General features: G+C 41.0%; 1 protein-coding gene across 2 annotated transcripts; it reads right to left on the reverse strand.

Moving 5' to 3' along the window:
* Positions 1–7219: 7219 nt before the first annotated feature.
* CRADD (CASP2 and RIPK1 domain containing adaptor with death domain) lies at positions 7220–211549 on the reverse strand. 2 transcript variants are annotated; one of them, XM_066257747.1, is made up of 3 exons: positions 211393–211549; positions 209909–210212; positions 7220–7957 (listed from the first exon to the last, which is right to left on the reverse strand). In XM_066257747.1, the coding sequence occupies exons 2-3, from the start codon at positions 210204–210206 to the stop codon at positions 7656–7658; spliced, it is 600 nt and encodes a 199-aa protein (XP_066113844.1). In that variant the 5' UTR covers positions 210207–210212; positions 211393–211549; the 3' UTR covers positions 7220–7655. The 2 variants fall into 2 exon arrangements, with proteins under 2 accessions (XP_066113844.1, XP_066113845.1); XM_066257748.1 differs by lacking the exon at positions 211393–211549 and adding an exon at positions 210811–211300.
* Between the last annotated feature and the right edge of the window lie 76809 nt (positions 211550–288358).

A 288358-nucleotide genomic window follows, 5' to 3' on the forward strand; every position in this document is an offset into this window, starting at 1 on the left:
GTGTGCCAACAACATCTAGTGTTAATCTGTGGGGCTATTGGGAAAAGATCTAAGAGCTAGGGATAGCACAAAGAACTCCAAAATATGACTTAGACCTAAAGCCTGAACCCTGATCTGATTCCACTGTGGAGGAATGAACCACGGGCTTCTCAGAGTCACCGCTGTCTTGACGTATAGAATGGGATAATATTGGCCACTTAGTCTATCAATAAGATTCTCTTAGTTTCTAAATTGCTTTGAGACATCACCTTGGAGGCATTTTGTAGACCTGGAGCAAGAAGTCCCATTTGTCAAACTGGATGTAAAATAAATTAAGTGGAATTTTGGTGTCCCCATGGATTAATGTCCCAAAGGAACCAACATACTAACTTGGGCAGAACTTATAAATCTCAGTAGTGTCAACTCTTCTGTGGCCAAATGAATTGCCCCTTCCTCTTTGCTGGCCACACAGTACCATAATTGCTGGCTGTTATGTTTGTCTCCTCAGCAAGCTAGTATCTTATAAGACAGAGACTGTGTCTTATTTATCTTTGTATCTCTGGTAGTTTGCACAAATTGGTAGCTGGCTAATTGTTCTGCAATCAGTAAGAATTTGTTTGATGACTATAGAAATTTTTATTTAATGATCGTCAAATATTAGATCAGAATCCCATCCCAATTCTGACTATGCTCTGAAGTGTGCCTACCAGTTTGTATTGCTTATCTTTAGTGTCCTGGTAGAAGTACTGAAGGAACACACTTCTTGCTGCTATACCACAATCAGGAAAAGGTGATTCTGACTCCCACACTTCTCAGGGCCCCAATAGGGAGAACAATATTAGAGGCACCCTGAGAGCTAAAATAATTCATCTCAACAATTTAGCAGAACATTTTTCTGCACCAAGCACTGTTCTAAGCTTTCACCTTACAGACTCCTCACTGTAACCACTGGTGGGTACTGTTATTATACACATTTTACATATGTGGAAACTGGGACAGAAAGATGGAGTGAATTGCCCTAGAAAGGGAGGCCATGTGAGGATGCCACATGCTTCTCAGCTCTGAAGACAGCAGCAGCATGAGTCATTTCTCCTCTGTCTGCCCAGAGGCTTGGGACTCAGGCATGACCTCACTGCAGTATGCGGTGATTAGCGATCCATGTCAGACTCGTGGGCCACGCAGCGAGTTACTGGAAGACTGGGATTGTGTATTTACTGATCATTTTTTTTTTGTCTCCCTGCTTAGCAGAGTGGCTGACTTACTTATAGTAGTAGCTTTTCGCTAAGTGCTTTCTGAATAACTGGACGAGAGAGGTCTCTTTCTGAAACTCCAGAGGGGTCTCTTTCTGAAACTCCCACTTCTGGGGAGTTGCCCAGAGAAAGGGATGAAGACATTCATTCCGCTCCTCCATTGTGTTTGTGTGTGTGTGTCCAGAGTGGGCTACTGAAATCTGGTGAAACAACTGACATTTAATACCAACCCCCTATCTTTTACTTCAGTAAAAGTAGTTTTTCAAATTGTTTTATAAAAGTTTTAGAAAGTCAAAGTAGTTTTAAAAAATGTGTGTAACTTTAAACTAGGCAGTTCTACTTCAAGTTTGTGAAGACTCTTCAAGGCTGTCTGCTAGAGTCCACCAGCGTACGTCTGTGTGGGCCGAGCGGAAAGCACAGAGGCGGAGGGGCGGGGAAGGGACTGCATTCTGAACGTGGCTTGGATGGTGTCGCGCTGGAATGGGCCTGCCTGTCATTGCAATGTGATGAGGGGGAGCAGATTAGCCACACTTAGTTTTTTCAGGAAAGCTCAGAAATTTCACTTTTCAAATACTGGCTGTGATAGATGACAAAGATTGGGCCTAACTTATCCCTCTCTTCAAGCTCTAGGGTTGAGCCCTCCCACATTGACTCTGGGCTGGCCTTGGGACTCACTTTGGCCAACAGGATATTAGCAAAAAGGAATGCAGAGGCTTGCAATGTGCTTGCACGCTAGAGCTCGACTTCTTGCTGTCCATGGGACCCTGTCCCCACCGCAGCAGTGAGAAAAGTGGGGAAAGTTTATGAAGAGAGGTGTGTGACCTAGACACCTCTGCTGTCCCAGCCGCAACCAGGCGCCCTCAGGTTCAGGAGCGCCCAGGGAGCTCAGCTCAGGTGTCCCGGGGCAGAGCAGTCCAGCCAGCTCCCAGAATGTTGGGTGCTTTGCTATATAATAAAAGCTAATTGATAACAAAATTTAAATATGTTTCGAGCTGAACAAAAGAGGAACCCAGTTCACTCTTACCTCCCATGAATGTAAAGATTTAACAAGGACTTCTTTTACATGACTTAAAAACAGTGAAAAAGCCAAGACCAAGAGGAAAGATTCTTATAGCCTGACCAGTGGTGGCACATGGACAGAACATTGACCTGGAATGTTGAGGTCCCAGGCTCGAAACCCCGAGGTTGCTGGCTTGAGCCCAACATCACTGGCTTGAGCAAGAGGTCACTGGTTGGAGCAAGGGGTCCATGGCTTGGCTTGAGCACCCAACCCCAGTCAAGGCACATATGAGAAGCAATCAATGATACACTAAAGTGAAGCAACTATAAGCTGATTCTTCTCACTCTCTCTTTTCCTTCCCTTTCTCTCTCTCCCTTCCTGTACCCCTCCCCCAAAAAAGAAAGAAAAAGAAAACAAAGATTTTTCAAATGTAGGGGAATGGTTAACAAGTGACGGCACATGCAGATACTAGAAACGTACCCCTAAAAACGATGGTTAGAATGGCCCCATACACACATCTATCAAATGTGGTGTGCTACCACATATGGATTGATACTGCCCCCCAAAATACAGGCTCCTGTAGAATTGGACTACTGAGCTGAGTGGATCCCACAGTGCTGTGGAATGGGCATCTTGTTATAAGGAAGAGATTAAAAGCTCAGAAAAGCCTAGAATATTTACAGGAATGTGTTCAACTTTGTTTTAAGGATATAAGAGTGCACAGAGGGTGCAGTAAACAGCTCTACTCAGGTGACGACAGTGTGTAAAGGGGGGATCGGGCTAACATGTTTCGACAGTGAAAGACATCGTTATACCAAGTACTGTCTTTTCACTTCTTCAAACATGCTGCCCAAACTTACAGGACTTAACCGAGTTTCCAAACACAGAGTTGTTGATAATCACTGGTATAGAAAAATCTTTACTGGCCCTGGCCGGTTGGCTCAGTGGTAGAGCGTCGGCCTGGCGTGTAGAAGTCCCGGTTCGATTCCCGGCCAGGGCACACAGAAGAAGCGCCCATCTGCTTCTCCACCCCTCCCCCTCTCCTTCCTCTCTCTCTCTCTCTCTCTCTCTTTCTCTTCCCCTCCTGCAGCAAGGCTCCATTGGAGCAAACATGGCCCGGGCGCTGGGGATGGCTCCTTGGCCTCTGCCCCAGGCACTAGAGTGGCTCTGGTCGCGACAGAGCGACGCCCCGGAGGGGCAGAGCATCGCCCCCTGGTGGGCAGAGTGTCGCCCCCTGGTGGGCGTGCCGGGTAGATCCCGGTTGGGTGCATGCATGCGGGAGTCTGTCTATCTCTCCCGGTTTCCAGCTTTAGAAAAATATAAAAAAAAAAAGAAAAAAAAAAGAAAAGAAAAATCTTTACTGACATGAAAAGATACATTAACTGAAAGAGGCCAGTTGTAAAACAGCAGGTGCATAATACAATCCAATTTTTGTTAGCAAAGGAATGTGCAGGCATAGAAGGTAACTGAAGACAGAGACGAGGACGAGGGTATAGCAGTGGTTATCTCTGGAAGGTGGGAGGAGGGGTAATTCTTTTTTTTTTTTCTTTTTGTTACTGGGTATTTTTTTCTTAGTGGCTATAGTGCTACTTTAGTACTGAGAAAATTTAATGAAAGTTATAGTTTTTAAAAAGTTTGGGGGCATATTCCTCCATGTCCATGCACATGAATATAATATAAACACACACATAAACAAACACACACACCCCCCAAATTTAATTAAAGCAAGATTTGGGGGGGCAGTGCCTGCAAATGCTCAGCCACATCACGACAATCGTTCAGGAGATTTCAGGAGTAGGCAATCTCTAGAACTTCAGTCTTCTTTCACGCAAAACCCCATGGATGCCTTGCCAGCAAAACACCTACCTGATTCTCACGGGAGGCAGGTTGATGTCATGCAGCATCACTCTTTGCGGCCAGAGGTAGAAACGAGGCAGTGATCTGGGTGTTCTATTCTCCCATTCTGCAAATATCCTGCAAGAATGGGAGCAGGCCCACACAGGTGCAGCTGCCATGTGACATTGGAGACACCCTACTTATTAGGACAAGTCAGAGCTCTTGAATGGCCCCAGCAGCCCACCATGGGCAACTTCATCATGACTTGCCCTTGACTGCTGACAGAGCACAGAGATGTCTTTGCACATGACAGCTTCCTTACAAATGGCAGAAGGATGATCTAGCTAGTCGTCTGATCCATGACGACAATGCTATTGAGTCAGATGCGGCAGAGCCCAGCTATACTCCTGCATCTATAAATGTGGTGAGAGCAAAAGCCACAGCAACTCTCCATGGGCAAATCCTGGGGGAAAAACAGCGATGCAACACGTCTAAGGCTCAAAATGATGAGCAGTTTATTAAAGATGCTGTAGAGGCCCTGGCTGGTTGGCTCAGCAGTAGAGCATTGACCCAGTGTGTGGAAGTCCCAGGTTCAATCCTCGGCCAGGGCACACAGGAGAAGCGCCCATCTGCTTCTCCACCCCTCCCCCTCTCCTTCCTCTCTGTCTCTTTCTTCCCTTCCCGCAGCCAAGGCTCCATTGGAGCAAAGTTGGCCTGGGCACTGAGGATGGCTCCATGCCTCTGCCCCAGGCGCTAGAAAGGGTCGGCTGCAGCAGTGGAGCAACTCCCCAGATAGGCAGAGCATCGCCCCCTGGTGGGCGTGCCAGGTGGATCCTGGTTAGGGCACATGCGGGAGTCTGACTGCCTCCCTACTTCTAACTTCAGAAAAAATAAATGCTGTAGAAGTACAGTGTCTCACTGGATGTAGTGATAGGGCCAAAACCATGAGAATTTTACAGGCTCTTGAGTTAATGGCTGGGCTGCAAAATGGAAAATCAGAGCTGATGAGGCCAGAAGACCCTTCTCTTGAACTGTTTGTTGAACATGAAATAAGTGATCTTTTTTACTAAAAGGAATATAGTCATCAGACATGGAAAGGATGCTATCAACATATCAATGTCATCTTTTTGAGCATCCACTTCATGTTCAACTCTGTTACTCTGCATCTCGGAATGGAGAGAGATAAAAAGTGTAATTTTATACTTTAAAAAGTCATGAGTTAGGTTAGGATTAAGAAATAGATTCTCTGATTATTCAGAAGGTCAGATCACAAAATTGGGGGATGTTCACCTGTCCCTCCGTTGATTGGACCCACTGCAGAGTTAGTAAGATCCCATCACATTTTAAAGCTTAGCAAGGAGCAGGGCAGCTCTTCCCACTGCGCTCAGCTCCAGCCACTCTGCGGCTTTGTCTGCGAGCTGTGCCCGGGTTCAGCCACCACAGCAAGTCAGCAGCCACCGTTTCAGAGACCCACCGTTTCAGCTAGGGACCGGGCAGGCACTAGATGAGCCCATTCACAGACATTATTCCTTTTACCATACCCAAAATCTTGGCAGTAAGGATGATCATTTCCTCATTTTACAACTGAAGAAACTGAGAGGCTTAGAGAAGTGAAGTAACTTATCTGAGGCGATGCTGCTAGCCGGAGGAGAGGGGAAGGGGAGCGGGAGGGGAGCGGGAGGGGAGCGGGAGGGGAGCGGGAGGGGAGCCGGAGGGGAGCGGGAGGGGAGCCGGAGGGGAGCGGGAGGGGAGCGGGAGGGGAGCCGGAGGGGAGCGGGAGGGGAGCGGGAGGGGAGCCGGAGGGGAGCGGGAGGGGAGCCGGAGGGGAGCGGGAGGGGAGAGGGAGGGGAGCGGGAGGGGAGCCGGAGGGGAGCGGGAGGAGAGCGGGAGGAGAGCGGGAGGGGACCTCCCCAATGCACCTGTGAGAGGAGGAGCAGCCACGTGGAGCCTCTGGAAAGGGCCCGCAGGAGCACTGCTCCAATGCACATTCAAGCTCATTCACCCGGCAAGTCACTTCATCTAACAACAGATGGAGGCTCACCTCTCTTCGCCCAATTATTTCATAGGATTTTCATGAGGTCCAAATGAGATCCCATATACACTGCTAACAAAAATTAGGTGATCAGGGAATGTACAAATACTTCAGTACTTTCAGCCTTTTGTATAGTGCATTTTCACCAATGAAATAAAAGTTAGTTTTGCATCTCATTAGCATAATTGAACAACTTTCTTTGACTGTGGTTTGCTTTTCTGGTTTTTGTTTAATAAAAAAAATTAAATGCTTTTTTTATTGCTTCATATTCATTTTGAAACCTCCCCTAAGTTTGTGAGCAGTATTTAAAAAGCCTTGAAAACAGTAAAGCAGTTGCCAAATAACATGTGTTATTAATAAAAGGACAGAAGACTAAATTATACTCCTTTAGAGCATAACACTTCCATCGTTAGGGCTTCAGAGGGAAGAGCACACCCCCTTCTGTGCCTAGACTAAATCCTTTAAATAAATGGTGCAGGATTTTCTTAAGCAATCTTTTAAAGATGAAGGACTCAGGTGTTCATGCTGGTACTTGAACCAATCTTTGCAGGGAGCGTTAGTTCTTCAATTCTATGCAGACACTCTCCCTGAGCTATTTATCTTGACCGAACCATTTTCTTGTTCCTATCAATTCTGTTCCAAAGAAATGACAAATGTATACTCTTAACCTATCCAATATAAGAATGAGAAAAAATCCCTGGCCGGTTAGCTCAGCGGTAGAGCATCGGCCCAGTGTGTGGAAGTCCTGGGTTTAATTCCCAGTCAGGGCACACAGAAGAAGCACCCATCTGCTTCTCCACCCTTCCCCCTCTCCTTCCTCTCTATCTCTCTCTTCCCCTCCCACAGCCAAGGGTCCATGGGAGCAAAGTTGGCCTGGGCTCTGAGGATGGCTCCATGGCCTCCACCTCAGGAGCTAGAATGGCTCCAACCACAACAGAGCAATGCCCCAGATGGGCAGAGCATCGCCCCCTGCTGGGCATGCAAGGTGAATCCCGGTCAGGCACATGTGGGAGTCTATCTGACTGCCTTGCTGCTTCTAACTTAGGAAAAATATAAAAATAAAAAAATTTTTTAAAAAGAATGAGAAAAAAACAAGCAACATATTCTCATGAAAGGGCCGCATTATGTCTAGTAATTAACTTTTATTATCATCATCATTATTAATAGCAAAGTTCACAGTTCAGTTCATGGACAACCAAAAAGCGGATGTTTTATGTATAGGACACCTGCAGGCAGTGTGATAACACAGTCTAGTTTTTGAGCAACTATGCATTACCATTTTATTAAAAGGGAAACGTACAATTAAAACCTGAACAATTAAAGCTATGCAATCTTTGGGCAATTAAAAACAATGAATTTTCAAGCCAATGTGGGAGATCTGAGTAATCTGGCCTTTCGGGTAATGTCAGATGGAAATCCTACTTCCTCCTTTTATCTAAGGGTCATGGAAAAGAAAACACACACACACACACACACACACACCAAACAACAACAAGCTACCTGCCCTGAACACATGGGACTTGGAGAGGCCCTCCCCAGCGCGTGAATGGAGGCACCATCAGTCTAGCATGTGCTGGAGCACTGAGGGGTCCACCTCCACGGCCTCGAGGCCCCTTTGCAAGCTCTGGAAGGTGGCCTGCTTCCCATAGCGTTGCCTCCAGCGGACGAAGGCCTCCACCATCTGTGACTGCACGTTGTGGGGGTGGTTGGCCTTGCAGCGGTAGACATCTGTCTGGGACAGCCCCAGAGACAGCACCATGGACTCCCACTCGGGGCCCAGCCTCTGGGCCAGCTGGTTGATCTGCCGATCCGACGGGGAGCTGTTGAGGATCTGTGGTGGGATTCTAGGGGTCTGACCACCTGCGGAGGAGAAAGACATCCAGGTGAAAAGAGCAAGCAAACACATCAGAAGGGGGCAAACATGAAAAACGTGGGAGGATGACCTATGCTTCCATATGTCAGGGGCCAATTTTTCCTAGTTCTCTTGGGGGCTGCTCAGCACAAAGCCTAGACAGGGGCTTAAGAAATACCGTTCAGCATCAGTAAAAACTGAGCATTTATTACAGAAAAAATTTGAAAATAAGAAAATAAAAATAACTAAAAAGCCCATCAGCGACACCAACAGATAGCAATTTGCCCTATTTCCTTTCAGTTCCCTCCATATAAAACACGCATCAGGGATTATGTCGCACACACTGCTTTGTCACATACGGTTTTCATCTCCGTCTCTTTCACTTGAGAGGCCAAGCAGGGGTCCTGGGAGAACATGAGGATGTGGCGCAGGCCCCAGGTCCCTCTAGCACAGCCATGGACGCAGGGGTGACGCTGTTCCCTGCAGAGCCAGCTAGTGCTGGAGGGTAAGCCAAAACAGAACAGCTACTCTCTCCCGATAAACTTGAACATAGCCAACGAAAGTTGTCGTTTCTAACAGAAGCAGGAGCCAAGAGTCCTACTGAGAAAAAATAAAACATAGAGGCCATGAGGTAACAGGTCGAGAGGAGAGCCAAGTTCACTGTTCCAGTGCAAGCCACAGGAAGAGATACCAGCCTGGCAGGGCCCGGGGTAGGAGGAGGACGCATGCGCTAAGCAGGGGCAATGAGGGACCCTGACCTTGCAGTCAGTCCTAAACGGAATTCCAGTCTCTCAGAGGCCAGTCTGCTGAGGAAGCCTGACCTTTAGTGAGTGACTGTAACTGTTCCCAGCCTATCTAATGAGAAATACCATCAGTTACCCAGAAGGTCTTCCCAAGGAAGGAGGTTAAAGCTAAGCCATGAACATGGAAAGGAGCCCAGTAAAGGGTATGTACCCTGTGCAAAAAAGAACTGCATGAAAGAACTGCAGAAAGATCAGGCAGTGGTGCAGTGAATAGAGCATAGGCCTGGGATGCTAAGGACTCAGGTTTGAAACCCCAAGCTTAAGCGTGGGCTCATCTGGCTTGAGTGTGAACTCATCAGCTTGAGCGTGGGGTTGCCGTCTTGAGCGTGGGGTTGCCGTCTTGAGTGTGGGATCATAAACATGACCTCGTGGTTGTTGGCTTAAGCCCAAAGGTCACTGACTTGAAGCCCAAGGTAACTGGATGAACAAGGGGTCACTGGCTTGGCTGGAGTCTCCTGGTCAAAGCATTGTGAGAAAGCAATCAATGAACAACTAAGGAGCTGCAACTACAAGTTGATGCTTCTCATCTCTCTCCCTTCCTGTCTGTTCCTCTCTCTCTCTCTCTCTCTCTCTCTCTCCTAGAACTGCATGTGCAAAAGCCCTGAGGCAGGAGAACAAGGCATGTTCAAGAAAGTGAAAGATGTTCACTGTAGAAAAGTGCAGAGATGGAGAACTCCAAACATCCTACATTATAGTGTGATTGCTATGTAGTTTGGCCAGGACTAGAAGTGAGGTCTTCCTATTCCTGGTTCAGACATCTGTACGACAGCATATTGTACTTCTCTTTCTGTCACCAATATCATAGGTCAACCCCATTCCACATACACCAGCTCACTGTTTTGTTTCATGAGCTCAGTTTGAAGACAAAAGGTACCCCATTAGAATAGCTCATGTTTTCCACTCAATGTACATTGGGTAGTTGTCAATACCTTAAGCCTGAGTTGTAAAATAATTGTCAAAGAATCTTTCCGGTGTTTATCAAGATTGTATATTTTAAAAATATAACCAAGAAACAATTGGAATAATGATGATACAACTGACCAATATTTTATATTAACTGTAATAATTTTATGGCTTTTCTAAAAAAAAATTGGGCTTATTAAAAATTCAAGCAACATAAAAAAGTACAAAGAAAAAATCATCCAATATTTCACCACAAATCGGTACTGAGAAAAAAATGTATAAAAATTTAAGAGATTAATTGCATTTTCACATTAATGTTCTACAATGAACAGTTTATATTTCCTCTCCCTTTTCTCACACCTCTTGATTTTTAATGCTTACATCATTTTTATTTTTCCAGGTGCATAACATTTATGTGCCTGAGTAAGAATAATACCCCATCCCCAGCTGTTAAGTCTTAAAACTACATTATAATGGTTTGAAAGTTCACCTGTGGTTTTTCACTGTTCCCATGTTTTTGATCATGTGATTTCTACTCCTGCGTCTGTCATTTTTATTTGAGTCTTTAGTCAATTTCATCATAGGGTAGTTTTTCTCAGGAAATGCTCATGGTTACTATATTCCTGGATTTCTTTCAAATTAAGATTGTCTTATTACCTTCACTGCTAAATAATAATTTAACATTTATTTAAAATTTTCATGCTATATTACTTTAATATGCTTTCAGATTATGGATATAATTTTATATTATTTTAATAATTTTATTCCTTTTACAAGTTTGTAGACCTTGCTCATATTTCATGGTAGAGAACACTGGTGTAGAAAATTCTAATACCAACTTGATACCCCTGTTTTGTATAACTTGCTTTTTCTGTCTGGGGTTTACAGTACTGAGGCTTCAGACCAGGGCATAGCATTTTCTATTTGCTTTTCCAGGCATGTGGTATGATCTTATGACCAAATTTTAGTTCTTCCTTCCTTTCAGAAAAATATTCTTGTGTTATAGCTTCACATTCTTTTTCTGCTTCATGTGCTGTATTGGTTTGCCTGTCCTCCATGGCTATTCATTTTCCTTCTTACTGCTTAATTCCCTGTGATAAACTCTTGCCTTTCCCGATGATGCTCATTTGATTTTCTACAATGTCTGTCCTGTTTTCTCCCCTGGTTCAATTTTTCTCTATTTATTTTCTTGGCTTTTCAAACAGTCTTTTAAAAAAAAACCATTTTCCCTCATTGCCATTAGAATGGCTCTATTAAAAAACAAAAAATAGACTTTTGGTCAAGACAGCAAAGTTGGTAAATGCTGTGCTTGCTTCTTCCACAACCACATCAAAATTACAACTAAGTTACAGAACAACCATTCTTGTCAACCAGCCAAAGACTAGCTGAACAGAATTCCTATAACTAAGGATATAAAGAAGAAGCCGCATGAGACTATTAGGAGGGGTGGAGACACAAAACACACTTGTCCCACACCCACAGGATGGTGGTTAAGAAACAGGAGAGATATCTTGGCTGCAGAGATCACTCTATAAAGAACTAGGGTACCCCAGCCTCACACAAGGCTCCCCATCCTGGGGTCCCAGTGCTGGGAAGAGAAGTCCTCATAACTTCTAGCTGTGAAAACTAGCCAGATTGCAGCTAAATGAGAGGGAAGGTTGTTGGAGTACCAGGTGTCTTTCTTAAAGGGCCCACACACGGACTTACTAGTTTTGAGCTCCAGCACTGGGACAGCAGCTGGAAAGATGTCAAGGGCATAAGGGAAGAAACTGAATTATCTGGTTTAAAGATGAGAGCTGAAGAGGAAGATGAGAGCTGAAGGGGCAGCTTTCACCCCCACAGAAATGCTGGCAGATGCCATTGATCTTGTGCTGAGTCCTCCCACAACACAATCTGCAGGCATAGGTGGGCAACAAGTCTAAATCTCCATCAATATGGCAAATGACATTTGCTCCACCCTTGTAATTCCCTGAAACCTTGTCCCACCAAACTCGTAGGCCTACGCAAGCTGTTTAAAGTACATATCTTTTCCATACAAATGGTCAGTCTCCACTTAAGCTATGGACTTTCCTAAAATCTTTCAAAGATTCACAAATTCCAAACAAGTGGTGTCTGGCCTCAGCATGCCCTGTACCACTTCCTAAGTGCTTCCAAGCTAGAACCAACATACTCAATGGCTGGCTTCAGAGCACACCAGAATACCACCCAGTTAGCTCCACAAAGGGCACACCCAAAGAGTAGACTCAGCATGCACCAGACCTCCACTACAGTGAATCAGGCTCCATGGGAAAAGACCTGGTACAACAGCTCATCTGATGTAGTCACAGCCTTTCCTCACAGCAAATCAGCCTGAGGACCAATCCCGTCCACTGATGTGCCAACAGCAATCAAGGCTCAACTATGACAGGAGAGCACACACAACATACATACAGAACCTGACTCAAGTGACCAGGGACACTGAATTACTGAGCTCCACAGGACATCTACTACAGAAGACCAATCTACGAAGATATGAGACATAGCAGATCTACTTAATACATAAAAACTGATGTGTAATATTCAAAATGATAAAGAACTGGGACCTATAACCAAGATAAGTCTACCCACCCAGCAAAGCTATCATTTAGAATGAAAGGACATATCAAGAGCTTCCCAGACAAGAAAAAGCAAAACAAGTTCATAACCACAGGGAATCAGCCAAAATAAGGAAACAATGAAATGTCACAGATGAAAGAACAGGACAAAACTTCAGAAAAAGAATTAAACAAAATGGATACAAGTTGTGAACTAGACATTGAGTTCAAAACACTGGTTACAAGGATGTTCAAAAAGCCTAGGGAAAGAGAAGATGAACTCAGTGAGAACTTTAACAAAGAGATAGAAAACATAAAAATAAAGGTAGAAGCCCTGGCCGGTTGGCTCAGTGGTAGAGCATCAGCCTGGCGTGCAAAAGTCCCGGGTTCAATTCCCGGCCTGGGCACACAGGAGAAGCACCCATCTGCTTCTCCACCCCTCCCCCTCTCCTTCCTCTCTGTCTCTCTCTTCCCCTCCCGCAGCGGAGGCTCCATTGGAGCAAAGATGGCCCCGGTGCTGGGGATGGCTCCTTGGCCTCTGCCCCAGGCGCTGGAGTGGCTCTGGTCGCAACAGAGCGACGCCCCGGGGAGAGGCAGAGCATCGCCCCCTGGTGGGCAGAGCGTCGCCCCCTGGTGGGCGTGCCGGGTGGATCCCGGTCGGGCGCATGAGGGAGTCTGTCTGACTGTCTCTCCCCGTTTCTAGCTTCAGAAAAATACAAAAAAAAAAAAAAAAATTAAAGGTAGAAAACATTAAAATAATCAGTCATAAATAAATAATACAATAACTGAAGTAGAAATATATCAGAGGGCCTCAAAAGTAGAGTAGATGAAGCAGAGGATCAAATCAGAAAGTGGAAGACAAGGTAACAGAAAACACCCAAACAGAACAGTGAAAAAAAAATTTTTTTAAATGAGGATAGCTTAAGGGATCACTGACACACATCAAGTGTACCAATATTTGCATCATAAAAATACCAGAAGGAGGAGAGAAAGAGAACAAGGTATTAAAAATCTATTTGAAGAAATAATGAAAAAAAAAAAAAGAAAGAACGACAGTATAGAAGAATCACTTTGTAAAGTATACTGCTCACAAAAATTACGGGATATTTCAAAATGAATATGAAGCAATAAAATATTCCCTAATTTTTTGAGCAGTATATAAAACCAGGAAGTACAAAGTCTTACACAACATGAACTCAAAGAGGCCCACACCAAGACACAACATAATTAAAATGCCAAGAGTTAAAGACAAAGAGAGAATCTTAAAGGCAGCGACAGAAAAGCAGTTATTTACCTACAAGGAAGTTCCAATAAGACTGTCAGCTGATTTCTCAACAGAAACTCTCCAGGTCATAAGGGACTGACATGTAATATTCAAAGTGATAAAGGACTAGGACCTACAACCAAGATAAGTCTACCCACCAGCAAAGCTGTCATTTAGAATGAAAGGACATATCAAGAGCTTCCCAGACAAGAAAAAGCAAAATGAGTTCATAACCACCAAACTTGTATGACAAGAAATGTTAAAGGAACATTTTTAAGAAGAAGACAAAGAAAGATAAAAGAAATATGAATAATAAACTGACAATAACTACTTATCTATAAAAAATTACTTTATTTATTTAGTGAGAAAGAGAGAGGGACAGACAGGAACAGACAGGAAGGGAGAGAGATGAGAAGCATCAACTCATAGTTGTGGCACTTTAGTTGTTCACTGATTGCTTCTCATATGTGCCTTGACTGGGGGGATCCAGCCAAGCCAGGGACCTTTGGGCTCAAGCCAGCAACCATGAAGTCATGTCTCATTCAAGTTGGCAACCTCGCACTCAAACTGGTGATTCTGCTCTCAAGCTGGATGAGCCCGTGATCAAGCTGGTGACCTTGGGGTTTCAAACCTGGTTCCTCAGCATCCCAGGCCAATGCTCTATCCACTGCACCACCGCCTGGTCAGGCTAAACAATTACTTTAAATGTAAATGAATTAAATGCTCTAATCAAAAGACATATGGTAGCTGAATGGCTAAATAAATAAGACCCTCATATATGCTTGTCTACAAGAGACTCACTTCAAATCAAAAGACACAGACTAAAAGTAAAAAGATAGAAAAAAGATATTTCATGAAAGTAAAAATGAAAAAAAATAGAACCCTGGGGTAGCAATACTTATATCAGACAAAATAGACTTTAAAACAGAGTCTATAACAAGAGATAAAGAATAACTTAGCAATTCTACTTCTGGGTACTTATCCTAAAAACCCAAAGCACTAATTCAAAAAGAGATATGTATACTTACATTTACTGCAGAATTATTTATAATAGCCCAATAGCCAAGATATGGAAGCAACCTAGGTATCTATCAGTAGACAAATTAATAAAGATGCAGTACAATATACAATGGAATATTACTTAGCCATAAAAAAGAACAAAATCTTGCCATTTGCAAACACATGGATGGACTTAGAGGGTATTATGATAAGTAAAATATAAAAGAAAGAGAAAGACAAATACCATATGATTTCACTTGTGTGGAATAAAAAATAATAATAAATGAACAAAACAGAAATAAACTCATAGATACAGAGAATATTTTGATGGTTGCCAGATGGGAGATGAGTGTAAAAGGGGGAGGGATTAAAATTTATAAATTTCCTGTTATAAAAACAGTCACCATGATATAAAGGACAGCATGGGGAATACAGTCAATAATACTATAATAACTATGAACAGTGTCAGATGGGTCCTAGATGGGGGTGATCACCTTGTAAGTTATATAAATGTCTAATCACTATGTTGTACACGTAAAACTAATATACTATTGTATGCCAACTGTTATTGAAAAATTAAAGAAATTATTTTAAAAAACAGAAAACAATAAGTGTGAAGATGTGGAAAAACTGAAACCCTTGTGCACTGCTGGTGGAAATGTAGAATGGCATAGCTGTTATAAAAACAGTATGGTAGTTAAACTAAAAATGGAATTACCATACGATCCAGCAAGTCTGCTTCTGAGTTATATACCAAAAAAGAACTGAGGGCAATGACTCAAAGAGCTATTTGTATGTCTGTTTTCATAGCGGCACTGTTCACAATAGCCTAAAACTGAAAGCAACTCAAGTGTCTATCAAGGGATAAATGGATAAACAAAACATGGTATATTATACATTAGAATATTGTGCAGCCATAAAAAAAGGGGGAAATACATGACCCATGCTATAGCAGATATGAACCTTGAGGGAATTATGCTAAGGGAAACAAGCCAGTCACAAAAGGACAAATACTCTCTGATTCCATTCACTGAGATGGAAATAGGAATGACTGTTGCCAGGGACTGGGGGAGGGAGAGGCAGGGCACTGTTTTAACAAGTACAGAGTTTCAGTTTTACACGTTGAAAGAGTTCTGAAGGTTGGTTGTACCACAGTGTGAATGTATCATACTTAACTCTCCTGAACTGTACATTTAAAAATAGAAAAGATGGCACATTTATGCTATGTATATTTTACCACAATTAAAAATAAAAATTTTAAAAGCATCTCATTGTTTTATAACTACAGTGAGTATTTCTACTGAACTGATTCTGAGCTCTTCTATAGCATGAAATACTTATGAGGTTGAGTTTTCTTGAATTGGGTTTTCTCTCCAACCAGGCTGGTTGTGGTGTTTTTGTTTTGTTTTGTTTTGTTTTGCAAGCCATGTTTCTTCCTTTCATTCCTGTGCTGTAGCATTTTCACAGTTGTCATGACACTTATCTTCATCTTGTGCATACTTAATATGAATATTTCCATCCAAAACTGCTGCTTGCTCTCTTACAGTAAGTTCATGTATCCTTGACACTCTGCTCACTTTATAGGGGACTAGCTGTCTTTCTCCCCTGAGCTATAATTTAACATTGGTTGTTGCTTTCTGTGCAGTGTTTTGCCATAAAGGAGAGTTAGATAGGACTCACCAGACCTGTTTTTGCTGGGAGTCCTACATTCCGTCCTCTCCTTTGAAGTTATTAAATATCTTATACGAGATCCCACTCTGCCTAGCCAGGGTGCACTCACTTCTGTGGTCTTTCCCTCGTAACTCGGCATGGAGACTTGGAGCGCAGCCTGCTCCGGGTTGCCTTCCTGCTTCTGCTGAGGGTGACTCCTGACGTTAATGGAGGCTGTCTACTCACCTTGTCAGCCGGATTCTTTCCAGACTGATCTGTGTAGTAGGAATCCTCAGGATTTTGTCTCCTCACCTTTCTTTCCCATTATTGCCTCTGAGGGGTCAGGCTGGGGTGTGTCCTTCATTGCCTCCCATTTTTCAAAGTACATGGATGAAAGCTGTGATTGATTATTTTTTGTTTGGTTGGTTGCTGTTGGTGAACGTTTTTGTTTTAACTGCTCTTTGGCTCTGCGCACTGGGCGCTGGAGAGGGAGGGCCTGAGATCCTGCCCCTCTCTGGGAACCGGCCTGTTCTGACCCCGGGCCACCTTAGTCACATACCCTGTGCTTTCAGCCAAGTAATTGAAAGTGGAGACACAATTTGCTCTCATTCCTCCACACCTTCAGGGTCACATATTCCTTGTGAATACTTCCACATAATGGAGGTGCCTCATAGTCTGCAGACACAGGCTGGAGCAAAGATAACAGGCACACAGGCACGCCCAGCCAAGAGCCAATCAGGCCCTCCGAGGACAGCTGATCCGCATAAAGAGACAGTAACAGCTGTGTGTGCTGTCTGACCTCCATCTTGGAGAGTGTCCTCGGGAACCCTTCCAGCTCGTGAATTCTGCTGAATAGAAGGTTACCTAAAAATGAAAGTCCTAAGGCTTCAGTGTCAACTCCCAAGGCCATACAACTACATAAAATCAGGTCAAGCTATAAATTAATCCACTGTGACCATCTGGCCACTGTTTCTCAAAGCTGGACGTGGTTAGTGTGCAAGATGATGGCAGGTGTGCGTGGGTGAACATTCTGCATTAGAACAGTCATGCATCTATTTTAACACAATTAGAAGATTATAAATAGCACCTCAAACTCAGATTGCAAGGATTAAGATAAGTAAATAAAAAGTAAAACAGACAGGGAATGACAAAATAGTAAACAAAAAAGTAAATTTTAAAATAAAAAGTATTTTTTTAAAAAAAGCACTAAATTAGTGGTACCAATGGTACGAAGATATGGCAAAAAATGCACAAATGAAATCCAGTGGTTCTCAACAATTGCACCATTGGCATTTCCGGTCTTTTCCCCGTAACTTGACACTCCATTGTGCAGGGCTGTGCCCAGCACATGGCAGGGTCTTTAGCATCGCCGACCTGTGCCTACGAAGTGCTAGTAACATCCCCCAGCCCAGTCTGGGCACACATGTGCACATACCTTGGGGTGAGGCAGCACTACCTCAGATACTGTGACATCATAATGTCCAACCTAGTTTTAAAAATTCCAAGCAAGGAGTTAATTCCTCCATATAAATGGACAAAATGTTGCCCCTTATCTAAATCCTAAATGCTTCATGCAACCCTTTAATTCTCACTGAAAGTAAAACTCACCCGTTTCAAAAGGAAAAGATGCTCAAATACAGACAGTTCATCAAAATGAAGACAACAATGAAAAACCACTTGATGTGCTTAGAACTTGAGATAATCCCAAGTTTTGACTGAAATGGGGAGACGTACAGAACCGTGTCCACTGCTGGTGGGAATGCAGACAGACAGCCGTTCTAGAGAGCAAGCTCACCATGTGGGTAAAATTGAATATAGTTAATGATCTTGTTCCTGGATATACATACCCAAGAAAAATTCCGAAAAAAGACCCATAGGAGACATGTGTAAGGTTGTCTGTGCAAAGTTATATTATTTGTGTTAGCAAATGTACATATACCTTATAGCTCAGCTATCTTCTTTGGGGTTTATATATCCCACAAAAATTCTCATCCAGATCCATGAGGGATCATGTATGAGGCTGTTTGTATTAGGTAACACTGTGGGAAGACAGGAGCTGGGAACAGCCAAAGAGCTTACCACCAGGGAACAGACAGACAAATATGAAGGAGCATATAGGGAATACCAGGCAGACTTAAAAAAAGGATTGCCTAAGTCATAACTATAAAAAAAAAATCTATACCAATGAAAAAATTTAAATATATATTCAGAACACCATTTATAAAACACGCACAAATAAAAGAATATCTATCAGAAAGAATAGTTGGTTATGGAGGAAAGGGAGTGGATGGTGGGGTGGTGGCCAGGTCGAGAAAATGAATCTGACCCGCGCCTCCCAGGGCCCAAATCATGGGGTGGGATTCAGTTGGTTCGCATCAGTTCGGCAGAACCGATACCTAATTTTTTGTTAAGTTTGGTGAACCAGTTGTTAAAATGTCCCCCTGTAATCAGGATTCTCTCTAAGGTGAGCACCTGGGCAGCTGCCCAATGTGGAAATCACAAATTTACATTCCTTACTCTTCTTTAATGTTCATCTTGCGCAACAGCGTATTCTAAGTGCCCGTAATAATGTTCATTCTGTCCGTATTTGTAAGTGAGGATGCCAATCAAGAAGCAATATGAAGATATCTTAAAAACAATTCTCTTGTTTTTTGTCACGTACTATTTAATATTTTTAATTAATATTTTTAAACATTTTTTATTTTTTTAATTATTTTAATTTATGTTTACATAGATTCTAGTGTTGCCCCAAATGCATCCCCCTTCCCCTGTATTCCCCTCAACATCTCCTTTGCCCCCCTCCCCATAGCGCCTTCCCCCCTTCCCTTCAGGTTTATCGCATCCTATCATCTCCCTTTTCCTCTGTCCTCTTTTCCTCTGGTCCCTTTAATCTCTCCTCTGTCTCAATTCCATTTCTCAGTTCACATTGCTCATTGGATTCCTCAAATGAGTGAGGTCATATGATATTTTTCTTTGCCTGGCTTACTTCACTTAACATAATAGTTTTCAGGTCCATCCATGTTGTCGCAAAAGGTAATATTTCTTTCTTTTTCACGGCCCCGTAGTATTTCCATTGTGTATATGTACCACTGCTTTTTAATCCACTCGTCCACTGACGGACACTTGGGCTGTTTCCAGATCTTTGCTATTGTGAACAATGCTGCCATAAACATGGGGGTACACTTCTCCTTTTCAAACAGTGCTATGGTATTCTTGGGGTATATTCCTAAGAGTGGGGTAGCTGGGTCAAAAGGCAGTTCGATTTTCAGTTTTTTGAGGAATCTCCATACTCTTTTCCACAGTGGCTGCACCAGTCTGCATTCCCACCAGCAGTGCAGGAGGGTCCCCTTTGCTCCACAACCTTGCCAGCACTTATTCTGTGTTGTTTTGTCAATGAGAGCCATTCTGACTGGTGTGAGGTGGTATCTCATTGAGGTTTGAATTTGCATTTCTCTTATAATTAGTGATGTTGAGCATTTTTCATATGCCTATTGCCCATCTGTATGTACTCTTTGGAGAAATGTCTATTCATTTCTTTTGCCCATTTTTTGATTGGATTGTTTGTCTTCCTGGTGTTGAGTTTTACAAGTTCATTGTAAATTTTGGTTATTAACCCCTTATCAGGAGTATTGTTGAATATATTCTCCCATTGTGTAGTTTGTCTTTTTATTCTGTTCTTATTGTCTTTAGCTGTGCAAAAGCTTTTTAGTTTGATACAGTCCCATTTGTTTATCCTGTCTTTTATTTCACTTGCCTGTGGAGATAAATCAGCAAATACATTGCTGCAAGAGATGTCAGAGAGCTTACTGCCTATGTTTTCTTCTAAGATGTTTATGGTTTCACGCCTTACATTTAAGTCTATTTTGAGTTTATTTTTGTAAATGGTGTAAGTTGGTGGTCTAGTTTCATTTTTTTGCAGGTAGCTGTCCAATTTTCCCAACACCATTTGTTAAAGAGGCTGTCTTTACTCCATTGTATGCTCTTACCTCCTTTGGCAAATATCAGTTGTTCATAAAGGTGTGGGTTTATTTCTGGGTTCTCTGTTCTGTTCCATTGATCTATATGCCTGTTCTTATGCCAGTACTAGGCTGTTTTGAGTACAATGGCCTTGTAGTATAATTTGATATCAGGAAGTGTGATACCTCCCACTTTATTCTTCCTTTTCAAGATTGCTGAGGCTATTCGTGTTCTTTTTCGGTTCCATATAAATTTTTGGAATATGTGTTCTAAATCTTTGAAGTATGTCATTGGTATTTTAATAGAAATTGCATTGAATTTATAAATTGCTTTGGGTAATATAGACATTTTAATGTTGTTTATTCTTCCTAATCATGAGCATGGTATATGCTTCCACTTGTTTGTATCTTCCTTGATTTCTTTTATCAATGTTCTATAATTTTCCAAGTATTGATACAAGTCTTTAATCTCCTTGGTTAAATTTACTCCTAGGTACTTTATTTTTTTGGTTGCAATAGTGAAGGGGATTGTTTTCTTAATTTTTCTTTCTGACAGTTCATTGTTGGTGTATAAAAATGCCTCTGATTTCTGAGTATTAATTTTATATCCTGCCATCTTGCTGAATTCATTTATCAGGTTCAATAGTTTTTTGACTGATACTTTAGGGTTTCTTATATATATACAATATCACATCATCTGCAAATAATGACAGTTTTACTTCTTCTTTTCCAATTTGGATGCCTTTTATTTCTTCTTCTTGTCTGATTGCTGTGGCTAGGACTTCCAGAACTATGTTGAATAAGAGTGGTGAAAGGGGGCACTCCTGCCTTGCTCCTGATCTAAAGGGGATTGCTTTTAATTTTTGCCCATTGAGTAAGATATTGGCTGTGGGTTTCTCATAGATGGCCTTTATCATGTTGAGGTATGTTCCCTGTATTCCCACTTTGCTGAGAGTTTTGATCATGAATGGGTGCTGGATTTTATCAGATGCTTTTTCTGCATCTATTGAAATTATCATGTGGTTTTTCTCCTTCTTTTTGTTTATGTGATGAATCACATTGTTTGATTTGCGAATATTGTACCAGCCTTGCCTCTCCAGAATAAATCCCCTTGATCATGGTGTATGATTTTTTTTCATTTATTGCTAAATCTGGTTTGCTAATATTTTTTGAGGATTTCATTCATCAGGGATATTGGCCTATAATTTTCTTTCTTTGTGTTGTCTTTGCCTGGCTTTGGAATCAGAATTATGCTCGCCTCATAAAAGAAGCTTGGAAGTCTTCCTTCCTCTTGAATTTTTTGAAATAGCTTGAGAAGGATAGGAGTTAGTTCTTCTTTGAATAGTTGGTAGAATTCACTTGTGAAGCCATTGGGCCCAGAGGTTTTGTTTTTTGGGAGCTTTTGATAACTGTTTCGATCTCATTTGTTGTAGTCAGTCTGTTTAGGTTTTCTGATTCTTCCAGATTGATTTTTAAAATATTATATGTTTCAAGGAATTTGTCCATTTCATCTAGGTTGTTTAATTTTTTGGCACACAGTTCTTCATAGTATTTTCTTACAATCCTTTGTATTTCTGTTGTGTCAGTTGTTATTTCTCCACTTTCATTTCTAATTTTATTTATTTGAGTCCTCTCTCTTTCTTTCTTGGTGAATCTGGTTAAAGGTTCATTGATCTTGTTTACCTTTTCAAAGAACCAGCTCCTGGTTTCATTGATCCTCTGTATTATTTCTTTAGCCTCTATGTCATTTATTTCTGCTCTGATCTTTATTATTTCCTTCCTTCTACTACCTCTGGGCTTTACTTGCTGTTCTTTTTCTAGTTCTTTTAGGTGCAGGGTTAAGTTGTTTATTTGAGCTTTTTCTAGCTTCTTAAAGTATGCCTGTAATGCTGTGAACTTCCTTCTCAGGACTGCTTTTGCTGTGTCCCATAAATTTTGAGTTGATATATACTCATTATCATTCATTTCTAGGAATTTTTTTATTTCTTCTTTGATCTCATTGTTAACCCATTCATTATTTAATAACATGCTATTTAGTTTCCAAGTGTTTGAGTATTTTTCAGTTTTTCTGTTGTGGTTGATTTCTAGTTTCATGCCATTGTGATCAGAGAAAATGCTTGATATGATTTCAATCTTCTTAAATTTGTTGAGACTGCTTTGTGCCCTAACATGTGGTCTATCCTAGAGAATGTACCATGAGCGCTTGAAAAGAAAGTATATTCTGCTGCTTTAGGGTGAAAGGTTCTGAAAATATCTATTAAATCTAGTTGATCTAGTGTGTCCTTTTCAAACTCTTTCTTATAACAATCTAGTTTTGTTACCTCTTTTATTGTTTTTATTTAAGTATTAAATGCATGAAATAATAAACAACCTTTCGATATATTGTTTTTTTATACTTAAAACGGCCATTAGGGCAGAGAATTGGTTGTTACATTATTTGAATCTCACCACCACCCACACGTTAACCTGGTCCCCGGGTACAACGGCTGGCAGAGAAAAACCCCTTCGGTGCGGGGACTGGCTGCCTGGAATTGAAAGAAAAGCACCTTGAAAAGAAAACTACCATAATTAGAGCCCCTTGTTCTGATAGATAAGCACAGAGAATAGTCTCGGCCTCCCAGAGACGTGGAGACATAAACTGCTTGGTCTTTCCGAAACCAATTTCCAGAATGATGAAGTGACAGCCTTCTCCAAATAACAAGGCTGTTTTGCAAAATACAAGTAAATCATACTTAATGTGATGTGAAACTTTATTTGACTAGCAAGTCCATGGAAGGTCAGCAACAAAAATGTTAGCAATAATTGAGTTCTCACTGAATTAAAAGGTAGGAGCTAGGGTGGTCACGGCTCTGGGCGAGAATCGGCAGGCCTGCAGACTCAAAACTGGAACCTGCCAACACTAAGCCCTGGAACTAGGGAGACATCATTTCGCCTCTCTTAGGATGTTTTCACAATCATAAAAGGCAACCAGATGACTCCTAACACCTCATTTAGGTATAATATGTTCTGCTATCTTTTCCAAATGCTATTTCATTTTCAATAGATCCTATGTTTTATGACTTCTCATCAATCAACAATTATTCATTTATTGTTGCATCACTTTGTCCAACATGTATTCTAAGATAAAACTAAGACTTTTGGTGTTTTTGTAATCATTTTTGGTTTTGGGGTTTTTTGTTTGTTTGTTTGTTTGTTTTGCTTATTTGTTTCTGCTTTTCAAAGACCACTCGTGGAAACTAATCTTTCCATAGCAAAAAAAACACCAAAAAACAGTGAAATCAATATTGGCACAGTAAACATTTTCAAAACTGTCTAGAAACTATAAAAGTTCAAGTTGCTGGGGCCATTCATTTTTCTCACATACTCTCACAAACCTGACCCAACGCTTTCAGTTTGTCCTTCATCCTGCTGCCTGAATATATCAGCCGGCCTGGGGCCTTCGGGCCATACGCTAGCTGCTGCCTCTCCCTGGGACAGTGTCCTGCTAACTCCCTCCATTAAGTGTGACTTCTCAGTGCAGCCCACCCTGACCACCCTATTCTAAATTGCAGCTCCCATTCCTCTCTGTGATCCCCCCACCATCCACATATCACCTTCTAACATCTTATGTATTTTACAGGTGAGCTATATTTGTCGTTGCTGACTGCCCCTCCACCCTGCATCATCCCGTCCCTGCGAGAATATAAGCCTCTCATAGGCAGGGGGGCTTTATTGGTTTTGTTCAGTGATGTGTCCCAAGGCGCTAACGCTAGTGCCTACCACATAGTTGGCACTCATGACACATCTGGCTACTGTTGGATAAATGAAGGAATTAAAAGGAGTGACTCATTACAATTAAAACACAATCATCTAGCTCTGCTCTCTACTGCCACAGTGTTACCACGCTCCCCCCATTTTTAGTTACTTAGCACTTAAAAACCAAAGAAATTATAGTGCATAATCCGGGAATGGATAGAAAATTTTTAAAGGGGCCAATCCCATAACAGCAAAATACTATCAAGGTTAAGGGTAGGCAGTCACCCACTGTCTATACTGAACTGGGCAACAGGGAACTCCTCCCTCCCATACCCTTGTTTAATTTGAAGAGAGAAATACAGACAGACCCCAAGATGGCTTCTGGGTAAACATAGCAGAGTGAGGCCTGATCCTAGAGTCTCCATCCCCTACCCCCCAGTACCTCAGGAAATGGACAGAAGGTGATAAAAAGAAGCCAACTGAAGGATGGCAGAACCACCCTCCATCCCTTTCTCCCTGAAGCAGTATCAGTAGTCAACAAAATTCCACTCTGGCATCCCCAAATCTGGAGAGGAATAATGAATGAAGTAAGTTTTCTTATGACTTTCTCTCTTCTGACTTAAGTCAGTTGGGATGGTGATTGTTTCATGGAGGGATGGGAAGATCAGAAATGTGAACAACAAGGATGGACACTCCCTGGCAGAAGAGATGAGACTTTTCACATGGTCGCAGGACAGAACAACATGGCCCACACATGACAGCGCAGCCAAGCTCACTCTACTGCCCTCACTCCTGCACTGACATGTGCCCTTTAACAGAATAGGAAATACCAAGTCCCCAAGGGGCCACAAAAGGGGTCAGAAGGATGTTGAGGAGAAATCAACCCGTTGTATCGGAGCACCAAAGGCTGAACATGGCTACCCAACATGTGCAAGGGAATAAACGGCCTGGCACCTGAGTAGCAGACTACTTTCTAAGTCACTAGTATTAAGTGATTTAAAAATGCAACATTATGTGGGAAAACAATGACATAAAAATCCACAATCCCCAAGGAGTAAGGGAAAGTATTTTGTCATAGAACAACTTAAAAGCATAATAGCAACATGAATACAGTAAAATAAGAGCTTAACCATGAGAGAATCACCTGATGCTTGTCAAACTAAAGTGATAACCCTAGGGCCAAAAGAACAGCATTATGATATAAATAAATTAAAAAACACCAAGGAATAGAATTAAAACATGGCTCAAAATTATTTTCAGAGGCTTGAGGTAATCAGAAATAGAAGTCAGAATTTAAAGCAATTAGAGAAAAAGAACAGTTATAAAGAACACATAAACACAGTTCATTAAAAGACTAATAATAGGCATCCCTGAAATAGAAAATCTAGCCCAAAGTACTCAAACATCTAATACAAGAAAATATATCTAAAATGAAAAATCATCAGAATCTCTAAATTGAAAGAGCACACGCTGTTTTAGAAAAAAATAGATAATTATCAACTGTGAGACACATTCTGGCTAAATAATTAAATTTCTAGTTCCCTAAAATAATTCTTCAAGCAGAAATAAAGAGCAAGTTACCTATAAGTAGGAGAAAGTCAGTCAAAATTTTCAATAGTCCTTTACATGCAAGATAATAAAGCAATTCCTTCAAGAGTCTAAGGGGAATAAAGTATAGTCTCTGAATATTATTCCTAGCCAAGATGACATTCAAACACAGAAGTAATTGGTAGATATTCTTGAACAGGAAAACAACTCAAGAACCCACTGCTCTGAGCCCTCCTTTGAAAGTCTTGACAATCTATTCAGTGCAATGAATAGAAGAAAAAGTTATTCGTGCCATACCAAACTTGGAGAGAGGAAAACAGTTTGGGCAGGTGCAGGCAATAAAGGATTTATTGTTGACAAAGAATTTTAAAAATAGCAATAAAAAACACTAAAAATCAATCTGATTTTCCTATCACAATGTACCAACAATTCTAAGCATTCAAACGATAAAATCTCTCTTCTTTCTGGGGTGGAATGCTCCCCACAACCAGACAGTCTCTCCTAAGCCCCTTGACCTGCTCTTGATATCAGTAATAGGAAAAGCCACAGTGAAAAGATCATTACTGGACATTGAATTTATTTAATATAAACCTAATTTTAAACAGCTGAACAGAACATACTGTTATATATCCTGATTATATGAAAATAATAACACTCTACTCACAATCAAGGCTATAGAACAGAATGTAAATATTATATACCCTGACTATGTGAAAATAACAATGTAACTAACCTCAATCTCAGAAGGAAAAATCAAGTAACATTTCTTACTGAGAAAAAAATGTTTATTCAAAGTTCAGTAATTTCTGGACAGTTAGCTCAGTGGTAGAGTATCAGCTCAGCATGTGGATGTCCTGGGTTCGATTTCTGGTCAGGGCACACAAGAGAAGCAACCACCTGCTTCTCTACACTTACCCCTCCCCTTCTCCTTCTTTCTCTATTTTTCTCCCACAGCCATGGCTTGACTGGTTCAAACACATCAGTCCTGGGTGCTGAGGATGGCTCCATGGAGTCTCTACCTCAGGTGCTAAAAATAGCTTGGTTGCAAGCATGGCTCCAGACAGGGGTTGCTGGGTGAATCCTGGTCAAGGGAGATGCTGATAGCTTTGGGCCATGTAGGTAGTTGGAATTGGCTGTATAAAGAACATATATTTCTATTTTTACCAATTTTAAAAAGTCTTTTATATCTTATTCAGAATAGTTCTTGATTTATGTCAGGACTAATAGAGGTCATGCCTACTGAATATTCAGTTGTTTACAGAGTTTAATAGAGGTGCCCTATTGAAATAGCGTTGGCTTTTCCCATTTAAAAATATGAACCTTAAATACAAAGGTACAATTAATAAACTGAAAAAGAAAACATAATAACTTCTAATCAGAGTTGACATCCATTAGGCAAACAGGGACAGTATCAAAGGCTCACAATACTTTTTTGAGTCCATGAAATTATTTTAATTTCTTTTAAAATCAGAAGATAGTGAACTCTAGGTCAAAGAAAATGTTTGAATATATAATATATACATCTTCATACCAACTCAATCATATGCTACAATTTTTAGTATTTTTTTTAATGGATGAACAGACCCACCCAGGCACCAGTGCTCTGACCCAAGAAAGTCATAATGGGGCTCTGTTTGTAATATTTTTAAGCCACAAACTCATTGGCAGATGGCAAAAATTATTTAGTTGAAAAATATACTTAAAAACTACCTTTTTTTATTCAGTGAAAGGAGGGGAGGCAGAGACAGAGTCCCACATTTGCCTTGACCAGGATCCACCTGGCAAGCCCCCTAGGGGGTGATGCTCTGCCTATCTAGGGTGTTACTCCATTGCTCAGCAACCAAGCTCTTCTTAGCGCCTGAGGAGGAGGCCATGGAGCCATCCTCAGCATCTGGGGCCAATTGGCTCCAACTGAGCTATGTCTTCAGAAGAGAAAGAGAGAGAGAGAGAGAGAGAGAGAGAGAGAAGTGAGAATGGGAGGAGTGGAGAAGCAGATGGGCACTTGTCCTGTGTGCCCTGACCAGGAATCGAACCTGGGACATCCACACCCTGGGCTAAACTCTACCACTGAGCCATCCAGCCAAGGCCAAAAACTACCTTCCAAAACTAAAATCAGTGTAGTGATGGAAGAAACAAAATTCCAAAGTGCCTCATCAGTTACTCAGAGTGCACAGATAACTAATAAACTATATTTTTCACTCCATAGATGCACCTGACCATAAGACACACCTAGGGTTTTAAGGAGGAAAATAAGAAAAAATAGTATTCTGAACTAAATAGTGTGTTAAAATATTTAATAAAATACCATATTTTTTGTTCCATAAGAAGCATGGGCATTTTCCCCTCCACTTTTGGGTGGAAAAAGTGCATCTTATGGAGTTAAAAATATGGTAAATTCTCAATATAAACAGCAATAGTTTTCTCACAGGCCACCAGCAAAGAACATTAAGATTCCTTCATAGGGAAGATATATGGATATAAAGTTTTGAGTTTTCCCTTTTCTAAATAGAAACATGAACTCTTGAATCACATTATTTCCCATAAATAATTATTCTTCAAATTTTTAAAATTAAAAAAAAAACTGTAAGTTTATTTTAGTCTTCAAGATTACATACAGCCTGACCTGTGGCAGTGCAGTGGATAGAGCGCCAACCTGCAACGCTGAGGTCCCCGGTTCAAAACCCTGGGCTTGCCGGGTCAAGGCACATAGGACAAGCAACCAATGAGCAACTAAAGTGAAGCAACTGTGAGTTGATACTTCTCGGTACTCCCCCCACCTCTGTAACATCAAAAAAATAAAATCTTAAAAATAAAAAGATTAAGCACATAAGATTTCTAAACTGATGCCCAAATTAAAGAAAACAAGCTGGCCCCGTGTTCCCTTGATATTATGATGCTGGCACATGGACCGCAAAGAATTAAGAGAAAATTCACTTAAGAAATTTCAATTGCATACTAAAATGATAAAAGAAAAAGAACTCTGATTGATTTAAGTTTTATAAGTCCTAAAACTGCTCAGAAGAAGGATAAGGCTATATTGCTGAGGAGTGCTCACAGCACATTCCTGTGATGGAGTTCAGCGGGGTTGAATGGCTTGGCAATAAGACAAAAGAAATAAAAATAATTTTCCAAGCAAAATCTTTCAAAGCTATGACACAACAATAAACTTAAAAATAAAACTTTTAGTCCTCTTATCAGCAACCCAGGGAGAGAGACAAAAGGCAGGCTTTTTAATTTGCAGCCTTCCCACAACTGGCAGGGACAACAAATGTGATGACTGACATAATCAAGAATCAAAATAATGTGGATTGATAAAAAGATATTAACAAGATTTAATTTGTTTTGGGATAAATGTGACATCGTGCTAAGCTTAAAAAATCAATCGTGAAGACACAGACTGTTTTCAAGTTACCTTCAACGCACTCGAGGAGAAAATGTTCATATGCTTTAATTGATTGCAAACGCAATATGAACCTTGAAAAAAAAACACCCAAAGAACAAAAAACAAAACCCCCAAATGTAATCTTAGTCCCAAATATATATATATAGGTTTGGAATCAGGAACAAGGGAAATGACAGTCTCACAGAATTCACACTAGTCAGAGAAACCCCTTCCAAATCAATGACCTGATTGCACATTCTATGGACAGAGAGGCAGGCAAAACCCAAGTGCAGGGTCTGCCCAAGGATGTTAAATTAACCTGCAAGCACATACGAACTCAGTATGAAAGCATTGGCATCTACTAATGTGAACTACGAGCTTCAGCAAGGCAGGGACTGTGCCAGTCTTGTTCATAGCAAGGACCTAGCACATGGCTGGTACATCATAGCTCCCAAGAAATATCTTTCAAGACTTTAGTTTTAAAATGTAGGAAGCACCTGACCAGGCAGTGGCACAGTGGATAGAGCATCAGCCTGGGACACTGAGGACCCAGGTTTGAAACCCCAAGCTCACTGGCTTGAGCAAGGGGTCACTCGGTCTGCTATAGCCCCCCAGTCAAGGCACATATAAAAAAGCAATCAATGAACAACCAAGGTGCCGCAACTATGAGTTGATGCTTCTCATCGCTCTCCCTTCCTGTCTGTCTGCCTCTCTCTCTCTCTCTTTCTCTCTAAAAGCAAAAAAAACACACCAAAAAAACAACAACAACAAAACAAAACAAAACAACCCCCAAAACAAAAAAACAACCACATAGGGAGCAGTTCTGGGGAGTGCATTGAGAAGGTCACACATGGTGCAAGACTACCTAGCAAAGCACAGCAGTTCTGCCATGAAGCAAGAGCTAAGCTCGGTGGAGAATTCCACTTGACTTAATTTTCTAGCATTATTTCAAATTTTGTGCCTTAAGTGAGACTTCGGTAATAAATTTTTATAAACTAATTCAAATATGCCTAATTTCACATAAAATGCACTGACGCTCTGAGGATAGGTACCTTAATTCAGCAAATATTAATTGAGACCAACTATGTTGCCAGGTATCGTTTAGTGCTGACGATATAGCAGTGGGCAAAGGTAGCTATTTATGTAAATTGTTTGCAATTTGTCTGAAGCACCTCCATGGAATTTAGTGCTTGGAAACTATCCGTCTAAACCAATTCATTTAGTTTACCAGTGAAGGGAAGGGAATAAAATCAAAGGAATTAAAGTCACTTGTTTACTCTCAGTTAATTGGCAACGGAGCCCGGAAGACAGTGATCGACAGAGGCCTGTTCTAGCAGGTATTCAGTGTCCACTTCCAGCTGCACGCAAGCAGCTAAAGCTAAAAATTTGGAGGCACATTTATGAAAGGGTCTCAGAAATAACACAGGATCGTCACTAATAAATATTCTGTTAATCTCCTTGTAAACACTCTAACAGAAATAAAAAATTTTGCAGACTTTTTCTGAGCTTTTTTTTTTTTAAGTGAGAAGAGGGGAGATAGTGAGACAGATGCCCAAATGCACCTGGACCAGTATCCACCTGGCAACACCTGTCTTGGCCAATGCTCAACTGAGCTATCCTTAGGGCCTGAGGCTGATGTGGTCCTACTAACAGAACCACTGGCTGCGGGAGGGAGAGAGGGAAAGAAAGGGAAGGGGGAGGGAGAGAGAAGCAGATGGTCACTTCTCTTGTGTGCCCTGACCGGGAATCAAACCTGGGATGTCCATATGCTGGGCTGATGTTCTATCTTCCACTGAACCAACTGGCCAGGGCCATTTTCTAAGTTTTAATCAAAAATTTCTTTTAAAAACATATATGTATTAGAAGCATGGGAATGTAAGTGTGTGTGAAACAAACAAAAAAAGATTAAGAAAACAAAACATACTTACTTTTGCTGTGTGCTATCTTATTTTATTTTAATTTTGAGTAGCAACCACTAAATTGACCTCAAGTTTCACTAACAAGTAGAAACCAGAAGTCTGATGAACACTGTTCTAGTGCACATTCAATAATTAGCTTATGGGTCACCTCCTCAGAGAACCCTCCCAGGACTTCTCCAAGCACAAGCACGCATCACCTCCTTTAAAGCCTGAAATCAGTGGCAGTGAGGACACAGGGAAGGAGCAGATATGGGAGAGACTAGCAGGGGGCACTGGGAGGACTCTATGCCACACCCAAACCCCCGCTGGAGCAGGAGCCCCTCTAGCACAAGGACCTGGAAGGTCTTCCCAACCTTCATGCCCAACCCAGCATATATTGAATTTCAATTAGCAATTGTTGGAATAAATTCTTTAGGGAGCTGATGAAAGAGCTGAGCCTGAAAGCCAATGAAAGAACCCGCCCATCAGAGGCTGCACACTGACAGCGGCGAGCTGAAATCGGCCCACGGATATGTTTCATTTGGCCTGTGCAGTTCAAAACACTACAGAGACAGCATTTGAAAACTGGGAGGTTTCGTACATTTCCAGATTTGTAGCTTTGCTTGTCAGCTCACCAAAGTCATCCTCACGCTGGTTACCTCCAACAGCCACTCTCTCCCACAACGCACGTGAAAGCCCAGTGGCTGGGCCGTGTTCCCTGTCCAGCACGTCTCGGGCCCTACAGGCATATGATTTGTGAGTCTGTATCAAGCAACGGGAGGAAATCATGCTCAGTACAATAGTCTAATACTTGGTAAATGAGCCACCAGCCTCCTGGGGGAAGGAAGAACACAGCAAAAAGGACTGTTCTTACTCAGGAAAGCACAGACCCTCCCAAGTAATGGTGACCTTTTCCCAGGGCTCAAAGGCTGGCTGAGAGAACTGAACTGTGTTTATTCTCTTCCTCTCTCTGGGAGGAGAAGAAAAAAGAAGGGGTAGAATCATAAGACATAAGACCCAGCATTAGAACATTTTCTTTTTTCCTGTATCCTTTGGCATTGAATAACAACACTATTTTGCACAGGTGGGTTTTCAATAAACTTGGAAGCAAGGCTGTGGAAAATTTTTTAAATGCTGTATTGCGCGCTCCAAAATTCCAGCTGTTCAGATATAAAAGTGATGTTTGAATGCCGTCCTTCCATGAACACATTCTCTTGAAATCTCCAAAATTTTCAATCAAAATCACTCTCGATCAAAATTGCAGCATATTTTTAAATAAAAATTGACAAGCTGATTCTAAATTTGTAAGGAGATATGAAGAAACTAGAAGAGCCAAAATCATTTTGAAAAAAAAAAGTTGGAGAAATCACATTACCTGATTTCAAGACATTCCAAAGCTAAAGAAGTGAAGACAGTGCGATATGAGTGAAGTGACAGACAGACCAATGGATCAGAAATGAAATCCAGAAATAGATCTACACCTGTATGGAAAACTAATTTTTGACCAAGATGCATAGGCAGTTCAGTGGAGAAGGAACAGTCTTCCCAATAAATGATGCTGAAGAAATTGGCTATCCATATGTACATACCCAAAAGAGAGACCTTCAACCCATACCTCATACCAGACACAAAATCAACTCAAAATGGATCACAGACCCAAATAAAATACCTAAAACTACAGAACTTCAAAAAAAAAAAAAAAAACAACAAAGTCGAAAACATTTGCGACCTCGGGCAAAGTTTTCTTAGAAGCAACACCGAAAGCACAGTCCACAAAAGAACAAATCGATAAACTAATGTCATCAAAATGTAAAACTTCTGCTCTTTAAAAGACAGTGTGAAGAGAAAAGACAAATATAGACTACAAAGAAATACTTGCAAACCATTTATCTTAGAAAGGACTTATATACAGTATATACAAACATTTTCAAAGCTTTATGAGAAAACAACTCAATTTAAAAATGGGCAAAGATTTGAACAAACATTTCAATTGACGAGATATTTAGATGGCAAATGGACACATAAAAAGATGCCCAACCTCATTAGTCAACAGATTTAAATGCAAATTAAAACCACAAAGAGAATTGTAAAAATTAAACAGACTGATATACAATGTTGGCAAGGATGTGGAGAAACTAGAACTCTCAAACATGGGTGGTGCTTTATTTGTAATAGCCAACAACACAGACCTCCATCAGCACGTGGATGGGAAGAAAAACTGTGATGCACCCTTATAAGGGAATAGCGTTCTGTAATAAAAAGGACTGAAATATCAATGCACACTTCAACGTGAATCAATATAAAAATAAATATGCAGAGTGAAAGAAGCCAGACAAAGAAGAGAACTGTAGAACTCTTTCTGCAAAATTCTAGGGAATGACATGAATGTATGATGACAGAAAGCAGATCAAAGTTTGCCTGGTGATGAGGATGACGAGAAGAAGGAATTACAAAGGGTGTGAGGAAACGTTTGAAGGGGCGATAGACATGCTCATTATTTGGTTGTACTGATGGCTTCATGGGTGTATGTATGTGTCGCAACTTATCAAATTGTGCACTGAGTATATATGTGATTTTTTATACTTCAATAAAGTGTTTAAAAAACAAACAACAAAACAAAAAACCAACACTCAGCTGTGCTGTCCCTTTTTGTGCCCTGACCCATGTCACTTTGTTAAGTCCTCTTTCCTAAATTGTCCAGTAGCACAGCATGCTGGCCCCATTGCTACACTTGTAATTTAGTACAGTTTTAATCTAATTACCAAGTTAAGCCGTTCAATACTACCAATGTTCTACCATTTCTACTCTTAAAAATTGCAGCTTCACAGGGCTCAACCTAAATGCTTACTCCCTACTGGCCGGATGGTGAGCTCTCTGAGGTCTGAGCTCATTTGAAAACCCTTTTCTTTCCAGCTACCCACTCTCTCTGGGTCATCACAAGCATCTAAGAAATAGGCTTTAGGGCCCTGCCTCTACAGCCTCATCCTTTTTACCCACTTAGCATCACTCAAGCACCCTAAACTGTAAAGCCTCCTTGTTGCAAATCTTAAACTTAATAAGGTGACATTGACCAATAAGAGTACATAGGTTTCAGGTAAACATCTCTATAGCATTTGAACTTTGATTGTGTTGTGTGCCCATCACTCAAAGTCAAATCATTTTCCATCACCATATACTTGTCCCTCTTTGCTCCCCTCCCCCTGGTAACCACTGCACTCTTATCTATGTCCATGAGTCTCAGTTTTATATCCCATATATGTGTGAAATTATATAGTTTTTAGCTTTTTTTAATTTACTTATTTCACTTAGTATAATATTATTCTCAAGGTCCATCCATGTTGTCATAAATGGCACTATGTCATCATTTCTTATGGCTGAGTAGCATTCCATTGTATATATGCACCACATCTTCTATTTCTAATCCTCTATTGAGGGACACTTTGGTTGTTGGCCACTGTGAACAATGCTGCGATGAATATGGAGGTGTTTGTGTCTTCGCGTACCAATGTTTTCCAGTTTTTTGGGTAGATACCCAGTAGGATTGCTGGGTCATATGGTAAAAAGGATCTTTTTAAAGCAACAGAAACACACCCCTAGGCAGCTGGAAGCAAAGGATGTAGCTTTGAAAATGTAAAAAGTGTTAAACATTTAAAGCAACTATAAATCAAAGTAAAACTCTGAATCTGGACATCTCTCCAAGGAAAAATTCCAGAGGCTGCAGTACTTTAAAATAATACCATGTGCTCTGGCCCCCTGCCTTGGCTGCTTCTCCCTTAGAACAACAAAATGAAGCATGCCAGCTATTAGCGGCAGTCTTGTTATATAATGCAGTTAATCTCACATACTCTTCCCTGTGGGACTTAGCCCAAGTTTCACAGTGGTCTATTTTATTTAGCACTGATAGTTTTATTCGTTTCTTATTAAAGAGATCTTTCCACAAAATTGGCTGCTCTCTCAGCTTGGCTTGAAAGGGAGAAATATCTGAATTAAAAATCTGTGCAGCAGATGGACTTCAGTTACAAAGAATATCTCTGGCTTCAGAAGCTCCTCACAGAGGCAGGTGTCAAGCCTGTTACTAAGTTCCTGGCTTTCAGACTTTCCTGAAGACACTTAAGGTCTTCCATTTATGCGCTCTATGGGCAGAACAGAAAATAAAAGCAAAAAGTTCTATCAATACTGGTCAGATTCTGGGGATGTATTAGACTCGCTTTTTGTTCATTTAAAAGGAACAGTTCTTTTATTAAGGGAAAGACAATATAATTGGGGAGATTTGAGGACAGAAGGGACACATCATACTGCTGACAAGTCACCCTCCTGTACAGATGGGTCTTAGGCAGCGAGGGGTCTGAGAGGCCAGGAGTGACATACTGGATATCCTGGTTACCGTGGCTTGTCACAAGGATGGGCTGCCCAGAAGAGGCTCTCTTGGCTCCTGCTGCTGTTCCCAGCCTAGCCTTAGCCAGCCCTGACATTTCCCCTCCCAGCTACTGGGTGGGTGTCAGAGCAGAGAAGCTGTCAGTCATTTCCTTCTTGGCTCTGTGACTGACACAGCCATGACCTGTCTGCCTTCAGAGAGTTCTCATCTGTGTCTTCTCCGTGTATCACTTTCAAACAAGGAGATGGGAAGACAATAGCAATACTTTCATTCTTAAAGCCAGCACCATGAAGTAGGTATTATCATCATATTCTTTTTATAAAGAGGGCATTAATAATAGAAGTTGAGTGACTTGCCCTAAGTCACTCAGCCTAAGAAGTGATAGCCACCTCGTTTTGAACCAAGGGTTTTCTGGTGAGTCTACCTAGAATCGTGAATGATTAGATTATCTATGTCTCAGAATGACTAGGCAAGTGTTGACAAATCCCTTGAGAGAAAAAGGGGATTACAGGACAGTGATGGTTCAAATACAGTTCCCAAACTGCAGACACCAGAGAGTTGAGGTGGAGCCACATGGAAAGAGGATCCCCACAGAGAAGAATTTATTCACGGTATGGTCTGAGGACCCTAGGGGAAAATAGCTCTAGCCAAATAGTTTGGGATTAGGTGTACTTTTATAGAGAATCCCAACAACAAAAACAACAAAACCTGACTTCATGACTGGTTTATAAGAAGTTTTTATAAATCCATGCTTGTAATGTCTACCACACTGAAAAGATAATGTGACCAATTTAACTAACAAAAAGATGGGGGGGAGTCCAAAGGGACACCTCCTATAATGTGCCACCATGTCCCACCAACATGTTCTACTTTGTCTAGTGGCAGCTGTTACTTCCTGCTGATCAGTCACATTCCATAGACAGGTCAACCATCGCCCCTACCCCTACCCCCACTCCGTGCAGGAGATGCAGACCCCACAACCGGCATCTAAACTTTGGGGAACTGAACCCTGGGACTTCCCAGAGTGAGCAGCTTCAGGAAGACCACTCAGCAGAAGGCCAGACGTTTAGTTTCAGCGATGATATGTCATTTTAAAGTATTCTTCAGCGTTAACACAATTGTTCCATAAGTAATCTGAACTCTGGCAAAGGCATTCAAAGTAAATTTTCTAAATTTCCTTCTCTGGCAGTAAGGTACTTCTTTCAAAAAGGAAGAAGGAAAAAATCCAAAACAGAAAACTGTAATAATCTTTTAGCCTACTTACTGGCAGCTTTGTGTGTGTGTGTGTGTGTGTGTGTGTGTGTGTGTGTGTGTGTTCCAAAGAGCGTAGAAGTGGCTTTTATGGTTAGAAAATTGAAGTGCTATCAAACCCAGGAAATTATAGGGATGAAAAACAAAACAGCTTATCTACACATGTCCCATCTGCTTTTGGTTTTGTGTTTTGCACAATCAATTACTGGAAGCATTGGAAAGTATGCCGAGACACTGAAAATGAAACCTGGGGTGTGTCATAACAGTGACCTGCAGTGGAAGTAACGCTGCCATCGAGCTTGCACCAAAACCCAGACTCGCAGGAGAGCTTCCAGGAACCATCAGGGCAGGCTTTACAAACAAAAACACAACACGCACCAAACTGGAGCCAGTGATTTGGAACACGGTAAAGGCAAATTTCCATTCACTGGGAAAATGCCATCTACCTCATTATTGTGTCGGTGTAGATCCTTATGTTCCCCACAGTTCAGCATGTTCACTGCAGAGGGCAGTTCGCTCCCAAGCTGTTTCGATGGTGGACTTTGCTCTTTGACAATTTCCCAGACTGCTACAGCTGAATTTTACGACGGGAGCCCTTTAGAGCACAGTCTCTTTGGACCACTCCATTCCAACAATCCTCCTTCTATCTCCTCTGACAATTTCCTACTCCACACCCCACGTCCATTATCTACTATTTGACTCGCACTGCACTCCCTGAAATCATCATCTCCACTTCTGCATGAGACAAGAAAGAGGAAAAAGACTTCACTTTTAAAAAGAAAAGTCTGACAAAGACGACAATAGCAATGAATTCACACTTTAAATGAACCGAGTGAATGACCAAACTATTGTCACAAAGGAACATTCTTTAGCTAAAAGAACTTTGTGGCAGAGAATTCTTATAAAAAAAAGAAAAAAAGACTTTCTACGCCTGTTGACCCAAACAATGAATAAAAATGCATCCTCAGTGAAAATAATTTTAGTCGAATTTTGAAAATTACTTTTTGTTGAAGGGAAAAGGAAGTGGAGGGTGACAGTATTAGTTATGGATCCGTTCAATACTCATGCTTTTGGTATAGTCTTGAAGGGGGCAACACGGTCAAAGCCCCAGGAATTCTAGAAATAAAATCAACAATGTGAGCCTATTCTTAAATGAGTACATTTCATTTGCATAAATCATCATATTGATTAGTCTGCCATCATAAAATGACAATCTATGAAATCATAAACCTGATTTCCCTTGTTGAGCAATGACTTAGAGATCTGAAAGGGAATTTGATTGCTACACCTGTCTAGAGGAAAATATTTCTCTTACTGATAAAATATTCAAATTATATTGGCTTAATCATAAGAAGAGTGTTAATGTATGCAGAAGTTGTTAGATACACTTGAATACAGATCAAAGTACTATTAGGAATCATTAAACATATTTAGATTCCTATGGAAAACAAAAAAGAGAATAGAGGCAAAGCCCAAAAGGTAAATGCATATAACACCAAGCTCTGTCACCTGGCTTGTGTTTGGGAACCTGTGCTGTCTCTCACTCCTTTTCCCTCATAAACAGCTTGCATTTCTATAGCTGATAGAGAAGGAGCCCGGAGTTGCCCTGAGGATGAGGTCTAGAGTCCTGATTCATGACTCAGAGCAGTCTTGTCTCTCATCTGCTTGGCAATGCTACACTGTGGTATGAAGAGGACTCATTATGGGGGGGAGGGGGGAGCGGGGAGCTGTCAAGGCTAATTTTCCTATGGTCTGATGCGGACCTCCTTTTCTAAGAACACAGGAAAACTTTTTCCTTCTGATTCAAAGCTCTGAGGCTGCCTTTCTTTCCAGTTTCTTTTGATTAGTCAAAGCTATTGTTTGCCAAGGTAAACTGCAAATTTCCCTCTCTGCAGAGATTGATCTATACACAGTCATTTTCAGGGTGTGACAGCATGGCACAGCGCACCAAGCCCGAAGGCGCGCTCCCCAGCCCTTTCTCTGCCACTGACTCATGGCCATCTACATCTCAATTTCTACATCCCTGAGAAGGTGGCGACCCAGATGACTCCCACCTTTCGGCAGCACGAAAAGATCTACTTTCTACGCCATTTTTTAATCCTGGTTTCCCCCTTTCTTTACTTGGGCTAGAATCTTGCGCAGAGTAGGTGATATTCATGAAATACCATCTCGGTCCTCCAAATCGTACGTTCTAATTTTCATGTGGCCACAGATATAAGCAAAACAGCGAAAGGGCACATCGGCTAGCAATGATGGCAGGAGAATGACTAACCAGGCTGGGTAGCATGTTTCCTTTCTGTCTTCCACTGCGAGGGAGCTGTGCTTCAGCAGAGAGAGCAGAAGCTGGGGGACAGCTCACTGTCTACCTTTCTAGCCTCTACTTTCTCACTTGTAAAATCAAGGAACTGACCCAGTTTAAGGGCTGCGAATGCAAATGTCCTCTGCTGGCCTGATGGAGAACACAGAGGGCAGGAGTCTGAGGCGTGGGGGCCGGAGCACGAGAGCGCATGCGCCAGCGAAGGAGCCACTGCTCAGCACCTGCCAGCTGCCGCCCAGGGAGGAGGAGGGCCCAACACCTTCACATCTTCTTTGAGGAGAACCCAAGAATCTACATGTTAGGTGAAGTCTTGATTTCAAATACTGTCAACTAATTTAAAATTTTTAAAGTGCTATGTGAGCCGGACAAAATTTGTCTGCAGGCTGGCTACCGCCTCGGGGTGTGCTCTAGGCAGGCATCTCTCAGCTCCCCACAGGCCTAACATTCTACGATCCACCTTGGGTCCGTTTTTAGAGCAAACCCTTCCAGTGATCAGTGGCTATTAACATAATTAACATGATGGATACGAATGTATCACCATAGACAGAGCTCAAATTTGATTTGGAGCTCAAGGGCAACGTGAAAGGCTGGAGGTAGGGTGATACTGGAGAGAATGAGGCCTGATCCAATTTACATTTTAATAACATCACTCTGACTGCTGTTAGAAGAATGAACTGGAAAGAAGGGCCAGTGCGTACGGTGGAGCAGGTGTTGAAGTACAAGGGCGCTGGCCAAGCGAGCAGGCGAAGGCTCAACTCCGGCCTCGGTCTGCCCATGAAGGCCTGGCCACCAGCAGCATCTTCCCCTGAGGGCAGGGCGCTCCTCCTACACCGAGGTGCCCTGCAGGCTTTCTGGCCCTGGGGCAGAGGTAACACAGGAAGGCCCGGTAGACATGTACTAGGGGTGAGAGATGATGATTCCTTGAATTAAAACAGAAGCCGTGGCTGTGCAGCAAAGTAGACGGCTCCAAAGATACTAAGAAGTGGGGTAAACATCTGTTGGTGATTGATTAAATATAAGGACAAGGTAGATAGATGGAGGCATCAAAGGTGACAGTCACGTTTCTACCCCGAGTGACTAGGTGGCCGGTACTGAAGTGGAGAAGGTGAAGGAGAAGCAGGAAGAAGCAGGATCCAGAGGTGAGTTTTGAGCACCTCAGGTATGAGATGCCTGGGAGAGAACCAAGTGGAAATGTTAGGTAGATGGCTAGATATACAGAGCTGGGATGGGTCTGGGCTAGAGAGTAAGGCTATTTGAACTCTAGTGTTTTTTTGCTCATTGTTTTTTAAGGTCTCCTGTTGGGTAAACTCTGATATTTGTTGAGGTAGATTTTCCACTGATCCTTCTTCGGTTATTTGGTGGAGCCCACTGTCTGCTCCTTGCCTTCTTGCACACCATATCAAAGGCATGTTTAATGCTTACCCTGTCAGGCACTGTTACAAGTGCTCACCATGCTCAGGCAATCTGACTTCTACCCAGCACACCCTAAGTTCCAATGCCTCTTCAAACGTCCGAGGTGGCATCCAGAGCTTCTCTTAGTCCTTCCTCTTCCACACCCAATGCCTGGCTCCTCACTGGAACTGCCTCTGGGTCTCTCATGAGTTTGATTTTCCTCACATGAACTGGTTTCTAGACACCCCACTTACATCCGTGCTAACTTTGTTTTCTGCTCCTGAACCACCAAAGTTTGTTGGCTTGGATCATGCATATGAATGAGTCTTCTCTTCAAGAGGAAGGATAGGAATCAGGCCCCATGTTTATTCCTCCTAATTCCTTTACAGAGCTGCCAAAGATGCACCCACGGAGCAGGCCCTCATACACAGGGCCGGACCCCACCGGGATAATAGGTCTGCCCATGTGGATAACAGCATTCAGCTGGGAAAATAAACATTTTATCTGTGACAGCCCTAATTAAGGGACAAGGTCTTATCGGGTGGCTACAAATGTCACCATAATGAATTGGTTCATTGTTCCTTCTTGCTGCAGACCTTCTCCAGTACTGTGTCTAGGTCCCAGCATTGAAGCTGGAAGGCACCTTAGTTGGCCACGTCATAAGATATGCCTGACCCTGAGTATGACAGGGCTACTCTGGGGCTGGGCCACCTCTCGTGGTGTATTTGAGCCTGCTCTGTCTTGTTGGGATATCTTTCTGGGGCAGACTGCCCCCTTCAAGACATGAGGCAGAGCTCCCCTTTGTCTCTCACTGTGGTATTTCCTTCCTGCCCTCTTCCCCAGGGCCTGGGAGGGGTCAGAGAACACCACCTGCCGGGACCTGGAGACACTCCTTTATGCTGTCACTAGGTAGCTCCTGGTTTCATCACCTCTCCCATGGAGAGTCCAGATCTTTCTAACTCAGTAGACCTCGGCTTGCCTCTTCTCCCAACTGGCCTGTTGTTCCCACTGCTTATGTTTGTCCCCACCTACTGCCCCTAATATGTCAAGAAAAAACTGGTCCAGGAAAGGAACCTAACTAGAAGACATAGTTAGTTACCTGTCCTACGGGGTAGGTACATCCCTGGTCAGGAGATGGAGCCTCGGACAATCTAACTGGTGGAAGAAGTTGGTAACAAGGGTTGCCTCTGAGGGGGAAGGGCTAGAAGGAAGGTTGACCTTTTTCACTAGGTGCCCTTGTAACAACATCCTCTTCAATTATAACTACTTAATCGGTCAACAATAATCTAACTAGTTGTAACTCCAGGTGTGCTAAACAACCTTCTTTAAAAGTCTGGCTCCTCACACATGGTTTTCTGTGCAGAGAAAAATATGCTGACCTACAAACATAAATATTATTTAAAAATAATATCAGTGGGGCCACTTTTACATGGGGTTAGATCTGCCTCCGGAGCTTTCTCCAACCCAGAGGAACTGCTTTGCACATCCTACGCCTTTGGACTGAGCCTAAAGCAGCATTGTGTCCCGAAGAACTGTTTGCAAGGATAACAAGAACGCAGATATGGTGACTCCTGGACTGATGACTACCAAACTGAAGACTCAAAACATTGTTTAGAATTAGTGTCTATAGGGAAAACAGCTGTATTAGGCTTGCTTGCTTGGCTTTGCATGATTAGTGCATGAGCACACGGCAGAGACACGTGTGTATACTATGTAAGGCTACGGGTGTTTGCCCTTGGGGCAGATCGCTTGCCCACCACCGCAAGGGGCCATTTGCTGTTCGTTCACCTGCTGCCATAAGAAGCGGTTTTCCCTGCCTGTTTGCTCATCTGCCTTGCGAGACTCCAATAAACAGAATGGCTCAACGCTTTCTGGATCCGCAGTTCCTCTACCGTCTGCCTGAATTCAGTGTGAACCTGCCTGTCCTCGGCCACTGGCATTACAGTGTCACTAGGCTAGCTTATCTGCACCAACAGTAACACCTTCCTTGTACTGATGTAATTGTTCCCCATCTCTTTCTCATAAATACCCCCTTTGTCTCTCAATGGGAACACTATTTGGCCTTCTTCCTGAATCAATGTGACCAGCATAGTTATTATTATTTTTTATCCCACATAAATGCTGTTTCCTCTCACTTTGGCCTTTTATTTTTAGGTTAATACCTCTTAGGAGGAATTATTCTTTCAACACATTAATGAACAGATGTTCTAATTTATAAAATTGGTTATCATGAGTCAGTTTCCGCCACGCCCTCTGCTGGCCCGCCCCCTCTGCCCTGGCCTGAGAGTCCCTTGAATGGAGCTGGGAGGAGGGCTCCTGACAAGGCCTAGCCTCAGAGCCTAGACCGCCCCTCTAGGTTTGGGAAGCAGCTTTCCTTCCCGTGAAAGGCTAAGGTACTGGCGGCGGCGGCTCCCCGTCTGGACCCCAGGAGGAGGCAGACAAACTGAATCTCCAGTTGACTGCATAATGTAGAGCTGAATTACACATTCCCAGCTTGAGCTTCCAGAGGGAAGAATCTGAGCCCTCAAATGGAAAACAAGTTTGGAAGTCTGAGGGCCGCAGATAGAGGATGAGAGGCCTCCCACTTGCTTTATGGAGATCTGCTGGCCCAAAGCACTTTGGCGGTGCAGAGGTGAGGGATGCAGGGAGAAGAAGCAGCTCATGGAAAAGGAAGATAAATAAGAAGGGGCAGGCAGGTTTCTGCCAAAAAAGCAAATTCTGCCACACAACCACAGAGAATGGAATGCTGAGAGCTCCTCAGACCTCTTTTGCCTCCATCTCCTTTTGTGAAAGACGAGGACAACCACCATGGCATCCACCTCCGATGGCTGTTCTACTGACCCAGTAGGGCAATATACCCTACACACACACACACACACACACACACACACACACACACACACGTGCATGCATGGCCCCTACACAGTGCTCTTGGGCATGTTGAAAACATATTTCAAATACCTCAGAGACACTCTGGGGAGAAATGACTAGAATTTGTGTCCCTTGGAGGGCCAGGTTTAAGGCTCTGATGAACTTCCTTCCAAATTAGGAGGCAGTAACATAGACAGGGAAGGACCTCAGAAAATCACCTGGTCCAATTCCCTTTGTACATGCATTCCATAAATGAGCTAAATGAGAAGATGAGGATTAAGAAGACAAAAGGATTTATAAAACAGTGCACTTAGGAAATACAGTACAGTTCTCTAGTACTGAGCTCTTGTATTCCTGGCATCCAACCCCTTCCCCAAATTCAGACCTCTCATTCCAGGTTGTTGGGCAAACAAATGTGTTTAGGCTTGCTCGCTTACATGTATTTTGCCTGATTGGTGCGTGAGCACGGGGCAGCACCATGTGTGTATAGTGTATGGAAGGCTGTGGTGCTTGCCCTCAGGGCGGCAGATGGCAAGTTGTGAATTTCCTGCCTGCTTGGGAGGGGCCATTGTTCGCTTCTGCTTGCCCGGGAAGGGGGTCTCACCTCCCACCCTCCCTTCCCCCCCTTTCCCCCTCCCCTATCTGTTTGGCTTGTGAGTCGGAGAGTCCAGCAAGAGACAAGGAAGCGGTTTTCCCTGCTACCTGCTTGTCCACCGTTGTGAGACTACTAAATGAATGGCCCACCATTTTCTGGCTCCATGTTTCCTTTACCGTCTGCCCGAATCCAGTGGGAACCTGCGTGTCCAAGGCCACCGGCCTTATACAGGTCGTTGGTCTCCCCTGCTGGGGCAGCAACCTGAGCACACTAAGCTGTTCAGGTGAGACTTAGCAGAGGCCCTCCCGTATTCTGAAAGCCTTTGACTCTAGTGCAGGGAAGGGGTGGGAGATGGTAGATGTCACCTGCTGCACCTGCATCCCCCGTCCAGCATCCTTTCACAGGGATGGGAGTGTCCTCTAGCCTGGGAATCACTGCTTGTAATGAGAGGAGTTACAGATGCGAGTGCCAGGCGCAGTGAACCAGGTAGAGACAGAAGGGCTGAAAGCCCTACGGTGGCCGCTAGCCTCATATGACTCTGCGTGTGCTGTCAGTGGACAGCATGGTAGATTTTTGAACCTAGTATGAAAAAAAGTGTAAAGGTCCTCATTAATAATTATTCACTATTCCTTTTATATTGCAGGGATAATCCTTTAAACATACTGGGTTAAATAAAATATATGAATCAGACTAATTTTCCATGTTTTTAGTTTTATCAATAAGGCTACTAGAAAACATAAAATCATGCACGGGGCTCACGCCATGGCTTGCGTTATCACCATTAGACAGCACTGCTGTAGAAGCAGCTCTCTCTGCCCTTCCCTTTCTCCACCGCTCAATACAGGAGTGAGCAGTGTGTGTGGAGGACTAAATAGCTACTCCTGGGCCTTTGTTAGTCTGAAAAAGGAAGTGGACAATAAACTAAAATCATGTTCTTGTCGTTGGTGGTACACTCCCCATGCACCCGACAATCACAGCCTGAGACACCCCCCATGCACCCGACGATCACAGCCTGAGACACCCCCCATGCACCCGACGATCACAGCCTGAGACACCCCCCATGCACCCGACGATCACAGCCTGAGACACCCCCCATGCACCCGACGATCACAGCCTGAGACACACCCCATGCACCCGATGATCACAGCCTGAGACACCCCCCATGTTCCCGACGATCACAGCCTGAGACACCTCTAGCCTTACTTAGCAGGCCCCTCCTTCCCTCAGGCTCCAGGGCACCAGGCACAGAAAACCGGTGCTCAGAGCCATGGTGGGTTCCAGGTGCTGCGGAGCTACTAATCAGCTATGGGACCTTCTGTTTGTTACTTCTTGGCATGTGTCTCACCTTGGCTACCAGACCAGAGGCTCCCTGGAGATGGGGATCATATTTTTGTCCGTGATACCCAGCTACCTACCGACATCCTTAGGGCAGAGTCAATAAATATTTGTTGAATGCGGCCCATGAAACACTTAATGGACTTGAGTTTACTCACCTGTGATGACATCAGACTAAATAATCTCACAGACTCATAGAATTTTAAAGTTAAAAGAAAACTTGGGATCCGCTGGTCCAGTAGTTTTCAATCCAGTCAGATATACAGTACATTTTTATAACAATTTATGGTGCCATATTTACTAATCTGATATAAAGTAATATAACCTACCTACACACATATATTTTAAATAAATATAATGTACAAATTGTAATACAAAGGAGAAGTGAAAAGAATTTCTATAAAATGATATGTATTTCAATATATAAATACTAGAGAGCAAGGAGGTTTCAGTCAGATGCACCCACCTGTAGAATCACCATGACTGTGATTGCTACAGTGTGGACTATACAGTCGTGTTCTGGGTTGTTTTGGTGACTCAGACATCATTAGTGTTTGCTAGTGGTGATCTGATTTTTCTGAAACAATGAATAACTCATGGTAAAGTCCTGAACAAAACAGAGTATAACCTTAACTCAATTTATACATATTCTTAGATAATTCAGTGTATATTTTTAAACATGTGAAAAATACTATATGTTCATACGTAAAACAAAGTTAGTTTCTTTCAATATCTGGCAGGGACATACAATCCATGCAGGCTGTGGGACAATTCTTTGAGGAATTATCCAGAATATTATTCTGCAGCTTGGCCCATGCCATCGAATGTCACTAGCGCTCCATCCTCACTCATTGTGACATCTAAAAAGCACTCCCAGAGACTGCTAAAAGCACCCCAAGGGGGTGGTTACAACCCCTGCAGAGAACTATGACAGGCCAAACCTTTTAATCACCAGTGTGATTTGAATAGAATGTGGTAAGGGCCACAAGATAATAGATATAGTAAGTTTTGATTTTCTATTTTAAAGAAAAAATTGTGTATATATCCACTGTCACAAAATGGATGAAACCATGAACTTGGTTTCACAATTTATGTGGCTGATTTCATGCATTACTGTTGGTCCTGTCACATTTCAAATTACAAAAACAACTTGTCCTCTGAGAGGCTTTGCCCATGTTCCTTATGATAGAATAGGCCTTGAGGCTCCGCGCATTAGCGGTGGGCTAAGCTGGAGAACCAGGCCTCCCTGCTGCCAGTCCATGCTTTTAGGCTTGTTTCCTCTGGCATACTCAAAAGTTTCTAGGACGTCACAGCAGAAGTACCAGTTGCAACACTTCTGACTCCAGCTACAGTGTTTACTTTCGGTCATTACTGCTTACATAAGATTCTAAGGTTCTTAATGAGGATAGGTTAAATATTTAAATCCCTTCAACAGCCTGACCTGTGGTGGCGCAGTGGATAAAGTGTCAACCTGGAACCCTGAGGTCACCAGTTCAAACCCCTAGACTTGCACGGTCAAGACACATACAGGAAGCAACTACTATGAGTTGATGCTCCCTGTTTCTCCCCATCTTTCTCACTCTCCCTCTCTTTCACTCTCTCTCTCTCTTCCCCTCCCCTTTTTCAATAAAAAACAAATTTAAAAATCCCTCCAACAAAAACAAATTTAAAAATTACAGTTTGATGGGATTACTGTTGAATAATACCATTTGAACCTTGTTTACTTTGGGGGGAATGTGGACTCTATTCATTTCATTCCAAACCTGCCTAAACAGAAGGTGAAGTCGGCTCTTCTCCATCTCTCCCACCCCCAAACTGTGCAACTCAGAATGGAGACTCCATCCAGTTCTTTGGAAGCTTCACCTTGCCTTGCTCACAACAGAGTGTGTACAATCTGCTCTTGCCAGGAAACTAGATCCTGTCTGGATGACAGTAGTTATGGGAAAACAATATGTCTACAGCCAAGCACCAAAGCATGATTTGTACTTTGTGGCTGGCGTCGCTTCGGCAGAGAATCGGCGGACTGCTGAGAAACCTCACATGACCACCAGGCTCTGACAACCAGGTAGACAACTGCCCTTGCTGTCCCTTACCTGTCTACACCCTTAAATTTAAGCATCTGGTCAGAGGACAACATTCTCTGGCTCCAAGTCAACTTCTTTTTTGTGACACCCTCAGCAGAGAGGTTAAAGGGTGGTCTGAACTCCAAGCTGCTCTCAGGTTCCTCAGCAGCACCTTCTCCTCCCCCAATTTACATTCTTTCCCTTTTCTAGATAGCTCTAAACTCATCCTGCCCTTTTCCCTGCTTCAGCTCCATACCCTTCCTCAGGCCAGTGGTTGCCCAACAGCCACAGAACCCAGACCATGCATATAGCACGCCAGCACATGCCCCTTGTTGCTGACATTTGGACTACTGAGGTTCCCTTGGCTTTGAAATAATCTGTCAGACAGATCCCAGTACATAAGCCAGAGACCTCCACCCAGAAGGCTATAGATGTGGGACAAACAAAACCAGCTACACTGCTCTTTAATTTCTCCAACAGGCCTGGATAATGTGAAGGCAAGAGAAGGTATATAGGCACAGACATGTGAAGGAGAAAGAAAAGGAAAGAGAGAGGAAGTGTCTGTCCCAGCTTCCCCTGATTACTTGTAATTCCATGTCTCTGAAATGAGCCAAGAAAAGATGCCAAGCAAGAGGTAGAGGATAAACACACAATTGTACTGTTTAGTTTTCAGTGCTCTGTAGAAGCCTCAAGACTATTTACACTCTCAACAACTTCTGCACTGCCCTGTGGGATTCAAGTTCATGGCATTCAGCTACTTTGGACATTTTTGCATAGCTAGATTTTTAGAGCTTAATGAAAAAGAGAAAGGGATTCTGACACCCTCAGTTTCCGGTTACAGAATAGGTGTTCATTCTTATTTAATTATACAATCCCTTTTACTCTATCAGATGTTGGCAAACTTTTCCATGTACCATTTTAATGCTTTGTGATGTAATTCTTTTTAATTTAACATGTGTCACTTAAATTTATATTTCCTGATTTTTCTTCCCACACTAATTTGAACCATACCAAAAAAACCTTATACAAAAGAAGATAAAAACGTCATGCAGGACAAATAAGGAAATCACATTTGGGCAATTCTTGACTAGAGTTAGCATTTGACATAACAATACAGGATATGGGAAAAATCAACTCAAGATGCTATAGATTGCAATTGCATTATAACTAACCAAGTCCAGACCCAAATTTTACACCAACTATAAATCATGAACTGAAATAAAACTCAATAAAATACATACTTGAGCCAGAGTTTTCTCTTCTTGAATTTAGCAACAAACTATTATTAACTTTGCACAGGATAGATAGATAGTAGCAGAGGAGAAACTATTACATTTCTTTGAACCAATCCATGGTTATAAAGGATAGCTAATTCATATTTGGCACTAGCTCGATTTTTCAATAATAATATAACTTTTCATTAAAATTGATTCTTCTAAATGAAACAGAAACTATGTCTGAATAACATGATTGAAACTTAGAGTAAGAATAAAAATAATAATACCTATCATTGATTAGATCCTAGCATGGACTGATCAGTTGATTAGATAGTTTATCTACATCATCTTATTTTATTTTTTGAGGAATTTTGTTTATTAAAGTTCATAATTTAAATTAGCCATCATTCTTTGTATTATATATTCTATGGATTTTCATTAGTGCATAATGCCAGGTGTCTACCATTCCAGTATCAGGCAGAATAGTTTTACTGCTGTAAAAATCCCACCTTTTACTACCCATTCCTTAATTCCTCACCCCAAAACCCTGGCAATCACCAGTCATTTACTGTCCCCCTAGTTTTGCCTTTCCCAGTGTGCCATGCAGTTGGAATCACACAGTCTGTAGCCTGTTCAGACTGGCTTCCTTTACTTAGCAATGTACATTTAACATGACTCCATGTCTTCTCATGAGTTAATGGCTCGTGTCTTTTTATTGCTGTGTCATATTTCATCACATGGATATGTCACAGTTTATTCATCCGTTCAATTATTGAAAGGCATCTCGGTTGCTTCCAACTTTTGGAAATTATGAATAAAGCTGTTAGAAACACCCATGTGCAGGTTTTTGTGTAGACTTAAGTTTTCAACTTAAGTTGAAACCTAGGAGCAAAGCCTAGGAGCAGGATTTCTGGATCTTATGCTAAAACTATATTTAACTTTTTAAGAAAGTGCCCACTATCTCCCAAAGTGGCAGTACTATTTGCCTTATCATTCCTTAATCATTTAATGGCATTTCAAAGTATATTTTACACCTGTTACCCAGATGAGAAAACTAAGAGTCCAAGAGGTTCATTGATTTGCCCAAGTCACACAACAGAGTAATGCTGGCATTACAACTTGGATTAGTCTAGCTTTAGAGCTGGTGATCTTTCTACTAAACTACCCTGTGTCTCCGAGCAAACCAAACACTCAGCTGGGCAGGCTCCATCAAGGATGCATGTGTATATAGCCAATCTTTGCCATATTACTAATGTTCCTGTCCTGAGTCTATAACCAGACATCAGGAAAGTCCTGATGTGCAGACCTTATAACTTTCTGCCCTCCCCTGACCACAGTCATTCTCCCCCTCCTCCTGGGCCATAGTTCCAGGAAGGTGACAAGGCCCAGTAAATGAATATAGCACAGGACAGGTATTGGAGGTTTATGCCTCAATACAACTCTAGCTGCAGTGTGCTAACATTAAACTTTGCATTATGATCCCCAAAAAGCACTTTCAGTAACGCAAATACTGTAATAACCAAAAGCCCCAGCATTGGTCACTGGCTGCAATTTGCTAAGTTGTTTTTATCAGAAACAATTTAAGATAACTGTCACAGACATAGTCCTTATTGTGAAGCAGGGCAGAAATCCAAATACCCTTGTACCTCAGTTAACCAGTCAGCTCAGGTAACTAAGCACAACATAAAGCACAGGTGTCAGGGAGGCATGACAGGCAGTTATGCCTGGAAGGAGCAGGGGGACATGGCCAGCCTAGGCTCACTGTTAGGAGTGAGTGGGTTTGAGGCCCAGCTCTGTCACTCAGTATAAACTTGAGGCATGATATGGAAACCTCTACACCATGTGGAAGGTGCAAATATTTGCCACATAATAATAAACTTATCAGAATACAGCATTTTGCAAAGAGTCTAGTAAAATTCTCTATTCTTAATGTGTGTTAAGTTTTTTTCTTCTCTTTCTCTCTTCTCCTTTCAACAATTTCAGCCAAACAGGGCACAGAACGTCCTACTTCAAGAGGAAGCACACCTGGTACATCATGGAGAAAGTGCTTACGAAGAGTGATGCTTGTTCTCACGGTAATACGACCTGGTTAATTTAGGGAGCGTGCTTTACACAGAAAGGTCAACTAGCGTAGAAGCACCATCTTTTGTAGATGGTCATTTCTTTTAAAAGTTTATATAAGATTTCAGATGTCGGTTGAAATTATAGGAGAATATTTCTTTTGCTTCCTCTTGTAGAAGTGGCGAGATTTCTATCAAAAAGGGCACAGATCGAAGGGAAGGGATGAGAATGCTGAATTTAAAAGCAGGTTAATTCATGGAATGCTTATGCCCGTGTCTTTATTTGCAAAAGGAAGGCCATGGGTTTAATTCATATTAAATTTATATTTTCATCTACGTAGGAAAAGGAAAGAGGAATGTGTAAATCAGCTATGCCATAATTCCCATTTATTCTTTATTCATTCAATAATCAAAAACCCTTACTGTCATACAAGATAGTTGTCAACCCTGAGAAAGAAGATATGTACCAAGAAGGGCTTCTGGTGGCTAACTGCACTCAAATTTATAAACAGAGCTTAACAGCCATTTCTAAACAGGGGCCTCTCATGCAAGCCATACTTCTGAGAGAAGCCTGCACTGAACTACCTAGCACCTGCCTCCCACACTGAACTGCCTGCCTGCACTGTGATCCTGCTGTCTGAACTGACCCTTCTAAGGGAGTTCCTGGAATTCTATGTCAGCCAAGAGAACTGAGATATTCCCTGTCCAATTGAAGCTATGCAGCTATATTCTCATTAGCATCTTCACTGACCAATCAGAGCAGCTCCATTTCAAACAATCAGGACACTGCTTTTTACACTAATCAAACTGAGGATTTAAATTTCTCATTTGCATAAGGACAGACCAATCAGGAACCAAGATTGGGGAATTGTCTTTATATAAGTCAGCAGACCTTTAGCTCCAGAAGCACACTTTCTCTTTCCATCAAAGACTAAAGGATGTGTTTCCTCTGCTGGAGCTGAAACACCAAAGCTACAAGACCAGAGTGGAGCAGATCAGGAGGAATAGACCAGAGCAGAGTGGACCAGACTGAACCAGAGTAGAGAGTAGAGTTGTCTAACCTGACAGCCACCTTGCTCAAGGGCTGCCTAACAGCCATGCTGTTTGTTAATTGAACTGTTGTTCCACACTGTGCTGTTCCACCTCTGTGCTGTATCACAAGTGAGCTGTTTGCACTGTATATTTGCTGCTTCACTGCATCCCAAATCCTACTGGCACCAATGACCATCAGGTTGACATAGTAAAAATGGTAAGGGCTATGAGTTGTACACCTTATGATCTATAAAGTGCAACCATGCAGGCTCTCCAGAGTCATGGGTCTGGCATTCAAGATTCTTTGTCATTATAGAATAACAAAATAAAAAGAAACTTTGTGGTCCTGGCTGGTTGGCTCAGCAGTAGAGCGTTGGCCTGGCATGTGGAAGTCCTGGGTTCGATTCCCAGTCAGGCACACAAGAGAAGTACCCATCTGCTTCTCTACCCTTCCCCCTCTCTTTCCTCTCTATCTCTCTCTTCCCCTCCTGCAGCCAAGACTCTATTAGAGCAAAGTTGGCCCAGGCACTGAGGATGGCTCCATGGCCTCCGCCTCAGGCACTAGAATGGCTCCGGTGGAAATGGAGCAACGCCCCAGATGGGCAGAGCATCGCCCCCTGGTGGGCATGCTGGGTGGGTCCCGGTCAGGTACATGCAGGAGTCTGTCTGACTACCTCCCTGCTTCTAACTTAAAAAAAAAACAACCTGTGATTACCAGTCTGAATGCTCGCTTCCCCCTAATTAATATAAAGGAAATGGAAACCAATAGAGTTAAACAATTTCCCCAAGGTCACAGTGCTAACTTATCACAAAGATGGGCTAGAACTCAAATGATTCCACCCCCAATCCAGTATTCTTTCCAGTATATCTACATTCCTCAAACTAGGACACCACTTCCTGGGACAACGTATGCAAGGCAACAGAATAAGCATGGTGCCTTTTCTTGGAGGGTTGATTTTCTTAAATGATAAACATTTTTGTATTTAAACATATTATAAAAGTCAAAATTTGCAAAAATGTTTAAGATGAAAAGAAGGCTTCATAGAGATTTTGAGCTTGATATGAGCTACCAGAGTTTACCCTTTCCAGATCCTCCCAGGAACATAGTCAGGCTGAGGGAGGGGATCATTAGAAAAACCCTAGAGAGGCATTAGGGTATTAATGGTGTTTTGCTATTTAATAGCATTGGTTCACTGTGAGGTGATCAAGGACTAGAAATGTATTAAGTGAAGTCACAAAGAGCTGGACTGATAAAACACAATGCAGAACAAACCAAAATACTGTCACTTGCCAGTACTTTCTAGTCTTATTGGCCTCCTTAAGAAAATAGGTAGGAACAGTGTTGAATCAAAGGAGAAATGGATAATTTCAAGAGATAATGAAATTTTAAAAATCTACGTCAACATTGTGATGTTACTTTCCCAACGCACTGAATTTTTACACTGACCAATCAGGATACCCACTCACCCTTAAGACTAAACTTCTGGAATAATTTGTCTTTGCTATTTTCAATTTTTTCCTTTCCTCCCTCATAACCCTATGGCAGAAATGAATGAATGGTTGATAAAAAATGATAAAATTAATTTATAAATTTATAAGTAACTTTAATTATGTTATTTAGATAGATTTCAAATTCCTTTCTGTGTTTTGTGAACTAATCTAGTTACATGATGGAATTTGAAAATAGTCAAGTGTCACTGGTAACACTGAGCTTCTAAAACTTTGTTTCTCAAATATGGGACTATAGCCTGTTTAGTACCTTGATACTGGTACGATCTTGGTTTCCCCATCTTGAACCCCTGTGGTTCCTTGGGCTCCAGGCTGCTTTGAATGGGTTATATCACTTTAGCCCCTAAGACCAACCAACTTTATTTGGATTCCAGCTTTTCCCAAGAAAGAATGCAGGCCTCGGAAATTACATTTCTTCTGTACAGGCAGTCTCCCTGGGTTAAGAGCAAACTAGGTGCTATAGGTTTGTTCTTAAGTTAAATTTGTATGTAAGTTGGAACAGGTACATCTACCTATTAAATGCAACTTCAGACAGGTGTTTGCCTTAACATAGGATTTATTTTTACCTTTCTGTGCATATAAATACTGAAACATGTTCAAATATATCCTTAAGCAATCTTGGATGATGCAGAAGAAGGACTTGTTGAAGTAGATGGGACTGGTGCAGGGGTCCCCAAACTTTTTAAACAGGGGTCAGTTCACTGTCCCTCAGACCGTTGGAGGGCTGCCACATACAGTGCTCCTCTCACTGACTACCAATGAAAGAGGTACCCCTTCCGGAAGTGCGGTGGGGGGCCGGATAAATGGCCTCATGCAACCCTCAGGCCGTAGTTTGGGGACGCCTGTAGAGAGTCAGAAAAAAATGAGCAAGAAAACCTCAACTGGCTATGTACAAAGATGATATCATTTGGTCTTCAGAATGACATTATAGCTACGGCAAGAAAATTACTGTAGATTTAAGAACATTTAGCACACAAAGATATCTGGTGCTTGATTCAGAAATGACTTAATAAACTCTTCACAAGCCTTAAAACAATAGCAACTGGGCCTGACCAGGCAGTGGCGCTGTGAATAACGTGTCTGCCTAGGATGCTGAGAATCTATGTTCGAAACCCTGAGGTCACCAGCTTGAGTGTGGGCTTGCTTGCTTGAGCACAGGGTCGCCAGCTTGAGCATGGAATTATAGACATGACCCCATCGTTGCTGGTTGAGTCCAAAGGTTGCTGACTTGAAGCCCAAGGTCACTGGCTTGAGCAAAGGGTCACTGGCTCAGCTGGAGCCCCCCTCCCAGTCAAGGCACATATGAGAAAGCAATCAATGAACAACTAAGGTGCTTCAATGATGAGTTGATACTTCTCATCTTTCTCAAAAGCAACGTGAATGAATCCTGAGAAATCTTGAAAGCAGTAGCTGTTATACTTGGCTCACTCCTCACCCTTAACCACCATGTATTAGTGCTCACCACTTTTATGTAACAGGTATTGTTAATCACTTTTCAGAGTTGTGGAAAGTTAAGGACCAGGGAGGTTAACACAAGATCAAACACCAGGTCTACCTGAACTAAGATGAGATCCAAATCTACACGTCTTTCATTCAGTTTTTGGTTCCTAATCATGCCGTGCCCTTGCCCCCATTCTCCCTTTCCCTCTGCCCAGCCATGAGGTTTTATTTTCCAATTGTTTTTGCTTGGTGTGAATTAGAAGGGTAACACCCTAATTGAGAGATGAAGCAGGTGGCAACTAGCCACATTTCAACAGTAAAGAAGGGGTGGTGATTTAGAAAGAAAACACAATCTCAATTGTGTCACTTGCCCAAGGGCCTGGCCATAGCATTCAGGGGCTCATCCTCATGAAAGTACCACGACTCCAGCAGACATCCAGGGACCCCTTCACTGTTCTCCTGAGGCACAGGGTCTTCTTTGCTTCCAGCCAGATCTCATTCTCTGGAAACGTCAACTTTTTTTTTTTACCTTAATTAATACTTTATTGCTAAAAATTGCTAAGTATCATCTGAGTCTTCAGTGAGTCATTATCTTTTTCCCGTGGAGGGACTTACTTTTTTGTTTTAATTAATTTTTATGGGGTGACATTAATCAACCAGGGTACATAGGTTCAGAGAAAACACCTCCAGGTTATTTTGACATTTGATTATGCTGCATACCCATCACCCAAAGTCATATAGACTTCCGTCACCTTCTATATGGTTTTCTTTGTGCCTCTCCTCTCCCCCCACCCCCTCCCTCTCCTTCCTCCCCACCCCCGGTAACCACCACACTCTTGTCCATGTCCCTGAGTCTCATTTTTATGTCCCACTTATGTACGGAATCATATAGTTCTTAGTTTTTTCTGATTTACTTATTTCACTCAGTATAATGTTATCAAGGTCCATCCATGTTGTTGTAAATGATCCGATGTCATCATTTCTTAAGGCTGAGTAATATTCCATAGTATATATGTACCACATCTTCTTTATCCAATCATCTATTGAAGGGCTTTTTGGTTGTTTCCATGTCTTGGCCACTGTGAACAATGCTGCAATGAACATGGGGCTGCATGTGTCTTTACGTGCCAGTGTTTTTGAGTTATGGGGGTATATTCCCAGTAGAGGGATTGCTGGGTCATATGGTACTTCTATTTTTAATTTTTTGAGGAACCACCATACTTTCTTCCATAGTGGTTGTACTACTTTACATTCTCACCAACAATGGATGAGGGTTTCTTTTTTCCACAGCCTTTCCAACATTTGCTATTACCTGTCTTGTTGATAATAGCTAATCTAACAGGTGTGAGGTGGTATCTCATTGTAGTTTTGATTTGCATTTCTCTAATAGCTAATGAAGCTGAGCATCTTTTCATATATCTGTTGGCCATTTGTATTTCTTCCTGGGAGAAGTGTCTGTTCATGTCCTCTTCCCATTTTTTTTATTAGATTGTTTGCTTGCCAGATAAAAATTGAAAAGTTCCCTTCAGATGTGTCTGGTCTACACCTGGCTATATAATTCCAACATTCAGACACTCGAAGTCACACAAACGACTTAGTGTTTACATTTTTCCTTTGTATGTCTGGCAGCATTTCTTTCAGCCTGTATATATCTCAGCTACTGAGGAACATCCTCATTGACATCACTTTGTCAAATGCATTGATTAAACACACAAGTTTCCAGAGATAGGTTCTAGACATTAAGGCCCTTTAAATGTACCTATTGTACAATACACACACACACAAACACATACACACACACAGAGAGAGAGAGAGAGAGAGATGGACAAAAGTATGTTTATAATTGTAATACAAATAAATAATGCAATAATTAATAAATAATAATACAAGAATAAACTGTTTCACGTACTCACAACTGTAAGTACTTTTGCCCACCCCTATATATTTCATTTAGTGCTTTTTGTGGAATTCTATAGGTAGCATAGCAAATAACCACAAACTTAAGAATTTAAAACAATATTTACTTATGGTTTCTGATCTTTCTTTCTTTTTTTTTTTTTTTTTTTTGTATTTTTCTGAAGTTGGAAACGGGGAGGCAGTCAGACAGACTCCTGCATGCGCCCAACCAGAATCCACCCGGCATGCCCACCAGGGGGCAATGCTCTGCCCATCTGGGGCATTGTTCTGTTGCAACCAGAGCCATTCTAGCGCCTGAGGCAGAGGCCACAGAGCCATCCTCAGCACCCTGGCCAATCCTGCTCCAATGGAGCCTTGGCTGTGGGAGGGGAAGAGAGAGACAGAGAGGAAGGAGAGGGGGAGGGGTGGAGAAGCAGATGGGCATTTCTCCTGTGTGCCCTGGCTGGGAATCAAATTGTTTCTGATCTTATATAGGTCAGAAGGCGGACATGGATGTCACAGAGCTAAAATTAAGGCATTAGTGAGGCTGTGTTCCTTTTTGGAAGCTAGACTGCCTGCATTCCTTGGCTCATGGCCCCTTTCTTCCTGCATCTTCAAAGATGGCAACAGTGGGTCAAATCTTCACATCACATCTCTCTGGCCCACTCTTCTGCCTCCCTTTTCCATGTCTCTCATGTGATTAATGGGGTCCAGGATAATTCCTTCATCTCAATCAGTTCTCTTAATCACATCTCCAAAGTCCCTTTTGCCATATAAGGTAACATAATCCCAGGTCCTGGAGATTAAGACAAGTACAACTTCTTTGGGGGGGGGGGGGTGCATTATTCTGCCTACCACAGATGTGTTCCTGTTTTCTTTCATTTATTTTCCGTTTTAACTGTAAGTAATTTGAAACTTCTACTTCTCAGAATGCCAGGGGGGACAGATCTCCTGAGTTCATAAAACTTGCTAACAGCTTGCTGGCAAGAAAAGGCACATGCCGTTTTTGGGATGGTTTCAGATGTTTACTGCAAAAGGTGGATGTGGACTATCTTTTAAGATGGAAACTGTATTTGTTGAGGTGCGCTCAAATACAGTAGCTGTTTCTTTTTCTTGCTCACAACAGTACTGGGCAGAATAGATTGGAGAGCAGGGCCTCCTCCATGCATGTACAAGTAGGACTGCCAGGCTTTATGCACCTTCTTATGGGATGCATTCGAGAGCCTAGAGCACCATCTAGTATTCTGAAATATTTAGCCTGAAATCTAATCAAGCCTCTAGATCCAACTACTAACTTACAGGAAATATAAGGGATAGAAAAACATACTAACCATCACTAAGAGTAAAAGCACCCCAATCCAGAAAGTGTAAAATTATACAAGATAAATGATCCGCCCACTTTAATTGTGCATCCCAAAATAAAGAAAAGATTTCAAGTTTAATAAAAAAAGAATCATCCACTTATTATAGCATTTTCTACTAATGACTTGCTGTAAGCTGATGTAGTCCAAGGTGGATGCGTGCACTGCATCTGCTCGCAAAGCAAGTAAATCTGGCGCTGAGCGCCACCGCCCCGGCCATTCTGATGCAGCTGTTTCTCAGCCTGCTACAGAACTCTGCTCCTCAGCAGAGCCACCACTGGGGCTTCCTCATGGTGTGCAATTCCAAATCACAGACTTAAATAGATTCAACTAGCCATATATTTTTCTCAGTAATCCAGAATGAAACAGTCATTATTTCATACCTTTAATTTGTTCTCATGACCCAAAGTCAGAGACTCAACTTATTAAGTAATTTAAGAAACTAAAAATTTACTCTGTAAAATATCTTTCATTGGAAAATTTCCCTGCAAAAGAAAATAGCAGCTTAGACAAGCTTACCATTAAATGTTGTGATCTACCTTTCTTGTTTGCTTGCTTACTTTCTTCCTTCCTCTCTCTCTTTATTTCTTTTACTGTTTGGTATATTGATTTTAGAGAGAGGAAGGGAGAGAGCAGGAAAGAGATAGGATCTGTTCCTGTATGTATCCTGACCAGGGACCGAACTGGCAACTTCTGCACTTTGGGATGATGTTCTAACCAACCGAGCTATGGGGCCAGGGCTGCTGTGATCTCTCTAACTGAACACTGTGGGTCAAAACTGGCTGGGAGGAGAAGGGAGCAGAGGGAAACAACAGGGTACTTCCTATGTAGAAAGGGTAACTAAACTTCACGAAATGTTTGAATGCAAGATATCAAACATTTAGTCCTGTTATCAAGACACAGGAGTCCATTAGAAAATAATCCCAAATAGGTTATATTAATTTATTAGTTAACATTTAAATAAAAATACACCATCCCCATTGTACTTTTGGATCCCCTGGCTTGTTAGACTTCAACTGGATAAAGAATTACATAGTTCAAGTCCCTCATTTTAACATCAGGAAACCAAACTACAGAGTGGTAGGAATGAACACTCCCTCTCCATCTTTCGCCCTCCCCCTCACCAGTTCTCTCAGAACTCCGTCCGTCCGTCCTGTCCTGGGTCCCTTTTTCTTCCACAGCTGTAGGAGGGCGGAGCTCCTGTGGCGAGGGGGCCAGGTGAGATGGGGACAGCTGGTAGCGGGCTCAGACAAGTTTCCCCAGGGCCCCGGAGAGAAATTCCTCAGCGTTCCTTGGCCTAGACTCACCTGTCCTGCTATCTGAGATTTAAGTAGAGGCACCTCGAGAATGGAAGGGCTTACAAAAATGTCAGTCACATGGGTCAGTTAGTAATATTACAGTAACAGGAACAGCTGGGACCTGGCAGGAGTTCAGGGTCTGAGCCCGCGCTCAGTCTCTTCCAACCTTCCAGAGGAAGAAGAGTGGTTAAAAGCCCGGACTCTGGAGTCCGGACCCGACTGCCACCGACTAGCTGAGTGGCTTTGAGCAAGTCACCTGACCTCTCGGTCTCCGTTTCTTCCCCTATAATATATGTAATGCTTAGGACAGTGACTGATTGCCACTGTTTTTATTCCATTAATCTTACTTATCACTGTGCCTCTTCACTTACCCTTTGTTCCAGGGGCAATAAAGCCTCAAAACTAAAAACACCTCCGCTTCTAGTATACTTTTCCTCATGTTCCCAACATCATTCATTCAGCAAACATTTCTGGGGAGCCACAAACACAAACAAGATAGTTTCTTGCCTTCAAGAAAGGTATAATCTCGAAGAAAAAATACATACAACTAGTTACAAGTTATGTGTCAACTGTAAAAACTAAAAAAATGTACAAAGCTACAGGACCAAAGAGGAGACGGCAATTGAGGGGTCTAAGAGGAGGGGGCTCAGGAGAAGTGAAGGAGGGAGGTGATCCTTCAAGTGAAGATTACACAATGTGGAGATCATTTCTGATCTTGAGTAAAACTTTATCTGTCCCCTCAATAAATTACCCAAAGCCTGAAAGATGCTACTAGAATGGAAAAATAAAAGCAGTTGATTCAATAGGGTGCTGGGACTGTGGACTCAATCCTGTAAGTTGCTTAAAGACAGGAATCACCTCCTATTGAATGTTCTATTCACACAGCTAGACACTGACCATCTGTGACCGCCAGACATTTGAGACTTGCTTGGCTCAACGTGTTCTTTTACCTTGATTTTTAACATTGCTTTTGGTACATACTTATGTATTGTTACAATGTTCTTTGTGCAAGAAATAAATTTTTAAGAAAGCTGCAGACATACAAACACAACAAGCTCACATAAAATACAACTTTAGTAATTGAGCTACACGTTGCAGTGGTGTTAGAATTCTTTTGACAAAATTACGTCAGAAACAATCTAGATATTCCTCGTATGTTAGCTGGGCACTCACTGTCCTTCAAGATATAGAAAAAAATGGCTCAACTCCCCTCCAACTCTACAGGCTCTGGAAACCCGAAGCCCTTCTCGACATTTTGATAAGAATATGTTCGGAGGGCCTCCATTCCCTCCTGGACTCCTGATCACAAGGTGTTGTTTCCACACTGCGCTTCAGTGACTAAGAGGTGGACGCACGCATCTCCAGGCTCACCCGGGGAAATGCACTCTATGCCAGGCACGCACCGCAGAGGCGGCTTCATGGATAGGGCCTTCCTCTGCCCTCCCCTCTCTTCTGTTCCTGCCTTGACTCCACTCACTCTGACAACCAATACAACTTTCCCCTGACTCAGATAAAGTAGCTTTTACAACACCCAGGCCTCAGGGTCCTCATATTCTTCCTCAGCACTCATCAAGGTGTTTTCCCCAAGATTACTTCCTTCAGATAGCAATTTCTGACACTAGATGTTTGGGTACAGTCATTGCATTCCCTTTCCCCCAGCCTATAACATGTAGATGTAACAGGAGGGGCTGATCCCATCGGAAGCAGCCACGGTGCCAAGCAGGTGTGCCAGTGGCCAATGCCAGGAGCAGAAGTGGTACCAGGATACGTTACATGACCATAGACTTAAGCTGCCTGTGAGCACATGAGACACACCAAGGGGGAAAGAAAGCTTTGCAAAGGGCTGGAGTTCTAACAGAGAGGGGTAAAACCCAGCAAAATAAAAGTTGTTAATGACAAAGAGACCCAATTAATCCCAGGACCTTAGGAAATGGACTTCAAGTAAAAACTCCTAAGAAAAATTATGTCCTTGACAAGGAAAAGTCTTGCCCCATAAAAATTTTTTCATTGATCCAAAAGTAAATACTAAATATTAATAAGGAATAAGCACTATTCAGATGACTTTTATATGGTAGCGCATAAAGAATGATCTTGATAAAAAGAATAGACTTCTATCTAAATGCGAAAGAATGTCAATAATGAAAGTATCGGCTGTGGCAGGAAAAAGAAACAATACACCAATGGCTTTATATAAAGTTTTTTCTTGGGACTTAATTCTTTAAGAAGGAACCCAAAAGTTCTTGTAAAAAATCTCTTTATGCCTGATCAGGCAGTGGCGCAGTGGGTAGAACGTCAGACTGGGATGCCGAGGACCCAGGTTTGAGACTCCGAGGTCGCCAGCTTGAGCGCCGGCTCATCTGGTTTGAGCAAAAGCTCACCAGCTTGGACCCAAGGTCGCTGGCTCGAACAAGGAGTCACTCGGTCTGCTGAGGGCCCACGGTCAAGGCACATATGAGAAAGCAATCAATGAACAACTAAGGTGTTGCAACGAAAAACTAATAATTGATGCTTCTCATCTCTCTCCATTCCTGTCTGTCTGTCCCTCTCTATCCCCCTCTCTGACTCTCTCTCTCTGTCTCTGTAAATAAAAAAAATAAAAAATAAAAATCTCTCCAACCACTCTCTCAGGTAGACAGAGATAGCTATTATCACACCCATTACACAAATAGATAAAATTAGGCAATTTCAACTTATATATATTACAACTTACGTAACAACTTATACCCAGTATAGAAGATCCCTGAAGCATTATTCTACTCTGGGACATGACAAAGGATTTCACTTTGGCCAGGAATTTCCTTCTGCCCTCCTCAGAGAAGACTAGAAGGTGTTCAGTTCCCTGAGTTAGTCCTAGCCTGTCTCAGTTTGAGAGTCCAATTGGTAACCTTGCACTTGCCCTATCTATTTTACAGAAGGCTACTTATGTATTATATTACAATCAGAATTTTATTTTTAATTTAGAAATTAAATGCAATGGGGACGTCATAGATCAGTAAGAGTACACAAGTTTCAGGTAAACATCTCTATAGCATTTGAATTGTTGATTGCATTGTGTGTCCATCACTCAAAGTCAAATCATTTTCCATCTCCAAATATTTATCCCGCTTTACTCCCCTCCCCCTGGCAACCACTTTACTTTTATCTGTGTCCATGAGTCTCACTTTTATTTCCCACCTATGTGGGGCATATATTACAATTAGAATTTTGGCATAGTTTTTAGTTACATAAATAAGCCAGAGGGAAGGGTTTTCTAGCCGAGCACCTCACTAAACTAGAAATTCACCAGGTGTCTGCAACATGAAAAGAAAAACAGAGGGGAAGGGGAAGGAAGGAGCAAACTGAGAATTTAAAACAGACAGCGGAAGATTAGAAACAAGTGAATCTTAGATGAAAGAGTGACAGGGTGGTGGGTCTCTGCTGCTCTTCTCGCAGACTGGGAAGGGCCCGAGCCCTGCAGATGGATGGTGTGAAGATCAAACACTGTTGAAGAAGAGGGGATGCAAGCAGCCATGAAATACTATTGTCTTTCTTAGAAACTGGGGAACTGCACACAGACCCCAAAACACAACACGCGATAGAAAGTGCAAACTCAGCTTTCACACAGACCACAAGCACAGCATGCAAACGAGCCGAGGATGGAGGGCTGGGGGCGTAGTATACGAGAAGACTATGTAAACTAGTCCTTGGGAACAGAGTTCTTCAATTAGAAACAAAAGTCATCTGTTTGTTCATTCAGGTAATGAGTATTTACTCCTAAGTGTTGCAGCTATTACTCTAGGCCCTGGGGATACAGCACCACACAAGACAGGAGAGGAACCTGCTCTTCTGGAGTTCTCAGGCTAGGGGCAAAATGTGAGTGCACACATATACAAATCCATGCCTGCTTTTCTATAAATTCAAATAAAACAGGCTATAGGCTGGAGTGTGGCCTGTGTTTACGTGGGTAGTTGAGATAGGATGGTCAGGGAAGACCTCTCTGGGAAGGCAACTTGAGCTGAGCCCTAAATGATGAAAGGAAGCCAGCCTTACATAGTGCTCTGTATTCCAGCGAGTGAGAAGAGAAATGCAAACACTGTGTGGTATATTAAGAACAGAGAAGAGACCAGTATGATGACAGTAGTGAGCCACGGGAGACTGGCAGGAGATAAGGGACAGATGTAGGCAGAAGCTACATCATAAGGAAGCTTGAAATTCTTCTAAGTACAATAGGAAGCTAATGGTGGATTGTAAGTAGGGGAGAGACATTTAGGTTTTAAAAGACTGGCTGCTCTCTCTAGCAGACTGAAGGGGCAGGCGAAGATGCAGAGACAGGTTAGGAGGCGCTATGGAACAGTGATTTTCAACCTTTTTTGAGCCGCAGCACATTTTTTACATTTACAAAATCCTGGGGCACACCACCTACCAAAATGACACAAAATGACACTCTAACACAGTACATATTATACATATAGTTAATAATATAGTTTCTAAATGTATTTATACTCACTTAGTGTGAAACCTGGGCCTGTTTCGATGAACACTAAAGGGATATCCTGGCAGGAATGGTAGAAAGACACACACGAAGCTCTTCCTCAACAGTTCTCAGTCTCTCTCTGTTTTTAGTTTTTATCACAGTCAAGCTTGAGAAGCTCAGCTCACATAGATATGTGGTTGAAAACGGGAGCAATGTCAAAATAGCTTTGTTGGCCAGAATGGGGAACTCCTTGGCAACAGATAACCAAAAACTGTCCAAAGGGAGACCAGCAAACTTTAGCTTTAAAGTTAGATAACATTGTGATGCATTGTATATCACCCTCTGCGGGGGCCTCTTTTAAAAAGAAAAAGGCCAAATATCTATATACACCATCAGGATAGACATAACCAGCTGAGGCTGAGGCTGAGGCTTCATCTAGTGGTGGCAACATTTGCCTCCAGTCCTGACCAGGATTAGAAATCGGGACCATGGGGAGGAGTAGCAGCTTCAACTACTCGTCGCGGCCACACAATGATAAGTGCACGGCAGCCCGAGTGGGGACCTTCCTGGGTGTGGATGAGAGGCGGCCTACTATTGGTTCATCGCTAGTGGTTGGGATGAATCCTAGAAGGTGATTGGTCAGTGAGCGTTCCCTGTGCCTCCACTCTTCCTGTCGCTGATAGCTGGAGGGATTGTGAGGGAAATGTTTATGTTCGGATGGAGGCGGCTGGCGGCGGGCTGAATCTGGCACGTGGGCCGTAGTTTGGGGTCCCATGTTTAATTTCCCCATGGCACACCTGACCATGTCTCACGGCACACTGGTTGAAAAACACTGCTATGGAAGTCCAATGAGAGATGTCGGAGGTGTGGACTGGGGTGGTAGCAGAGGAGACGAGAAAAGTAGGGTTTGGGTACATTTGGAGGTATTGCAATAGGTCATAGTGATAAACCAGATATGGGCAGTGAGGGCAAAAGAACAGTAACAGCAATGCTTAGGTTTGTGGCTCAAGCAACTGGGTGCATAATGGGATTATTTACTTAGATGGGGATGCAGGGAAGGTCAGGGCTGTTAGAGAAAGTAGGAGTGAGATGAAGAGTTCTGACTTGGATACATTAAACTTGAGAAGTCTCTCAGATATTAGGGTCCAGAAGTTGGGGTTAAAGATGTTAGTTGGCAAAGAGAAAATACGTAAGCAATAGAACCCACCAAAATTGTCCAGAGAAAGAATTTAGAGATGTGTAAGGATCAAGCAGTGGATGCTTTCTAGTAGCCAGAGGTAAGGAGGAGGAAGAATGACCAGTGAGGTACAGAAAAGACAAGAAAGTGTGGCTGACATCAGCGAAGAAATTATTCAAAGTAAAAAGTAATGTATTATATCAAATGTTGCTGGAAGTCAAGGAACATGAGAAAAAAGAATTAACTACCATTAACCACTATATGCGGCAAAACGGAGGTCAGCGGGGCCCTTGACAGAAATACTTTCAATGGACTGGTGAGGTGGACTGAACAGAGACTGAAGGGCGAGGAAGCAGAAATGGGGTTCACAGAGAGTTCTTTCTGGAAGTCTCCAATGAAAGGAAAGCAGAGAAATGAATTAAGTAAGTATGATAGGAATCAAGGAATGTCTTTTGTTGTTTTTGCCAACTTTTTATTTTCAAAAATATAGAAAAGTAGAGAGAATAGTCTAATGAACCCCCCGGGTCACCCAGCTTTAACAATTATCAACTCCTCATCACACTGCATTCACCTAATCCCCCACTCATTCCCGACTTCCCACCCACAGGATTATTTTGGAGCAAATACCAGACATTATTTCAAGGAAAGATTGTTTTCATTTTGTTTTGATTTTAAGAGAGAAATATTATTTGTTATTAAAAAAAAAAAAAAGGGAACCAGAAAATCCTGTTATATAATGCTTTCACTGAGAAAATTCCAGCTCTACCACTTTAACAGACTGACTCCAATAAAAGGTATAAACTTTATTTTTCCTTTAAAGTAGAGATTCTGAAACTATGGCCCATAGCCCTCTGATGGGCCGTGAGGGGCTTCCAGGCGAGCAGCAAACTGATGGCCAAAACCCAAATCCTTCCATCAGTTCTAACAAATGGAGCAAGTCCAAGTTCATGGTCTTTTGTTTGCCTTTTTTTTGTATGTGTGTTTTGTTTTGGTTTTGTGTGCAAATAAGTAGCATAACTTATTAAGTTATTTAGGATTACTAAAATTAGTACATTGTACATTTCTAGAATTTGCAGATGACTATCATATAAAATTAAGCTAAGAAGTCTGACTGCCACCCAATGCCTGCCATTGTCGCAGAATACATATACAGATGGTTGGAATCTCTGTAAACTGGTGGAAGGGTGCCAAATTGCCCATACATAGATGAGTTGCTTACAGTTTGCAATTCCTCTGTCCTTGCTTTTGATTATAAATGACTTATTTTTATTAGAAATAATTTAGTTTATTGTAGGTTATCTAGCTAAACTCTCAGCAAATGGGGATGCATATTTGTATCACTGTCATTTGCTACTTGGTCATTCATTGGTAATCTGTATTTCTGGGTTCATAGATTTGAGACAAAAGGCTTAAAACCTAGTAAATTCTCTATATTGTATCTTCTGTGGATTGAGGAGGACTTTATAATTTTATTTTAGTTGTGAAAAACCTTGATCCAATTGAGACAGTGTAGCAGTTAAGACAAATTCTGGATCTCAAGATAGCAGGAGCCCTAGTTGGGTAGCTCAACTGGTTGCAGCATTGTCCCAATACGCCAAGGTTGCAGGTTCTATCCTCGGTCAGGGCACACGCAAGAATCAACCAACAAGTGCATAAATAAGTGGAACAACAAATCAATGTTTCCTTCTCTTTCCCTTCCTCTCTCTCTAAAATCAATAATAACAATAAAAAGATACTTAGGAGCTGTGTGACTTTGGAAAATTCAGTTACTTTTCTGTTCCTCAGTTTTATCATCTGTAAAATGCAGATAATAATAGCACCTGACTCATATCTTTAAGTGAGAGAATATCCATAACTGGAACACTGCAGACTGAAATGTAGCAAAGAAAGGCTCTTAAACATGAATGATTTTTGGCAAACTTACTTTCTCTAAAACAAAGAGACTTTTAGCAGAACTTACTTTTTCTGAAAGTAAGTTACTCCCTACTGGCCTCAAGGCTGGTTTCCCTGATTGTGGCCTTGGACTTGCTTTGCAAAGTAGCAGGTGTTCTCAGAATGTTTCTCCCTGAATTAACCCAATAGATAAACATTGTAAGAAAGCTTGTTTCACTGCTCTGTTTTACTGTTATGCTTTCTCCCCTCCCCATTCCTCAATCAGTATGTAATTCTCCCTATAAAACCTAACTCCCAAATGCAGTCAGAACCACATTGATTTGAACAACTTAGGTTTCCATGCGGTCCGCGTAGCTGGCTAATTAAAGACTCCTAATTTCTTAATTTGGCTAGTTGATTAATTGTGTGGCAAGACGTCTTATCTCGCTGTTCCGATACAACAAGATAAGGTCTCCATTTGCCATAGAAGATACTGCCACCACACCAGCTGCCACAGTCTCTACCACTGTAACAGCTTTTGTCAAGAGGGTTCTAAGAGAAGACACTTGAAAATCACTACAGTATAATATGAAATCTATATAAGTGGTAGGTTTAATGGCATAAATGGTGGCTAGCTTCACAGCAAAACCTATTTCACCCATAATATAAGTAAAGTATTCACTAACTGCATTAGCCTGAATGCAGGACATTCATTTGGCTCAGAAAGCAGTAAGAAGACATGAATTCTTTTGGGAATGCTGGGCCAGCATTAGACAACACTGTAAAATAGGTGGGCAAGGTCTTCATCACCTTCTCCCCGCCTTTCTGCAAGCCTGTCCTACTTTCTAACTCCATGCTTCCTAAGCCCCCAAGGACCCTTGTTTGGTCCTGGGTCCTTTACTGTAATATTTACCAGGCCAATTCTCCCCTAAAGTCTTCTCCTCAAAAAGGAATTCTGTCTCTAGGACCTTTTGCCCTGGCTATGTGTGAGGAGAAAAATGCTTTTAAAATTTTGCAATTAATTTTCTATGGCTATTAACATGTTTTGGGTCTCAGAAGTATCTTCTCTTAAAAGAAAGTTCTTATCAAAATATCCAATTACTGGAAATTTAGGCAGAATAACAATGAGTAAAAAATTCAAGTAGTCCATCCACCACAGAACCTTTTCTGGAAGTTGGCCATGAGAAAAAATCCATTAGCACTATTTTCATGGGATTTTTCCCCCTCTCTATTTTGAAACAACATAGTATTTTGCTTAATCTAATTTTTCCTACCATAACTTCTGTAGTATCAGAGACTCTAATGTTTGAGTGAAGGGAGGGAAGATTGGGGGGTGGGGATGTGGATGGGAGTATCCATTTGTGTGACTAGAAAGAGTGTGTGTGTGTGTGTGTGTGTGTGTGTGTAAGGTTTCATGTCCTAGAAGAGATGCTGATACTCAACAATCACTAGTAACAATGTTATTTATTTTCTTTTGGGGACAGGGTTTAAATATGATAATTGTTCATAAAAATTCACACATAGTCAAAATATCAGAATCAATTCCTAAGGACAGGGGCAAAATTGAGGACTGATCATGCTTAAACTAGAGAACTGCATTGGTTTTCCAAATGTACCATAATTTTAATTTTCTAGCATAAGTATCTTTTGCCCAGATAAAAATCAGTGGATTAAACCACAGATTTCTGACTCACTATAAATAGTGCTTTACAGACTTTTCATCAAGAACATGTAAAGCTGGATTTTTTAGGGTTTCTATATATAAATCATCTCATCAGCAAATAGTGGCAGTTTTATGTCTCCTTTTCCAATTCTGATGCCTTTTATTCTTTTTCTTGCCCAATTCATCTGGCTAGGACTTTTAATATTATGCTGAGTAAAAGTGGCGAAAGTGGGCACCCTTGTCTGATGCCTGATCTGAGAGGACAGGCTTACTTTCAGTTTTCACCACTGAGTATGATGTTAGCTGTGGGCTTGTCAAGTACGGCCTTTACTATGATGACTTTTTCTCCCTATGCCCATTCGTTGAGAGTTTTTACAATAAATGAATGTTGAGTTTTATCAAATTCTTAGTTACTTAATTATACCTGGTAGAATTAATAAACGAATTCAGTGAAATTGCAGGATACAACATCAATACACAAGAATTTGTTGTGTTTCTGTACAAATAATAATAAAGTATCAGAAAGAGAATTAAAGAAAACAATACTGTTTACAATTGCATCAAAAGGAATAAAATACCTAGGAATAAATTTGACCAAGGAAATGAAACTGTGTATTCAAAACTAGACGATGTTAATGGAGGAAACTGAAGAAGACACAAGTAGATGGAAAAATATTCCATGCTCATGGATGGAAAGAATCAATATTGTTTAAATAATCTACAGATTCAATGCAATCGCTATAAAAATTCCAATGGCATTTTTCAAAGAAATTGAACATATGGTCCTAAAGTTTGTATGGAACCATGAAATCCTAACTAGCCAAAGCATTCTTTAAAAAAAGAACAAAGCTGTGGGCATCACACTCCCTGATTTAAAACTGCGTCACAGAGATCTAGCAGTTAAACAGTATGGTACTGGCAAAAAAAAAAAAAAAGACACATAGGTGAATAAAACAGAATAAAGAACTGAGAAATAAACCTATACATCAGGGGTCGGGAACCTCTTTGGCTGAGAGAACCATGAATGCCACATATTTTAAAATGTAATTCCATGAGAGCCATACAACGACCCGGGTATGTTGCGCATTATCCAGTAAAAATTTGGTGTTGTCCCGGAGGACAGCTGTAATTGGCTCCAGCCACCCGCAACCATGAACATGAGCGGTAGGAAATGAATAGATTGTAATACATGAGAATGCTTTATATTTTTTAACGTTATTATTTTTTTATTAAAGATTTGTCTGTGAGCCAGATGCAGCCATCAAAAGAGCCACATCTGGCTCGCAAGCCATAGGTTCCCGACCCCAGCTATACATATATGGTCAATTAATTTAAGACAAAGAGGCCAAAAACATACTATGGAGAAAGGACACTTTCTTCGATAAATAGTGCTAGAAAAACTGGACAGCTACACCCAAAAGAATGAAACTCAATCACAATCTTACACCACACACAAAAATTAACTCAAAATAGATTAAAAACTTGAATAAAAGACCTAAAACCATAAAACCCTTAGAAGAAAATATAGGTGGCAAGTTTCTTTTTTTTTTCAATCCTTTTTCTTTCTTTCCTTCCTTCCTTCTTTCTTTCTGTTTTTTTGTTTGTTTGTTTGTTTTTAGATTTTATTTATTCACTTTAGAGAGGAGAGAGAGGAAGAGAAGGAGGAATGAAGGAGCAGGAAGCATCAACTCCCATATGTGCCTTGGCCAGGGAAGCCCAGGGTTTCAAACCAGTGACCTCAGCATTCCAGGTTGACGTTTTATCCACTGTCCTACCAAAGATCAGGTGGTAAGTTTCTTGACATAGGTGTCAGTGATGACACCAGAAACAAAAGCAACAAAAACAGCCTGACTGGGCGGTGATGCAGTGGACAGAGCATCAGCCTGGGATGCTGAGGACCCAGGTTCAAAACCCCGATGTCATAGGCTTTAGCGTGGGATCACCAGCTTGGGCACGGGGTCACCAGCTTGAGTGTGGATCATAGAATTGACCCCATGGCCGCTTGCCTTAAGCCCAAAGGTTGCTGGCTTGAAGCCCAAGATCACTGGCTTGAGACCAAATTCAATGGCTTGAGCACAGGGTCACTGGCTCAGTTGGAGCCCCCCAGTCAAGGCACATATGAGAAAGCAATCAATAAACAACTAAGGAATCACAACAAAGAATTGATGATTCTCATCTCTCTCCCTTCCTGTCTGTCCTTGTCTGTATTTCTCTCTCACACTAAAAAAAAAAGGCAACAAAAACAATAATAAGTGGAACTACATCAAACTAAGACACTTCTGCACAGGAAAGGAAACCATTAACAAAATAAAAAGGCAGCCTACTGAATGGGAGAAAATATTTTCAAACCATATATCTTATAAGAAGCTAATATCCAAAACATATAAAGAACTCATAGAATATAATAGCAAAAAGAAAACTAAAAAACAAACAAAAAAAACTGATTTAAAAATTTGCAGTAGATCTGAATAGACATATTTTCCAAGACAGAAAGATGGCCAACAAGTACATTAAAAGATGTTCAACATCATTTATCATCAGGGAAATAAATGCAAATCAAACCAATAAGGAGATACCAGCTGCTAGAACAGCTAGTATCAAAAAGACAAGAAATAACAAGTGTTGAGGAGGATGTGGATAAAAGGGAAGTTTTATGTACAGTTGCTGGGAATGTAAATTGTTACAACTATTATGGTAAACAGTATGGCAGTGCCACAAAAAATTAAAAATAGAACTACCATATGCTCTAGCAATTTGACTTCTGAGTATCTGAAGAAAATGAAGACACTAACTTGAAAAGATATGTGCATCCCCATATTCACTGCATCATTCTTTACAATAGTCAAGATATGGAAACAAACTAAATGTCTATCAATGAACGAATGGATAAGAAAATGTGATAGATATGCACAATGGAATATTATGCAGCCATAAAAAGGAATGAAACCTTGCCATTTATGACAGCATGGCTGAACTCTGGAGGCATTATGTTACATGAAATAAACCAAAGAAAGACAAATCTCATATGATCTCTCATATATAGAATCTAAAAACAAAACCAAGCTCATAGATACAGAGGACTGGTGCTTGCCAGAGGCAGGGGGTTGGGTGGAGGAGTGGGAGGAGAAATGGGTGAACTGATTGGGTTTTTTAGTTTAAATAAATTGTTTAAATAAAAATAAAGAACATATAAACATATAAAGCTATTAATATTGTGAGGTCAGTTGGCAATGGGAGAAGGTCACATGAGGAACCACCCACACCCATGCCCACCAAAAGAAATGGCCCAGGAGCATTTTGAAAAAACAACTGTCTGTCAACCAATGAAATTTCGCCATGACTTATCACCCCACCACCACCCCACCAACGTTATAAATTACCACCACCACCCTCCCGGGCAGAAGCTGCACGACTTCCCTGGCTCCTGTCTTGAGGACCAGTGAACCTCGCCTGGGAGCGCTCTAAATAAAGCTTTTGCTTGTTCATACTTGGTGGCTACGTCCTTCTTTCTTCCTCGGCGGAAAATGCCTTACAAATATTTTTAAAAACTATAGAGTCTAAACCAGGAAAATATAATACAAAAGAAATTCAAGAACAATGAAAATATAAACTCTAGAATACAAACTATGGTTGCTACAGTTAAGCTTCAACTTTAGTTTCTTTGGGAGGCCAAAATGAAGGAAAATGGTAGCATCCACTACAGGTACCAAAAGGATAATACATATACTCTTTCTACCCACAGAAACAAAGCTCTTCCTGCAGCTGGGTTGCACAGGATACTTTTCAAATAGGTTACAAGTCTGTGACCTGGAGTGACAGAGCAAACAGCATCTTCAACTCTGGGATCTCAGGCCAGTGGCCACACTGTTTAGGAGATCCCACAAAATTCCGTTAAGTGACAAGCTCTTCCAAGGTAAGGGTGGGGATGGGAGCTGGTGTTCAATTTACAGAAGCAACATATGCTACAATATTCTGAAAACTCACCTACTACCTGGATTACAATTTAAATGAACTTCTGAAGAGTTCAGACTATTTTTACATACTGTGAAATCTCCAATTAGCAGACCTAAAACAGAATTTGTGGAGGAAAAAAAAAGGAATAACTGTGACTAAGTTTAGATTTTTCTTTCTAGAATGCTATTTTCTACAGCAAACATTTCCAAAATTTCCCTTCTTCCAGAATAATGAAACTACATAATTTTTAACAACTCTATTGAGGTAAACTTCACAAACAATAAACTGCATATATTTTAATTGTGGAACTTGATACAATTTGACACATATATATGTTCATGATAAAATCACCCAACCATGATAAATAACATACGAATCCACCATCCTCCAAGTCCCTGTCTGCACCTTTGTCATCCTTCCTTCCTGCCATACCCTCCTCTTTATCTTGGGCAACCTCTCATTTGCTTTCAATTTTTAAAGCTACATGATTTAAAATTTTTTAAAACTAAAACTTAAGTCTGTACTTAACATCGTTTTGCATGTGTTCCCTAGATCAGTGATTTTCAACCTTTTTTGAGCCGCGGCACATTTTTTACATTTACAAAATCCTGGGGCACACCACCTACCAAAATGACACAAAATGACACTCTAACACAGTACATATTACACATATAGTTAATAATATAGTTTCTAAATGTATTTATACTCACTTAGTGTGAAACCTGGGCCTGTTTCGATGAACACAAAAGGGATATCCTGGCAGGAATGGTAGAAAGACACACACGAAGCTCTTCCTCAACAGTTCTCAGTCTCTCTCTGTTTTTAGTTTTTATCGCAGTCAAGCTTGAGAAGCTCAGCTCACATAGATATGTGGTTGAAAACGGGAGCAATGTCAAAATAGCTTTGTTTGGCCAGAATGGGGAACTCCTTGGCAACAGATAACCAAAAACTGTCCAAAGGAAGATCAGCAAACTTTAGCTTTAAAGTTAGATAACATTGTGATGCATTGTATATCACCCTCTGCGGGGCCTCTTTTAAAAAGAAAAAGGTCAAATATCTATATACACCATCAGGATAGACATAACCAGCTGAGGCTGAGGTTTCATCTAGTGGTGGCAACATTTACCTCCAGTCCTGACCAGGATTAGAAATCGGGACCATGGGGAGGAGTAGCAGCTTCAACTACTCGCCACGGCCACACAATGACAAGTGTGTGCAGCTCAAGCAGGGACCTTCCTGGGTGTGGATGAGAGGCGGCCTACTATTGGTTCATCGCTAGTGGTTGGGATGAATCCTAGAAGGTGATTGGTCAGTGAGCGTTCCCTGTGCCTCCACTCTTCCTGTCGCTGATAGCTGGAGGGATTGTGAGGGAAATGTTTATGTTCGGATGGAGGCGGCTGGCGGCGGGCTGAATCTGGCACGTGGGCCATAGTTTGGGGACCCATGTTTAATTTCCCCATGGCACACCTGACCATGTCTCACGGCACACTGGTTGAAAAACACTGCCATAGATTATCTTCTAAACTAACCAATCACCCTACGTTCTGTATCTTAAATGATAAGCCATTGAAGTGGAATATTGTATCCTTGGTCCCTTCCTGCTGGCACCCAGGCTGCTTTATCAAGGTGGCATGCGCAGCCTGCTCAGGAAAGTGGAACAACCACCTTCCCCTCAAAGCTTCTGCTGCCCAAGTAACCTTCAGGAGACAATCCAGTCACATTCTGGAAATGGATGACTGCGTCAGACACTCCTTAGACTCTGCCTTAGGAGAAACGCACACCTAGCCTCCAGGAGAAAAACCTCAGCAGCTCTGGGAAAGGAGAAGATTCTGTCAGTGAAGACAGGAAGTGGGAAAGAGAAAGACCTGGAGTGGGGGTGGACCCCACCATCAGTCTCTGACCTTGAAAATCTTGACTGTCGAAGATAAGATACACAGAGAACCTCAGAAGAGATGAGAAGGTAGAAGGAACTCCGAGGGTGAGAGATGCTTCCATCTCAGGGCAGCCAAGGTTTCCCTCCCAGGTCAGCGACAGGGGCAAGGACTAACATCCACAGTTCCCCAAACGCTTGCACACACCCAGCCTCCTGCATCCCTCACTCACTGGGACCAAAGCAGTGTCATTGGTCTCCCTTGGAGGGTGAGGGAATCGAGGCTCATGTAGGTCGAATGGTCAATGAGGAGAGCAGAGCTGAGACTGGAGAGTGCCTTCTGATTCCTGAGCCGTTGCCTGTTTCTTCTTCGCCAGACAGGATCCTCAAGTCATGATGATGGAACCTGACAAGGACCTCAGAGCCTCCTTCTAGAATCAAGAATGACTGTCACCCTAACCAGGGCTCAGAACGCACTGGTTGGAGAGGTGCTTTGAGATCTACGCTGGGACTTCAGGGATATACCCGTGATGACCAGGTGCTACAGCAGAGACTCATTTCCTCAAGAGTACAGGCACATCCTAGTGGTCGTAAGATGGACCATGTTTCAAATGCACTAACTACAGGCTTGGCACTGTATGGAAGTCTAAATAATCCTTTAAGGAAAGAGTAGGGTAATTAACAATACTGCTATTAATCACACTCAAGTAACTTGTTGAGTAAGTTTGTATTCTTGCATATCAGGCTCCCTCAATGTGAAGCGTGTTTGTATCATCCTGGTGCCCACTGATGCCTGACATGCAGTAGTCCTCAATAGTTATGTATGGGGTGGTGAATGAGGGCACCAGGCCACACCACAAAACTCTTTAATTCTAATGTTAAACATTGTGATAGAAAATGTATTTGTCCCTAATTATGGTAGAATAATCACCGTCAACAATGAGGCAGTCCTGTCCAGTTCAAACAGTTTTACACAACTTGGTACAATCAAGTATCTCTTTGAGTTAAAATCTTCTGAGAGTGGATCTAATTTGTTTCATTTGGGGGGGGGGGATCTATCCCTGAGCTTGATAAAATACTGTAACATTTAAAAGAAAAAAAACAAACAATTAGGTTTGCTCAGAGGCAAGTGCAAGGGTCTTTAAGCAGGCTACTGTAATGCGCGGTCAGATGAGCGCCAGCCCCTTTGAAGCAGCCTTATTGGGAAGCGATAGACATATCCAGTGATACTGGTTTCCAAAAAGAAACAAACCTTACAGAATGACTCTTTTGGAACTGCCTTAAGCTCTACAATCAGTTATGTGACATACAAGGAAACCTGTTATATCACTTTATAGTCTTGGCAGATTTTTAACCAAAAATTTCACCAGCCAGTTTGATCACCACCTCTGTGGCAGACTCAGTGGTGAGTGCTTCTTGGCCAGTCCCCCAAGTCAGATTCACCTTCTAAGGATAAATACCAAAAGTGTAAAAAACTCTTCAGCAGAATGTGCCACGAGTTCTAAAAGCAAAGTCCATAGAGAGATTTCAAACACGCCTTGAACAGTGGCCGCATTATTGGAAGATGTGCAGTTCTCAAGGTGAACGTAGACATAATTCTGCACACACTGTCCAAAAGAGGCAAGGTAGTCTTGTACATCACAATTCCATATGGCTTAGTCGTCTTTATATCATTCCCCTGGCATAATGCCCTACACATAGTACAGCATGTGGCAAAATGCTTCGAAAAACAGATTTCCTTTAGGAATAATCAAACTATGGAATAACCATCTCAAGGCCTTTAGCCACCAGACTTTTTAGCTACAGTCTGGTGGTTCTTTACAGTCAAAGGTTGTTTTTGACAATAACTGATCTATTTGATTTTCCTGCTGCCTACACCCACTGGCAAATAGGAAATTTGCCCCTCCAAATCTCTTAAAAATAAAAATCTTTATTTTCAAACAACTTAAATGTAAATTGAAGAGATTTCAGAATCCATGAAAAAGTACAGGCCTCTATACCACTCTTCTCTAAATTTTAAACAACTGGCTATCAAAATAAAAAATGAAAAAAATTATAGGAGACCTATCACCATAGCGAAGGTAATGAAATTATCATTTAGAATGTGCCTATTACGTATTAAGTACCATGCTATGTGAAATCTTTAGGAAATCCAACAAAGGAGGTCCTTCCATACTTATTTCTAGAAACTTGAAACCTTGAGTTGAAAACAGATGTACAAGCTTACAGATTTCTTAGAGGACAGGCCTAGGATTCAAGCTCAGGTCTGTTGAAATCTAAAATTCTGTCCATTTCCTCTAAAACACAGACTATGTGGCAGAAGTCTAAAGCTAAATGGCCAGGTGTGGCCTACAATAGTGATCTGATAACAATAAAATGATTTGCAATGTTTAAAAAGACAAGGTTTTCCGTGAAATACAAAATACCCTCCCAATACCAAACTGCCTTCACTCATCTTTCCAAACAGACCGGGCAGATAATGCATTGAGTTGTAACCACTGCTGTCCCCTACGGCCTCTCCAATACTCTCCTCTGCGGCAAAACCAAAACCACTGTTCCACTTGTCACATCTTATCTAAGTATCCCACGGGAACTGAGACTCATACCGTTCTGATGAAATAAAAAATAACCACTGAGATCAAGTATAAGCCCTTTCAATAAAATCTAAGGCCAAAATGTTAAGAGACTGTTTCATGGGCACAAGCTACAGGACTAGATCTCGAAGGTTCTTACGCTTGTCTGTTCTGCTCCCAGCTTCTCGCTGGCAGCCAAGCAAATGTCTGAGTGAATGACCTGTGAAATGAAATATCGCTATTCCTGCAAAATTCCCTTTGAAATCACTGTCATGAGCTTGCCTTTCTAATAAACATTGCTGGTGCTACCAAGACGTCAAATCTATTTTCTTTCATTTACCAAAGATCTCCCATGAAGAATCACTCTGCATTTACAGATCTATTCTTTGACCTCTCTTTTTTGCTCTGCCAGGAGCTGCCAACAGCAGTTGTGGTTGAATACTGAAGGGTAAAAGAAGCTACAAAAACTGCCCCAAAGGAGCATCCTTAACTTCTAACCCACAGGCCAGGGATCTGGAAGATGAGAAAGATGATAGAGGAATTGGTGATTCACGGGTCATATAATTATATATACTAGTGGGTCACTCAAGCCTACGACCCTCTCTGGAGGAGCCACAATTTTTAATTTTGATGTTAGCCAAAGAAAATCTGTTTAAATCATTCTCAAGTATTACATAAATACTAAAGCATATTCCAATCATATAAACTGGCCAAGTTTCTCCTCCTTACTCCCAAAGGAAGTAAGATTATCAAATTTAAATTTTAAAACTTTCTTTCCTAGACCAGAAAAAGATACTAAAGAAACAGCTTGCCAATTGCAAGTTATTTTTAGAGGTGTTTGTAGCATAGGCATTATCAAATATACTACTTCAGTGCCATTTTTTTTAAGGGGGTGGGGACGTCATGTACACATTCCAATGTCTCTATATGTGACTGAAGCCAGAAACAGCATTTGTGAAAATATCATTCTTTTAAGGAAAGGAAACCACATTAATGAGTTAGGCCTAAAAAGGTTTTAGGATTTCAAAGTAAGTAAGTGCCATGCTTTTCTGAGAAATTGAAAAATGGTAGGTATCTCGTTTAATAGGCAAGACATATTTTTTATTTATGCCAAAATGATATTTCTTTGCCATTTGTTATCACTTCATTTCTGATCTAATTGCTTTCTGATGGTCTTCAATGCATAGCCCTGCCTCCAACCTGATGTATGTCTTATAAGTGTCTCGCAAGGGAGCCTGGCCAACCGGCTTTCCCACTGGACAGAAAAATCGCTCTGGGACTCTGTGTTCTAACAACAACTCTGTGTACCTAATGTCAAATAACAAAGATTTGCCCCGTGTGCTATCTCAATCTCTTCCTCTCTCTAAGCTTGGGTCCAAGCACCTGTAAAACTGGGAGATGCAGACTTGGCACATAGAAGGTTTTCAAGGTGCTCTGAAAGACTGCAGAGGAGCAGGTCATGGCAGTGGGGCTGACAGATGTTCACATCTGCCCACTGACGCTCCGAGACGACACCATGGTAGAGGGCAAAGGCTCTAGATTCAGAAGGGCTTAGTTTGGAGCCCCCTTCTGCCACTTCTTAACTGTGCCACCTGGGGCAAGTCACTTAACCTCTCTGTGCTTCAGCCACCTCAGCTGTAAAATGGGATGGCTGGGGCGGTTAAATGTAAATAATTGGGTATTTAAAGGGCTGGGCCAGCTCCTGGCATAGAGTAAGACTCAATCAATAGGAACAATATTTATGACTTGTCCATTTTGATGCCCTCACTGGCATACCGTGACTATGAGAAAGATTATGTCGTTCAGTTTGAATATATTCAGTGCCTTGACTCTTGAAGGAAACCACAATGTCAGCCCCATTTGTAGAGTTTTCTGAGACTCCAGACAGGTATTTCCAGGCCACACATCATTATGTGGAACCAGCCATGAAGTACTGCTCTGCAGGTGTTTTAATAAATCACACTAAATCTCGCAGAGCAGAGGGTGTGATTCATGCACACCCCACAGCGGTGGTGCAGCCATGCGGCTCGCTCGCTGCCCTGACTGATGACTGCTATTCCTCACATCCAGAGCAGCACACATCACAGATGATGGTGACATGGTCACACATGCCCACAGGCACAGCTGGGTTTTGTAAATGCCAAAATAATTTTGTAAGAAAGTAAAGAAAATAGTGGCCCCGGGGGAAGTTTATTATTTTATTTGTTTGTTTTGCTGGTTTTTAAAGATTTCTTTATTGGGACAGTCTTAAAAATATTTTACTAACACGTGAGAAATGAAATCAGCCATTTTTCTTTGGCCTCCATTTCTAGTAAAAAGATGACCAAATACATGCTGCTGAAGAACAAGCAAAAATAAATGTTATTTTGATGCTTAAAGTTACAATTTAAAGAGTTGAACTTTTCCATGAGTATGAAGAAAGTTGTTACAATCTTATCACCGCTTTGCCTTTGATGACATCTTTGTAATTACGATAAGAAAGATATCTCACATTTTTCTCAGACACATGACAAAGGTTATATTATATAAACATGCTACTCCACTTAAGTTATTCTGATTTACTCATTATTTACAATTTATCCATAAACACAACTTTTTAAAACTATAAAATGAAGCCTAACCAGGCGGTGGGGCAGTGGATAGAGCGTTGGACTGGGATGCCGAGGACCCAGGTTCGAGACCCCGAGGTCACCAGCTTGAGCGCGGGCTTATCTGGCTTGAGCAAAATAATAATAATAAAAAAATGCTCACCAGCTTAGACCCAAGGTTGCTCGCTCAAGCAAGGGGTTACTCGGTCTGCTGAAGGCCCACGGTCAAGGCACATATGAGAAAGCAATCGATGAACAACTAAGGTGTTGCAACGCGCAATGAAAAACTAATGATTGATGCTTCTCATCTCTCTCCGTTCCTGTCTGTCTGTTCCTATCTATCCCTCTCTCTGACTCTCTCTCTCTGTCCTTGTAAAGAAAAAAAATAAAAAAATAAATAATAAATAAATAAATAAGAAAAAAAGAAAAAGAAAAACTATAAAATGAAAGCACTACTACTAGGAAGCAGCACAAAATAATGTGTGAGAGCTTAGAATCGATGTTGCAAATATGGGTGTGTGGGCAAGAGACTTACTCCCTCCAAGCTGCAGTTTCTTCATGTGTAGTGTAAAAAATAAGACTATATCTTATAAGGCTGGCAGCACCAGAACAATGCCTGATGCCAACTGTGGCTCAGTAAACAATTTTTGAAGACATAGAAGGAATGCGAGGAATGTAAAAAGGAAGAGAGGGAAGAGAAAAGAGAGTGAGTAGCCATGACGCTCCCTGAGTTATACACATAGTGGCTATCATCCAGGCCTTTCGCTAGGATTCTGCCCATAATATAGCACAACTTCTTTTTTTGTGTAAATTTTCTGTATTCAATAAAGTAGGAAGGAAAGTATAAACAGCCTCGTGAACATATCACCGAGCCTCAGCAATTCATATTCTACCATTCTGATCTCATCAGTTTCCCTAACACACTTCTTCGGACAAAGTATTTTTAAAGAAAATCTCAGACATTATAACAATTCAATAGCAAGTACTTCTAACAGGCAAGAACTTTTAAAAGAAATCACAACACCATTATCAAAATCAATAAAATAATAAGCCGTTTCTCAATAACATGTAATAAACAGAGCATGTTTCATTTTCTCCTATTGTTTAAAAAAAAAGATATTTTAAAAATTCTTCTGTTCATTACAAGCTCCAAACAAGATTCATACCGTGCATTTGGTTTATTGGTTTCTTAAGTCTTTTAACTTACAAAGTTGTCCCTCCCTACTTTTTCCCCATGACATTTATCTGCTGAAGAAATTGGCTCATTGTCTGATAGAACTTCCCACATTCAGGACCTGGCTGATTTGTACGCTTGTAGAGGCATGTAACATGCACCCCTAGCTTCTATATTTGCTGTAAACTGGTAATTAGACATGGAAGCCTATTGAGATTCGGGTTCAAACTTGCGAGTGGGGATATAAGCAAGAATGCTTCACAGGTGGAGCTGTTTCTTTTCTATCAGATCCCATCAGGAGGAATATAATGTCCCCCTGGCCCATGGCGAGTAATGTTGAGATTGACCAGTGGTTCAAGTGTGGTCAGGTTGGTTCTTAATTACAAAAAGCTTCAATTCCACCTAATGATTTTAGCAGCTGCTAATGATTGTTGCCTCACTCCTTTTCATGAGATATCGCAAAATAGTGGTCTCCTAGTTCTAGCATCCTTCTGCACTTATTAGCAGCAATTCTTTATAAAGAACTTACCCTGAAGTTAAGATGACCAACTCCTTTACAATGAAAGGAGGACAAAAATAAATGGAAGAAAACAATATCATAAATAAAAGCAACATTTTATTCATTGCAACAATAATACACTATAATATGATAAATGCATAATAAAAACATTTGTAATATTTTATATTGTAATTATGCTTACATGCCTATTAATTTTTAATAATAATTGTAAGAAAAAAATACTCAGATACAAATACGTCACATCACACACAATGGATGGACTCTGCATCGATCGAATATGGACATTTACAGATTAGTCTTCCAATACCAAAAAGGAGGACATGTAGGAGGACACTTTTCGAGGGAGGGTGAAACTTACAAAAGAAGGACTGTCCTCCCTAAAGGAGGACGATTGGTCACCTTACTGAAGTGCAGGCTGTGTGTGTGTGTGTGTTTCTATGCACTCACACAAATATATTTGTATTTTTTTTCTTTCTTATGCTGCAAGTAGCATACTTTATAAATACATTTTTCTACTTTACTTTCATCACCTAGCAACAGATCCTGAAGATTACTCCATGGCAAAATGTGCATATTTTCCTCAATTTTGTCTTACACCAGCATATTATTCCTCTGTATGAATGTACTGTATGGTGCCATTTCTGTACTGTTGGATAGTTGGAAAGTTTTCAGTCTTCAGCTAGTATAAGAAATGTTGTAATAAACTTGTCTGTATCATTTTGAATTTTTGACACAACATTTAAGTGAACTTCTCAGTCCTCTCACAATAAAACATTCCATCTTGAAAATGATATTTTCAATACATCACAATTAAAGAGAAGTTAAAACCCATGGCACAATTTTGGGTAGAACAGGTTAAGTATGATGTAATACATACCTGCAACATAATTAGTCTCCTGGAGTGTGACAGAATGTGAATTTCTAATCCCAGCCTGAGGCCTTCTGAGCAGTCAAGTGTAGGATTCCCTGAACTAGTGGGGAAAACAGTGTACTTAGAATGACATCTGAGTTCATTTACGGGATCCAAATCAACACAATCAGTTCTGGTTTCTTTAGGAAAGATCCTTGTATGCTGGAGATGATGAATACCTTCCCCACCGACTCCACAGGGTTGCTGTGAGGTTCATATTCAATTATGTGTAAGAGAGCATTTTGGAAACTGAAGTAAAATTGAAATGTTAACATCTAGCAATAGGATGGCATCTGCTAAACCAGTATCAACACCTTCAGCAGTAACAAATATCCTACCCCTCCCTTCAACCTTACGGACAAAAGGAAGGGCCTATCTTGTGTTCTTAAATGCCTGCATGGCTTTACTGATTGACTTACCTGCCAGTCAGAATCCAAAGTACACGGTGCTCTTTAGGAATAGCCACCTCGGTCTAGGACACCACAAAGCAGCCATGACAAGGATTTGGTCCATTGTAGGGAGAAAAAATAGCCACGGCCACTGGGAGCCTGCCTTTGACTAGCTTTATACAAAGATGGAAAACACCCGATGCTTTAGAAATCATTGCCAGTAATGAGACACACAAAGAAAGACAAGAAAAGTCAACCCACCATAAATGCCATAAAGAAGAATTTGTTCTGCCGTAATTTGGTGCATGGCGTACTTTCAGTCTGGTTTAGTAAAGGCAGTAAATCCAGACAGGTTCAGAGTCTGTTTATTTTCTAAATGACAGGCAAAACCACTATAATTTTTGTCATCTTTGTAAAATAGAACACTATGTACTATTCAGTGGCATTTTTTTTAAGTTTTCAGAATAGTTCCTGCCATTTGATTGTGAAAGTCATTCTTCTACTACAGGGTTTGAAGTACTACATATGGCCAAACAATATGCAGGGGTAAATATGAAAGCTTTCAGGAGAAGGGGAAGGTAGATGGGTGAGAGCAAGCATGGATGCTTTCTACATCAAGTCTGGGGAAAATACCTTTAGTCAAAATTGATTGGAGATTCAGAGAAATTCGGTAAGATGAAAACACCACAGGTGACCTTTCAACCCCTGAATCTGAGTGAAGCATTAAATATCCATTTTCAGAATGCATGTGAGGGGTTAGGTTTGGGGGGAGAGGGGTAATTGAATTTAAATCATCTTTTCTCTGAGTCAAGAATGTCAAGAATTTACTATTCACAGATGGCCAGGTGACGCTGGGACAAGTGCCTGTGAAGTCGGAGCCTGTATTCGCTATGAGCTGTGGGCTCAGAACAGACACAAACAGCCTTTTCTAAATGAATGTTGATCTCCTAAAACACACATTCAGATACAGAGCAAATAGTGACATGGAATGATACCTTCCCACAAACATATCTCAGTACCCCTGAAGTCGTGTGTTCAGAGGCGGTCCCAGCAGGAGAATCACTCATACCTCTCACTCTTAGAAAGAATGGTTTCATGAAGGAAGGGGGGGTTTGAAGGCTCTTCCACCTCTCTAAAGGGGCCAGCTGACGAATGTGGCCTGAGAGGCTCAGCCCAGCCCAGAGTGGGTTTGCTGACACATTGGCTGGAGTATCAGGCAGAAAATGGGAGGCCAAAGGGGAAGGAGGGCTGGATGGGAAGTAAAAGATCAGGAAAACCCAACCCATGGATGAGTCTTAAACTAGGAGTGAGGCTCTTAGCCTTTATTCAAAATAATACTTAACATGTATTGAGGGTTTTACAGTGGGCTTTCGACTTTAAGGACTTTTATGTGGATTAAATCAATAATCCTGTGATGTTGGCACTATTTTTCCTCACCTTCATTTTTCAGGTGAGGACACTGGCACCCAGAGGTAATTTGTCGAAGGTCACACAGCTGGAAAGCAGCAAACATCAGGATGCAAACCCTGGCATTCTGACTTTAGCGCCCACGATTAGACCACCCCTCGATGCCGTCTCTCCGGAAGAAGAGAGGGCGAGTTACTGCAGCACGAATGAGAGGAGAATGGCACAATCGGCCTGGCAGAAAGATGAATTCTTCCGTAATGCTCGTCAGTTCTAGGGAGAAACAGGAGAGGCGACGACTAAGTTATGATAAGTGCAGTGGAAAATGGCCGGGGTGTGACCAAAGGATTAAATAGGAGCTGAAAACTGGGGACATTAGGTAACATGAGCCCAATTTCAGTATTCTTGGAAAAGTGCTATTCCAACGATCCATCCTGATCTGTGCTTTGGGTAAGGGAACAGCTGGTGAGGAAGGACCGGGATGATAGACAGAAATAACAGAGCAACCATGAGGCACAACCCAAGGAGGCCACGCCTTGTAAGGAAAGGAACGTGAGGCCTGGAACCAGGGACACTCGGGTCAAACCATGGCACTGCTAGTTTATTTCTGTGTAACCACATGCAAGGCAGCTCTGAGCCTTTGTTTCCACATCAGTATAATAAACAATTTTAACTAAAAGCAGTATATATTATTAAATACATAATATATGCAAAAGCACTAACAGTGCTTGGCAAATGTGTTATTCCAAACATACTGAGACGAAGGAAGGAAGGAAGGAAGGAAGGAAGGAAGGAAGGAAGGAAGGAAGGAAGGAAGGAAGGAAGGAAGGAAGGAAGGAAAGGAGAAAGGGAGGGAGGGAAAGAGAGAGGGAGGGAAAGAGGGAGGGAGGGAGGGAGAGAAGGGGGGAGGAAAGCAAGCACATGACAGCTGCTGCTTCTTGGGGATGGGGAGACTGGAAGGAAGGACTTCCAAAGTGGCAGAAAAGAAAGAGAGGCAGATTGCAGCAATATCACAACTACCAAGAAATAGTACCTGCATATTCTATTTGCCACATGCACAGTAGGATACCAATGTCTATACTGGTCAGTCTTATTTCCATAGCAAAAAAAAACATTGTGTTTGCCTGTTCATTCATTCCTCCTTTTGTTCATTCAACAAACATTTTTTACAGCCACAGAGCTTGGCTTAGAAGTCTACACAAATGAGGAGATATGAGGGAGGGGACCATCACAATTGTCTACAGAGCTTTGCAATGATCAGCCCAGTGGCTACAGGAGGCAGCCATGATCTGAGTACAGTATAATAATTACTAAGACACTTAATTGCACTCAACAAGCTTACATTCAACCTACTAGGGAAGATACACATGAATACACTTCTACAACACAGTCTAATCACTGCTCTAAAGTGATTTGGAACAGGGAAGTAAAAGAGACATAATCCTATAAAAGATTTCATAACTGTTAATATCATCATAATCTATGTCCTACAATTCCTATTGTAGACAAGACCATCTGATGGTTACTCCAATGTTCTCTTTATGCAATTTATTAAACAACAGTCATATTTTAGCAGTCCCTCATTCATTTTGTATTGTCAAGCACCAAGTGTGAACTGAGCATCATAAAACTATTCTCTGTTATGTTTTTCAAATGCTGGTGTTGCCATGGAATTCACCCAAAGTCTGGTCCTGAAGACCAACTATAACTCCTAGCAATGTTTTGTTTCAACAATAAAATATAATCCTGTTAATCCCATTACTTTAGGTATTTATTCATTACTGTGGAAAATGGCCTATTTCAAAGAACCACTACTTGTTTTGAAAAAGTGAATACTGACTGCAGTCATTTATCCTGGAAAAAAAATCTCACAGCGTTGTTTCCTACCTACAGAACAAGATTAATTCCATTTTATTTCAAATATCTGCAAAGTTTTAATCAACACAGTCATGTTATATACAAACAGGTGCCTAACCAAAACTTGGTTTTTCTTCTTTGAAGATCAGCAAGAAGAAAACAACTTAGAATACTGCTCTTATATGAGCAAGCAGTGGTGGTAACCAAACATTTCACTGTAATAAACTAAAAAGTCCCTAAAATAGATCCATTGTAGCCACCCATCCTCTTCGAATAACCAAGGCAGCAATTGTTAGGTTCGGGGAGGTGTGCTGTGGCTGCCAGAGACTAACTCTTGGAGGAGCAGGAACAGGGAAGTGCTGATAGAGTCCCTGTGAGGCCGAGAACAAAGAGATCAGCACAAAGCTGGGCAAACATCCTGCATTCTATTGGTTAGAGACCCTTATCAGAAGTTTATGTTTGAAATTCGCCACTGAGCTAAACCCTTCCCCTGTTGCTATGTTAGACACGACCTCCCTAGCGAATAGCGAACTGCCACATCTGCTTCTGTATAATGCTTGCTCACATAGGATATATAAGGACCTAGTTGTAAGTGCCAGGCGCAACTCTCGTTTGTAGCCCCTTGTGGGTACGGTGTCTCAGACACCTTGAGAGTTCATCCCTGTGCAGGTTAAACTTGGCCAATAAAGTAAGATCTAAACCCCTGAAAGTCTCCAACATTTGTTCTCACGCTTGGTGGATGTAACATTTTGGTGCATTGGCCGGGAATCCCCCGGTTCAGAGACCGGATGGGCAGCTCGAGCTGAGTATTTACTGAGGATCCTCTTTTGGTTTGGGCTCCGGAGCAAACAACCCTGAGGTAGTAGGTGGGACGCTGCCAGTAACCTACCCAGGACTTTCAGAGGTGGGACGCCGCTCTCTGAAATTTGGTTTCGCTAACATTAGAAGTGACCGGTCACGTTAGGGTTCTTATTTGCTTGCGCCACGCTGCTCTGCGTTAGTTTTGATTTACATGTTATTCTCGTATGTCCAAAAGTTAGATTGTCTCGTCTGTTTCTTGCTAGTCTGTATTGTTTGTTTTCCCCTTTTATTCCTCCCTGACTTTCTTAGGATGGGCCAGCAGGGATCTATACCCGGCTCTCCACTTGACTGCCTGCTGAAGAACTTTTCTGATTTCCAGAGGTGGCCCGGGAATACAGGGGCCCGCTGCCTGACCCCAAATTCCTCCGAACCTTAAGTCAGCTAGAGTGGCCCACCTTTAATGTAGGATGGACCACAGAGGGTACCTTTGACCTTCCGACTTTATTTGCTGTTCGAGCACCATCTATAGGGTTCTCCACTCAGACCAATATCTGTACATAGATGTCTGGGTAGATATAGCTACCGAATGGCCCGGATACATTAGGAAGTATGTGAAGGGAAACCAATGAGGCAGACGGGCAGTTTGCCTCGCCGCGGGAGGAAAGAAGGTCAAGGAAAAGGAAAAGAGAGAAGCCCACGCCCCGAAACAGCCTCGTAGCCAGCCTAGGCTCTACCCAGTCTTGCCTGAACCACCAAAGGACCACCTAGACCCGGTGAATGCGCCTTCACCTTACCTGCATCGAGAGGAACCAGATTCCTCGCGTCAGGATGCGGGCGTGCTCCCGAGCCCACCCCACACCCGGGGAGGGGTATTCTATGGGGAGAGAGCTTTGTCTCAGTGGCAGGCGCCGCCATTTTGCCTCTGGCGGGAGGTGCCATTTTGCCTCCGGTGGGAGGTGCCATTTTGCCTCTCCGAGAGGCGCCGCCAACACCAGATGCTCCACCACGGGCACCTCCCCGCCTTGTTTATGTGCCCATCTCCACCAGTGACTTATATAATTGGAAACATCAGAATCCCCCATTCTCTGAGAAACCCCAAGGGCTGATCTCCCTCCTCGAAACCATATTCAGAACTCATCAGCCCACCTGGATGACTGTCAACAGATTCTGCAAACTCTCTTCACTTCTGAAGAGAGAGACAGGATAATGCGGGAGGCCGCCAAGGCGGACCTGGGGGAGGAAGGAGAGACTATGGCCGGGAGGAGGGAGATAGAAGACATACTCCCTTCTCAGCCCCCGGCCTGGGACCCTAATACTACCCGGGGAAGGGACACGCTCCTCCAGTATCGCTGGGTTCTGCTGAGGGGGCTCAAGGCAGCTGCGAGAAAACCTACCAACTTCAGTAAGGTTAGTGAAGTCATCCAGGGAAGAGAGGAATCCCCAGCAGCCTTCCTAGAAAGACTCATGGAGGCTTATAGAGTATATACCCCTCTAGATCTTGAGGCAGAAGAGAACAGGAGACTAGTAAATATAGCCTTTGTGACTCAGGCCACTCCAGGTATTAGGAAAAAGCTTCAGAAGATAGAGGGATTTGAAGGAGAAAATAGAAGCAAGCTATTAGAGATAGCCCAGAAGGTGTACGTCAATAGGGATGATCCGGAGGTTGGCAGGGTGAAGGAAGTTGCCAAAATCCTGATTGCTGCCCAGAAACTTCCTCCCAAAGGGAAAGGGGGACAGCAAAAGGGCCAGGGACGGCGAATAGCCAAAGATCAATGTGCCTATTGTAAGTAGAAAGGGCACTGGAAGAGAGAGTGTCCAAGGTTGAAGGCCGACAGCCAAGGGCCAAAACAGGGCCCAGAGGTCTTGCTCCAAACCTTAGACTGATGGGGCCAGGGCTCCATTCCCGTCGGCTCCCAGGAGCCCATGTTCACCTTGACAGTCGAAGGAAAGCCAACAGACTTCCTAGTCGACACGGGAGCCACCTACTCAGTCCTAAAGCAACCACAAGGGCAAATTCAGAAGGCAACTACCAAAATAGTAGGGGCAACGGGCAAAGCAGAAGCCTATCCATGGGCTACCGCAAGAATTACTAACTTAGGCTGAGGCACCATTACCCACTCCTTCCTAGTCATTCCAGACTGCTCTTACCCACTACTTGGAAGGGACTTATTGCAGAAACTTCAGGCCACCATTACCTTCCGATGGGAGGAAAGCCCTACGAGGGACAAGGAGGTGGAGGTCAGCTTGGAGATAACTGTCCTACTGTCTGAGGAATACTTACTTTCCACTTTCCAAGGAGGTAAGAGGAAGGAGCAGGAGTTCCAGATGCGCTGTGTGCCAGGGTACCTGAAGTTTGGGCAGAAACCAACCCACCAGGTTTGGCAACCCACCAACCACCTGTCCTAGTACAGCTGTTGAGCACTGCCAGCCCTGTTAGGTCAGACAATACCCGGTCCCGGCCCGAGCCAGACAGGGCATTGCATGGCACTTGCAGTACCTGCTGAAAGCAGGCATACTCCGAGAATGCCAATCAGCCTGGAACACCCCGTTACTGCCATCCAAAAGCCGGGGACCCATGACTACCACCCGGTGCAGGACCTCGGGAGGTAAATGCACGGGTAGAGACTATCCATCCCACGGTGCCCAACATGTATACCTTACTGAGCTCATTGCCCCCAACCCATACCTATTATTCGGTCCTGGATTTGAAGGATGCCTTCTTTTGTATTCCCTTGGTGCCTCAGAGCCAAGAGATCTTTGCCTTTGAATGGAATGACCCAGGAAATGGACTGGTGGGGCAGTTCACTTGGACCAGATTACCACAAGGGTTTAAGAATTCCTCATTTTTAATGAGGCCCTCAGTAAAGATCTGCAGGCTTTCCACTCCTCTCATCCATCGTTCGTACTGCTCCAGTATGTGGATGACATCCTCATAGCTGCCAAGGACGAAGGAGAGTGTGAGGAAGCTACCTCGGACCTGCTACAAGATCTCGGGCGAATGGGGTATCGAGTCTCTGCCAAGAAGGCCCAGATTGTGACACAAACTGTAAGTTATTTGGGGTATAACTTACAGGGAGGGCAAAGGACATTATCCAGCCAGCGAATCCAGATGGTCTTGCAGATCCCCGAGCCTACCAGCAAGAGGCAGGTGCGAGAATTCCTGGGTGCAGTAGGATACTGCCGACTGTGGATATTGGGCTCTGCAGAACTAGCTAGACCCCTACATGAACTAACTGGGGGAAAGGAAGAACAATTCATATGGACAGATAAGGAAAAGCAAGCGTTCCAAGCGCTTAAGGAGGCCCTAGTGACTGCCCCAGCTTTGGCCCTGCCGGATATGGCCAAACCCTTTCAGCTATTTATAGCAGAAAGGGGTGAGGTAGCCTTAGGGGTACTGAGCCAGGAACTTGGGCCGTGGAAGAGACCTGTCGCCTATTTGTCCAAGAAACTTGACCCTGTAGCCTCGGGATGGCCAGCATGTCTGAGGGCACTTGCTGCCACCTCAGTACTAGTCAAGGAGGCTACTAAGTTGACTTTGGGACAGGACATCCAAGTAATTGGGGAACATTACGTAGAGCAAGTGCTGCGAGCACCTCCTGACAGGTGGCTATCCAATGCAAGGCTGACACAATATCAGGCTCAGTTGTTGAACCCTCCGTCTGTTCAGTTCCTCAAAACAACCGCCCTGAACCCAGCAACCCTGTTGCCAATACCGGAGTCCATAGTGGATCACAGTTGCAAGCAAATCCTTGACACGGTGACTGGCTCCCGCCCGGACTTAAAGGATCAGGCTTACGAAAAGGCAGACCTGACCCTCTTTACTGATGGGAGTAGTTTTGTCAAGGATGGACAGCGGTATGCAGGGGCAGCAGTGACCACGGGAGATAAGGTCCTATGGCAGAAAGCCCTGCCCTCAGGGACATCTGCACAGAGGGCAGAGCTAATAGGACTAACCAGGGCCTTACAGATGGTGGAGGGAAAAGTTGCCGATATCTATACTGATAGCCGTTATGCATTTGCCACCGCCCATGTTCACGGAGCTATATATAAGGAGAGAGGCCTCCTGACAGCAGGGGGGAAGGACATTAAGAACCGCAGTGAAATTCTTGCCCTCCTCGACGCCATTTGGCTACCTACCAAAGTTGCCATTATCCACTGCAAAGGACACCAGAAGGGGAATTCTCCTATTATAAGAGGTAACAACCTAGCAGACTCAGCTGCAAAGGAAGCAGTCACTAGGCCACAGGAAAGCCTTCTGCCATTACTGCCTAAGCCAACGCTACCTCCGGATCCTAGATATTCCCCAGAAGAAGAGCAGGGAGGGATGCAGTTAAAGGGGAAGAAAAATCAGCAGGGATGGATAGAACTTCCAGACTCCCAGCTCTATTTACCCCAGGGAATAGTAAGGGAAATAGTGAGAGATATTCATACTAGCACTCACCTAGGGCAGAATAAGCTAGAACAACTTGTCAAGAAATATTCCGGGCCCAACATCAGGGATATTGTTCACTCCGTTGTCTCTAGATGCAGCATCTGTCCCAGGGTAAATGCTCAGAATAAGAAGTTGCCTCCCTTTGTGAGGTATCGGGGGAAAGCTCTTGGAGAGTTATGGGAAGTAGATTTCACAGAGATGACCCCTGGGAAGTCAGGTTATAAGTATCTATTAGTATTAGTAGACACCTTCTCAGGATGGGTGGAAGCATTCCCCACGCGAGGAGAGGCTGCTTCCACAGTTTGCAAAGTCTTATTAAGGGAGATCATACCTAGATATGGCATTCCCCTAGCCCTGGGATCAGACAATGGACCTGCATTCATATCCAGGATATCTCAAGAACTAGCTACTAAGCTAGGTATCAATTGGAAATTGCATTGCATTTATAGGCCCCAAAGTTCAGGACAGGTAGAAAGAATGAACAGGACTCTAAAAGAGACTATAATTAAACTGAAGGAGGAGACCGGCGAAAACTGGGTTGAGCTCCTCCCTTTCGCCCTCTTTAGAACTAGATGTACCCCTTATCTTAAGAAGTGGGCCCCTTATGAAATCCTGTTTGGACAGCCCGTACCCCTTGTGCCTCGATTAACCAGAGAGGAATTAGAAGTTTCTAACCATAACTTCCTCAAGTCCTTGCAGGCTCTGCAGCACATCAGGAGTGAAGTGCGAACCCTCCAGAGATCAGCCAGCTCCGAAGGAAAATACAATCCCAGACTGCCGGAGTCACCAGAGCCTGGACAGTGGGTATGGATTCTCAACCACAGATGGGGCAACCTTGAGCCGTGATGGAATGGACCATTCCAGGTACTTTTGAGCACCCCTACAGCTGTTAAGGTAGCTGAGAAGCCCTACTGGATCCACCTCTCCCACGTGAAGCCGGCCCAACCACCCGACGAAGGACCTCGGAGATGGCAAGTCAAGGGGACCCCTGGAGAGCCTCTAAAGCTCACCTTCTCCTCCACTTAGGACTGATAACTTTTTATTGTCTACCCAGCAAGGGACTGGAGTGGCAGGAATGGGTTTTAATCAGGACAGCAGATGGCACAGTTATAGCGCAGAATAACACCTGGGATAGTAGCAACCCCATAACCCTCCCAGCTGACTTATCGAAGTTTTTTGAGGATAAATTTTGTGACTCATCAGCAGCATGGAGATATGTTGGGGGAGGGGAGAGGCGTCCATTAGGAGCAGAACACTTTGATAACCAAGAATTATGTGACCCTCATTACCAGAATAGGGCTTTATGGTACACCCTTCACTATGCTTGCCCCGAACCTCCATCAGGACAGAGACGTATTTGTGGATCTCATTCGGACTTTTACTGTAAGAAGTGGGGTTGTGAGACACTTGTCAGTGAATTTCAATGGAGTCCACCTAAACCAGACCCAGACATAAGTCTCTTTCGAATAGGAACTAGATTAGGGGGAAGAAGGCCCAATGGTAGTTGGGACGATGACTGTGCTAAAGATAATTGTAACCCTGCTATCATTACAATTAAGAAGCCTAAAGACCCAAGCTGGAATTCAGGAAAAACATGGGGCCTAAGACTGTATGTAACTGGACATGATCCTGGTACCTTTTTCACCATCAGAAAACTTCCTGCGAAGGGCAGACCTCTCCTTCAAGGAGCAGGAAGCGGCCTGCCACTCAGGCCACCTAGGCCCCCTGTCAGCCTCCCGGCAGCACTCACTCCGGCAGCACCTGAGCTCCCGGACAGTAAAACAGGCCCAGACCAGAGCGGAGCTGCCACGACTCCTACTGCAGACTCTGTCCCAGTCGAGCCAGAAGGGCAGGACCATAAATTGCCTTTTTACACTCCCAGCCCGTTACTAGAAAGACAAAAACCACATCACCAAGAGATGTATGCCCTAGATTTACTGGATAAGGTATTTCCCTTCTTTAACAGTACGCAGCCTGGAATCACAGAGTCTTGTTGGCTATGCCTTAGTCCCAGACCCCCTTTCTATGTAGGGCTGGGGGCCAACACCTCGAGAGAAGGGGAACTGGCTCCCACTACAGTAACCCTTGCGAGGGATGGAAACCAGGATCAGATAAAAGATTGTTTCTCTGAAGGATCTCTCACTTTAGCAGAGTTCCATGGGAGGGGGAACTCTTTGCCTGCTACCTTCTGGCAAATTTCACCTTAAGTAACTCCAATTATAGTGACTATTGTCTTAACCAAGAAACCCTACCTGCCACCCTAGAGGGCCCAAAAGTAACAAAGGCTTCTGAAGGACTAAGGTTTGTGTGCACTCAAAGTATCTTCAAGTGTATAGTCCCCACTCATCCTGAGCTTTGTGTAAGTGCTTATATTATTCCACAGGTATATCTGTATGGGGGAGACCCCGAATTCCTCATTGCTCCCCCTAGGCAGGCAAAACGAGCTCCACTCCTTATCCCTATCATAGCTACCATAGGAATTGTAGGGTCAGCCGCGGTAGGGACAGCATCCCTCATTCAGGGAGAACACACCCTCAGACAGTTATCCAAGACCTTCTCTAAAGATATTGCACTTCTCCAGGAATAGGTAATATACCTTGAGAAGCAAATAGACTCCCTCGCTGAGATAGCCCTTCAGAATAGGAGAAGGCTAGACCTCCTCCTCCTTAAGCAGGGAGGAATGTGTGCTGCATTAAGAGAAGAATGTTGTTTCTACACTAACCACTCTGGAGTAATTAGAGAGAATATCAAGACACTTACAAACAGATTAAGGAACAGGGACCTAGAAGAAGAAAGCCCTAGCTGGTATGCCTCCATGTTTAAAACCTCTCCTTGGTTAACTACCCTCATATCCACAGTTGCCGGACCCCTCCTATTATTCTTATTAGCTCTTGCCTTTGGACCAATAATCCTTAACAAGCTCCTTGCCTTCATTAAAGTAAGAATAGATGTAGTGAAATTAATGGTTCTGTCCCAACCTTATACCATTCTTCCCACTGATGAAGAATCAAGGGTTTGATTTATGCCCAAAAGAGATGGGGGAATGTTAGGTTCGGGGAGGTGTGCTGTGGCTGCCAGAGTCTAACTCTTGGAGGAGCAGGAACAGGGAAGTGCTGATAGAGTCCCTGTGAGGCCGAGAACAAAGAGATCAGCACAAAGCTGGGCAAACATCCTGCATTCTATTGGTTAGAGACCCTTATCAGAAGTTTATGTTTGAAATTCGCCACTGAGCTAAACCCTTCCCCTATTGCTATGTTGCGCACGACCCCCCTAGCAAATAGCAAACTGCCACATCTGCTTCTGTATAATGCTTGCTCACGTAGGATATATAAGGACCTAGTTGTAAGCGCCAGGTGCGACTCTCTTTTGTAGCCCCCTGTGGGTACGGTGTCTCCGAACACCTTGAGAGTTCGTCTCTGCGCAGGTTAAACTTGGCCAATAAAGTAAGATCTAAACCCCTGAAAGTCTCCGACGTTTGTTCTCATGCTTGGTGGATGTAACAGCAATTACCCTTCAGAACTTGAGATGGCGCAGCTCCTTCTTGGGTAATAATGACACCACAACAAAATAATTTTTGATTTCCAGGATTCTGATAGTACCTAAGAGCTATCTATCCCACTTCTGGCTGTGTGAAACAGAAATGTCTGTCATCATAGAATCTTAGAGTCAGAAGGTCATCTTCTCTAATATCCCATCCAATGTATGAATCTCCTCTTCATCTCTAACAGATATACAATCTCTATTTGAACTTTTCAAATTATTAGAAAGTAATTCATTATGTTGATGTGAAATGTCTCTATTTGTATCTTCAAATCACTGTTCCTACATTAAGTTATTAGATACTACACATACCATATCTAATTCCTCCTGATATCTCAAACAATAAAGCATAAATAGGCATTAAAGTCCCAAACAATTAGGAATATGCCTAACTCCTTTAAAGGACTTCAAGTCACCAAGCTGTAAAGCCAGTGGCCATTACAATAGCCGGTGCAGGTTCCCACTGGATTCGGGCAGACGGTAAAGGAACTGTGGAGCCAGAAAATGGTGGGCCATTTTGTTTATTAAAGTCTCAAAAAGCGGAGGAGCAAACAGGCAGGGAAAAACCGCTTCCCTCTCTCTCTCCGGACTCATAGGCCCCCCCACCAGCCTCAGCACTCCCCAGCTTAACAGGTTGGGCTGAAATCTCAGGGCTCCCCAGCCCCTCAGCACTCTCTCTCTTTAGATTCTCCAGCAAAACAGGCTGGGGTAAAAAAAAAACCTTCTCCAGCCAACATTAGCAAACAAGGGTCCCTCCCAAGCAGAAAGGCAATCTGCAATTAGCAATCTGCCGCCCTGAGGGCAAATTGCTTCCATAGACTATACACATATGGTGCTGCCCCAATACAATGCAAAATACAAGCAAGCAAACCTAAACACATTTGTTTCACACTTGAAACACACTGGTTTGCCCAACACAAACCAAGGTGAATTATACATGCTCTAGGATGCTGAATGAACTGACAGATGTAGTGTATAAAGAGGAATGAAAGAAAAGACAAATAATCCCGTTTGGATTTTGAAAAGAATGAAATTTTGATTCCCTAAATCATAGATCAATGAACTTTATGTGTATCTCTGGCAAAGTATTACACAGTTCAGCATTTCCCAAACTATGTTGTCATGAGATGACACCTGTTAACTTCTCCAGCATCATTAGACTTCTTTGGGAAACAGTTTGAGAAACACTGACATAAATCATTCATAAGCATTTATAAGGCAATAAATACTGGGAACCACCAGGGATTTACCAAGAACAATGCAGGCCAAAAAACTGCATTTTCTTTCTTCTTCTTTTTTTTATAGAGTTGCTAGATGGATAGACAGGAGGAATGCCATAAACAAACACAGTATTTTAATTTCAACAGAGCCTGTCTGCCCAAAATAGTTCAACCAAATATGAATCTGTTCAACTGAGCCTAGATTAATTCAACTTGTTTATAAACCATGTGGAATCATCTTTCAAATAATTGGGCTACCAGTTAGGTAATGCAGAAAGAGAGGAGGCAGAAAGAGAAGAGTTTAACTGGGATGCTTTGTGAACCTATGCTGCCTCCTTAGGATCCTTATTTCCATTTACAACAATTCAGCTGCATAACCTAATTTCATATGTCAACATCAAGCTCCTTGCTCTTGATAGTCATGGGTGAACCTTCAAAAAAGAAATCAAGACAGTTTTTGACTGTTTGTTTTTTATCATTTTGATATTCCAGTTTCTTTGTTCCCCCTGTAATTACACACTGTGGCTCTTCAATAACTTCTACTAGGTTCTATCTGTTTGTTTATGTGTTTTACAGTATAATTTAAGCTGAAAGACACAACCCTGTTTAACATAGCCAGAGGCTGACAGGTGTGGAGCTCAGGGTGTCCAGTCAAAAGAGTCAGACCCTGAAGAAAGTCAGACCTGGATCTCGGTCCTCACTGGTCTTGAGGTTTAGTATTAAATCTTCCTGAGCCTCAGTGTTCTCACCAGTAAAATGGTATTGATGATAATATCTACCATGCACTGCCATTAGCACTAGGGAAAAAACATAACTAAATTTTCTTTCCTGGTGCTCAGTCTTGAGTAAAAACTCAACAAATTGTAGTTGCAACTAGTATTAATATCCTCAATCTTATGTGCTTCAATATATTCTTAACCATGTTTCTGTTACACATTCCAGTTTGAAGATCACTCTCTTTGATAGAGAAAGAGAAAAGCCAAATAGTTGAGTAGGTCTGCTTTTCATCATGTTAATATTATTCCATCTGCCCCAGGCAATGAGCTTAGCCTTTACTTGTTCTTCTTGTTTTGAACACAGCTTTAAAGCACCCTGTTCTGTTGTTAGCATTCTCTCCAGCATCCACTCAGTCTGAACATGAGCTTTGCAGGTTATTTCCTTACTGGTTTGATGCCCCTCTTCTGAATTTGTCCTTGAGCACATGCCTGTCTTACGATCTTCTGTACATGTGCTCTTAATATCCAAGGCCATCAAAAACTGTTTGTTCTTAATAGTGCCCTCTCTTTTTCCTTCCTAATAAAAAAAAATGTAATTTTCTTGTAAAAATTTTCTTCTTTCTTTCCCCTTCCTTCCTTCCTTCCTCCCTTCCTTCCTTCCTTCCTCTCTCTTTTCTTGTACTATCTTCTCTTACCAAGTCTCTGGACTTTGAAAAATACCTCTCCTTTCTCTAAAATATATTTTCTAAACTTACTGTTACAATATGATTATGACTTATTTTCCTTTCTTTTGCAGTAATAAAACAATACAATCATCATGACCTCAATCAAGGAGGAAGGTTCAGGCCCTGGCCGGTTGGCTCAGTGGTAGAGCATCGGCCTGGCGTGCAGGAGTCCCAGGTTCGATTCCTGGCCAGGGCACACAGGAGAAGTGCCCATCTGCTTCTGCACCCCTCCCCCTCTCCTTCCTCTCTGTCTCTCTCTTCCCCTCCCGCAGCCAAGGCTCCACTGGAGCAAAGTTGGCCCAGGCGCTGAGGATGGATCTGTGGCCTCTGCCTCAGGCTCTAGAATGGCTCTGATTGTGGAAAGAGCAATGCCCCAAGATGGGCAGAGCATCGCCCCTGGTGGGCATGCCCGGTGGGTGGATCCCGGTCGGGTGCATGCAGGAGTCTGTCTGACTGCCTCCCCGTTTCCAATGTCAGAAAAATAAAAAAAAAATTTTAAAAAGGAGGAAGGTTCAGTGGCAAATGAAGAACTTCACTTTATTCAAGGCTTCTTCGAAAATGCATATTAATTCAATCACAATATTTCCTGTCCCCCATTTTATTAATAAAAATATAAATTAAAAAATAATTTTTCATGGTCATTCCATCCCAAGGTTTTAGTCAGTGTTTTCCAACTGCAGATCCGAGGACCCATCTGCCAGAAATTTTGTGCCAATCCACAAAAGAATTAACCATCCTAATTATGAAGATTATGGACCCAGTGATCTTAGTCAAATTTGCTTATGCTCAGGGTGATTTCTACCTTTGTGGTCCCCAGAATAATTCTTCTATTTTCACTGATCCCCAAGTGTAAAAAGGTTAAAAATCACTGGTTTTAGTCAATTCTACTTCGATAAACAGATTTTCCTAGTTGGTAAGAAGTAAGTCCAGAGCAGTATTTCTTCCACCTCGTTGCTTCCTCAATCCATGGTTTTAAAAAAAGAAAATTACAGAAAGGCTTTTGCTTTCCATGGATTAAAACATGCATCAGCCTGACCTGTGGTGGTGCAATGGATAGAGCGTTGACCTGGAATACTGAGGTCGCCAGTTAAAAACCCTGGGTTTGCCAGGTCAAGGCACATGAGAGAAACAACTACTACGAGTTGATGCTTCCTGCTCCTCTGCCCATTCTCTCTCCTTCCTCTCTCTAAAATTAATAAATAAAATCCTTTAAAATATATAAAAAAATATGCATCAGATATTGAAAAAGTTAAAATCCTCATCAATGACTATATCTTGGTTTGTGGCAATTTTGACATTCAGTCGAATCTAAATATGTGCAATATCATCATCCAGCAAACTAAGACTCTTCCTGTTCTACACTAACCTGTGATAGTTTTTCAAGCATAATTAAAATGCTTTGGCTCTACTACCAGGAGAATAAGCTGTGCTTTGAAGTGAAGTCATGACAGTTTAGTCACAGTTTCTAAGGGAGCTGGCAAAGGATAAAAGTTTATACCTCCAACTCAGTCAGTGGTGAAAACACCTTGCTCTTACATTCCGTTTGTTTTTATTTATTCTAGGGTTGAAAATATTTTTAAATTAATATATAATTTGCATAAACTCTTTTACATTCTTAAGTCCCCTTAAGGGGGGACTGTCGGTTGGCAATGGGGGAAGGTCACGTGAAAAATCAGGTCCAGGAACTTTGGCTGGAACCGCCCACACCCATGCACGACAAAAGAAACTTCCCAGGAACCCTTTGAAAAAGAACGACTGTCTGTTAGCCAATGAAATTTCGCCACGTCATATCAACCTGACCACCCTACCAACACTATAAATTACCCCCAAACAGGGGAGGTGGCGTAACTTCTCTGGCCCGTTTTGTGGACCAGAGAACATTGTCTGGGAAGCGCTGTACTAAATAAAGCTTTTGGTATTCCACACTTGGTGCCTATGCCCTTCTTTCTTCCTCGGCAGGGAAAATACTTTACTTTTGGTGCCAAAACCTGGGAGGACCTTGAAGTCTGCAAGGAACCGCTCCTCTCACCTTCTCTTCCACGGAAGAGCAGGACCTCCAACCTCCCACCCACTTCGGCACACAGTGCGGTAAGTCCCCTGCCTCCAGCCTCTCCTCAGTTCTTTCCGCCAAGACTCCCTGTCCATAATCGCAGCTGTGTCAGGGACCTCTTATCCGTTCAGAGTGCGTGTGTGCCCATGGAGATGTCCCAGACACTTCCACTCTACCTGACCATCCAGTGACCAGAGCTTGAGTTGCAGGATGCCAATTCTCATCTCTGATCACTCCAAGGACTGAGGGTGGCCATGGGGGCACAGGAATCTAAACCTGACTCAAAAACACTCCTGGGGTGCCTTATCCAGAATCTCTCCCTCCCTAAAGAAGAAGAAACTGATCTTCTTCTCCGATGTGGCCGGGCCACTATACCCACTGGATAATTGAACCAGGTGGCCTCCTGAAGGGACTTTCAATTTTAACATCCTCAGCAGTATAACTATTGCCAAAGAACTGGGAAATGGTTGGAGATCCCTTACATTCAGGGCATCTAGTATTTGTGCTCTCGTCCTTGTGCCACCTGCTCTACAGTGCAGGCCCTTTTTGGCCAGAGAAACCTCCACTCCTGATCTTTCCTCCTTCACCGACCCCCAACTCTCTCCCCCTCCTGCCTGACCCCCAGGGGCGCCCCTCTCTCGGGACCCCTCTCTGGTCCCTCTGCGTACCTCTTCTGCTTGGGTCTCTTCCCTCCAGGAAGCCCCCTCCCCTTGCCGGCCAGGAGCCCCTCCTTTCTCCGCTGTGTTCTTAAGCCCCTCCCCCATCAGGCCCTCCTTTGTCACCATTGGCCCTCACGCGGGTTTGCAGGGCTTCTGACCCCACGGCCCAGCCTCGGTCTTCTTATAGAAAGGCCTGGCCCTGTCCTGCCTCTGGCTCTGGTGTTTCTGGCTGAATCTGGGTGCTGGGCTCCCCAGGAGCCCCCCCTCTTATTCTCAACCCCCAAACCCCTATCCGAGATCTAAGAACATGGCATTTAAGGTTTTTTGTATGTATGTATTTATTTATTTTTTATTCATTTTAAAGAGGAGAGGGAGAGACAGAGAGAGAGAGAGAGAGGAGACACAGAGAGAGAGAAGGGGGGAGGAGCTGGAAGCATCAACTCCCATATGTGCCTTGACCAGGCAAGCCCAGGGTTTCAAATCGGTGAGCTCAGCATTTCCAGGTGGATGCTTTATCCACTGTGCCACCACAGGTCAGGCGGCATTTAAGGTTTTTAATGGTCAGGAGGAAAAGGCCGAGGCTGCTCACCAGGCCCGCATGCAGCAGAAGGTAACACTCTAAACCCAGGCTCTATGGCAGCCCTGAGGCCGGCAGAACAACATGGGCAAGGCATAGAAGGTGTCCGACCCAAGTCCAGGCTGCAAAGAGGAACCCCGCCAGGAGCTTGCTTTATTTATTTATTTATTTATTTATTTTGTATTTTTTCTGAAGCTGGAAACGGGGAGAGACAAACAGACTCCCGCATGCGCCCGACCAGGATCCACCCGGCATGCCCACCAGGGGCAACGCTCTGCCCACCAGGGGGCAATGCTCTGCCCCTCCGGGGCGTCGCTCTGCCGTGACCAGAGCCACTCTAGCACCTGGGGCAGAGGCCAAGGAGCCATCCCCAGCGCCCGGGCCATCTTTGAGGAGCTTGTTTTAAATGTGGCAGGGAGGGTCACTGGTCCTGACAGTGCCCCCTGCCCGAGGCCACCCACTAAGCCCTGCCCTAATTGCAAGTAGCCCAATCACTGGCAGAGCAATTGCCCTTTTTGGGTAACAGGCTCTTCCTCGACGCCTCCATGTGGAGGAAAAGCCATCCAAATAGGAGGCCAAGCCAGGCAGGCGGGCCCATTGCTCAAACTCCTAGGTTTCATAGACGACTGAAGTGACCTGAACTTGAAGACCCCCATCACCCTCATCGAGCCCAGGGTAATGCTACATCCATCTCATTTCTTGTGGACATGGGACTACCTTCTCTGTTTTGCCATCACACTCTGGACCTCTAGTTCCCTCATGGGTCTCGGTTATAGGAGTTAATGGGACCCCTTCTTTTCCCCTTTGCACACCACTCCTGACATGCAGTTTGGATGGAATCCTCTTTTTCGCACTCCTTCCGATTCTTTCTTTCCTTGATCTAATAGGCTTCTTTTGACACTGAATTCCCAATTTTGCTCTCTTAGCCAAACCCCCCTGCCCTTGCCACCTACCTCCCCTTTCTATCCTCACTCTGCCATCTTCTCAGGGAACATGTGGACTGGACCCTTCCTCCCATAGGGGATCCAGATGAAGTACACCCAGTGGTCCCCCTCCAGCCCAGAGACAGGGTTCTTCTGAGGGAGCTCCAGCTCGACTCCCTACAGCCCAGGTGGACAGGACCCCATACAGTAATACTGACTACTCCTACTGCAGCCAAGCTTCTAGGGCAAACACCTTGGTACATGTCTCTCGCCTCAAGCTTGCCCCCATGCAGGACCACTGGCAGTCGGAACCACTGGGCCCCACCCATACCCGGCTCACCAAAAGGTTGGGCCCTGCAGACCCTCCTGTTACTCCTGTCCCTCCCACCGGAAACCTGCCACCAGAGTGAGTTGAAGCAGGGAGCAAGGCTGTTACTATATCAATGAGACTGGCCTGATGGAAGAAAACATCAATGTCCTCAACCGTCAGCAAGAGAAGCTGCACAAGAACCTCTCCTTCTACAACCCGCTTAACTCCTGGTGGCAGTCACCCATCCTCACCTGGGCTGCCCCTATCCTAGGTCCTCTTCTAATTATCAGCATATTACTCATATTTGCTTTTCTTTTTTAATTTTTACAGGGCCGCATCTGCGAGGTTTCTCGAGTCACGGTCAAACAGATGCTCCTACACCCATATACGCGACTCCCCTCAGAGCCACCTGCTTCCGACCTCCCTTCCCCACAACTCCCCTAACCAGCAGGAAGTGGCCAGATGAATAGCGGCCCCCTATCTAACATAAAAGGTCGGAATGTGAGGTCGGTTGGCAATGTGGGAAGGTCTCATGAGGAACCAGGCCTGGGAACTTTGGCTGGAACCGCCCACACCCATGCACACCAAAAGAAATGGCCCAGGAGCCCTTTGAAAAAGAACAACTGCACAGTGGCCAGGACATGGAAACAACCAAAAAGCCCATCAATAGATGACTGGATAAAGAAGATGTGGCACATATACACTATGGAATACTACTCAGCCATAAGAAATGATGACATCGGAACATTTACAGCAAAATGGTGGGATCTTGATAACATGATACGAAGCGAAATAAGTAAATCAGAAAAAACCAGGAACTGCATTATTCCATATGTAGGTGGGACATAATAGTGAAACTAAGAGACATTGATAAGAGTGTGGTGGTTACGGGGGGGAGGGGGGAATGGGAGAGGGATAGGGGGTGGGGAGGGGCACAAAGAAAACAAGATAGAAGGTGACAGAGGACAATCTGACTTTGGGTGGTGGGTATGCAACATAATTGAATGACAAGATAACCTGGACTTGTTATCTTTGAATATATGTATCCTGATTTATTGATGTCACCCCATTAAAAAAATAAAATTATAAAAAAAAAAAAAAGAAAGAAAAAGAACAACTGTCTGTCAGCCAATGAAATTTCACCATATCATATAACTTGCCATCACCCTACCGACGCCATAAATTACCCCCAAACAGGGGAGGCAGCATGATTTCTCTGGCCTGTTTTGCGGAGTAGAGAACCTCGTCCAGGACGTGCTCTACTAAATGAAGCTTTTGCTATTTCATTCTTGGTGCCCATGCCCTTTCTTCTTCTTTGGAGGGGAAAATACCTTACATCCCCCTAATGAATTTATTGCTACTTCTAAAATTCTAACGCAAAAAGAAATTCTAATACAGGCCATAACCAAGTACCTTTAAAATGTATTTAAGAGAAACAACCCAGAAAGTAAAACAAAGAGATACCCAGTGTGGCTATGTGGAGTTGTTAAGCTTTAGCTAATAATCAGAAATAAAGAACAATTTCAATTATCTTACAGTTTAATCTGTTAAAAATTGTAGTCTTCATTTATTGAATGAGAGGGAATTCCATGAGAGAGAGTTTACATTTCAACAATCAGCTAAACATACTGAGGTATTCCCAAAGGCTTAGATGTTGACATATTCAAAGTAAAATCTCTAAGTCTGGTAAGTATAACTGAGTTTAATTACTCCCTAGTTAACTACAGACCTTTGACTAAGAACAGCAATAAATACAAAGAAATGTCCTCCAGCTGTTATGCAGTAGGTACACATGTGCCAGAATCACTCCCTTCCTTTCCCTCTCGCTCTGAATCATCAACCAAATCTTCTCTCAATGCTAAGGTTCCTTAGCAAGTTACAGTGAAATCAGAGGGAATGTTAGTTCTTAGAAAGGTTTAAAAGTAGGTGAGAGTTATGTTTATATCCCACTCAAACACTGTAAGGTAACTCATTTTAGAGATGCAATATGACTCCAGCAGCAAAAAAGGCATCTGGGAAGTGCTATGCTCTCTGTGACTCTACAATCTCACTCTGGGCTGATGGCTCAGAAAGCCAGAATGCTGCCACCCAAAGACAAATGTCCTGCCCCAGGAAGGAGGGTAATGCATGTATAGAGGGTAATGACTGCTTGATGTTTTCTTTTAACTTAGAAATGCACCGTTCTTTCTGGTACTCTAAGTGACTACCCACCATATGGTTTTGCTATTAACCCTCTTTATGCTATTAACTCCCTAAAAGAAGGAGCACTGTTCTGGGTAGGGGTGGATTTTGCCTGGCCTGCCACCACCAGAAGTAGCTGCTTTGCCTGTGTATGTCAGTTTCTTCTATTAAAGCTCTTATGAATTTGGATAAGGCTATGTGTCAGTTATTTGGAATAGATACTGAATTTAGACTTTTGGTGCTTTCCCCCAACAAGCACAAAGACAAATAGATTAATATCTGTTGCATATTCTCTTTTTTAAAATTTATAATTTTTTTTTAAGAGAGAGAGTGTTGGGCAAATAAGTTTGTAAAATTTGTGTTATTTGGTTTTGCTCACTTTTATTGTTAAAGATGGCCACTGCCCATGTGGGGCAGCTGATTACCTTCCTGCTTGGGAAGGGGCTTGGTTATGCTAATGTGTGCTAGAGGAGGGCTTTCGCGTGGAAAAGTTTTTTTTTGTTATTGTTGTTTTTTTTTTGTTTTTTGGGTTTTTTTTTGTATTTTTCTGAAGTTGGAAACGGGGAGGCAGTCAGACTCACACATGCGCCCGACCGAGATCCACCCAGCATGCCCACCAGGGGGCGATGCTCTGCCCATCTGGGGCATCACTGCTGCGATCAGAGCCACTCTAGAGCCTGAGGCAGAAGCCACAGAGCCATCCTCAGCGCCCAGGCCAACTTTGCTCCAATGGAGCCTTGGCTGCAGGAGGGGAAGAGAGAGACAGAGAGGAAGGAGAGGGGGAGGGGTGGAGAAGCAGATGGGCACTTCTCCTGTGTGCCCTGGCCAGGAATCGAACTCCCGCACGCCAGGCCAACGCTCTACCACTGAGCCAACCAGCCAGGGCCTCGCATGGAAAATTTCTTAAAAGAGGAGCTGGGAGGCCATTTGGCAGAGAGAGAGAAGACCAGTTGTTGCAGGGGAGAGAGGCCACGTGGTTGCAGAGGAGGCAGGGAGCAAGAGGCGGGGAGCTGAAGGGGAACAGAGGTGAAGGGCTTTGTAAGCTCCACTGAACTGGTGAGGTGGGGGCCTTTGATTCTAGGGAAAACCAGAAAGATTCTCCTCGTTGTGGAACAGAACATGTGAGTGGGTTTTGGTGCCCCGTGTGTTTGTTTTTTACTCGTTGGCTGGTATGGGTCTAGAATAAAGGATGGCCCACCAGTTCTTGGCTCTGTTGTTTCATTACTGTCTGTTGGGCAGATAAGTTTGTAAACTGTAATTTTATGCTCACTTTATTAAAGATGGCACTGCCCACGTGGATGGTGGTTGCCTAGGTGATAATATTAATTCCCTTCCTGCTTGGGAAGGGGCTTGGTTATGCTAATGTGTGCTGGGGGAGGGCTTTCACATGGAAAAGTTTTAAAAGGAGGAGCTAAGAGGCCATTTTGAGAGAGAGACCATGTTGTTGTAGAGGGGGGAGGACACCCTGTTGTAGCAGGGCAGAGAGACCACGTGGAGGAGAGGAGGAGCCAAAATGGAGGCCTGCAGAGGGCACTGAGTGAGGCTGGTGAAGCCTTTGACTCTAGAAAAAAATGAAAATATTCTCCTGGGTGTGGAACAGGAGAACACGTGAGTGGGTTTGGTGCCCCGTGTGTTTGTTTTTACTCATTGGCCTGTATGAGTCTAGAATAAAGGAAACTGGCCCACCAGTTTTTTTTTTAATATATATTTTTTTTATTTATTCATTTTAGAGAGGAGAGAGAGAGAGAGAAGGGGGGAGGAGCAGGAAGCATCAACTCCCACATGCGCCTTGACCAGGCAAGCCCAGGGTCTCAAACCGGCGACCTCAGTGTTTCCAGGTCGACGCTCCATCCACTGCACCACTGCCTGGTCAGACCCACTAGTTCTTGGCTCTGTTGTTTCTCTACAATCGATCTGAATTAAATATGAACCTAAACCTGCACAGGCCAGGCGGCTGTGATGGTGGCCATGGCTCCTGGCCTTACACCGTCTGTCTGAATCAAATGAGAACCTGCACGGGCCAGGAGGCTGTGATGACAGCCACGGCTACTAGACTTACAGAGAGAAATATCAATCTATTGTTCCACTTATTCATGCATTCATTGGTTGATTCTTATATGCACCTGATCGAACCCACATACTTGGCATATCAGGATGACTTTCTAACCAACTGAGCTACCCAGCCAGGGCACCATCTTATATTCTGAAATGAAGTTTTCAGAGAATAAAATATATTCAGGGTAGTAAATCAAATACAGTGACAAAAAAGGGACTTCTACCTGATACAAAATAATTTTGCCATTAGGTTCGTACAGATCCACACATGAGCTGTCTTGGGCCTCTAATGAGAACTGTTAGTAAACAAGTAATAGCCACCTAAAACAATTAACTTTTAAAATGGAACCATGAAAACCTACCTCGATTCTTTCCGAAGCTACAAACCTCAGACCTGAAAGTAATTAATAAGGGTTTGGATGTTGCAGTTGGATCTGCTCTACGCTACAAAGGCAGATATGGGGAGTGAGATGAAGTCAAGAGCTTGCTCAAAAAGCCACAGTCACAAGGAAAATTGGGCTTTTGCAAAAAGGTGTTGATTTCCCTTTAACTTTTTTTTTCTTTACTACAAGATTAACCCTCTTTCCCTTGAGCTAAATTTTATCACTCAGCACAATTTAGAGGCCACTAATAATCTTAACTTCCTCTCAAACATTCTTATCATGATATTCACTGGTAAATACATTCCAAAAGAACAGTCACTTCCACTATGTGCAAAAGCTTAATTGCAGAATTTAAAACTGACTACTCGCTCTTATTCACAAATGAGGGCCTCATTGTTCTCTGTGACCCTAGGTCTTTCTCCCCTTTTCCTTGACTCAGCAGCTGAGCTCAGCTTCCTCTCTCTGACCTTCCTTTAACAAATGCTAGAGCACGGCAAGCATTTCTAGGTCAGCAAAGGAAACTATTACTGCCTTTCAGAACAGTACCTTCTGTGTATTTGAAGGACTGAATGAGGACAAGGAGTCAGTAATTCGATGTACTAACCCTCATTCTCATTAACTGCCTCTTGTGTCCATTCTGCTGGGAGGGGAGAGGCCCCCCATCCACCTCTGTGGCTGGCTATCAGAAGCCACCAGAACACTGGGGTCGGCCTTGTCCAGAGGAATACCTTCCACGCCCAAACTCCCTGCCACACTGCTCCTGCACTGTCTTCCCGCTGTCCCACAGGCCCATGACTATGGCCATCCTTTCTACCCCACTCTATGCATTCCACAACTACTCATTTTTTTCAACAGTTTTATTGGCATAATTCACATATCATAAAATTCACCCATTTAACGTGTTCATTTCAATGTTTCCCAGTACACTCAGAGTTGTGCAACCCTTACTACAATATAATTTTGAAACGTTTCACCACCACAAAAAGAAACCCTGTACTTATTTAGCAGTCACTTCACAAATCTTCCTTCTTCACCTCCCTAAACCTTAAGCAACTAATATACTTTCTGTCTCTATAGATTTGCCTATTCTGAATATTTCAAATAAATACGTGTGGTGTTTTTGACTGGCTTTTTTCACTTAGCATAATGCTTTCAAGGTTCATCCACATTATGGCATGTAACAACATTCCACTGTACCTGTGGATCTCGAGAAGAAAGATTCATTTGATGTGAACCCAGAAAAGGAATTTATCCACTGTGGTAGACTCAGCATTGTCAGTTGAGGGCCAAATTTTTATACATATTAAGAGCCAAGCCCTGGCCGTTAGCTTAGTCAGTTTGAGCATCGTCCTGATATTCAAAGGTTGCGGTTTCTATCCTCAGTCAGGGCACACAGAGAAACCAATCAAGGCTTCTGTCTCTGTGTCTCTCTCTCCCTTCCTCTCTTTCTAAAAGCAGTTAAAAAAAAAAAAAGAGTCAAGAGGCTGTTTGCTGACAGGTGTTTCTTACATGCTTTGCATACCAGGAAAAACCTCAAACTGAACGTGGCTTTGCCACTACGCCCCACTCATTTCTACTGTCTGAATCCACGGTTATAAGGGAGTTCCTGGTTTTGTCTTCTGACCAATGGACTAAGACCTGCCCGGTCCAATCAGCATTTTTCCATAATAACTAATCAGGATGCATAACGCCAACCAATCAGAAGTGTATGAATTTGGATAACTCGCTTACATAAAACGGATCTAATTGGGAAACGTGGGCAGAAAAACTTTTGCTATAAAAGGCAGCCTCCTCTTTTTCTAAGCAGAACAAAATTTAGGTTGCTAGCTAAATCTCTGTCTCCCTGGCTGCAGAGCTGTTTGCACAAATAAATGCTTTTCATTGTCACTTACAGTCTAAAATTAATTTTGCTTTACAAAATTATATTATATTAAATTTAATTATATTAAATTATATATATATACACACATACACACACACACACACACACACCACATTTGCCTATCTAGTCAACAGCTGATGGACATTTAGGTTGTTTTCTACTTTTTGGCTGCTATTTTTGGCCGCCACTTATTTTTAGCAGGCTCTCTCCTCTTTGTCCCCTCTTCTCTGGGCTCTAAGTCCAGGACTGAAAAATACTTGGGAAAAAGAAATTCAGATACACTGTGGATAGGATGAAAATAAGTACAGTCTTTTTGGAGGACAATTCACCAATATCTCTCAAACTTTTAAATATATGTACTCTTTGACCTAGGAGCTCCACTTCAAGTTTCTCAAATAATACTACATGTTTACAGCTGGCTACAAGGATGTTGTCTGCAACAGAGTGTGTAATGAATAGCAAAGAATTAAGAAGGTAAACTTAAAGATTGTTTAATAAGACTCATGTAGAAGCAGTACAGGGACTGATATTCTTTTGATTAAAAAAAATAATAAGGTAGGACTATGTAGTAGTATGAAAAACTACCCCACATATGAATCAAAGAAAGCAAGTGACAGAAAAATGCATATATTAAATGAATTCAGTTATATATATGTATATATCTTTATATGTATGGGAGTACAAATAAAATGTTAAAAAGATACTTTTTTATAAATGAATACTGGGGTTCCAAGATGGCTACAGAGTAGATGGGAGCTACACTCGTCTGCCCCCAGCCCCAAACCAGATTTAGAGGTAAATCATACGGCAATCAACCTGAACAACCAACTCAAGGCTAGCTGAACTGAAATATGATAACCAAGGATTTACAGAAGCCGCATACAGACTGGTAAGAAGGGCAGAGATGTAATGCAGAAAGGGCTAGAAGCCACAGGTGTGGCAGCAGAGAAGCCAGAGGGCTCTCATGGCCAGAGAACTACCTCTCCCCAGGAGCATGGGGTCTCAACCCCAGGAGTGTGAGGTCTCAACCCATGTAGGGAACCACAGCCCAGAGCACCAGAGGCAGGAACAGGAGCTCACACAGTATCTGATGCTGAAAGTCAGTGGGGTTCCAGTCTGCGTGGGAGACTCAGCTGCTGCCTCCCAGGGACCAGCACTTCCGTGATGGCGGCACCAGCCTGGGCAGTGCCGGGACTGTGGATGGGGCCACTACGTCATGCTCAGTCCTAGCGGTATCTTTGGGGGCATCATTTTCTGGGGAGGTTTTTGGCAGAGACCAAGACAGTCACTAAACTGTGTGGCTCTGGAAAGAGGGCTGGTCTTTCTATCTCAAGCAAATAGCAGAGACCCTGAGTCACTCGGCCTGCCCCACGCTGATGAGTGCAGCCACCCTGGGGGAAAAGAGCGCTGTGCAGAGCCAGGATGTTCGGAGCATGCCACCCAAAGAAACTTTCCTGGGAGCCAGATGGGCGAGGGCTAGGGTATATGGCTACTTTGGGGCATGGAGAGGGGGGGCAACTCCTATCTCCCTAGCAAGCTCAGCCCATGCTACCTCAGGAAGGGGAAGACATATTCATTCCCCTCCTATACACCTCTGGGCACCAACCCCAACAGAGGACTGTTTGGCTTATCCCTGCCAAGTCCAGGGTTCCTCACACTACTGGGTTCAGTTTTATGGGGGAAGAGGGGGGAAGCTTAGAGCATGAACATTCAAAATGTGAGTCCCTTCAAGCTTATGTCTAAGACCAGGATGAAGTGCTTAGTCCCCTCCTACAGGCTGGGCCAGCATTGCCCCTAATGGCAAATTATTTTGGTCTGTCCCCTTGAGCCTGATGGCTTTGCCCAACTAAAATTGCTTCCAACCTAAACCTACGGCTCACCTCTCCTTGCAGAACTAGAGTTGGAAATTCTGGCAGAGAAGGATCGGTTTGCCTCCACATTAGGGTCCACTTCCCCTTATTGAGTACCTGCCTGTATGACTCCAAAGCAGGGAACCCACAGCCCTGTCTTCCCTACCCCAGTCGCCCTGACCTACCAAGCTCACAACATGTGTAAGGGTCATGGGGCAAGGCCAGTCTAGGCCCACTCTACAGTCTTTCTTCAGAAGGCTCTGGAGGAAGACCAGACAACCACAGGAGGTAGGGAAGAAGCTGACAGGTGGAGGCAGACATCAGGAAGTCTCTGTTCTGTACATATCTGCCCCCAGCTCTAAGCTGGAGGAAGCCTACACTTATACACAGATTGACCCCTCCAATGCACACCCAGGCCCAGTAGCTGCAGCCAAAAACAATGAACAGTGTGGTAGTTCCAGACAGGTAGCCAAGGCAGGTTACAAACAACATTGACCCATAGCCAAACCCTGCCCAAGTAAACCTAGAACCAACAAAACTAGTGGAGGACTTCAAACCACCACAGAACTTGACCCAACTATCCACACAAGCAGCACACACAATAGGAGAATCTGGCAGACACCAGTCCCTGCTGGGAACATCTCTACCCCAAGGTGCAGCTCTTGCACAGTATCTCATACACAGTGATCAAGGTTTATCCTTATAGTCAGACTATAAGGGTTAACTCCACCCATAAAAGGGTCAGCAGCATTCAAGACTCAACTATAAGAGGGTGCACATAACCCACATAAAATATTCTTGGAGCACAAAGTTTCAGGTGATCTGGAAGTTTGTGCCACTGAGCCCAATACGACACCTTCATCATAAAGACATCATAACAAGTTTGGGAGTCAGAGCAGACCTTCCTAGTACACAGAGACAAAAAGGGAAGACAAAAAAATATGCTCCAAATTAAAGAACAAGCAAAATACCCAGAAAAAGAATTAAATGAAACTAAAGCAACTAAACTACCAGATGCAGTGTTTAAAATGATGGTTATAAGGATGCTCAAGGACCTTAGGGGAAGAATGTATGATCAAAGTGAGAACCAAAACAAAGGACAGTAAGTATTAAAAAGAACATTGAAACCATAAAAAAGAACAGGTCAAAAATTAAGAACACAATGTCTGAAATGAAGAATATACTAGAAGGAATCAACAGCAGATTAGATGAAGCAGAGAACTGAATCAGCGATTTAGGGGACAAGAAAATAGTAAGCACCCAGCCTGACCAGGCAGCGGCACGGAGGATGGAGCATTAACCTGAGATGTGAGGACCCAGGTTTGAAACCCCAAGGTCGCTGGCTTGAGCATAGGATCATAGACATGACCTCATGGTCACTGACTTGAGTCCAAAGGTCACTGGCTTGAAGCCCAAGATCACTGGCTTGAGCAAAGGGGTCACTAGCTCAGCTGGAGCCCCCTAGTCAAGGCAAGCACATATGAGAAAGAAATCAATGAACAACTAAGGTGCCACAACTGTGAGTTGATGCTTCTAACTTCGCTTCCTTCTTGTCTGTCTGTCCCCACTCCTGTGACTCGGAAAAACAAACAAACAAACAAAAACAAAAAAACAAAAAAAACCCAGTAAGCACCCAAGAAAAACACCAAAAGGAAAAGAGAATTAAGAAAAATGAGGACCTCTGGAACAACATCAACATAACAACATCTGCACCATAGCAGTACCAGAAGAAGAGAGTGAGCAAGGGATACAGAACTGGTTTGATGAGATAATGGCTGAAAACTTCCCTAACCTGGTCATACAAGTTCAAGAAGAACAGAGAGGCCCAAACAAAATGAACCCAAAGAGGCCCAAACCAAGACACATCATAATTAAAATGCCAAAGATTAAAGACAAAAAATAGAATCTTAAAGCCACAAGAGAAAGCAATTAGTTATCTACAAAGGAGTTCCCATAAGGCTGTCAGCTGATTTCTCAACAAAAACACTTCAGGCCAAAAGGATTTGGCAAGAAATATTCAAGGTGATGAAAAGCAAGGACCTACAACCAAGATTACTCTATCCAGCAAGGCTATTATTTAAAATTGAAGGCTTCCCAGACAAAAAAGAAAAAGTGAAAGGCATTCATTGCACCCAAACCAGATTTACAAGAAATGTTCAAGGGCCTGATTTAAGAAGAGGAAGAGAAAAATAATTCAGAGAGAAAAAATCATAGGTATGAGCAATAAAATGGCATTAAATAAGTACGTATCAATAATAACCTTAGATGTAAATGGATTAAATGCTCCAATCAAAAGGCATAGTGTAGCTGAATAGATAAGAAAATATGACCTAGACATATGCTGTCTACAAGAGACACACCTCAGAACAAAAGATACACACAGACTCAAGGTAAAGGAATGAAAAAAATATTCCATGCAAATAAAAACAAACAAAAAATAGCTGGGGTAGCACTACTTATATCTGACAAAATAAACTTCAAAACAAAGCCATAGCAAGAACCAAAGAGGTCCTGACATAGTACTAAAGGGATCAATTCAAAACATCAACAAGGCAACAGTGACCTTAAACCACACACTGACTCAGATACATTTAATTGATATTTACGAAACACTTCATCCCAACTGCAGCAGAAAATACATTCTTCTTAAGTGTACGTGGAACATTCTCAAAGATAGGCCACATGTTAGGATACAAATAAGTCTTAACAAGCATCTTCTCTGACCACTTAGTATGAAAATAGAAAACAACAATTAAGAAAACCTTAAAAACATTCAAACATAATTAGGCTAAATATCACGTTATTAAACAATGAATATGTTGCAGTAATATAAGGTTATAGTAATTAAAAATATAGAAATATAGATAATATGGAAGAGATATAAAATAATTAGGATATAATATTAAAAGCAATTAAGGAAATTAAATAAAGTTATGCCATCTGGATAAGAATTAATATAGTGTGTACAGATATGATAAACACTCTGACTTTTGCGCAGGGCTCAGTTAGTGTGTGTGTGTGAAGTTATATATAGATAAGAAGTGGCTTGATGTCATAATTCTGTGGGTTGACATAGACAAAGAGACTTCCCTAGGAACATCTTAAAAGTGGCTTGATGTAACATTTCAATAGATTAACATAAAAAGGGTTCCCTTCTGAGGAACTCCCAAAAAGGTGGTTTGAGATGATAATCTTGTAGATTGACACCTGTTAGAAGGCATTGGCCAGAAAAGGTACTAAAGTTAAGGGGCCCTCCTGCTGTGGTAGTCACCTAGACTCCAACGTGAATGTGGACCCGCTCCACATCACTCTGACCAAAGACAGCCAAGAGGAGCACGCTGACGGGGTTCAGGCACACCAAAATGATTTGTCAGTAATAAATTGCTTGTGTGATTCTTGCAACTAACTTGTATGTCGGTCGTGTTTTTCCTCTGGTGGCAGTTGGTGTCGGCACTGAGAGGTAGAATCCTCATAGCCGCCTCAAGAGTAGTAGTCTTGAAGAGGCTGCCAGCCTTGCTGATAAGCAGGAGTGTCCCACTGTGTGGGGGAAGTCAAATCAGGGATGTCTGATCGAACTAGAGCTCAGGCTCTGCTGGGATAGAGTGAGTTAACAATAAGATCAGAGAACAAATCAAAAATTACCTGGAGGCAGAGAAAGACAAATACCATATGATCTCACTTATATGTAGAATCTAATAAACACAATAAATGGAGGAACAAAATAGAAACAGAGGCAGGGTCACAGAGAACAGATGGTCAACTGTGAGAGGGAAGGAGGAAGAAGGTAAAAGGAATAGCCAGAAACATATATACATAACACACAGATATAGATAACAGAGTAGCAACAGCCAGAGGGAAAGGAGTTGGAGGTAGGAGAGGGGGCAAAGGAGGAGAAATGTTGATGGAAAGAGACTTTGCACAGTGCCTTGGGGGGCATGATGCAGTGTGTAGAGGGTGTTATATTAAGTGGGACGCTTGAAATGTCAACACAATAAATTAAAAATAAATTGTTTTAAAAATTATCTGGAAACAAATAAAAATGAACACACTACAACCCAAAATCTATGAAACACAATAAAAGCAGTTCTGAGAGGGAAGTTCATAGCATTACAGGCATACCTGAAGAAGCAAGAAAAATCTCAAATAAACAACCCTACACCTAAAAGAACTAGAAGAACAACAAACAAAGCCCAGAGAAAGTAGAAGAAAAAAAATAATAAAGATTAGAGCAGAAATAAATGACAAAGAGACTAAAAAATATATAATAATATTAATACAAAAGATCAATGAAACCAAAAGTTGATTCTTTGAAAAAATAAACAAGATTGATGAAACTTTAACCACACTCATCAAGAATAAAAAAAGACAGGACCCAAATAAATAAAATCAGAAATGAAAGAGAAGTAACAACTGACACCACAGAAATACAAAAAATTGTAAGAAAATACTATGAACCACTATATGCCAACAAACTGGGCAAAATGGATAAATTGGTTACAGCGTTATCCCAATACACCAAGGTTCTGGGTTTGATCCCCAGTCAGGGCACATACAAGAATCAACCAATGAATGCATAAATAAGTGGAACAACAATTCAGTGTTTTTCTCTCTCCCTCTAAAAATCAATAAATAAAAAACAAAAGAGCCAATCTGACATCATTAAGAATGATATTTAAATGCTAATAGAAAAAGCAGTGTTCCCAAGTCTGAAGACAAATATTTGCATGTTAATTAATTCTGAGGATAAGAAAGCTAGCTTCCAATTCAAGGTGTCAAAAGAAGGTAAAATTCCTTTGCAGAGGAAGATTTTTAAAAGGCTATGGCAAAGACATAATTAAATGACCTGGTTTTAAGAGTTTAAAAAAATAAAAGCTATCCTTTCAACGCAAGTTCATATTGCCCCTTTGTGAAGAATGCATTTTAATGAAAGGACTAAAATATAGATTTTTCTGTATCAATGCCTTTTTAATGAAGTGCCCTCATCACAGATCAAAATGACTTTTACCAGAATGATGGCTAATGAGCTCACGAAGGCTGTCAGTATTGGAGACAGAAGCCCAGTGCCCTAGAAGCCAGTATACTACAAACACACTGAATTGTCACAAAGAACATCAGCTTAACTGTTTTCTTTTATTAAAAAACCATTTATTTTTAAAGGAGTCAAGCAAGTTAGTACAAGCCCATGAACCACAAGCTCAGAGGTTTAGGTTGAATATTTTATAAATTAAGTTACCTCAAAAGATGATAATTTAAATAAAGTATACATTCAATTTGCTATACTTATACTATGTTCATTAGCATTATGATTTGCATTGTGTAACTTCTACAATACTTTTTTTCATATATGATCTCATTTTAGCACTGTAAGATATAGAATATAAATGTGCCCACTGTACAGATAAGGAAATGAAGGCTCAGAGACAGTATACGGATTAACCAAGATCACAGAGGTAAAGAGAGGTGGGGCCAGGTCTGGATCCCAGGCTCCTGGCTTTAATTTCAATGATTTTTCCACTCTATTATATTATTTTTCTTTTATTTTTATCTACTTGCTGATAATCTGCTACCAAGCATACTATTGCTATGAGATTACTGAATATGTGGATGACAGGGATATTTGGGGAATAACCACCATCTGAATAGACTAACCAGGGTTTCCTTTTCTGCTCTTCTGCAAAGGCCCCTTCCAACACCAAAAGTTAACCAAAATTAACACTGGTTAATTCATTTATTGTACAGATTTATATTTTGTAAATATATGTGATAAAGGGCTTTTCTCTGTGATATATAAAGAACACTATTAACAACAACAAAAAAAGATAAAAACACTGATAGAAACTAAGCACAGTCCACAAATAGGCTATTCACAAAGAACTACAAGTGGTCAGATGAAACCTTGCTCAATCTCACTACTAATAAAATGCAAAATAAAAGAACAATGAGTTATTATTTTTCCCATCAAATCAAAAAATACTAAAAATAAATCACTAATTCTCTAGGTTAGCAAGAGTGGAATCTATTATAACTGTAGGTGAGAGTTAAAAATGATACAGTTCATAGGGAAAGATAAAAGTTCAATCTGTATGACTCAAAAATTCTAGTTTCAGAAGTTAATTTGAAGGAGACAGAAAAGTACTAAAAACATATATAATCATACTGGTTATAACAATGAAAAAATAGAAACAATCTAAGTTTACAGCATATGCTATTGATTAAATAAATTTGTACATGTTACCCACAAAATTCTATAGCCATTGAAAAGAATTATGTTAAAGTCAAATAATTAAAATATAAAACATTGAGCAAATTGAATAGGGCCTGAATGGGAAGATGTTTCATGCACATAAACTGAAAGGCTCAAAATTGTGAAGGTGTCAATTCTAGAGGTTTGATTGTCAAAACAACTATCTATTGGTCCAAAGCAATATTGATCAAAATCTTTGCAAGTCTGTGTAGGTCTCTCTGTATATTTGTGGAAATTAATAAGCCAATTCTAAACTTTATTTGAAAATGCAAAGGGCCAAACAATATCATGAGGAATTGGTACAAAGAAGACAATCTTCAGTTTACTAAACTACAGTAATCCAAGCACATATTAGCACAAGGGAAATACACCAACGGAAGAGAACTGCTCTGTGTGTGTGTACGGACACTTCATCTATGAAAAAGGTGGCACGATAAGCAATGGGAAATAGATGGTCTTTTTGATAAATTCTTCTTCATCAACTGGATATCAGTGTCGAATAAATGAAACTTAACCCTAACTTCTCACCAGCCACATAAATTGTTTGCATGTGAATTATAGATCTAACTGTGAAAAGTAAAACAATAAAGCTGATGGAAGATAATATAGGAGGATATCTTCATGTCCTTGGATTGGGAGTAAGTAAAGATTTCTTACATGGGATTCAAAAAGCACTAATAATAAAGGGAAAATTGTTAACTGAATTACATTAAATTAAGTACTTATATTAACCTCTGTTAAAGGAATAGAAAAAGCTAAAGAGTGGGAGAAGATATTTTTAAGACAAATAACTAACAAAGGAACTCATACCTAGAATATATGAAGTAAAAACAAATTTAAAAAGTCTGATAACTCTATAGAAAAATGAACTCTTTTGGCATGTTCTTTCAATGAAAAAAATTCAGTAGTGACAATGACTGAACAAAGAATACATGTTAAAGACATGGATGAATCTCACAAATGTTGAGTATAAAGTCAAAAACTAAAAACTATGCATGTTTCTTTGACATAAAGTTTAAAAACAGACACTAGTGTCAGACGCCGTATGGGGTTCTCGGAGGCTGCAGGTGTCTTCCTGACCTGGGTGTGTGTTACACAGTTACGTTTGCTTTGTGATCATTTTCTAAGTGTACACTTAGGATTTATGCACTTCTTTGAACATACGTTATATTGTCATAAAATATGTTAATCTGTGTTTCTTGGCTTGGAAATACCTCTATCATGAATTAAGTAAAAAACAAAACAAAACAGTAACTTAGCAAACTATATAATTATCCTTTTCAGATATAAAAAGTAGAAGCATCCTTATCTACTAATCTAGAACCTGAAAGTTAACTGCTTAATTTCAAAGGCCAGTGAAAGTGAGAATTTATAACAACTGCTCCCTAAAATATTTAATTTTTATTTAACACTAAGGGCTTGCATATTTGCTTAACAGAATTCTATATCGTCTTTCCTACATAAATCACATCTAAAATCCATCTTCTCTATTATCAGCTTTAGTTTTATTAACATAGAACAAAAATTTAACTACACTTGTGAAGGAGTATGAATGTAGAAACCTTTATGATTTTTTTTTTATTAAGTGAGATACAGAAAGGCAGAGACAGACTCCCACATGTGCCTGGACCGGGATCCACCCAGCAAGCCCCCTACCAGGCGATGCTCAGCCCATCTGGGGCAGTTGCTTCATTGTTCAGCCACTGAGCTATTTTAGCGCGTGAGGCAGGCCAAGGAGCAATCCTCAGTGCCTGGGGCCAACTTGCTTGAATCGTTTGAGCCATGGCTGTGGAAGGGGGAGAGAGAGAGAGAAGAGAGACAGAAAGAGAGAGAGAAAGAGAGAGAAGGGGGAGAGGGAGGGATGGAGAAGCAGATGGTTGCTTTTACTGTGTGCCCTGACTAGGAATCAAATCTGATACTTCCACATGCCAAATCAATGTTCTACCACTGAGCCAACTGACCAGGGCCCCTTCATGACTTTTAATATTTCTTTTTAATCTTTTACTGTTATTCTACCTACTTTAAATTCTGTAACAATTGTTTTAGAGATTTGTCTTGATCACATTTTGCTATAACATTCAACCTAATTTTAGTGGAGAAAACAGCTCTGTTTTTATACTCATATTTCACTGGTTTGTGTAATATATAATTAGATTACATAATTGCAATAATAAGTTCAACTGGCATAAACAGGGCTAAGAAAAAATACAAATGACTCTTAGTAAGCATATGGTTTTGGGTATACTAAAGAGAAATTTGTTAGCTGAATGCAGCTAGCCTAAGAGCACTTCCAATATATACATTTAAATTTTTGCATAAGAAACATGGAATGATATACTCTAAAATGTTAATATTGGTTTACCTTGATTGGAGGGGTTTCTGCTAATGCTTAACTCAATTTGCTTGTATGTATTTCTTCAGAGGACTTGTACTCATACATTTTTTCATGTCATGAGTAGCTTGCATAAGACCACTTTATGACTTACATTTGAAGGACAGTGGGAGTTGGGGGAAGTATAGCACGTGAACTCCGTCCTTCTCTAAGAGTGTGTGAAATGTGATTAAGGCGTTTAAGTCAAAGAGTCAAGAATGGAACCCCAGCTCTGTCATTTACTAGCTGTACATCCTTGGTTGTATCTCTTCTTTTTGTAAAACAGGGCCAATATCACCTACCACAAACGATTGCTGTGAGAATGAATGTGATAATGTAAGATCAAAAGCTTGAGCACACATAGTAACATTTCTTGAGATAAACATTAACTTAAAAAATAAATCAGGAGAGGGGGACCAAAAAGACAACACGGGAGGCTCCTAAACTTCCCTCCTCCCATAGACTTACTGAATGTACAGGTACACACAGATCCATTACTGCTGAGAAAAAAACAGACTCTAGCCAAGTGACTCCTGTACACAGGCGAATCGACATTGCAATGGGTAGGAACGGCTGAGACACACGCTCAGCATAAACCACATCCCCAGCATTGTGCCATACAGTCCGAAACGGACTTCAAATCGTCAGCTTCTCCCTGAGAAATGACGTGTTTGGACCACACATCTAATACCCACTGTGTAAGACTCCCACTAAAAGGCCAGCCCCCCCCCCCCCCTCACAAAACCTAGCTTGGAAAGCCAGTGGGGCTCACGTCCATCAGGCCCACAAACTATAGCAAACAAAGAATCAGTTCTTAACAGGCACATGAGCACTTGACAAGGCTGTTCCTCAAGGGCTCAGTGCAGAGAGAGCAGGCACAAACTCCCATCTCCCAGTCTTTACCTAGATGGTGTTTGAAAGCATGTTAAAGTTGCAATTAAGCAAGACTCGTGAGACAAAATACCTTGGCAAGGCAATTTTTAATAACTTCTGCAGAAGGGTATGCTGCCACTAGTGAAAGCCAGCCAGCAAGTACACAGGAAGGGAAGTGGGTTCAGCTTTTATCCCTAACGCAGGCTCTAGGCTGAGTCTTGCCCCATTGGCTGTGGCGTTGACCGTACAATCTTACTTTTTCCCAATTGGCTGACTTTGTTTAAATGGCACTGCTAAGGGGGGAAGGAGGAGGTGGGGATAGTGTTAACTTCATGAAATTGGATGAGGGGGTTGGGGGATGGTCAGAGAAACTGGATGAAGGAGGTTGGGGAATGAAGAAAAAAACATAAGGTAAACAAGTTGTTTTTCCTTCAAGCATACTTTATAAGCTGCTGACTGAAGGTCCAATTTCTAATTTAGCAGGCATCTAAGAGCTGATTGTGATCCATCCTGGAACCTTGGGGAGCTGGCAGGCACTCCCTCCACCTTTCCCTGTGGCTTGCTCCAACAATAAAACCAGGTCATTAGCATCTCTCTAGAAGGAGCTTATATACATGTCTGGCAACCCGTCTTTTGTGGCTGCCACCTGAGAGACAGCCCCCAGATTGCCCAGTTCTGATAGTCAACAGGCCTTGCATTCATGAGTCTCACAGCACTATAGCAAACAAACAAGCAGTTCTTAGCAGGCACAAATGAGTACCCACTACAGCTATACCCCCAGGGCTCAGTGTAAAGGAAGCGGGCAAGAATGCAAATCTCCTAGTTTTTACAGCAAGAGGTTTAACTGAATACTCTGTAAACTGCTGCCTGAGGATTTGGCCTCTAATTAGCATACATACCGGGGGCTGACTGAAATCCTTCCTAAAGCCCAAAAAAGCTTCCTCCTTCTCCCTCTGGCTCTCTCCAACAATAAAACCAAGTCACTAATATCTCCCTGAAAGGAACTTCACTACACAAGTAATGTCCCAAGTCTTACAGTTGACTTGATGGCCCCAGATCATATAGCTTTGACAGCCAATGGGGCTTGCACTCATGAGTCCCACAGGACTACAGCAAACAAAGAAGCAGTTTTAAACAGGTGCGGGAGTACACTCTATTCCATGGCTATACACCTGAGCTCAGCACAGAAGAAGCAGGCAAAAGTGCCTATCTCCCACTTTCTCCCTGTTAGGGACTTAACTGCCTACTTTCCCAGCTTCAGCCTGAGGGTTTATCTTAAGCAGCCTGCATGTTGGTGCTGACTTAAATCCTCCCCTTTGGGAAACCAACAGATCTTAACACACACTCAACTACTGGGAGCCACTGAAAACAAAGATGGTGGCTTGAACAATCCAGAAGTTTTAAAGACAACCTGGAGCTCAGGCCAGGCTGATGAAAGAGGTTCCTATCCTACATAAAGTCAGTCTGTCAAAATGGTAGAAGTGGATGTTTTTAGTAATAAAACCCAACACAGACAGTCAAGGACAATGAAGAAACAAGGAGCTAGGTTCCAAACAAAAGAATAAAACTCCAGAAACTAATCTTAATAAAATGGAAATAAGTCATTTACCTGATAGTTCAAAATATGGTCATTAAAATGCTCACTGAGGTAAAAAAGAGCAATGCATGAACAACATAATAATTTCAACACAGACATTTAAAATACTGTTTAAAAGTACCAAACAGAAATCATAAAGCTGAAGTATATAATTTAACTGGAAAACAGAGCAAAGGAAGTCAGCATCAGACTACATCAAATGGAAGAAAAGATCAGCAAACTTGAAGATATGGCAGTGAATTAAACTAAACAAATGAACAAAAATTTTAAAAAGATGGCTTAAAGAACTCATGAGACACCATCAAGTGGAACAATATTCATATTATAGGGGTCTCAGAAGAAGAGAAAGAAAGAGGAAAAAGTTTATTCAAAGAAATAATGGCTGAAAAATTCTCTATCTGGGGGAAAAACAAATCCAGATGCAAGAAATGACAAAAGTACCAAATAAGGTCTGTCTAAAGAGACCCACACAGAGACACATAATAATTAAATCATCAGAAATTAAACACAAAGAAAGAATCTTAAAGAAGTTCTTCAGATAAACAAAAGCTGAAGGAGTTCATTATCACTAGACTTGTCTTAAAAAAATGTTAGAGGGTATTCCTCAAGCTGAAATAAAAGGATGCTAATTAATAACAGGAAAACATATAAAAGTGTAAAACTCACTGATAAATGTAAATATATAGTTAATTCAGAATACTCTGATGTTGCATTGGTGGCTAAATCACTTATAACTTGAGTACAAATGTTAAAAGACAAAAGTATTAAAGGCCACTATAAGTACAATAATTTTTAATGGATAAGGCGATTTGTAAAAATATAGAATTTTTGTATACATTTTAAATTAAGCTGTTATTAGCTTAAAATAGACTTAAAATGTAAGATGTATTATGTAAGTCTCATGGTAACCACAAAGCAAAAGCCTACAGTAGATACACAAAAGATAAAGAAAAGGAAATTTAAGCAGACCACAACAGAAAATCATCAAATCACAAAGAAAGAAAGCAAGAGAGGAAGGGAAAAAAAAAAACCTATAAAACAATAAAATGGCAATAGTAAGCCCATACCTATCAATAATTACTTTAATGTAAGTGGACTAAATTATTCAAACAAAAGACACAGTGTGACTAGAGTGATAATACTATATTGTATAATTGAAACTTGATTTGCTAAGAAGTAGAACTTAAGTGTTCTGACAAGAAAGATAGAAAGAGAGAAAGAAAGAAGAAAACAGAATTGAAAAAAATTAAAAATCTTAAATTATTCTCAGTAATCATTTTGTTGAGATTAGTGTTAGTATTGTTACATTAACACTATTGTGCATACATTATGGAATAAAGTAAATTAATTATTTTTAAAAATGAAAAAAGGAAACAGAACAAATGTATACATGATATAACAAAATAAATGCAACACAGCACAGTCCACTGGCAGTATGCTGAGGAAACACAAAGCCAGACAGGCGGGATTGAAGGGGGATGAGGCTCATCAGGGAAGAATAGGCTCCAGACAGGGCTTCAGGGAAGTGAAGAATAGAAACCAGAAGTTTAACATTCATCCAATCTCTGCAAGGGAAAGGATATGAAGAAATCATAATAAACTGATTGAGACTTTTTGCATATAGCCGGAGCTTGGAACATATAGATAAACCCCAAATAACAGATTCTTTGTGAACTTGAGATTTAATATTTTGGAGAGCATAGGTAATGGTCTTTCTGCCTAGGACTAGTCAGAAGGACAGTGTTCTGGCAAGGGACATGTAAGAAGGAGCGAATTATGGAAATGTGACCAAGCCCATTCCATATCTGTCACTTGCAATCACAAGTCCTGGTGCACAGATCTCTACGTGGAGCCACCTGTAGGAACATTTCATTCCTTTCATCAACTGATCTTCCTCTATAATGTTCCAGGCACTGTTCTGGGCACTAGGAAGAGAGGGATAAATAAAACAAGCTCCCTCCTGGAGCGTATATTCTAGATCTGACTCTCTACCACCTATAAAGTATAGTTGATGCCATTTACACTTTAGGTATTTGTCTTCAGAGAAGAAGCAACACCTAAGAAAATTTGAGACAACACCACCTTCACCAGGACTAGCTGCACATTAGAACTAGTTTTAACCTTGACCAAAGGTAGAATGAGAACTAAAAAGAAACACTAGGAGCTTTGCCAGTTTAACAAAGGCACTGTAGGACAACAGCCAGAAAAAGAGCCACTGAGTAGACAGAAGCAGTTGACCATTCAAATCAGATGGGCAACTCCAAAAATACAGATTGTCAAAGGTGACAATTGGGAGTCTTTAGCTTTCATTTTTTATTAGAAAAGCCGATATCTTTTATTACACTAAGTACTCTCTTATTACATTCCCATCATTAAAAGACCCCACGGGCATTTTTTACTAAACCATGTGTAGGAAAAACACTGTGATGGGGGAGGGGTGAGGACAAGACACAGCCTGGCACTGCCTATCCAATAAGCTTGGTCCCAGAATCTTAAGATTCACTAAGGAAGGCTTAGGGCAAAAGAGTGGCAAAAATGACCGGAGACTTAGTAACAAGGCTAAGCTCTCAAAAGATGAAAGACAAGTGGAATATGCAGGCATTTGGAATTTTCCATAAGATATTTACCAGTTCTATCTCAAAAATAAGGTTTCTTGTATAAGACTATTCTTTCAAATACGAATAATTTAAAAATCTACACAAATGTTCCTAACAAGGCAAAAACTATTTTTTCAAGAAATGTCCATTTCAATCACTTTCAAAATGTGTGTTAATGGTTCTCAAACTATGCTTCCAAGGATAACTGGTTGGAATTCCTGTATCTGGACCAAGATATTCTGTTAAAATCATACACAGCAGTCTTTTACTAATTCACATCAAAGGAGTTAATAAATAAAACATTGTCAATGTAAGGGTATTTTTCACACCTTTTTTCCTTAAACCTGTGGCACTAATTAATGCTCTCTCTAAAGAAAGCCAGAGGGAGATAAGGGATCAAAAAACAAATAGATTTTACTGGGGAAAAAAAAAATAGTTCGACATAATTTTTGTTTCTCATTCATATGTGTGATTGGAACTGTGTTTTTTATATTGCAAACCTCTAACATAATCCTAGGGGATGACACCCAGGAGACCCCCCTCCCAATACAGCTACACTGTGAGTACCCCTGTAAGGCACAAGGAATACTGACGTGTGCTGGAGAAGGAGCTGTTCCGGCAATCCTATGACCCAAGGTAAACTTCCTGGATCTCAGTTTCCCCGTCCCTACGTGGAGATCATACTGCCCTGTCTACTCCACAGAGGGCTAAGTGGGTCATGCATTTTAAACAGCAGTGTAAACTAATAAGTATGTACAAATGTGAGGCATTATTATCACTACTATTATTATTAATTAAAACCTTCATTAGAAACAAAAAGGAACACCAGTGATTCCCTCTTGACCTCTTGAATAACTGCATACAAAAAACCTTTTACTCCCTGAGCAGTAGACAATTTGTGCTAAAATTTTATCTTCAAGCCTATCAAGCTCACAATCTAATCATTAATAATTTCAAAAATATGGAACATATTTTGCTCTCTGGATTGGACCTAGACTACATCTTACATTTTCAATTTATAACCACACTCAAGATTTAAAATATCCAGGCCCTGGCCGGTTGGCTCAGCGGTATTGCGTCGGCCTGGCGTGCAGGAGTCCTGGGTTCGATTCCCGGCCAGGGCACACAGGAGGGGCGCCCATTTGCCTCTCCACCCCTCCCCCTCTCCCTCCTCTCTGTCTCTCTCTTCCCCTCCCGCAGCCAAGGCTCCATTGGAGCGAGATGGCCCGGGTGCTGGGGATGGCTCTGTGGCCTCTGCCTCGGGCGCTGGAATGGCTCTGGATGCAGCAGAGCGACGCCCCAGATGGGCAGAGCATCACCCCTGGTGGGCATGCCGGGTGGATCTCGGTCGGGTGCATGCGGGAGTCTGTCTGACTGCCTCCCTGTTTCCAGAAAAAAAAAGATTTAAAATATCCATTCAGCCATATCTCAATTCCTGAATAGATGAAATTTATCGGTCTCTTAAATCCACGGGGATTTCTTTCCCAAATAATTCAAAATTGGATGATGCCTTTCATTTATATGAAGTATTTATCCTCTTTACCACATTTACAGAAAGTTGTATTTTTTTTTCTTATTTTTTTTTCTTATTTAGGGACAGAGAGAGAGAGTCAGAGAGAGGGATAGATAGGGACAGACAGGCAGGAACAGAGAAAGATGAGAAGCATCAATCATTAGTTTTTCGTTGCAACACCTTAGTTGTTCATTGATTGCTTTCTCATATGTGCTTTGACCATAGGTCCTCAGCAAACCGAGTAACCCCTTGCTCGAGCCAGCGAACTTGGGTCCAAGCTGGTGAGCTTTTTCCTCAAGCCAGATGAGCCTGCGCTCAAGCTGGCAACCTCAGGGTCTCGAACCTGGGTCCTCAGCATCCCAATCTGATGCTCTATCCACTACGCCACTGCCTAGAAAGTTGTATTTTAAAAAGATAATTTTCTCACACATAAAATCACATCAAAAAATTATTAGGAGAGATAGGATTAATTTTTACATACTATAATGATCTTTATCACTCCCTGTAAGCAATAATAATAATAATAATAATAATAACTACTAAATACTACAGAGTGTTAGGAAGGAAATTGTTCTAAGGGTACCACAGACTTTCCTAGCAAGAAGATGAATTCCTAGGCAACCAATACTCTTAAACCTTCCTGCCATGAAAGATTAAAAGAAAAGAAAATAAGAGAAAGAGCATAAAGAAATGTAGTATGTGAAACTCTGAGATGACTTTATTTTATTAAAATCCATCAATTAAAAAAGAGTCTAAAATAAAAGAGACTAAGAAATGCCTCCTCTCTGTGTTGCTTGTCAGCTAAGAACACCACCATCCAATCAGTTACACACACCAGAAACCCCAGAGTCACTCCTGAGCCCTCCCTCTCTCTCTTCCTCGACATCAGGCCCTGTTCTCTGCTTTCCCTAAACATTTCTCAGATTCTTTCGCTTCCTCTTTTCCAATTGCTATAATCACCGCTGACCAGTGTTGCTGAAATAACCTTCAGACAGGTCTCCCTGCTTCCAGTCTTGTCACGGCCATGTCACCACTGATCACAGAGAGCCAGAGTGACTGTTCTCATGCCAAAAACCTGATCATGTCTGATCCCCTGATTAACTCACCAGGAAAAAACAAAACAAAAAAAATCTTATATCCGTAATGTGGTTTCCAAGACCCTTCAAAATCTGAGCTACGCCTGACCTGTGGTGGTGCAGTGGATAAAAGCGTAGACCTGGAACACTGAGGTCGCTGGTTCAAAACCCTGGGCTTGCCCGGTCATGGCACATATGGGAGTTTATGTTTCCTGCTCCTCCCCACCCCGCCTTCTCTCTCCTCTCTCTAAAATGAATAAATAAAATCTAAAACAGAAAGAAAACAGGAGCCAAACTATAAATAAAAAAATAAAAAAAAAAAACTGAGCCATGCAAATGTCTTCAGGTTCATCTCTCAACCCTGCTGGCCCCTCACACTCTGCCCGCTAACCTTTCTGAAATCCTTAAAATCCCCTGAACACGTCACACTTGCTCCCTGCTTCTGGGCTGTAGGAATGGCAGAGAAGCCTAAAGAAATGGGGTTTATTTCTGTCACTGCACAAGAAGGCCACAAGTGGCGAACGGCAGGAGCCGCTGGTGAACATCTTGGCAGTGCCGATCCAGTGCATCTGCTACTCCTGCGGCCTCTCCCACAAGGCCCCACATGGAGACACAGATGCTCCAATCACATTCCAGGCGAGAAGAGAGTAGGAAGAGAAACTAGAAAATGGGGTAGAACGAATAAAAATAATAACAGTAGCCAAGAATATGTTTACTTTGAACAAAACACTGTTTTCAGTGCCTCGTGCTCATTTAGTTCACTGAGGCAGACATTCTGTTCTATTCCTCATTTTGTGAGTATAACTTGCCCAGGGTGCCCTGACTAGTAAGTGGAAGATGTAGGATTCACACCCAGAGGTCATGTTCTTTAAACAGACCTACTCAGCCTCCTCCAAACAAACAAAAATGGCCTGTTGGGCACCTGCTAAACAGAAGCTTTGTCCCCAAGCTTGGGTTGTAATTCACCACCCTGACACTCTACAGGCCCACTGCCACCTCAGTTTAAGCCACCACTGGTCATCCCGATGACACCCTTCACCTCTCTCCTCAAGCTTACCCTTCACACTGCACAAAGCCTCAAAGGGACCTTTGAAAGAATGACAACCCGATTATATTACTGCCTTCCAAGTCTTCCCAGGGCAAGCAGAATAAATCCAAAGTCACATGAGAGTCACGTGGGGAGCTTTTTAAAAATGCAGATGTGTACGTGCCACCAGAGATTCTGATTTCACTGGTCTGGACTTGGCCTGAGCCCACTGGAGGGCTGCCACATGTTTCAGAGTTGGGGACATTGCCGCTGGCCCGCTCCCATCTCCCACCACCCTCACTTGTTCACTGGCTGTCCTTTTCTCGCACGGCCCAAGCTCATGCCTACCTTACAGCTTTACATCACAAGCCCGTCTGTTTAAAAAAAACTCCCTCTTAATCATCCCTTAGGCATCAGCTCAAATGTCACTTACTCCAGGAGGCTTTCCTGACCTTGGTGAAAGCTGTCCCCCACTGTGCATAGTGTCCCTAAATTGTCACTAAAGAAACTGGTAGAAAACAGCGAGGCACATGGAAAGTAAGAGCCCCTCATACTCACCAATAATAAACAGTGCCTTCAATAGAGCTGGTGTTCAGTGGATGCTTGTCACATAAAACTAATGACAAAGCAAAGAAGACATAAACCCTTAAGTGTAAGCTCCTACTGAGGAGCCACCATGATACATCCAGGCTCTGGGTCAGTACAATATATATGAGTGGTAAGACATGAAATACCAGTGACTGGGCTGGGGCGAATTATATGGAGAGTCTAACACCTAACTAATCTAATTTTTCTATAAAACAAAAGTAAGAACTAGGGAGACATCTTACAGCAAATAAAACACGCCTAAACAAAATTCTACATATATTAGCCAAACTCTCAAAAGTGTGTCCTGGCATTCAAGACCTTATATTATCAGGCAAAAAGGTACATGTCCCTCCCCTTCCATACACTTTACCTCTCCAGTCATACTAAGCAAGTTGGCCCTTTTCCAAACTTGTCTCATGCCTCTCAACCTCCATACTTTGATCATCCTGCTTCTGGCTCTAGAATGACCTTCCCTCCAAATCTCTGCTTGTCAAAATTCCAACCATTCTTAAAAGCCAAAGTAAAATGTCACCATGTTTTACAACAACACATTTCCTAATCCCATAACTTCCTAATAATTCATTTTCCCTGTAGCATAAAGATCTTATTGTGATTTCCAGCTTCTACTCTGGCCCCATAAAATGTATTCTCTATATAGTACATCAAAAAGTTTGGACTTCTAAAACTAAAATCTCAGCAAGATACAGCCTTTCAGCGGTTTCCCACTGCACCTAGAACACATCTCCAAATCCTCACGGTTCCAGGCCCGACTCCCATCTTGGACACACCTATCTTGCTGGCTGCAGCCATCCTGATGTCCTGCCAGTTATGCAGAGCAGCCCGCTCTTCCACTCAGGGCCTTTGCACCTACCATACCCTCTTCTCTTAGCTCTCCCCAAAACTGGCTTCTTCTATCCTTCTGGTATCTCCTGAAATAGCCCTCCCCAAGGAGCCTGCCCAACCTGCTCTAGGAGGCTCCCCCTTTACTTTCTGCCACTGCAAAGAATAACTTATTTCCTTCATCGCCCTTTTCACAACCTGTACCCATTTATTATTTATATGCTTGTTTCCTGTCTCTCCATTAGCATATAAGCTCCTGGGAGGTGGTGACCTTTGCCTGCATTATCACCTTTGTTACACTGTCCCCTGGCAAATGGGGGTGAATGAATGAGTGAAAGCAAAAAGTCATGTCTACTTCTTGGCCTCCATAGCAGAAGAAATTATTTTTCTCAGAACCCCCATGGAACTTTGTTTTCTACCTCTAGTAATATGCTCATGGAGCACTATATGGCAGTTATTTCTTTGTGGGTTTGTCCTCAACCAAGCTAGATTTGTTCTGAACCATCTCTGATCACATTACCACATTAAGCTCAAAAGAACAACAACAAAAAAGAGGATCAGGAGAAAAGAAAGAGGGAAGAAAAAGAAAACAGAGGAGAGGGGGGAAATGGGAATGAAATCATAAGAAAGAGATAAGAAAGGAAAGAGTGAGTCTAGCAGGAACATGAATATTAGAAAAAAAATTCCTTTATAATTGATTAATAAAATACAGATTATTAGTAAGATGATAGTTTTCTCCTAGCTACATTTCTCTATCCTCTTTTCCATCTGCTTTCATTTCAACTGAACATCTTCCATATACCCTTGTGTTATTTTTACCTTGGAGACTGATAAGTGACTGGTACTCTCCACTTCTCTTGGGGAGGGTTTAGTCCATTATATCTAAAATTTAGCAGACTGACCTTGAAAACCCAACCAGGGTAGCTGCCACTCCTCAGCATCTGAAGGGAGTAACTAACAGGGCTGGCAGCTCTGGATCAAAGTGTATTCTGAAAAGAGTGGATGGACTAGGACATTTTCCACTCCTGGAGACAAGTGCACCGTCTTTGCTGTTCTCTCGTTTTCCCTTTGGTCACGTGTATCTGTGTTGACTTGATCTGTGTGTTTCCTGTATTTCCTGTTGTTTGTTATTCTGGGATCAGACTGAGGCCGGGTGCCTGTGAATGTACGATGCCAAAGGGATTTTTCAATCAGCTCATAAGAGAGTAAGTCTTGGCTGACAAGTTCCTCCCCTGGCCGTAGGGAAAGAGGTGGGAGCACAGTGAGCAGTGGGGCAAAGGAAAAGGAAGAATGAGATGGGGAAAGGCTCTCGGTGGGCAAAGTGCAAGTTGAACACAGAAATGATTTCAAAATAGCCAAATAGTATCCTCTGGTGATTACAGTGAAAGATGAAGGGCTTCGGGGAGGGAAATAATGGAATCAGTTTTTCATACAAAGAACCAGAGCAACTTTTTTCCTTTACCAAGAACCTAAGCAAAGAAAAATGGAAGAAGTTTGTAAATTTTCAGGAAAGCTAGGTGAAGGTTTTGTTATTTCTTATCTATGCAACTCTTTTTAACTGTAGTAATTTTAGTCTGATTGGTAACAGATTTTTTTTTTCTTCTTGTGCCATGCTCCCTATTCCTCACCCCCCACCTCTGAGGCAAATTATATCAACAATTAGTGTGTGTGTGTGTGTGTGTGTGTGTGTGTTCCATCCTGGATACATCATGTGCAATAAAAGTAAACATATTTATAACAAAACATATTGTGTAACAACAATACACTTCTCCATTTTGCTGGTCCTTAAACTTAAAACTTAATGAGCACTCTATATTCCCATAAAATTAAATGGCTTTGGATCTCAAATTCTTAGCACAGTGTTTCTTAGTTCTTGAATTCCTGGAAACAAAAACTATCTCAGAAGAAACAAGGTACCGCAAAAACACAACAAAGAATGGCTGCAGAATGATCGTGAGAACATCACTGATTTCATAAGAGTCGGTTGTGAACAGTTCCAGCCCAAAGGTCCCAAACTTTTCTTTCTCATATTAAGATTCACCACTTGAGATTAAAGTACACTTGTATATAACCCCAGGTTCTTAATGAAGGCTTCAGGTGTAAATTGATATAAAGTGGTATCAACTTAAAATCTACCAAATCTAAAATAAATGATAAACTTTTCATGAAAATCAAACTAATGACAAATCAAACAAGTTGAATAATACCAAATGTATTATTTTCCACTACATTTAAAACTTGCACTCTGGCTGGGAGCTCATTTGGTTACAGCATCATCCCTGTATGCCAGGTTGTGGGTTCATTCATGGTTCAGTCAAGGCACATACAAGAATCAACCAATCAACCTGGCCTGACCAGGCGGTGGCGCAGTGGATAGAGCGTCGGACTGGGATGTGGAAGACCCAGGTTCGAGACCCCAAGGTCGCCAGTTTGAGCACAGGCTCATCTGGTTTGAGCAAAAAAGCTCACCAGCTTGAGCCCAAGGTCGCTGGCTCGAGCAAGGGTTTACTCGGTCAGCTGTAGCCCCATGGTCAAGGCACATATGAGAAAGCAATCAATGAACAACTAAGGTGTCACAACGAAAAACTGATGATTGATGCTTCTCATCTCTCTCTGTTCTTGTCTGTCTGTCCCTATCTATCCCTCTCTCTGACTCTTTGTCTCTGTAAAAAAAAAAAAAAATCAACCAATGAATACATTAATAAGTGGAACAACAAATTGATGTTTCTCTCTCTATCTCACCCTTCCTCTCCCTCTAAAATCAAAAAAAGGAAAAAAAGAAACAACTTGGAAACACTGAGATGATCTTAATCCTAAATTGCCATGAACTATAAAGAACGACAAAATTTTAACTTAAAAAAATAAGTAAAATTATAAGTTATATTTCTTAGTAGCCTATGAGAAATACTTAATTATTGATTTGGAGATTTGTATATTTCCTTAAAAATTGTGAAGTTTCTAAAACAAGCCTCCAAAATTATCTGTTTGATAAATAATACAGAGTGGGGCAGACATAGGTTTACAGTTGTGAGTACACAAATACAGAGTTTATTCGATTATTATTATTTATTAATTACTGTATTATTTTCTTGTATTGTTATTTATTATGTATTATTATTGTATTATTACAAACAACTATAAACCTACATTTGCCCCACCCTATATAATAAGAATAGCAAAAGGGAGAATAAATCTCATGTTCATTGTTAAACAACTGTTCTAATAAACCTTCAGAATCAGATTCTAGATTCTAATATCAAACATTTATATGCCTTGCCCACAGGGTGGGAACTCATTCTATATACAGTATATACTTTTTGAAGCAAATCCAACATGGTAATAAGAGTAGCAGTGAGGATGAACTCATACACTTAATTCCTTAGCAAAAAACAAATGTAGGGTATGAACACACATTACTAAACTCTAATAATAGGAGCAATGAACCATAATATCTACTTGGGCTCAGCACCCGGCCCCGTGAGCTCTGCCTGCACCACAGCTCTGAGCCCAATCACCTTTACTAACTGTACCACTTCCACTCTTGTTCCAGCCACCAACCCCTTCACTTGGACAACTACCATGGCCTCTCGGCTGGCCTCCCTGCTTCCTCCTTGATCACCTACAGTCCATTTTTCCATGCCAAAGCCTGAGGAATCTTCAGAACCATCCATCAGAACATGGCACTCACCTGCACGTTTTCCTTTCCCTCCCTCCTCCTCCTCCTATCCTTCCTTACCTACAGAAATAGAGAGGTTGGCTGTTGTTTTCTCCTCAAGCTCTGATGAGAAGGAAGCTATAAAAGTGGTCCCCTAAATTAGCATATTTTTAGTAGTGATATTCTCCCACCTTCAAAATTTGGAACAGAAACATTGCAGTTGCTAATGCCACATGTGTGATAAGCCCAACCTGCCAGAACACCGCTGGGAAGAAGCCGAGAGGCGAGGGCTGAGAGAGGAGAGTCCTCATTATCTTGACGTCCTACCTTAGGGTTCCCTCATATTTTAGACAAACCTAGTCAATCAGTCATTCATCCATTTTTTCTATATATAACCAGAGAGAATATGTTGCTTGACTAGGAGCTCCTGAGCTGGCATGGGGAGAGCGTTAGAAAGATAACTGTACTTTGGAATGCCACCTGGATGCCTTCAGCAGAAGCCCCCTGCTTTATCCTCCACTAGAGTTCAGTGGAAATATAGACCCAGGAAAATGGCCTCGCCCACACTGGCAAGACGCTTCCAGGGTCCCTCACGTACAGTGCAGGAAGTTATCTGCCTGCCCTCTAGTTCAACCCTCAGAAGGCAGAACTATTTGCTGCTTCTCCACCCCCTTCCTCAGAGTCAGGTCCCCGCGTGCACTCTTGCTGTCGGGGATTCAGAAGCAGCTGCTGTGTTGACACACATTTTTGGATAGTATTTCTGAGTTCAGTCTCTACCAGAAGGGTAACAGTAACTGTAGTTTTTAAAGCAAATACAAAGATTTTCTGTTATCAATGGAAACTGAGTAAAAGAGCAGTCATGGGTATGCTTTTATAAAAAACATAGTTTGTGAATAAAAAGAAAATCTAAGTTTTAGATTTTAAAATGTTAAGTCTTAAAAAATCATTTGTTTAAAAACATTAGTCCTTTTGTGACAGCCAGTCTGCAAAATGACCCAGAGACTCTTGCACAGCCCTGCGTAGCCCTCCTACCCGACTCCACCAGGTGGCCTGGGTAACCACTCATATATTACTGGTACGACGAAGGGGTGTGACTTCCAAAACTAAGTCGTAAAATACTGTGGCTTCCACCTTGCTCTCTAGGATGTTCGCTCCATGCCAACAGGACACTCAAGCAGCTCACAGAAGGCCCCAACTGAAAGGAAGCGACACCTGCCACCATCAGCACCGTGTGAGTTGTGTCCGTCTCAGCCTGGTAGTGATGCTATCAGCTGGGAATGACTGAGGCAGTCATCGGGCCCCTGTCTTGCTTGTGGTGAGCCCTGGCAGACAGTTTTTGGACTGAAGCCAACGTTGTGGCTGGACTGGCTCTTGTGGTTCTTATCATGATCACGGGATGTACTTCAGCACACCGTCAGGGCACTCTGAAGAGCAAGACTTATACTCACAGGTCCTGGAGGGCACATGGCACCCCCGAGGGCCACACAGCAAAGTCATGGAGAGAGGGAGAGAAAGGAAGTGAGGACTGGGCTCTGGCTTTATTAGGATCTAGTGCAGGGGAAGGTGCCTAGGGTTTCATGGGTTCACACTTCATTGGTGAATTTTAAAAATACGAACAGGAATTAGGGTATAGGATGGGAGAAGCACAGTCACTGAGGTGGTCAGTCATCTAGGTTACCTAGGGCTTTCTATAAAGGGAAGTTCATGGGTGAGGTTCCTTACCTAGTTGTTTTGCTAATAGCTATATTATACAATAAAAAATATGTTTATTTAAGATAGATATCTTTGAAGTGGATGCTTTGGGAATCAAAAGCTTCATGCCAGCCACTTACATTACAATAAAAAACCTTAACTCTAAGCACTTAAACTACATGAATGTACCTCTTGGCAGCAGACCCTTCAGCTCTACACTAGCCTTCAGATGACCCTGGCCCCAGCTGACATCTTGAGATTTCATGAGAGATGCCCAGACAGAGCTATTCATCTAAGGCAGTGGTCCCCAACATTTTTTGGGCCACGGACCGGTTTAATGTCAGAAAATATTTTCACCGACCGGCCTTTAGGGTGGGACGGATAAATGTATCACGTGACCGAGACAAGCGTCAAGAGTGAGTCTTAGACGGATGTAACAGAGGGAATCTGGTCATTTTTTAAAAATAAAACATCATTCAGACTTAAATATAAATAAAATGGAAATAATGTAAGTTATTTATTCTTTCTCTGCAGACCGGTACCAAATGGCCCCAGGGATGGGGACCACTGATCTAAGGTGCTCCCAGATCCCTTACCAAGAAAAACTGTTTGAGATAAACACTTACTGGTGTTTGTTTGTTTTTAAAGATTTTATTTGATTTTAGAGAGAGGAAAGAGAGAGAGAAGGAGAGAGAAATGGGGGGTAAGGAGCAGAAAGCATGAACTCATAGTAGTTGCTTCTTATATATGTCTTGACTGGGCAAGCCCAAGGTTTCTAACTAGCAACCTCAGTGTTCCAGGTTGATGCTCTATCCACTGCATCACCACAGGTCAGGCACTTACTGTTTTAAGCTGGTAGATTGGGGGGGGGGGGGGTAATTAGTTATGCAGTAATAGATAACTAATATAAAACTTTACATTGTTAAGTTGCTAGCTGATGAATAACCCTCTAGATGTTAACTATTAATTCATACAAAGTCCAGCAAGTACATACATGTGAATAAACAATACATATAAACTGGTAGCTAACAGCATGGACTCTAAAGTCAGACTGAATGGATTCAAAACTATGTTCCATCTTGTGTGACCCAAGACAAGTTATTTATCTATCCAATCTTGTACAATCGAGATAATAATAGTACTGTCTCGTAAGGTAATTATGAAAAATGAATTAATCTTAGTAATAAAAAGTTTCAGGAACATAGTAAATGCTCAATAAATGCTAGCTATTCTAATGTGTGAAAAAAATTAATGGGAGTATTCTTTATAAAAGAGGAAAATAACAGTAAAATAATTGACTGAGAAAACAGTCATTTGGCTGTTGACTCTTTTTGTAGGGGGGGGGGGGAGTTCTCCCACATGAAGGGAAGAAAAAAAGGGGGCAGAAAGACCAAATAAGGCAGACAAGACTTGGAGTAATAAGTCTTAATCACATCTGGCCACTGTAAAGTTGGGTGACCATACAATTTATCATAAAAACATGGATACTTCTGGGAGTGAAAAGGAGCCCTATCAAGAAAGGTATTGAGAAAACAGACATTAAACAGGACCATTCCTAGCAAGCCAGGTATATAGACACCATACATGACTACGGTATGGAAAACACTGTTGAAGTTGAGAATAAAGCTCTATGGAAAGGAGATTCAAACTCCAGAGCTATCCTGAGAGGAGCAGTCAAAGGTAAGGATTCAGAGTCAAGTGTAAACAGTATTATACTAAAACCCAGAGCGAGGTCAGCACTAGGATTCCTCTGAGCAGTGATTTACCAAAAAGAACTAAGTGAATGTTTTATTTCCTTAGTTTTTTTTCTTAATAAGTCATCTGTTCAAATACAATATTAATCTTTCTTTTTTCTTCTTCTTTTTTTTCTTTTTTGCATTTTTCTGAAGCTGGAAACGGGGAGACAGTCAGACAGACTCCCGCATGCGCCCAACCGGGATCCACCCGGCACGCCCACCAGGGGGCGACGCTCTGCCCACCAGGGGGCGATGCTCTGCCCCTCCGGGGCATCGCTCTGTCGCGACCAGAGCCACTCTAGCGCCTGGAGCAGAGGCCCAGGAGCCATCCCCAGAGCCCAGGCCATCTTTTGCTCCAATGGAGCCTCGGCTGTGGGAGGGGAAGAGAGAGACAGAGAGGAAGGAGAGGGGGAGGGGTGGAGAAGCAGATGGCGCCTCTCCTGTGTGCCCTGGCCAGGAATCGAACTCAGGACTTCCGCACGCCAGGCCGACGCTCTACCACCGAGCCAACCAGCCAGGGCCCTATTAATCTTTCTTTTCTTAAGTTTTTAACAGGGCAGAACACATACTAATGTAGGTTAGTAGTGACTTCCATTGAACTTCACAAGGCATCAGCTAGTGACAGCCTGCCCTCATTGTAGACAAAGTATCTTTGAGGAAATAAACACCAGCTGGCACTGAACTTTCAAATGTGATTGGTGTGATTTTTGTGATCTATACTTAGGGACTTCTTATGCTATTGGTCTTTATCGTAAACAACTCTTATAATTATGCTCATCCTTTTTTTTTTTTTTAAGTCAAAGAAGCAAGATTTGTATTTGTGGAATGTCTCTCAAGTTTACTTATCTATTTATTTTTCCCACCATATAAGAAAGAGTATGGTAAATGCAGACCTATTCCCAGGTCAGTTCAATGAGAGCTTTCCCTGAGATAGAGCTTAAACTTCATTAAGATTGTTTATACTGAAGGGACAGAAGCCCTCAGAGAACCTCTTAATTAAAGTACAGGTTTTCTGCATGTGATATTTTTCTCCTGTATATAATTCCCTTTATTGTAACATCTATTATGTTTCCATTCATAAATTACATGGTAGCACAAAATTACATAATGTGGATAGTGACGTATACATTTATGTCTCAGGACTTTACTTCATGTGAATGTCAATTAAGCCAGTGACCCCACGCTCAAGCTGGTGAACCTCTGCTCAAGTTGATTGACCCCACATTCAAGCTGGTGACCTTGGGGTTTTGAATCGGGAACCCCAGCGTTCCAGGTAAACGTTTTACCCATTGTGCCACCACCAGTCAGGCAAAACATAATTTTTAATGGTTAAAAATATAATGCACATACAAATATATAATGAGTACACGTTAACAACATGTAATTCATGATAAAAACACAAAAGTGGCAAAGAAGTTGATAAAGTAAATTTTTAAAAATGTTGGTACAAGATTTCTAAATTACATACAGAACTAGTTAATATTCTATAGGGCAATAAAGTATGAAGTTCAGGATTATCTTGTCTACCTGCAAGAAATCATTTGCTTCATAACAATTTTCTGTAAGTTAACTTCTAACTTCAACAGAGCATGAGGACTAATTAATAGCAAATATTGTAGTAAGTAAAACAAAATTTATTTTCTTATTTTTTTTTAATTTTTTTAATAATTTTATTTTTTTTAATGGGGTGACATCAATAAATCAGGATACATATATTCAAAGATAACAAGTCCAGGTTATCTTGTCGTTCAATTATGTTGCATACCCACCACCCAAAGTCAGATTGTCCTCTGTCACCTTCTATCTTGTTTTCTTTGTGCCCCTCCCCACCTCCTACCCTTCTCCCATTCCCCCCTCCCCCCCCCCGTAACCACCACACTCTTATCAATGTCTCTTAGTTTCACTATTATGTCCCACCTACGTATGGAATAATACAGTTCCTGTTTTTTTCTGATTTACTTATTTCGCTTCGTATCATATTATCAAGATCCCACCATTTTGCTGTAAATGTTCCGATGTCATCATTTCTTATGGCTGAGTAGTATTCCATAGTGTATATGTGCCACATCTTCTTTATCCAGTCATCTATTGATGGGCTTTTTGGTTGTTTCCATGTCTTGGCCACTGTGAACAATGCTGCAATAAACATGGGGCTGCATGTGTCTTTACGTATCAATGTTTCTGAGTTTTTGGGATATATACCCAGTAGAGGGATTGCTGGGTCATAAGGTAGTTCTATTTTCAGTTTTTTGAGGAACCACCATACTTTCTTCCATAATGGTTGTACTACTTTACATTCCCACCAACAGTGTATGAGGGTTCCTTTTTCTCCACAGCCTCTCCAACATTTGCTATTACCTGACTTGCTAATAACAGCTAATCGAACAGGTGTGAGGTGGTATCTCATTGCCGTTTTGATTTGCATTTCTCTAATAGCTAAAGAAGATGAGCATCTTTTCATATATCTGTTGGCCATTTGTATTTCTTCCTGGGAGAAGTGTCTATTCATATCCTCTTCCCATTTTTTTATTGGATTGTTTGTTTGTTTGTTGTTGAGTTTTATGAGTTCTTTGTATATTTTGGATATTAGGCCCTTATCTGAGCTGTTGTTTGAAAATATTATTTCCCATTTAGTTGGCTTTCTGTTTATTTTGTTATCAGTTTCTCTTGCTGAGCAAAAACTTCTTAGTCTGATGTAGTCCCATTCATTAATTTTTGCCTTCACTTCTCTTGCCATTGGAGTCAAATTCATAAAATGCTCTTTAAAACCCAGGTCCATGAGTTGAGTACCTATGTCTTCTTCTATGTACTTAATTGTTTCAGGTCTTATGTTTAGATCTTTGATCCATTTTGAGTTAATTTTTGTACAGGGGGAGAGACTATAGTCCAGTTTCATTCTTTTGCATGTGGCTTTCCAGTTTTCCCGGCACCACAAAATTTATTTTCTACATAATCAGATACCACTTAGGTCTTGTCAGACAATGTAATATTATGACTTTGAAAGATTTTATCTTCATTTTGTCATCTCATTACCAATTTTCAGATTACTATATATATATATATTTGTTTTTGAGAGAGAAACAGAGACAGAGACAGGAAGGAAGAGAGATGAGAAGCATCAACTCATAGTTGCAAGGCCTTAGTTGTTCATTGATTGCTTTGTCATATGTGCCTTGACCGGGGGGCTCCAGCTGAACCAGTGACCCCTTGCTCAAGCCAGTGACTTTGTTCTTCAAGCCAGCAACCTTTGAGCTCAAGCCAACAACCATGGGGTCACGTCTATGATCCCACGCTCAAGCCGATGAGCCCATGCTCAAACTGGTGACGGGGTTTTGAACCTGGGTCCTCCACATCCCAGGCTGATACTCTATCCACTGCACCAGTGCCTGGTCAGGCCAGTTCAGTTTTCTTAATATAAATAAAATTCTCATTCAGTTGTCCATAGTGATAATAACTACACAGTTCTCTCCCTAAAGACCACCTAATTTAAAAGCCAGAACAGAGGCTCCATCTGGTATCAAAGTTATATTCCAAGCACCTTTCCACCCTGTATTTCCCTCCTTTATGAAGTCCTATGCCAAACACTGACTTTAGGTTCTGAAGTGGCCCTGCTTAGACAACAGCTTAAGAACACAAACATAACACATCCATCTTCATGTTCGTCACAAAGCCCAGTAGATCTTCCTTCTAAAGGTTTAGTGATTTATATAAAAAAGCTTCACTGCATGCCTACTATGTACAGAAGTGGTGTTTGGTTTGTTATACTGAGCTGAGTGCTGTAAATGAAATCTTCACAGCCAAGAAAGAATATCCCAAGGTCATTTAAGACATGAACACAACCTGAGCTACGGTGGCACAGTAGATAAAGTGTCGACCTGGAACGCTGAGGTCGCCAGTTTCAAACCCTGGATTTACCTGGTCAAGACACATATGGGAGTTGATGCTTCTTGCTCCTCCCCCCTTCTCTCTCTCTCTCCCTTTCTTTCTTCCCCCTTCCTCTCTAAAAATGAATAAATAAATTTTTTTAAAAAGACATGAACACAAAGAAGTCTATCACAATCACAAAACTGAGGAAGGAAAACAGAAAGAATTAGAAGAGACAGCATGCCAAAGCCAGTAGCAAAGGATAGGTATTTTGGAAGATAAACAGAAAAAAACAGAAGGAAATAAACAGATAATAGGAGAACTGCTCAATATTACAGAGGTGACTGGTCATGTATTCTTTCACCAAAAAGTTAAATTAATGATGACAGTTAACTGGATTATTATTTCTTTTTTTGTATTTTTCTGAAGTTGGAAATGGGGAGGCAGTCAGACAGGCTCCCGCATGCACCCAACTGGGATCCACCCGGCACGCCCACCAGGGGGCGATGCTCTGCCCATCTGGGGCGTTGCTCTGTTGCAACCAGAGCCATTCTAGCACCTCAGGCAGAAGCCACAGAGCCATCCTCAGTGCCCGGGCCAACTTTGCTCCAATGGAGCTTTGGCTGCGGGAGGGGAAGAGAGAGACAGAGAGGAAGGAGAGGGGGAGGGGTGGAGAAGCAGATGGGCGCTTCTCCTGTGTGCCCTGGCTGGGAATCGAACCCAGGACTCCTGCACGCCAGGCCAATGCTCTACCACTGAGCCAACCGGCCAGGGCCGACAGTTAACTGGATTTGAAGGAAAAAATCTAAACAGTAAAGAGAGACAAGTGACTGTAAATCATTTATATTTGAGTTAAAAACAGGGGACACTGGAATATTACCAAAGAAGACTAGCACTCTGCCGGCTTTTAACATTGCATGATGTCCACTGGAGAGGCAAATGAATTCTTATGCAAACCATGACCCCCCATGAAGCGCAAAAAACAGCTTCCAACAGGTCTGAGGACACACAGAGCTCCTCCCTATCTTAGGGCTTTTAGATTCCCTGGGCTCCTGGTGTGGCTAGCTCCTACTTATCCTTCAGGTGTCATCTCCAATAGCATCTCCGTGGGCAGACTTTCTGATTAACCTATCTCAAGGAGACTCACCCACACCTACCCATCAGCACCCTATTATTTTCTAATATAGTACCCTCATTTGTTTCTATGACTACAGAGATCTTGTCTATGTCATTAACCATTATATCTCCAAAACAGTACTAGGCACCATACTGAGCACTTAATGTAATTCAAGGAATGGATGTACAGAATATGAGGAGCTAGCTAACCACCAAACAGGGGCCATGGCCAATTCCTAGAAAAGTTGTGAAATTTCTAATGGCTTCTTGGAAGGCTTACTGGGACTCCTGTTAGGTCCCAGTGGGGCAATATCAGCCTTGATGGCTGCAAACAGCTTCAGGTAAGCCCAAAATATAGCTAGTTCCAGCCTAACTCCCAGAAAAGCCTGAAGATTGTTCTTTCTTCCAGAAACTTCCAAGTTCTAGAGTTTACAAAAGCCAAGACTAGGCCCCAAAGGGTGACTGGATGCCTTGGTCGGGCCAGATACAAAGGCCTTCACGCCTTTGCAGACCATTTCTCCACAACAGCTGTCCTACCCACCCCCTTAGAGATACCCTGCCTCTCCCCTGGGGCCTGGCTCCCTGCTTCTCGCCAGCGTCCAGGGGGAGAAGGAAAGAACTCCTGGAAGATATGAGATGGGACAACAATACTGAAGTACAGGCACTACCATTTATGGAACATCATTCTGTGTGAGTCACTTACACGTAACATTACACTGACCGCAGAATGTAAAGTCTTCTCAACCATCCTAGGAAGCAGACTGAATTGTCTTTTTTCCATTTTACAAGTTGAACAAAACCCCTGAGTTCACACAGCCAAAGGGCAGCGAAGTAAGATCTAGATCAGGGTTTAACTACCTTTAAAAACTAGATTATTCTTGGCACTATCTGCTGTCTTGACAGGCAGTGTGGGGGGAGGGGTGGGAGTAAAAGGAAGGAAAAACGCCACACTGACATCGGGCTCCCTGCCCTAACATTAGAAGGAAAGGAAGAGTTCAGAGAAAGGGGGTAAGAGAGCAGAGCAATGAATAACAGGAGACAGGAAAGAAAGTCCCCACCCCGCTCTCCCACGTCCCCTCTCATGCTTCTTAACAGTCCCCTGCCCTTGGCCTTGAACCTTCACCAGCAGTTGCCCAACCAGAGCCCTCTCTGGGTGACAGGGGCCCTTCCGCTCTGACTCCAGCCCGGAGGAGACGCTTCCCTCCCGCGGCAGGGCTGCCCTCTCTGGGTGACGGGGGCCCTTCGCTCTGACTCCAGCCCGGAGGAGACGCTTCCCTCCCGCGGCACGGCTGCAGACCTGACGGCTCACTGGCTGCCCTAATTGGAATTCAACACACTTTTCCATAAAATAACATTATATTGTGGTTAGGATTTATAATACCAGTGGCTTTTCTATTTAAAAATAAAAAACAATGTATAATAGAGATCCCCTCATTTAAAACCCAAAATGCTCTGAAAAACCAAAAGTTTTTTTCATAACTCATTTGGCAGCAAAACGTGACCCGACCTGAACTCATTTGGCCTGAATTCATTTGGCGACAAAACCCGACCTGAATTGACATGAGGCTATTTATAATTTTTATTTATCCCACTGAGTGTGAATATTCATCAGTTTCCCTGCAAAAGTATTAATGTGTTTGATTATAGGATCCTGCTCCAGACCACACGGCAGCGCTATGTAATAACTGGTATCTGCACAGTATTATCCTTCTCAGAAAAAGAGAGAAATCCTAAGTCAGCAAAACCTGGCCTCAAGTTCTGAATACAGAACTGTAGCTCTGTATTTATTCAGATTTAATTTCTTTGAACCTTGGGTTCATCGCAAGTCTGAAATTAGGTCGTAAACAACATCAGTTCTTTGGGAAAATATATTTTTAATTTCAAACAAGCAACTTATAAATGAATTTTTGGAACACCACTAAGTCATAGGTTGAAAGCTATATAAATAAATAAATAAAAATTCTTCATGATAAAAGGTTTCCATCCTGCAAAGAAAGTGATCAGATCTGCTTCCCATTCCCTTGGAGTCTTCAGGGAAATCTTCAACTTCTGACGAGAATAGCCAATTTCCTTGGAACTTTCTGTGCCCTGAGTAGGGTGCTGGAGTATTAGAACACGGACCAAGGGAAAGAGAAGTAACACTAGAAAGCCTATTAACTGCTTCCATTCTGTTAGATTCTTGCCAGAATTATGTTTTTTATGACTTTTATTGCAATTCAGTGTTAACCTTCCTAGCAGAAGGAAAGCATCAAATGCCTCTTTCAACACAAGATAAGTTCAAGGGAAAACCCCAATCTTCTTATATTCACCTTAAGAATGTGATGAGTCTTATAGCTTATTATCTTTCTCCAATTTTGTTTTGGCTGCTAGAAAATCCAGAGCCAAAGATAAAGCTTAGCTCTAGCACCTGTATAGAATTTTATACTGGGTCCTTTGCACTAACCCTTGTTATTTTTCTCCTGACCTTATTTTCTTTTTGCCTCATTTCTTCCTCTGTTATTTTATGTGGTAGTAGTGGTGGTGGTGGGTATGTCGACATGTGTAAATTTTCTCAAGGTCTTTTAGTAATGAAGTGGAATATGGATAAATAAAATAAGTAATTGTACACATAATAATCTACTAGTATGGATCCATTTACTTCCAGTTATAAAGATTTCAGTAATAACAGAGCTCTAAATCATGCTATTTGATTAAGTGCATCGGTTTGGAGCCATAGTTAAAACCTTTTATACTGCATGCCCACAATCATCATTCATGATATGAAAATAATCATAAATTAGGGAAAGTAAAAGAAGTGCCTTAGCTATGTCGTTTCAAATATATACAGTCACACAAGATATGTGGTTAAGATTTGATCATCACGTTACCCCGAAGGTGAAGGAGGCCGTGTGTCCCGACTCAGCACACGTGCTGCCTGTCCCTCTGTCCCACTTCTCCAGACCAGCAGTTATTTCCCCACACCTGAGTCTGAGAGTGTGGCATCCCCCCTTTGCACCAGGGCCTCCTACTTGCTGGAGTTACTGGAAGACACTGGAGTTACGGAAAGAAGATGGGGAAGTCCCAAAGACTATTCATAAAATTCCCCTCAAAGCCACATTCTTCTGCTCTACAGCTATATCTGCTTTCTGATTTTCTTTTCAGTAGTTCCAAAGCACTAGAATTGTCCCGTGTATAATCTATACTGTCTCATTAAAATTTCTGGGAAAAAAAAATTAGATTTTAAGTAACAAGTGGTAATAAAAAGTCATAAATGGTAAATTGGGATACATAATGTCAGCCTGCCCTCCACCTGCCCCAAGCTAGAAGAATGACCGATGCAGCTCTACAAGGAGGTAATGAGGGTGTTTACATGTACCTACAACTAGGAAGTTGCATATTCAAGGACATTTTAGGTATAAGTAAGTGACAGCTACGTCAGGGGACCTGACGACTTATCCAAAATTGTACTCTAGTATAATATGATTTCAATATATCACAAACTCTGCAAGGCTAAAATGAGACTACAGAGGAAAACCATTGTTTTAAAAATTCAGTTTTTAGTAGTATATATAGTATGGTATAAAGTGACTTCTTCTGATGCTATCCTAGTATGATGTTAAAGCAAAACAAAACAAGAAGATTTTTGCCTGACCAGGTGGTGGTGCAGTGGATAGAGCATTGGACTGGGACACTGAGGACCCAAGTTTGAAACCTCAAGGTCGCCACCTTGAGCATGGGGTCGTCAGCTTGAGCGTAGGACCATAGACATGACTCCATGGTCGTTGGCTTGAGCCCAAAGGTTGCTGGCTTGAAGCTCAAGGTTGCTGGCTTGAGCAAGGGGTCACTTACTCTGTTGTATCCCCCTGGTCAAGGTACATATATGAGAAAGCAATCAATGAACCACTAAGGAGCCACAACAAAGAATTGATGCTTCTCATCTCCCTTCCTGTCTGTCTGTCTCTATCACCAAAAAAAAAAATATTTTGCAATGTAAAAGTTTGAGTTTTAAATAAAACAACTCATAGGTGAATAGTTGTTGTCATTTGATGTTACTTGGCCTTTTCAGTTTTAATTTCTCCTTGCAAAATTTTGAGAATTAAGATGCTTCAAATCTCTTTAAAATGATGGATTCTGGCTATTGCCACCACAGGAAAGCTGCCCTAGAAAGGTGTGGTAAGCAGAATTCTAAAGATGTTCTCCCAGAGTTTCCCACTCTCTAGTTATCCAGTCAAGCACTTAACCCAGAAACTGCTGTGAAGGGAAAGGGACTTGGCTGTGTAATTAGGGTTACTAACCAGATGGCTTCGAAGAGATTAGCCTGGATTGTCCAGGTGGACTGAATGTAATCACATGAGTACTTTAAAAGCAGCAAAAGAAAACAGAAAGGTAAAGCAGGGATATTCAGAGCATGAGGATATCATGTACCACTGCTGGCTTTGAAGACGGAAGAGGGCCATGAGGTAAGGAACGTGGAACTGAGGGAGCAGACCTCAGTCTTACAACCACACAGAACTGCATTCTGCCAATGAGTCTGGAAGTGGATTCTCTGCCCAGGACCTCCACATAAGAATCCAGGCCTAGTGATACCATGACATTGACTGTAATGTCAAAGAACCCAGGACAGCCATATTTTACCCAAACTTCTGACTATAGCAATGGTAACAAAATAAATAAATATTGTTGTAAGCCACTAACTTTGTGGTAACTTGTTATAGCAGCAACAGAAAACTAAAATGGAGGTAAAGCAAACAAGAACCAAAAGATCAACACTTTTGAGTCTGTTAAACTCATTTATCTTTAGTATTTAATTATTTCAGCTAAAGCACAAAATTATATAGAAATAGAAAATTGGAATATATGTGTAAAATCATAGGAGGGATTTTTTAAATAAAAAATGTTGCCAATATAACATTTTATTGCTTAACCTCAAGTACTGCCTTGAAATGGGTAAGTCAGTCATTGTTTCTAAATAGTTCAAAAGACGGTTCACGAGGCATAATGCAAGGATCTGGAACCCAAACTGTAGTTGTCATCTCTCATTTTATCAAGGTCTTCAAGAATACACCACGCTAGCCTGACAAGTGGTAGCAGAGTGGATAGAGCGTCAGCCTGGGATGCTGAGGACCCAGGCTCAAAACCCCGAGGTCACTGGCTTGAGTGTGAGCTCAGCCGGTTTGGGCACAGGTCGCTGGCTTGACCAATGGTTGCTGGTTTGAACCGAAAGGTCACTGGCTTGAAGCCCAAGGTTGTTGGCTTGAGCAAGGGGTCACTGGCTTGTCTGGAGCCCCCGCTCAAGGCACATGTGAGAAAGCAATCGATAACCAACTAACCAACTAAAGTGCCGCAACTATGAGTTGATGCTTCTCATCTCTCTCCCTTCCTGCCTGTCCCTGTCTTTCTCTTTCTTAAGTTTTTCTTATTTAAGAAACAAGAACCAATTGGTACAATTACACAGAGAATTCAATTTAATATAAGGAATAACATTCTAATGGTTCAAGCTTTCCAGCAATGCAACGAACTGCCTTAAAAAGCAGTCAGAGGCCCTGGCCACGTATGCCATGGTTGTGAGTTCAATACGTGGTTGGGGCACAGGCAAGAACCAACCAATGAATGCAGAAATAAGTAGAACCACAAACTGATGTTTCCCTCTTCTTCTCTCTCTCTTCCTCCTTCCTCTCTCTAAAATCAATCAATAACAAAATTTTTTAAATAAAATTAAAAGTAGCCAGAAATGTTATAAAAAGAGATTCTTACAATTCTAAGAAAAATTTGCTTAAATGACCTCTATACTCTATTCCAAGTCCAAAATTGTGATTCCATCAACTTAGTAACAGAGTTATATTTGCTGCCACAAGAACACTGGCATTACCAGAGTACAAGTTCAATTACTATTATTCTACAGGCCATGTGAACTCATTCAACTTTAACATTAGGTAAGCAGGGCAATTTTCACAGCAACATATTATTAGCAGTCTAAGTTTCTAAACAGGAATAACACATATGAATATACAAAAACGAAACTATTTTAAAGAGCAGCCTTTATTTTTGATTCTGCAGAACTCTTTTTCGAACGTGAAGTCTGGCTGTAACCTTCCAATCCTGAGGTAGAAGGTGAGCATGGGAGAGACCTGGGGAACCTGCCCTGATGAGGACAGGCCAGAAACACAACTCTTCATGTTCTCAGAGTGGCACAGACACCTGACTCTACTAGTCCCAACTACCCCTTCAAAACAAAATCGAGAAAACCGGCCCATCATACAATAAGAAATTTCCCGGCAACCTGTGATTGCTCATTTACAGCAAAACAGGCGGCAGGCTATTGTAAGGCATGCCCATTTGCCCCCTATTCTCTTTCCCAAACACAAATGCAAGTGTTTATGCAAGATTCACATTTCACTCAGGTTCGTGTTTGGTTTGGTTTGTTTCCTTGAGATTGGCTGGGTTTCACTGGTTTTGGTGGATGAGGATGAGCCAATCACTTCATATTTACCTTTCACGAAGGCCAAATTGGCCAAATGCAAATAAACACGTCTTTCAAGTATACCTCTGTCACTCCCGCGCCGCCTTTGCGTAATGTGCAGGGAACCAGGGAAACTGCCCTTGGGGCGCTGGGTGACTTGCCGCATCCCAGAAAGGCTGCACAGGACCGCCAAGCCCCCGAGCCAAGCTGGGTGCTTATCTGCTGTTCGCACAGCGCCACCGCACTCGGCAGTTCTTAGAGCAGGGATTCTGAGAAAAAAGAAAGAGCCCAGTTCCCTAGAAACATTAAATTAACACAAGGAATCTGGAAACGAAACAGCAGATGCCCGAAAGCTTTCCCCTCGACTGTTTCCTGCCTTCTTGGAAAATCTTTGCATTGAAATAGATTGGATTACCCAGCACCGCCAGATGCTACTCGAGAATTACTTTTGAGGCTAATGCGAAAGCAAAGTTTGCCATCTTAAAAAAAGATTTTTCTTTCCGAAGTGGTTTTAAGAGCGCCTTTGGATTGTAGATATCACCCAGGACCCAAAGCTAAAACTTTTCTGCATTACAATACAGAACTTTCCATAACACTGACTTGCAAATCAGATAACAAAAAGCACGGCGGCAGACCAGACGAAGGAGAAAGGTGGAGCATAGAATGGAGCGTAAATTCAGGATCAGAGATTTCGTGTCTCTGGAAACTGCTCAGAAAAGGGCACGGTCCAGACCCCTTACTTTATAAAGAAGAAAATAATATATGTTTTATTTCTAAGCCTATTTATTTTGACCACAGCTGTAAGAACACAAAAGGGTAAAACTATCCAATAGCATTTCCAGTCAATAACAAAAGCAGAAAGTCTCTGAGTAATATTTTATCAGCCTACTCTTTCTAAACCCCATCAACCCTATCTGCAGATTAATCTCATACTATATAATTTGTAAATTCAAACCAAGATTAATACCCACACACCTTAAGAACAGCAGCGAGCCTTAACAAATTCATGTTATCTTTACTTTCATATTTAAACATTTTGACAGCTGAGATTGAGATCCATGGCCTTCTATGAGATATCAGGCTTTTGCAGAGGACATAAAGTTTTTACTGCACTCGCACCTTCCTTGATATTTTAACTATTTTTCTTGATCACTTCTAAAGCAGGACTCCATAAGCCTTTGCCAGTGTTTTACATGGCATGCTTTCTAGTAAACCAGACAGTACCCTGCAGTTCTAAAAGGATTCTATACTTATCCCAAACTTGGGAGCAAGATGGGAAGTATATTGCAAGATAGTCTCAACAAAAATAAAGTTAAATATCTTTGCCTAATAATGAAAGCAACAAAACTCATTTTGAAGTGAGGGAGTCAAACAAAACCATTTCAACTGTAATAAAGGAAGCATACCGCTCCCTGAGAATAGCAGCCTTAAGTATCTCTGTTGTAACAACCCACAAAGGATACACAAAATCTATCATTCCTCTCTGATATATGAAAAACTAAAGGGCAATTTCATAGTAATTTCAGTGCTTTCTAACTTAATGCTTGGACTTATGGAGAAGCAAGTAAAATGTTAAGTGTTTATAAGAAAGCAAAGAAAAATGCTGCAAAAATTATTTGGCTGGCAAGCCATGGAGAAAGCCAGAAATTTTGCAGGACTTACCAAACTACAGAGCTATTTTAAAACCGAAAGTCAAACAGCTTTTAACAGGTATTAAGTATTTTATACAGCAAAATTATCAAATGCATACACTTTTTTTGATATCACAAATAGATTTATTTCTAACTAGTAGGTAAAAACTATAGTTATACAAAAATAACTAAACTGCTGTGACAAGAATAACTAGCCATGCAATATTACTAGTTGGCTTAAAAAAAAATGACCAAAGAATTTCAAAATGATTATGAATGACCAAGTTTGACTCCCATATTTTCTAGGTAAGTATTAATATTAAGAATATGACTTTCATAGAAATATATTCCATCTGATCTTATTTTCATGTATTAATCACAGTAACAAACAATCTACAAACAAAAATGATTTGACTCAGAAAGTTTCTTTTTAAAACTTTTATTAAAAATTAAAACTTTGGTAAATCACACATAGGGAAAATTAACAGATTTTAAAATCCTTTTAAATTATTTTTTTGAAAAAAAGAGTCTTCAGGGCATAGAAAAATGTCGATAGCTTTAATTTCCAGAATTCCTTTCCCATAGCTAACTGGCATCTCATTCTGGGATTTCTTCAAACTTAACTGAAATGTTAAAGAAGAGGAGAAATATTTAGATGTTGATAAAAAAGTTATTCTAATTTTCCTACTTCACTATCTAATTTCAGCTTTCCGAAGTGCCTGGTCTGCCTCGGCAGATTTTTGTTGTTGTTGTTAAATCATTACTAAACAGATGAGGTTACTACTAGTTAAAACTCTAAATCTAAATGTCTTTTACTCTGTTGTAAAGATGTTCATGATATTAGTTAAATATGCTTTCCCTTCTGTATATTTTGTATCTTTAGCCAAACTCCTCCAGTAAAGTTTTGTTTATGTTGTATCCTAAAATAAAAACGTTTGTTTTTTGTGCTATAAAAATCAATAAACTTCTAAAGGTAGATGCCTCAAAATAAATTATTAAAATGTTTTAATGAAGGCCCTCTTATCATTAAAGAAGGTTACTGGTCATAAAGAAAACTGGCATATTTATAATAAACCAAAAGAGAGTTGTAATTAATAGTCTCCACAGTGATTATTAATGTTTATCTATAAAATACTGGTCTTAGTATTAATTAAAAAGTACAAGCTCAGTTTCTCTTCTCACTAAATAAAAATTAATTTTGTTTTTTTCTATTTTTAAGATAAGAATGACTTTTAAAAATAGGAGAGAATTTCCAAGGATCTTTTTCCCCTTTCCCATTTCAAACTCTAAGTTTTATTTTTATCTTTTTGAATTCTTGAAATTCAATGACACTGTCATGGCTCTGAGAACTGAGATAACAGAAACCACCAACTGTCCGGGACAGCCTTGATGCTCTCGATTATATTTTCCTAGAAAGATTTATATGATATTGATATTTAATCTTAATAGTTTAAAAAAATCCTTATTGCCAGCAAAAGCTAGATCATTTAAATCTCAGTAGTTCAGCCAAATTTAACCCATTGAAAACAGGATAATTTAATAAAACCTAAATAACACACTGTATTAGATTTTAAATAATAAATGTTATATACAGTACTTGAATATATATGCCCTGTTAAGATTAGTGGTTACTGGCCGCAAATCTGTGTTGGAAATGAGCAGGGACACATTTTTTAAAGGAGAAGAGGCTATATTACCACTGCTCAAAGTCTTCATTTGGGTATAGGTGAGACATGGAAAGAAAGGATGTTCAGCCAGCCTGGTTCTTTATCAGGGTACCTGCCTATCCCAGTGCTTTTCAGCCCATGTGCCACAAGAAGTTTTCAAACATGCAATGTCTGACTATTCAGTCAGGAGGACTCTCCTCTTTACCCTTAGATTGGCAAATAAATAAATGACAACAGCCAACACAACAATAGCCATCCAGTGGGAATGAATCAAACTTATACCTTTTTTTTTTTTTTTTGTCTGATTGGCAAAAAAATTTCCTGGTGTCACAGAATTTTAGTAATTTATGTGTGTCATGAGATAAAAAAGGTTGAAAACCACTGGCCTGTCCCGTGGCCCTGTACTTGCTACTGTGTCCTGATTGTCAAAGTCAATTAAAACAGCTCAGCTCAAGTGTCTCTACAGTCAAATACCTATTTTGCTGTGAGACGGAGGGAAAAACCAAAATAATATAAAAGTCTCAAACTCCCTGTATCCTTTCAAAACCACACTTCACTAATGTGAGTTAGTATGATGCAGAAAGAAACCACCAGTAACCTAAATGATTTCCCTTTAGACATATTTTAAAGCCAACCAGAGGACGTTTTTTCTTTCCCTTTTATTTTTGTTTTCCTATTTTGATTTTATAAGCCAGACTCTAACTTACTAACGATTTATATTCTGTTTGAATCTGGTCCCTGTCTGTTATCTTTTGTGATTGGGGGGGGGGGGGTAGATTTCTGTTGTTTATGAAGATAAAATGGGAGGTTGACAAAAAAGAATAGCCAAAGGTTACAAGGATGTGGATTTTCGTTTTGCTGGGAGCTGCCATTTTCTTCTGCAGGGAGGCAGGTGTGGGGTGGGTGAAGCAGGCGTGAGGAGCCCAGTGTTTTCTTAAAGGAGGCGAGGACTCCCACTTCCCGGGGTTATCCTAGTTCTAAGGGCGGGCCTGCTCAGCCAGCCCTTCCGGATAGACTTCGTAACAGAGTCGGCAGGCTCTATTCTCTAGGAAGACTGAAGTTGGCAACAGCATCTCATGGAAGATTCCACAAAAGGCTAAATTAGGATGAGGTTGTCAACAGGCTTCAGAAAGGCAGAGTTCCAGGCCCCATCCCTGAGGCCACACGGGGCTCCTTCAGGTCCTTGTCCCCACAGTCTGACTCTTCTGGCCTCTCCACTCTCCCTCAGTTCCCACCCCACGCCTCTGCCAGCCCGTCCTTTTTCCTTTCACCCTGCAAAAAAATGAGCAGCGCTGTTGTTTTGCTCCAACTGACAAAACAGCTAAGACACAGCAGAATAACATGACTGCCCTTTTCAAAGTGGGCCACGTGATCCCCTATTTTAATCCAGCTCTTACCGTAAAAATGAATAGAGAGGGAGCTGTTTATGAAACTCTCCTGCTTGCCTTCATAATACTCTCGTCCCCTCCCCTCTCAGCCTCCTAAATGCCCAAATGAAATTATATAATGAACTTTATTTTTTCATTCCGAAATTCTTCCTTAGTCCAAATTGCTAATGTGGCAGGTTCCAGCTGCCTAAATTCCCTAAACAACATTCCCTGTTCCATAAAAAGCATGCAACTGCAAGCACAGCAGTCCTGCTCCAGTTCTCAGAACTATAAACTGACTGACTACCTAGCTCCTTGGCCTGGGAAGGCCGTGAAACAAGCCACAGGGACGATTTAAATTTATATAATCTCCAAGGTCCCATTTTACTCCTGGGCAACCAAGAGTGGACAAAGGAGAGGCCACCTCCATTTTTCTGTGACTCCTATATTGACTCCCAGGGCACTACCTCTGCTCCCACAGACACCACCCCTCCCACAGGGAAAGAGTGACACTGAATTCGTACTGCTTTTTATGACGGTATTTGTTTCACTGGGAAGGAGCAGAGTCCCACACAAAAGACTGCCTTAGTCAGGTGACTTGAAAAGTGTATATACCAGCAAATATAGAGCAGTGCAAAGTTTGAGTCCTTTCTTTTAAATTAATACAATTTCAATGTTTACATAACAGTCATTGACTTTTATCTAACGCATATAGTATATGTCTCCACCTCTGGCAGAAATACTACCCCAAACCATACTAAGCAGATGTGAATGCTTTGTTTTGATTTTTAAGACTCCAAAGAAAGAGATTCCATAACCTACCTTGGCCTTGCCAGACTTCACAACAGCCTTCATACTTAATGGTCTAGCAATATCTAATTACTTGGAGTTCCCTGTACACACCATGATAGTCCACCTCTCCTGTCCCTCCATGTAATTCCTCTACTTAGAATACCCTCTCCAACCTTGCGCACATAGCAGACTCTCACTTATTCTTCAATAGGTGGCCTATGCCAGCATCCCTCACCTGTCCCAGACCTGCCATCCCTGCCTCCTTTGTTGTTTGTACATGTACCTATACCGCCCCTAGCACACAGTACTGTGTTTATTCATGGGTCTCCCTTCCCTGCAGGACTCAGATTCCTTGAGGAACTAATTGTATTTGTAACTCCTGTGCTTTACTTATTTTGTACCCCAAAACAGGTGCTATAAAAGAGAACTAAATTGATGTGGCTAGAAAATGACTTCTAGCTTTTAACCATAGTAAGTCTAGCACACGACTCATATAGATATTGTTAGTTGATCCTACATCTGTCATGCTATACTCTGAAAGCATTTGTTCCTTCTCTGTCCTCAAAGGAAAAAGAAAAACTGGTCACACTTCTCTGTCTTCTGTATCATAATAGATGAGGGGTGGCACCTGGGGGACTAGCAAATAACTGGCCTATGCAGTCATATTCTAAAAGAAATCAGTCAAATTCAAGGAAATCTGTGGCTCTATCAAAATTTTGCACACCCTCCATCCACCTATCATTAACTATTGGAATTGGCATTGATGGAAATATGTATAAGAGAATTTACTGTGAAGAACAGCACAAAAGTACTAGAAATAATCTGAGGAAGAGCTGGGGTTAGGTGATACTTATAAGTAAAGATGAATACCAGAACTTTAAAAGTCAGTTTGGTCTCTCTTTTTCAGTAACAGACTGGCCACTGATGAGAATAATAGGAACATTATTTTCCTATTCCTACACAATACACTGCACTACTGTCTAAGTACCCCAGCCTGACACTGGCTTTGATAAACCCAAGTGCCATGTACTGATTCACATCATAGCTGTGTTGCCGTGATTCTGCTCTGAGGTTCTCTTTCTCTAACAATTTATGGACCATATTCCTTAAAAGTCTTGCTGGGAATAGACTAAAGGGAGAGAGGCAGAAAGAGGGGGCCCTTGCGAAGCACTTTCTATACACTTGTGCACCACCCTCCCAACAAGCCCATATGATAGGCATAATTATTCTCGTCTTCAACACTATTTTTAAACCTAGGTATCTCTGGTTCTAAATCCAGTATCCTTTCCATAAATCATACTATTCCTATTTCTAATATCAGCATGAAGAACACAAGAAGTCAGTTTCAAAGGTAAGAAGTATATCGGTCATTCATTCAGTATTTACTTAGTGGCCACTATGAGCCAGGCATAGTGCTCTCTTTGAGGATATAAACACAAATTCTGGTACTTGACTTCAAACTGCTCACAGTTTGATGGGAAAGAGATAAAAAACAAACAAACAAGTAATTTGGTCTATTCTGTTTTTTCCCAGGTTCTGTATTGGGTTTTGTTTCCCCCCTGTGTCACTTTTTGTGGCCATTTTACTAACTTTACAAATCTTAGCTATTGCTTTCCCATTTGGTTTTTTGTTTTTTAATTTAATGAGAGAGAGAGAGAGAGAGAGAGAGAGAAAAGGAGGACAGGAAATGAGAGAGATGAGAAGCATCAGCTCATTGTTGTGTCACCTTAGTTGTTCATTGATTGCTTTCTCATACGTGCCTTGGGATGGGGGCCTCCAGTGGAGCCAGTGACCCCTTGCTCAAGCCAGTGACCTTGGGCTTTAAGTCAGTGACCTTTTGGTTCCGGCCAGCAACCATAGGGTCATGATTATGATCCCACGCTCAAGCTAGCAACTCTGCACTCAAGCTAGTAAGCCTGCACTCAAGCTGGTGAACTACACTCAAGCCAGATGAGCCCGTGCTCAAGCTGGTGGCTTTGGGATTTTGAACCTGAGTCCTCAATGCTCTATCTACTGTGCCACCACCTAGTCAGCCTCCCATTTGTTATTTAAACATTAGTAAAACTTGACAGACCTACATACACCCTTTCATAAATCATCTTTATGGCTAGAATCACAGTGTGAAGTGAAATAAACCATAGCATTTGAATTTGCCCGTGCCACTGTCGGAACTGTGCTGCTAGAGCAGTGGTAGTCAACCTGGTCCCTACTGCCCACGAGTGGGCGTTCCAGCTTTCATGGTGGATGGTAGCAGAGCAACCAAAGTATAAATAAAAAGATTTAACTATAGTAAGTTGTTTTATAAAGATTTATTCTGCCAAACTTAGTGAAAATCTGACATAAAGTACTTGGTAAGTAATTATTATTATATGTTTTAACTTGCTGTAACTCTGCTTTATGAATTTTATAAAGTAAAGTTACTTCCCTACTTTATAAATCACCATTACTGTGGAACTGGTGGGCAGTTAGAAAATTTTACTACTAACAGAGATACAAAAGTGGGCGGTAGGTATAAACAGGTTGACTAACTACCCTTGTGCTAGAGTGTTCATGCATTCATTTCTTCACATATTTTTATTTCAATAAAATCTAATATAAGGCCCAGTGCTAGCTGGAGAAACAACAGTGAAAATGAGATAACCAGGGTTCTTGCGCTCATAGAGTTTATCTTCTAACCATCCTAAGAGGGAAGGAAGGCAGTAAAAAGAGCCATGAATTGGGACAGGTGTGCTAGGAAGGAAAACCACAGGGTGCTATGAGAAACCATACATGGCACAGGAACCTGCCCTTGGCTGGGGAGGTGAGGAAGGCTTCCCCTCACAAGAAACATTACAGCTGATATCTACCAGTCGAGTGAAGTTTGATGATGGTGGGGGTGGACGGACAGGAAGAGGAACAGAGAGCAGCATTCCAAGCAGAGGGAACAGTATCTGCAAAGCCCTGATGATGGAAAGAACACAATGCTTCCGAGGTGAGGAAAGAACGCCAAATTGTCAGGAAGACAGGTAGTTAGAGGGAGAGGGTATCTTTACCTCAGGATGAAGCTGGGAAGGTGGCATGGCCAGAGAGCCTACATTTTGGGTTTCAAAATTCACCCAGAAAGCAATGGGAATGTACTGAAATGTTACAGCGGGTGCACTGAACTCATTTAATGTTCTTTCCCATTCCCTTGGCTACCTGTGATTGATGTAGTAAAGGGGGGTAAAGCAGTGTAAAAAAGTATTTTAATGATGGAAAACATTTAGAATAGAAAGCTGAATGTCGTAAGAGAAAGGGTGCTAAATTACAAATGAAAAAGAATGGGTTCTCTTCATAGCACTATTATGCTGAGTAGGTCGTTTAATCTCAAAATATTTCCGTTTCCTGATCTATCCAATGAAAATTCTAAAAAATAATACAAAACAAAAATCTAAAGTCACGTACTTGTAAAAGGCCAATGAGGCAATATATGTGAAAGTGCTTTGATCTCCAAAATATAAGCTCCTTGAGCCAAGGACTTTATGTTTTGTTCAATGTCTACCTAGTACCTAGAGGACAGATGGAAAGAAGGGAGGGAGAGAAGGATAGGGGGACAAATGGAGCACATGAAGCACCATCCTGTGCAAATCTGAAGCAAGATGTAGTGTGTGCGGACAAAGGCCCACCTAGGGGGGCAGCCTCCATGGGGGAGCTTAATAGCATGACATTACAGGTGCCTGCCAGCCAAACTGGCCTCCTCTTAGGGCCCGTGCACTGCCACCTCCAGCAGCCACTCTAGAGGACGGGCCAGCTGGCCAGCCAGCACAGGACCAGAGGCCTGTGACATCCACTTCCTCAGTGTCGTGAGGAGGGTGATTGTGATAAATCCCTCACACTGCTTTCTTCTAAGAGACTGGCCCCCAAAACCAGCCCTGTGTGCATATCCTTCTCTACTCAAATAATCCATCACTTCAGATTCTTTGTTTACCAGCTATACTAGTATGCTAAAGTTTTATATAACTTTGTAAATTTCTCCTACATTGCATTATCATGGATATGTGTACCTTTAGATGTGCTTTGATATTTATTAGCTTTATAGCAATGATCATGGTAGCCAACTGCTGAATACATACTCTGTTCTAAACACAATGTTTGACACTTAGCCTATTATCTCTAATCCTCACAACATCTGACAAGGTAAACATTACTGACTCCATTCCATGGAGGAGAAAGTTAAGGCTCAAGTATAAGTGCTTGCCCAAGATTACAGGGTTATAAAGCCAGGGTTCAAATCTGAGTCATTAGATTATACTGTACACATTCTTTCCATTATATCACATATTATTATAAAAATAGTCAAAGAATGAACTATATATGATAATAAGAGCAACCTGAGCTTTTACTATATACCAGCTCAATACTATGTATTAAGCTCTTTACAAAAATTATCTCCTTTAATCCTTTCTACAACCCTGTAAATTTGTTATTTTTGAGATGAAGAAACTGAAAATTAGAGAAACTGAGTAACTTTCCAAAGTTCAAAAAACTATTCCATAGTGAAACCTGAATTTTAACCCAGATCTGCCTGACTTCAAAATGCACCCTCTCAACTGATGCTTAAGAATTTCACTATTCAAATATTATCAGTGTAACTTGTATGCCTTGAAAAGAGAAAGTCATAACAAAAGAAGGTCAATAAACCAGTTTAAAGATGATTCAAAATAACTACTGCATTATGACACTATAAGAGCCTATTACTAACCACTTTCACAGCAATGGTTAACTTGTTCTGTTGCCCCAACTGGCCTTTACAACTATCCACAACCAGCATTTTTACTACAAGTGTTTTCGTTTTTCATTTGGTAAGCAAATTAGAAATCTATTTCAGAAACTACTAGTTCAATCAAACGGAACTCCTATCTTTGCATACAAATCTTCAGATACCCCAAAATGTTTTGCTATTTTTTGAGGAGGGGGGAGAGAGAGAAACATCAATTTGTTGTTCCACGTATTTATGCATTCATTAGTATGTGTTCTGACCAAGGGTCTAACTTACAACCTTGGCACACTGGAACAATGCTCTGAGCTACCCGGCCAGGGTCTATAGTTCTCATCATTAAACAACGTTGGGCACTTAGGAAGGTGTGCAAATTGCTCATATGCCTCATAAAATACTAATTTTCAGTTTCATAGTAAATTCCAGGTTGTAACAAGGCTTTAAAGATATTCCCAGCATGACTGTTTCCCTATCAGAAATAATATTTTTCTAAATCAGGAGATTCCTTGAGCAGGACTACTCTGCTATATTTGTTACAACTACTATTAAACATTCCATTTGTTATTAAGAGGGTACAGGCTCAATAAGGTAACCTGACCTTGTGGATCTACTGACTGGGCAAACATGAATAGAACTTCTTTATATCTATTGAGAAGTTTGCTCATACCAAATTTCACATTGGCTGGATTTGTAAACCAAATAGCTGGCACACTGTTACCTTAAACAATAAGTGAAAAAGAGGCCTAGCAATTCTTGGAAAAGCATGTGGGAAGTCATGTGTATGTGTGAACTCAGGCCTGTGTCAACTCTCAGTATAAAATAGAAGTACAGGAGGTACCTAAATACTCCTTAACAAAAGCAAAGTAAATATGCAAAGCTGGATGAAATCCCCAAATTTCAATGTGCTTAATCTTCAAGTTGGGATGTTCCATCAGTATGGGAAAATTATAACATTTATTTTTAAACACTTTTTAAAAATCAGAGTACATGTGTAGAGTAAAACTAAATCACAAAATATGTCAAAGAATTTTAAAGAAGAACATAAATCACTTATAATTACACCTCTGTCAACACCGTGTCTGACTTCTTTCCCTGGCATTATATGAGTATATAAACACTCTGAGTTTCTCAATTACAGGATTGCGCTATGTGTACTGTTTTGCAACCTGCTTTGTTTTATTTTTCCACCCAATAAGAAATCAGGGACAATATTTAAAAATAAGTAAATATAGCTCTACATGTTCAATTCTCCATAACTGATTTAACCAATCTCTTTTGACAGACAAGTTTCTTTCAATCTTGCACTTTATAAACAATACTGAATTGAACATCCTTGTACATATGAGTACTTGTCAAATTAGTCCTTTCAGACAATTTCCTAGAAGTAGAAATACTATGTCAAAGGATGTGGCTTTTGATACATATTGCCAAACTGCCTTCCAGAAAAATCACGCCAATTGACACGCCCACCAGCAACAGAAGACAGTGCAGGCTTCTCCACACCCTTGACCTTCCCTAACAATGAGTATTCTTTTCAAATTGTTGCCAATCTGATAGACAAAACAGATGTAACTTCAGGTTGCTTTCCTTTGCATTTTCTTTTCATGTGTATATTGATATATAGAGGCAGTAAGTCAGTGTCTGCTGAAGTACTAAAGCTTTGGAGGCAGTCCTAGGTTATAAAAGCCCTACTACATGTGTGACGTAGGATATCCTGCCCTAACTCCCTAAACTGGAATCTCCTCATTGCAAATAATTATACCTGTTCCAGTATTTTCTTAAGCAGTAAATATAAATTCTTCAGCCCAGTGTGTGGCACACAAACAACACTCAGTAAACTACTAGTTACAGTAGTCACAACTACCATCAGAGTCGTCATAGTATTAACAGCCATTGTATTTCTTCCCTTGCAAACTGCTTTTCATATACTTGGTCCATTCTGTGCTGGAGAATCCATCTTTTGTTCATTAATCTGTAAGAGCTCAGTATAAATTATGAGTAATAACTCTGGTGGCTATGTATGTTGCCAACATTTTCCAAACTCTGGCATTAGTTTTTAACTTTATTATTGGTGCTATTTATTATATAGAAGTTAATTCTCTTTTCCTTTACTTTCTATTTATTATATATTTTTTCTATTTATTTTAAATTTCAATTTCTGCCATGGATATCATGCTTAAAAAGATCTTCACTACCACAAGATTATAAAGATTGGAAATATAACTTATTTATTACCTTTACAGATTCTTTAATTTTTTTTACCAGTAAAATCTTTAATCGGAAATAATTTTGCTATAAGGTACAATTTTATCTTCTTTCCCTTAAATGCTATTGTGCAATCCCAATACCATTCAGAGATCCTTTCATCATTGATTTGAAATGCCACCTTGATATAAAAAAGTTTATAATTCCTTACCTGAGATTCTGAAATCATAAAGCTCTTAAAAGAAAGAATGTTTTATTTGTTTGTTTTAAAGTTTGGTGCCAAAATTCACTGGTGGCCAAGCCTGAGCTAATGTTGAGGCCATTTCTAGTATGTCTTTATTTTATTCAGTGTCATTGTTAATGTTTTACTGTGGAAACCACTATGAATTTGAATATGAGATAGTGCTCAAAATCCTGAATTCTAAAAGATGGCTGGCCCCAGACATTTCAAATAAGGGAAAATGAACCTGTACTAGGTTCCATATAGACCCAAACCTGCTTTTAGACTTCCTATTGTAGCTATGCCATTCTAATGACATTGACTTTTTAATGCTAAACCAATCTTCAATTTCTGGAATAAATCCCATTTGGTAATAATGTATTATCCTTTTTCTACTTTGCTAGATTCAACTTGTTAGTATTTTGTTAAGAACTTCTGCATCTATGTTAATGAAGTCTATAATATTTTCTTATGTCTTTGTCAAGGTTACACTGGCCTCTATTTTCCAAGTTTGCGTGCTATTTTGTTTTTATTTACTATATCTATTTGATGTCATTTTTATTCTTCACTAGTCTCAAACAATATTTTTCTGAACTTTATAATTATTTCATCAAATTTCATGCAATTATCCCATTTCAATTTCTCTCTGAATTGCATCAAATTTTAGATTAATGTAGACAAAAGTCATATTGATATATTTACTATATTGACACTTTTCATCAATGAACATGATATGTTTCTCTTTTTATTTGAGTGTTCTTTTATGTGCAAGTAAGTTTGGAAGTCTTCATATAGGTCCTGCCCAATTCTTACATATTTTTAAATCTCCTTTACTTTTCAACTTTATTCATGTCTATGCCACCTTGTCTCATTAGTTCTGATTACCAGCTGTGGAAAACTGGTAGATTTTTCCCTGGAAGGGATGGAGTAGCATGTGGAAGAAAGCAGATGACCATCAGTATTTCATTTACTTAACAAACTGCTACTGAACACATACTATGTGCTACGTGTTGAGTAATCAAACAGTGATGAAACACCATCCCTGTGCTCAAGGGTTCACAATATAGAGGGGAGGGAAACAGGGAAACAGACAAGCACAATGTAGCACAGGAACTGAGCCCTGAGCCCTGAAGCAGGTCCCCATTCCTCCCCGAACATGGCTGGCAGTGAGTAGGTACATCTGGAAGCCACAGTGAGTCCCCAGACCGAATGAATGCCATGAATATAGAGCTGAGTGTGCCCCGTCTTTCAGGTCTGCACATGGCAGCAAATCCTTGTCTTCTGATGGCTTCTCCCGTCAGCTCAGCTCTCCTGGTGGCATGTCGCTGAGCTGGGGACGGTGCACTGTAGGTCAAGGAACCATGTTTCCCATAATCCCCTCTCTTTAATAACTTTAGAAAAGGTCATCAGGGTCAAGTGGAGTCATTACAGTTTCAGTTACTAATGGGCCTGGCTCTAGATGCCTGAAATCCCATAAAGTGCTATCACTTATTTCCACACAGGGACATTATTTTCAAGGAGAAAATGTTTTCATTTCACGCCTAAAATGGTAAGAAAGCAAATGAAAACAAAACTGCTGCTGTGCGTCTTCTGGACAGTGACAATTTCTGGTACGCAAATAAGAGACCTAGTGAACCCCAGAGACTCCCTGTTTGGGGTAACCATGCAGCCCGCCTCTCCGGCCCAGTGTTAACTGTGGGACTGCTGCACAACTACACGGCCCTCTGCACAGTGACCACGGGAGGCTGTGCACGGAACAGGGGCAGAGAACACACAGTCACTTGTGTTACTCCTGAAGAGACCCCAGGGATCTGGCCAGTTATAAAGCACATCTGGAAAGAATTCACCTGTCATGAACCCTGCTTGCTCAACAGCAAAACAAGTGAAAGCACCACAAAACGCTCAATCATAGTGATCTTCTCAATTGCCAGGGACGAAAGTTTTCCCACCTGCACGTCATAAATGAGACAAATTGCATAATAGGATAATAAGAGTTGTTGCTGAAAGATGCAATCACAAAACAAGAGGACCTTTCAAAATCCAAGTGGAGTTGGTAAATTACCCAGGAATGGCATATAAAGAAGAGCAACTCCAAGGCCCCTGCTTCTCCATGTTATCATGAAACTGAGGCGGCCAAATGCCAAAGATTACACTTCCTGTTGCAACACACCTTCCTGTCTTTGGCAAGGGCTCTATTCCTTTCTGCTAACTAAGGGTGGTGTAGTACATCGTCTTTATCGCTTTCATCTCAAATGCCACAGTTCACAAAGTTGCTACCTGTGATATGATTCATGATAGGATAAGAGTCACAGCAGGAAAGAAATAACTTGCAGCAGTCCTTTAGGCCTCAATTGCTATGGTATGTGTTTATCTGAATAAGACTTTTGCCTTATAAGGAATGTACCCCTCCAAAAAGAGTAGTGCTGGTAAAGCCTGGCTCTCTAATACAACAAGCAAGACCTGAGAAAAATCAAATCTATGTAGTTAAATGTAAAGTTACATTTATTGTCCCAAATAAATAATGCATGATTGCAAATAAATTAGCCCAACGAGACAGTCATTAAGGAGTTAAACTATGTACTTGTTACCAGTTCAAGAACATGAACCACAAAAACAATTTGAGCTGCAGACTGCAAATACTCAGATGAACCCTGTAGGAGAGTCACGGGTTTTAGAGTCAGCCCTGGGTTTGCATCACAGCACTACGATGTATTAGCTTTGAGACCCTGGAAAAATTCATCTCTCTGAGCTTCCTCCTCTGCAAAATGAGGAAAACACCCACCTCATAGAAAGAGGTTTTTGAGTTAAGAAAATAGGTATTTATAAAGCTCAACAACGAATAAGGCAGAGGAGGCTTACCCCTCACAGCTAGTTTCCTATTCAAATTCTCTGTGCACTAAATGATGAAAATACACGTCCCTAGCTTCTCAACCCTTGCCGTTTAACATATCAAATTCTTTGTTACAACAAACACACCAACCTCTTTTGCATTATAATACTCCACAAGTCACCTCTCCTCTTCAGCAAAATTTTGAATTTCTTTTGCATTTCCAACCTTTCAGTTTCATGCTCTTATGAACACTAGCATATCATCGCCATCATAATTTCTCAAAGTAGTTCACAGGGGACTTGCAAGGGAGGAGTCCGGCCAAGTACAGTGGGGTGTGGGCCTTGAGTATTTAAAGGAGGGAGTGGCATCGGGTTCAATTTCTGTTTTGTTTGATTAATCAGTAGTATTTTTTTTCTTCAAAACAGGACAGTGTAAGGACATGCAACTGCGTGCCTAAAAAGGATGTGCAGCAGCTGACGACAACCGGAAACCCAGCTGCCCATCGCCGGCACTGGGCACAGGGCACACCGAGAGGGAAGTGCGGCGTGCTAATGGAGAGATGAACTGAAACAGAAGTTAGCTCCTCACCGGATACATGTTAGAGCCATTGACTCAGAATTCCTTTGTAGTAAAACAAATCTCCAAACCTATGTTAAAAAGACATAAGATAGCAACAATTCCTACATGTCTCATCATTTTGGAGGAATATGCTCTCCTTGCTAATGAAGTTAGAGATTTGAAAGAGGGCAAAGTGAGAAGTCTTACTCCTACCCTACAGGTAATTTATATAAGAATCAAAGGCATGAACTTCCCTGGTCCTCAGTGTTTTCATCTCTGAAAAAGAAAGTATTGTTTAACAAAACCTAACCTACGTAACAATTACCAGGAGCAGCTAAAACCACTGAGGAAAAAGATTTTTTTTTTAAATAAAAAGAGGGGATTGGATGATATTCTCTCTTGACTTCAAAACACTTAATTTGACTTGGGAGTAGTGCCCTCAGTCACATCTAAGACTACCTGAGGCAGACCTTCTTGGACCAAGAACCCAAAACACAATCACTCTTCCCAGGCTCCTTCTCTTGAACTGTCTCCATTCTAGATGCCAGAAGAGCAAACATTCACTTTCAGCCTCCCATGGAATGGCCACATGACAGTTCCAGCCAACGAAATGAAAGAAGAGGTATGCTGGTATTTCTGGGAAGACTATTGCTTTTCCTGACAAAAGTGATAGCCTCTTTCCCCTTATCATCCAGCTCCAGATACAGTGTTGGTAGCTTGCAGCCATCTTGCTACCACAAGAAAATGAAAAGCCAAGAGAAGAGACACTCAGCCTAATGCCTTTGAGCCAATGAACCACTCAATGCCAGATGCAGCTGACCTCCAGACTTGTTACATGATTAAAATAACTATCTACTTCTTTTGCCATTGTCTATTTTTTTGTATTTTTGTTTGATTTTTCCCACTTGTTTCCGAACACATTCCTAACTGATACACTGTTCACCAGATTCACTACACTTAGAGACCAAATGTTTTTCTGAAACCAAGAATGCCAAGCTCTTTAACTAAAAAATATTCATCTGAAAGTTTAGAGGAAAAGAATACAGAGTAAAGTAAACTTCGGAATCCATTTATTTCATGTTCTATGAAATCAGCTCTCTGCCTGTTTTCATCTCAAGATCAGAATTTTGGGATTGGAATATTAAAAACCTGAACTCTCTAATCCTAACAATCAGCAGTCTAGGCTAGTGTTTTTCAACCTCTGATCTGTGAACCGGTCTACCAGAAATTTTGTGCTGGTCCACAAAAGAGTTAATCACCCTGATGTTGTATGAAGATTATAGACCTAATGATCTTACCCGAATTCTCTTATACTTAGGGTGATTTCTGCCTTAGCAATCCCCAAAAGAATTCTCCTATTTTCACCAGTCCTCAAGTATTAAAAAGTTTGAAAACCACTGGTAGCCTCTACTTGAATTATGAATAATGGTGAGGAATTTACTACCTCTAGAAGGAGCCCATCCATACTATCCTTGGACAATAATTTTAGAAAGGTCTTTCTCCTATCAACCTGACAATTCTATTTGTCTCCCTCTACCTTCTGAGAAATAAAAGAGAGAATCTCTTTCATAAATGAGAGCCATTCAAATGTTTGATAGCAGCTGTCATATCACCTCATCTGCACAATGATGCGCTCTCTCCCCCTGAGAGCGCAACCGGTTCTAATAGTGTACCAACTAATAATGCTAGCCAAATATGTAACTTTAACTTTTCTAGCAGCATAGTAGCCACATTATTTCAAAGGTGAAGTTAATTTTAATAATATATTGTATGTAACCTTATATATAAAAAATATTAATTCAACACTCAAAATAAAAAAATAATAATGAGATATTTTATACTTTTTCTACTAAGCCTTTGAAATCACTATGCATTTTCCACTTCAGGACATATCGATTTGGAGCAGTCACATTTTTACTGTTCAACAGCCACATGTGGTAGAGGCTATGGTATTAGACAGCCAGGTCTAATGGAAGGACGTATGTTGTTCTCCGTAGAGGGATAACAGGTCATGTTTGTTAATCAGATAAACTGGCAAAATGTCATAGTGCCAAGTGTCTCAGCCTCGAGTCCTGCACAGACCTGTTCTGAAGGCGTGCAAGGGGAGTCACACCTCCTCAGCCTCTAAGTCCTGCACAGACCTGTTCTGAAGGCGTGCAAGGGGAGTCACACCTCCTCAGCCTCTGAGTCCTGCATAGACCTGTTCTGAAGGCGTGCAGGGGAGTCACACTTCCTCAGCCTCTGAGACTGAGCCCTTGAACTTCCAGGGCTCCATGTCACCCAACTGAGAAACTGTCTTCAAAAGCAGCTTTTTGGCCCTGGCCAGTTGGCTCAGTGGTAGAGCGTCGGCCTGGCATACAGAACTCCTGGGTTCGATTCCCCGCCAGGGCACACAGGAGAAGCGCCCATCTGCTTCTCCACCCCTCCCCCTCTCCTTCCTCTCTGTCTCTCTCTTCCCCTCCCGCAGCCAAGGCTCCATTGGAGCAAAGGTGGCCCGGGCACTGGGGATGGCTCCTTGACCTCTGCCCCAGGCGCTAGAGTGGCTCTGGTCGCAACATGGCGACGCCCCGGAGGGGCAGAGCGTCGCCCCTGGTGGGCGTGCCGGGTGGATCCCGGTCAGGCGCATGCGGGAGTCTGTCTGACTGTCTCTCCCCGTTTCCAGCTTCAGAAAAATACAAAAAAAAAAAAAAAAAAAAAAAAAGCAGCTTTTTTTTTTAGCTTATCCTCAAAACAAAAACATACAAAAAAAGATTCTATTTTATATAAATTTGAGGAGCTCTAAGATCCCACTTTGAAAACACTGCTGGAGCTGAATCAGAAGGTCTTTATTCTCATCTCTGCTCCGCCACCAAACTAAGTAAAACAACAACAAAAACCCTCTTTTTCTAGGCCTCTTTTCTCTAAGGATGCCCCACTTTTTCACTAAATAACACTGTTCTAAGCATTCACAAACCATCCTTCCGATAATCTATTCTAGAATTCTGCCCACAGTAGCATAAAGCTCCGTCCTGGTCTATGGGTTTTGAACCTGTATTCCTCACTATTGAACATCAGGATTGCATTTACCTACCTTCATAATTCCAACATCTTCCCACTCATCAAAATATCATAAAGTAATCTCCACATTTTTTCAGTGTCCTAGAATAGAATTCTTCTGGATCAAAAAATTTAAAACTCAATTTAGAGCAATTAAACATCCTGTACAGTCTATTTGACTTTCTCAAGCTTTAATTTCATGTCACCAATGGTATTTCCAACCTGTTCAGGATGACCATTCCTGCCTTTTATTTACTCACTTTAAAGTACTTGTTGAGGGTCTACTGTATATTCCAGCACAACGGGAACCCAGATGAGACAGGAATACAGCAAGCAAAGGCAGGTCCTGCTTGCAAACAGATGACACTCTTATGATGAATGAGAAACAACAAACTAATAAATAATCAAGACAATTTCAGGTAGTAAAGAGAGATAATAATACAGCTAACATTTGAAAGCATATCATATGCAAGATACCCTTTTAAATATTAATTTAATCTTCCTAACAACTCTGTGAAATGTCTGCTGTTATTATCAACCCAATTTTATACATGAAAAAGCTGAGAAGCTGAAAAAGTGAGGTTCTGTGCTAGAAAGAGCAGAACTGAGAAACAGTGAGAGAGAGTTCCTGTATACTACTATCGTCTGGGAGGCCTGAAAGGTCTCTCTGAGGTCATCGGGACTGGACCTTGAATGAAGAGCCAGCCACACACAGACCCAGGGCAAGGTGTTCCAGAATGAGGGAACAGCAAGTGTAAAGGCCCTCGGATGAGGTGAACCAGACAGGATAAACAGGGTGGGGGCTCTAGGAACAGAAAGAAATAGTGTGGCTGAAGCATGAAGAGGGAGGAGCCAGCAGTAGAGGGTAAAGCTCGAGAGGTGAGAGCAGGAGCCAATCTATGACGGTGAGTCTGTATTTTATTACAAGTACAATGGGAACCCATCCGAGTATTTTAAGCTGGGGAATCGCATAATCTGAATGACATTCATTTTCCAACAGAAAGTAATTTTTATTGAGACCCCACCAGCTGCACAATCTGTTCCTGAGATTAGGCTCCTTCTTCCTTTGCAATTCGGTCTTTCTTAAGTGGTCCCATGACTGCTTTCTTCTCCTCCACTGTCTGGAAGTGGCCATAGCCGAACTTGAAGGTGGTGTCGATAAACTTAAGGTCACTCTTCTCCAGGGAGATCTCTCTGGTTGCTATGGGGAAGGAAATGTAGAAGGAAAGAAGGGAATCAGAGAAAACAGTCAGGATGGAGAAGATGGAAGCCCAACAGCAGCTGAGTAGTGCTAGCTTCCCTCTGCCATCTGTTAACATCACAGTATCCGCCCACAGCAACAGGCTTGTTTCCCTTCCCTTCCTGGTCTGCTACTTGCTCTAGATTACTGAGAAGCAGAGACGAGTCCAGGGCCACCTGTCAGAGCCTTTGGCTTCTGACTCCAACCTCCACTCAAACAAGCGGAACATAGACAGTAAATTCAAGGCAAGAAAAGCAGAAAACAAGGGAAACAGTCAGTGATCATCTTCAGCTGCTGCTCAGTTAAGCCCAAAAAGTACACAAAGCACTTTTCTCTATGAACAATTCACAATTCAAAACCATAGAGTTCAAATAATGTTTAAAGTTGCAGGAGTTTACTAGTAATGCTTTATTTCTCACTGCAAAGATTATACTAATAAATACCTAAGCATGCTGAGGTGGACTGCTGCAAACACTGCCACTGGTGCCTGCCATCCGTGCACATGCCTGCTACCCAGCCCACCAAGACATAGAGTTGGCTTCTCTTCCTTTGATTAGGCCTGGCCTTGTGACTCCCTCTGGCCAAATAAATGTAGAAGTTATGCTGTACCAGTTACAGATCTTGAGAAAAGTGTGGCATTTTCTATATTCACACACTTGGGACTGAGCCGCCACCCTATAAAGAGGCTAGTCAAAATACTAGAGAAAATGAAGCCTATTTCCATATGGAAACAAAGGTGCCCCTGCCTACAACCATCATAAGACATGTGAGTGATGCTTTCTTGGACATTCCAATACCAGCCAAGCTCTGAAACTCAAAGCTTCTGCTATATCAGATACACAAGTCAATACCACATAGAACAGAACAACCACTCAGCTGATTCTAGACAGCCGCAAAATTGTGGAAAATAATAATTAAGCCACTAAATTTTGGGAGGGTATGCTATGCAGCAAAGGATAACAAAAATGAGTGAGTTGTTCATTCTATAGGTCCTTTGTAAACATGAAGGAACCTCGACAGATCGAACCATTCAGAAAAAACCCAGATGAAGATACTTCATTGTTTACTTTCTTTGGAAACCTAGCATTGCCTCTTCTGATTTCTAGGCATATGTATTTATTTTGCATTAGAAGCTGAATTACTCTGATTTCTCATATTCAATTAAATTTAACACTTCTTCAGTAAGAATCTCTTATATACCGCAAGAGTAATTAAATCATAAAGTAGGCCCAGGCTCTGACCATTAAGAGTTTATATTCAAGGGAAAGAAATGCATGTACACAAATACTTCCAACCAAAGAAGAATGCGCTTGTGTGAGAATCAAATCATGTAAATACTAAGTACAGCAGAGGACAGAGATCATTTGTTTGGAATTTCAAAAGGTCAAGACAAAAAAACAGACTATTCCAACTAGAATTACAAACAAGAGCAAAGACAAAGAAGTGGTATAGTACAGAGTACTTTCAGAAGCGGCGTAGTAGAGTACTTTTCAGGAATGACGAGCTCTCTGACACCTGAGACCAGGCAAGACCCAGTTACTCTGGCCCAAATGACTCACTCCCTGTGTTAGCCCTATTATAATGCTTATCACATAGAGCTACAAAGAGGTGGTTTGAAGGACGCAAGTTATAAAATGATGACTCTGATGTCTGGGTGTCAAAACAGATAATTATAAATGTATCATTATCATGTGTGCTTTTGTTTCCTTTCACTCTACCTGGTAGGCAGGCAGCAGTATCATCTGTTCTCCACTTTGCTAAAACCTTCCCCTGTTTGGAGGTTCTACATTCACTTATTTATTTATTCAGCCTTCTTTATTGAGCACCAGCTATTTGCCAGACACTGTGTTAGGTGCTGAGGATACAATTATAATCAAGACAGACAATAGTCCTGCCTTCATGGAGAGAAACAATAATGAACGGTAGGAAATACACAGGGTGGTGCTCAGAGAAGGCTTGAGAAAGGCACATTTAACCAGGTATATAATGAAGTGAGAAAGCAAGCCATGGGCCTGTCTGGGGGAAGAGCATTCCAGGCAGAGGAAGGAACCAGTGCGAAGGTCCTGAAATACCTGCATATTCCAAGAAGGAAGCCAGGAAGTGAGGAAAAGGAGACAGAGGAGGAGACTAGAGAGGAAGCAGGGATCCAGGCCACACAGGTAATGGCCAATACTTCGGATTTTATGTTTCCAGTGTGATGGAAAGCCTATCTCCTCACACCCTTCCCAGCGCTCACCCCAGCCCCAACAGCCTCCACTGATCACTTCTTGTACACATATCACCTAGACTTTTATTTGCCACCCAGTCTACAGTCCATGGATTTCTTTTCACCATCTATGCATCAGTCCTATTTCCTCAACTATGTCTCAAGACATAGGGCAAGAGTTCAGTCTTACTCCTTTGCATTCCCAGGTCCTGTCACCTAAGTCAATAAATCTTTCTGGAAGGTGATAATGATGATGTAATCCCTTAGAGTCCTTTCCAGCTGTAAGATCTATGATTTCTTTGAACTCTATCAACAAATTTGTTGCACAATGACTTCAGAGGACTGACATCTTTCTGGATATTTTGAGATTACACTGATGCCACTTTTAGAGTTCCCATCCATCAAATAACTGGGATGAATTACATCGGAGTTTTTGTTTAAACAAAGGTTGCGCCACTTGGAATGGGGTCCACTTACATACAACTATATATCAGTGTCTGTACTTTAAGCCAGTTGGACCTCAGGAGAGGTATAAATTGTTAAACAAATGCTATCCTGATGTGATACCATTGTCAGACATTAAAAGATGGTCTCAAATTCTTTGCTGCTTCTCCCAATGAGAGGTGGAGAATAATTCCTCTCCTCTTGAGTCCGGGTTAATCATAATAACTTACTTGAGGAGTGGGGTTCTGGGACTTATGAAGTTATGCCATAAGACGCCTGAGCCTTAAAGTTACCAACCACACCTTTTGGGAAAGGTCCCTCCAGATACCCAGGAGTCATGCTGTCAATAACAAAAGCACATATGCAGAGATCACCTGTCAGTGCTCAGACCAAACCAACAGCCCCAGCTGAACATCTTGCCAAGAGCCAGCATCAACTGTCAGCCAGCTCAGCTCAGGAACCAGACATATCAATCAAGTAGCCACCTTAGAAGTGGATCATCTGGCCCCAACTGCCTCAGCTGACACCATGTGGATCAGAGAAAAACCACCCAGCTGAGCCTTTCCTAAGTTCCTAACCCACAAAATCATAAGCAAAATAAAACAGTTGTTTTAATCCACCAAGTTTTGGGGTAGTTTTTTTATACAGAAATAGATTTTTTAATTTTTTAAAAATCATCACGCAACAGTACAACTCACAAGGGTACCTCTCCCCTAATCATTTATAAAAATGAAAGATACACATAGTCCATGGTTTGTCCTGTATCCAGTGACCGCTCTGCCCAGAGATTTGATCCATGAGACAGGAGGAAAACAGATTGGTAACTTCGAACAAGTACCCTGAATCAATCTTACTAATAAAATTGCAGGCAAACAAAAGTCACCTGAGCTTTATACAGTGCAAAAGCCATAGCACCCATTTGAATTATACAGATCACAGAATCACATACTCCTGGGCAAATTACACATATTTTTCACTCAGTCTCAGTCATATTGCCAGTAAGAAGACAACTGCATTACTTAAAAAATGTGGATGGGACTTAAAATAGAAATAAATTGTACAATGCTATAATAAAGATAAAAAGATCCAACTGCTAAGCAATGATTGCATACAACCGTAGGAATTTCTAAAATTATTCTCAATCAGACGCTACCAGAATGGAAAACACTCAATTGTAAATGATCCTCTCCTTTTGAACACCTCTGTTTGTACAAAGGAGTTCCATTATGAAAACAAAAGTTCCCCGAAATGGGCAGGCATTTTTACCCTCATCAGTATGACTATCTCTTCTCCCCAACAACAGTCATTTCAGACCCTGCAATGAAAGGCTTCTGGGAAAGCAACCTGCTCATTTACACCCCTCCTACTGCTGCTCTCCCCTTCTTCAAGCTATGTTTGTCTCTCAAAAAAAAAAAAAAAAATAGAACGTTTAAGTGAACCCAAGGAAGTGGGGAGAGGTAACACAAAAAGAACAAATTTTGGTAGCAAATACTTTAGAGCATTTTTTTTCACATAAACTACCAGCTTGAAGTATATCTCATCATATGTATCACTCACATTTTTCATAGTATACATTCACACTCATCATTGGTACACCTTTTCTTTTATTTATTTTTTTATAATCAACAAAAGAATATCACTTCTTAAGAAAATAACCTTAAAAACTAGAGACAGCCTGACCAGGTGGTGGCACAGTGGATGGAGTGTCGAACTGGGACAGAGGACCGAGTTCAAAACCCCAAGATTGCCAGCTTGAGCACGGGGTCACCGGCTTGAGCATGGGATCACAGACATGACCCCATGGTCCTTGGGTTGAGCCCAAGGTCATTGGCTTGAGCAAGGGGTCACTCACTCTGCTGGAACCCCTCTACCCCCAGTCAAGGCACATATGAGAAGCAATCAATGAACAACTCAAGTACCAAAACTATGAGTTGATGCTTCTCATCTCTTTCCCCTCCTATCTGTCCCTCTCTCTCTGTCTTTCTTTTGCTAAAAAAAAAACCTAGGGACATAAAATGTGAAAACAGTAAGATGCCTTTAAGGGAAAATATCATCTTCCAGCTTTATAAGTACATTATTTGCTTGAAAACTAATTCACTAACAATAACATCAATAAAATCCTAACAAAGGAACCAAAATGTCAATTTTACATCAGTGAATACATGTATTTTTTCAAAAGCAAACTCCATAATTTAATTAGAGAAATGTATTAACCTCTGATGAGAATACTGAATGAAAGGCTCACCATTTCTTTCACAGAGAAACCACTCCTTAAGCAGCAGGCAATCATTAACTCAGCAAACCCATGCCTAAAAACAGATGCACTCATATTCCTGCACTGCATCACATTTCTCAAACTGCTTAAAAGACACAAGTAGCTGGTAATGCCATCAAAAGTAAATCTAATGACATTTTGGTTATGTGGCTCTGACAATTAATAAAGTGAAAGTTACCAGGAATTTAAGAAATGAAGCAGAAGACATAAATTGTGTTCTTTTTATTTAAGTGAGAAAACTAGCAGCTCCATGTCTTCCAGGGCTGGGAGCCATTGCTTACATGTTAAATTCAAATCCAAAAGAAAAAAATGTATGCATAAGATAATAATGAAAGCTGGTTTGACTAAGTGTCAAACCACAATGACACTAAGTTTCTTGCACTTTCTGCATGACCGACAAAGTCAAACACTGCTTACGGTCTTCTCCAATGCAAAAACACAGTTATTCGGGGAAATGAATGTTACGTATTTCAAAGTTATTCTTCAAAATCACTATGGTGGTCTGTCTGACATAGTCAAGCAGACAAGAGATTGTTACCAGGTCCCAGAGGTCTTATCTGGTTTGAGCAAGGCTCACCAGCTTAAGCAAGGGGTCACTTGGTCTGCTGTAGCCCCCCAGTCAAGGTACATATGAGAAAGTAATCAATGAACAACTAAGCTACAATAAAGAATTGATGCTTTTCATCTCTCTTCCTTCCTGTCTGTCCCTATCCGTCCCTTTCTCTGTCTCTGTCACAAAAAATAGTAATAATAATACATAGCTACATAAAGGGAACTTGTAACACAGAAATTTAGTCTTCATATTCTCAGAGCCCCAAATATGAAATTTAATAATAATTTCAAACATCAAATTATTCCAATAATCAGTAACTTTTTCAATTTCAGGAACCGCTGTGAATATCTAGTGCATGAATGCATCTATTCAATAAATAATTATTTGTGCCTTCTGAGAGGCAGACACTGTCCTAGGCTCCAAAGAGACAGGGGAACTGGGCAGCTAAGGCAGCACTACTTCTCCAGGCTGACAAAGTCACTCCCTGGTCAAGTAACAAACAAGTCCAATCAAGTACAGAGGACAGTTTCAGACAGTGTTAAATTCCGTGGAGGAAATAAAACAGGACAATATGATAGAAAGTGACTTGGAAGGTATCTAATTTGGACTGGCAGGGAAGGCCGCACTGAAGAGGCCTGATGCCTAATTACCAGAGGGAGCTAATTGTAGGGCAAAACCAGGAGCAGGGCTCACCAGACAGATGGAACAGCCAGAACAAAGGCCCTGAGGCAGTGAGGGGCCTGGCAGACTGGGGAAACAAAGGGGCCTGTGAGGCTGGAGTGGTGAGGGGGATGGTAAAGGTAACCCGGGCAGCTGCAAAGCTTTGCCATCACAAGAGCCCCGTGGGCTCTGCTGAGGAGCTCCCACTCTCTTCTCAGTGCAAGAGGGAGCCATCAAAGGAGGGTCTGTCTGCACAGAGGAGTAACTTAACCTGGTTTGTATTTTGACACAATGGTTCTGGCTGCTGTGTGGAAAATGGATTGTAGCGTCGGCCTAGCGTGCGGAGGACCCGGGTTCGATTCCCGGCCAGGGCACACAGGAGAAGCGCCCATTTGCTTCTCCACCCCTCCGCCGCGCTTTCCTCTCTGTCTCTCTCTTCCCCTCCCGCAGCCAAGGCTCCATTGGAGCAAAGATGGCCCGGGCGCTGGGGATGGCTCTATGGCCTCTGCCTCAGGCGCTAGAGTGGCTCTGGTCGCAACATGGCGACGCCCAGGATGGGCAGAGCATCGTCCCCTGGTGGGCAGAGCATCGCCCCATGGTGGGCGTGCCGGGTGGATCCCGGTCGGGCGCATGCGGGAGTCTGTCTGACTGTCTCTCCCTGTTTCCAGCTTCAGAAAAATGCAAAAAAAAAAAAAAAAAAAAAAAAAAAAAGAAAATGGATTGTAGAGCGCGTCTAGGTGGGAGGTAATTTTATTGATGCAGTAATCCTGGCAAGGGGTGGAAAAAAGCAGACAGGTTTGGGGAATATTTTAGGAAGCTAACTAATGAAATAAACATTGGGGAGGAGGGCTGGTGAGGGAAAAGATGAAAGCAAGGATGATTACTGGAGTTTGGCTGGAACAATAAGACATCAAGATTTCTGTTCTGTTTGAGTCAGTGCCCTCATTTCTTCTTCGGCTGGAGAGCAAGAATTAGAAGCTTCCTAATCCAGAAGTCTTTTAATTACAAGTATTAAATTGAGATTTCCAGAATAAATAATTTGCAGTTTTGCTATTTGGCTGTTGGCTGCTACTAATTATTCACACAAAGGCTCAATATAATTTCAAGTTTCTAGCTTGACCGGGCAGTGGCGCAGTGGATAGAGAGTCGAACTGGGAAGTGGAGGACCCAGGTTCGAGACTCCGAGGTCGCCAGCTTGAGTGCGGGCTCATTTGGTTTGAGCAAAACTCACTAGCTTGGACCCAAGGTCGCTGGCTCGAGCAAGGGGTTACTTGGTTTGCTGATGGCCCATGGTCAAGGCACATATGAGAAAGCAATCAATGAACAACTAAGGTGTCGCAATGAAAAACTGATGATTGATGCTTCTCATCTCTCTCCGTTTCTGTCTGTCCCTATTTATCCCTCTCTCTGACTCTTTATCTCTGTAAAAATAAATAAATAAGTTTCTATGCATTAAAAATCAAAAGATATACAAACCTCCACCTGATAGGATTTCATATAACTACATATATTCCAATAAATCTGTATTTGTTAACAATATTCTATTAATGTCAATTTCCCAGCTTTGACAAGGTACTGCGGTCATGTCCAAAATGATCATTGAAGGGGCATTGAATGAAGGGTACCTGGGAACTCTTCCGTACAATTTTTTTTAACTTGCCTTAAGTTATTTGAAAGTAAAAAGTTATTTTAAAATAAAACAAAACTATTTGCCCAAGGACACAAAACCTGTGGGAAATAGCCAATATTTGAGTCTAGAATAGATCAACTGATTTTTACCTCTTTTGATTATACACACACTTTATTCAAATTAAAAGAACCTTAAGGAAAAGCATCCCCTAATTTTCACCCATTTTCTTTCATAAATAAAGAGAACCTATGCTTTTGTCCCTTTTGAAGGTGGTAAGAATCTCTGGCTGGATTACTTTCCCCCTCAAGAACACAGTCAGCATGCAGTCAGCAGTCTTGGAGCAAAAATCTTCATTTGGCTGGCTCTGAGAGTCTGTCATAGGTGTTGGAGGGAAAACAGCTATGGTTAGGCTTGCTCACTTGTTTTCTGGCTGCAAGCACATTGCATGTTAGTGCATGAGCATGCATCAGAAGGCCACGTGTGTGTAGCCTATATACGGCTATGGGTGCTTTCCCTTGGGGCAGATCGCTCTCCTGCCTCCACGAGGGGTGGGTTTACCTGATACCTCACCCACCACCGAGTGGGTGGGCATTCCTGATCACTTGCCCACCACCATGAGGGATGGTTTTCCTGATCACTGGCCTGCGCCTCGAGAAACAGCTGTCCCCTGCCTGTCTGCTCACCCACCATTGCAAGAATCCAATAAATGGGAATGGTCCAACACCTTTCGCCTCCATGGTTCTTCTGCAGCCTGCCCAAATCCAATGTGATTCTGCTGGGCCTCAACAACTGGAATTACACTGTCCTAAACAATTAAAATGGCTATGCTTTCATTTCCTGAGCGAATGGAACAAAACAATGTAAATGATTTAGGCCATTTGTGAAATAAATCAGAATAGAGCTTAACAAATCTGAGTGGCCCACAATGCAGATTGTGGAAAAACAGTGGCCACAAGGTGGATGATTGCAGCCTATTTATCTATAGCCACTCTCCTGACCCTGCAAAGAAGTATCAGTCATGCCAAAAGACCAATTCCTGTTTGCAGGCCTACCACAGTGCCTATAAAGTGCACTTTGCCTAAAAGAGTTGTGAATTTGCTTGTTTGTTTTTTAGGGTGTAGAGGAGAAACAGGAGAAACGGACTCAGTGTGCTGGTGAGGCAGGATAGTAAGAAGCCAGAAAAATTCCTTGACAAATGACATGGGAAAACTGAGAGAGACAACTGATTCAAACTGGCCTCATCCAGCACCCTGACTCACCTGCCTCCTTCTCCCTTGCATGACCACTCTCTTAAGCAGTAAACCCTCAGGACAATGAGGTTTTGATCAACATCAAATAACCTTAGAAACAAAACCTCAGATCTGTTGACCACAGAGACAAAGTTTTGGTCAAACTAGAGATAACATCTAGGCCACAGTTGTGTTTCAGCTCCCTGCCCAGAAAAGCAGCAAAATCAGACAAAGTGACGCCATGACTTCCATCAGGACGGGGTGCAGTGACTAATGAGCCCCTACCCTAGTGCCAACCAATAAGTAGAGACCACAACCCTGAGCCTATATACTCATTTTGATGAATCAGCATATTAAATGACACTTGGAAAGCTGAAAGTTGATGAATATTCTATTGAAATCCTCCCCTGAAATTCCCACTTTTTGAAAACAGGTAAAAATCCATAATACTATGAACTCAGTGCACACTTGCACTCTCTCTCTCTCTCTCTCTCTCTCTCTCATGCCTGAATCTTCCTCCTTCAGTTGTATATCTTTGCTTTCTCTCTCCTAAGCTCTAAGAGCCCTTCTTTTGACTCTATAATCTGTTTCCTGAGTCCACACAGCCCAGCTGGCTCACTTCTTCTGCCTCTGTTAATTTTTACTAAAAAGCCAAGGCCACTCTCTGAGCAGCCCACGTGAATCTTTTCTTTGAGCACCATGCTAAATAAACTTCCTCTTGTGCTAGAGTTCTTGGCTCTGAATTCTTTCTTTGCCAAACTCAAGAACCAAGTCTGCTAAACCAAGGTTCAATATTGTCACTAACCTTGGGACAGTGTAAACAAGGCACTAAGAAGCCTAGAGGCAGGAAGTCCCTGAAAATAAGTCAAAGAACAGGCTGAGAAACTTCTTTTTCACAAGGGATACTACAGAGTTGAGCACATTCATGTCATGCAGAGATCTAGTCAAATAGCACCTAGAAGATACAATTCTCAGTCTTCCTCAAGCCTATCACTATCAGGCCTAGCCACAGCACCAACCTAAAGCCAATTCAGGATGGCTTTTCTTAGATAAGAAATAAAATTAAATTCTCTATCTCAACAAAAATCTGGAGAAATCTGGAAGATATGGGGCAATTAATAAAGTCAGCCCTAGAAGATGGGAGTTGGAGTGAAGTTTTTCTCTCTCGTAGACCGGTTTCCTCACACTCAAGGCTCACTCCCCTATCACATCCAACACTTAGACATCAAGATCATCCATCAGTGCATTTCCTCTCTGTTACCTCCCTCCCTCTCTTTAAACACATCAATTCATTTTAGCCAAACAATCTGTTTGCTCTCCTTCCCCTCATGGAACTCACTCATTCAAGACCCTGCTTTGTAAAAGACAGGTGCATGCATAAATCAGAAAACAAAATGACGTTGATGAGAATTCTAATGACAGGAGGAGGGCCTGACTTTAGCCGAGGGACACACACACACACACACTCCATTTTCCTTAATGAGTTTAATGTTCCCCCAGTGCATCCCAAGAAGATGTCTGGGATAGAGTACTCAGTGTCCACTTTGTCTGGACTGGCCTCTACCCTAGTAATTAAAGACTGCCCTCTTCAAAAACTCAGTCACCCTGGGAGCACTCCCTACTTTACCCGCCTCTTTAAAATCACTCCTTCGGAGTGACGTCACAGAAATGGCGCCGTGAGCAGCGCGTCCGACAGATCTCCCCTAAATCACAACAAATTTATCAACTAGAAACAGAAAAATTTATCCTCAGAGCATTCCGGAGTTCCACACAAACTGAAAGCGAAAGGACTGTTATCACTTGAATCTGAGAGGAGGGTGTGGAGGAAGCTACTGCAGGGACGTTCATTCAAGCCGCGAGGGAGTGCGCCTGGAGTGAGTCAGCCCACACTCGGGAGCCGTGAGCAGCCGCCGGCGCGCCCGGTCCGGTTGCAGAGCGAGCACCGCCCACACTCCGGAGCAGCGAGCAGCCACCGGTGCGCACCCGGTCCGGCTGCAGAGCGAGCACCGCTAATGTTCCCAGCGGCCCGCGCACTGCGAGTGAGAGTCGCCAGCCACCGGTGCCCGGAGCACCCCATTCGCGCGCGTGCCCTGGGCATTCCACGTGCCCAGAGCGCCCTACTGGCCTGCACACCCAGGGTGCCCCATTATCCTGCGCCTGGTGCGATCCAACCGCCAGCGGCAGGGCGAGCGGGAGAGGCACCAGGGTGGTCTTCTACTTGGGAGATTCTCTCCGTGGGCAGGGCACCTCACCCAGCCATTCAAGCTAACAATCAAGCATTGGGGGAGGGGCGCACGCAGGCAGCCTAAAATACCTTCGGGAGCACAGCTGCGACCCAATCACTGAAATTAGCTTAACCCATGAAATCTGCGCACCCTCGGTTCTAATTGATAAGATCTCTCTCAGTTCAGCGACCCAAGACAAGAGGCGTGATATTTTTTAGTGCCTCTCGCTAAAGGGGCGGGGGCAACTTCTGATTGATAGAGCCTCCATATTCAGGGATAAACGCTAACAAGAAGGACTTGGCAGATAATAAGATCTATACTACACTAGTGGCAAGCAGAGACTAGTGCCTCTTCTTCCCAGCCAAAACAGGCTACAAAGTGTGGAAAGCCTGGGTTGAGAGGTCCAACTGAATGCTAGGCGCTGAACAGTCACCTTGACAACAATTGACTCCCACCCCCGCCTGATTACACTGGAGGCCCTGACTGCCAGAGCCTTTCCCAAAGCCTTGCACTGAGTGGGGATAGAGTGAGGATTTCCCAGCTCTTTGAGCCTCTTACTCCCCAGGCAGAAGCAGTTGCAGCCTTATAGCTGGATCACCAGGCTGCTAATTCAGGAAGGGGGGACTAGGAAAGAGAATCCAGGAAAGCAAACTCTCTCATCGTTGGACCCTGCAAATGCCAACAAGCCTTGACTACCAGCAAGACTAAAGCCAATTATAGGACATTGCCATAGAATCCCATCAACTGCAAATCCCTACCTAAGTGTGACACAGGGGCAGAGCCTGGGGTACAGAGTCACCGACCAGGAAGAGGGAGAGAAAAGAAAAAGGAAGAAGTTAACCTCTCAAAATCAAGAAAAATCCACAGACTTTACAACTTGTTCCACTAATTTTTTTGTTGTTGTTGTTTGTTTCTTCTATCTTATTGCCTTTATTTCCTCCACCTCGGTCCTTCTATTCTCTGCCCATCTTATGCTTCCCTTTTCTTGAACTACACTACCCATGAGTGTTACATTTTATTTCTCTTCTTTATCCTCACCCTCCTTTAAGGTTATACTCCAAAACACTTAACTCTCACTCTCTCCTCTTTTGTTTTTTTTTTGTTTTGCTTTATTTTGTTTTTTTCTCTTCCTTTTTTATTTCTTCCTTCATTTTTCTCTTTTTCTTATTTTTTCCTTTCTATTCGTTTTTTCTTTTCTCATTTTACTTTCCTCCCATTTAATCCTCAATCACGAACAAATTACTTAATTTGGGACTCAAGGCTTTTTTTGGCTTTATTTTTCTTTTTTGCTTTTGTTTTTGTTTTTTTCTTGTTTGTTTATTTTTGTGGCATTTTGGGTCCTCCCAACCCAAGGTCTCCATTGTATTTAGTCTTCGCTCCACTTAATACAACAGATTTTTACTTATTATTTTTATTTTTTTTTCTTCTTTATTATTCTTTTTTTGGTCCTTTTTTCTGGTTCCCTCTTATCCCTCTCATTATATCTCTTAGTTGACCATCACTTACAAGCAAATCATCTTATGCTTGTCTAAAATTTTCTTCATTTTTTTTAATTTATTTTTTATTTTTTTGCATTTAGTAGGTCCCTACTCCCTTTTTTTGCCCCTTGAACTCTTCACCCCAAATCAGGCCCTCCATTATAGGCACGATATTTCCCTGAGGAGGGGAGAGGAGGGAAAGAGAAGAAAGAAAAAAGGGGGAAATAATAAATTATTACTGTTTTTTTTTGTGGGGTGTTTTACCTTTTTTTTTTTTTTTTTTTTTTTGCTTCTTACTCTTTATTAATTCTAATTACTGCTATCAACAAGACCACCCTCAGATGCCAATAAGAAAGAGGAAATTGAATATTATGGATATAAAAGAAAGAGAGGTAACACAAATAGATGTGGAAAAATCTATGGAGAAAAGACTTAACATATTGGAAGCCTTGGAGCTAAATGACAGAGAATTTAAAATAGAAATCTTAAAAATACTCAGAGATATACAAGAAAACACAGAAAGGCAATATAGGGAGATCAGAAAACAACTCAATGAACACAAAGAATATATTACCAAGGAAATTGAAACTATTAAAACAAATCAAACAGAAATGAAAAACTCAATTCACAAGCTGAAAAACGAGGTAACAAGCTTAGCTAACAGAACAGCCCAGATTGAGGATAGGATTAGTGAAATAGAAGACAAACAACTTGAGGCACAACAGAGAGAAGAAGAAAGAGACTCAAAAATAATAAAAAACGAGAAAGCCCTACAGGAATTGTCTGACTCCATCAGAAAGAATAACATAAGAATAATAGGTATATCAGAAGGAGAAGAGAAAGAAAATGGAATGGAGAATATACTCAAACAAATAATAGACGAGAACTTCCCAAGCCTGTGGAAAGAACTAAAGCCTCAAATTCAAGAAGCAAACAGAACACCGAGTTTTCTTAACCCCAACAAACCCACTCCAAGGCACATCATAATAAAGATGACACAAACCAATGACAAAGAAAAAATTCTCAAGGCAGCCAGGGAAAAGAAGAGTACAACATATAAAGGAAGGCCTATTAGATTATCATCAGATTTCTCAGCAGAAACTCTACAAGCTAGAAGAGAGTGGACCCCAATATTTAAAGCCCTGAAAGAGAGGAACTTTCAGCCAAGAATACTATACCCATCAAAGCTATCCTTCAAGTACGAAGGAGATATAAAAACATTCACAAATACAGAAAAGATGAGAGAATTTATCAACAGAAAGCCCCCACTCCAGGAAATACTAAAGGGGGTTTTCCAACCAGATTCAAAGAACAAAAGAAAACAACACCACAAGTAACAGCTCCACCAAGAACACAATAAAACCAAACTTAAACTGTGACAACAAAGGAAAAAAAGGGGGAGAGGATGGAGATTAACAGTAGCAAAGGACGATGAAGTGCAGAAATACTCATAAGATAGGGTACTACAATGAATATGGTAGGTACCCTTTTCATTATTTAATGGTAACCACCCTTGAAAAAACCACCACAAAAACACTTGACTTAAAAAAGGTAGCAACAGAGGAAAGAAGTATGGAACACAAACAAAAACAAATGATAGAAAAACAAAAGAGAAGAATCGAACTAGATACAAAACTAACAGAAAGCAATTTATAAAATGGCAGTAGGGAACCCGCAAGTGTCAATAATTACACTAAATGTAAATGGATTAAACTTACCAATAAAAAGACACAGAGTAGCAGAATGGATTAAAAAAGAAAATCCAACTATATGCTGCCTACAAGAAACACATCTAAGCAACAAGGATAAAAACAAATTCAAAGTGAAAGGCTGGAAAACAATACTCCAAGCAAACAACACCCAAAAAAAAGCAGGTGTAGCAATACTCATATCTAATAATGCTGACTACAAGACAGAAAAAGTACTCAGAGACAAAAATGGTCATTTCATAATGATTAAGGGGAAGTTGAATCAAGAAGACATAACAATCCTTAATATATATGCACCAAACCAAGGAGCACCAAAATATATGACAGCTACTTATTGACCTTAAAACAAAAACTAACAAAAATACAATCATACTTGGAGACCTCAATACACCGCTGACGGCTCTAGATCGGTCATCCAAACAGAGAATCAATAAAGATATAGTGGCCTTAAACGAAATACTAGAACACCTGGATATGATAGACATCTACAGGACACTTCATCCCAAAGCGACAGAGTATACATTTTTCTCTAGTGTACATGGAACATTCTCAAGAATTGACCATATGTTGGGCCACAAAGACAATATCAGCAAATTTAGAAAAATTGAAATTGTACCAAGCATATTTTCTGATCATAAAGCCTTGAAACTAGAATTCAACTGCAAAAAAGAGGGGGAAAAACCCACAAAATGTGGAAACTAAACAACATACTTCTAAAAAATGAATGGGTCAAAGAAGAAATAAGCGCAGAGATCAAAAGATATATACAGACAAATGAAAATGAAAATACGACATATCAGAATCTCTGGGATGCAGCAAAAGCAGTAATAAGAGGAAAGTTCATATCACTTCAGGCCTATAGGAACAAACAAGAGAGAGCCGAAGTAAACCACTTAACTTCACACCTTAAGGAACTAGATAAAGAAGAACAAAGACAACCCAAAACCAGCCGAAGAAAGGAGATAATAAAAATCAGAGCAGAAATAAATGAAATAGAGAACAGAAAAACTATAGAAAAAATCAATAAAACAAGGAGCTGGTTCTTTGAAAAGATAAACAAAATTGACAAACCCTTGGCAAGACTCACCAAGGAAAAAAGGCACAGGACTCAAATAAATAAAATCCAAAATGAAAGAGGAGAGATCACCACAGACATCATAGATATACAAAGAATTATTGTAGAATACTATGAAAAATTATATGCCACCAAATACAACAATCTAGAAGAAATGGATAAATTCCTAGAACAATACAACCTTCCTAGACTGAGTCATGAAGAAGCAGAAAGCCTAAACAGACCAATCAGCAGGGAGGAAATAGAAAAAACTATTAAAAACCTCCCCAAAAATAAAAGTCCAGGCTCAGACGGTTATACTAGTGAATTCTATCAAACATTCAAAGAAGTCTTGGTTCCTATTCTACTCAGTCTTCCAAAAAATTGAAGAAGAAGCAATACTTCCAAACACATTTTATGAGGCCAACATAACCCTCATACCAAAACCTGGCAAGGATGGCACAAAGAAAGAAAACTACAGACCAATATCTCTAATGAATACAGATGCTAAAATACTAAACAAAATACTCGCAAACCAAATACAACAACATATTAAAAAAATAATACATCATGATCAAGTGGGATTCATCCCAGAATCTCAAGGATGGTTCAACATACGCAAAACGGTTAACGTAATACACCATATCAACAAAACAAAGAACAAAAACCACATGATCTTATCAATAGATGCAGAAAAGGCTTTTGATAAAATACAACACAATTTTATGTTTAAGACTCTCAACAAAATGGGTATAGAAGGAAAATATCTCAACATGATAAAAGCCATATATGATAAACCATCAGCCAAAATCATATTAAACGGCATAAAACTGAGGACTTTCTACCTTAAATCAGGAACAAGACAGGGTTGTCCACTCTCTCCACTCTTATTTAACGTGGTGCTAGAAGTTCTGGCCAGAGCAATCAGACAAGACAAAGAAATAAAAGGCATCCATATCGGAAAAGAAGAAGTAAAGCTATCACTTTTTGCTGATGATATGATCCTATACATCGAAAACCCGAAGGACTCCACAAAAAGATTATTAGAAACAATAAACCAATACAGTAAGGTCGCAGGATACAAAATTAACATACAAAAGTCCATAGCCTTTCTATATGCCAACAATGAAATATTAGAAAACGAACTCAAAAAAATAATCCCCTTCACGATTGCAACAACAACAAAAAAATACCTAGGAATAAACATAACAAAGAACGTAAAGGACCTATATAATGAAAATTACAAAGCATTGTTAAGGGAAATCGAAAAAGATACAATGAGATGGAAAAATATTCCTTGTTCTTGGATAGGAAGAATAAATATAATCAAAATGGCCATATTACCCAAAGCAATATACAAATTTAATGCAATTCCCATCAAAATCCCTATGAGATTTTTTAAAGAAATGGAACAAAAAATCATCAGATTTATATGGAACTATAAAAAACCCCGAATAGCCAAAACAATCCTAAGGAAAAAGAATGAAGCTGGGGGCATTACAATACCTGACTTTAAACTATATTATAGGGCCACGATAATCAAAACAGCATGGTATTGGCAAAAAAATAGACACTCAGACCAATGGAACAGAATAGAAAGCCCAGAAATAAAACCACATATATATGGTCAAATAATCTTTGATAAAGGGGCCAACAACACACAATGGAGAAAAGAAAGCCTCTTCAACAAATGGTGTTGGGAAAACTGGAAAGCCACATGCAAAAGAATGAAACTCGACTACAGCCTGTCCCCGTGTACTAAAATTAATTCAAAATGGATCAAAGACCTAAATATAAGACCTGAAACAATAAAGTACATAGAAGAAGACATAGGTACTAAAATCATGGACCTGGGTTTTAAAGAACATTTTATGAACTTGACTCCAATGGCAAGAGAAGTGAAGGCAAAGATAAATGAATGGGACTACATCAGAATAAAAAGTTTTTGCTCAGCAAGAGAAACTGATATCAAAATAAACAGACAGCCAACTAAATGGGAAACGATATTTTCAAACAACAGCTCAGATAAGGGCCTAATATCCAAAATTTACAAAGAACTCATAAAACTCAACAACAAACAAACAAACAATCCAATAAAAAAATGGGAAGAGGACATGAACAGACACTTCTCCCAGGAAGAGATACAAATGGCCAACAGATATATGAAAAGATGCTCAGCTTTATTAGTTATTAGAGAAATGCAAATCAAAACTACAATGAGATACCACCTCACCCCTGTTAGATTAGCTATTATCAACAAGATGGGTAATAGCAAATGTTGGAGAGGCTGTGGAGAAAAAGGAACCCTCATTCACTGTTGGTGGGACTGTAAAGTAGTACAACCATTATGGAGGAAAGTATGGTGGTTCCTCAAAAAACTGCAAATAGAACTACCTTATGACCCAGCAATCCCTCTACTGGGTATATACCCCAAAACCTCAGAAACATTGATACGTGAAGACACATGTAGCCCCATGTTCATTGCAGCACTGTTCACAGTGGCCAAGACATGGAAACAACCAAAAAGCCCTTCAATAGAAGACTGGATAAAGAAGATGTGGCACATATACACTATGGAATACTACTCAGCCATAAGAAATGATGACATCAGATCATTTACAGCAAAATGGTGGGATCTTGATAACATTATAAGGAGTGAAATAAGTAAATCAGAAAAAAACAAGAACTACATGATTCCATACATTGGTGGAACATAAAAATGAGACTAAGAGACATGGACAAGAGTGTGGTGGTTACCAGGGGTGGGGGGAGGGAGGACATGGGAGGGAGGGAGGGAGAGAGTTAGGGGGAGGGGGAGGGGCACAGAGAACTAGATAGAGGGTGGCGGAGGACAATCTGACTTTGGGCGAGGGGTACGCAACATAATTTAATGACAAAATAACCTAGACATGTCTTCTTTGAATATATGTACCCTGATTTATTAATGTCATCCCATTACCATTAATAAAAATTTATTTAAAAAAAAAATCACTCCTTCATGCTGTGTGCTCTGGTGGGCCTCCATTCACTGTTATTTCTTCATAGGCTATAGTTAAATGTTCAGAAATTCACACGCATGTTCCCCTCTCTTGCCACATACTACTCTACAAACTCCTTGAAAGACAAGGGCTCTACCTTCTATTTCTGATGTAATCCTTTTGATGCCTTTTGGAGCCCAGGGCACTTGGTGAACACTCAAAGGTATTGTTAACAAATGCTTGAGGGGACTGAGAAACCCAATACAGCCACACTTCTGAATAATAGAAAGAACACAAAAGCACAATCTTGGGAAATGGAAAGACATTCTTACCCTTGTTTGGTATTCCTTGTCAGGAGGTTTGAGTTTCACTGATAAATGCTTTCCTCCAAAGAAGGTGAAAACAAAGACAAGATGGGGGTTGTAAAAAATATATAAAATACCTAATGGATGGGAACAAAAAGCAAATTGCTCATGACTAAAAACCTTCCTTCACTGTTTTTGTGGTTAGTACTCAAATGCTAACATTATCTCATTGCCCCAATACTTAAAAATCTTGAGACTAAACCATGAGGAAACTGAAATTAAATCTTCCTGCGAGTGTGCAGAGCACAAAGGATTTGCGTCTGTTTGGTTTACCTAATCTTTGTCTCTTACATACAATTTTAGAAATGAAAGAAAAGATTTGATGGCCCTGGTATGATAAAGCTCTTTTCGAAAAATTAAATTCAAAAGAAATAGCAAAGATAATAACATTCTTTTGCAGGTAAAGTCTGCCCTGACTTTTTTTTTTTTTACTTTTTTGACTCTCAAAACAATTTTAGAACTAAGCATTAGATTTAATCTAGCACTCTGTTAAGCACTAGGAAAGGTAAACGAAGCTGATTCCCATCATGCAAACTGCTTTCAAACCTTTCTCATTCTCTTTAGAAGAGTGGCCAGACTTTCTGTCTAAAGGGCTGTACAGTAAATATCTTTTAGGCTAGGTAGGACATAAGGTCTCCATTGCAACTACTCAACTCTGCCGGGTTCAGTGTGAAAGCACCATAGACAACATGTGAACAGACAGGCACAACTGTGGTCCAATAAAACTTTATTTACAGACACTAAAATGTGAATTTCACATCATTTTCACATCATGAAATATTATTCTTCTTTCATTTTGTTTTCGTTTCAACCCTTTAAAAATGTAAAAAACAAGCAAACAACAACAAAAAAAGCCTTGAACTCACAGGCCATATAAAAACAGGTAGTGTACTGGATTCAACCCACAAAGAATTGACACCTTTTTCATACCAAAGGCAAGGTGGCAACAAAAAAAGTCAAAATAGGAAATCATTCAGCTTGTTTCTGAAAGGAGAAGGCTGTAGGGGAAGGAAGAAGAACGAAGAAAATGACTAAAAGGAAGTAGGGAGGCCAATGAGATATTAAGAAAACTACAGCCTAAGGGAGGAAAAATCCAGCAAAAAAGCTGAAAGCCTGCGGAGGGGAGTCAATAAAAGAAGCAAAGGCCAAGTTTCAAGGGCATAACAAACAGAGCAAAGGAAGTCAGCTAATGACTAGCCCATGTTGCAAACCAAGTCCAGTCCTGAGTGAGAGTGGTGGGAGATTAAGAAATAAACACAGAGAGAAAAAGATGGGATCGGGTGGCTTCCTGTAGGCTGATGACATACAGCAGGGGTAGTCAACCTTTTTATACCTACCGCCCACTTTTTTATCTCTGTTAGTAGCAAAATTTTCTAACTGCCCACCGGTTCCACAGTAATGGTGATTTATGAAGTAGGGAAGTAACTTTACTTTATAAAATTTATAAAGCAGAGTTATAGCAAGTTAAAGCATATAGTAATAATTACTTACCAAGTACTTTATGTCAGATTTTTGCTAAGTTTGGCAGAATAAATCTTTATAAAACAACTCACTATAGTTAAATCTATATTTTTATTTATACTTTGGTTGCTCCGCAACCACCCACCATGAAAGCTGGAACGCCCACTAGTGGGCGGTAGGGACCAGGTTGACTACCGCTGTCATACAGGAACAAAAGGGGCAAAACCTCTGGCCAGCTTTATTATATAGTGAAGAGAACAAATCCATTTTTAAAACAAGGAAGTTTCTGATACAAAGTCACATATATAATGTATAAACGGGAATCCTCTTAAGAGTGCACCACCCCCCACCATGCAACAGCCAAGGGTGTGGGGAAGAGCCTAGGCCGTAGGGACTTTGTCAGCTTACAGCTGTCTCCCACAAACCCAGGGGATGGGATGTAGATTAAACCAAAAATGCAGATTCTTGGGGGAGCCCAGAATTTAAAAATCAAAGCTACAATGTGCACAAAACTATTCTGTTAGCAGGCAAATATAGCCCTAGTGTTAGATGTTTGTTGGGGTGTGTGCATGTTGAAGGGGGTGATATTCATTTTTGCTTTTGTGCAATGTTCATGGGAATATCATTTCACAGAAGCCAATTGTGAAAGCCTTAAATCTTTAGTCCTAGAATTTAATCTCATCTTTAAAATAATTGGGCCCTGGGCAGGGTTTCAAGGGTTCTGATTGCTGTGCCCACTCTTATACCTAACCTATGCTCCACAACTGGAATTTTCTTTGCAATAATAAAGGTAAGAAACACATTCCCATGTGAAATTTCATTATTATAGCAGTTACTAATTATGGTAATAAAGTGAATTATTAACTAGACAGACAGGATAGAAATTTCCTTGCACAAAGACCAAAACAAACTGTTTTTAGTTTGAACGGCTAATGGCTGGGATTCGGCAAACACTAAATAACAACCAGTCAGAAACGTCAAAAGAAAAAAAATCACTTTCAAGGAGAATCAAAAACTAAGGAGTTATTAACTGCTGGCTATCCAGGAAAAGCTGAAAAATAAGAGAAGTTTTAAAAAATTAGTGATAATAGTTTTATGGGCTGAATTGATATGATGAAGCTAGAACCCTCGGTACTTTGGGATGTGACTATTTGGAAATAGGGTGTTTGAAGAAGTAATTAAGATAAAACAAGGCCATGAGGATAGCCCTAACCCAATCTGATTGGTGTCCTTAGAAAAGGAGGAGATGAAAAGACACCAGATGCACACATGCAGAGGAATGACCACATGAAAAGTAGCAGGAGGGTAGCCATCTGAAAGCAGGAAGGCCCCAGAAGAAATCAAACACAATGACACTCTGATCTTGAACTTGCAGCCTCCAGAAATGTGAGAAAATAGACTGCTATGGTCTAAGCTACCTAGTCTTATTTATGTTATTACATTTTATTATAGCTGCCCTAGCACACTAATATAAATAATTTAAAGTGCTTGGAGATGAAGAGAAAGGTGAAGAGAGCAAGTAAGGCCACCACAGATTCATTTCTTCAACCAACACTTATTGGCCCCACTAGGTATCTGGCAATGTGCTAGTTTCTAAGAAGTAGATAAGGCTAAGTTGCCCTAAACAAACTCAGTGTCTACTTAGGGTCCACAGTCTACCATAATGTAGATGTGCCACAACAGAAATAGGCCCATGGTGCTTTGGAAACACAGGAGTTTTCTGCCAGCCGTGAGGGTTCATGCATAGCTTCAAGAAAGAGGCAATGTTTGAACTAAATTCTTTAAAACAAAAAACAAAACAAAACAAAACCCTGACTTTAAAAAAACAAGTTTCCTCTCATTATTTGAGTAGGGGTGTATATTATTTGAACTGGAGAAAATAAATTGAGGAGGAGGTTCGATAGACGAGAAGGAGTGTTTTGTCTTGGCCATGTTGAGTTAAGGTAAGGAGGCACAGAGGGAAGGTCTCTATTTGGGCTGGAGATAGAGACTTAGAGGCAGTTAGAAATGAGGTGGTCATCAGGCCATGGGTGCAGATGGGCCTTGCCCAAGGAGAATGGTGCCAATGAGAGGATGAGGAGGATTTCACACAACGTGGGAGAAGACAAGCATTTACAAGGCAAGCAGAGCCTGACCAGGTGGTGGCACAATGGACAGAAGTTGAGCTGAAACCCCGAGGTCGCAGGCTTGAGTGCGGGCTCATCTGGCTTGAGCATGGGGTCGCCAGTTTGAGCATGGGATCATAGACACAACTGTTAGGTAGATCAAAGGCAGCTCCGTTTTGTCCCTCCTAACTCCCATTTTTATCAGGACTTTGCAGATCACAATGACCACAGTCTAAGCCAAGAGGAACAAACATACCTGAGAAATCCGAAGGCTGCCAACACCTTTCTGGTGTGCCCTGGTACCACATGATCACAGGCTGATCCTCCTAAATTCCAAGAAGCAAAGTTTCACCAGTTCCCTAGCAACACACATCAGCAGGAACTTTCAAACCCTATAAATCCCTGAGATACCCTTCTATCAGGGCTGATGCCTTTTTCAACCTCAGCCCATCTAATAAGGTTCATTTTTTACTTCCCTAAGCCTCATGTGATTTCTCTCAGGGAACCTAACAATGACCCCCTGGTCTCTGGCTTGAAGCCCAAGGTCGTGGCTGAGTCCAAGGTCTCTGGCTTGAGCAAGGGGTCACTGGCTTGGCTGCAACACCCCAGTCAAGGCACATATGAGAACCAATCAATGAACAACTAAGGTGCCGCAACTATGAGCAGATGCTCCTCATCTCTCTCCCTTCCTGTCTGTCTGTCCCTGTCTGTTCTCACATCTCTCTCCCTCTCTCTCTCTCTCTCCAAAGAAAAAAAATAAATAAAAAAGGTAAGCAGAGTAAAAAGAAGCTGAGAAACAGTATAGGGAGAGATGGGAGGAAAACCATGACCAAGGAAAGAGGCAACACCAGGAATGTAAGAGAGAGTGGCCCCGATGTCAGTTACTGCCAAAGCAGCAAGGGGTGAGCTGAAAAATGTCCATGGACATTACCAAAGGTCACGCTGCAAAAACGCGTAAGGGACAGAAGTCAAATGACCACAGCTTGAGAAGTAAATCACTGTGTCTGGATGGGGCACTCATGAAAACCCAAGGAAATAAAAGTTGCTAGAGTTATCTTCTGGGACTGCGGAGAGGAAGAGTCAGAAGACAAGGCTTAACTGCAGCAAAAATGGCAGGCGGGGCAGGGAGGCCCTCATTCTGTCCTTCCCGTCCTCTGGGAGCCACCGGAACACAGGGAAGGGCAAGAAGAGGCGAGAGGAGGGAGGGAACGGGCATGTACTGACTACCTAGGGGGTAGCAGCAAATGCTAAAAATACTTCCTACATCAACATAGCACTTTATGTTTTAACAGATTCATTCACATATCCTCCTATTTAACCTTAATAGATACTCTTGGAGATGAATAAGAGGCAGCTCTATTTTATAAATGAAGAAATTAAAATTTAAAGAGAAAAAAAAATAGTCCACCTGAGTCACAAAGCAGATCGAGTAGAAGCAGAAGTTCACCCTTAGCCCAGACCCATACCTCCAAGGCTTCCTGAGCACTGTCACTGAAGGAAAAGCTGTGTGGCTCTAGGCTGGGTCTCAGCTTCCTCATCTGAAAAATGAGAACAATAATAATACTGTATCTACCTCACACTATTGATAAATGTAAAGCACTTAAAGGGTCTGGCATACAATAAGCTTTCAATAAATGTGAGTCATTATTAGCTTACTTTAGCGATTAATTAGCTCAACAAGTACAACCTACACATGAACCACACACCCGTGTAGCATGTTTTTGTGCATTTGAAGAGGTGTCCAAACTGGAAATCTGAGCATGAGCCTAGATCCTCCTTCTCCCACAGCCCAGAGTTCCATCAGGTGAACTTTTAACCAGTGCTTTTCACCCTTACTTTTCATTATTGTCTCCAAAAAAAAAAAACCTTTTTAGACATATTTTCCCTAATTGCATCCTCTCCCATAAAATTTTAAAACCATAACATATCTATTTATAGACTGTAGCCCTTCTGAAGGCCACAAAGCACTAAAATAGCTAAGATTTTTTACACCATCCCCCCAGAACCAATTTTGGCCCCTGTGGGCCTATATCCCGCCACTGAAAACCCATATACTAACCTTCTTCCCAAATCTCTCCCAGTTCCATTCCCCTTTTCTCTAGCCTGGTGCAGGGCCTTGTCCTCACAATGTCTCCTCTGAATCACTCAGCAGCTTCCTGACTGGGCCTGGGCCCCGTTTCAATCAGCTCCCCATCCACACGCCACCACAGTGAGTTTTCTTAATGCAAGTTAGTTCATGTTAACTCCTTTCTCAATATCCATCAGCTGTACTCCATTATCTATTGGACCTTCACATGGCACTCAAGGCCCCTACTGGGCAGTCTTGGGCCTGAATCCCCAGCCTCAGCTGCTGTCACCTCACCCCACCATGCACACAGTGCCTACATGCCTTGGCACTTTCTGTTACCTCCGCCTAGCATGCCTTCGCAATAGTGTCTTAGCACAGGCCAAGTAGGGCCATGATTGTTCCTTTCACGGACTTCTCTCTGTCATATTCTTCAGTCACAGCAAATGATAATAAGGACAACTAACATTCAGCGGATGTTCAATATATGCCAGACTCTGTTGTAAGCACTTCAAAATGTATCATCTCATTTATTTGGGGCATTTGAAGACAGGGATTATATCTTACTAATTTCTGCGCCTGTATAACTTCCAGCACAAAGTTAACATTAAATAAATGCCTGCAGACAGCAAAGTTTTGAAGCTGACATATTGTGCTCTTTCCACTGACTTACCCGGTCCGTCCTCCCACTTCCTACAATGGTTTATGTTGTCTTCCCTGATAATAAGAAGTGAGGGGGATGGGATATGATTATCCCACCAAAGGTTTTAACAGTTCCTTTGAAATACACTCTGATTAAGTGAAAAAAGTTTCTAAGTGTGGTGGGGGGATCTAATCTACTATCCAGAACACTTACATTTTTATAAATATAGTCTACTTGAAGGATACAAATTTATTTTTAAATCGCACAGATAAAGGCTTAGTCACCTGCAGTCTAACTGCTTAGGAAAAACAATAAAGAGAAAAGATTTAGAATTGTAATATTTAAAAACACACAAAGAGGAAACATTGAAAAAATTGGGTTATATAATAATCTAGTGAAACACTTTGAAATAGAATACTCATAGAAAGATAAACAGAAAAAAAAAAAGCCGAGTGGAAAACAGTCTTCCTAGTTCCTTAGGAGTCATTTGGAGGTCATTTAAGTCCACTGCTCTCCACCCCAACCTCTGCTAATTGAAATAGCAACTAGCCTTGGTAATGATTTGAAAAGACCACACCATGTTGATTCAAAAAGTTTTACTCTCTGAAGGAAAAAAATATATATACTTTTGCACACACACACCTAGTCTTCTGAATTTTATTCTTCATTTGGCATCACATAAAAAATTCTGTATTTAAGTGTTATCATCAAGTAAATAACTTTCTGAAAATGACTCGAGTTTGGAAAAGAGGGACCTTCATAAACAGAATTTCCTATGGTGAAAATTCAAAAAGTGCCTTTCATTATTCTTTATTTTAACCCATGATTATCTCGGGACAATAAAATTATGAGTGATTTCTATTTTCTTGATACCTTTCTAGAGCCTTTTAAATAAAAAAACATAAATATGTGTTGCTTTTAGATTCAGAAAAAAAAGAACTATTTCACTTAAAAAATTTTTGTTAAACTAATAACAAACATTTGTTATTCATTTACAAGTCACATTCATGTATGGCAGCTAGTTTCCCATTTACGATAACAAACATTTTTTAAACCATTACATCTGACAAGTGCTATAAGGCCCCCAAATGATTTGACACATCTCCCATGGAAATAGGAGGACTCCTTCTCCTCTCTTTGAATCTGAGCCTTGGGATAGTTCAACCAAAAGAATACAGCAAAAGGTAACATAATGCCAGTGTCCAGGCCTAGACCATAAGAAACTGGTAGCTTCCACTTCCTGCCACATTAAGCCCAACCACTGTGAAGAATCCCCAGCCACAAGCAGAAAGGCCTTGATAGAGAGCAACCAACGAGCAGTTACCACAAACGTGAGTGACCTTTCTAGGAAACGGATCCTCCGGCTCCGATTAGTTTAGCCACTTGAACTGACACCAGCTAGAGCAGAAATGAGCTGTCTCTGCTGAGGCCGACCCAAACTGCACATGCATGAGTAAAATAAATGACTGTTATTTGAAGCCACTAAGTTGTGCAGTAGCTTGTCATACAAGATAACCAAATACCATATTACATTTTATTTATTTGCCATTACCTTTCCCCAAGTACAATTTAAACTCTTTGTGAGTACAACTTTGTTTTTACATTCCTCTTTATAGTCAATCCCTCATTCACTCAATAAACATGTGAAGACTAACATGTTTCTAGCACTATGCTAAACAGCTTCCACGGGTACAAAGATAAAAAGTCTCTGCCTTAGAGAAGATTACAGTCTAGTTACAGAGACAAATAGACAATGACAACCATAAACTCAGAGCCTTAGCAAAATAGCCAGCAATGGTACATAATCAATAAATGTTAGCTAAATGAACAAATGAATGAGGTTCTCAGAACTACTTTGGGAACTATGTACTATCACTGTCTTACAGATGAGGTACTTCAATTACCAACATATTACTTCTCAGCTCTAAGTTCACCCTCTTCCCCTACTTTGTGATACTGGGGCTAGACTCTGTAAACATTTTTTGCCAGATGGTTCAGTGTTAGCTTCATCAGTAGAGGGATACTGCAAAGCCATAGCAGAGGAAGCAGGTTTTCATTCTGGTCTGGGTGCTTTAAGCCCTCTAAAGTAGACAAACACAGCCAGTGGCATTTGGAAAAACCGGATGGCGCTTGCTCTCCAGGGAATTTCTCTGCTACTCAGCGGAAAGCTTGCTGAGGATCAGCTTGGGTCCATCTGCATTTCCAACTACATTTCTCAATCAGGTTGGCTACTCTTACAGACCAGCTCGAGACTGAAACTTCTGGCAAGTTTACCGGCCACCAGGAGGCTGCATATTGATGAGGCAGTCACTTCATATCCCAGGTTTGAAAACCCGAGTTCACTGGCTGGAGCTCACTGGCTGGAGCATAGGCTCATCCAACTTGAACATGGGATCATAGATATGATCCCATGGTTGCTGGCTTGAGCCCAAAGGACACTGGCTTGAGCAAGGGGTCACTGTCTTAGCTTGAGACCCCGGTCAAGGCACATATGAAAAGCAATCAATGAACAACTAAAGTGAAGCAACCACGAGTTGATGCTTCTCATTTCTCTCCTCCCCCTCTCTCTCCCTTCCTGTCTCTCTCTCTCTAGAAAAGACAGAGAATCCAAATAAAATCATAAATGAAAAGGGAAAAGTAACAAATTACACCAAAGAAATACAAAGCATTGTAAGAAAACACTACAAACAACTCTATACCAACAAATTGGCCAATCTAGATGACATGGATAAATTCCTAGAAACATACAATCTTCCAAAAATAAATCAGGAAGAATCAGAGAATCTGAATAAACAGATTACATCCAGTGAAATTGAAGCAGTAGTTAAAAAAACACCCAACAAACCAAAGTCCTATACTGGATGGCTTTACCAGTGAATTTTACCAAACACTCAAAGAAGAATTAACACCTATCCTTCTCAAACTATTCCAAAAAATTCAAGAGGAGGGAAGACTCCCAAGTTCATTTTACAAGGCCAATATTATCCTAATTACAAAAAAAGATAATGACATTACAAAGAAAAAATATATAGGCCAATATCCCTAATGAATATAGATGCTAAAATCCTCAAAAAAATATTAGCAAACAAGATCCAGCAATACATTCAAATGGTCATACACCATGATTAAGTGGGATTTATTCCAGGGATACAAGGTTAGTACAACATCCACAAATCAATAAATGTGATAACCACATTAAAAAAATGAAGAATAAAAACCAGATGGTAATATCAATAGATGTAAAAAAAAGCATTTGATAAAATTCAGAAGCCATTTAAGTTAAAAAACTCTCAGCAAAGTGGGAATAGAGAAAATATACATCAACATACTAAAGGCCATAGATGACAAACCTGTAGCCAACATCATACTCAATGGGGAAAAACTACAAGAGTTTCCCTTAACATCAGGCACAAGGCAGGGATGCCCACTATCACTACTCTTATTCAGTATAGTACTTGAAGTCCTAGCCACAGCAATGAGACAAGAAGAAGAAACAAAAGGTATCCAAATTGGAAAGAAGGAAGTAAAACTGTCATGATTTGAAGACGACAAGATACTGCATATAGAAAACCCTAAAGATTCCACCAAAAAACTACTAGAACTGATAAATTCAGTAAATTAGCAAAATAAATATCCAGAAATCAGTTGCATTTTTATACACCAATAATGATTTATCAGAAAAGAAAATAATATTGTTAACAAATGCTTTAGAGAGAAAAATACCTAGGAATAAATTTAACCAAGAGTAAAAGATCTGTTCTCAGAAAATTATAAGACACTAAATAAAGAAACTGAAGAAGATACAAACAAGTAGAAGTATATATCATGTTCATAGATAAGAAGAACTAACATCATTATAATATCCATATTACTCAAAGCAATATAGTTCAACAAAATTCCTATCAAGATACCAATGGTGGATTTCACAGAACAAGATCAAATATTCCAAAAATATGGGCACCACAAAAGACCTCGAATAGCCATAGCAATTTTGAGAAAGAACAAAGTTGGAAGAATCATGCTACCTGATATCAAACTATACTACAAGGTCATAGTAATCAAAACAGCATGGGACTGGCATAAAAACAGAGATATAGATCAATGGAACAGAATAGAGAGCCCAGAAATAAACCCATGCCTATAAGGTCAGTTTATATTTGACAAAAGAGGCAAGAACATACAATGGGGTAAAGACAGCCTATTCAATAAATGGTGTGGAGAAAATTGGACAAATACATGCAAAAAAATAAAACTAGACCTTCTTACACCATATACAAGAATAAACTCAAAATGAATTAAAGACTTTAAAATTAGACTCATCACCATAAAAATCCTAGAAAAAAACACAGGCAGCAAAATCTTGGACATTTCCATAGCAATATTTTTTCTGATATATTTCCTTGGGCAAGAAAAACAAAAGAAAAAATAAATGGGGCCCTGGCCGGTTAGCTCAGTGGTAGAGCGTCGGCCTGGCATGCAGAAGTTCCAGGTTCGATTCCCGGCCAGGGCACAGAGGAGAGGCGCCCATCTGTTTCTCCACCCCTCCCCCTCTCCTTCCTCTCTGTCTCTCTCTTCCCCTGCCGCAGCCAAGGCTCCACTGGAGCAAAGATGGCCCGGGCGCTGGGGATGGCTCCATGGCCTCTGCCCCAGGCGCTAGAGTGGCTCTGGTCTCAACAGAGCGACGCCCCAGATGGGCAGAGCATTGTCACCTGGTGGGAGTGCCGGGTGGATCCCGGTCGGGCGCATGCGGGAGTCTGTCTGACTGCCTCCCTGTTTCCAGCTTCGGAAAAATACAAAAATAAATAAATAAATAGGACTATATCAAACTAAAAAGTTTTTGCACAGCAAAGGAAATAATCAACAAATGAAAGACAACCCACTGAATGGGAAAACATTTGCCAATATATCTGAGAAGGGATTAATATCCAAAGTTTATAAAGAACAGGTAAAATTCAACACTCAAAAAATAAACAATCCAATTAAAAAATAGGCAGAGGACCTGAAAAGACACTTTCTAAACAGGATACATAGAGGATCAATAGACACATGAAAAGATGCTCAACATCACTAACCATCAGACAAATGCAAATTAAAACCACAATGAGATACCACCTCACACCTTTCAGAACGGCTCTCATCAATAAATCAACAAATAAGTGTGTGGTGAGGATGCGGAGAAAAGGGAACCCTCTTGCACTATTGGTAGGGATGTAGATTGGCACAGCCACTGCAGAAAGCAGTATGGCATTATCTCAAAAAATTAAGAATGGAACTGCCTTTTGACCCCACAATTCCACTTCTAGCAATACATCCTATGAATCCTGAAACACTAATTCAAAATATATGCATCAATGAATATATATATGAATATATATATGTTCATTGCAGTGTTATTTACAATAGGCAAGATCTGGAAACAGCTCAAGTGTCCATCAGTATATAAATAGATAAAAAAACTGGTACATTCACACAATAGAATACTATGTGGCCGTAACAAAGGAAATCTTCATTTTTGCGATAGAATAGATGGACCTGGAAAGCACTATGCTAAGCAAAATAAGCCAGTCAGAGAAAGACAAGTACCATATAATTTCACTCACATTGAATCTAATGAATAAAATGAACTAACACCAAAACAGAGTCAGACTCATACATAGAAAGCATGCTGACAACTGTCAGGGGTGGGGGTAGGTGCTATTATAGTGGGGGTGGAAGGATTGAGCAAAAAAAAAAAAAAAAAAAAGACAAATAAAGAAAAAACTCATGGACAAGGACAACAGTATGGTGACTGCAGGTGGTGAGGGATGGCAGTTGGAGGAGAGTATGGGGCAGGGGTTGGAAACCTATGGCTCGCAAGCCAGACGTGGCTCTTTCGATGGCTGCATCTGGCTCGCAGACAAATCTTAATAAAAATAAATAAATAACGTTAAAAATATAAAACATTCTCATGTATTACAATGCATTCATTTCCTACCACTCATGTTCATGGTTGCGGGTAGCTGGAGCCAATCACAGCTGTCCTCTGGGACAACACCAAATTTTTATTGGATAATGTGTAATGTACACGGGTCGTTGTATGGCTCTCATGGAATTACATTTTAAAATATGTGGCGTTCATGGCTCTCTCAGCCAAAAAGGTTCCCGACCCCTGTTATGGGGGATAAATGGTAATGAACCAAAACATGACTTGGGAGGCTGGAACACAAAACAGTATAGAGATGTGTTGTAAAATTGGGCACTGCAAACTGGATTAACTATGTTCACCTGTGTCATTCCAATAAATTCAATTAAAAAAAAAGAATGAGCCCTGGCCGTTGGCTCAGCGGTAGAGCGTCGGCCTAGCGTGCGGAGGACCCGGGTTTGATTCCCGGCCAGGGCACACAGGAGAAGCGCCCATTTGCTTCTCCACCCCTCTGCCGCACTTTCCTCTCAGTCTCTCTCTTCCCCTCCCGCAGCCAAGGCTCCATTGGAGCAAAGATGGCCCGGGCGCTGGGGATGGCTCTGTGGCCTTTGCCTCAGGCGCTAGAGTGGCTCTGGTCGCAACATGGCGACGCCCAGGATGGGCAGAGCATCGCCCCCTGGTGGGCAGAGCGTCGCCCCATGGTGGGCGTGTCAGGTGGATCCCGGTCGGGCGCATGCGGGAGTCTGTCTGACTGTCTCTCCCTGTTTCCAGCTTCAGAAAAATGAAAAAAAAAAAAAAAAAGAATGAAAAAAAGAGCTAGCCAGGTAACAGTTGGTCAGAGCATCATCCTGAAGGTTCGATCCTGGTCAGGACACATACAAGAATCAACCAATGAATGCACAAATAAGTGGAACAAAAAAGGTTCTCTCACTCTCCCCCCGCCTCTCATGTGCATACATGCTCTTTCTCTCCCCATTCCTCTCTCTCTAAAATGAATTTTAAATAACTTTATTTGTTTAAGATTCTATTTATTCATTTTAAAGAGAAGAGAGAGAGAAGAGGGGGAGGAGCAGGAAACATCAACTCATATATGTGTCTTGACCAGGGAAGCCAGGGTTTCAAACCAGCGACCTCAGCATTCCAGGTCGGCACTTTATCCACTGTGCCACCACAGGTTGAGCTAAATAATTTTTTTTTAATGAAAAAAATTGAAAGGAAGGAGATATGTTTAGAGACTCCATGAACAAAAAGTGCCATATCAATCTCATTCAAAATCTTTATTTTGTCTAATCAGATTTCTTAGAAAATATTTCTTATCTTCTTTGATATTTTATCTCCCATTTGGTAAACTGTTTTAAAAAAATGCAATGGACATGTTTGCTAAATGTGAGAGCCAAGGCCAGAATGGGTCAGAAAATAAAGAAGCTATAGTAAGTTCAGGTGACTCCAATCATAACAAAGAACTGGTATTAGGGATAGGGTAGCCTAATGGTTATCACCATGGACTGAATGACCAGACTATCCATGTTCAAATCTCAGCTCTGCTGCTATCCAAGTTGTGTCACTTTGGCAATTTAGCTAATACCTTACTTTGTAAAATGCAAATGATAATAAAAGTACCTACCTTGGCCCTGGCCAGTTGGCTCAGCGGTAGAGCGTCGGCCTAGCGTGCGGAGGACCCAGGTTCGATTCCCGGCCAGGGCACATAGGAGAAGCGCCCATTTGCTTCTCCACCCCTCCGCCGCGCCTTCCTCTCTGTCTCTCTCTTCCCCTCCCGCAGCCAAGGCTCCATTGGAGCAAAGATGGCCCTGGCGCTGGGGATGGCTCTGTGGCCTCTGCCCCAGGCGCTAGAGTGGCTCTGGTTGCAACACGGCGACGCCCAGGATGGGCAGAGCATCGCCCCCTGGTGGGCAGAGCATCGCCCCATGGTGGGCGTGCCGGGTGGATCCCGGTCGGGCACATGCGGGAGTCTGTCTGACTGTCTCTCCCTGTTTCCAGCTTCAGAAAAATGCAAAAAAAAAAAAAAAAAAAAAAAAAAGTACCTACCTTAAGGGCCTATAAGGATAAAGTGAGTTTATGTATTCATGGAGAGCCTTTACCTACAATGCACTCCAAGTTCTCTAACTTCCCTACTTTAACATTCTCAATCCTTTTTTCCCAATGTCTTTTCATTTTGGAAAGGTTTGAGAATACCTATCTTACCCCAAAACTGTCTTCTTGTTCTTTTCCTCCACCTCTGGCCTTCACCCTGGGCTTTGCTGTATTAAGACGCAGAACATTCTGCTTCCTAAAAGAGCTACCAGTCCTTCCCAGGCCCGCAGCATGGAACCTGTCCAATAAAACAAGAATGGTAGTGATATAGGTAGTATAACAAACATCTCTTAATCAGCTTTCACCTCTTCCTTTCGGAACTGTCCCTTCCCCATTCCAAGTGACTTTGTCCGAATGGAAGGACTCATGACTGAACATAGCCAATCAGACTGACTCTTGAGAGAAGACAGTGGGCCAATCAGACTGACTCTTGAGAGAACTCAGGTGGAGATGATCACTGATGGCCAGACAAGCCAGAGTTGCCGCATTCCTGCCTTTCTGAGCCCTAAAATTTTAGGGATTCTTTCAAAGTTGTATACATTAGAAAAAACTCTATTTTTGCTCCCATTAGCAAGAAATCTACTGCTTGAACCAAAGAGCCAAAATACATGCGAGTAGGCTGACTTACATTCCTTAGTTTCTATTGTATGTCTGTAAAGGGGTGCGGGGCTCTCAGGTGTCTCCAGCTCTGACCTTCTACAGCTCTGACAAGAAGACAAGTCCCTATGCTCTGCCTGCTCTGAGAGTCTCCATAAGAGCTTCCCCATCACCATTCAGCACCCATACACCTTACTTACAAATGGTGGGACTGAGAGATGTTTCTGAAGCTTTATATTTAGGTTATAAAACCACAAGCCTCCCATTTGCCACTTACTACGTCTCAGCAGTATTATTTTGGTAACAGCGTCGCCAGCCTCCCTGCTACGGTGCTGAGCATAAATAGAACATGAACATTTCCAGGAATTGTCAACTTGGCACTTCTTATAAGGAGTTAAGATTTCTTTTATAATGTTAACAAAAATAAAGCCTAGGACAAAAACCTGCCCTAAACTTCTTCTGGAGGTTACATTTCCTTCTCAATTAAAATTTACTGTTTGGAAAAGTACAATGTACTTTTTTTTCCCCTCTGGGGGGAAAAATCCTCCAAAGAATCACATATTCCTTACTGCTCAAACTAAGGAACAAGTATAAACACAACTGCCTATTAAAATTAAGTAAAGGCAAACATTCCTGCAGCTAGCTACAACAGCAGTCTGCAAGCCTGAACTATACCCATAAAGAGAAAGCTACCTTGCTAAGCGTACGGTTACACTCTGAGGCTGCACCACCAGAAAAGCTGGTTATTGGAACTGCAGGCACTCGATAGCAGGATTTAAGAGCTGCAAAAGTAGGACCTGATTCCAGTACCAGGACAGCCAAAACACTGTCTCCTCATCACAGCCAAGACAACTTAGCCTATTTTTACTCTCAAGGAAGGATGGGAGCAATCTGGGGGCTCTGCTTCTTGACCCCACATGGCCTCACATTAGACCTTACCAGCCAAAAAAAGTGGCTAATGTGAGAGATGAGGGAGAAAAAGAGACCAACCAGGAATTAGTCTTCTGGCAATAGGCAGGAAGGAGAAAGACAGAACAGCTAGCTCCTGATGCTCCCTGTCTTGGAGGGACTGGAGTCAGGGGGCGAGGGGAAAAAAGAATGGGGCTGGTAAACGAGGGCTCTGGAGCTGCCACAGGCCATCAGAATCAAGAAGGAGAGAAAAGTAAATTTTGAGAATGTGTTTTTCTAGTCTGTGATTTAGGAAACTTTGAAGTCTGAATGCCTGGATTCCAAATTTGGCTCTACCATGTTGTACGACCTTGAGCAAGTGACTTAACATCCCTGTGCCTCCATTTTCTTATCTGTGCAATAAGGGTAATAATACCACCTGCCTTACCAAGTCACTGTCAAGACTAAATAAATTAATAAGTGCCAAGGACCTGGAACAAGCACCTGCCTGGCACAGAGTAAGCCCCCAATAAGTATTATGATTATTATTTTATTTATTGACTTTAGTTAAGGTTCTTTGTGAGACACAGAAAAGACTAAAATTCATTTTGAAGTACAAATTGATTGTCCGACCACCCCTCAGACATACAGACAAGCCAGTCCCAGTCTTGTGACTGGCCATTGTCTCCTCCTCTTTTCACTCTACCTGGTAGGCAGGCAAGGAGAGTGAAAAGGAGGACAGTTTTAATTATAAAACAGTACAAAGAGGCAATGGAAATAATTCCCCAAATCCAAATTCACCAGCTAATTCAAGCCCTCCAATCAAATTTATTCTGCGTACATCTAGTCTACATATTCCCATTGAGTTCTAATGGGTTTTAAGATTGGTCTTAGAGTGACAGCTGTATGGGGTGTAAGATTCAGGACCATTCTTAAGCAACAATGTTCAAGAAATTCAGAAAATTGAAACCATCTGTGATCACAGATTTAAAATAAATAAAACTACATCTCCATTCCTATCACCCTTCCACATCCTTCCCTGCAAAATTAAGAACAGCTCTTCAAGCAAGCACACAGGTTTAGGAGTCCCAGACTTGAGGAGCAGTAAGTGAGAAAGGAGCCACATGCCTCATCAGCTGGTCAGAAAACAAGATGCTCAACCCGGCTTTACTTTAAAATAACCTAGTAGGGTGTATATGCATATGTGTGTATGTGTGTTTGTGTGTGTGTGTGTGTGTCTTTAATACCACTGCCCAGACCCCACCTCCTCAGATTTTGGCATAAATTGGCCTGGCAAAGTCTGGGAATCATTAGTTTTTTAAAAGCCAGAGTTGAAGCTAAATCAACCCTGATGGTCAATAAGGCAACTGACGTAGCCAAATGACCCATACAGCGCAGGAGGGAGAGCAAAAGTCACAGTGAAAATTTCTAAGAGAAAAGAACAATAAATCCACTTTTTAAAGAGAAATGAACACATCCCTGCAGGGGAGAGACCTGTCACATGGTTTGCTATTCCTAGAAAGAGCTGCAATTAGCTGCCAACAGATGCATTATTTCATCAGTCCCATAAACATTCAATAAAATTCTTCTGCTCTTCCTTATGTTGGCCTTGCAGGGGTGAGGGTGGGGGTCTTCTGAAGAACAGTACTGAACTATCAAAATTTCCTTTTAAATATTTAAAATTAGCATTAATAAAAATAAAATATTTTAGTAAAATCTTATCCCAAAATACTTCCAAAAACCCTTGAAAAATGTCCTCTTAAAGTGAAAAAAAAAGCATTAGTACCATTTTTTACAAAGCTAATTTCAACTATTAACACTATAGCATAATACAATTCCATTTCAAACCCACTGGGGAGCACAACAGAAAAAGTCCTAAATCAAAAGTCAGGAGGCCTGGACTCCAGTCCTGGCAGCAAATAACTAGCTATGTGATCATGGCTAAGTGTTGACTTAATCTCCTAGGACTTGAGTTTTCTCAGAAAAATTAGATGATCTGTAAGTCCCTCCCAATCTATAAGTCTGGAATACCAGGATATGTCTTCATCTTGCTGAGTTTGTTAAACTAGCAAATTAATGTGTTTAGAATTTAGACAACCTAAAATTAAGTCACTCTGGCAATTCTACTAATAAATTTAACCAGTTCCCAGTCACTGTGCATACTCTGAATTAGCAAAAGAGTAAAAGTACCTTGAATACATACTATCTTCAGTCTGAACTAGAGAGAGTCTTCCTTCCCCAACTATGCTCACAAGGCCACAGTTCCATCTCAAAGCTCCTGTCACTTTTTTTAAATGAAAAAATACATAAAAAGCATCCTCATGCTTTTGGCAATATCCTCATACCATTATTATTTTCTTAGTGTTTTTCTTTATGTTGACTCATTTTAATTTAAATAAAAGCAATTTTATTTATTTATTTATTTATTTTTACAGGGAAAGAGAGAAAGTCAGAGAGAGGGATAGACAGGGACGGAGAGAGATGAGAAGCATCAATCATCATCAGTTTTTCGTTGCAACACCTTAGTTGTTCATTGATTGCTTTCTCATATGTGCCTTGACCGTGGGCCTTCAGCAGACCGAGTAACCCCTTGCTCAAGCCAGCGACCTTGGGTCCAAGCTGGTGAGCTTTTGCTCAAACCAGATGAGCCTGCACTTAAGCTGGCAACCTCAGGGTCTCGAACCTCGGTCCTCTGTATCCCAGTCCGACGTTCTATCCACTGCGCCAACGCCTGGTCAGGCATTATTATTATTTTTTAGAGAGAGAGAGAAAGGAGGGGAAGGAGAGGAAGCATCAACTCACAGTTGCTTCCCATATGTGCCTTGACCCAGGCAAGTCCACGGTTTCAAACTGGCAACCTCAGTGTTCCAGGTCAAAGCTTGATCCACTGTGCCACCACAGGTCAGGCAAAGCAATGTGTTTTTTAAAGGAACTTCCTAAGTAGAAAACAGTTTTATTTTCCACAAACGGAAGGAAAATGTTAAAAGGATACAAGAAAAAAAGCAAAACAACTAAATTCTAGCTACATACTGTTGTCCACAGAAAGCTTTAAGCATGAGGACCTCTTTCTGTCTGTTAAAAAGAAAAACTGGCAAGTATCGAGTGAGATATTTCAGAAATACTATATTTGTATCAAATGGAGGCTTTCACCTGGTTATCAGTATTGAAACAGACAAAAAAAGGAAATAAATCTCTCCCCATATGATTCAATCTCATTCGACATATCATCGAAAATCATTTTAAGAACCACCTAAGATCGTGACTATGCATACCTCACAATTTGGGAGGGGCAACAATGAATGGTTGCCACTATGCCTATGCTAATGCCACTGCGATTCACCTCTCCACCTCTCCACCTCTCCACCTCTCCACTTCTCCACGAGGAAAGCTCTTATCCCAGACGGGCCTGGCTCCAGCTACACTGTCGCCTGGCTCCCACCATCTGAACCGCTCTTCCTCCTGTATCTACTCTATCGTGGAATTTAGAACTGTGATGAGCATTCCCTTATCAGAAAAGCTTCCTCTGACTTCCCCCAATAACATATGCTGAGCCCTTCCTCATCACCACACAGGCTGTCTTTTCATAGCACCATCATCACCTGATGTACCATCACATGCCGCTAATGACAGGGCTGCATTCTGAGAAGCGCGTTGATAGGTGATTTTGTCATTGCATGAACATCAGAGAGTACACTTACACAAACCTAGAGAGTATAGCCTACCACACACCTATGCTGAAAGTATGTCCCAGTCCAGTGTTTTTCGAGTATCAATCATACATCAAGGTGGTTAACTCTTACAGACAGGCACGAAATTTCTGGTGAACCAGCAATGGTCCGCAGACCAGCAACTGAAAAGCACTGGGTAGCCTATTGTTCCCATGCTACAAGCCTGTACAGCATGTTATTATATAAATAACGTGAGATTTAATCAAGTACACAAGAAAATGATGTAATCAAGAGACATGGTAAACACGAGCCCTATGAGGCTGCTAACAATGCAATGGGGCACACTGCTGTGCAGTACAACCTTTTTTTAAAAATAGAAAGAGTACACTCTAAAAGAATGATAAAAATTACAGTATGATAAATACATCAACCAGTAGTGTAGTTCTTTATTATCAAGTAGTATGTACTGTATGTCACTATGTGTGCTATACTTTTATAGAACAAGCAGCACAGTAGGTTTATAGCAGTGTCACCACCAACACCTGTGCAATCCATTGCTCTACAACATTATGACAGCTACAATATCACTAGGCAATAGGAATTTTTCAGTTCCTTTATAAACTTATGAAACCATCATTGTATATGTAGTCTGTCGTTGATAGAAAGGTTGTTATGTGGCTCGATTGTGTTATTTATTCACTTGCTGTCTTGACACCATCAGGCTGTAGAATATAGTGAGCTCAAAAGAGTAGAGGCTTTGTTTACTATATCCCCAGTACCTAATGCCTGACACGTGGTCAATACTCATTATTTGTTGACTGAGCAAATGAACCCACTCGGTTGACCTGAAGGTTCTCCTCCTTCACATGTCTCTATTACCTAGTACCTGGCACCTAGCTGGTCCTCAGGAAGATATGATAATCATGCCGGGGATACACAAAAATCTGGGCTCTCTGTAGACTCTGCCCACCACAGGAAGGGATCTTGCTGTGGATGCTCTGCCACCATTCCCTCTCTAGTACACAGAACACCACGAAGTGAACTCCATTCAGCCACACCAGGAGTGCCTGGATAAACCACAAGCTAGATAAACTGAGATCAACACTGAATTTATGTGCAGAATACAGTCAAGTCATGGTATGACTGGAAAATCCCAGGCTAGACATCTGTCTAATAAACCTATCACAATGCCTAAAATTTGCAATTATTTCTCAGTAACTTCAGATGCATCCAAATCTGCGTGGGAGAGCCAGAGTCCATCTTGAGCAGTGGCTGATGTGGTCAAGCAACGGCAGCTATGAAGGGACAAGCTGAGCCCTGGAGCTGCTGAGTAGAGGGGAGAGGCCAGCCCTGCAACTTGCTCCAGTGAGGGCAGCCAAGGGGTCCAGGGCGTAAGGTCCACAGCAAGGATCAGCTCAAGCTCAGGCAAGGTTGAAGCAAATGTCAGCCCAGGACAGCCACTCCAGCATTTAATGCTAACATAGGAGGCTCAGAGCTGTGTTCCAAGATATCCTTGCCAGTGGCTAAGAGAACATGAAGCAGCAATCTAGTTTAGAAAGGAGGAATAAATAAATAACTCCCAAGCCTAAAGGAAGTCTCAGGTTAAAGGCAGGGTTGCCAGGCTGACTGTTAAATGAGAATCATGGCAGAGACCCAGTCCCACAGCCAAGGCCAATACAACGGAACAGGAAGTCCTGGGGCCCAAGAGTCACTCCTACCATCACTTCAGCTAAGTCCTACCAGCTAGTGAGACCAGAGGCTGCTCATAAACCTCCTTTCCAGATCCAGATTAGCTCCGGCACTGGAGTGAGTCTGTCAGTGCAGACAGAGCCCAGGAGTGGTGGGAAGGCAGGTTAGAGGCAGATGGGCAGGCACACGCTGCCTTCACCCAAATCCAGCATTATCCTCATCTACTAAATGACCTGACAGGAGCCCAGAGAGGATTTCCAGCTGATCTAGTGTCTACTATGTGACCTTAGCCAGTAAGGGACACAATTGTCAACTGCTCCTTCTACAGCCAAGCTGGATGAAGTCATTTTATTGCCAGAATTCCACTTTTAAAATATGAGAGTCCTTATAGGATGAGAAAAAACATAAAATCAGTTCTCCATTATCTATTTAAGAGTTTATGAACAGAAATAGGGAGACCAGTTATCTAGCAGATTATGAGAGAATCAAAGGTTTAAATCCAGAACATAAATAAAAAGAACTAGGATCAATCACCAAATAAGGCCTTGAGGCAGCTCCAAATTCACAAATGAAACACAAAAATTCAACTGACAAAAACAAAGGGAAAACCAAGAATCTGAGAAGACCAAAAACAAGAAAACTTTTAACAAAATAAAATCAGCTCACTCTTGGAGAAAGATCTACCTCTTGGCCAAAGAGAAAACTGTTCCTCCCAAGAGGAGCTCACCAAATCTATACAAATCAATTAATAATTACAACCAAAGTTATTGTATATTGAATATATTATATATATATGCACCACATTTTCCTACAGTATAGTTCTTCAAAATGCCCTTACAGAAATTTAAATGGACTATTTAAAAGCTTATTAAAATTACTGAAAAAGCCCTGAGGTCCTTGGGAAACAGGCCTCTGGGTCCAGTAACATTTTTTACAGGAACGCGAAATTGAAGGCGCTTCAACTCTGATTTAAAAAAAAAAAAAAAAGTTTAATTAAGCCCCAATTTAGTTTTAGAAGTAATCTACTGCCATCAAATTAATTAATTTAAACACAGAGTTTAAGGTCTCAAACAAGGGAAGCTGTTAACTAACAACTCCCTTAAAATAATATTTCCTCTATCCTTTACATATACGTGTGTGTGTGTGTGTGTGTGTCTGAATAAATCTGAAGAAATGACAATGAGGTCACACCTCTATTAAAAACATACAACAGCCTTTACATCCCCCAAAATGATTAAAACATTAAAGTAAATATTCTGATAGAAACAGGCTTTCAGTTTTCATGTTTTATTGTTTCCAACTATGTGTTCTCAAGAGGAACCCTTAAGTCAAATACCAGGAAAAGACATTGGATACTCTAATATTTCTTTTAACATCGCCCCAATTTTGTTATTTATTCTGCTTTCAATAAAGTAGCACCAATGTCTTAGATACTTTAATTTGGCTTTGTTCATACACCTGAGTATTTAATTTGGTAAGGAAAATCCAACCTGAGAATTCCTGTGGTCTTCAAAGGCTAGCTATTTTCAATACTTCAAAAAGCATAAAATATACATTTGCCTGTAATTTTGTCATGCTAGGAAATGCAAATATTTTTTCTTTTTCCACTGGGGATTTTACTAGGCCTTCCTATGTTAACTAGTTATCTCATGCTGATCAGATATTCAGTTATATGTCATTAATATAGAAAAATTAATTATGAGTACTTAATAAATGTGGTCCGAAAAATCATTCAAAAGATGAGATTCATGAGGCAAAAACAATAAAACTGGTCTTCTATTACTAGTGTTTGCTTTTTAACCAGATATACTGGTATATTTTAACAACAGCAATAACAAAGTCTAAGGACCACTGACTTGGAGAGGTTCTGACTATTACTGCTATCAAACACTCCAGAGAATGTTGATTTCCTAACTCTGTTAAAAATTTACAAGTCAACTTTCCATTTTTTTGTCAGTTCAGTTTTCTGCTTTTTTTTTTTATAAGGTGAGAGGAGGGTAGATAATGAGGCGGACGCCTACATGCGCCCCAGCCAGGATCCACCCTGCAACCCCCTCTGGGGCCTAAGCTCCAGTACCAAGCTATTTTTAGTGCCTGAGGCTAATTTACGCTAATGTGGTAGGACCAGCTGAGCTATCCTCAGTGCCCTGGGCCACACTTGAACCTACTGAGCCACTGGCTGCAAGAGGGGAAGAGGGAGAGAAAGGGGAGTGGGGGGGGGGGAGCAGATGGTCACTTCTCATATGTGCTCTGACCGGGAATTGAACCCTGGATGTTCATACGTCGGGCCGACACTCTATCCACAGAGCCACCTGCCAAGGCCAGTTTTCTGCTTTTCAATTTTAGTATAACATCTAAATCATGAGAGCTGTTAAGGAGAACAAGTACTTCATATCACATCAATTTCCTGCTACAAGCCAGGTTAATGGCATTAGGACTGTTCCTCTTTTGCATAGCTTTAACTGTCCTTAATATCCAAATGAGACCCTCCACAAATTACTATCCTTACAAAGTTAAACACTCTGAGTGTATGAAAAGGACCAAACTCAAAAGGATGACTTTAAATCAATAACCTTTAAAAACAAATCAAGCCAGCCTTCCAAACAATCCCTCTTGGCCATGCAGGCCAGCCCAGGGAACAGGTGCATAGCGTGCCTTCCTAGAGGCTGTCTCCTCCTTCACGAACCTGACCTTTTCCAGCCAGCGGCTCTGGCACCCCATGAAGTGGTTATCAGAAGGCCTGATGCCTGCTTTCCCATCTGCACTTTCCAAATGCTCCCAGTGCCAAGGCTGAGATATGACCTGGCTCTCAGATGAGCGCATACCTCCCAAGTGCCTTGCCAAGTTTCTCTGGAAGCATTTCCAAGTATATTCTCTGAGCTCCCTCCTCTCCCTCTCAATTATGGTTCATTCTTCCTTCCTTCCGGGCACTTCCTAATTCCATCTCCCCATCCCATCCCTGAAATGTCATGTCTTCTGTCCAAATTCCTTACCCACGTTCAGAAACTGCTGATCCCCTCCCAGCCTAAAACCCCAACTTCAAATCTAAAGGTCATAGTTCAACAATTTTGGAGCTGGTCTGAAGTGATCTTTTTGACGCCTACCTGAAGGCAGCTCAGTGATGGCTTCTTCTCTTGCCTTCTCCAGCTTCTCCCTTACCCAGGGAAATTCCTGTAGAGAATCTAGGAATGCATCAAATGCTTTAGGACCTCTGGAAGGTAGGATGTCCAGTAGCAGCATTGTTTTCCGGAGGCCAGTGGTTTGCGCTTTGATTTCTTGAACATGGTTCTCCGTCAAGATCCCTTCCTGGTAAAGATACTGAAGAACCAGTCCCTCCACCAGTACCTCTGCACCCAGCTCCAGCCGCAGGGAGCGAAGCACTTGCTTGTCTCTAGCCTCCATTTCCCCCTGGGAAGAGACAAAATTGTAGCTCAGACTACAGGAATACTGATGAGCCCCTAAAGATACTGCATGGTAAGCTCCGTAAGGAAAAGGACATCTTTGAACCTTAGCAGAGTGCCAGGCCATGGTGTTTTAACACATGGCTGTTAAGCCAAGTCTAATTAATTCCGAATGTTTCCGGGCATAATGAACACCACTGAACATGAATCGTCTTTTCTGTTTTTGCTTGCACACAAGGGGGTCCTCGTTCTATAAAGGCATTTTTAAAAGAGTAGGTCAGAGACCCTGTTTAAAAGGCTACTTTTATCTGAGTACTACAAAGCGACATTTCATTTTAACATAGTCGAGAAGAACAGGGGTTTTACTGTGACCCCGCCCGCAGCAGCGGCGCCCCACCAGGGCGGACACCGCAGACCCGCGTGCCCGTCGTGCCCTTCCGAACACGGGCATCGGCCGAGCCGGACCAGCAATGGGCGCGGGGGCCAGAAACCAGCAGGTACCAATAAATGTACGGATCTCGAACCCTAGAAGAAAAGGCTTATCCACCATCACCTTCAAGAAAAACACTTAAGTGTTTGTGTCCAGCCTACAGTAACCCTCATACCTGTAGTCAGATTACCCCTCCCGCACAGGACGCAGAGTCGCCGTCGCGGCACTGCCGTGACTACACATGCTTGGGACAGTCGAGGGAATTTTTTTTTTCTTTAAAAGAAAAATGCCCTGGTCAGAAGCACGCAGGGTTTGAAGGCACACTGCCAAGCCCACTGCATTAGTGAGGGAGGTTGTCTAAATACGTGGCGGGGACCCCCCCCAAAGTGGGCCGGGCCGCGACCCCCGCCCCGGCCCTCGGCGGTCGGACGGCAGGGGGGAGCGTGGGCAGCCCTGGCGGCCGGCGCCCGTCCGGAGCCTGGCTTCGTTCCGGCCTCACCAGCTGAAGCCCTGAGGCTCTTAGGGGGAACCTGACCCGCTACAAAGAGGGTGCTGGGAACGACCTTCAGAGCGGACCGAGAGGAGAGCGGGGACTGGGCACCCCCACCGCCACCCAAACCGGCCAGGCTCGGGTCCCCGCCAGCGGGACAGGAGGGCAGGGGAGCCACCTCCGGCCCAGGCCCCGGGGCCGCAGACGCCGCTGCGTAGGGCCTTCGAGAAAAGATGGATACAGGGCATCTGGTTTCCTGTTACTTACGTCTGCAAACACGTATCTTAAAAAATAAATAAATAAAAACTGCAACTGGAATCCAGACTGTTAGGGAACCTGTACCATAAGCACCATCTTTATTGAAGGCGAAAACCGAGAACAGGAAGTGTTATCGCCATCTTTGTTGCGGGCAAACACAGGAAGTGCTGTAGCCATCTTTACTGGGGGCTCCAGTGTCGGGTTGAAGCCTTTTCCGCCATGTTTGCTGTGGGTAAACAATATAGTCACCTGGGGATGAAAAATAAGTAGCATCACTTAATGGGGTTATCTAAGGGGAAAAAAATTGAGTAATTGCATTTTTAGCACAGTAACCCCCAGCACGGCCTTGCACACAATTGAAATGATAGGTCTCAAAAGTCACTTTGTCAGCGAGGCCTTCCATGACCACTGTACTTAAAATTGCAACATCCATCTGCACTCCCATCCCTTTTTCCAACTTTATTTTTATCTGTAGCATATCACTATCTTACTAAAACTTCTACTTAATCATTTATTTATCATCCGTTTCCCTCTAGATAAAATGCAAGGTCATTTCTTTATATCACAAAGTTCCTGCCCACAAAGCATTTCGAGTTAATCAGTCAGAATTCAGTTACAGTAATCAGCTAGCTATTCTAGACAGAAGGAGATTTGTCACGGTGAATTGGGAACATTTACAATCATTGAAAGGCTGGAGAAGGTCTGGCATCCAAGCATAACTCCCTAAACAACTCTGACAAACTGGTTCATGGCCACAATCAGAAACAGCAAGTCAGGAAGCCACAACCCCCACAGTTCCAATCTTCTCAGCACTGATGGACTGTGGCTGAACACTGGAATACTGCCGCAGAAAAACCAAGGTCTCCAGAGCTCTGTTTGCAAGTAGCATCAAGACAGAACCTGAAAATTTCTGATGTATGCAATTGAAGAAACAATTTGTATGCATAACGTTAGCAAGCAAGGGAATCTGAGACATGTGTTTTGGAACTTTTCAGCTTCTGAAGCACAGCAAGATATGCTATTAAAACGGGGGGGGGGGGGGGGATGATTTGCTGAGTTCACCAAATTTTTAATTTGGAAGCCAAGACAAATGCACGATCCCAATATAAAGAGATACAAGAATGTCAAATTTAGGGTTATTTCTCAAATTCCTTTATGAAATGAAACAATCAATAAAAAGATTTATTGACTCACTTTTAAATTAATTGTATGGTATATACTGAAAGTTGTACATACTGCTAAAAAAATTAGTTTATAGCAACAAAAAACCTTAAATATAATTTTTCCCCATATTTTCACAACTAACACCTTTAGTGGAAGATGAAAATATTTTTAAGCAAATTAATGGTGAACAACTCTAAATCTCACTTCTCAAAACCTTCTAATTGTTACCAGTTTAAAGAATAATTATACTAATCTACCATTTTACTATACCAGTAGTGACAATATCAACTCTTGATACTGTTAAGTTCCAGGAACTCTCATCACTCTCTCCCTCTTCTTTTGTTTTGTAATTACTGCCTGTTCATAGGCAAGAGGTTCGATCTGTGTATGAACAGGTATTAGCAACATTCTCTTCATCCAGATAAAGTACAGACATCATGAAATACTGCCTAGGTTACTGACTTTGAGGGGAGAAAAAAAACATGTATTTTTCCAACTGCAAAGTAAACTTTGATAGTTTTTAAACATATAGTAAAGTTAAAACAAATAGCACAAAAACACTCATATAAAAACCACCTAGTGTAAAACACTTCTTGATGACTTGTATTAGTAAAGGCTTTAGATCTCCTCAGAACTAGGAGACATTGGTGATGTCATCCAGGGGAAGGTGAAGAGCCAACAGTGAGTCCCATGAGAATTCACAGAACAGAAGAAAAGAAAATGAGAGTCAGCATAAGAAGAATTAGTGCAGGAGCTAAGGGGCATAAAGTCCTATGGTGAAACAGCTTGAGAGGGTAACATTAAAGATCTGAATTAAGTTCATAAGGTGAAGCCCTTGACCATAAAAATCCTCCTCCTGTGGCAAATTTGGATAAGCATCCCTTGCTGCCTCCTACAAGACCAAGCTTACTCTCTGATTTATTAACCAAGTGCCATCAACCAGACTGTTGGAGGACCACCATCCATGCTAGTACACAATGATACTTATGAGCAGCACACAAAGGTTCAGTTCCACTTATATAAATATCTAAAGCAAACAGGCCCCAAAGAAATTCACAATAGATCAGAATCACTCTCACAGGTGATTACTTCCCACTCTGTCCAGTCCTTCCCTATGGGCTGGAACTGTACCCCGCACAGAAGATTAAACACTTGTCACCTAGTAGTAACTAACCCACTTTCAAGGAGGACAGGTATTTTCCCTTTTATCTTTCCCCTATCAGGTTTACTTGCATCAAGATATACTCATTGCAAGTTTGCAAAATAAAGAGCCAAAAAACTAGAAGAACAAGTGTGGTATATTTGTCTTTCAGTTTGGTCTTTAGCTTTCCAGCCTTAATAACAAAAACTAAAGGGGTTGGGCATTTTTGGTTTTTATAGATGTGGAAATTAAGCCATGGAGAAAAACAGATTCATTTTAAGCATACTCAAAAAAGCTACAGAAATAGGTCATGAATTAAGTCAAAAAAGATTTTCATAAATGGCAAAAAAATCAGTAGCATACAAACTGGGTACTCTATGATTTTATAATGAAATTGGAAATTTTAACAAAAAGATAGCTTCCATAAATCCCATAAGCTTGGAAACTAGTACATCTTTTAAACTCTTCAGAGAAAGAAGAAAGAAAGAAAGAAAGAAAGAAAGAAAGAAAGAAAGAAAGAAAGAAAGAAAGAGAAAGGAGGGAAGGGGAGGGAGGGAGGGAAGGAAAGAAGGAAGGAAGGAAAAGAAAGAAAGAAAGAAAGAAAGAAAGAAAGAAAGAAAGAAAGAAAGAGAGAAAGAAAGAGGAAGAGAGGGAGGGAGGGAGGGAGGGAGGGAGGGAGGGAGGGAGGGAGGAAGGAAGGAAGGAAGGAAGGAAGGAAGGAAGGAAGGAAGGAAGGAAGGAAGGAAGGAAAGGGAGAAGAAGTTACACACACTTCTATTGGTACAGCCATACAGAAATCAGCAGGGGAATTCCTCAAAATGTTAAAAATAGAATTATATGATCCAGCAATCCTTCTAGGTGTAGATTCAAAGAAAATGAAATCCGTATCTCAAAAAGGTATCTGCACTCCCACGTTCACATTATCCCTGTGACTTTTGAATGGTTTGTCCTTCTTTGGAGTGGTAGTTTTAGATTGTCTTCTCTTGGAGAAAGAGAATTGGTTTTTCGTTTTTGTGATCTATTCTCAAATGACCTAGTACTATGCACATAGCATGTGCTCAGTAAATGTGACCAATAAATAACATGACTGTCCTATTGGTTTCATTTTACATACAGTGCCTAATATGATGCCTTGCAGTACACATTCAAAACATGGCTCATTAAATGCATATATACTGCTCACAAAAATTAAGGGATATTTCAAAATGAATATGAAGCAATAAAAAAAGAAGCATTTAATATTTTTTATTAAACAAGAACAACAGAAAAGGAAACAAGTAAAAGAAGTTGTTCAATTATGCAAATGAGATGCAAAACCAACTTTTATTTCATTGATGAAAATGCACTATACAAAAGGCTGAAAGTACTGGAATATCTGCACATTCCCTGATCCCCTAATTTTTGTGAGCAGTGTATTTTAAGATCTGTATATTACCACCATATTTCTCTTTGGCCCCCATTTATGTATGCTAAAGAATGTGAGAAAGTCAAAAATTCCTATCAATTCATTTTTATGTGGCTAATTTTATAAGGGTTATAAGTCCTATATATAAATATGGTAGTTATCTCTATTAGGTTTTGTTGTGAGTCATAAGTACCTGAAAAAGTACCTGAAATTTTAAGAATATCCCTAGAACCTCCTTTTTTTCCTAACTGTACTTTTTTTCTAACTACTCTTATCTAGCCCATTTCATTAAATATTATCTCAAGGCCAAAAATCTTTCAGATGTTTAGCTCTGGCCTCATATATCCCTTGTCTACTTAACATCTCCACTTGGAGTTCAATAGGCAACTCAAACTTAATCTTTCCCAATGTGGCTTTCTGAGTCTTCTTACCTTCAACCTACTCCTACTCAGCTTGCTCCACTTGTGTATATGGGACCAACATCCCACTAAGCCAAAGACTGAAAAAGCATCCTTGACCCTTCTCTTTCCCTTGTACCTTCCACTCAATCCATCAATAAGTCCTATTGATTCTATCTCTATAACATCTCCTAACTCAGACATGTCTCTCCATCCTGACCACCACTACCTTCATCTAAATCACTATCATATCTTGCTGGGACTCCAGAACTTTGCCCTATTTTGTCATTCAGGTGACATCTTAAATGTCACTTACCTAGAGAAGCCTCCCCTGGACACTTGACTTAAAATTGCTCCCCAGGTTCTATCACATCGCTTTGTTTCATTTTTTTCCTAGCATTTATCACTACCAGTTAATTTTCTTATTTATCTATTTGTTTGCTTCTTCCTTCATTGGGAAAGGGAGTAATTTCTGTCTCTCCCCATTAAAATGCATGTCCATAAAAGCAGGGACCTTTGCTGTCTTGTTGGCTGCTGTATTTCTAATATCTATAAGAGAGTCTGACATATAATCGGTGCTCAATAAATAGTTCTTTTTTATTTTATTTTAATTTATTGGGTGTACATAGATTCTAGTGTTCCTCCAAATGCCTCCCCCACTCCCAATAAATAGTTCTTGAATTAACAAGTCAATAAATCAATTAGTGAATTAGCCTAAAACACATTTGAACATGAAGAATAAGCAGAATGCAGAACAACACAGGTTTTTAGTAAAGTAGCATATTCATTGAGACCCAATTTAAAGTATCCAGCTTTCCTCAACAGTTTTAATTCTAAATTAAAGACATGTCTAATGTTTTAAGACAAAAATTATTGAACATTTACTGCTTGCCAGGAACTGTGGACATTTTTTATACATATCATCTCATTTAGCTTTATTCAATCCTTGCACAGCTTTATGAAGTCAGTACAACTAGCAAAGGAGCAAAGCCAGGATTCAAATACAAGTCTTATCCCAAAATCCTAAGTCCTAACTACTGCTGTCTGGATAGTATGTTTCCTTTAGACTATTCAGTTTCCCCAGAAACATTCACCCAAGAAAGTAAGGTCTAGGCAGCTTGGCTTCAACTTAGCGCTCACAGCTCTTACCTAGTTGGTTGCAGTGCTAATGTTCACTTTGACAGCACATGGAGGTGAAGGGTTGGCTACACAAGAATATTCTTCCTATAAAAACAGCATTTCTCAAGCTAGTTAATTATTAAATGTCTGTACCTTCTGCCAAACCTATGCAATGATTATTATATGCTTTCTAAGATTCAGGTATCCAAAATTAGACATTTCTCTTACTGTACAGAAGGATTGGATTCTTGCACAGGCCATATAAGCTAGTACACATGATATCTCCTTGAAAAAAAAACAAACTATTTTACAGATTGCGGATTATTATATAATCACAGAATTCAGGAACTGGAAAGACGCTAAGAAAAGGCTTCTTATTTCACAATAGTAAAAAATGAGACACAGAGAGGTAGAATGACTTGTGGCAGTAGGATTAGTAGCTAATAGAATGAAATTACAGTAAGTCCCCGAGTTACAAACATTGACTTATGTACAACTTGTACTTTGTACAAACAAAGCACCATAAGGGCTATTGGTAATCAACTGTAGCCAAACATCAGTGAAAATGATATCATAGTTACTCAACTCTCATGGCATAGAACTAACCAATGAAGACATCATGGAACTAGAGCAGCAGATGATAGCATTTAGGGAAGAAAACAAGGACCTAGAAACTCCAGAACTGAAAGTTTCTACAAAAAAGTTGGCTGATGCTTCTCATCTCATTGAAGCAGGAATGTCAAAGTTAGAGGAGCAAGATCCTGACACAGAGAGGTTCACCAAAGTTTACCATTCAGTTACCGAAGGCCTGACCTGAGATGCCACAGGGCCATTATGATGAGAAAAAGAAAAGCTCTGTACAAACCTCCCTTGATGTCTACTTCAAGAAACTGACTTCAGCAGCAGAATCAAACCCTGACTCTCTACCACCAGTCCCATCCTCTCCGGCAAGTCCATCATCTTCTGCATCATCCAAGATGGTTTAAGGTTGTATTTGAACATGTTTAAGTATTTATCTGCACAGAAAGATAAACATAAATACTATGTTAAGACAAACATCTAAGTTGCATTTAATAAGTAAATGTACCTATTCCAGATTTCATATAAATTCAACTTCAGAACAAACCTACAGAACCTGTCTTGTTTGTAACCGGGGACTGTCTGGACATCATTTACCAAACTTACTTCTCAATATGTAACTAAGCAATGGCTTTTTCAGTCATTTTGCCTGAGTTAATGCATGATTCCAAACTTTCAAAATGATGCCTACTTTATATTTATGTTCATATTTTTTTTTCTAGACTTTGTTTTATTTTGTTTAAAACTTTTTAGGTTACCAACCTCCCATGTAATAATCAATGGACATGGTATCACCTTCATGTCTCTAGAGAGAAAAAAGAAACACAAAAGGAAACCTCACTATACTTGATAAATAAGCTCCCCAAAAATTGAAGTTACAGGTGCTACTGGTGGAAGGTGTTTATACAGGGCTCCAATTTCAGCAGGAAGTGAAGGCTACTTTGAAGAATCTCCTTCATCACATATGCTTCTTTCTGAGTTCAAAATGGTGCAACAGTTCAACAGTGGTTCAAGATGTTTCACTTGTACCAGATGGAACTTAACGCCTCAACTGTCTACATTTGTATCTCATACAGTGATCCTGATCCTTGAAGTTCTTGAACTTTAAAGAGCATCAGAACCCTGGCCAGTTGGCTCAGTGGTAAAGCATCAGGCCGGCATATGGATTCCTGGGTTTGATTTCCAGTCACGGCACACAGAAGAAGCGATCGTCTGCTTCTCCACCCCTTCCCTTTCCCTTCTCTCTCTCTCTTTCTCTCTCTCTCTCTCTCTCTCCCTCTCTCTCTCTCTCTCTCCTTTCCCCTCCTGCAGCCATGGCTCAATTAGAGAGAGTTGGCCCCAGGCGCTGAGGATGGCTCCATGGCCTCAGGCACTAAGAAGAAAGCTGAGCAACAGAGCAATGGCCTCAGATGGGCAGAGCCTTGCCCCCTAGTGGGCTTGCTGGGTGGATCCTGGTTAGGACACATGCAGGAGTCTGTCTCTCTCTCCTCCGCTCCTCTCACTAAATAAATAAAAAAAAAAAACCCATCAGAATCACAGTGGTTGGAAGAGCTGAGCACCTGGCCCCACCTTCAGAGTTTTAGATTTAGCAGTCCTGTGATGGAACTCTGGAATGTGCATTTTAACAGTTCCCAGGTGATGCTATCTGGGGTCTGTTGTTTTAAATTAAGCCAATAAACACATTTCCATCAAGATTAACCAGTAGTGAAATTACTTGAGATGGCTTTATATAATCCTGGGTCAAATCTAGAACACAGGGATTGGTGATTTTTACTTCAGGTTCCAGTTTCATGGCTTCTACAAAAATGAATATCCAAAGCTTTTTGTTTAACTCTTTCTTTCATTTAGAGAACATAACTCTAGGCCCTGGCCAGTAGGCTCAGTGGTAGAGTGTCGGCCCAGCATGTGGATGTCCCAGGTTCAGTTCCCAGTCAGGGCACACAGGAGAAGTAACCGTCTGCTTCTCCACCCTTCCCCCTCTCCCTTCTCTCTATCTCTCTCTTCCCTTCCCGCAGCCATGGCTCCATTGAAGCAAGCTGGCCCCAGGTGGCTCAGGCACTAAAATATGGCTCTAGTTGCAATGGAGCAAAGGCTCCAGATGGGCAGAGTATTGCCCCCAAGTGGGCTTGCCGAGTGGATCCCAGCCAGGAGCATGCGGGAGTCTGTCTCTCTGCCTCCTCACTTCTCACTTAAGAAAAACTTAAAAAAAGGAAAGAGAGAGAGAGAACAGAACTGTGACCTACTGTCACAGAGATTTCCATGAACTTAAGTTATCAACTGCTGACTAGCACTCTGAAAAACAATGAGTGTCATTGTTGCAGGTAAGAACCTATTAAACATTTTTCATTTAGTAATTCTTCATCATAGTGAACAGAGAAGAATTTTTACTCCAGTGCAGTCCTAACCTGGGTCTGTTGTTCAGCGATGGACTTCATGTACCATAACAGTATTGTATTTTCCTCTTCAAAAAAGGACAGTGAGCCACAGGTGCTTTGTAACTTCACTGGAGTGCTCCGGGAAAGGATTCATGAGCATTTATATTAAACCTAGCAGACTAAAAACTCTCAAAGTGAGAAGCTTTCTTTTAGGAGATTTTTACATACACTGTTCTCTTCTTTCAAAGTGAAGCTTTCTGCTTTACAAGCACTGAATTCAGTTCTAGAAGGGACTCATTTTTCTGACAGAGAGCCAGCAATCAGTGAATACACCTTACATAACGCTTCGCTTGTGTTCATCTGTGGGATGGACAAGTGGGAAAGAAAATCTGTGGGCACATTTGTCCACTGTGAAGGAGCAGGCTTAGGTCTTGTTAATACAGTGTCTCCTTAATTATATAATCTAGAATGCATTATTAGAAAGGCACACTTAACTTGGATGAAAATGTAGCAAACTACCTAAGACACTATGCAATTAGCTACTAAATTAGAAAGCACTCCACCAAAAGCCTTGTTAAGAATTCAGAGAGGGTAGAAACTAATAAGAAGAGACATTTATCAAGTGCTTCCTATATGCTAAACACTTCAAATGCATTATACTTTCAATTGTCACAAGGGTCCTGTGAAGTCAGAATTATTATTCTCATTTTCAGATGAGAACACCAGGGCTTAAAGGTTAATGAGCTTTCAAGTAAACAAACTTAGGTCTGTTAAGTAAAGGAGAGGTTCATGGAGTGTGGCTTAAGGCCCACCCATCATGCTGCCCTTTTCCCTGGTGTCTCTCTGCATTATTCATAAATGCAAGGCCTAATTCAAGTCTGCATGTTCCTCAGGGAGAAGACCCAAGCTTTAATCCATGCCTATCAACTTGTGTGAATAGCTATTCTTTCAGCCCTGTTAGCTAACAGGAAATCTTCTAAGACAAAGGTAAAGGAAGGAGGATTTCTTTTTATAGTATTTTTGCATGATGAGTTCTGTAGAATGATATATGATTTGCATAGAAGTAAGTATGTTATTTAAAATGCACACCCTCTGTTTTTATAGCAGAACCACATCAACCTCCTAGATTTGAATTGTGTAGCATCTCCGTCAAAACAACCTTTCTCTTTAGTTGCATTAAAAACACATGGCCCTATTTTGATTAACCTTTTTCAATTTTTTTTTTTTTTATTGAGAGAAGGAGAGAAAGAGAGAGAGGAACAGACAGGAAGGGAGAGAGATGAGAAGCATCAAATCTTCATTGTGGTTCCTTAGTTGTTCATTGATTGCTTTTTCATATGTGCCTTCTCGGGGGTGGGGGGCTCCAGCTGAGCCAATGATTCCTTGCTCACGCCAGCAACCTTGGGATCAAGCCAGCAACCATGGGGTCATGTCTATGATCTCATGCTCAAGCCAGTGACCCCACACTCAAGCCAGATGAGCCCACGCTCAGGCTGTCAACCTCAGGGTTTCGAACCTGAGTCCTCAGCATCCCAGGCCGAGGCTCTATCCACTGTGCCACCACCTGGTCAGGCTGATTTAGCTATTTCTTGAATTTTATCTCTAGCTCTGTCTTGAAGTATCCCAGACTTTCCAAATAACAGTATATAATTTCACCCCCAACACTCTGCCCCATTACCCATACACACTTAGAAAAACACAAGATAAGTAGGCTTTTGAAATGAAAGACTGGATGTGTATGCCCTTACTACCAGACTTGGGGGTGTGGTAGGTAGTTAGAGAGGCATGAGCAGAGCACAAACAATGGGCCTGGCGAAGAGGGTCACCAGGGCGGAGAGCCCTGGGTTGTACAGCAACTGGCAAAACTGCAAGCCCTTGCAAACCACTCTCTATAGCATGAACCAACAGAGATGACAACTAGGCCCAGCTGTGTTTCAGCTCCAGACCCAGAGAAGCAGCAAAATGAGGCAGAGCAATGTCATAGCTGACATCAGTACAAGCTACAATAACTAATGATTCCCCAGGTGCCAGCCAGTCAGTGAGGATCAGAACCCCGAGGAGATACACGAGGAAAGCTGATGAACATTTACTGAGATCCTCCCACAGAGAAGAGCCCTCAGGCTTGAGAACCCAACACGACTCTCTCTATGGGGCCTGTCTGCTCCTTTCCCCACCCTCTTCTTTCCCCAGGGCTTGTTCTCGCTCCCCTTTCCAAAGCATTTCCTCCCTCTTTTGTCTCTCAAGGCTCCTCTTTCTTTCTCTCTCTCTCTCTCTCTCTCTCTCTCTCTCTCTCTCTCTCTCTCCTTCCCCACCCCCCCAACTTTAGCTCCAAAGACCTTTCTTTTGCTGAGCCCATTTCTTCTACAGCTCATTTCTTAAACCTCCGTGACTTCCTAAATAAACTTCTCATATACAGTAGTTTGAGTCTTGGCTCTGAATTCTTTCTCAGCCAGAACCAAAGAACTGAGGTTGCTGCACTGAGGTTAACACCTGGGGCCATTTTCCACCGCTAACAGTATGAGGGGTGTAATCAGGCAAAAGCCAAACTTCAGACCCACAACTTTGTCAATTACCTTAAAATATCTCTGAAATTTTTGTGGAAAGTAGAGGTAATAGAGCATAAATGGTTATGATTTACACTAACTACTGACTTTTGATACTGTTTCTACCCAAGTCCCAAGGCTTTCCCAGTCTGTGACATGTAAGGGACAAGAATGGAAAAAGCTGACACTATCCAGCACTGTCTAGAATACAATGAAATGAGAGCTCTCAGACACACCCAATCAATTTCTTCTCTGCAAAAAAACCCCCAAAACAAACAAACAAACAAAAAACAAAAACAAAACCATCAACAGAGTGAAAAGACAAACTACAGAATGGGAGAAATGTTTGCACACCATATATCTGATAAGGGGTTAATATTCAGAGTATATAAAGAACTCCTAATACCTAACAATAAAATAACCCAATTAAAAAATGGGCAAAGCCTGACCAGGTGGTGGTGCAGTGGATAGAGCATCGAACTGGGATGCGGAGGACCCAGGTTCGAGACCCCAAGGTCGCCAGCTTGAGCATGGGCTCATCTGGTTTGAGCAAAACTCACCAGCTTGGACCCAAGGTCGCTGGCTCAAGCAAGGGGTTACTTGGTCTGCTGTAGCCCCACGGTCAAGGCACAGATGAGAAAGCAATCAATGAACAACTAAGGTGTCACCATGAAAAACTGATGATTGATGCTTCTCATCTCTCTCCATACCTGTCTGTCTGGCCCTATCTATCCCTTTCTCTGTAAAAAAAAAGGGCAAAGAAGTTGAAAAGACATTTCTCCAAATAAGACATACAAATGGCCAACAAGCAGTACAAATTGGTAGCTGCAAAATTGTTATGGGGATATAAAATACAACATAGGGAATATAGCCAATAATATTATGATAACTTTATATGGTGCCAGAGAGTACTAGAAATATTGGAGGATCACTTTGTAAAGTATATGATTGTCTAACCACAATGCTGTACACCTGAAACTAATATGAAATAATATTAAATGTAAACTCTAATTGAAAAATAAGATTTATTGTTTTTTGTTGTTTTTTTTACAGGGACAGAGAGAGTGTCAGAGAGAGGGATAGACAGGGACCGACAGACAGGAATGGAGAGAGATGAGAAGCATCAATCTTCAGTTTTTCGTTGCAACACCTTAATTGTTCATTGATTGCTTTCTCATATGTGCCTTGACCGTGGGCCTTCAGCAGACCAAGTAACCCCTTGCTCGAGCCAGTGACCTTGGGTCCAAGCTGGTGAGCTTTTTGCTCAAACCAGATGAGCCTGTGCTCGAGCTGGCAACCTCGGTGTCTCAAACCTGGGTCCTCGGCATCCCAGTCCGAGGCTCTATCCACTGCGCCACCGCCTGGTCAGGATGAAAAATAAGATTTAAAATGAAATAAATCACTAAAACTCAAGCATAACTTTAAAAAAAAATGCAGATGCAAAAATGCTCAAGGTCACTAATCATGAAGAAAATGTAAATCAAAACCACAATGTAGCCTGCCCTGTGGTGGCACAGTGGATGGAGCGTTGACCTGCAATGCTGAGGTCGCCAGTTCAAAACCCCAGGCTTGCCTGGTCAAGGCACATATGAGAAGCAACTATAAGCTTATATTGTACTTCCTGCTCTTCCCCCATTGCCTTTCTTTCTCTCTCTCTCTCTCTCTCTCTCTCTCTCTCTCTCCTTTCTCTAATATCAGTAAATAAAATCTTTAAAAACTAAATAATATTTTAAAAACACAATATAATATCACCTCACACACATTAGCATGGCAACTATTCAAAAAACAAACAAACAAAAAAAAAAAAACAGAAAATAACAAGTGCTGTTGAGAATGTGGAAAAATTAGAACAATTGTGCACCATTGGTGAGAATGTAAGATGGTGCATCCACTATGGAAAGCGGTGTAGAGGCTCCTCAGAAAATTAAATATAGAACTATCAGACAATCCAGCAATGCTACTTCTGGGTATATATCCAAAAGAATTGAAAACAGGCTCTTGAAGAGATGCGTGCACACCCATGTTTACTGCAGCACTATTCACGATAGCTCAGCGGTGGGAGCAACCGAATGTCCAATGACAGATGAATGAATAAATAAAACGTGGTATTTATATGCAAGGTCATATTATTCAACCTTAAAAAAGAAGAAAATCTGGTCATATACTAGAATGTAGATAAACTCTGAGGATGTTATGCTGAGTAAAATAAGCCAGTCGCAGAAGGACAAATACTGTATGGTTCGCAGAAGGACAAATACTGTATGGTTCCACTTCTATAAATAAAATTAGTCTAATGCACCAAGTTTTGAAAGCAGAATGTGGTCAGCAGGAGGGAAAAATAAGGTGCTCTTGTTTAATGAATATAGAACTTTAGTTTGGCGAGATGAAAAGTTCTAGAAATTTGTCACACAACAATGTGTGCGTAGTAGATACTACTGCATCATGCATTGAAAAATGGTTAAGATTGTAAATTTTATGTTATGTGTTTTTTACCCCAATAATAATTTTTAGAAAGCATAAACTATAAGGTATTTTTCTCCGCCAAGGAAGAAGGAAGGGGCGTAGCCACGAAGTGTGGAATAATAAAAGCTTTATTGAGTACAGAGCGCATCCAGCCTGACGATGCTCCCTGGTGCCGGGGACAGAGGCCAGGGAAGTCGCATGGAGTGATCCTTGGGAGATATTTAAAGGATCCCGTCTAGGGTGGTCGAGTTGATATGATGTGGTGAAATCTCACTGGCTGATGGACAGTCGCTCTTTTCCCAAGGACTCCTGGGAAGTTTCTTTTGGTGCGCATGAGTGTAGGCGGCTCTAGCCAAGTTTCCCGGGTCTGGGTTCCTCACGTGACCTTCCCCCATTGCTGACCACCCTACATTAACCATGAAAGAAAACTTGATACTGGATATCATTAAAATGAAAAATCCTTTAACCATGGACAAAGCTTTTTGTTATATAAATAAAGTTGAAATGAAGAAGAAAAAGGACAGGTGAAACCAAATGAGGTGAAAGAAGCATTCATGTAAACCACATGGCACTGTGCCTGGTGCAGGGGCAGCCCCAATAAGTAGTGAGCGTTACTGTACTTTGTTACTGTAAGGTTGGATTGCTGTTTGTGTTCAAGTGGTAAAGCAATCTGCTAGATTGGAACAACATCCTCTTGAAATTATTAAAATATATTCTGAGAGTTTCTTTAAAATGGTTTCAAAGCTCCATTTCTAGATTTCTAAACTAGAGAATACTCTCTCCAGTGCACATGTGTATAAAAAAGTTTATTACATTATTGATGTATAGCCCCTCCAGAAAAAGTGAGGAAACAACCTATCTAGATGGGAATAAACCTCAAAATCATGAATACTGTGATGTGTATTTAAAAAGTACATATAACAATTTATCTGACCGGTGGTGGCACAGTGGATAGAATGTTGACATGGGATGCTAAAGTTCCAGGTTCAAAATCTCGTGGTCTTCAGCTTGAGTGTGGAATCATCGACATGATCTCATGATTGCTGGATTGAGCCAAAGGTTGCTGGCTTGAGCCCAAGATCACTGGCTTGAGCAAGGGGCACTAGTTTGGCGGGTGCACTCACCGCCCCCACGCTGATCAAGGCATGCATGAGAAGCAATCAATAAACAATTAAAGTGAAGCAATTATGAGTTGATTCTTCTCATCTCCCTCCCTCTCTCTCTCACTAAATAAAGAATAAAAAGTACATATAACAATTATATATATATATAATTGTTATATGTACTTTTTATATATAGAATTGTTATATGTATATATATATACACTTAAGTATGCAGTAAGTATTTAAAAATACACGTGGTGATATACATCAATTTCAGGATAGATATTACTACTGGGTAGGGGGAAAGGGATGAGGGTAGAACTTAAGCTGTAACTATTGCATTTTTCTCCTAAAAATTCAAAGAGAGAGAGAGAGTGAGGGGAGATATCTAAAACAGAGTTTGTCATATTACATTTTGGTAGTAGGTATACAAAAGTGTCATAGTCGTTTCTGTGTTTTGTGTATGTTTAATATATTTCATACTCTAGACCAGTGGTAGTCAACCTGGTCCCTATCGCCCACTAGTGAGCGTTCCAGCTTTCATGGTGGGCAGTAGTGGAGCAACCAAAGTATAAATGAAAAGATAGATTTAACTATAGTAAGTTGTTTTATAAAGATTTATTCTGCCAAACTTAGTGAAAATCTGACATAAAGTACTTGGTAAATAATTATTATTATATGCTTTAACTTGCTATAACTCTGCTTTATAAATTTTATAAAGTAAAGTTACTTCCCTATTTTATAAATCACCATTACTGTGGAACTGGTAGACGGTTAGAAAATTTTACTACTAAGAGAGATACAAAAGTGGGCGGTAGGAATAAAAAGGTTGACTACCCCTGCTTTAGACTCTATAACAGGGTGTTAATATTAATTTTCTCATGTATTTGTATTACTTAGTAAAAGTCCAATATCACCACTCTTGAAAGCCTTCCTCTGGAAGTCTCACTCCTTAGGTCCACAGCAGTACTTCAGTCCTCTGTTGTCAGTTATTTTTTTTACAACTCAGGTGTAAAGTGTTAGAGTCTCAATTGCAATGACAGGCATTTATTTACCTTCAAATTCTGTTCAAAGTTTAAGGCTAAAGTGGCTACATTAGTATATCCTTAACAAATTCTTATGCAATGAAATAATGAAGGCAAATTGCATATTCCATAACTGCTGATGGAGTCTGATATAATTGCTAATAAAAATAAGAACAGAAGTTAATACAAAGAAAGGTAGAGTCATGAAATACTATACCTGAGAAATCTGACTTATCAAATTCTCAGAAGCCTGAGATCTCAGTCTGCCCAAGTTGCCAAAACAAATAACAAAGACTAGGGGTCTTAAACAAGAGACATTTCTCACAGTTCTGGAGGCCAAGAAGCCCAAGATCAAGGTGATGTATAATTTTATTCCTGGTGAAATTTCTCTTCCTGGCTGCCTCTTCATTGTGTCTTCACATGACAGGGACAAGAACTCTGTGGTCTCTTCCTCTTCTTAGAAGGGCACCTATCCCATCCAGAGGGCCCACCTGCATGACTTAACCCAACCCTACTAATCTCCCAAAGACACCGTCTCTGAACACCATCACATTAGATGTTAGGGCTTCAACATATGAAGTGGAGGTGGGGGAAGGATGCAGACATTCAGTTCCTAACATCAGTCCCAGCCAGGACTCTCCCCGTGAACATTATTACAAAGTGAGCAAGGAGACTTGGACTCTGGGGGACTGCTAACCGTGCTCAGAGACTCACGTCTAGGTGAGGCAGGGAGAGGGCACCTGCAGCTGAATGTATGGCCTTTTTCTTACCAACACGTTTCTGTCATCTCTTCACACACACCTCTATGCCAGTGAGTTTTAACAATTAATGCTTCGAAATTTTCATCAGCTTGTCACTGATTGCACTTATGTCTAGATGACAGAGGAATATAGATTTTGCAGTTAATCACAGAATTTTGTGATCAATTACACAGCCCTTGAATGGCCCACATCCCCTCCATACAAATGGCAGTTCAATATTTAATTATGGAAAAATCTGAGTAAAGCAAAGATAGAGTATTTGGTGCATTCATTCCCGATGGCTAAAAAAAAGAAAGCCGTCCGTAAAGCATAAACTGTTCGAGTTAGATAAATTATTGTTAAAATCAATGTAATAGCATTGTCAATAATTACAAATCTAAATAACTGTTTGCACTTGAATATTGGTATGTTAACATAAGCAGGTTGTTAGTTATTGATGGACAAAAAAGTATTTTGGAGATGATGCTGACTCATCATTGTTCCGAGGGACATTATTAACCACATAAAAAGGAGACCTGGTTCATTTATTTAATGCTTCATAGAAGGCAGGTCTTAACCTTTGTCCCTTAAAGAAAAGGATTCCTTTTAAAATTTTTATTTGTGAAATAAAAAACTGCACTTTCCTAATTAGAACTTTAAGCTCCTGAGTTCATAAGACAGACTTCCAAGTTTTCCATTGTCAAAAGAAGCTTTCAGGAATTTCCCATACTCTCTATACATACACACTTACTCAATTCCCCTAAAACTCAAGAGTTAAACCAATGGCTCATCAAATTAGTGCTTCTGCAGTAAGCTGGTATTTTCTGCTACTGTTCTCCAGAGTTCTGAATATAACTTAAGAGACCATGACAATTTCTCCTAACTGCAAATTCATTCTCATAAAACTGGGTGAGAATTAAGCAAGAACTCATTAGCACAAATATCACTGTAAGGATGAACAACCTTGTAATTAATATCTGGGCTGCTTTTTTTCTCCAGGTGATGGATTTTTTTCTCCACAGCTCATAAAAGCACTTTTGCTTTAAATAAGGTTGGCATTATAATCATCATTGTAAAACTGATTTAAAAGCTAGCCAATGGAAAACATATTGAACTAATAGAAATGTAGGCTGAGTTTGGGACATCACTGCCTGACTTGTCATGGGAAAATCTCTTATGTTCCCTGGCTACCTTAAATATGTACCCTACAATTTCCCAGTCTGTAGAGGTCAATTGCACTGTGAATCACTCTCCTACCTAATCTTACTTTTTACTACAAAACACACATTAATCTGTGTGTAGGCCCATCTATATGTAAATATTCATTCATTTTACAAGCCTATATTTTGGGCCAAATGTACGTCAGACACAGCCCTAGGATCTGTATGGTTCAGAAAATAAAACACAGTCATTTTTGAAAAGAGGTGTATATCTGTGTGATATATGAAATATGATTCAGCAAATCACAAAAAAATCCAATGACCAATAAATATTTGAAAAATGTCCACAGCTATCAGTAATCAAAGAAATATAAAGATGACAAGAAAGAAACTATTTGTTCACCTGTCAAATTAGAAAAGGCTTTTAAACATTTTAATATCCTATAGTAAAGTGTGGAAGAAACTCAATTCCTGTAGAAAAGCTACTCTCAAATTATATTTAATAACAAAAAAGATTTTTTTGAGGTATTAGATATGACACGATACATCTGGATGGTCTAAACCAGGCATGTAGTCTCGCTACTCTTGCCAGTACCTATATACACATTATGCAATTCTGTCCATAAGACACACGGGAAATCTTCCAGAAACAGGGGCTGCTGGGAAGATTTTTCTCTTTCTAAAGGGAACCAAGACAGCAATTCTCTTTGCTTTCTTGCCATTGGATCTTGTTTGCATACACTTGATCCAGCAACTCTATTTCTAGGCCTTTATCCTTAAGAAGTAATCAGAGAGGTATGCAAAGATTTATATCCAAGGTCATTCATCCCAGAGTTACCTATAATAAAAATATTAAAATAAAAAACATAAACAATCATAAACATCAAATAAATATGGTTAAATAAATTATAGAATATTGATAAATTATTATATTTTCATTTAAAAGTTATCTTGTAAAAAAATAAACAATTTTATTTAAAAATGGGCAGAGGACCTAGACAGATGCTTTTCCAAGGAAGACTTATACAGATAACCAGTTGAGTTATGAAAAGATGCTCAACATAGCTAGTTTTAAGGGAAATGCAAATTAAAACCACAATGAGATACTACCTCATTTAGAGTAGCTATTATCAATAAGACAAGAAATAACAAGTGTTGGAGAAGATGTGGAGAAAAGGGAACCCTCCTGCACTGCTGGTGGGAACGGAACTTGGTGCAGCCACTGTGGAAAACAGTATGAGAGGGGTCCTCAAACAATTAAGAATATAACTACCATAAGTGATTCAGCAATCCATCTTCTGAGTATTTACCCCCCAAAATTGAAAACAGTTATTCATAAAGATACACATACATTGTGTTCATTGCAGCATTATTCAAAATAGCCAAGACAGGGAAACAATTTAAGTGTCCTTGAATGAATGATTGGATAAAGAAGATGTGGTACATATGGACCATGGAATACTACTCAGCCATTAAAAAATTAAATATTGCCATTTACAACATGGATGGATCTTAAGAATTAGTGAAGTCAAATGGGAAAGAACTAGAACTGTATGAGTTTACTTGTTTTTAGGATATAAAACAAAAACAAACAAATACAAAAAAAATTTTACAATATAAATTTGTATGCCTGAAATTTAAATGTTATTAACCTGTTGCTCCAATAAATTTAATTTTCAACAATTATATTGTAGATGAATAAGAAAGTCTTCATGACATTGTTAAGAAATAAAAGCAAGTACATCAAAAACTTTGGAAAATTACGTGTATATGTATGTTATAAGTGTTGTGTGTGTGTACTGTACATATATTCCTCCTGTATTGTGGGAAAATGAGAGGTTTCTTTGTGTGTATGTGTGCTTATTTGAATGTTCCAAAGTTTGTAGCATTAACATTTTTTGATCTTGCAATTAGAGAGAAAAGTGGTATTAAATAAAAACAAAATATATTTAGATGTTATAATAAAGCATGAAGAGAAATAGCCTAACCCTGACTGAGCATATGTTAGTTCCAGAAGGTGTGCTGGAGCTGAGTCCTGAAGTCAGCTGGGATGATTTGCTCATGAGGGAAAAGAGATATTCCAGGCTGAATGGAAAACACACACTAAATGTCTGAGGCTTTAGGGAACATGGTCCTTTCCAGGAAATGCTCATGGTTGACCATGGTTAGAGGTTAGTGGGTAGAGCATGTGCAAGGACCTCTGGCAGGTCGGGCTGGAAGAGGTGTTCACAAAGGGTCTGGGGTGTCATGTTTAGAATATAAACTTTTATTTTTTGAGTGGATCTAACAATGCTATGTAAAGTTGGTTACGTGAAAAAGTGACATTTCTGTGGCTAATTTTTGTTTTGTGATATTCATGCAGCGCTTTTAGGAGAATCAAATACCTCTTCTCGTCTACCATCTATTGCATAGCATTCCCATTTCCCCTTATGGACGTTCTTGTATCACACTTGAAGTACCAATGCACTAAATAAGGATTCTCACCCTTGACCAACTTCAGATAACCTTTAATCTTACCTTATATGACGTTTGCTTAGTCAAGCCCAACATCCCTTCTCAAGTTAGCTCAGGTAAGTTTCTACTATTTCCAACCCAAGAATAAGACTAACAAATAATCAAAACACTCTCCAGATTACAAAGCATTTTGACCACTCACCATCTCATTTAATTTTTACATCGAACTTATAGGATATTATCATCAAATACCTATAGTAGGTCAAGGGTAGGAATTATTATCTTGTGGTCATCGTGGTTGGTATGGCCTGCAGGCCAGAATCCGCAATTCCTAACTCAGTACTTCCCAACAGTGGAAAGGCAATATTGTTGCATGAAACCTTTAAAATTTGAGGACTATTGGGAAAAGGTACCCAGCCCAAAGAAGGAAGTCATTGTCTGATGACTAAAAAACCAAAGCCATCCTTAGAGATCCAGTCTTGTGGAGGCATAGAAGAAAAAAGTATTCCTTTTTAAAAATGTTAGCAGCAAGAATGGAACACTGTGAGAAATACGTTTTCAGTTGGCTGCCAAGGACCACTTTTCTGGAAATTATTCTAGCTGATTATCCTCAGAGATATCACATATTGATTGGTTCAGGGATTGGCACTCAAAGCGAGCTGAATTTAACCTAGTTCTCTCAAAGGGATTTGAAATATGAAATGAGTGTTTTTACCATATTTACCCATGTATAAGACGCACCCTTTTTTGAAAAATCTGGGGTCTAAAAACTGGGTGCGTCTTATACATTCATTGTAGATGGTTTTACTTGCATTTCTTACTTCTTTGCACTTGTTGTCTTTGCACTCATTGTTTCACACTTGTGAAACAATGGCTCAGAAAAGATTTTCGTACAGTGCTGAATTAAAGTTAAAAGTGATCCAGGCCCTGGCCGGTTGGCTCAGCGGTAGAGCATTGGCCTGGCATGTGGAAGTCCCAGGTTTGATTCCCAGTCAGGGCACACAGGAGAAGCACCCATCTGCTTCTCCACCCTTCCCCCTATCTTTCCTCTCTGTCTCTCTCTTCCCCTCCCACAGTCAAGGCTCCATTGGAGCAAAGCTGGCCTGGACACTGAGGATGGCTCCATGGCCTCTGCCTCAGGCACTAGAATGGCTCTGGCTACAATAGAACAATGCCCCAGATGGGCAGAGCATTGCCCCCTGGTAGGCATGCTGAGTGGATCCCAGTCAGGCGCATGAGGGAGTCTGTCTGATTGCCTCCCTGCTTCTAACTTCAGAAAAATAAATAAATAAATAATCTAGTTTGCAAAAGTGAATGGAAATCATGCTGCTGAACGTAAGTTTGGTCCTCCTCCAATTGAGAAATCAATCTGAGGCTGGCTACTGAAAATGTCATGGCATAAGAAGGCCTTGAGAGGCAAGTCAGCAAAATGGCCTGATTTAGAGAGGGAATTGAAGATATGGATTGAAAAGCAAAGGGCAATTGGAATTCCCGTGTCCACAGAGATGGTTCATCATGAGGCAACAAGAAGTGCTGATGAAAAAGAAGTTACTGATTTCAAAGGACACAATTGGTGCTTCAAGTTCATGAAACAGAATGAACTAAGCATGTGTACATGCACCAGACTTGCCCAAAAGATGCCTGAATGCTATGAGCAGGTCCTTGAATTTCATTGTTTTGTCATTCAATGTCAGAAGACACATCAGTTTGAGTTGGGACAGACTGCAAATATGGAAATTTTTGCAATTCATGTCCCATCAATTTCATGTCCCAAGTAACAGAACTGGTGATAAGAAGGGGATGAAAACTGTAACTGTGAAGACAAGTGGACATGAAAACAGCCATTATATAGTTTTTCTAGTTTGTTGTGCTGACAGAACCAAGCTGCCTCCTATGCTGATTTTCAAACACAAAACAATGCCAAAAGAAGACATTCCTCGAGGAGTCATTGTTCACGTTCATGACAAGAGTTAGGTGGATCAGGATGGGATGAAATCTGGTTTGAGAAAGTTTGGAAAAGGAGACCTGCTGGGCTTTTACGTAAACCTGCCCTATTGGTGCTTGATCAGTTCAGGGCACACATAACAAAAACACAAAGAAGATTGCTGCAGAGCAAAAAACAAAATCTGCCATCATGCATGGAGGCTTGACATCCCAGCTCCAAACACTTGATGTCAGCATTAACAAACCCTTCAAAGCTGCCATGAGAGATGAATGGAACCAATGGATGAAGTTTACTGGGGACAATTTGACACCAGCACAAAGAGTGAAGAAATTAATTATAGAAGAAGTTTGTACCTGGTTGAAAAGATCCTGGGATAATATCAAGATTGAGCTGGTTGTCAAGTCATTTAAGAAATGTGGCATTTCAAATGCTATAGACGGAACTGAGGACGAGGCAATATATGAAGACTGATTCGTCATCAGACACAGATGAGGACAAGCTAATGGATGAGAGTTTTGAGTGATGAGGAGTTGTATGAATTTTATGATGAATAAAACTTGAGTGTAATAACTTTATGTAATACATTTTTTTCAAATTTTAGGCCCCAAAATTAAGGTGCATCTTATACATGAGAATGTCTTATACATGGGGAAATACGGTAGTTGCAGCCAAGCTCTTCTCTTGAATGGGGAAGAAGTCAGCCCGGTTACAGTTGCTGGTGGCCATTTTTCACCACCATGAATAAGAAGGGAGAGAAAGCTGGTGTTCAGTAAGAAAAATAAATGCACAAAGGGCAGGGATTGTAACCTTTAATCTTACCTTATACGATATTTCATTGGTCAAGGCCAACGTCTCTTCTCAAATTAGCTCAGGTAGGTTTCTACTATTGAAACTCATGATAATGTGTATCAGAGCAGACTAACTATTGTAAGAAGCAGTCCTAAATCTCAGTGACCTAAAAGAATGCGAGTTTACTTCTTGCTCACACCAAGACCAACACTAACATTCTTCGTTGGCGGCTCTCCTGCACAGCCCTCTCCAGGGGTGAATCAGGGAGCCCTGCTTCTTTTGGCTCCTCTCATGTCTCCACAACCTTGAGGTTTCAAGAATCTCCTGACAGCACCCCATCCCATCTGTTGGTCAAATAAGTTTTTAAATATGATATATGTTTGCTTGTTTATAGTTTGCATTGGGTGTGGGGGACAGGCTGTAAGCAGGCTGGGTGGTTATAGCCTAAGGCTTAGTTTTAAGACTAAGCTTTTCCCCACACCCTTGACTGATTGCATGATGTGGAGTGGTGCACTCTCATGAGGAATCCCATTATGCCTCAGATAAGTGACTTTGTATCAGAGACTTCCTTGTTTGTATATTGGATTAAAGGTTTTGATTTCTACACTATAAAATGGGGCAGACCGGGAGCTTGCTCTCTGGGTTCCTGAGATAAGCATTAGAGAGAAGAGTGATTACATTCTAGGAGAAGCCCATGCTATAGGAGAGCAGAGAAAGGCCATGTGAAGGAGAGGAGAGGCAATCAAGATGGTGGAGTGCTGAGGGATAAGCCAGTTTGTGCGGAGAGAAGGAGATGGGGAACAGAGGTGAATGGGGCTGGTGAGTTAGAAACTTTGATTCTAGGAAACTCGGATAAGTCAGTGGCTTTGGGAGCCCTGGATGGAAAGGGAAGTGTTTTCCCACTGTGTGTATTTCTTGCCCACCAGGTACAAGCTAGGATTAAAGCTAATGGTCCACCAGTTCTTGGCTCCATTGTTTCATTACCGACTGTCCAAATCAAATGCAAATCTGCATGGTCCAGGCAGCTGTGATGGTGGCTGTGGCTACTGGATTTACACCATCCCAGTAATGAAGAAAGAGAATGTGAAAAATCACATGGCACCTATGGTAACCAGGCTTAGAAGAGGGCTATATCACTTCTTTCCACTGTCTATTGGCCAGAACTCAACCACAATATATGCAAGAATGCCTGGGAAATACAACTTCACTTTGTGTCTGTGAAGAAGAGCAGAACAGATATTGGTGAACACTAGAACGATATATGGAGAAAAAGAACCACTTAGTTTCCCATAAACTTACGATCTTACCTTACCTGAGACGTTGTTTGTCAAACCCAATATCTTTACTCAAGTTTCCTCAGGTTGGTTTCTACTATTTACAACCCAAGGAAAAGACTAGCAAAGAATCAAAATATTTTTCAGATTATAAAGCAATTTGACCACTCACAATCTCATTTATTTTTTACATGAAGCCTGTGGGGTAGATATTATCATCATGTTTATTTTGCTGATGAAGAAAGTCTCGGAACAATTGTGTCAATGGCCTCAGTCCCATAGCAACAAGTACAGACAGGATTGGAATTAAATCCTTTAGACTCCAAAGCTGAGCTCTCTTTCCACTTCATTGTATGTAAAAACCTCTGGGAGGAAGGAAATTACACTCCTAACCTCTTACAGACTTATCAGATCACTTGCAGTTTTATCAGATGACTGGCACTCCGGAGAAAGAGTGGCTAACAGCGGGAAGCCACCAGCTCTCAGAAAGGATAGATGGCAATGAAGGATGAGGAGAGGCAAGATCAGGCCCACAAGACACTTTCTCTTCTTCCCCATTTTGCAGAAGCTGTATTTGAAATGCAGAAAGAAAATCTGATCAAAGCCCAAAGGGTAGAAATTCTTGTCCTACCAATACCTGCATTTTGTGTTTGACCTTGGAACATGCTTTAGACCAGTGGTAGTCAACCTGGTCCCTACCGCCCACTAGTGGGCGTTCCAGCTTTCATGGTGGGCGGTAGCAGAGCAACCAAAGTATAAATAAAAAGATAGATTTAACTATAGTAAGTTGTCTTATAAAGATTTATTCTGCCAAACTTAGCGAAAATCCGACATAAAGTACTTGGTAAATAACTATTATTATATGCTTTAACTTGCTGTAACTCTTGCTTTATAAATTTTATAAAGTAAAGTTACTTCTCTACTTTATAAATCACCATTACTGTGGAACCGGTAGGCGGTTAGAAAATTTTACTACTAATAGAGATACAAAAGTGGGCAGTAGGTATAAAAAGGTTGACTACCCCTGCTTTAGATTATGACACAAAAACTTATAGAGAGCCCTGAAGGAAAGCAAGACAAATGGCAAAGACCTTGAGTCATGGCACCAAGATGAAAGGCACTGGGTTCTCCTTGCCTAGGTGAGAACAAGGATGAGAGCTGTAAAGCCACCTTTGTGTACAATAAATGGAGAGACAGCTCTGGAATGACAGCGAACAGCTGCTTGGTTCCCCAGAGCTAACAGCTGCCACCTCTGCTGGGCTTTGTCTACCACCAGCTCTGTTGACATCCAGCCTCCCAGAATTGATGATAAAGGCTCTCCAGTGTGGCAGTGATGCCTGTGCCAGGGGAAAAGGTCTTTGGATGCTGTGGAGCAGAAGGGGAAGTGCCAGTAGAAATAACCTTGACAAAATAAAGATAACAGAGTGCTCAAAGCAAACTTGTCACAGAGGTCTCAATGCAGCAGTTCAACGAGTCTTTGCAAAAATCTTCATTAGTCCCAAACAAAAAGAGGAAAAGGATAATGTAACAAGATTTTCTTTTTAAATGCATTCCACTTAAAAAAAATTGTCCTTCATTGCAAGATGATGTCCTTGTTTGCTTTGATGTTAAAGTGTCCTTTTATGAAATGATCATAGAGAACGGTATTCTTTTTTCTTCCTTGCAAAATAAAATGTTCAGCAACATGATTCCAGTCCTCAAGTTTTTGTTTTCTTTTTTATTGGTTCATGAAACTGAAAAGTCTGGTACCCATTCAAAAGTCTGAAACTCTTTAAGAATCACTTACAAAGAAATACCAAAAAAAAAAAAAAGGAAAATACTTAGGAAACACCCACACATATGGGAAGGATAAATCATATAAATTCAAGGACAAATCAATGTTTAGAGGCAGAATACATAATAGCATCTTTGAGGAAAGTCATAACACCAAACAGAAAAGAGTTAACTCTTTTGTTTCTATCAGCCTTAGGCACCTGAATTCTCAGTGCCTTTTAAAGATATGCGAAAAAGGGAGTAGATGGTCCAACCAAGCCTAGACCTTTACTCACAATTATCTCAGAGACCAAAACCACAACTGACATGAAAAACTAGGGGCTATTAAAATTTTCACAATGGATTACAAAACACTAGCCAGCAACCAGCTGCAAAGATTTTGACAACAGAACAGATCCCAATAGTCACAGAAATACTGAGAGAGCTAATCGTAGCAGCTGTTTTGCAAATGTGCAAAAGAAGGGTGAAAGACAAGGGGAACAAATAGTGAAATTTCTCCATGTAACTCTTGGAATAAAGCTATAAATGTTTCTATACAAAAGGGTCTACCTCTCCGTGCCACCTGCTGACACGCCAGGACCAGAGCAGGTAACAAAATAAGCCAATCTGGGAACAACACAAAAGGCTTGGACTAAAGTGCAAAGGAACAGGAATGAAAGAGTAAGGCGTGCTTTTCTTGTTTGCTTGTCTTTAAATTTCAGATACCCATGCAACAATTTAACTGCAAGTTGTGTTCTTGACTTGAAATAGTAACATAAAGAAACATAGCTGCAAGGTAAGTAGAAAAATAATTGCAAATAAAATGTCAAGACATTTACATTCCCTGAAAATTATAGCATTAATTCTATTGCCCTATGTTTTTAAATTTCCAGTGGAATGATCAAGGGGTGTTTGGAAGAAGGAACTAACATTTATTGAACACCTATTATAAGCCAGATGCGGTGCTTGAAACTCAAAATATTATCTCATAAACTTCTAATAACAACATTTTGAGGTTAGTATTATGGTCTCCCTTTCCAGATGAGAACATGGAGTCTTGACTACAATAAGATGCTTACTCAGAGCTAGACAGCTAAGTGTCAGGGTCAAGCATGTGTTTTTACCACTACTCTCAAGCTCCAGTTACTCTTTCCGCCTGGAGGCAGAATAAATGGTTACAAAAACTGAGATAAAGATAATCTCTTCTCTTAGAAACAGTCTTTCCACTCTTGACCCTTCGTTACCAGAGATGTCAATTCCAAATGCCTAGGTCTGCTCTATCTAATCCTGTCCCCCCCTTTTTTTCTTTCCTTTTTTTTTACAGAGACAGAGAGAGAGTCAGAGAGAGGAGTAGATACGAACAGACAGACAGGAATGGAGAGAGATGAGAAGCATCAATCATTAGTTTTGCATTGCAACACCTTAGTTGTTCACTGATTGCTTTCTCATATGTGCCTTGATCATGGGGCTACAGCAGACCGAGTGACCCCTTGCTCGAGCCAGCAACCTTGGGTCCAAGCTGGTGAGCTTTGCTCAAACCAGATGAGCCCATGCTCAAGCTGGTGACCTCGGGGTCTCAAACCTGGGTCCTCCCCATCCCAGTCCGATTCTCTATCCACTGCGCCACCGCCTAGTCAGGCAATGCTGCCCCCCCCTTATTAGCTCACATTAAAATTAATTTACTTGTCTTTGCTGGTAACCCCAGACACTCACTTCTGTATGCCAAGCTAGAAAAGAATTTATATGATCAAATAATACATATTTATCTATTACTGATGCTACTGGTGGGAATTTCAAGTCTGCTAACAGGAGAACTCAGCAGAAATATGATGTGCTCCTAACACTTCACTATCAAAAAAAAAAAATCCTTTTATAGTAATTATCTGTTCAAACACAAGGTGATTGGAAAAATATGCTTCTATCCCCTTCCCAATAGCCACAAAGACATGAAAAGAGAGAGACTTGCTGTACTGGGTTGAATAATATTCCTCCCCCCCCCCCCAAATTCATATCTACCCAAAACTTGTGAATGTAACCTTTGGAAGTAGCATCTTTGCTAAAAGAAAATCATCCTGGATGAGGTGGGCCGTATTCCAATGACAGCTGTCCTTATAAGAAGGAAATTTGGACACATGGAGCGTGCAAGCCCGGGTGATGATGGGGGCAAAGATTGGAGTGATGCAACTACAAGCCAAGAAATACCAAGAATTACCAGCAACCACCAGAAGCTAGAAAGAAGAACACTTTCCTACAGCCTAGGGGGGAGCATGGCCCTGCCACAATGTGATTTCAGACTTTAGACTCCAGAGCAGGGAGAGAATATCTTTCTGTTGTTCTAAGCCACCCCTTTTGTGGTACTTTCTTGTGGCAGCCCTAAGAAATTAACACATTTGGCATATTCCTTCCATGGGAGAGTCTTGACTATTGTACAATAAGCCTAAAGAAATATAAGGGAAAGAAATAAAAAGGTAGGGACAGAAATAAAATAGAGAAGACTAATAAACCAACGACAAATTGTTTGAAAAGATGACAAAATACACACAACTCTAGCAAGCCTGATCAAGTAAAAAATAATGATCTGTGGGATTTTATGTTGAATATACATTTTAAACACACACAACAAACAATACATATTTTTTAAGGATGCATATATTTTTCAAAAATATATCAAATATATTAAGGTGGGTGTCTGCAGAGAATAAAAAATGGGAGTGGGATCAATGATGAAAGTAACCAATGAAAATAAAGAGAAAGGACTCACACGGATGAATAGGGACAGGGTTTCATAGCATCAGATAAAAGAGGCAACAAAAAGAGTCATTCAGTCATTATGTGAGGACAATTTGGGGGAGAAGATAATAAAGTTAAATCCTTCTTCAGATGGATTAAAAAGTTTAATGTTAAAAATGAAACCAAGGCCTTGGCCAGTTGGCTCAGTGGATAGAGTGTTGGCCTGGCGTGCAGACATCCTGGCTTCGATTCCCAGTCAGGGCACACAAGAGAAACGACCATCTGCTTCTCTTTTCCACTTTCTCTCCTTCTCACTCCCCCTTTCTCTCCTTCTTCTCCTCCCACAGCCAGTGGCTCAGTTGGTTCGATGGTCGGCCCCAGATGGGGTTGTAGGGTTCATCACAGCCAGGGTGCATGTGGTAATCTGTCTATCTCCCCTCCTCTCACTTAAAAAAAAGAAAAAGAAACCAATAGCTAAATAAATATATGATTACCTTATCTCAACAGTAGAAGAAACAACAGAGAAAAAAAAGATGCTTTGATTTCTTTAAAATAAACCTTTAAAAAAATAAAATCTTTTTGTTCATCAATGAGACATTAAAAATTAGATACAAAAAACAAATAGGGAAGACTATTTGCAACAAAAACTACAAAAGAAAAATATCTACAATATTAAAATGTTTATGTAAATAAATGAGAAAAAACAAAAATAAACCTTATTAAAGGTTGAGCAAAAATTTTTTAATTACAGTCTACATTTAATATTATTTTGTATTAATTTCAGGTGTACAGTATAGTGGTTAGACAATCACATACTTTACAAAGTGTTCCCACTCGATATTTTAAATAACTCTGCACTGAACATAGGGCTGCATTTTTCTCAAATTGGTATTTTGGAGTTCTTTGGATATATTCCCAGAATTGGAATCACTGACTCATAAGGCAGTCCCACTTTCAATTTTTTGAGGAGACTCCTTACTAAGTTCCACAATGGCTGCACCAGTCTGCATTCCCACCGGCAGCGCACAAGAATTCCCTTTTCTCTACATCCTCGCCAGCACTTGCTGTTTGTGGATTTATTAATGACAGTCAGTCTGACAGATTTGAGGTGATATCTCATTGTGGTTTTGACTTGCATTTCTCTGACAATTCGACACATCGAGCATCTTTTCATATGTCTATTGGCCATCTGTATGTCTTCTTGAGAGACCTGTCAAATCGGGTCCTTTGCCCATTTTTTAATTGGATTGTTTGTTCTTTGGTGTTGAGTTGTATAAATCAAAAAAACTTTTTGAGCAATCCACAAAGAAAATGCAATCAACTAATAAACTAAAAAAAAAAAATCTTACCTGTCTTGGTACAGTGGATAAAGCATCAACCTGGAATGCTGAGGTCACTGGTTTGGGACCCCAGGCTTGCCTGGTCAAGGCACATATGGGAGTTGATGCTTCCTGCTCCTCCCCCCTTCTTTCTCTCTCACTCTTTCTCTCTCCCTCACCTCTTTCTCAAAAGATGAATAAATAAAATAAAATAATTCAATCTTAGTAGTATATAAAAAATTCAAATTAAAACAAAATCTCCAACTACCAAATTAGCTAGCTATTACTCTCATACGTTCTTCTTAAAAATAAAAACTGGTCCCACTCCCTGACTCAGTAATTTCCCTGTTAAGCATCTGTTTTTGGGAGAAGACCAATGCATTCATCAAAATAGGAATTCATTTTGGTACCTCCCTACTCTGACAGTCAAGTTCTATGAGGACATAGTCTCTGAATCCCCAGGGCCAGCCACACAGTGAGGACACAACAAATGTTTGTTAAATGATTCTGGAATTCTCGTAGCAGTTTTCAAAAAGAATGAGTTTAAATTATGATATGAAAAGATCACCAGACATGTTGTTAAGTGAAGAAAACATGCAGGATGATCCCACTGATGTAAAAGTAAAACCATCACCAAAAACCAAAGCACGACAAACAAAAAATGTCTCTCTCTGCCTCCGTCTCTCTCTGCCACACATCTCTCCACCTGTGTGAGTCAATGCACAGACTAATATATGAAAAGGTACACACACCAAGCTAATAAGAGTGGTTACTTTTAAGAAAAGATGGGGATGGTCTAAGAAGATGGACTTTGGGTTGTCTGAAAGGTTTTAGATATAAATATATTCTCAGATTTGCATACTTTATAAAAGAATGTTTCTGCCCTGGCCAGGTAGCTCAGTTAATTAGAGCATCATCCTGATATGCCAAAGTTATAGGTTCAATCCCTGGACAAGGCACATACAAGAAAAAGAAAAAGAAAATAAATAAAATAAAATAATTTAGAAATAAAATAAAAAAGAATGTTTCCTAAGTTGTATATCTGCAAAGATGCTTTTGATAGCATCATTTGTAACAATGAAAATTTATAAGAAATCCCTTGAAGAATGGTTAGATACATGTTGACAATGAAATATCATATAAGGCTAGTAAATTATGTTTTTGAAGAAGAATCACAGGAAATGACACAGTACATTATTAAGTGAAAACAACAGCAACAAAAACAATTTAATGCAAAAAAATATATAGGTTCACCTTACAAAAAACACTGAAGGCAATTGTTCAGGCTGAAAGCAAGTGATCCTAGAGAGTAATTTGATTCCAGACACTCGGCAGGACACACCTGAATTCCTCACCCCTTCTACTCCTCACTTTTTATACCGCATTTTTTTATTGGTTTCTTATTTTACAATAAAACTTTGATGCCATAAAACAAGCAAACAGCACCAAGAAAGATGATTATGTAGGTAATTACAAGAAAGAATTAAATGCATATTTCTTCTCTGAAATTATTTTAAAAGCAATTGTATAAAACAATACATATACAACTAGTGTTGGGCCTCCAACATATAGAAACATATTATATTTGACAACAGCAGAAAGGAGGTGGGTGGGAACGAAGCTTTTTGAAAATAAGGAAATTACACGAGGTGACGATTCACATCCACAAAAATAAATGGACAGAATTAGAAAGAGTGAATAAAATGGTTAATATAACAAACTCTATAAATATGTATGTGGTCTCCTTTCTTCTCTCAACTTCTTTAAAAGACATAAAATTATATAAAGTATACATATATATCATATATCATATATTACATATAAATATATATATGTGATTCAAACCCAACAATAATTATTACTATTTTATATAATTTTATATCTTTTAAAGAACTTGAAAGAGAAAGGAGAGCAAATGTACCACAATGGCACAAAAGGAGGGGAGAGGAAAAAATGCTATGTAGGAGTAAAGCTTCTATAGATCAGTGTAATTAAGCACGAATGAAACTGAAGTCTATTCTGATAAGCTAAAGTGTATTTGGTAAGATCTAGAGAAATAACTAAGAAAATAACCCAAAAAATGCAGTGAAATAAAAACACTGAAGAAATTAAAATGTTACACTAGAAAATAATCACTTAATGCAAAAGAAAGTAGCAAAGTAGACTAGAGGAACAAAGAAAACATAAAACAGGGGAAAGAATGTAAAATGGCAGACATAAATCCAAATATTTTAATAATAACAGTAAATGTGAATAGATTAAACAATCGAATGCAAAAGAAGAGATTGTCAGACAGGATAAGAAAAACAAAGATTTAAACATATTTTGTCTACCACAGACACACTTTACTTTACTTATTTTGTTTTAGAAAAAGGGAGAAGGGCTGGTTTTTTACGTTTTATTTAAGACATCAATATCACTTGGCACCTTGGGCAAATTCTTGGGCCCCCACCCCAGATGTACAGAAGCAGAAATTCTGGCAGTGGTCCACAGCAGTCTGCTTTAACCAATCCTCCTGATAGTGCTGATGCATTCTCAGATTTAATAACCAATGATATAGTCCTGGCCAGTTAGCTCAGTCAGTTAAGAATGTCATCCAGAAATTACAGGGTTGCGGGTTCGATCCCTGGTCAGGGCACTTATGGGAAGCAACCAAAGAATGCACAACTGAGTGGAACAACAAATGAATGCTTCCCTTCCCCCTCCCCTTTTTCTCCCTTCCTCTCTCTGTCTCTCTAAAAATCAATCAATAAATAAAAGAAAAAATTAAGCCCTGGCCAGATAGTCCAGTTGGATGGAGTGTCTTCACGGAGCACGGAGTATGGAAGTTGCCAGTTCAATTCCTTGGTCAGGGCGTATACAGGAGCAGCTTGATGTTCCTGTCTCTCTCTCTCAATAATAATAATAATAATAATAATAACCAATGACATAAAGCTTTGTAAAACAAAGCTCAATGTGCAATGTCAAACATTGGACAATGACATCAGTTGGAGAATTTAAAGATTAGAAATAGATTTTTGTAGAAATACATAGTAGAAATTATTACTTCTGGTTGGTAGTTATACTTTTCCTCAAGTTATGCCTTCAAAAATTATTGACCTGTATTTGCAGGAAAGGAAATATAACTGATAACATTCAGAAAGCATTAACCATAGTCAAGTCATAGAAATGAGCTACATATAATGGGTTACCTTATCACCTATGCATCATGTACTAGTTAAGTATTATCCCCGAGAGAACTGAGAACAATGTCACTCACATCAGTACCTGTAGGGCTTAATTCTCCTTGGAACTTAGTTGAGAACGGCTGCCCTAGATGCTACATACATATCATTGGTCTCTTTTTTATTCTGTCTCAGTTCTTTTTTTAATTGTTTTTATTTTCCAGTTACAGTTGACATAATATATTATATTAGTTTCATGAGTACATTTTAGTGATTAGATATTATATAACTTACTAAATGATCATCCTGATAAATCTCATACCCATCAGATACCATACATAGTTATTAGAATATCGTTGACTGTTTTCCCATGCTGTACTTTATAACCATCCCCATGACTATTCTGTAACTGCCAATTTGTACTTCTTTATCCCTTCAGCTTTTTCATCCATCCCACTCACATCTGGCAACCATCAAAATATTATCTATATCCATGAGTCTAATAGCAGATACATCTTAGATTCAAAGATATAAATAGGTTGAAAACAAAAATACAGAAAAAAATATACCATGCAAATGACAACCATAAAAAAGCTGGAGTGGTTATACTACTATCAGACAAAATAGATTTTAAAAGTAAAAAAGGACATTTGTATAATGATAGCAAGGTCAACTAATTAGGAAGATATAATCATTATAAATATATCTCTGTACTCAACAACAGAGCCCCCAATACATGAGCAAAAAATACTAGAATTGAAAGAAGAAACAGACAGTTCAACAGTAATAGTTGGAGACTTCATTTCATTACTTACAATAATTGAAAGAACTAGGCATAAGATCAAGAAGGAATGGAAGACTTAAACAATGCTATAAACCAACTATACCTAGCAAACATTTATACAACATTTAATTCAACAACAGCAGAATACACATTCTTCTCAAAGGCACAATGAAACATATTCTAGGATAGATGCTATATTCATCTCAATAAAGGTAAATAGGATTCAAATCATATAGAGCAGGGGTCTCAAACTCGTGGCCCACGGGCCACATGCGGCCCACCGAACAATTTTGTGCAGCCCGCAGACTAATCCACGAAGTTCAAAATATTTTGGATAAAATTAAGTAAGCCTAGGGGCCTACTTGTATTTTTCATTTCTCTAGTATCCTAGCTAGATATTAGCTTAGTTAACAGCAGTTGTGATGCGAACTACAGTTTCTGGTCGTTTTGTGACACTGAGTAAACTGCATGTATGATTGTGCTTGTTGTACTGATTTTTTTTTGTTTTCAACTGCAGTGAGAAAAGTGTTGCATAACAGTTGCCTTTTGTAGACCTAGTGCGGCCCGCCGAACGGCTGTGATCTTGCTCTGCGGCCCACATGCTGAGTTGAGTTTGAGACCCCTGATATAGAGTATGTTTTCTGACCATAATGACATAAATTAGAAACCCATAACAGAAAGAATTATGGGAAAATCCACAAATACATGGAAATTAAACTACATTTTTTGCCTTCTTTTTTTTTTTTCAGGTGAGAGAAGATGAGATATTGAGGCAGACTCCGACATGTGCCCTGACCAGGATCCATAACCCTATCTTGGGATAATGCTCAGGTACCAAGCTATTTTTAGTGCCTGAGGTTGATGCTTGGAGCAACCGAGCTATCCTCAGTGCCCGGGGCCACACTCAAACCAATCAAGCCACCACACATTTCTAAATAACAAATGAGTCAAAGGAGAAAATCACAAGGAAAATTAGAAAATATTTTGAGATGAATGAAAATGAAAGCCCAACATTTGAACATTTATGAAATGCAGTGGAAGCAGTGCTTACAGGGGAATTTACAGCTGTAAACACTTTTTTTGAAAAAGAAAAAAAAATTCCAAACTATAACCCAACCTTACACCTAAAACACTGGGGGAAGAAAGCAAACTAAACCTAAACCAGGAATAAGCAGAATAATAATTAAGATTACAGTGGAAATCAATGAAACAGAGAAAAGAAAAACAACAGAGAAAATTGATAAAACCAGAAGTTAGTTCTTTGAAAAGATCAACAACATTGACCAACATTTAGCTAGACTGATCAAGAAAAAAAAAGAGAGACAGAAGGTTCAAATTAGTTATATTAAAAATGAAAAAAAAAAAAGAGACATTACTGTCATTAGAAAAATAGAAAGGATTATTAGGAAATATGTCAAAAAATTAAATAACTTAGATGAATTGAACAAATTTCTACAGACACAAATTACAGAAAGTGATTCAAGAAGAAATAGAAAATCTGGCCTGACCGGGCGCTGGTGCAGTGGATAGAGCATTGTACTGGGATGCGGAAGACCCAGGTTCGAGACCCCGAGGTCGCCAGCTTGAGTGAGGGCTCATCTGGTTTGAGCAAAAGCTCACCAGCTTGAGCCCAAGGTTGCTGGCTTGAGCAAGGGGTTACTCGGTCTGCTGAAGGCCCACGGTCAAGGCACATATGAGAAGGCAATCAATGAACAATTAAGGTGTTGCAATGCGCAACGAAAAACTAATGATTGATGCCTTCTCATCTCTCCGTCCCTGTCTATCCCTCTCTCTGACTCTGTCTCTGTAAAAAAAAAAAAAAAAAAATAGAAAATCTGAACAGTCCTATAACAAGTAAAGAGATTGAATTTATGTATTAATTATGCTTTTTTATTTTCCATATTTCTAATTCTTTGACATCTGGAGCCTTTGTAGACACTGCCCCTTCCAGGATTAGCCAGTTCCTAGAAACAGAAAACTATTTACCTGTGAGTGAACCTTTCATAGGCAAACTAACAAATCCAAAGCCCACACAACACCACCTCCTCTATTGGACTTTTATAATCTGAGCCACTATTTCCCAGTCCTAATTAATCACCCTAGGTCTGGGTACTAAGCAACTAGGAACAACCCCTATGCCCCAGAACCAGATAAAATTATTCAAATTAGCATATTTGAAACCTGCATATACTGCCTTCAACAGGCAGAAAAAGGTTCTTGCCAACATTTTTCCTTGCTCCCTTTGCCTCCTGACTAACCCTGTTATTTCCCCATGTGTGGAAACTTGGGAACTATGAGTAACAAACTATGTTTTCAATAGCAATCATCTTCTCATCTAACATCCTCACAAGGCCTGAATAATAATAAGCCTAAGTTTTGAAACAATGAGTAGTAGTTTAAAAGCTACCCATAGAAAACCCACTAGGAACAGATGGTTTCACTGGTGAATTCTACAGATATTTAAAGAAGAATTAATACTAATTCTTAACACACTCTTCTAAAAAACAGAATAGGAGGGAACACTCCCAACCCATTCTATGAGGTCAGTATGACCCTGAAACTAAAGCCAGACGAGAATATTAGCAACAAAAGAGAACTACAGACCAATATCCTTTATGAACATAGATGCCAAAACACAAAAGGCGTTTGACAAAATCCAACACCTCTTCATGAATAAAAGAACAAAACAAAACACTCCACGAACTTGGAATAGAGAGAAACTTTCTCAAATCAATAAAAAGGCACATACGAAAAACCCACAGCTAACATCATACTTAAGGATGAAGGATGAAAGACTGAATTCTTTCTCCATAAGATAAGGATATCTATTTTCATTACTGTATTCAACACTACATTACAGTGGATCAGACAATTAGGCAAGAAAAGAAATAAAACGTATTCAGGTAGAAAGGGAAGAAGTAAAACTATCTCTATTTACAGATGACATGATCTTTTATATAGAAAATCCTAAGGAATCCACTAAAATACTATTAGCACTAAAAATTAGCTCAGCAAGGTTGTAAGATACAAGATCAATATATAAAAGTCAGTTGTATTTTTATATACTAGCAATGAGCAATCTGAAATAAAATTAAGAAACCTATTTTATTTACAATTGCACCAAAAGGAATAAAATGCTCAGATATAAACTTAACAAAAGAAGTGCAAAGTATGTACACTGAAAGTTACAAAAGATTGCTGAAAGAAATTAAGACTTAAATAAATGGAAAGTCATCCCATGTTCCTTGACTGAAAGAATATTGTTAGAATGGCAATACTCTTCCAATTGGTCCACAGATTTAATGTAATCTCTTTCAAAATCCTAGCTGGTCTCTGCAGAAATTAACAAACTGACCCTAAAATCATATAAAAATTCAAGAGACCCAGAATAGCCAAAACAATCTTGGAATAGAGAATAAAGTTGGAAAACTCATACTTTCCCAATTACAAAACTTAGTACAAAGCCACAGTAAATAAAACAGTATGATACTGGCACAAGGACGGACATATAGATCAATAGTATAGAATTGTGAGTCAGGAATAAATTTTCACACTGATAGTCAATTGATTTTCAACAAGATATTCAAACAGTTGAATGGAGGAAGAATAAGTCTTCAACAAATAGTAGTGGAACAACTAGATATCCACATGAATGAAGTATGACATCTATCTCATAGCATTTGCAAAAATTAATTAAAAATAGATCAACATCTTAAATGTAAGGCCTAAAACTATACAACTCTTAGAAAAAAATATAGGTAGAGATATTCATGATTGTGGGTTACACAATGATTTCTTAGATATGACACCAAAGGCACAGAAACAAAAGGAAAAAAGTAGACAAATAAGACTTCATCAAAATTGTAAACTTTTGTGCTTCAAAGGACACTATCAAGAAAGTGAATAAACAACCCACAGAATGGGAGAAAATATTTGCAATTCATATATCTCCCATCCAAGTACTAAACAGGCCTGACCCTGCTTAGCTTCTGAGATCAGACGAGATCGGGCACGTTCAAGGTGGTATGACCGCAGACTCATATATCTGATAAAGGAATTCTATCTAAATATACACAAAAAACTTTTACACCTCAATTATAAAAAGACCATTACAAATAGGCCAAAAATCTGAATAGGCATTTTTCTTTTCTTTTTATTTTTTAGTTTTTAAGACTTTATTCATTTTAGAGAGGGGGGAGAGAGAGAGAGAGAGAGAGAGAGAGAGAGAGAGGAAAAGGGGGGAAGGAGCAGGAAGCATCAACTCCCATATGTGCCTTGACTGGGCAAGCCCAGGGTTTCAAACCAGTGACCTCAGCATTCCAGGTCAACGCTTTATCTACTGCATCACCACAGGTCAGGCTGAACAGGCATTTTTCCAAGAAGGATATGTAAATGATCAATAAACACATAAAAAGATTCTCAAATACATTAACCATCAAAAAAATGCAAATCAAAACCACATCATTTCAATACCACCGACACAGCTATAATAAAAAAGACAGATAATAAGAGTGCATGAGTATGTGAAAAATATAGAACTCTGGTATATTACTAATAGAAATTGAAAACGGTGTAGCTACTTTGGGAAAAAGGCTAGTTCCTAAAAAAGTTAAACATAGAACCTGACCTGTGGTGGCGCAGTGGGATAAAGTGTAGACCTGGAACATTGAGGTCACTGGTTCAAAACCCTGGGCTTTCCTGGTCAAGGCACATATGGGGAGTTGATGCTTCCTGCTCTACTCCCTTCTCTTTCTCTCTCTTTCCTTTCTGAAAATTGAATAAATAAAGTCTTTTTTTTTAAAGTTAAACATAATTAACATATGACCCAGGAATTCTAATCACAGGTATACACTCAAAATAAATGAAATATGTTTGTACATATCAAATGGTGTATGCAAATATTCCTAGGAGCATTTTTCCTAATAGCCAAAAAGTAGAAACAACCCAAATGTTTATCAACTGATGAAGAGAGAAATAAAATGTGATGTATTCATTTATACAAGGGATATTATTCAGCCATTAGAAGTAATGGAGTACTGACATGTTATATAACATGAATGGATCTTGAAAATATTCTAAGTAAAATAAGCTAGGCACAAAGGGGTGTAGAGCTAGATACTGTCTGATTCCATTTATATGAAGTACCCAGAACAGGTAAATCTACAGAAACTGAGTGCAGATTAGTGGTTGCCTGGGATGATTTAAAATACAAGAAGGATCAACATTAAGGTCAGGAGTATGAGTGCTGTAATCAACGTGCATACAAGGTACAATGTGGGGTCCAAAGTTCTGGTGTTATTTGGAGAGTTGGGAGAGTTGCAGAGAGGTTAAAAAAGTGCTTGAATAGGGTGTTGAAGGATAAGTAGGAGTTTTCTAGTAGATGAGGGAGAGAAGGGCATTCTGGGAAGAGAACAGTATGTTCAGAAGCTCTGATGTATAAAGCATTGGGCCTGCTTAGTAATTGTGTGATCAGTTAGTTACACCTGGATTTAGAGTGTGTAGGAAGGCGGCAGTGGGCATGGAGGAAAGTCAACAAGATAAGGCTGCAGAGGCGTGCCATGCTAAGGAGTCAGGACTTAGTGTAGCCTGCAAAGATACGTCCGCATTCAGCAAAGGTAAACATTACTTTAAGAAGCTTTCAAGGAGTACATTAAGATAAAATGGCAGCTGTGAGATAAACAGAAAAGCTCGTTTTACTTTAAACACTCCTACTAAGAGCGAAATAATGACCTCAAAATGTAAGAACCAAGCCTTTGACTGAACACCCTAATAGCTGGGCTGAGTGTTCCTAGTGGCATCTGCCTTCATCACTCTCACTCCCCCCATCTTTTTCATCTGGCCTTCTTCTCTTAGTCACTGCGCACCCCGAGTTTTCAGGGCTTTTTAAAAATAACCAAGTAAGATTGCACTGGCTCTGTTAGTCTCATTACTGAGTGAGTTCAGACCCAGGGTTTGATGCCAGAGTAGTGGAGGAAGCAAAGCAATCGACCCAATGGGCAAAACAGTAACGACGCGGCACTCTTAAGCTTTGTAGGGCTGAAACCCAACTTTAACACTCTTGGCTAAAGATGAAATAATCAGATTTTTATTTCAACTGTATCAACTAGGGAACTAAAATATAAATGAAGATGCACGAGAAAGCAGAAATTCATGATTATATGACTAAGTAGAAACTTTTTTAGCATCCTGTATTTCATGTGTGTGTGTGTGTGTGTGTATGAGACACATCAACAAAATAAATAAATAAAAGAACTGGTCAAGTTATATGAGTCACTGAGAATGTTTAAAACTATCTGGCTCCCCCCCCCCTTAGAGATAAGCAGAGAGTGAATACTCAGCATGAGAAATAACCAGTGGCCTGACCTGTGGTGGCGCAGTGGATAAAGCGTTGACCTGGAAATGCTGAGGTTGCCGGTTCGAAACCCTGGGCTTGCCTGGTCAAGGCACATATGGGAGTTGATACTTCCAGCTCCTCCCCCCTTCTCTTTCTCTCTGTCTCTCTCTCCTCTCTCTCTCTCTCTCTCTCTCTCACCCTCTCTCTCTCCTCTCTAAAAAAAAAAAAGAAAGAAAAAGAAATAACCAGTGTGAGCAAACACCAACTACAGTCAGGGGACAGCAGAGGAAAACCTGGGACCTTCACTTGCTGCTGAGAGCTTAAAATATATATATCTTGAGGAATTAGTGAAGGACTGGGCTCCAACCTTCTTGTTCTAAAGGTAGCTCATACGATATAGTTGAAAAAAGAACAGTAAGAAACATCAGCCACTATAATTATTAATCCAAGAAGGTTCTTTCCACTAAGAAACCTGTGCTGGGGCTTGTTTGGGGGGTTCTATCTTCAGTGTGGAATCAGGAACAGCTTTACCTACATAGCTTCTACTTACTACAGCTTTCCTCCGTGGTTTATGGACTGATGTGCAAGCCATGCTAATAAGTCCCAACAATATTTGGTGGCTGCAACATTCACATGCCCCTGCTCTGTTCTTTTATTAAAAAGAGAAAAGAAAATGAAAATGAAAGGGAAAAAAACAGGCGGATGGCACAGTGGATAGAGCAATGACCTGGAATGCTGATGGTCGCAGGTTCAAAACACTGGCTTGCCAGGTCAAGGCACATACTACAAGTAATCAATAAACAACTAAAGTGATTGCCCTGGCCGGATAGCTTGGTTGGTTAAGAGCTTCGTCCTGAAGCACAGGGGTTGCTGGTTCAATGCCTGGTCAGGGCACATACGGGAACAGATTCATGTTCCTGTATGTCTCTCTCTCTCTCCCTACTTCTCTCACTGAAATCAATAAAAAAAAAAAAAAACCCTAAAGTGAACTAACTATAAGTTGATCCTTCTCATTCCCCTCCATCTCTGTCTCATATCTCTAAAATCTTTAAAAACTTAAATGCCTTCCAGAGTTGTTTGGGTGCTGAGTGCCTAAGGGTTGTGCCCGCATCCCTATAAAGCATCTTAATTGTCATCTTACATGGCACCTGAAGAGGCCATAAATATTGCTTGGTGTTATTGATTAGCCAGCCACAGCAAACACACCAATTTAATTTCAAATTCTAAACATCAAAGTCATAGTGCCACTTTGAACCTATGGTAAGGTTTCTTTCTAAAGAACTCAAACTGATGTTTTTTGTTTAATCTACCTAAATTTTCATGCCTTAAACCTCTCACTAGACAGAATTTGTAGCTGTCATTTGTTGAATGCTTACTGTGTGGCAGACACTCTAAGTATTTATTAGGTGCATCACTTTGGGTAAGTCATGTTTCTCTAAGAGCTTCCATTTAGGTGTAAAATGGGAAATCACCAGGTTGGTTGCCCACAGGTAGCTGAATGAGCAGGAGAGCTGGGTGCAAGCTATTAAGCAGCCATTGGGTGAGTCTTGCCCAGCGTTCTTTTCTTGGTGGCTCGCTAACCCTGCCTCCCCATTTCCGTAGGCAGACCCCGCCCTGCCACTTAGAACAGCAGGAAGTGTGAGACATGCTTTCCTATGTTCCCTGGCAACTAGAGTGTTGGCATATGAGCTGGGCTTGACCACTTGCGAGCTTCGTGGGAAGTCAGCTAGAGATTTTTTTAAAAGGCTTTCCCTTATAAGAAAAAGAGAGCAACAGGAGGACAAGGCTCTTCTCTTCTGGATATGTTTGTCCGCATGTGACTTGTGAGCATTGGGAGGCATTGGTGCAAATGAGGGCAAACTTCATAGCTAACATGCTGAAGATGTCAGGGAGGAAAGGCAGAAAAACATCAGTGTTTGGGGGCAGCGCCCTTTACAGCATTCTTGTGCCACCATATTAACCCTGGAACTAATCTATCTTGGACTGCAGAGCTGATGTAACAAATCCTTCCTTGAAGCAACTATTAGTTGGGCTTTCTGTCACTCAGCACTAAAATCAGCTCCCGGTCAAGGCACTGCTGAGGTGCATTCCTCATCTAAAGGAGTCATTTGCCATATTTCCCCATGTATAAGACACACCATTTTTTTTTGAAAAGTTTGGGAACTAAAAAAAAACTGGATGCATCTTATAGAGTAGTTGTAGATTATTTTTACTTGCATTTGACAGTGATGAGTTGTATGAATTTTATGATGAATAAAACTTGAGTTCAATAACTTTCTGTAATACATTTCTTTTTTCAAATTTTGGGCCCCCAAATTAAGGCGTGTCTTATACATGGGAGCATCTTATACGTGGGGAAATATGGTAGCTCCCTTTGCTTGTTGCCAGAGGAGGATTTTTTTAAGAAGAGCCAGGACTCCAGATTTTTATATAAAACTCCAGATTCTAAAATGTTGGCTCCAATTAAAGAAATATGTGCAGGCCAAACAAAACATCTGGAGGCCAAGTTCAGCCCATAGGCTGACAATTGTCCATCCCTGCTCTACTTCAGACAGTTGTTGTGGAACTAAATTAAATGAATTTAAAGTAAGATCAGTAATGATAACTGTAAACACTTGCATAGCACTTAATATGTGCCTGGCACCATTCTGCTTGCTATTAGGTCACCAGTCTTACAACAACCTGATGGCGAGATATAATTATTTCTTTCACATTACAGATAAAGATAGTAAGGAAAAGAGAAATTAAGTTTACCTGATCACACAATCTTGGTGAAGTGGAGCAGGGATCTGAACTGAGACCCAGATAATCTGGCTTCAGATTTCACTACTCTAAACGCATTATGCTTTATATACAATACAAATTTCTGACTCATAATAGATACTCAGTCTATGTAATTTCCCTTCCCACATTCCCTACTATGCTTTGAGGCAATTTCAAAGATAGAATTGGGGATTTTCTAATGAAAGTTTCAGTTTGGTGCCTCAAAAGCTGCTATAATATCAAGACAGGTGATCAGTATCATAATAAGTGGAATCTATATGGTTTTGGCTCAAAGGTGGACAGCTGTGATGATATCTTTGCTCAGCTTCTTGGCCACCAAACAACAGGATTGCACAGAAGATGGTAAAGTTACATCTTCAGAGAAGGTCACCAACCTCCTGTGTGACTGCTAGACTCCCCACCAGGACTCCTCGGCAGTCTGGACTAGATGGTTGGAAGAATGGGTGGATGATTGGGTAGGTGGCTGGCTGGATGGATGGATGATGGACTAGCTTCACAAAGGTATTCATACATCTGCATAGGTAGGAGACACTGTTATTTTGACTCTTCTTTTAGAGTCAATCCCAGAATAGATTTCAAAATAGATTCTCAAAGATAACTCCACTTAGTATAATTAACAAATGTAGTGTTTAATCAGTCTTAACTAAACATTTTCTAAAAATGGGCTCTTACAGAAATAATTCCATTGAGTGAAATGCAATTCCAAAAATGCTCGTAGCAAAAGTGATCGGGGCGTGGGGGAAGGAGTGAAGGAAAGCCATACACCTAAATATCCAGCAATAAAAAAGTAAATTTTGACCCTGGTCTGTTGCTCAATCGGTTATGAGTGCTGTCCCAAAACAAGGTTCGAGTTTGATCCCCAGTCAGGACACACACGGGAAGCAACCGAAGAATGCATGACTGAGTGGAATAACAAATGAATGCTTCCCTTCCTCTTCCCCTCTCTCTCCCTTCCTCTCTTCGTCTCTCTAAAAATCAATAAAAATTAAGCCCATGATTTCTCCTGAATGAGATACATTCTTTCTGAATGAGAGGGCTCATGTTCTTCAGCCATGTGTGGGTACACAAGGCATCTGATCGGATCTCTATGTAGATTTAAACAAGATTGTTTATATAAGACGCCTGACTTGTAGTAGAAACTTACCCAATGCTCATTTTTTCTAGCTCCTTCTTTCTTTTTAGTTTTCTTTATTTGCTCATCTTTTCATTCAGTCACTTACTCATTTATTCATTGAATCAACATGTGTTGAACACCTACCCTGTACCTGTCATGGGACTGGTTCTTATCCGTTTGTTCCCATCCAGTTTCACTCCACATTCTTCCCTGCCCTGTTCTGTGCCCCAGGAGGCTGACTACCATGAACTACATTTCCCAAGCTCCCTTGCTCTCTGGCCTCCAGTTGGGTTTGGCCAGGAAACACTGGCTGGAAATCTGAGGGTAGGAGGAGAAAGAAGAAAGAAGTTGGGCGGTTTATATCCCCTCCACTCCTTCGCTGATTTGTCATGGGTGCTGTGGGCAGCCCCTCTTCCACTGAGCAGCTTTCACTGAGTGTGGGACACAGCTCCCTCCTTTTGCCCCTTTAGGCCTAGGGTGGGGCTTTTCTTCACCCTGCCCATATTTCTGTACTTGGTCTCTTTGTTAAATTCCTTTCAGTTAAACTCTTTTGAGTGTGTCATCTGCTGCTCACTGGGACACTTCCTGATATAAATGATAAAGAAGGCAGACAAGTCCTTGCCATCACGGGACCTGCATTCTGGTAAACAGCTAATAAACAGAATAGCCTTGAATACTATGAATAAAAGGAAGTAAGGAGATGTGATAAAGACTGACCTTTGAACTGAGACCAACAGGCTGAGGGGGAGTCAGCAATCCAAAGATCTGGGAGACCCCTAGTACAGGCAGAAGTGCATATGTGAAAGTTTAAGGCGAGGACAAGCATGGGGTGTTGAAAGAACAGAAAGAGTCCAACGGGGCTGGAAATGGGTGAGCTGGGGGAGACTGGTAGGAGGATGGTCAGAGAGGCAGGAGAGACCAGTCAATGCTGTGTGTGATGGGCCATGGAAAGGGATCTGAAGACAAAGAATATTAAGAAGTCTTTGAAGGGCTTCAGGTTGGAGAGTAATTCGAGCCTCATTTTGAATCTAGTCTTACTTTGTGGGCAATGGATTATATAATACATTAAGGAAGAGTAGAGATCATTGCCATGGTCCAGGCCAGAGTTGCTGGTGGCTTGAACTAGAATGTTGGCAATGGAAGTGGAGAGATATAAATGGGTTTAAGATCCATTTACACTATGAGTCTGAGATATCATAATCCTTTAGTTTTTCCAAACAGTGTCCTAGACCTTTGGAGAATGGTGAGCAATCTACTATATTTTTTAAACATCTTTTCATTTTGATGATTATAATATTTCAAAATTAACTTGAACATATTCTAGATCATCTGTATGACAACCTTAGAATAGGTATTATCACATAATTTCAGTGGCCTCTATTTCATATTATTTCTGAGACCTCAATGGTGCCAAATGATTGCCTACAATGACAGCATGGCACATAATATAACGTTTTTTATGGGAATCACACCCCCATAGACAAGTATAGTACTCCTACCCACATAGCTCAATACATTTTCACAAACTGAGCATCTCCACGTGACCTGCACACAGTTTAGAAACCCAGCACTCCAGGAACCTCTCTCAAGTTCTCCAAGTCTCTTATAACCCCATCCCCAAAGGTAACCATCATCCCAATTTCTTACACCATAGCTTAGTTTTGTTTATTTTTGAACTCTATATGATTGGAGAAATGAGAGTTGCATCAGTGGGATGAAGCTGACCTCTAAAAATCCCATCCTGGTGTGTGGGCAGAATGGGATTCCCACTAGGAACAGGCCTCAGTTTCAGTTCATGCTTCTTGGGCATTGCAATGAAGACCTGATCTCAGAGACCAGAAACCAAATGATTCCCAAAGCATGAAGCACTCTCATTAGCATGACACAGAGATACCATTGTTGGCCTGGAACACCCATCCATGGACATGACCCAACACAGTCACAGGAGTAGAGCTGGGTATGTTGAATGTTTATTTATTATGGCTGTGGCTGTTCTGCAGTGAATTTTCCCACATCTTAGGTGAGTCATGAGATGTTAAGAATAGAATATCTTGACTTTTGTATTCGCTTTCCCAGTCTGCACCCCAGCAACTTTTCCAGGTCCAGATCAAAAGGTGTTTTTATTAATCTAGAAGAAAAGTCGAGCTGAATCTGCTTCTAGTTGCATTTACACCTTCTCCCTCACCCCACCTGTCCTTATTCTTTGGACTGTCAGGGTTACAACAGGGAAGCAGGCAAATCTTTGTGTTCATGTACTCTCTTGTTTACTTCAATTCTAACTGCTCCCATTAACCCAGTGACCTCATGCCTCCCATGGTCCCCAGAGTCCCCCTTTGGAAGCACATACCCTCTCCCTATCAGAACATAGCCCTCTTGTCTCCATTCTCTCCCAATTCTGCTTTCTGTTATGTGACAATGGGTGGCATCAGGTGTATCAGAGGAATGCCCAGTGTGGTTTAGTAGAAAGAGCACTGCATTTGGGAGTTGAGAGACCTGGTTCTAACATTATTATATCAATTAAATTAATTAGTTGAAAGTGATAGAAGTCTACTTAAGCAAAAAGCAAACAAAAAAGAATGCAGTTATTAAAGAGTTTCTAGAGGGGTCAGGGGTCAGACACAGCTGTATCCACATCTGCAACCATGTCACTCTCTCATCTCTTGGCACTGCTCTCCTTGGCTCTCCACTCATGGGGACAAGATGGCTGCCAAAAGGATTATCCTCTCAGCAGCCCCAACAGAGCACATGAACTTCTCTAGTCCAACATCCTGAAATCAAGTCTCGTTAGCATTAATTGGCCTCCTGGAAACACATGCCCTGATGCTCTCTGATTGGCTAGGCATAGTTCATATGCTCATCTTGGATGTGCAAGTGAAGTTAGTACCACCCAAAATGCTAGGACTCCGAATGGGCAGGGCTGGTTCCCCAGAGACTGAGGCAGGCAAAAGCAACAAAGGTCTTCTTTAGCCACTAACTGATTGTGTGTGAGAGCTGGGCAAATCTTTCCATCCCCGGGCCTGGTTTGTCACCTGCAAAATTAGAGGGATGGACCCTATAACTGCTAAGATTCCTTATACCTTAATAGTACTTAACTTCTCGTGAGAATGCCTCAGTAGTGTTTTCACCATTTAGAGGATAATATCTTAATCCAATTAAAATGGGAAACAGTGGAAACATAACCACCTATATAATAAGCCTTTGGAGAGGGGCAAGTCTCATCACAGATGCAGGCCTTCCCTATCCAGTCTGTAGAATCCCTGCCCAGTGACCCCATAAAGAAACATCTAGAAAGGTTGGTGCCAGTGGAGAGAGAGAAGTAGAATCTGAACCAGTCATCCACTGATGAATTCAACCAACAATTATTATGTACTTCCTCTAAAGCAGCCCCCATTATTTGAAGATTCAGTTATCTGCAGTGAGCCATGGTCTGAAAATATTAAATGGAAAATTCCAGAAATAAACAATTCATAAGTTGTAAATCGCACGCTGTTCTGAGTAGTGTGATGAAATCTCATGCATTCCCCATTCCGTCCCACCCAAAATATGAATCATCCCTTTGTCCAGAGTGTCCACACTGTATACACTCCCTACCTATTAATCACTTAGTAGCCATCTCGGTTATCAGATCTACTGTCTTGGTATCACAGTGCTGTGTTCAAGTAACCCTTATTTTACTTACTAATGGCCCCAAAGTGAAAGAGTAGTGATACTGGTGATTCCGATATGCTCCAGAGAAGCTGTAAAGTGCTTCCTGTGTATACAGGAGAAAACATTGTAGATAGTTTGATACTATCCACAATTTCAGGCATCTACTGGAGGTCTTGGACTCTGGGAATGAATGGCAAACAAGGCATAGTTTCTGTTCTCTAAGACAACACTCCAGAGGTGGGCACAGACAAGTAAAATGCTGATTAACAATTCAGAATGTCAAGGTCTAGGGCAAGTTGGAAAGGAGGCACAGATGACAGGCAATTAACCCAGTGGGAGACATGGCTTAGGATGCAAGAAGAGAAGATAGTGAAATTGTCCCAAAGAAGATCCTTGAACAGGGCCTGGAAAGAGAAAGAGAAGAATTTAGCCAGGTGAGAAAAAAAGAGAAAGAGCATTCACATTGCACCTCATTGGGGCATGCTCAGGACATTACAGTTTGTTCCCAATGGCTGCCATTGGAGTTAAAGTGGGAGAGTCACAAACCAAGCCTGGTTGGGACTTGCACTACCAAACAAAGAAGAGTGAATCTTGTCATAGAGAGGCTGGTGCCATTGAAGGGTTTTAGGCAGAAGAGTAATGCAATGTTATATGCACAAAGGGTCTACTAGCATTGTGTGGGGTCAGAGGGACCTAAGACTGATTGCTATCTTCAGGGAGTCTGCAATCACACCATCTTAATGATGGAGGAAGGGCTTCATGCACAATATCTGTCCGCTGGCTTCTGTAATATTTTTGTGTTGTGTTTATTCATACTTCACCCTGTTCTACATGGAATATAAAACTCACTCTTCAGAAAAAATGCCTGCAGATAGGACAAAGACTTTTTAAAAGCACATTTCTGTTCCAAAAATTATTACAGGTGATCTATATAAGTCTGTTGAATATTTGACCTCACCTCACACCTGACTAAAAATAACAAAAGATCTCTTCAGCCCCTGGATACTACCAAGATTTAACAATGTTTTGACCTTCAAGGCACCCCTCTGCTGGCTGCTCCAGAAGTTTGATCACTCTGCCTTCTGTAGAAGGAAAAATGTCCTCTATTTTACAGAAAATTGCTTTACACAAAGGAAGTCACGGATCCCTGCACACCCAGTCCTGAGGGTAGGAGGCTATTCCTTACGGCGTAAATCCTCAGAGCAGACATGATCTGAACTCCAGGGCTGCCTTAGGCAGGACAGAAAAAATGAAATGAACTAATTGAGCTGTGAAAGCAACCTGATCAACCTAAAACCCTGGCCTGGAGGACAGGTGGCTTCCCAAGCCTGTCCTGAATTAATAAATACATGAAATAATGCCTGATTTACAGAGAAGTTCGACATTCTCACTCCACTACAAGGACAGTCCATTTTTCATCATATAGGCTACCAAGGACCTTTGCCAAACATTATGCAAAATGAGGAATAAATTTAAAACAAAAACAAAAACTTCTTTGTATTTGGCTTTAAAGTGCAGTTCATTTCCTTATACCAGCTTTAACTTTCAAGCTCTGCTTCTCTGAAGATTAAGTGCCAATGACAGCGACAATGACAATTTCTCCATAGAGCCTGTTGCAATTTTCAAAGCTTGTTCCTATCCATTGTCTCATTTGAGCGTCTCAAAACCCAGCTCTGTGAGTTGAATAGCAAATATCCACCTTCCAGCCGAGGGCCGGAGGCTCAGAGACACTTCAGACACCAAAGCGGTAGAGCAAGGTCTCAAACCTAATCTTCTAACTTGAACCCGGTAATTTTTCTTCCGGACGGGGAGAGGGAAGAAGCCAAAAACAAAACTAAACAAAAAATTGGATCGCAGAAAATAAAGCACTGACCGACTAGGCTTTATACAGGAGGGTGAGAAATTAGGGGCGAAGAGGCCATTTTTCACGTGGACTCAAAATGTGAGTTCTCTTTTTTTCTCTCTCTCTCTTTTTACAAGAGCTTTGTTATATTAAAAGGCCCTTTCTTCTCATTCAAAATGAGAAAATATCTTCTGACAGCCACGCAATGAGCAGAGCCTTCAGATATTGATTTCCCCCGGCCTTACGCTGTGCTTGCTCCCAAGGCGCCGGGAAGCTGCAGCTACCGCACCAGCCTCCAGCCCGACCTAGCGGTGTCCCTCCGCCACCTGCCACCTCGCAGCGGCTTTCCCCAACGTCCCTCTCTCTCTTCAGCTGCACCTAAGGAAGATTGCCAGACAGAGATTTTAGAAAGGGAAGAGAGAGGAGGGAAGGGAACGAGGAAAATAAAAAAAGGAGAGAGAGAGAGACAGAGAGAGAGAGAGAGAGAGACAGAGACAGAGACAGAGAGAGAATGAGGAGGAAGAAAATAGATCCCTGGCTAGAAACCCAAGAAATTCCTGTGTAAAAGTTATATTCCCTTTGAAAAAAAGGGAAGGGGTGAAACAGAAATTGGAAATTGCCAACGACATTGCTATCATTGATTCATTGATCTGTTCATTCTTTCCACAAACATGTACAGAGATCCTACTGGCACCAGGGACTATAGTAGGCTCTGAGAATACACACAATTGGCAAAAACAATATAATCCCTAGCTTTATTGATAGTATTGTAGTATAAATTCTGTCCCCTGGGAAGCCGACACTGAGAAAGAGATTAGAATGCATGAATTTTGTAAGGGAGTGCTCTTAAAATTAACACCCAAGGGAGGAAGAGAAATCAGCAGGAATAAGCCGAGGATGTAATCTAAGTAGGAAACAGGCTCAGGGGGAGCCTGGGCCCATGCTGAAATGACTTCTAAAGATGGGAGAGCTTTTAGAGCTGTCCCCAAGTGAGTGAGAAGGCCAGGCCTCTACACCCCCATCTAGAACAATCCTTGGAAGGGGATGTGGCCTTGTGCAGGCAGCTCAAGGCCAAGGGTGCTGGCAGCTGAGGGTCCACACTTCTAGCAGCTGAAGCAGTAACAGACTTCAATACTAAAGGCGGATCTGAGCAGCTCATCATGCATACAACACATATCGTCTGAAAGAGGTGGCAGACAACCACAGAACTGTCATAGAAAAAAAAATATGTAACGGCACCATGATTAGTGCTACAAAGGAGAGGTAATGGTACCCTAAAAAAGTGCCACCTAGATTATGGGAAGGGGTTGGCTTTCAGGCCCAGGAGAAGAAGCCCTGAGTTGGGGGGGGGGGGATTATGAAGGGAAATGTGCAGTTTGGAGAGCTTCTCCGAATGTGAAATGGACCGAGGGTGGTTGAGCACTCACCATATGTCAGGTACTATGCCACATTTTAGAGACATCCGCTAGCTGGACTTCACTACAGCCCTATGAGGTGGGGATTGCTCCCAGCGTCACTTCTAGCATCTCTTGCAATCAAAGAACAACAGTCACTGGAGCCATGTGAAGCCAGAAATGACAGCTCTGATGGGAACCGAGTCAAAAGCACAATCAGTTGATGGAGGCTGAGGTCAAACTAACAGAGAGAGAGGTTGTAGGGAAGGCAGAGAAGCAAGCAGAACTAGAACTCCTTTGTGGAAAATGAAGAAGGAAAGCGATCAATGTAAGCTGAATACCGGGGCAAGCTTTATCCAATTTACACATAATAGCCCTGATCATCCTAACAAAATCCAATACAATTTGTTACCATGACTTTGGTTTAGTCCCGCATCCACTTAGCAATGCTGCATTTGGGGGACTCCAGAAGTCAAGTAAGCAGTGCTGAAACAAAATCAGAATAAAATAACTCTCAGTGCAACCAATAACACATTGAAATGAAACAGGATTTTTAAAATATACTGCTCACAGAAACTAGGGGATATTTAAAAATGAATATGAAACAATTAAAAAAAGTATTTGATTTTTTTTTATTAAACAAGAACATCAGAAAAGCAAAGTCGGCCCTGGCCGGTTGGCTCAGTGGTAGAGCGTCGGCCTGGCGTGCAGGAGTCCCGGGTTCGATTCCCGGCCAGGGCACACAGGAGAAGCGCCCATCTGCTTCTCCACTCCTCCCCCTCTCCTTCCTCTCTGTCTCTCTTTTCCCCTCCTGCAGCCGAGGCTCCACTGGAGCAAAGTTGGCCCAGGCGCTGAGGATGGCTCTGTGGCCTCTGCCTCAAGCGCTAGAATGGCTCTAGATGCAACAGAGCAACGCCCCAGATGGGCAGAACATCCTCCCCGGGTGGATCCCGGTCGGGCGCATGCAGGAGTCTGTCTGATTGCCTCCCTGTTTCCAACTTCAGAAAAAAAAAAAAAAAAAAAAAGCAAAGTCAAAGAAAGTTGTTTGATTATGCAAATGAGATGCAAAACCAACTTTTATTTCATTGGTGAAAATGCACTATACAAAAGGTTGAAAGTACTGGATGGAGTATCTGTACATTCTCTGGTCCCCTAATTTTTGTGAGCAGTGTACTTTTTGGCAAACAGGATGTAACATTGGTTTCTATATCTTATGGTGCAAAATGTGTTGTAATAATGCAATCTGCAAAGCAACAATCCCATCTTGACAATTTCTTTATTTCTTAATTTAAAAAGATATATCAATATAAGCTAAATTTGCATAGCAGAGATCCCCACAGGAGCCTCTGTTGTGTCCACAGCAGACCTATGGTAACGACTGGCTAGAAGCCCGTATCTCTGGGGCACTAGAGCACCTCTTTGGAGAGAATTCATCCTGAACGAAGGGAGCCAATGACCTCAGAAGTGCGTGGTAGAAGGAGGCAGGATAGAGAAAACTTCCTTTGGTGTCAGACCTGGGTTTGAGTTACTTCTTAGCTATGTGATTTCAAGCAGATTACTAAACCCCTAATAAGCCTCAGTATTCTTATCTATAAAATGGAATAACAACACCAACCTCACAGGGCTTTGAGAACTCCAGTGATGTTCTAAAAATGGAGTGACTCTCAATTTTTAGAACCGTAACACAAAGTAACAGCATGAGTATCATAAAGTTCTTTAAGACAGCACTACTCGGAGTGTGGTCCTCAGACCAGTTGCAGCTCCTGGAAACTTTGTTTGAAATGCAAATTCTCAGACCCCATTCTAGACCAGAGCTGTTGAGTCAGAGAGTCTGGCTTTGGGAGCTCAGGAATCTGGGTTGGAACAATTTTTCTGGCACAATGGCCAAGGTTTGCCTGGGACCCAAGAGCACCCCTGGATGGGGGACTTTCAGAGCTAAACCTGGAAAGTCCAGGACAATCTGAGATGAGTTAGTTACCCTGATGCATGTGATTCTGATGTGTGCTTAAGTCTGAGGACCACTGCTTTCACATGTGTGTGTGTATTTTTAAATTAATAGAATACAGTGCGTAACTTGTTTGAAGATTCCACTAGAGATTTCCACGAATCCCTAGGGGACGGCTATGAATGACTGAATTAAGATAAACCAGTATTGATTGAGCATCCTTTGCTGGTCAAAAGTTTGGATAAATGTTCTCTGTTTTACCTCTTTGATCTTACAGCAATTTTCTGGGTGGTAGATATTTTAATCCTCATCTAGAAAACTGAGATTTAAAAGAGTTAGAAACCTGCCTATAAGATCACAAATTAAGCCCAAGGGCTTGTGGTTCAGGAATGTCACTTTCTCACATCTCAGGGATGTTCCATGAAGCCTGTTTCCCCCAAAGCGAACTGCATCTCACCGGGGAGTAAGAGATGACTTAATATGGCACAGGAGATGATTTTAGCATTTAACAAGATAACACATTGCAAGAAATAATACTAAAAATTGCTAATGCTTATATAAACCTTACTGTACTGCTCACAAAAATAGGGGATCAGGCCCTGGCTGGTTGGCTCAGCGGTAGAGCATTGTCCTAGCGTGCAGAGGACCCGGGTTCGATTCCCAGCCAGGGCACACAGGAGAAGCGCCCATTTGCTTCTCCACCCCTCCGCCGCGCCTTCCTCTCTGTCTCTCTCTTCCCCTCCCGCAGCCAAGGCTCCATTGGAGCAAAGATGGCCCGGGCGCTGGGGATGGCTCTGTGGCCTTTGCCTCAGGCGCTAGAGTGGCTCTGGTCGCAACATGGCGACTCCCAGGATGGGCAGAGCATCGCCCCCTGGTGGGCAGAGCTTCGCCCCTAGTGGGCGTGCCGGGTGGATCCCGGTCGGGTGCATGCGGGAGTCTGTCTGACTGTCTCTCCCTGTTTCCAGCTTCAGAAAAATGCAAAAAAAAAAAAAAAAAAAGGAAAAAAAAAATAGGGGATCAGGGAACATGCAGACACTCCAGTGCTTTCAGCCTTGTGTACAGTGCACTTTCACCAATGAAATAAAAGTTGGCTTTGCATCTCATCTGCATAACCGAACAACTTTCTTTGACTTGGGGTTTGCTTTTCTGATGTTCTTGTTTGATTAAAAAAAATCAAATGCTTCTTTTTTTATCGTTTCATATTCATTTTGAAATATCCTCTAATTTTTGTGAGCAGTATATATACCAGGCATTGTTGTGCCACTGTAATGCCCATTGTGTCCCCAGACATACTAGATTGGAAGAGGTGACCAGCCCTAGAGCAGAAGGCCCAAGTGGAAATATCAGAGGGCAGAATAATCATAAAGCTTATATACCCATATTAATTCATGTAATCTTCATAACAGCCCTGCAAAGGGACTCTTTGAGGCTCAGAGAGGTTAAAAAATTTTCACAAGGCCACTCAGTAAGAGGGGCCTTCCATGCCAGTGCTTGTAATCCCCACGTGGTGTACACAAGGTGAAGCAGATTGGACGCCTCGAGCACTGGACCTCACTGTGCCACTCACTAGCTACGTGTCTTTGAGCAAGTCACATACTCTTTTTTTTTTCCCTTGGTGTCAAATGATCTCTAATTGAAATATTTTCTGTTGTTGTTCTTAACTAGCCGGCATTCCCCTGCACCAGTGTTGATGTCATCGGTGATGTCATGAGGGTGGCGGCCATCAACACTGCAGCCCACAGACTGGGAAGTTCCCAGGATCTATCTAACAGTTGCAGAGAGATTTCTAGCTAGAGATTGGTGCTGCATCTGTCAGGCAATATTTATAGTCTTATCAAAAGTGACATTTCACCCTGGAAGGATAGCTCAGTTGGTTTGAGAGTCGTCCTGATACGCAAAGGTTGTGGGTTTAATTCCTGGTCAGGGCATATACAGAAACAGATAGACATTTCTGTCTGTCTATCTCTCTCTCCCTTCTTCTCTCCCTGAAATCAATAAGTAAAAAATAAAAATAAAAAAGTAAAAAAAAAATCTAGAACCTGGTATTTCCACTGTCCTTAATTATTTTTTGCTTTTCTGTCTCTTGGTGGTTCTTTGAGGGCCTTGATGATCAGGGCAGAGGCAGAAGGTACTACTACCTCAATGTGGGCCTCTCTGTTCTGAATGGTCAGTTTTGCTGTAATTCTTAGACCCTTCCACTGACAAATTGCTTTGGCAATGTCATCACCAACCTTTTTTGAAGACAGGCCCAGGGGGCTGGTCTTGGGGGGGAGGGCAGGGCAGAACTGACACCAACTTTCCCATCAGTGCACCTCAGGTATACAGCTTTGATCTCATTGGGGTCAAACTTCTGGCCATAGAGGGGTGGCTGGTAGCAGATAAACCAGATTCAAGATGATGGAAGAAAGTTGCACCTAAGCCTCCTCTGAGCTGAAAGCCCACATACTATTTCTAGGTCTTATTTTCTTCATCTGTGACTAAGGTGTCTATTATGATGATTGTCCCAAGGTCAAGAGAAAAGCAAAGAAGAGAGTCCACTCTGTCCACAAGATATAGTGACCCCAAATGTGGAGCCCAGCTATCCAGAGATGCTGAGATAATACTTGTTATCATCATCATCCTCATTTCACAACTGGTGTTTTATATACATTACCTCTAATCCTCACAAACCACCCTTAAAGGTAAACATGTGTGGTGAACATTTATTGCATAGTCTTCCTGGCATCTCTCCATTTTCTGGAAAAAGCAAGCTACCGTCTTTTGAAGACTACTCCTCTACCACCTGCAACATGTTTCTACTGAGTTTAAGGTTCAGCATGTGATCCAAGTCAGGCCAATTAAATCCTTTCCAGGTGTTTTCAAATGGGACCACAGGGAAGAGGAGCAATCTCTCTCTGGTGGAGAAGCTGTGAAATGTGAGGTCATGTTTCCCACCACTGAAAAAAGTGATTCTTAGGAACTGAAACTTTTGCACCTACAAACGAACAGAGAACAGAAACAAAAAGAAGTACCCCAACGATGTGGCAGACCCAGCTCCCAGTTGTCTGCTGGAATCCAGCTATATCCCTCCCTTCCTGGGTTTATAAAGGATAAACTAGATAAGCTCCCCTGGGTAATTTCCACTTATGTCATTTTTAAAGTTATTTACACCCATTTAAGTTCATTTGAGTTAGATATCTGCCATGTGCTGATAGAGTATTAATATCATTCTCTTTCTACTTTCTCAGTTTCAAACTGAGACTGCCTGGCTAGTGAATGCTATCCTGGGAATGCCCAATCTGTCTGACTCTAAAGACAGAGCACTTTCCATCATCACCCTGCCTCTCCCAAACTGATAAGACAGCCGGGAAGACAGGGCCTCCTCACCTGGTCTGCTGCCTTATTGCAAAATCATGACCTGAATTGGCTGAACATTCACTGGGCTCCTCAAGGAAGAAGCTCTTAGATTCCCCTGACACTTTCTAGAATCTTCAGAGAGAAGGTAAATAGGGAAGACACTGACAATGGAGGCTTCGCTGGCTGCTGAATGGTGTGTGGCGGACAGAGTGAGCTCTCTGAGAGGCCTCTGCTGTCAGGGTTCATGGTCAGATTTAGCTGCTGGGCAGGGAAGACCTTAAAAAAATGGGGGGGTAGCCTGACCTGTGGTGGCGCAGTGGATAAAGCGTCGACCTGGAAATGCTGAGCTCGCCTGTTCGAAACCCTGGGCTTGCCTGGTCAAGGCACATATGGGAGTTGATGCTTCCAGCTCCTCCCCCCTTCCCTCTCTCTCCTCTCTCTCTTCTCTCTAAAAATGAATAAACTAAAAAAAAATTAAATTAAAAAAAATGAGGGGGGACTTTGGAGTTCAGGGGCTTACCTATGGCCAAGGACCTATAAGAGAACGAGAAAAGGCCCATTCAACTCTTCAGAAGAAACCCAGCCCATGATACCCAACACATTCCATTTTCTGTTAGAGTTAAAGTCGTATCCAGGCCTCCTGACTGCCCATCCAATGCTCCTTCCACTAACTCAAGTTCCCTTTGTATTACTACCCTTCCAGAGGCTGCAAAACATTTCTTAAACTATAACAGTGGTTGTCAGGTAGGAGAGACATTGCTTTATCAAGACCTCACTAATAAAAGAGAAAAATAAAGAAATTTGACATTTTAAAAAAATTAATTCTAATGGGGTGACAATCAATCAGGGTACATAGGTTCAGAGAAAACATCTCCAGGTTATTTTGACATTTGATTATGTTGCATACCCATCACCCAAAGTCATATGGTCTTCTGCCACCAGAAGGTGACAGAAGACTATATGACTTTGGGTGATGAAAAAAAAAAAAAAAACACAACAAAACCAGATAGAAGGTGATGGAAGAAAATTGACATTTGAAGGCATCCTTAATCTAAAAAAAAAAAGTTCTGTAGCATCATTACCAGTAACATTTATTAAGCACCTGAAACTTTACTTAGAATTGGACAATGCAGATAAACCACTTATAAATTCATTTATTAAAAGATCTCTATGAGCCATCTACAATATGGAAACACTGTCCTAGGTCCTGGGGGCAGAGTGATGAGCCAGTCAGACAGGCTCCCTGCACACATGGAGCCCGCAGTCTGGCGGGAGAGGCAGCTATGACATAAACACGAGCATGCAAAATTATAAATGAGAATAAGAATTAAAAAGGGAGAGAAAAAAGAGGGAACTAAATCATGGAGGGAAGTGTTGGGGAGATAAGGATCAAGGGGTTTCCAGCCTGAGTTAGAAGATATTAATGCATCTCTAGATAGACAAACTCAAAGATTCCCATCTTTGCAAAAATGCCAAGTGCCTTTGGAACAAGGTGGCTAAAGGGTGGGCAGTCTTGTGTTTAGGCCTATGGTCTCAGAGAAGGAATCATGGCTTTTGGGTCTCCTAAGAGTTGGAGCTCCTTCAGCAATGGCTCATCTAGTATGAAGAGCAGTTTCCCGGAGGTCCTAAGAATTGCCCTGTGGAGCCATATGGGAGCCTGACGCACAGGAAGAAAGTGCACTTCTATATATGCACATCAAAATATTCCCCAAATACTTTGAACTAAGTGAGAAGTATTAATATAAGCTCTATAATCAAAAATATGTATATAATTATTTAACAATATGACAATATATAAAGCCCCATATTGCCCAATCTATTTGTACAAATTGTTAACTCTCATAAACCTGCCTGGCAGGGTTGTTGAAGACCTCGGGGCCAAGAACTTGGGGCTGAGTGTTCCCATCACTCAACAATGTAATGTAGCAACACCACCAACAACAACCTGTCTTCATTTAAAATTTTGATATTTGCTCATCATGATTTTATTTTCACTTTTTAAATTTTTACATTAAAGTATTGTTTATCTTGATTAGTAAGTTTTTTGGCACCCCTATGAATTTTGCTGCCAGAAGTGAGTGTCTCCTTGCCTTAGCCAAATCCTGATCCTGGTCCTGAACCATGCCTTCAACTTTTACCATTTCCAAAGGCAAAGATCTACAACAGGTTTGACTGTGTGCCTCTTCCTAAGGTGTATCCTTTTGATCTAGCATGAGTGTGAATGCTGTCAGATGTGAACTTTCAGGAAACGGGTTCCTTTTTGTAATTTTGTTTTCAGCACATGCCAACTCTTAGAAACTGTGATCTCAGTGGAAGAAAAGGGTCACTCTGCTGCCAAATTTTCTTGCATGTAACATGTTGGTGGTTGGATGCATTGTAGAAAAGTGGTTGGTGGTTGGATGCGTTGTAGAAAAGTAACATTTGGTTTCAATGCTACTTTTTCCCCCTTAAAATAAAATTAGTTCTAGAAAATTTGCTACTTTTTATTTAACAATTTGGAAATAGTCCATGGTCTTATTATTGGGCTCAGAAAGAGATGTGAGAACATATATTTTATTAAAGCATTTCCTTCTTCTTTATTTTATCTTCATTTATTTTTCATTGAATTTAATGGGATAACACTGGTTAACAAAATTATACAGTTTTCAGATACACAATTCTATAACACATCTTCTGTACATAAAGCATTTCCTTCTTATTAAAAAGATTTTAGAGGCACATTTTCTAGCCTAACCAAAATCCAGGTATATTCTGAATCAAACTAAAGAATGACATTTCCTTGGTCTAGGTTCCTAGTTGTGATTGGGCAACACCCAAATGTACTACCCATTGCTCAATAAATGTCACAGAATTCCTTGAATAAAATTCAATGTGTTCTTGCTTTCAAACTAAAGCACAGTGCCTTCCTGGATGTTTATGTTAAATGGTGTGATGAAATCAAGCAAACACTACTGAGGTGTGGCAGTCCCAGGGAGGCTGAGAACTCCCTGCCCATATCCAAATATTAGAACTTCTCAGCAAACTGGATGCAAATGCAAAAGAAACAAAAATAAAGCCACACCCAGCTCCATGAAGTACTAGCAAGTAACTTAATCTCTCTTTTTCTCAAGTGTTAAATGGGACAATTTGGGCTTGACTCCTAGTGTTGTTGAAAGGTTAACTAGAAACTATCCACTTGTGACACAGACTTCTTATGCCCCCCATATCCATCTTTTCTTATTCTATAGACATAGAAACCCCAATTTTTATAGCTGCCATGCATGGCTATGCAGAATAAAAAACTACATTTCCCAGCTTCCCTTGCAGCCAGATGTGCTCATGTGGTTTAATTCTGGCCAAGGAAATATGAGCAACAGCTAGTGATGAAGAGCCAAGAGCTATTCTAGACTATAAGGGTAATATATCCTAAGAATGGCAGAGAAATAAGATAAAAGAAGCTTGGATCCTTGATCCTCATAGAGCCATCATATTAGCGATGGACTGCATATATTCAGAATGTTATGTGAGTGACAAATAAAATTCTGTCTTGTTAAGCTATTGTTATTGATCTCTTATGGTCAATAAACTTGTATCCTAACTAATATCTCATGTAAAGTATTTTCAAGTGACTGACACATTATAAATCATGCAATAAATGTCAGCTATGATGATAGTGTTAATAGGTATGAATTTTATCTCTACTGTCCTTTAGAAGAGTATCAATTAGAAGAAAATTAGGGCTACATAATTTGAAATGCATTTTTCCTTTCCCCCTGTTACTCCATTCTTTGACTCTAGTAATGTTCGTGCAATGAATATGCATGCAGTGAACTCATACTCATGTAATTCCTTTTCATTAATTATGAATGTGCCAGAGTGGGAGGCATTTCTAAGAGATCAGTTTCTACTAGAAAAGTCAGATTGTTTCATCATATGGCTTATACTAAAACCCAAGAATCAACAATAAACATTTTTCATATTTGCTACAGATGATTTTTAAAAATAAAACACTATGGATATGCTTAAAACTCCTGGTCTCATCCATTCAATTTCCAACAGGTTATGGATCTTTGGAATATCCTACTGTGTGTTTCTTTTTTTAATTTTTTGACAGAGACAGAGAGAGAGTCAGATAGGGACAGACAGACAGGAAGGGAGAGAGATGAGAAGCATCAATTCTTCGTTACGGCACCTTAGTTGTTCATTGATTGCTTTCTCATATGTGTCTTGACCAGGGGGCTACAGCAGAGTGAGTGACCCCTTGCTCAAGCCAGCGACCTTGGGCTCTAGCCAGCAACCTTAGGCTTCAAGCCAGTGACCATAGGGTCACATCCCATGCTCAAGCCACTGACCCTGTGCTCAAGCCGGTGACCTCGAGGTTTTAAACCTGGGTCCTCCACGTCTCAGTCTTTGTGAGCAATCAACTTAAAAAAAAACCTCACATGCAAAAATTCTGAATTTACCTAGCAGATATATAAGTGACTAATCTGTTTACAAATCTAAATCTTTCTAAAATATCCACTATTTTTTCTTGAAACACTCAAGGTATATTTGATAAGCATAACTGTACCTATAAAATAATATAGCTGACAGAATTACTTCATTATAGTCAGTGTAGTTAATTTTAATAGGTGATTAATAAAATTCTTTCAAACATAAAAACATTAGGTTAGGACAAAATGAATCATCTCTTCTTCGTCTGAGGAATAAAAATGCAGATAATCAGTTATCACTTTTTGTTAAGCAGGCATTCCCTCATACTTCATTTCCATGCAGAGAGAGCATGTACTTTTCACATTTGCCCCCACCATTAGAGGAGTAATAGTGACAAAAATTCAACTTTTTTTGAGAAGCTGTGTATTCAGAAGAATAGAAAGAAAAGAGCATTTGGAAATTGACCCTTATTACACAGTTACAGCCCCCGAAAGGCCGTGTTTGAGCCCAATTGCCCCCACACACTCAGAAAGGAGCTGACAGTTGGGGCTGCTGGCCTGAGCTGGACTCAGTCATCCACATTCTCTGACCCCACATCTGTACCTGAGGTGCAGAGCAGGGTCTTTTGGTCAAATAAGCTGAGGGCAGATGACATTGTGAGTTGCGGCAGCCGTAAACAGGGAAGCAGATAGAGGTGGCCCACAGGAAACAAGAAGAGAGAGGAGGAGGGAGGAGAAGCAGGAATGAGGAGGCATAGGTCCCAGAAGGAAGGTGCCTGAGAGGGCAGCTGCCCTGCACCAAAGGAATCCTGGTCTCTCCCCAATTCCCCAACACTTGTCATTCTTGGATTCCATTGGATAACCTTGTATCCTCAGAGCAAAAGCCCTGTCCCATTGACCTTATCTCATGTATAATATGTACATACTGTACAACTGACCCTTGAATAATGCCAAGTGTTAGGGCACAGCCCTGCCCCTTAACTCCCCTGCATAGTTAAAATCTGTGTATAACTTTTGGCTGCCCCAAAACTTAATAACTACTAATAGTCTTTTGTTGACTGACAGCCCTACCAATAATAAAAACAGCCCGTTAGCACATATTTGCATGTTATATGTTTTAGGTACTATATTCTTTTTTTTTTTAATTTTTTTTTATATTTTATTTATTAATTTTTAGAGAGAGAGGAGAGAGAGAGAGAGAGAAGGGGAGGGAGGAGCAGGAAGCATCAACTCCCATATGTGCCTTGACCGGGCAAGCCCAAGGTTTCGAACCGGCAACCTCAGTGTTCCAGGTCGACGCTTTATCCCACTGAGCCACCACAGGTCAGGCAGGTACTATATTCTTACAGTAAAGTAAGCTAGAGAAAACAAAATGTTATTAAGAATGGGAAAAGAAAATACATTTCCAGTGCTGTGTGTATCTACTAAAAAGAAAATCCACGTGTAAGTGGACCCACGCAGTTCAAACTCATGTTGTTCAAGGGTCAACAGTATATGTAAATGTTATTATTATTCATTTATTTTTGATTAAGCTAGTTTAAAGTAGGTTTCTCTTACTTGCAAGCAAAAGAGCCTTGACTCTTAACTTCCAGTGCAGGCATTCTATGAGGCCACTGCCTGCCACTCCACCTCACCACATAATTAGTGGAGCTTTTATACACTCATGCACCCAATGAGGACTCACCAGGAAACGGCCCACACCACAATGTTTTTCCTCTGAGAGCTGTCAAATTAGGAACAAGCATATTGTCTCCATGTGGGTGTTCCCTGGACTTTTATTTGGCAACCAAACTATCACTTATTGTTTCTCCGTATACCATTTATATGAGATCAATAGATTTAAGTAGAAAATTTTCTAGGTGCAGCTACTCTGATAATCATGCCAGTCATCTCAGAAAACACAAAATCCTGAACTTAATTTTTCTGCTAAAGCAATCAACAGGGAGCCGCAGCCACATTTCTGGCCCCACCCCGGAGACTGCTCAGACTTTGATGGTTTTATTGGCCATTTTAAGACTGTATTCGACACAACTGCTGGGCAACCTTTAAATTGTCAAGCAGTCACCCCCAATACCACTGTGTTGGAAAAATATCTTGAGTTTCTTGTGAAAAGAGAACATAATGAGGAGAACAAAGTAATTTGCAAATCCAATGGCTTAATAAGATAATATACCAATAAGAAAATGATATTTAATATCTCCCATATAAACGGACATAATCTCTTGTTTACTTAACTCAAATTCAATTATCAACTAAAATTCTTTGAGACACCTGGACCGGAGCCCATACAGTAAACATCCCGCCACAGATGCTGTTATGGAATTTGGAAAGGCAGAAATAAAAAGTGGTTGAAAACATGGACCGCCCTGGCCGGTTGGCTCAGCGGTAGAGCGTCGGCCTAGCGTGCGGAGGACCCGGGTTCGATTTCCGGCCAGGGCACATAGGAGAAGCGCCCATTTGCTTCTCCACCCCTCCGCCGCGCCTTCCTCTCTGTCTCTCTCTTCCCTTCCCGCAGCCAAGGCTCCATTGGAGCAAAGATGGCCCGGGCGCTGGGGATGGCTCTGTGGCCTCTGCCCCAGGCGTTAGAGTGGCTCTGGTCGCAACATGGCGACGCCCAGGATGGGCAGAGCATCGCCCCCTGGTGGGCAGAGCGTCGCCCCTGGTGGGCGTGCCGGGTGGATCCCGGTCGGGCGCATGCGGGAGTCTGTCTGACTGTCTCTCCCTGTTTCCAGCTTCAGAAAAATGCAAAAAAAAAAAAAAAAAAAAAAGAAAACATGGACCACGGCATCCCGTGGCTGAAGTGACTTAGGTTCAGGACTGAGCTCTGCTTCTGAAGGGCTGTGTGACTTGGGGCAGGAGGGCTAACCTTTCTGAATCTTGATTTCCCCATCTGAAAACTAAGGATAATAATAATAACTACACCACATGAGGACGACACAAGATAATGCGTATGGAACACTGAGCATGACACCTATCCATGGTAACCCTGGGCAAATGTTGAGGTTACTGCTGAGGTGGTTGTCACTACAGAATGGCCTGTTAAGCTGGAGATTGCTGAGACTCAAGTAGGTCTGGATTTTGAGCTATTTGTGCAAGCAATGAATTACTAAAAATAGGAGGCAGTGTTTACTCTCATAGCTTGGGGGAACAGCTATGACTTGGTCTCAGACCAAGTAGATTCGGCGGTAAACGTCCTGGTAAATGCCTCTCAGTTCAGACCACATCCTGACTGGACCTCACTCCGGGGAGGTTTGGATAACCCAGAAAAGCAGGCCCAGCAAATTGCTCCAGGCCAGGCTCGTCACAAGGCTTTCCGAGAGGAGTGGGCCTGTGACCTTTCCTGTTCCACCTAGGACACTGCAAAGATAGCAGAAGACCCAGGTGACAAGCTGTATGAGTTCACTAACCTCTGGTGTTCTTTATCTCACACACACACACACCCACAATGCCGGGGCCAATGCCTTGGCTAATTATAGAATGCAGGGCTCTGAGGCAGAAGAGAACCCTCTCCTTCCCTAGGAGCTAGCGGGGAAGGGGTCATGCCACAGCCCACCCTGTGGACTGGCCTGACCACGGTCTCGGCATTAGCGGCGGGAAAACGGGCACCGAGGGGCTAAGTTCGGTTCAGCAACCTCAGACTTGAGTCCTGTCTAAGGGAAGAATTCAGAGCCAAGACTCAAACTATGAGAGAAAGTTTATTCAGAAAGCCACAGAGGTAGAAGCGAGCTGTAGAAGAAATGGGCTCAGGAAACAAAGTAGAGCAAAAGAAAGGCCCTTGGAGCTTAGTGGGGAAAGAGAGAAATGAGGGAGGGAGATACAACCTTGCGAGACAAAGGAGGAGCAGTTCAGAAGAGGTTGGGCGAGCTCTAGAAGAGAGCACACACTGAGGAAACAAGGGTTTGGGAGAGGGTGCAGTGAGCCCCATAGGGAGAGCCATTGGGTCCTCCATCCTCAGGGCTTTTATTTGAGCTCTCAGGGGAGGATCTCCATACTCTTCATCAGTTTTCCCAGTGCACATATCTCCTCAAGGTCCCGGTCTCCACTGCTTGGTTGGTACCAGGGTAGGGTCATTAGTCCTCATAGCTGGTCCTGAGGTCAGCCATGGCATCATTCCATCTGATTTCACTGCTTCTCGGAGTCTAGAGCTGAAACACAGCTGGGCCTAGTTGTCATCTCCAGGGGTTTATGCTCAAGGGAGTGGGCCTGTAAGGGCTATAGTTTTGCCCATTGCGAGGCAACCCAGGGCTCTCACCATGGTGACTCTGCACCTGGCCCATCATTGCTGCTCTGCTCTTGCTTCTCTAACTGCCTACCAGACTAGGAGGTGAGATCCACCCATACTGGAGCTACTTATTCCTGGTCCAAGCAACCTATCAAAGGGTAGGGACTTATCTCCAGAAATAATACTTCCCAAAGTCTCTTTGAGACTTGTTATACACCTTTGAACTTGAATTGGAAACTGAACACATTTCCTGAATTTAATTTTTCCAATTGCAGAAAATATGTTTTCATGCCAATGTCTCATGGCTCACATAACTTTATATATACAAACACATATATATGTATCATATGCACATATGTGTCTGTGTGTGTCTGTATATGTTGTAAAAATATTGAGAATTGACATAATTTCCTTTCCCTTTTTCTCATTTCCTCCTCACCCATGTCCTGAAATCTATAATATGTACACACCATGTTTCTGAGTCTACAGGGGTATCATAGTCACCAGCAAATGATCAATAATCTCTTACACATTTTAAAAATTAGATTTATTTTATTTTATTTTTTAAAATAAATTTTTATTAATTTTAATGGGGTGACAATAAATCAGGGTACATACGTTCAAAGAAAACATCTCCAGGTTATCTTGTCATTCAATTATGTTGCATAACTGTTACCCAAAGTCAAATTGTCCTCTGTCACTTTCTATCTGGTTTTCTTTGTGCCCCTCCCCTGCACCCTCTCCCTCCCTCTCCACCCTCCACCCCCCCTAACCACCACACTCTTGTCCATGTCTCTTAGTCTCGTTTATATGTTGCACCTATGTATAGAATCATGCAGTTCTTAGTGTTTTCTGATTTACATATTTTACTCCGTATAATGTTATCAAGATTGATCCATGTTGTTGTAAATGATCCGATGTCATCATTTCTTATGGCTGAGTAGTATTCCAAAGTATATATGTACCACAACTTCTTTATCCAGTCATCTATTGAAGGACTTTTTGGTTGTTTCTATGTCTTGGCCACTGTGAACAATGCTGCAATGAACATGGGGCTGCATGTGTATTTATGTACCAATGTTTTTGAGTTTTGGGGCTGAGTTCCCAGTAGAGGGATTGCTGGGTCATAAGGTAGTTCTATTTTTAGTTTTTTGAGGAACAACCATACTTTCTTCCATAATGGTTGTATTACTTTACATTCCCACCAATAGTGGATGAGGGTTCCTTTTTCTCCATAGCCTCTCCAACACTTGCTATTAACCTATCTTGTTGATAATAGCTAATCTAACAGGTGTGAGGTGGTATCTCATTGTAGTTTTGATTTGCATTTCTCTAATAATTAATGAAGATGAGCATCTTTTCATATATCTGTTGGTCATTTGTATTTCTTCCTGGGAGAAGTGTCTGTTCATGTCCTCTTTCCATTTTTTTATTGAATTGTTTATTTGTATGTCATTGAGTTTTATGAGTTCTTTGTATATTTTGGATATTAGGCCCTTATCTGAGCTGTAGTTTGAACATATCATCTCCCATTTAGTTGACTGTCTGTTTATTTTGTTGTCAGTTTCTCTTGCTGAGCAAAAACTTCTTAGTCTGATATGGTCCCATTCATTTATCTTTGCCTTCACTTCTCTTGTCTTTAGAGTCAAATTCATAAAATGCTCTTTAAAACCAAGGTCCATGAATTTAGTACCTATGTTTTCTTCTATATACTTTATTGTTTCAGGTCTTATATTTAGGTCTTTGATCCATTTTGAATTAATTTTAGTACAAGGGGACAAACTATAGTCGAGTTTCATTCTTTTGCATGTGGCTTTCCAGTTTTCCCAGCACCATTTGTTGAAGAGGCTTTCTTTTCTCCATTGTGTGTTGTTGGCCCCTTTATCAAAAATTATTTGACCATATATATGTGGTTTTATTTCTGAACTTTCTATTCTGTTCCACTGGTCTGAGTGTCTATTTTTCTTCCAATACCATGCTGTTTTGATTGTTGTGGCTCTATAATATAATTTGAAGTCAGGTATTGTAATGACCCCAGCTTCGTTCTTTTTCCTTAGGATTGCTTTGGCTATTCGGGGTTTTTTATAGTTCCATATAAATCTGATGATTTTTTGTTCCATTTCTTTAAAAAATGTCATTGGAATTTTGATGGGAATTGCATTAAATTTGTATATTGCTTTGGGTAATATGGTCATTTTGACTATATTTATTCTTCCTATCCAAGAACAGGGAATATTTTTCCATTTCATTGTATCCTTTTTAATTTCCCTTAACAATGCTTTGTAGTTTTCATTATATATGTCCTTTACATTCTTTGTTATGTTTATTCCTAGGTATTTTTTTGTTGTTGTTGTTGCAACCAAGAAGGGGATTATTTTTTTTTAGTTCATTTTCTAATGTTTCATTTTGGCATCTAGAAAGGCTATGGACTTTTGTATACTAATTTTGTATCCTGCGACCTTACTGTATTGGTTTATTGTTTCTAGTAATCTTTTTGTGGAGTCTTTGGGGTTTTCAATGTATAGGATCATATCATCTGCAAAAAGTGAAACCATTACTTCTTTTCTGATATGGATGCCTTTTATTTCTTTATCTTTTATTTCTTTATCTTGTCTGATTGCTCGGGCTAGAACTTCTAGCACCACGTTAAATAAGAGTGGAGAGAGTGGACAACCCACTCTTGTTCCTGACTTAAGGGGGAAAGTCCTCGGTTTTATGCCATTTAATATAATGTTAGCTGATGGTTTATCATAAATGGCCTTTATCATGTTGAGATATTTTCCTTCTATACCCATTTTGTTGAGTATTTTAAACATAAAATTATGTTGTATTTTATCGAATGACTTATCTGCATCTATTGATAGGATCATGTGGTTTTTGTTCTTTGTTTTGTTGATATGGTGTATTACGTTAACCGTTTTATGTATGTTGAACCATCCTTGAGATTCTGGGATGAATCCCACTTGATCACGATGTATTATTTTTTTAATATGTTGTTGTATTCGATTTTCTAGTATTTTGTTTAGTATTTTAGCATCTGTATTCATTAGAGATATTGGTCTGTAGTTTTCTTTTTTGTGCCTTACTTGCCAGGTTTTGGTATGAGGGTTATGTTGGCCTCATAATGTGTGTTTGCAAATATTGTTTCTTCTTCAATTTTTTGGAAGACTTTGAGTAGAATAGGAACCAAGCCTTCTTTGAATATTTGATTGAATTCACTAGTATAGCCATCTGGGCCTGGACTTTTATTTTGGGGGAGGTTTTTAATAGTTTTTTCTATTTTCTCCCTGCTTATTGGTCTGTTTAGGCTTTCTGCTTCTTCATGACTCAGTCTAGGAAGGTGTATTGTTCTAGGAATTCATTTCTTCTAGATTGTTGAATTTGGTGGCATATAGTTTTTCATAGTATTCTACAATAATTCTTTGTATATCTTTGATATCTGTGGTTTCTCCTCTTTCATTTTGGATTCTGTTTATATGAGTCCTTTCTCTTTTTTCCTTGGTGAGTCTTGCCAAGGGTTTGCCAATTTTGTTGATCTTTTCAAAGAATAATCTCCTTCTTTTATTAATTTTTTATAGTTTTTCTGTTCTCTATTTCATTTATTTCTGTTCTGATTTTTATTATTTCCTTTCTTCAACTGATTTTGGGTTGTCTTTGTTCTTCTTTTTCTAGTACTAAAGTGTGAAGTTAAGTGGTTTACTTGGGCTCTCTCTAGTTTGTTCATATAGGCCTGAAGTGATATGAACTTCCCTCTTATTACTGCTTTTGCTGCATCCCATAGATTCTGATATGTCGTATTGTCATTTTCATTTGTCTGTATATATCTTTCTTGAACTTGTTTTGATCTCTGTGCTTATTTCTTCTTTGACTCAGTCATTTTTGAAAAGTATGTTGTTTAGTTTCCACATTATTGTGGGGGTTTTCTTACTTCTTTTTTGCAGTTGAATTCTAGTTTCAAGGCTTTATGATCAGAAAATATGCTTGGTACAATTTCAATTATTCTGAATTTGCTGATGTTATTTTTGTGGCTCAACATATGGTCAATTCTTGAGAATGTTCCATGTACACTAGAGAAAAATGTGTACTCTGTCACTTTGGGATGAAATGTCCTGTAGATATCTATCATAGCCAATTGCTCTAGTGTTTTGTTTAAGGCCAATATTTCTTTATTGATTTTCTGTTTGGATGAATGATCTAGAGCAGGGGTCTCAAACTCGCAGCCCGCGGGCCGCATGCGGCAAGCCGAACAATTTTGTGCGGCCCGAAGACTAATCCAAAAAGTTCAAAATATTTTGGATAAAATTAAGTAAGCCCGTGGATTAGTCTGCGGGCCACACAAAATTGTTCGGCGGGCCGCGAGTTTGAGACCCCTAATCTAGAGCCATCAGTGGCGTATTGAGGTCTCCAAGTATGATTGTATTTTTGTCAGTTTTTGTTTTTAGGTCAGTCAGTAGCTGTCTTATATATTTTGGTGCTCCTTGGTTTGGTGCATATATATTAAGGATTGTTATGTCTTCTTGATTCAGTGTCCCCTTAATCATTATGAAACGACCATTTTGTCTCTGATTACTTTTGCTGTCTTATAGTCAGCATTGTTTGATATGAGTATTGCTACACCTGCTTTTTTTGGATGTTATTTGCTTGGAGTATTGTTTATCAACCTTTCACTTTGAATTTGTTTTTATCCTTGTTGCTTAGATGTGTTTCTTATAGGCAGCATACAGTTGGATTTTCTTTTTTAATCCATTCTGCTGCTCTGTCTTTTTATTGGTGAGTTTAATCCATTTACATTTAGTGTAATAATTGACACTTGAGGGTTCCCTATTGCCATTTTATATGTTGCTTTCTGTTATTTTGTATCTTGTTTGATTCTTCTCTTTTGTTTTTCCATCATTTGTTTTTGTTTGGTTGTAATCCATACTTCTTTCCTCTGTTACTACCTTTTTTAAGTCATGTGCTTCTGTGGTGATTTTTTCAGGGGCAGTTACCATTAAGTAATGAAAAGGGCACCTACCATATTCATTGTAGTACCCTATCTTATGAGTGTTTCTGCACTTCATCGTCCTTCGCTACTGTTAATCTCTGTCCTCTCCCCTTTTTTTGCTTTTGTTGTCACAGTTTAAATTTGGTTTTATTGTGTTCTTGGTGGAGCTTTTACTTGTGGTTTTGTTTTGTTCTTTGTGTCTGGTTGGAAAACCCCCTTTAGTATTTCCTGAAGTGGGGGTTTTCTGATGATAAATTCCCTCATCTTTTCTGTATCTGTGAATGTTTCTATTTCTCCTTCGTATCTGAAGGATAGCTTTGATGGGTATAGTATTCTTGGCTGGAAGTTTCTCTCTTTCAGAATTTTAAATATTGGTATCCACTCTCTTCTAGCTTATAGAGTTTCTGCTGAGAAATCTGATGATAATCTAATAGGCCTTCCTTTATATGTTGTATTCTTCTTTTCCCTGGCTGCCTTGAGAATTTTTTCTTTGTTGTTGGTTTGTGCCAATTTCATTATGATGTGCCTTGGAGTGGGTTTGTTGGGGTTAAGATAACTCGGTGTTCTGTTTGCTTCTTGAATTCGAGGCTTCAGATATTTCCACAGGCTTGGGAAGTTCTCGTCTATTATTTGTTTGAATATGTTCTCCATTCCATTTTCTCTCTCTTCTCCTTCTGCTATACCTATTATTCTTATGTTATTCTTTTTAATGGAGTCAGACAATTCCTGTAGGGCTTTCTCATATTTTTTAATTCTTGAGTCTCTCTCTTCTTCTCTCTGTTGTGCCTCAAGTTGCCTGTCTTCTATGTCACTAATCCTCTCTTTCATCTGCCCTGTTCTATTAGCTAAGCTTGATACCTCATTTTTCAGTTCATGAATTGAATTTTTCATCTCTGTTTGATTTGTTTTCATAGTTTCAATTTCCTTGGTAATATATTCTTTGTGTAGTTGTTTTTTGAGCTCCCTAAATTGCCTATCTCTGAGTGTTTTCTTGTATATCTCTGAGTATTTTTAGGATTTTAAATTCTCTGTCATTTAACTCCAAGGTTCCCAATCTATTAAATTTTTTTTCTATAGATTTTCCTCATCTATCTGTGCTACATCTCTGTCAATTGAATCCATGATATTTGATTTCCTTTTCCTTAATGGCATCTGAGGGTGGTTTTGTTAATACCACTAATGAGAATTAATAAAGAATAAAAAGTTTAAAAAAACACAATAAAAAAATAATTTAAAAATTATTTTTTTTCCCTTCTTTGAGAAAATACCGTGAAAAACTGAGAATTATATTGTGCTAAATAGAACAAAAACTCCCTATAATGGAGGGTCTGAGTTGGGGAGAAGTGATAGAGGGGCAGAAAGGAGGCAGGGACCCACAAAATGCAAAGAAAAAAATTTGGATCAAGAATAAAACAATACCGGTTTGAAAACCTGGGCTTGCCGGTCAAGGCATATATGGGAGTTGATGCTTCCTGCTCCTCCCCCCCCTTCTTTCTCTCTGTCTCTCTCTCTCTTCTCTCTCTCTCTCTCCTTTCTAAAATGAAGAAATAAAATAAAACAAATTTAAAAAAAGAATAAAACAATTTGCTTTTAAATGATGGTTGACTGAGAGATATAGTGAAAGGGATATGAGGGAAACACAAAAAAGGAAAAAAAATACTATTGTATTAAGTGGAACAAAAACTACATAGAATGGAGAGCCAGGGTTGGGGGGAATGATAATGAGTTAAAAAGCAAAGTAAAAGGCATACAAAATACCACAAAGAAAAAATTTGAATCCAAAATAAAATAATTTGTTCATGAGTGAGGATCAAATGAGAGGAAAAGTGAAAGAGAAAAGAAGAAACTAAGAGAAAGGGAAAAAAGAAAAAAGAAAAAAATGGAGAGAGTCAAGGGTTTTGGAGTGTAACCCTCACCGAGAGAAAGAAAAAAAATGGGAAATGTAACACTTATGGGTAATGTAGTTCAAAACGAAGAGAAAAGAATAAGATGAGCAGAGAATAAAAGGAACAAGGTGGAAGAAGAAGAAAAAATAAAGATAAGAAGATGAAAGAAATAAAAAAAGTGAAAAAAGTTATAAAGACTGTATATTTTTCTTGATTTTGAGAGGTTATCTTTTTCCTTTTTCTTTCTTCTCCCTCTTCCTGGTCAGTGGCTCTGTACCCCAGGCTCTGCCCCTGTGGCATGCTTAGGTAGAGATTTGCAGTTGATGTGTCTCTATGGCGATGTCATATACTAGGCCTCAGTCTTGTTGGTGGTAGTTGTTAGCATTTGCAGGCTTCAACAATGGGAGAGTCCGTTTTCCCAGAACCTTTCTCCTAATCTCTCCTTCCTGAATTAGCAGCCTGATGATCCAGCTATGAGGTTGCCACTGCCACTGCCTGGAGATTAAGAGGCTCAAAGAGCTGGCAGATCCCCACTCTATCCCCACTCAGCACAGGGCTCTGAGTAAGGCTCTGTCAGTCAGAGCCGTCAGCATAATCGGGCAGCCAAATGCTCTCAAGGTGTCTTTCTATGCGCCTCCAGGTGTGTCCAGTATGCCTCAGCACTCTGTGGACCACTCTCCCCAGGCTTTTTGCACTTTGTAACCTGTATTGGCTTCTTGTTCAGTGTGTGGGACTTCCAGATGCTCCAGGGATAGATTTTTCTGTCTCTGGTTGTAGAACTTGTTGAAATTTTGGGGAGAGGTGTCAGGAGTGCTCCTCATGGTGTCATTTCTCTGATGTCACTCATTTTATTTTTATTATCAAAATTTTGATGAATGTTGCCTAATAAATTCAATAGAGAAAGGAATAGGAAGTAAAAATAGATTTATTTAAAAGAAAGATTGTTGTACAGTGTATCAAAATATTATATATCCAAAATGAGGGCCATGCTTAATTTTTACCCACACAGAGATGCAAAAGTACTGAATAGGGTCAGGAATCCTAGAGTTTGGAAGGGATTTAAGGAAATTAACTAAATGCTGGTTAATTGAAAAACTAATAAAATAATTATTTGCAAACAATAATACTATCTACATATATAATTTTAAAAACCCAAAAGACTCTCCTAACTACTAGAATTAGCAAAGTTGCTGGGTACAAATAAATATTTAAAAATCAATAGTGATTCATATCTTAAAAGAAAACTAATAAAAAGTATTATTTAAAAACAAACAAAAGATTCCATTAATAATAGCAACAAAAATTTGGAGTACTTATAAAAAAAATGGAAGTTCCATGGGCTTTTCCAAAGCTTTTTTGAGTTATATATAATATCTAAACAAATGAAAGAATTACCATGTTCATATATAGGATGAGGAGACTCAGAGATGGCAATTTTCTCCAAATTAATCTATAAACTCATTGCAATTACAATTAAAATCATTAGTACTTTTTCCCATGACATTTGACAAGTTGCTCCATAAGTTAACATAAGTGTAAAGAACCAAAAATGCCCAAGATAACTTAGAACAAAGAAAGACAATTCACTGCACTAAATAGCAAGGCTTATTATGAAGCACAGTAATTTCAAAAGAAGGACATTGGTTTAGAGACAAATAGAATAGCAGAACAGAATAGAGAGCCCATAAGTAAATCATGCTTAAGGGAAAACTTGATACATAACAGAGATAAAATTATAAATCAGTAGTGAAGTGATAAAACTATTCAATAAATCAGTTTTCGATTTGGAAAAAAATTGTCTTTTAAGCCATCCTTTCCCTCATTCACAAAATTAATTTCTATGTCAATTAAATAATTAAAGTGGAAAGCTAAACTTCAATATTTTTATGACGTCAAGGTTGGAAAACACAAAGTCTCAAGTACAAGATTGGTAAATCTGACCATGATAAATTTAAAATGTAAAACATCATTTAAGAAAATAAAAGGCAAGTTAAAAATTAGAAAATATTTTAACATATAAAACCCATCAAAGATTTTTCAATGCATAAAATCCACCAATGGATTATTATCCAGAATGGATAAAGAAATTCTACAAATCAATAAGAGAAAAACAAATAACCCAATAGAAAAGTGGGCATAAGATAGGAACAAAAACTTCTCAGAAAAGAAAATCAGAGGGCAAAAAGTCATGATAACTAAAATAGAAACAGACTCATGAATTAAGAGATCAGACTGAAGGTTGTTAGAAGGGTGGGGGTTGGAGGGCTGGGTGAATAAAGTGAAGGGATTAAGTAAAATTGGTAGTGACAAAATAGTCACGGGGATATAAGGTACAGCATAGGGAATATAGTCAATAAAGGAAAAAAAATAATAGCTAGTAATCAGGATATGCAAATTATAACAACGACCTTTCATTTTATATCCATAAGATTGACAATGGCTAAAAGCATAATACCAAATGTTGAGGAGGTGGAGAAATGGAAATTCTCATACATGGCTACTGACTATAAACTGGTACAACCACCCTGGAGAACAATTTTGAACTATCTGACAAAGCTGACAATGAGGACGCCTAAAGACCCCAGTGTTTCTACAGCTAGAGTATATCTTGGAGAAACTCTTATACCCTCCCAATCCACAAGAATCCATATATAAGGATGCTTTGGTCAGAACTGTGTATAGGAGAAATAGATATACCTTTAAAGATATCTTTCAAGTCTTAATAAGAGAATGTATAGATAAATAAAATTTGATATACCAATAGAATGGGATGTACATAGCAATTAAAATGAAATGAATTAACTTTATCTAAAAGTATCAACATAAGTAAATCTTGAAGCACAATGTTGAATCATAAAGGCAAAGGTGATACCAAGCCTTTTCATCTTATTAGAAGACATCACCATCCGCTTGGCTGATCTCTTCCCTGGAAAACTACAACAACCTCACTGCTTCCCATTCTTGTCCCTTCTTATGCCATCTCCTTATGAGGCAAGTATGACACATCCTGCTTATACCTTTCAGTGGCTTCCCATCGCAGCCTTAATAAAATCTAGACTTCTTACCAAGGACACCTTGGCCTTCTATAAACCCCACACCTCCTCTCCCCTAACCTCCACCTCTCAGACCTCACCTACCTCCACTTTCCCAGTGTTTCCTTGGTTCCAGCCTCAGTGTATGCATTGTTTTTCCATGCACACACCAATGCCATTCCCATGTGAGAGCATCAGCACTTGTTTAATGTTCCTTTAGTTTGGCTTGTTTCTTCTTATCTTTTAGTGTTTGATTTTAATGCACTATCCTCGGCCAGGCGTTTCCTCAGTGCCCTGTCAACCACCTCAATCACCCAGCTCTCTGCCAATTTGGGCCACAATACACTAGTCTTCCCTTATCCGCGGTTTCGCTTTCCACATCGTCGGTTATCCACAGTCAACCATGATGAGAAAATATTAAATGGAAAATTTCAAAAATAAATAATTCATAAGTTTTAAATTATGTGTTGTTCTGGGTAGCGTGATGAAACCTAATGCAGTCTCATGGGAATCGTCCCTTTGTCTAGCATACGCAAGCGGTAGACTCTCCCCACCCCAGAGTTGCTTAGTAGCTGTCTCTTGGTTATCAGATGGACTGTCACGAGATTACAGTCTTTGTGTTTAAGTCATCTTTATTTTACTTAATAATAGCCCCAAAGCATAAGAGTAGTGATGTGGACATTCAGATACAACCAAGAGAAGCCATTAAGTGATTTCCTGAAGTGAAAAGGTTAAAGTTCTCAACTTAATAAAGAAAAAGAAAACATGCTGAGGTTGTTGAGAACAAACCTGCTATCCGTGAAATTGAGAAGGAAAAAGAAATTTGTGCTAGTTTTGCTATTACACCTCAAACTGCAGAAATTATGAACACAGTGCGTGACAAGTGCTTTGTTAAGATGGAAAAGACAATGTGTGGGTGGGAGACACAAACAGAAAATGTGTTCTGATTGATGGCAGCGTGCTACGCCAGAAAGCACTGAGCCTGTGCAAGACTTCTGCAAGGGATCCCCCGAACAAGTGACAAGAAACCATTTAGTACAAGTAAGGGATGGTTACACAGACTCAGGGATAGGCCTGGACTGAGAAATATAAAAATTGTGAAAGGCTTCCTCTGCTGATGAAGAAATGGTTGCCATATTTCTGGCAGAACTGAAGAAGTTGATTAAGGATACTGTCCAAAGTATGTCTTCAATTATGGTACAACAAGGCCCTCCTAGAAGAGGATGCCCAAAAGACTTGTATTTATATAACAGCAAAGGAGGCACCAGGGCATAAAATGTGGAAGGACAGATGAACTGTGATGCTATATGACAAAGCTGCAGGCATATGAGAAAGCTGAGTGTAATGTACAGAGCCAAGAACCCATGGTCTCTCAAAAAAAAGTATTTGCCTGCGTTCTAGAAACATAATTAGAGAGCACAGGTCACAGCCATCTTGTTTATGTAATAGTCCCACCAATACTTCACAAAAAGAAGGTTCAGTACACTGTGATAAGATATTTTGAGGACTTGGCCAGTTGTCTCAGTGGTAGAGCATTGGCCTGGCATATGAATGTCCCAGGTTCCATTACAGTCAGGGCACACAAGAGAAGCGACCATCTGCTTCTCTACTCTTCCTCCTCTCCTCCTCTCTCTCTCTCTCAATTCCCCTCCTGCAGCCATGGCTCAATTGATTCGAGCGCATCACCCTGGGCACTGAAGATGGCTCCAGGGAGCCTCAGCCTCAGGCACTAAAAGTAGCTCGGTTATGAGCATGGCCCCAGATGGGCAGAGCATGGGCCCTAGATAGGGTTTGCTGGGTGGATCCAGTTGGGGTGCATGTGGGAGTCTGTCTCGCTATCTCTCCTCCTATCACTTGGAAAAGAAGAAAAAAGAGGGAAAAAAATACATTTTTATTTTTTAATTATTTTATTTTTTTTAAGATTTTATTTATTTTAGAGAGGAGAGAGAGAGAAGGGAGGGGGAGGAGCAAGAAGCATCAACTCCCAAATAAGCCTTGACCAGGCAAGCCCAGGGTTTGAACTGGCAACCTCAGCATTACAGGTTGGTGCTTTATCTACTGCGCCACTGCAGGTCAAGCCAAAAAAGACATTTTTAGAGAGAGACCATTCATCTAACTTTTATTGTATTATATTATTATTATTATTATTATTGTTCTATTTTATTATGTTATTTTGTTCATCTTTTACTATACCAGATTTATAAATTAAACTTTATCATGGGCAGGTATGTGTAAAAAAAAAACATAGTATATACAGGGTTCGGTACTAACTGCAGTTTCTGGCATCCACTGGGGGTCTTGGAGCACATCCCTCTCTGATAAGGGAGGACTGCTGAATCCTATTTTATCATTTTCACACAGTTACAGATACCTGCAATTATCTTATTTAGTCATACATTTACATATTTAGAAAATGGGTTTTACCTTACACACCACCATATTCCCAGGGTCTAGAATAATGCCTAGCATATAGTAAACATTCAATAAGTGTTTTTTGACTTATGTAAATTTTTTAATGTACAAAACAATGCTATATGATGTTATAGACACCTAGGTATGTAGTAAAAATTAAAAATGAATGGGAAAAACACACAATCACTTTGGGTAGATTCCAT

Source organism: Saccopteryx bilineata, chromosome 2 (genome assembly GCF_036850765.1).
Source record: "Saccopteryx bilineata isolate mSacBil1 chromosome 2, mSacBil1_pri_phased_curated, whole genome shotgun sequence".
NCBI lineage: Eukaryota > Metazoa > Chordata > Mammalia > Chiroptera > Emballonuridae > Saccopteryx > Saccopteryx bilineata.

What these genes read in the sequence shown, in the direction of transcription:
- CRADD (XM_066257747.1), bottom strand. Translation starts at nt 210,206, where the DNA reads ATGGAGGCTAGAGACAAGCAAGTGCTTCGCTCCCTGCGGCTGGAGCTG. An exon ending in CATCACTGAGCTGCCTTCAG is followed by an intron (nt 7,958 to 209,908) that starts GTAGGCGTCAAA and finishes TCTCCTCCGCAG; the next exon opens with GTGGTCAGACCCCTAGAATC.